Genomic DNA, 251,942 nt, shown 5'->3' on the forward strand with positions numbered 1-251,942 from the left:
AAACAGTATTTGTAATTTATTGCTCCTTAGTGAAGTTTAAGGACTGTAATTGTGATATCACCAGCCTCTCTCTCTCTCTCTCTCTCTCTCTCTCTCTCTCTCATCTAACATTGCTTTGGGTATTCAGAGTCATTTGTGGTTCCATATGAATTTTTGGATTGTTTTCACTTTTACCTTGGTGAAGAATGGCATTGGGATTTTGATGGGTATTGAGTTGAATTTGTAGACTGGCAGTATGACTATTTTCATGATATTATTTCTATCTCTCCATGAGCATGGGATGTCTTTCCAATTCCTGGTATCTTCTTCGATTTCTTTATTCAGAAGTTTTAGTTTTCCCTATAGTTGTCTTTTACTTTCTTGATTAAGTTTAGTTCTAGATATTTCAATTGTAGGAGGCTATTGCAAATGGAATTATTTTCCTGATTTCTGTCTTTGCACACTGTTGCTTTATAGAAATGCTACTGATTTTATTTTTTGGTGCTAGTCCTAGGACTTGAACTTAGAGCCTGGGTGCTGACTCTGAGCTTTTCTGGTCTGCCACTTGAGTCACAGCTCTATGTCTAGCATTTTTGGTGGTTAATTGGAGATTAGAGTCTCATGGACTTTCCTGCCCAGCTGCCTTTGAACCAGGATCCTTGTAATTCTAGCTACTGAGGAGGCTGAGATCTGACAATCACTGTTCAAAGCCAGCAAGGGCACGAAAGTCTGTGAGATTCTTATCTCTAAAAAATCAGAAATGGCACTGTGGTCCAAAGTGGTAAGGCAATAGCCTTGAGCAAAACAGCTCAGGGACAGGGCACAGGCTCCAAGTTCAAGCCCCATGATCAACAAAAACAAAGGAAAAAGAATAAAAAAGTAAAGCAAGGGCTGGGGATATGGCCTAGTGGCAAGAGTGCTTGCCTCCTATACATGAAGCCCTGGATTCAGTTCCCCACCACATATACAGAAAATAGCCAGAAATGGCGCTGTGGCACAAGTGGCAGAGTGCTAGCCTTGAGCAAAAGAAGCCAGGGACAGTGCTCAGGCCCTGAGTTCAAGCCCCAGGACTGGCAAAAAAAAAGTAAGAAAAAATAACACATAGCAGAGGGTGTGGTAGTGCATACCTATAATCCCAGTACTCCAGAAGTTGGGGCAAAAGGCTGAGTTCAATATCAGTCTGGGTGATCTAGCAAGACTCTTTCCAAAAACAAAAAAGGCTAGAAAATGTGAGCACTGCGTTCTGTGCCTATCAGCCCCACTTTGCCTTGTAGGTAGCACAATATCATCAATTGGAGGACTTAGAGAGATGGGCCTTACAGAGGGGGAAGTTGTGTCTTGGGAGCTGAGTAAAAATTCAACAGGCACGGGCTGGGAATGTGGCCTAGTGGTAGAGTGCTTGCCAGCATGCATGAATCCCTGGGTTTGATTCCTCAGCACCACAGAAACAGAAAAAGCAGGAAGTAGGGCTGTGGTTCAAGAGGTAGAGTGTTAGCCTTGAGCAAAAAGGAAGCCAGGGACAGTGCTCAGGCCCTGATTTCAAGCCCCAGGACTGGCAAAAAAAAAGTAAAGCTTCAAATATTTGTGGAAAAAAAAGTGTCCAAGAGACAAGTGTCAAGGTAAAGAGATTGGAGAAGTAGGAGCTCTGCTCACAAATCAACTATTGAATTGCAGGCAATTGTAGAGTTACTGATTATAGCATAGAGATACTGGGGTAGAGAGCTATGCTAATAAAGGGAGAGAATTTATTTATTTATTTATTTATTTATTTATTTATTTATTTATTTATTTATTTATTTGTGCTGGTCCTAGGGCTTGAACTCAAGGCCTGGGCTCTGTCCCTGAGATTTTTTTGCTCAAGACTGGTGCTCTACCACTTGAGCCACAGCTCCACTTCTGGCATTTTCGTGGTTAATTAGAGATGAGTCTCACAGACTTTCCTGCCTGGGCTGACTTTGAACTGGAATCCTCAGATCTTAGCCTCCCGAATAGCTAGGATTTTAGGCATGAGCCAGCCACCAGTGTCTGTCTGGGGGACAATATTTATGTTGCTTCTGGATGCCACTTTTTTCTTCTTTCATGGGATAGTATTTCCAGTCACAACAGCTATTAGGCATCTTTAGCTTTGAAGTGGCAAGAGAAAGACTAGACAAACTAGGTCAAATTAATCCTATATTACCTTTTTACATGAAACATTGTGTGTATATGTATGCGCACACATACGTGCATGCGTGGGCAAAAAAATGAACTCAGCTCTCATACTCTAGCTTTTTTGTTTGCATGCTACTACTTGAACCACACTTCTATTCTGGCTTTAATTTTTTTTTTTTTTTTGGCCAGTCCTGGGGCTTGGACTCAGGGCCTGTGCACTGTCCCTGGCTTCTTTTTGCTCAAGGCTAGCACTCTGCCACTTGAGCCACAGTGCCACTTCTGGCTTTTTCTATATATGTGGTGCTGAGGAATCGAACCCAGGGCTTCTTGTATACAAAGCAAGCACTCTTGCCACTAGGCCATATCCCCAGCCCCTAATTTTTTATTGTTATTATAAAGGTGATGTACAAAGGGGAAGTCAGGTAAAGAGTACATTTCTTAGAACTGGTCACTGGTGGCACACACCTGTAATCTTAGCTACTCAGGAGGCTGAGATCTGAGGATTGCTGTTCAAAGCCAGCCCTGGCAGAAAATTCCATGAGAATCTTAACCACCAGAAAACTGGAAGTGGCTCTGTGGCTCAAAGTGTTAGAGCGCTAGCCTTGAGTTGAAGAGCCCAGGCCCAGTGTTCAAGCCTCTTGGCCAACAACAACAACAAAAATACATTCCTTGTCTTATTTTTCTAGCTTTTTTTTTAACGATATCACCCCTTCCCCTCTCCCAGGTGACTCATGGCTTTTTGCTAGTTAATTGGAGATTTGTTTTTCTAGGCTAGCTTCAAACCTTGATCCTCCAGTAGAATCTGACCCAAAGATTCAAATAGCAAAAGAGACATACAGAAAGTGCATACAGATGTGCAACCTTTTCATCCCATTCCAATACTTATTGGACATCTGCACTCCCAAATTAAGAATCAGTTTTTTCAGCAAAAGCAACCTTCTAGTTCCCCAGAAGTAACCTAGGCAACCATGATCCTTATAAGCTACATGTCAGAGGTGTTATCCACAGCAAAGCTAGTGGGAGACTAATAATGTATTGCCCAGAATGTGACCTCGAAAATTAGTGATTTTTAAGTCAACTAAGAACAAATAAAGCTTTATTTAGTGAAGCTCTATTTAGGGTTTTTTTTTCCCTCAGTAGCACTATTATCTTTGTGTTGCAGATGAAGAAACACTAATTTGCCCCAAGTTACACACCAGAGTGACAATCTGAGTTCAAAGAATATTCTAGAGAGGCTTTTATTCTAGGCCAAAGAGGTTGTTTGTTGTTTTGTCCTCCAGCTACCTTTATTATTCCAATGTTTAACCACAGAATTTCTTTATCCATTTACAAGCAAGAAAGCATTTTTTGTGCTTCTACTGGGATTTGAACTAAGGGCCTCGAGCTATGCAGAGCTGTTCTACTCCAGGCTGGTGCTCTACCACTTAAGTCATACCTCCACTTCTGGCAACTTTATTTTCAAATTTTATATCCAGAAATCCATTCCTAATTTTTTAAAGTAAAACATTAACCTCTGCTTTAACATTTACACTTTAGCTTTCAATTGTATTTGAAGAATTCTGAAACTTAGAGGCACTAGTCACAGCCCATTGCCTCAGTGTGGCTTGTTTAATTTATTTATTTTTCTGCCAGCCCTGGGGCTTGGACTCAGGGCCTGAGCACTGTTCCTGAGCTTCTTTTTGCTCAAGGCTAGCACTCTACAACTTGAGCCACAGTGCCATTTTAGGCTTTTTCTGTTTATGTGGTGCTGAGGAATCGAACCCAGGGCTTCATGCATGCTAGGCAAGCACTCTACCGCTAAGCCATATTCCCAGCCCCGTGGCTTGTTTTAAAAAGGGCCATTTATTTTCTGCATTTTGTGTTACTGCCTAGAACACCTTTAAACTCAAATGACAGTTTTTCCTTAATGTAAGAATTTCAAGCACCAGCATTATACTGAGAATCAGACTTAGTGCATCTGTCTTTTTTTAAATATATATTCAAATTGCAAAATAGCATAGAAATCAAATTACATCATACAGATAAATTCTTTAACCCTTTTTTGAAAACTTTTTAAATTTTTAATACATTTTAAAGGGCAGTTTTAGATTCCAATTGCATCATCACATCACCCATTTTACCATAAGGTTTTTATGTCCACCTGTAAGGAAAAGATATAGGACAAAGAAAGGCCTTCACTTGCCCATTCTATGGAATGGGCATATACTCATCTGATTCCTTAAGGTTAGATGAATTGCCTTTGTGCCAGCTTACTCTTTTTTTTTTTTAACTATGCATAGACTCTTCCCAGTGCCTGTCCCCACCATGCATGGACCAGCTAAGCTGCACCTTTGCCAGATCACCCTTCACCCTTGAAGATGGGCACACAGGATCATTCTAAGTTTTCCTATCCTTTTCTCTTGATCTCTGACTGAGAAACCCAAAGCAGTTTTTAACAGTGACAAACAGACCTTTATATCCAAATTCCTGACATTTAGCCGCAAATTTTAACAGTAGAGGGAAAAAAATTTCAAGTCTCAAATGGCTTTTGCTAATCCTGATAACTTGATTATAGTGTAAGCAGCCTTATGCATTAAGACACCAGATTTTTTTAACTGCAAATTAAAGAATTCTTAGATAGCTTTTAAATAGTTTCTTTTTGCCAGTCCTGGGCTTGGACTCAGGGCCTGAGCACTGTCCCTGGCTTCTTTTTGCTCAAGGCTAGCACTCTGCCATTTGAGCCACAGCGCCACTTCTGGCCATTTTCTATCTATGTGGTGCTGGGGAATCAACCCGGGTTTCATGTATACGAGGCAAACACTCTTGCCACTAGGCCATATTCCAAGACCCCCTTTTAACTAGTTTTTTCAACAATGCAATAATCCTTTGAGACTTTTGGTAATATCCAAACCTCACGACCTTTTTGGAATTTAAACTCATCCAATTTTTACATCATGTTGATAGTTTTGATCTTGAACATGTTCACATTCACACACATACACACATGCACTCATGCAGAAAGATCTTAAAATGCACAAAATAAACATTGGCGCTATATATATATATATATATATATATATATATATATATTTGCAAGGGATACTTTTGCCAATCTTACTCTTGCAGACGATCAAGATTTAAGATTAAACTTTTTAACAAAGAACTTCAGCAGGGCCTCATTTTTCCAGAGCTTGCTTGTTTGAGCAAGGCATTTTAGCACCTCAGATACTTTTCTGCTGAAGGAATCTGGGTGGGGGTCCCCTGGAGCTAAGATGAGCCTACCCAGTACTTGACTCTAATCTTTAGCCCAATTTTGACTAGAGCATTTTAAACTATCAGTTTCCCTTTTGAATACCTTTAGTTGGGGGAAGAAGGTGGTTACCTGAAGCCGATCTCTTAGCCCACCAGCCTGACTGTCTTTTGCCAATTTTAGCCAAGAGCATTTTGCAATTTTAATTTACTCTGAGACTAAGATTAGCCAGCTGTCTAAACTAGATCCTCGGCTGCCTGCACCTTCCCAACTGCATTCTTGCAGAAGGGGACACAGCACATTGCAGATCCTGATTTTTTTCCCCCATAGAAATGCAAATGAACAACAGAAACATGGGAAACAAAAATTTATATTTAAAACTGGTACCAATCTCAAAAACAGAACCAGTCAAGACAAAACAGGACAGAGAAACAGAGCCTTTCTGAAAATTAATAAGTAACTCTCAAAAAGATTTTTGGGGGGCTAGGGATATGGCCTAGTGGCAAGAGTGCTTGCCTCGTATACATGAGGCCTTGGGTTCAATTCCCCAGCACCACATATACAGAAAATGGCCAGAAGTGGCGCTGTGGCTCAAGTGGCAGAGTGCTAGCCTTGAGCAAAGAGAAGCCAGGAACAGTGCTCAGGCCCTGAGTCCAAGCCCCAGGACTGGCAAAAAAAAAAGAGATTTTTTTTTGGTTGGCATGTCCAATGTCAACAAGCTGGCTGCCAAAGTGACAGAAAAGACCACGGGGCCCCTGAAAAGTCTCAGGGGGATCCTCCCCTGTGGAGATTTCCATCTACCGGCAATTGAGGCTTCAAGAAAACCAGATGCCCTGCTTGGCACTGGGAAGAGTAGAGACAAACTAACCCACAGAAATGGGACAGTAACAGTAACAGACACACCACCAAAACAGCCTGTCAAGGTTTTGGTAGCACTCACACAAAAGAAGAGGAACCATAAAAAGAAAAATGAAGGCACCAGTAACAGTCAACCCATCCGTCATAAGTCTGAGCCACAAAAAGAAACAACAATAGACAATGTCACCCGATCAGACAAAGATAAAGACAAAAACAAAGACAAGTAGTGGCCACTAAGACACCTAAATGACCCTCCAGGTCCCAAAAGAAGGGGCGACGTCTTGCCATCTTCCAAGGTAGGGGTGTGTGCTTGCGTCCAAGTCACTGCCTCACCTATGCCAGCTGGCACACACTGACCTGTTTCAATCGGTACACAAAGACAAAACACTCACCTCCGGAGGATTTCCAAAAAGACTCTGGCGAATGTTGACTCTGGGAAGTGTCCAGGGGTGCAGGGTCACCATCACAGTCCTGGGGCCGAGGATAAAGCAAACTCTCAGCAGCCGCCCCCTACTGCTGGAGGGGTCTTCCCAAGCCCCGGATTCCAGGGGCCAAAGCCTGAGGCTGGCATCTTGCTGGGGCCTCCAAGAAATGCAGTATCCTGGCCACCCAGGACTTGCGCCCATAACAAGAAAGTCACCAGGGGCTGGGAATATGGCCTAGTGGCAAGAGTGTTTGACTCGTATACATGAAGCCTGGGATCGATTCCCCAGAACCACATATACAGAAAATGGCCAGAGGTGGCCCTGTGGCTCAAGTGGCAGAGTGCTAGCCTTGAGCAAAAAGAAGCCAGGGACAGTGCTCAGGCCCTGAGTCCAAGCCCCAGGACTGGGCAAAAAACAAAACAAACAAACAAAAAAAAAACAGAAAAAGAAAAGAAGTCACCAGCACCCAGTCAATCGGGCTAGGAGTCTTTAGCTGTGCACAGTGTCTGCTCTCCACCATTGGGATGGTAAAGAACAGCAGTGAGTCCGCAGGGTTGGGTTTTTAAAGGTATAGGCTATGCATTCTACAGCAGGTGGTCACGTAGCATTGATGCAGGGGGTTAACGCAGGGGGCAGAGCAAGTCACAAATGGGTTAATCAAGCCGTTTAAAGAAGCAGAATTTCGTGGTCAGGCTGACCTAATATCAACTTTATTTTAACAATTGTTACCATGTTCTCCTAATATCACTAAGCAAGCATGAGTGGGCTAAAACAATTCAGTACTCAATCATAAGTGGACCACCTGACAGTCGCCATGGCATTTCTGTAACTACTACTATGGTTATTTCTATAATCTATTACTATGCTCATTTTTACAATCCGTTACTATGGTTGTTACCTAGATACAGAGAGGAACAAGGGCTACATATATTTTTAAATGTCAAACTACAAGGAACTAGTCTCATGGGTGAGGGTGTAGCCCTCTACCATGGAGTCACCAAAATGGAGTTATAGAAGCTAAGAGTAAACTCTAAGACAGTGAAATTTTACAAGCCCTATTATTTCTAGGAGCTTGGGGGCTATACTTTCCCTTGGTTTTCACAAGATCTCAGCCTCCTGATTAGTTAGTATCACAGTTGTGAGCTTCTAGCATCTGGCTTACAGGCACGATTCTGTTCCTTTCTCAAAAATTACCATATTTTTTACACTGTTCTGTGCCTTTTAACAATGTACCCTGGAAATCTTTACAAATCAGTTCCTAAACAGCTTCTCCATTCTTTTTTTTTCTTTTCTTCCTTTTTTTCCCCATTGTTGGAAATTAAACCGAGAGCTTTGCGTATGCTCGGTAATGATCTATCACTAAGCCACATCCCACTCCTCTTAATTCTATTCTTTTACAGGGCCTTGCATTTTCTAGAGAAGTGATCTACCACTTGAGTTATGTCCCCAGCCTTGTAGGCACATTTTTCATGGCAGTCCTGGGGCCTGAACTGAGGGCCTGGGTGTGGTTCCTGGGCTTTTTTGCTCAAGGCAAGCACTCTACCACTTGGGTCACAGCCCCACTTCCAACTTTTCTGGTACTTAATCAAGAGTGAGTCCTTGCTGTCTTTCCTGTTGGGGCTGGCTTCAAACCATGATCCTCAGATTTCAGCCTCCTGAGTAGCTAGGATTACAGGTGTGAGCCACCAGTGCCTGGCTGTAGGCACATTAAAAAATAATTTTTGAGGCAAATATTGCTTCATGATTGTTAAGCATACCTCTAGCTCTTCTTTTTATTAAGTAGTTGTACAAAGGGGTTACAATTCCATAAGTCAGGTTATGAGTACGATCTTTCTTGGTCAATGTCACCCCTTCCTTCACCTCTCCATTGTCTCCCTCCCATTTCTATCTTCAAGGTGTATAGTTCATTTTTTACATAATGTTCATTAAATGTACTGACTATATTTGCTCATCCTTCCTCTCTTAATTCCTGTGCCCCTCCCCCAAACATGTTTTGCACTTCCTGGTATTCATTTTGATAAATAGTACATTGGTTGTTCAGAGGAGTTATGCCTTTGGATTCCTCCCATAAGTATACCCTCCTTTAGTCAGTTTGTATAAATGCATTGAGCCCTGTATATGTTATCGTGAACATCATGTTATCATAAATCTTCAGATCAGTCTCATGAGTAGCTAGGATTACAGGCATGACCTACACTTGACATTTATTACTTTCAAAATTTATTTATTTATTTGGTGCTTGGTTCAGGGCTTCAACTCAGGGCCTGAGTACTATCCCTGAACTCAAAGGCTTGAGATAAGAGTCTCATAGACTTTCCTGCCCAGGCTGGCTTTGAACTACAATCTTCAGATCTCAGCCTCCTAAGTAGTTAGGAATATAGATGTGAGCCACCACCATCCAGCTAGTATTTGACGTATTGAGGGTTAATGTCCCAAATAAGAAATCTCTGGGCTGGGAATATGGCCTAGTGGTAGAGTGCGTGCCTCGCATACATGAAGCCCTGGGTTCAATTCTTCAGCACCACATACATAGAAAAGACCAGAAGTGGCGCTGTGGCTCAAGTGGCAGAGGCTAGCTTTGGGCAAAAAGAAGCCAGGGACAGTGCTCAGCCCCGAGTTCAAGCCCCAAGAAAAGCAAAGAAAAAGGAATGTACTCATTACCTGATTTATGTAACTGTAACTCCTTTGTATATCATCTTTATACTAACACTAAAAATTAAATAAAAGAAGAAACTCTATACCAAGGTGCTTGGTATCTGAGTTACTTTGGTCTTTGTTCCACAGAGTAAAATCTTCTGGATTATTTCATGGGCTGTGTTCCGTGATGTCTGTTCTCTGAGTCTTTGGGGGGATCTATGTCCAGGGTATTAGATCTCTAAGCTGTTTATTTTCCTGTTTTCTAGACTGTGAATTCAACAAGTCAGTCCTTTTGTTGTCTACCTGAGTGTGAGGCCATTAATACCATTCTCCCTCTACCTCCCCCTCTCCCATCCTTTCCCCCCCCCACCATCTCTCTTCCTCTCTGTATGTGTCAGTACTGAGTTACACTGAGGTACTGGGACTTCAACTCAGGGCCTGGGTGCTGTCACTTAGCTTTTTTGTTCAAGGCTGGTATTCTCACTTAATGGAGCCACAGCTCCACTTATTTATGGTTCTGTGTGTCTTTGTTGTTGTTGTTTTGCCAGTCCTGGAGCTTGAACTCAGGGCCTGAGCACCGTCCCTGGCTTCTTTTTGCTCAAGGCTAGCACTCTGCCACTTGAACCACAGCACTACTTCTGGCCTTTTCTATGTTTGTGGTACTGTGGAATCGAACCCAGGGCTTCATGTGTGCAAGGCAAGCGCTATACCCACTAGGCCATATTCCAAGCCCACTCTGTGTGTGTGTTTGTATGTGTGTGAACGTGTCTGTGTGTTTGTGTCTGTGTCCATGTCTGTGTGTGATTAATTGTATATGAGTCTCAGGGACTGTTCTGTCCAGGTTGGCTTTGAACTATACAGTCTTTAGAGCTCAGCCTCCTGTGTAGGTAGGATTATAGTCATCACTGGCAGTTTGCTGGCCCTGAGCATTTTTTCCAGTTCTGGGACTTGAACTCAGGGCCTAGGCACTGTCCCTGACCTTTCACTCAAGGCTAGTACTCTACCAGTTGAGCCACAGTGCCACTTCCAGCTTTTTCTGTTTATGTGGTGCTGAGGAATTGAACTCAGAGCTTCATGCATGCTGGCAAGCACTCTACCAATATGCTACATTGACAGCCTCCTGAGCATTTAAAAAAAATAATTACTTATTTATTGTCAAAGTCATGCACAGAGGGGTCCCCCTGAGCATTTTTGTGGTCCTGTTTTTCCAGGATGTAGGGACTCAGCCTTTGCAGAACTCTTTACATAGTGGTCAGCTTTTCATATTCTGAGGCTCAGGGTGTGTGTGTGTGTGTGTGTGTGTGTGTGTGTGTGTGTGTGTGTGTAACAGCCTTGGGATTTGAACTCAGGGTCTGAGCATTGTCCCTGAGTTGTTATTTTGTTTTTTGTGTTTTTATGCCCAAGGCTACTTCTCTACCACTTGAATCATAGCTCCATTTTCTCCTTTTTAGTACTTAATAGGAGATAAGCGTCTCCTGGACTTGGTTTTCCTGCTTGGACTGGCCTTGGACCAGGATTCTCATATCTCAGCCTCTTGAGTAGCTGGGATTACAGGCACAGGCATGAGCCATCAGTGCCCAGCTGGCTCTGGCATTTTAAGGTATTGAATCCTATTTACCCTTGAGAGGTACATTTCAGGCGTATGTGTTGATTTTATAGTTATATGTGTAATGTGAGGCCACTTAGCTCTTACCCAAGTGCCTAAGCATTCTTAGGGTCTGATTGTTTAGATGCGTGGCATCTGAGTTTGTTGTTGTGGTTCTCTCAGAGGATGTAATATGTCTCCTCTGTGGGTCTATCTCCAGGAAGTATATATAATCTCTGAACTCTTTCTAGAGTTATATCTTTGGCTATATAGAAGGTCTCTATGATGCTTTCATGGGCCTGGGTCATATAAAGCATTCTGTGAAAGATGTAAATATTATGCCCCACCATCTAAATTTTTTCAGGGTTTCTGTGTCCCAAATTGTAGAATCTCAATTCTATTTGAAAGTTTCCATCATGTTGTGAGATATGCAGGCTGTGGAGGGGAATTTCTGCATGCTGTGGAGGGGGAATTTCTGCATACTTTAGAAAGTCTATGAGCTTTTGTATTTTGCTATATATGGTTTCTGAGGCATTTGGGACCTGATTGATGGTACCTGTGAACTCTGAGCATTTGTGTCTAGTATCTGAGGTGATTGGGGACTCTCTCTCTCTCTCTCTCTCTCTCTCTCTCTCTCTCTCTCTCTCTCTCTCTCTCTCTCTCTCTGTTGGTTGTACGGCTTGAATTCTGGGCCTGGGCGTTGTCCCTGAGCTTTGTGCTTTGAGCTTTGTGCTCTACTACTTTGACCCAGCCAAAGCACCACTTCTAGTTTTCTGGTGATTGATTGAAGATAAGAGTCTTATGGACTTCCCTACCCAGGTTTGATTTGAACCTTGATCCTCAGATCTGAGCTTCCTAAGTAGCTAGGATTAGGATTACAGGTGTGAGCCACCAGTCTGGTTTTATAAGTGCTGGGTTTTCTGAGATTTGTGTGAGCATTTGAAGGCTCAGGATTTTGTGGGACATGGATCAACATGTGATGCATCTAAGCTCTTTGCAGGTATGTTCTAGGGTATGAAGCTGCTGTTCTAGTAAGGGTCTGTGTCTTATGGTGTGAAGTCTCTGATACTTTTAGGAATTTGTGTTCCGTCTGTGAAGTACCGAAGTTTGGGAGGCTCTGTCCACAGCGGGAGGTTTCTGAGATTTTTCATGGATCTGTGTCAAGATTTGAGGCTACAACAATTTTGGAGGAATTGAAAGATCCATGAGAAGCTATGCTTCTCTATGCTTAAGCATCTGAATCTATAGCTGCAAATGTTCAAAGTGTTATAGGGCCTCATTTTTTAGGGTGTGATGGTTATTACAGTCAGTGAAACAATAGAAGACAGTTGCCAAAAAGAGGCATACATGAAGTTGCTGTTGGACTTGTCCAATTTTGTGTGATGATAGCAAGGTTATTCTTTTTTGGCCAGTCCTGGGGCTTGGACTCAGGGCCTGAGCACCATCCCTGGCCTCCTTCTGCTCAAGGCTAGCACTCTGCCACTTGAGCCACAGCGCCACTTCTGGCCATTTTCTGCATATGTGGTGCTGGGGAATCAAACCCAGGGCCTCATGTATATGAGGCAGGCACTCTTGCCACTAGGCCATATCCCCAGCCCAATCAAGGTTATTCTTGTTGGAATGAATGGCTGACGTGATTTCTGGAGGATATGAGATCAAGAAAGCAGAAGTCCAGGTACTTGGAAGGATCACTTATGTGGGTATTGTTAGAAATCTCTTGGGGTATTGGGGTTCACATAGAAATGAGGACACAAACTTGAAAGGAACTCAGCTAGGCAAAGTTTACTTCTGCAGAAGAGTGCGCCATCAGCTGAAATCCTGGCAAGCAAGCACACAGAGCAGGCAGGCAGCTCCCTTTCTACCCCTAATGCAGCAGCCCTGCCCTTCTGCTGTGATTGGCTGAGTTCAGGTTCACAGTCTGCTCATAATTGGCTAGTCTGAAGAGGGTAGGCTGTATAAGTAGATATTTAAATGTCTTTGGGTTTTATTAAAAGCTTAGGAATGGAGGGAGGAAGGGTGACCAAGCGCATTATATTCAATGTGTACTATATAAAAAGAAACTATGTATCTCAAAGGGTAGGAACAGAAGGGGGCATTAGGGGAGAATGAAAGAAAGGGTAGGGGGCTGGGAATGTGGCTTAGCGGTAGAGTGCTTGCCTAGCATGCATGAAGCCCTAGATTCAATTCCTTAGCACCACAAAACAAAAAGAAAGCCGGAAGTGGCTCTGTGGCTCAAGTGGTAGAGTGCTAACTTGGAGCAAAAATAAGCCAGGGATGGTGCTCAGGCCTGATTTGAAGCCTCAGGAGTGGCAAAAAAAGAAAGAAAGAAAGGAAGGAAGGAAGGAAGGAAGGAAGGAAGGAAGGAAGGAAGGAAGGAAGGAAGGAAGGAAAGAAGGAAAGAAGGAAAGAAGGAAAGAAGGAAGGAAGGCGGGCTGGGAATATGGTCTAGTGGCAAGAGTGCTTGCCTCATATACATGAAGCCCTAGGTTCGATTCCTCAGCAATATATATCCAGAAGTGGTGCTGTGGCTCAGGTGGTAGAGTGCTAGACTTGAGCAAAGAAGCCAGGGACAGTGCTCAGGCCTTGAGTTCAAGCCCCAGGACTGGCCAACAAAAAAAAAAAGAAAGAAAGAAAGAAAAGGAAAGAAAGAAAGAGGTTATATTGACCAAAGAACATTATACTCATAACCTGCTTTATGAAATTGTAAAACTACTCAATAAAAAAAAGCTTGACAAGATTAGCAGTACGTACACAATCTCAAAACATATTCATAACCTTCTGCTACTTTTTTTTTTTGCTAGTCCTGGGCCTTGGACTCAGGGCCTGAGCACTGCCCCTGGCTTCTTTTTGGCTCAAGGATAGCACTCTGCCACCTGAATCACAGTGCCACTTCTAGCCTTTTCTGTATATGTGGTGCTGCGGAATCGAACCCAGGGCTTCATGTATATGAGGCGAGCACTTTTACCACTAGGCCATATTCCCAGCCCTCTGCTACTTTCTTGAACAATCTGGAGAGTATCTTAATTCCTCTTCCATTTTGGAACAACCAGGTAAGACAAAACCTTGCCTTTTATTTTATATTACTTAGTTGTTTTTGTAAGGCCTGTGGCGAACTCAGGGTCTGGGCACTGTCTCTAAACTTCTTTTGCTCAAAGCTAGCACTCTACCACTTGAACCACCGCAGCCACTTTTGGCTTTTTCTGAGTAGTTTATTGGAGATAAGAGTCTCACAGACTTTCCTGCCTGGGCTAGCTTTGAACAACATTCCTCAGATATTAACCTCTTGAGTGGCTGAGATTACAGGTGTGAGCCACTGAACCCCAGCTTAAAACCTTACCTTAAAAAATCTTTCCTTATCCCAAACCATTTCCTCCTTTCCCTTCTTTATTTATTGATATTGTCTTAACAGAAGCAGAATAGGGTCTTCAACAAGGGCCAAGCCAACTGGCCAAAGCAGTGTTTCCAGACAAGCAATTCTCAAAGATTGACAGAAAGGAAGCAACTAATTTTGATTGAAAAGTCACTTTTCTCCTAGAATGAAGTCACCTAGGGTGAAGGAAAGGGTAGTATTGGAGGGAATGCTATGAATTGTAGCTGATGGAATTCTAGGAGATAAAATTATAGAGAAGAGAGTGTGGGAAAGGATTTCAGTAAATCAGGATTCTCATGACATGGCACTGAAAACTGTTTTCAAAAGAAAGTAGGGAAAATTGCTTGCAAGTATTCTGTGTAGACAAAGGCGTTAAAAATACTGTTAAGTAGAAGACAGAGTGATTATCACTTTGCAAAGCCCTAGTGAAATAAGAAGTCTAGATAGTGGCTGTCTAATGTCATAAGATCAGAAATAATGTCATAGAGAAATATACACCATAAATCTGAACAATTGTTGTGTATCAGTTAAAATATATGTTAAAAAGAGAGAGAGCCCAGCACCTGTGGCTCTTGTGATTCTACCTACTCAAGAGGCTGAGAATCTGAGGGTTGCAGCTAGAAGCCAGCCTGGGCAGAAAAGTTACCCCCCCGCAAAAAAAATGCCTAGAAGTACAGCTAGCATTCTAGCCTTGATGGGGTGGGAGAAGCTTAGGGACAATGTTCAAGCTCAGGACCGAGGGGGGCGAAGAAAAAGTTTTTGCCAGACATGAGCATGAGCCTCCTGATGAAAGAACTTACAGCGCCACCTATCAAAGATCCTACGCTTGAAAAGGAACCTGTACTAGTTCAACTTTAGCTCCAACGTCCAAGTTTACAGGAATACAAACAACAGAGGACACATTGAACAACACTATGAAGGAGACACAGCCTAGTAATCCAGGCTGTCTTTAGGCCTCTGTTAGAATAAATGTCACTTCTTCAATGAGGCCTGTGACAATGGCTCATAAACTAACCAACCCTCCATATCCCAGGCACCTAGCACCCTTCTCCCTGGGCCCTACTTTGTACTCAGCAGCAGCATCTGAGTTTCTCTCTCTCCTCTCTCTCTCTCTCTCTCTCTCTCTCTCTCTCTCTCTCTCTCTCTCTCTCTCTCTTCTCTCTCTCTCTCTCTCTTAGCTTAGCTTTTTTGGTTAGGCGCTACCATCTGAGTCACACCTCCAGTTCTGCCCTTTATTGGGTTAATTAAGGATAAGAGCCTCTGGAATTTGTGTTCCCACTCTGGCTTTGAACCTTGATCTTCAGATCTCAGCCTCTTGAGTAGATGGGATTACAGGTGTGAGCTACCAGGGCTGTATTATTTTTTTCTTTCCTTTCTCTCTTCCCTTTTCCTTCTTTCTCTCTCTCCTCTCTCTCTCTCTTTCTCTCATTTTTTCTCTTTTTCACCTCCCTCCCTCCGTCTGTCCTTCTTCTTCCTTCCTTCCTTCCTTCCTTCCTTCCTTCTCTCTTTCTCACTCTCTTTCTCTCTCTCTTCCTCTTTCTTTCTTTCTTTCTTTCTTTCTTTCTTTCTTTCTTTCTCTCTCTCTTCCTCTTTCTTTCTTTCTTTCTTTCTTCTTCTTTCTTTCTTTCTTCTCTTTCTTTCTTTCTTTCTTTCTTTCTTTCTTTCTTTCTTTCTTTCTTTCTTTCTTTCTTTCTTTCTTTCTTTCTTTCTTTCTTTCTTTCTTTCTTTCTTCTTTCTTTCTTTCTTGCTTACTTGCTTGTTTGCTTTCTTCTTGCCAGTCCTGGACTTGAACTCAGGGCCTGGGCAGTGTCCCTGGTTTCTCTTTACTGAAGTCTAGCACTCTACCACTTGAGCCACAGCACCACTCCCAGCTTTTTCTGTGTATGTGGTGCTGAGGAATCAAACCCAGGCTTCATGCACGCTAGACAAGCACTCTACTGCTAAGCCACATTCCCAGTCCTCTTTCTTTTTCTCTTTCTATCTTTTGACATGTTCTCAGTAGTCATCTCAAGGTAAACTAGAACTTGCTGTGTAGCACAGAATAATTCATGATCCTCCTACTTCTGACCTTGAGTGCCAAGATTACAGATGTGTATGACCATACCTGTCTCTGTTTCTCTTTATAAAAATTTACTTAACTGTTTTTGGCAGTATTAGGGATTGAACTCAGACCTTTTACTTGCTAGGCATTATCCCCGAGCTCTTTTTGCTCAAGGCTAGCACTCTAACACTTTGAGCCACAGTGCCACTTCTGTTTTTCTGGTGGTTAGTTGGAGATAAGAGTCTCATGGACTTTACTTCCTTGGCTGGCTTTGAACTGTGATCCTCAGATCCCAGCCTTCTGAGTAGCTAGGATTACAGGCATGAGCACTATCAACTGGCCTAGTAAATGTTTTGATGGTTAATTGGAGATGGAATCTCACAAACTTTTCTGCCTGGATTGGCTTTGAACCATGATCCTTTGATCTCAGCTTCCTATGTAGCTAGGATTACAGACATGAGCCACTGACACCTGTCTTACAGTGTGTTTCTTATTTGTCTCTGTCCTCTGAAAAAGTAACATTCATGAAGATGGGGGCTTTATGAGTTGTGCTTCTGTGTCCCCAGTGATGAGCACATGTCCTGGTATAGTTAAGCAATAAACACATTGAATAATAATAAATAACATAATTATAATATAATCATATTTATAATATACAATATGTAATATTACATATCATATAAATATGTACTATATAACAATTATAATAAATAATAATAATAAATACTGAAAAACTAATGGTATGCATAATAATATGTGTATTATATAATATAATATTGTATTTGATTCCTATATATTTCTTTTTTTTGTGTGTGTGTGTCAGTCCTGGCTTGAACTCAGGGCCTGAGCACTGTCCCTAGCTTCTTTTTGCTCAAGGCCAGCACTCTGCCACTTGAGCCACAGCGCCCCTTCTGGCTGTTTTCTATATATGTGGTGCTGAGAATCGAACCTAGGGCTTCATGTATATGAGGCAAGCACTCTTGCCACTAGGCCATATTCCCAGCCCCGATTCCTATATATTTCTATATTATAGAGTATATAATATATCATATATTATACTTTATATAATACATCACATGTATTATATGTTATATAATACATAAATAATATACATTATATATTAGTATATAGTATAATAATTATAATAATAAATACTAAAAAGTAATGCTAGGCATCTCATTTCCAAGTCCTCCTGCCCCACAGGGTATCAAACAAGAAGTGATTTTCATGGCTCATTTTCAAATACTATTTGCACAATTTGGCCCAGAATATACTCCTTTAATCCTCAATACAATACCTATGATTTCTTTCTTCTCTTTTCCTAGAGATTCGGAAGGGGAGAAAAAATCCCTATCAACATCTCTAGGAAAATTCTTAGAAGTTGAGTGTCAATAGATCCATTGGAAAATTTCATGTTTCCCTGCTATGGAACAGTCTATATCAACTTAATAAATTGATGCAAATTGATGGAAGCATTTTCTGAATGATGCTGCCCAGTATAGAAGCCCAATATAGTTTGCAGATGGCTATTTGCATTTAGATTGTTTAGGATTAAATAAGGTTCAGTCACAACCCACATAATAATGTTTTGGTTAAAAAGACATATGTATGCATATATCATATTGGATTAAGGGCATAGCTCAGTGGTAGTGTATGCTTGGCATGTATAAGGCACTAGATTCCCAACACCATCTCCCCATAAAATAACCCACAATTATATTACCTATTGAGGTTATAGTTATCTTGGTTTGTATGGGTATACTCTATGATGTTTACACAACAACATTGCCAAATGGCATATTTCTCAAAATGTATCCCTGTTGTTAAATGACAACACAAACATTTTGGCAAATGCCACAGTGTAAATGAACCTTGAGTATATATGTTAAGTAAAATAAATCAAGACACAAAAGTACAAAATATTGTATGATTCCATTTACATGAGGTACCTAGAATGGTCAAATTCATAGCAAAAGAAAGAAGATTGGTATTTGCTGGAGTTTGAGAAAAGGAGAATGAGGAGTTAGTCATTGGTTAATAGAAATCTGGGGCTTGGTAGTAGTGATAGTTTTTACAAAACTGTAAAAATTTTTAGTGCCCATCCCGGGTCTTGAACTCAGGGCCTGAGAGCTGTCCCTGATCTTTTTTGCTCAAGTCTAGTACTCTATGACTTGAGCCACAGTTCCACCACTACTACTACTTCTTCTTCTTCTTCTTCTTCTTCTTCTTCTTCTTCTTCTTCTTCTTCTTCTTCTTCTTCTTCTTCTTCTTCTTGCTAGTTAATTGGAGATCAGAGTCTCACAGACTTTCTGGATTCAAAACTGTAATCTTCTGAGCTCAGCCCCCTGAATAGCTAGGATTACAGGTAAAGCCACCAAGCACTAAGGGTCCCTCAAAAATTCATGTTGGCTGGGTGTCAGTGGTTCATGTCTGCCGGGCTAAATCTATACCTCCTTCCGTCTAGAGATCCTGGCGCTATTTGTCCCCTCCATGTGGTCCCCTTTCACTCTCAACGCATTCCTCTGGCCAGTAGGAAGTAATGCAGGAGCGAGGGCCACGGGCAGCCTCGGTCAGTGTGTGGTTGCGAGAATGCCCTCCCCCTCCCTATACTCGCCTAGGAAGCCGGGTTAGCATGGACACCTCAGAGAAGCTTCAAAGAGCATTCTGTTTATTCAAGGGAGGGACATTCAGACTTATAGCATAATGACACGCGAAGGAGAGGGACTGACCAGGTGCTAACGATAGGCTAATGAGCATGTAGATCACGATGATGTCACGGAACTTCCCGCAGAGGCCTGGCCTCTTGGCTCGGCCTGGCGCCATTATGACACATGTGCTGGCAGCCGAGAGGTGGGGGCTAGAGGTGGGATGGGCTAGCAGCCAGCCATCCCAGGTCTTAAAGGCGTAGCCATCCCCTACACATGTCTGTAATCCTAGCTACTCAGGAGCTGAAATATGAGGATCATGGTTTGAAACCAACCCAGTCTATAAGACTTTTTGTCTCCAGTTAGAGACACACACACACACACACACACACACACACACACACACACACACACACACAAAAGCATAATCCCTATCAGGGGGTTTAAGAGGTAGGGTCTTTGGGAGATAATTAGATCATGAGGCCTTCACTGTCCTGAATGGTATTAGCACCACTATAAAAGAGGACTGCCTGAGGGAGCTTGTGAGCCTTTTGCCCTTCCACACATCATCCTCCCTCTTTGCCATCTGAGGCAAAGGTTTCAGTTATGAAGCAGAGAGTGAGCTTCATCAGAAACTGAATTTGCTGGTACCTCAATCTTGGATTTCCCAGACTCTACAAGTGTGAGAAATAAATTTCTATTCTTTTTATTTCTATCTTATTTTTATGTTATTTTTTTCTAGTCCTGGGGTTTTGTATTCAGGGCTTGGGTGCTGTCCCTGGCCTCTTTTTGTTAAAGGCTAGCACTCTACTACTTGAACCACAGCTCCACTTCTGGCTTTTGCTTTTGGGGGAGGGGGTAGTTTATTGGAGATGAGAGTCTCACAAATTTTCCTGCCCAGGATGGTTTCTAACTGCAATCCTCAGATCTCAGCTCCTGAGTAGCTAGGATTATAGGTGTAAGCCACTGGTGTTCAGTAATTTCTATTGTTTTAAATTACCCAATCTTATAGATGAAGACAGATAGTAAGTTTTTTGTGTGTATTTTACTACTTAATAAAAGATTAAATAAGGGTTAATCTTCAGCACCTCAAAAATTAAATTTTCTGTTCCACGGTTAAACGCTTGTCAATTTTTATATACTTAATAGTCACATGTGGCTAGCGACTAGCATGCTGAACAGTATAAAGATAGAACATTATTGCCACTGCAGAATGTCTTACTGGATGCTTCTTTTTCTTCAAAGTTCTGACATGAAGCACTGCCATAAAGAGCTAAGCAGAGGGCCGGGAATGTGGCTTCGTGGTAGAGTTTTTGCCTAGCATGCATGAAGTCCTGGGTTTCATTCCTCAGCATCACATACACAGAAAAAGCTGGAAGTGGTGCTGCCCCGGGACACACACACACACACACCACACACACACACACACACACCAGAAAGAGCTGGAAGAAGTACAGATGATTGTCTCTGAAATTGGTAATTGGTACTGGAGTTGAGGTACAAAAACTGTTTTTTCACAAGTCCCTCAGGACTTGTGCCTTATTCCCATGCTCATAAATTACTGTGATAGCCGCATTTGAAAAGAAAATACCTCATTTGGGCTGGGGATTTAGCTCAGCGTAAGAGCGCCTGCCTGGCAAGCGCAAGGCCCCGAGTTCGGTCCTCCGCTCTGGGGGACGAGGGGGAAGAAAATACCTCATTTGTCTAGGACCCACCAGAGAATTAAATCCCCTTCCTTTCCTCTTCCCTTTCCTTCCCTTTCTCTTTTCCTTCCTTCATTTCCCTTCCCTTCCTTTCCCTTCCCTTCCTTTCATTTTCCCTTCCTTTCCTTTCCTTCCCTCCCTTCCTATACCTTCCCTCCCTTCTCTTCCCTTCCCTCTTCCTTAACCTTCTTTCCCTTCCCTTCTCTTTCTCTTTCCCTTCTCTTCCCCTTCCTTCCCTTCCCTCCATTCTTATACCTTCCCCTCCCCTCTCTTCCCTTCCCCTCTTCCCTTCACCTCCTCTCCCTTCCCTCTCTTTCTCTTTCCTTCGTTCCCCTTCCCATCCCATCTTTCCCATCATTTGCCCTTCCCTTCCCTTTCTTTTCCTTCCCTTCCCTTTCCCCTTTCCTTCCCATTCCCTTTTCCTTTTTTGACTATCCTCTTCTCTTCCTTTTCGTTTGCCCTTGCCTTCCCCTCCCTCCATTTCCCTTTCCTTTCCTTTCCCTTCCCTTTTCTGCCCCTCCCTTCCCTTCCCTTCCTTTTTCCTTCCCTTCCTTCTCCTTCCCTTCCCTTCTCCCTCTTTCCCCTCCCATCCCCATCCCTTCCCTTTCCTCTTCCTTTTATTTCCCCTTCCCCTTTCCCCTTCCCTTTTCCCTTTCTTAATTTCCCTTCCCTTCCCTTCCTTTCCCTCCCCTCCACCATCTTCTCCCCCTTCTCCTTCCCTCCCCTGCTCTCTGCTTCCCTTCCTTTCCTTTTCCATGTGCCAGTACTCTGGCTTTAACCTGGAACTTAGTATTGTCCCTTAGCTTTTTTTCCTCCTTTATTGCCAAAGTGAAATACAGAGGGGTTACAGTTTCATACATAAGGCAGTGAGTACATTTCCTGTTCTACTTGTTACCTCCTCCCTCATTTCCCCCTCCCCCTTTCCTCTCCCCCCATGAGTTGTTCAGTTGTTTTACACTAAATGTTGTTTTTTTTTTTTTTTTTTTTTTTGTCAGTCCGGGAGCTTGGACTCAGGCCTGAGCACTGTCCCTGGCTTCCTTTGCTCAAGGCTAGCACTCTGCCACTTGAGCCACAGCGCCACTTCTGGCCATTTTCTATATATGTGGTGCTGGGGAATCAAACCCAGGGCTTCATGTATACAAGGAAAGCTCTCTTGCCACTAGGCCATATTCCCAGCCCCACTAAATGGTTTTGTAAGTATTGCTTTTGGAGTCATTTGTCTTTTTATCCTTTGTCTCTTAATTTTGATATTCCCTTTCCCTTCCCCTCGTTCTAATACACGTATATACAGTATCCAGGGTACTCAGATGAGGTACAGTGATAGTGGGTGTACGACTCCAGGAAGGGAATACGAGAGAAACAAAAAAAGGGTACAGTTTCACATGGCATGTTGAAAATAATTACAACAAAGATATAACACTTGTTTCCGTAACGTGGAGTTCATTTCACTTAGCATCATCTTATGTGTTCATAAGGGCATAGCTATTGGGCTATTGTGGTTTTCTGCTATGACTAGCCTAAACATGTACTAATTATTCCCTATGCGGGAAACCATAGAGTCCATGTTTCTTTGTGTCTGACTCACTTCACTTAGTATGACTTTTTCCAAGTCCTTCCATTTCCTTACTAATGGAGCAATGTCATTCTTTCTGATAGAGGCATAGAATTCCATTGTGTATATGTACCACATTTTCCTGATCCACTCGTCTACTGAGGGGCATTTGTGTGTTCCTTAGCTTTTTTGTGCAAAGACAGTACTCTACCACTGGAGCTACAGTTTCACTTCTGGCTTTTTTTTATTGATGGTTAATTGGAGATAAGTGTCTCAAGGACTTTCCTGCCCAGCGCTGGCCTCGAGCCACAATCCTCAGATCTCAGTTACCTGAATATCTAGACTTACAAAACAAGGAAACTTGCAGGATGCTGGTGGCTCATGCGTGGTGGAATCCTAGCTACTCAGGAGGCTGAGATCTGAGGATTGTGGTTGGAAGCCAGCCTGGGTAGGAAAGGTCCCGTGAGACTCATGTCTCTGATTAAACCACTCAAACACCAGACAAGGAGCTGTGACTCAAAGTGATAGAGTGCTAGCCTTGAGCAAAAGACATCAGGGACCCAGGCACTGTGTTCAAGTCCCACAACCGGAAAAAAATGTCTCATAGAATTACCCACCTGGGCTGGCTCTGAGTTATGGTCCTCAGAGCTCAGCCTACTGAGTAGCTAGGATTACAGGGGTGAGCCGCCGGCCACCCAGCTGTGCAATGCTTCTTAGTCAGTGTCACCCCTTCCTTCATTCTCCCCATTTCTTCCCCCTGCCCCTACCCTCAAGTCACATAGTTCATTTTTATATAATGTACAGGAATACAATGACAACATTTGCTCATCCTCCCTCCACTCCTGTGCCCACCCTTTTCTCACCCCCCCAAACATGTTTCCACTTCCCAATATTTGTTTTAATAAACACTACATTAATTGTTCAGAGGAGTTATGTCTTTGGAATCGTCCCCAAGTATACCTTCTTTTAATCAGTTTGCTCGTGAGCAAACAGAGCCCCAAATATGTTACATTGCATAGTTATATTTTGGATCTAGCTTTCCCATTGAGAGCAAACACATGCTGTTTGTCTCTTTGGGCCTGGCTTGCTTCACTTAACACTTTGCTTAGGTTCATCCATTTCCTGCAAATGACATATTATTCTTTCTAATGGATGAGTAAAATTCCATTGTGCATAAGTACCACATTTTCTTGATTCACTCTTCTATTAGGACATCTGGATTTGCACGTGGCTTTACTGTATCCCCAAAGAGTGGTATGGCTGGGTCATAGGGAAGTTCTATGTTTAGTTAATTGAGGAATCTCCAAACTGCTTTCCAGAGTGGGTGGACTAGTTTACATTCCCACCAACAGTGTTAATAGGGTACCTTTTCTTCCACATCCCCACCAGTATTTGTTATTATTTGAATTCTCCATGCTGGCCAATCTTACACTGGGGTAGGATGGAATCTTGATGTTGTTTTGATTTACATTTGCTTTATGGCCAGTGATGTTGAGCATTTCCTCATGTGTTCATTGACCATTCTTACTTCTTCTGAGAAGTATCTCAATTTAGCTCTTTTCCCCATTTATTCTCTGGGTTATTAATTTAGAGGAGGTTACTTTTTTGAGCTCCTTATAATTTTGGATATTAAATCCTTGTCTAATTAGCCCAGTCTGTGGACTCTTTTAGTTTAATACTATGTTTTTTGCCACGCAAAACCTTTTTAGTTTAATATGATCCCCATCTGTTTTCTGTGCCTTTAAGACTTTGTCACAACATTCAAGCCTATGCCAATAAGTTCAAATGTTTCTCCTGCTTCTTCTTGTAGTAGTTTAAAAGTTTCAGGTCTGACATTGAGGTCTTTGATCTACTTTGAGTTTATATTGGTACAAGGTGACAGATAAAGACATTCAATTTTAGTTTTCTACATATGATGTCCAGTTTTCCCAACACCAATAATTGGAGAGGCCGTCTGTTTTCCCAACATACATTTTTGCCTGCCTTGTCAAATATCAGATGACTGTTAAATACATGCATTTTATTTCTGTGTCTTTCAGTCTATCCCATGAATCTTTGGGCTTATTTTTATCCCATACCAAGCTGTTTTTGTTCGCGCTATAGTGAAGTGATACCTCCAGCATTGCTTTTTTTGGGGGGGGGGGCTAAAATTGCTTTGGCATTTTTGGGGTCTTTTGTGGTTCAATATGAATTTTTGTAATTTTCTCTGTCATCTTGGTGAAGAATGGGCATTGGGATTTTTATGGAAATTGTGTGGACTTTGTAGACCACCCTTTGGTAGAATAACTATTTTCACATTACTATCCATGAAATTGTGTGGACTTTGTAGACCACCTTTGGTAGAATAACTATTTTCACATTTACTATCCATGAACATGGGAGGTTGTTCCATCTCCTGATGCCTTCTTTGATTTTCTTCAGGTTTTTTTTTTATACTTGTCAAGACTTTGCTTAGTAATGAGAAAGTAAAGGGTACTCAGGAGAGTGAGCAATCAGACCCAGAAACTGTTGTTTATTTTCTTCAGATTTTTATAGTTTTCACTAGGACAGGTCTTTTGCTTCCTTGATTAAGTTTCTTTCTAAATATTTTGATGCTATTGCAAACAGAATTGCTCTCCTCATTTTCCTTTCTAACTGTACATAATTGAAATACAGAAAAGCTATTGATATCTGTAGATTATTACTATTATTATTTTTCCAGTCCCAGGGCTTGAACTCAGGGCCTGAGCACTGTCCCTGAGCTGCTTTTCCTCAAGGCTAGCACTCTGCCACCTGAGCCACAACACCACTTCTGGCTTTTTCTGTTTTATGTGGTACTGAGGAATAGAACCCAGGGCTTCATACATGCTAGGTGAGCACTCTACCACTAAGACACATTCTCAGACAGTGGGTTAATTTTGTATACTGTTACTAAGAGAATAAAAGCCTCAAGTAGCCATGCCAGCCCACCATCCCGCAGCTACTGTCCAGAGAAGGGTCTTGGTTGTTTTAAGCAAGCCAGCCACATTCTGACAGATTGCCTAAAGGGAGGATGAAAAGGGGGGAGATCACATTGTCTCAGACCAAAACCCCATTCTTGGGTCACTGCCCAGGAGACAGTCTGACCTATTTCAAGCACATCCAGGCCAGCCTGCCAGCCTGCCAGCCCTGTGTGACCACTGCCTCAGAGGAGGTCTTGTCTGCTTCAAACCCACCAATCACAATCTGACAAATTGCTTGAAAGGAAGAGGAAAAGTTGGGTAGGGGCAACATAAAGCAACAATCCAGGATCATGAGAGGGACAACCAATTTCCAAGTCCTGATGCTCATTCTTTTATTTTCTTACCAGTTTTGGGGCTTGAACTCAGGGCCTGGATGCTGTCTCTGAGCTTATTTGTGCTCAAGGCTAGTGTTCTGCCACTTGGGCCACAGTGCCACTTCTGGCCCTTTTCTGTTTATGTGGTACTGAGGAATCGAACCCAGGGCTTCATGCATGCTAGGCAAGCACTCTGCCACTAATCCACATTCCTAGCACCATTGAAAGCACCTCAGCCTTTTCTTTTTGTCAATTGTGGGGCTTTAACTCAGGGCCTGGGCACTGTCCCTGAGCTCTTTTTGCTTAAGGCTAGCACCCTACCACTTTGAGCCACAGTGTCACTTCCCCAATGCTCATTCTTCTTAGTGGCCTTTACCTTCCCTTTGTTAAATAAACTCTTACTATAAATGCATTTTTTGTTCCTGACATTTATTTCTATATGGTTGGAGAACAATGTGTTGTATTACATTTATTTATTTACTTACGTATATTGAACCAGCCCTCTCTTCTCTGGATAAAACCAGCATCATAGTGAATGATTTTTTTGATTACTTATTAAATTTTGTTAGCAAGTGTTTTTATTATTTATTTATATTTATATTATTATATATTTATTATGTCTATCTTCATGAAAGATGAAGTCCCTACCTGGGACTTTCTACCTGGACTACCAGGGACCCATTAAAGATTGGTCCCTACCTGGTTTGGACATGAGTGTAGTACTGGCTTTAAGAATGAGTTTGGGGGGGCTGGGAATATGGCCTAGTGGTAAAGTGCTTGCCTCATATACATGAAGCCCTGGGTTCGATTCCTCAGCACCACATATATAGAAATGGCCAGAAGTGGCGCTGTGGCTCAAGTGGCAGAGTGCTAGCCTTGAGCAAAAAGAAGCCAGGAACAGTGCTCAGGCCCTGAGTTCAAGCCCCAGGACTGGCAAAAAAAAAAAAAGGAATGAGTTTGGGGGGCTGGGAATATTGCCTAGTGGTAAAGTGCTCGCCTTGTGTACATGAAGTCCTGGGTTCGATTCCTTAGCACCACATATATAGAAAAAAGCTAGAAGTAGTGCTGTGGCTCAAGTGCCAGAGTGCTAGCCTTGAGCAAAAAAGAAGCCAGGGACAGTGCTCAGGCCCTGAGTTCAAGCCCCAGGACTGGCAAAAAACAACAACAAAAAAGAATGAATTTGGTAGTGAACTTTTTTGTTTGTATTTTATGGAAAAGTTTGAGGTGGGTACTAGTATTAGTTCTTTTACGGGTTTTTACAGAATTCACCTGTGATTCTGTTGGGCTCTGGACTTTTCCTTGTTGAGAGACTCTAATTTCCTTGATCTCATTGCTTGTTATGAGTCTAAGTGGTTTTATATCTTCTTAGTTCAGCTTAGGCAGCTCATATGCCTCTAGGAATTTATCAATTTCTACTAGATTTTCCATCTTATTCAAGTATAGGTTTGTAATCCTTGTTTGATTTTTTTGGGGGGGCCAGTTCCTAAGGCTTGAACTCAAGGTCTGGGCACTGTCCTTGAGCTTCTTTTACTCAAGGCTAGCACTCTACCACTCAAGCCACAGTGCCACTCCTGGCATTTTCTGCTTATGTGGTGCTGAGGAAACAAACCCAGGGCTTTATGCATGCCAGGCAAGCACTGCCACTAAGCCACATTCACAGCCCTGTTATACTCTACCACTTGGGCCACAGCTCTACTCCAGCTATTTTGGGATGGTTAATTGAAGAAATTATCTGCACAGACTTTCCATCTTGAGCTGGCTTTGAATCTTCAATCCACAAATCTCAGCCTCCTGAGCATCTAGGAATTCAGGTGTGAGTCACTGGTACTCAGTACTCAGCTCTTTTTTCGTCTCAAATTTTGTTCATTTTTTGTCTCTTCTCTCCTTTTTCTGTCAAATTAGCTAGGGGTTTGTTGATCTTAATTATTTTATTTATTTTTAATTTAAAAAATTTTTGCCAATCCTGGTGCTTGGACTCAGGGCCTGAGCACTGTCCCTGGCTTCTTTTTGCTCAAGGCTAGCACTCTGCCACTTGAGCCACAGCGCCTCTTCTGGCCTTTTCTACATATGTGGTGCTGAGGAATTGAACCCAGGGCTTCATGTATACGAGGTAAGCCCTCTTGCCACTAGGCCATATTCTCAGGCCCCAGTCTTAATTATTTTAAAGAAAACAGCTTTTTGTTTTTGATTCTCTGTATAATTTTTTTAGTCTATTATTTATTGATTTCTGCCCTGATTTTTGTGTTGCTGCTTGTTTGCTTGCTTTTTTTGGTGCTCATCCTGGGGCTTGAACTTAGAGCCTGGGTGCTGTTCCTGAGCTACTTTGCTCAAGGCTAGCACTTTATTTATTTTTATTTTTTATTTTGCTAGTGCTGGGGCTTGCGACTTCGGTTTCTGAGCACTGTCCCTGGCTTCTTTTTGCTCAAGGCTAGCACTCTACCACTTACGCCACAGTACCCCTTCTGGCTTTCTTTATATATGTGGTGCTGAGGACTCGAACCCAGGGCTTCATGTATTCGAGGCAAGCACTCTATCACTAGGCCATATTCCCAATCCCTAGGCCAGCACTTTGTTTATTTTTATTAAATTTTATTGACAAGGTTATATACAGAGGGGTACAGTTACATAGTAAGGTAGTGAGTACATTTCTTGTCATATTTGTTACACCCTCCCTCATTTTTCTTTCCCTTCCCTAGTTCAGGTAAGCATATATACACTATCCAGTGTACCAAAATCATATACAGTGACCACAGGGGGTATGCCAAAGGAAATTCACCTAGTACATTAAATGTAATGATAACAATAAAATCCTCCTGTTTCCTTCTCTTGGAGTTCATTTTGTGTAGCTTCATCTTATATAATCATGTGTACATAGCTGTTGAGCTATTGTGATCCTTTGATAGGTCTATCCTAGAAATTTTTATGTTTAGTTAGTAACTTTGGTTTTAGATACATAATGTAAAGTTGCTGAGCCAAACATGTGGAAATACCATTTGAAAAGAAGTTTGTTATTTTACAGAAATCATCTCTACTGTGTTCTCCCCCCGCCCCCCCGCAACAATCATATATCAAGGAGACCAGGCGCCTTTGTTCTTTGTGTTCTAGGCTTGTCTTGCTCAACATTATTTGTTCAAGATCTGACCATTTCCCTGCGAATGCAATTATTTTATCATTTCTAACCGCTATATAGTATTCCATTGTATATAGGTACCACATTTTTTGATCCATTCATCTGCAGTGGGGCATCTGGGTTATTCCCATATTTTGGCTATTGTCAATTGTGCAGTGATAAACATGGATGCATTTATGGTATCCTGAGACCTGTTGTTCAGGATACATAGATGCCTAGGAGTGGTATGGCTGTGTCATAGGGTATGTCTATGCTGAGTTTTTTGAGGAACCTCCATACTGTTCTCCAAAGTGGTTGTACTAGTTTACACTCCCATCAACAGAGGAGAAGGGTTCCTCTTTCTCCACATCCCCTCTAGCATTTGTTGTTGCCTGAGTTCAGAGTATAGGTCATTCTAACTGGAGTGAAGTGGTATCTCAGGGTTATTTTTATTTCCTTTATTGCCAGGGATGTTGACCATTTCCTCATATGTTTCTTTGCCATTTTTATTTCTTCTCCTGTAAAGTCTCTCTTTCGCTCCTTTGCCCATTTAATAATTGGTTTACTGGGTTTGGAGGGGGTTAATTTCTTGAGTTCTCTGTAGATGATGAATATTAGGCCTTTGTTGCTGTACTGGTAAAGGTCTTTTCCCATATGGTTGGCTGTCTTTCTTTTTTTTTTTTTTGGCCAGTCCTGGGGCTTGGACTCAGGGTCTGAGCACTGTCCCTGGCTTCTTTTTGCTCAAGGCTAGCACTCTGCCGCTTGAGCCACAGCGCCACTTCTGGCCATTTTCTGTATATGTGGTGCTGGGGAATTGAACCCAGGGCCTCATGTATACGAGGCAAGAGCTCTTGCCACTAGGCCATATCCCCAGCCCTGGTTGGCTGTCTTTGTAGTTTAGTGGCTATGTCTTTATTTGTTTTTGTTTTTGTTGCCAGTCCTGAGGCTTGGACTCAGGGCCTGAGCACTGGTCCCTGGCTTCTTTTTGCTCAAGGCTAGCACTCTACCTCTTGAGCCACAGCGCCACTTTCAGCTTTTTTTCTGTATGTGTGGTGCTGAGGAACCGAACCCAGGGCTTCATGTATGCGAAGCGAGCACTTTACCACTAGGCCATATTCCTAGCCCAGTGGCTATGTCTTTAGCTGTGCAGAAACTTTTTATTTTGTAGCAGTCCCATTTGTTGAGTCTCTCCCCTATCTGTTGTGCCCCTGGGACTCTATTCAGGAACTTCCTGCCTATGCCTATAAGTTCTAGTGTCTCTCCTACACTGTCCTTCAGTAGTTTCAGGGTTTCAGGTCAGATATTGAGGATAGGCTAGGGTCCACTTCGAGTTTTCTACATGTGGTTGCCCAGTATTCCCAGCACCAGTAGTTGAAGAGGCTATGTTTTTTCCATTGTGTGTCTTTAGCTCCTTTGTCAAATATCAGCTGACTGTAAGTATGCAGTTTTATTTCCAGGTCTTCTATCCTATTCCATTGATCTTCAGGTCTGTATTTATGCCAGTACCAGGTTATTTTGGTTATGATGGCTCTGTAATAAAGCTTGCAGTCTGGTATTGTGATACTTCCTGTGCTGCTTCTTTTGCCTAGAATTGTTTTGGCTATTCTAGGTCTTTTGTTGTTCCATATGAATTTATGGGTTGTTTTCTCTATTTCAGTGAAGAATGTAGCTGGGACTTTAAGGGGGTTGCGTTGAATTTGTATAACAATTTGGGCAATATGGCCATTATCAACATATTGATTCTGCCTACCCATGACCATGGGAGGTCTTTCCATCTCCTGGTGTCCTCTTTGATTTCCCTTTTTAGATTTTTATAGTTCTCATTAAATAGGTCATTCACATCTTTGGTTAGGTTAATCCCAAGGTATTTTATTCTTTTTTATTGCAAATGGTGTTGTTTCCTTAATTTCCTTTTCTTCTTGTACATTGCTGGTGTACAGAAAAGCTGCTGTGTTTTTTTTTTTTTTTGCCAGTCCTGGGGCTTAGACTCAGGGCCTAAGTACTGTCCCTGGCTTCTTTTTGCTCAAGGCTAGCACTCTGCCACTTGAGCCACAGCGCCACTTCTGGCCATTTTCTATATATGTGGTGCTGGGGAAATGAACCCAGGGCTTCCTGTATACGAGGCAAGCACTCTTGCCACTAGGCCATATCCCCAGCCCAAGCTGCTGATTTTTGTGGATTGATTTTGTTACTGGCTACTTTGTCAAAATCGTTTATTAGTTCTAGGAGTTTGGGGACTGAGTTTTTTTTTGTTCCTTCAGGCATAAGATCATGTCATCTGTGAATAGGGATAGTTTGATTTCTTCTTTCCCCTATGTGGATCCCTTTAATGCCCTCTTTTTGCCTTATTGCTATGGCTAGGGATTCCAGCACAATGTTGAATAGAAGCGGGGAGAGTGGGCATCCTTGTCTTGTCTTGTTCCTGACTTTAGGGGAAATGCTTTTAGTTTCTCCCTATTTAATATGATATTAGCAGTTGGTCTGTTGTATATGGCCTTTATTGTTTTAATGAATGTTCCTTCTATTCCTGTTCTCTCCAGGGCTTTTAACATGTATGGGTGTTGTATTTTGTCGAAGGCTTTTTGGGCATCGACTGAGGTGACGATGTGACTCTTGGTCTTAGCTCTGTTAATGTGGTGAATTATATTTATTGAATTGTAAATGTTAAACCAGCCTTGCATCTGTGCGATGAAGCCTACTTGATCATGGTGTATAATTTTCTTGATCAGTTTCTGGATTCTGTTAACTAATATTTTGTTTAGGAGCTTTGCATCTGTGTTCATAAGTGATATTGGTCTGTAATTCTCTTTTTTTGTTGGGTCTTTTCCTGGTTTGGGGAAGAGTATGATATTCCCTTCATAGAATGAGTTTGGGATTTCTCCCTCTGTTTCTATTTCGCGGAAGAGTTTGAGGAGTATTGGTATTAGCTCCTCCCTGAAAGTTTTATAGAATTCATTGGTGTGTCCATCCAGGCCTGGGCTTTTCTTTGTTGGAAGGCTCTTGATTACTTCCTGTATCTCGTTGTAAGTTATTGGTTTGTTTAATTGGTTTATTTCTTTTTGCCAGGCCTGGGCTTTTCTTTGTTGGAAGGCTCTTGATTACTTCCTGTATCTCGTTGTAAGTTATTGGTTTGTTTAATTGGTTTATTTCTTTTTGACTCAGTTTGGGCAGTTTATACTTCTCTAAGAATTGATCCATCTCTGTAAAATTTTCATTCTTTAATGAGTAAAGGTTCTGGAAATATCCTTATAATTGATTGAATATCCTGTGTACTTGTTGTAATTTTTCCAGTGGAATCCCTGATCTTCTGATCTTATGGATATGAGTCTATTCTTTCTTCTTTTTTTTGTAACTCTTTCAAGGGATAGGTCATTTTTTTTTATTTTCTCAAAGAACCAGCTTTTAGTTTTGTTTATTTGTTGAATGATCTTTCTATTCTCAAATTCATTTATCTCTGCTTTGATCTTTGTAATCTCTCTCTTCCTAGTCATTTTAGATTCAATTTTTTCTTGTTTCTCCAGCCGTTTTAACTGCTTCATGAGGTTATTCACCTGATCTGATTCCATTCTTTTAATATGTGAGCTGAGGGCAATGATCTTGCTCCTCAGCACTGCCTTTTCTGTATCACGTAGGTTTCTTTGTAATGTATTTTCATTGTCATTGTGATTTATGAACTCATTAATTTCATCCTTAATTTGCTCTGTGACCCAAATGTTAGCTAGTAGTGAGGAGTTTAGTCTCCAGATGTTTGTGTAGTTTCTGGAGTATCCCTTGTTATTAAGGGCTAGCTTGATTCCACTGTGATCAGATAGAATACATGGGATAATGTCAATACTCTTGTATTTTCTGAGGCTTTTTGTATGGATCTGTTTTGGAGTATGATCCATGGGCTGCAGAGAAGAATGTGTATTGGGTCTTTGTAGGGTGAAATACTCTGTATAGATCTGTCAGATCCATGTGGGATATGGTGTTATTTAGGTCTTCTGCTCCCTTGCTAATCATCTGTGTGTTGGAAATGTCTCTCAGGGAGAGTGGAGTATTAAACTCTCCCACTATTATTGTTTTTGGGTCTATCTTGTTCTGTAGTTCTGAAAGGATTTGACATATGTAGGGCCTCTTTTGTATGGTGAGTACATGCTTATCAGTGAGATACCTTCTCCCTGGATTTTTCCTTGTATTAATATGTAGTGACCATCTTTGTCTTTTTGAACTGATTTTAATGAGCGATCTAGCTTGTCTGAAGTCAGGCTGGCTACCCCTGCCATTTTGGTAGGTGCGTTTTCTTGGAAGATCTTACACCATCCTTTCACTCAGAGCCTGGTTTTGTCCTTTGCTGTGAGATGAGTCTCTTGAAGACAACAGATAGATGGGTCTTGTTTTCGGACCCACTCTGCGGTCTGCTTTCTTTTGATCGGAGATTTAAGTTCATTGATGTTTATAGTTACTATGGATGGGTGTTTTTTTTTTTCCCTTCCATTTTCCTGTTAACCTGTGTTTTGCTTCTTTCCTTTCTTTCTTGGGTTTATTAAGATGCTTTCTTATTGGGTTCTATTGAGGATCCTTGTTCCTTGGTGTTATCTATTGGCTGATGTTCTCCTCTTAAAATTCTCTGTAGGTCTGGCTTTTTGTTCATATATTTCTTTAATTTTTCTTTATTGTGGAAGGTTTTGGTTTCTCCATCGAAAGTAAATTCTAATTTTGCTGAGTATCTAAGTATGGGTTGGCAGTTGTTGGCCTTCAGGACTTGGATGGTGTTCTTCCAGACTCTTTGTGCATTGTAAGTTTGTGTGGAGAGGTCTACAGTGATTCTGATCCTTTTTCCATTGTAGTATAGTTATTTCTTTGTTTTGACTGCATTCAGGATCTGTTCCTTGTTAAGTCTGAGGCCTTGACTATGATGTGTCTGGGGGTGTTTCTTCTAAGGTCTGGTCTGCTAGGTGTTCTATATGCTTCTGTTACTTGGGTAAGGTTTTCCCTTTTGAGATTGGGGAAATTCTCTGTAATAATTCTATTGAATACTTGTTGTATATCTCTGCTGGTACTCCTCTCCTTCATCTATTCTGATTATATATGCAGATTATATCTCTTCTCCCTGTCCACTATCTCCTGAATTAGTCTTTCATGAAGACTGACAGTTTCTTGGAGTGTGATCCTCTTCTGATCCTTATCAGCTGAGTTGTCTTCCAGAAATGACACTCTAGATTCCATATGATCAATCCTTTGAGACATAACTTGCAGTGTAGTTTGCATTGAGGCAAGTGAGTTGTTTATAGTTGCTAGATCAGCTCTCAATGTGGTAATTTCTTCTTTTAATGAGTTGAAATTATTTTTTCATGCATTTCAGTTCTCAGGATGTTAAGGTCTTCTTTAAATGAGGAGTGGGCTTTATCTATTTTTACTTCCATTTCTTTCTTCACATCCTGAAGTTCCCTGAGAATTCCTTTCTGTATTCCTGAAATTGTTTTTGGAATTCATTCCTGATGTTTTCGGTCATTCCTGCTATCATGGCCTGAAGTAGTTTTTGTTTTATTTGTTTTGTTTTGTTGCCAGTCCTGGAGCGTGGACTCAGGGCCTGAGCACTGTCCCTGGCTTCTTTTTGCTCAAGGCTACCACTCTACCTCTTGAGCCACAGCACCACTTCCGGCTTTTTTCTATATATGTGGTGCTGAGGAATCGAACCCAGGGCTTCATGTATACGAGGCAAGTACTCTACCACTAGGCCATATTCCCAGCCCCCTGAAGTATTTTTTAATTCTCCATCTCCTCTTTAGTGGCACTGGTTTTTGGAGCTGGTGAGTTGGCTTGACCTTCATAAAATTTGTAATATTTCAGGGCTGGGAATATAGCCTAGTGGCAAGAGTGCTTGCCTTGTATACATGAAGCCCTGGGTTCGATTCCTCAGCACCATATATGCAGAAAATAGCCAGAAGTGGCGCTGTGGCTCTAGTGGCAGACTGCTAGCCTTGAGCAAAAAGAAGCCAGGGACAGTGCTCAGGCCCTTAGTTCAAGCCCCAGGACTGGCAAAAATAAATAAATAAAAATAAAGTTCCTTCAGGCATCAAAACCTTTAAAAATTTGTAATATTTCTTTGTGATTTACGCATCTGGGATGAAGGAGTTATGGATTCTTGATTTCCCCCCTGCACTTCCTTTCAGTGGCCTGTAGGTGGTGGCCTTGGCTTGGTTTTGTGCTGGTTCCCATTGCTCCACCAGTCAGGACTTGTTTGTATCTTGGCTCCTGGTTTGAGGTCTGCCTTTGTACCTTAGTGCCCTTTGCGTGAGTGTGCCCACCTTGGTGGCTGCCAACGCGGCCACCCTCTCCACAGTTAAGGGTGGGTAGGTTCTGTGGCTTTCTCTGCGTGTCAGTGCTCTGCCATCGTGCTGTGCTGACCTTTGTGAGCTCCTGTTGGGGGTTCCTGGTTGCTGATTCGGCATGCTGTGGAGAATTTTCTCTTTTTTTGTTTCTTTCCCTGCTAGTTGCTGTGGCTCAAGAGTGCTCACCTCTCAGAGCGGGCGTTGCTGCTGAGGGGCAGTTTGCTCACCTGTGCATTCCACTGGGGAGCCGGTGTGGGGCCCTCCTGCTGGAGGGCTAGGATGCTAACCCATGCAGGCCTACTGGAGGCACGTGAGTTTGAATCCCAAGCTACTGATGGGCGCATGCATGTGAACTCACATGCCTCTGCTGGGAACTCGCGGTCCCAGGCTGTTGGGGGGTGCTTGTGCCCTCTCATGCCTCTGCTGTGGGGTGGTATGCATGACTCCAAGTGGGTTCCAGTGTCTGGGCGTGGGTTGGTGCCCACGGCCTCTCTGCGCCTCCGCTGTGAGGGGGGCTTGTGCTCGGGCCCAGGTGACCCTGATGGGCTGTTATTGCACACCAGCAAGCCTGTGACTGTTGTTTAAAAAGTCCGTGCAGACCAGGGTGCCTCAAATGGTGGTCAAATGCCTACTAGTCCCCGGGTCCCTGCTGGGGGGGCTGGTGCAGACAGATTCAGGCTCCCCAGCTGGGGCTTTGGGGGACGCTGGCCTAAGGTGTTTCCCGGTCACTTTGTTGGGTGCTGCTCCACCTGCTGCTAGCTCCGTGTCCTCCCAGGAGCTGTAGGGTCCTAGAGCCGCCAGCTATGGGGCTCCTTTGTTCCCTCAGGGCAGGGAGGGGGAGGGAGGGAGCTTTGGTTTTTGTCCCCTTGCAATGAGGTCCATGTCCAAGTTTTGGGTCTCTTCCAGAGCTGATCTCCCATTTGTGGGGGGGCGGCGGGCAATGGGAAACTTACTGGTCCTGGAGTCTGTATGTATCGGAGGTGCTGTGGGATCCTTCTGGGGCAGGGTGTGGCTGTGGCTGTGGCTGTGGTGTCCAGCTCCCTGCTGTCTGGTCCTGGCCTGCTCGGTCCATTCTGGGTTCCGTGCATCTGGCTGGGTCCTGTCTGTGTGCTGTGTGGGTTCCGTGGAGCACCTGCTCTGTGGTCTCTGCACTCGCAGTGGGACTTTTCTGCTGTAGCATCTGCGCTTGCTGGTCCCTGGCCTGGGGCTGCTTACCCGGCCTGGCCCTGTTCAGGCCGGGGTGGGGGGGTACCCTGGAGATTTTCTGACTTCATGCAGTTTATAGGCTTTTTTTTCTTTGTTCCTTTTCATTTCTTGTGGATCTCTGTTTGTTCTGGTTGCTGATTTTGCTGATCTCTTGATGGGGCAGTGGGTGTTGGAGTTCCCAGCTCACTATTTGGTTGGAGTGAGTTGGGGTACCTCCCTATTGTTTCAGTGCCATCTTCCGTCCCAAGGCTAGCACGTTAATCTTTTTTTTTTTTTTGCCAGTCCTGGGCCTTGGACTCAGGGCCTGAGCACTGTCCCTGGCTTCTTCCCGCTCAAGGCTAGCACTCTGCCACTTGAGCCACAGCGCCGCTTCTGGCCGTTTTCTGTATATGTGGTGCTGGGGAATCGAACCTAGGGCCTCGTGTATCCGAGGCAGGCACTCTTGCCGCTAGGCTATATCCCCAGCCCTAGCACGTTAATCTTGATCCATAGCTCAACTTCTGACTTTTTGGTGGTTAATTGTAGATAAGAGTCTCATGGACTTGCCTTCCTGGGCTGGCTTTGAACCAAGATTCTCAGATCTCATCCTTCTTAGGAACTAGGATTACAGGCATGAGCCACCAAAGCTCAGCTGCCTTGATGTCTCTCTCTCTCTCTGTCTAGTAGTTTGGGGTTTTGTTTGCTCATGTTTTTCCTGGAAGCTTTATTTGCATCATGAAGTTATTTAGTTGAATAACTTCTGTTCTCTTTATGTAGGTACTTAGAACTGTGAACTTTTCTCTCATCACTGCCTTGGCCATATCCCAGTGGGTCTGAGTTCTAGATATAGACTCTAGTCATGGTGGGGAGCGAGGATGGGTGAGCTTAACTTGGAACTGCTTTCTTTTCTGTCACTTCTCCTTCATTGGATTGCATGGGAACAGATACTGCAACACTGCAGAAATGCAAAACACTGGAGACAATGAGTCTAGGTTACATTCATTGTGAAAAAGCAAAGCCACTGAGATGTACTAGTGCTCAGCGTTTGGGGCCTGCAATGAGACAAGTCAATGTGATGGTTCCTGCTTCTCCTGAGGCTATGGAGGCAGCATTGTAGAGGGACTCAGGGGTGAGGGTGATCTCTCCCACTTCACCTTCATGCAGTATGGCAACTCCACAAACTCAAAACAAAAGAATCAGACTTTCCCATCTGTCACCCTCTCTTAAAACCACCTTGACCAAACTCTTGTATGACTTTTAGCAGCGTAGCTCTCCATGCCTGCCAAAGAATGCTGAGGATTCCAAGATTTACACTTTGTTAGAATCAACACTCCATGATAGGCGCTTGACTTTCATATGCAAAAGCCTTCAATAACTTGCAATTGGAAACATCTTTCTCAAGGGCCCCACAGTCACTCCTTCCAAGTGTTTTCATTAGAAAGGATGGAGCCTGCCTACCAGTATGGATGACCAGGGCACTGGTGGCTCACACCTGTGATCGTAGCTACTTAGGATTGAAGGGTTGTGGTTTGAAGCCAGCCTAGGCAGGAAAGTCCATGAGAAACTTATATCCAATTAACCAGCAAAAAAAAAAAAAAAAAAAAAAAAAAAAGAGCCAGAAGTGGAGCTGTGGCTCAGGTAGAGTGCTAACCTTGAATAAAAGAAGCTCAGAGATAGTGCCCAGGCCCCAAGTTCAAGTCCCAGGACCAGCACATAAAACAACAACAACAAAATTCAAATTGCCTCTGCACAAATTGGAATAGAGCCAGTTATTTTCCTATTGTCAGTGGTTTCTGAATATGTTTTCATGATTTCAGCGAATGTCTGGCAGTGTTTACCTTTGCCATAGTGTATGTAGCATGAATTTTATTCCTGTTATGGCTGAATATATTTAATTTCATGTATATAACACATCTGGTTTATCGATTCATCTCTTGGTGGATATTTCAGCAATTTCGACCTCTTTGGCTGTTGTGGATGCTGCCGTTCTGAATGTGTGTTACATCTACTTGTTTGAATACCAGTCCTCAAGTTTTGGGTATGTACTTAAGAATGGAATTGCTAGATTATATAGCAATTCTACGTTAACCTTTTAGATGAGGTATGAAACTGTTTCCATTGCGAAAAAATTATTTTACATTCCTACCAGCAATGTAGGAGAGTCTCAGTTGATTTTCCTGTTTTGCTTATCACAGCCATTCTAGAGATGATAAAATGTATTTCATTTTAGGTTTTTATTTCTATTCTAGTGACCTAAGAATATTGAATATCTTTTCATGTTCTTCTTAGCTATTTGTATGTTTTCATTTCAGAATTGTCTATTGACGTCCTTTATTCATTTAAAAATCAGGTTGTGGGCTAGGAATGTGGCTTAGTGGTAGAGTGCTTGCCTACCATGCATGAAGCCCTGGCTCAAATGGCAGAGTGCTAGCCTTGAGCAAAAGAAGCTCAGGGACAGTGCCCAGGCCCTGAGTTCAAGTCCCAGCACTGGCAAAAAAAAATCAAGTTGTGCTGGGCACCAGTGGCTCATGCCTGTAATCCTAGCTACTCAGGAAGCTGAGATCCAAGGATTGCAATTTGAAGCCAGACCAGCGATGAAAGTTTGTGAGAATCTGATCTTCAGTTAACTACCAAAAAAAAAGTTGGGTTGGGAATGTGGCCTAGTGGTAGAGTGCTTGCCTTGCATACATGAAGCCCTCACTTCGATTCCTCAGCACCACATATACAGAAAAATCCAGAAGTGGCGCTGTGGCTCAAGAGGTAGAGTTCTAGCCTTGAGCAAAAAGAAGCCAGGTCTAGTGCTCAGGCCCTGAATTCAAGCCCCAGGACCCACAAAAACAAAGCTGGTGGCTGGGAATGTGACTTAGTGGTAGAGTGCTTGCCTAGCATGCATGAAGCCCTGGGTCCAATTCCTCAGCACCACACAAACAGAAAAAGCCAGAAGTGGTGCTGTGGCTCAACTGTTAGAGTGCTAGCCTTGAACAAAAATCTCAGGGACAGAGCCCAGGCCCTGATATCAAGCCACAAGACCAGCACACACACAAAAACATCAGGTTGTTACACAGTGTGGTGTTGTCTTTAATCCAAACTATGTGGGAGGTCAAGGCAGGAGAATTGAAAGGGCAAGGCTAGCCTGGGCAATGTAGCAAGACTCATCGAAAACAAAGCGGGTTGTTTTTCTTGTTATAGGAGTTTTTATGTATGCAGGCATGTATGTATGTATGTATGTATGTATGTATGTATGTATGTATGTATGTATGTATGTATTTGTGCTGGTACTGGGGCTTGAAACCAGGACCTCTTGCTCTCAGTTGGCAATTTTGCTCATAGCTAGTGGTCTACCACTTGAGCCACACCTCCACTCCTGGCTTTTTGCTGGTTAAATAAAAATTGGAGTCTCAGAGAGGGCTGGTGTCAAACTTAGATCCTTAGATCTTGAGGAGTTTGAGCCACTAGTGCCTGGAAAGAGTCTTTAAAATATTCAGAATATTAAGCCCTTTGGCTGGGAATATGGTCTAGTGATAGAGTACTTGCCTCACATACATGAAGCCCTGGATTCAATTCCTCAGCACCACATATTGAGAAAAAGCCAGAAGTGGCACTGTGGCTCAAGTGGTAGAGTGCTAGCCTTGAGCAAAAAGAAGCCAGTGACAGTGCTGAGGCCCTGGACTGGCAAAAAAGAATATTAAGCCCTTATCAGATGTGTGTATGAGTGTGTGTGTGTGTGTGTGTGTGTAAATATTGGTGCTATGGCTTGAATTTAGAGCCTGGGCACTGTCCCTTAGTTTTTCACTCAAGACTGGTACTCTATCACTTGAGCCTTAGTTCCGCTTTCAGCTTTTGGTGGTTAGTTGGAGATAATAGTCTCATAGACTTTTCTGCCTAGGCTAACTTCGAATTGTAATAGTAAGATCTCAGTCTCCAGGTAGCTAGAATTATAGGTCTGAGGTGCCTCTTGTGAGAAATAGGAGTTACAATGTTCTCCTGTTCTGTAGGTTGTCATTTTACTTTTTTTTTTTTTTTTGCAGGTCCTGAGCTCAGAGCCTTTGCTCTGTTCCTGACCTGTTTTTGCTCAAGGCTAGCACTCTTACCACTTGAGCCATGGCTCCAATTCCAGCTTTAATTGGAGATAATAGTCTCACAGACCTACCTGCTCAGGCAGGCTTCAAACCTTGATTATCAGATCTCAGCCTGCTGAGGAGCTAGCATTACAAATGTGAGCCCCTAGTGTGTGACAATTTTACTTTATTGTTTTGTTCTTGTTCTGGTGATCAAGGTTGATTATTTTGTTGTTTTTTATTATAATGAAATACTTGAGGCATATTAATTGTATGTGCATGCATGTAAGTATGTATGTATTTAGTGCTGTTTTGGGGGCTTGAATTCAGAACTTCATGCTCTCACTCAGCTTTTACTTTTCTTGTTTGTTTTTGTGCTGGTACTTGGGCTTGAACTCAAGGCATGGTCACTATCACTGAGCTTTGGCTCAAGGCTAGTGCTCTACCACTTGAGCCACAGCACTACTTTCAGCTTTTTTTGTTAATTGGAGATAATATTCTCACACAGACTTCCCTGCCTGGGCTAGCTTCAAACTACAACCCTCAGATCTCCTCTGAGTAGCTGGTATTACAAGCGTGATCCTTGCACCTGATGAGGTGATTTTTGTGCTGGTCCTGGGGCCTGAAATCAGGCTCTGGGCACTGTCCCCGAGCTTTTGTGCTCAAGGCTTTAGCACTTTACAACTTGAGCCACAACTCTACTTGTGGTATTTTTGCTATTTAATTGGTGAGTCTCACAGTCTTTCCTGCATGGGCTGGCTTTGAAATGTGATCCTCAGGGGCTGTGAATGCATCTTAGTGGTAGAGTGTTTGCCTAACATGATAGAAGCTCTGGGTTCGATTTCTCAGTACCACATAAACAGACAAAGCTGGAAGTGGCCCCAGAACTGGCAAAAAACAAACCAAACACCACACACACACACACACACACACACACACACACACACACACACACACACACACACACCCCGAAATGTGATCCTGACATCTCAGCCTCCTGAGTGGCTAGGATTATAGGTGTGAAACACCAGTACCACACTTCTTATGAGCCTTTTGATAGAACATGATTGGATTATAGACAGGCCACACAAAAAATCCTGGGCAACATTCCTACCCCATTAAGGCTTTAATTGAATCACCAACTGAAGTACATGCCCTGAGAATGCAAATGGATGCTGAACCTGACCATTTTGGCAATAATCATATCTGCAGGATTATGTTATGGGCTAGACTCTTTTAATTCACCTGGGCAGTTCCATAAGGAAAATGACCAGTCTAGGCCCATTAACTGCTCAGGTCAACTCACAATGTGAGAACCAAAGTACTTTCAAGATGACTCAAGCCCTTCTTGTAGTAGCTACAGGATCATATTGCCACAAATCTCATACAACATTTAATTTAGTGTAGATTTCCCAAGTTGTAGTGAAAGTGAATCTCAAGTTTTAAGTAAATTCTCACATAATTTTTTTTTTACCAGAATAGGGTCCTAACCAGGTACTGGTGGCTCATGCTCATAATTGTAGCTACTCAGGAGGCTGAGATCTGAAGAAGCATGATTGAAAGCCAGCCCAGGCAGAAAAGACTGTGAGACTCTTTATCTCCAGTTAACCACCAAAAAGCCAGAAGTGGAACTGTTGTTCAAGTGGTCAAGTGCTAGCCTTGAGCAAAAGAAGGTCAGGGATAGTGACCAGGCTTAAGCTGCATTGGTCCAGTTTAAGCTGCAGGACTGGTATGTGTGTGTGCGTGCACACACTCATGCACACACACGCAAGAATGGGATCTGAAACTTGGGATGGGGACATGTAATCCCGCATGAAACCAATAATCTGAAACTGGCAAGTCATTCTGAAATTTTTCTGCATGCTATGGACTATCAACATCCATTTCTCCTTGCCATACTTCAGCACTGTGCTCTAGACCAGAAGCATGAACAAACCAATTTCAAAGTCTCGCCTCTAAAGATGGATTTCGTGGGACCATTCTTGGTAACATTCTGTGTCAGAGACCCACAAAGAGAGAAAGATGAGGCATGTATGGTGACACATGCTTGCATTCCCAGCACTCGGGAGGCTGAGATAGGAGAATCATGAGTTTGAGTTCAGTGTAGGCCAGTGAGACTTTCTGGAGAGAGGAGGACAGTTGGAGAGAGGGAGAGAGAATATATTGTCATTTGAACAAGGAGAGTTAGGTTTAAAGTATTACCTATAACAAGGATTAGAATAATGAAAGATTGGGCTGGGAATATGGCCTAGTGGCAAGAGTGCTTGCCTCGTGTACATGAGGCCCTGGGTTCAATTCCCCAGCACCACATATACAGAAAACAACCAGAAGTGGCGCTGTGGCTCAAGTGGCAGAGTGCTAGCCTTGAGCAAAAAAGAAGCCAGGGACAGTGCTCAGGCCCTGATTCCAAGCCCCAGGACTGGCCAAAAAAAAAAAAAAAAAAGAATAATGAAAGATTAGTTAGGGAGCTGTAAAGACAGCACTAAGGAATATAGGACAGGAGCCAGTTGCTGGTGGCTCACGCCTATAATCCTAGTCACTCAGTAAGCAGAGATCTGAGGATTGGGATTCAAAGCCAGCCCAGCCAGGAAAGTCCATGAGACTCTTATAGTCAGTTAACCACAAAAAGCCAGAAGTGGAGCTGTGGCTCCTGTGGTAGAGTGCTAGCCTTAAGCCTGGAGTTCAAGCTGCAGTACCAGCACTCCCTCCCACCCCCCTCAAAAAAGATATAGGATAGCAGCTAAAAGGAGCAGTTACTATCCTAGTCTGTGATAGGAAACTTGTGAGGCTGAAAGGCTAAGATCCATTCCCTGTTGGAAGAGACATGGCTGTGAGTCATTGAATAGCAGAGAAGTCATTGTAATTAATGCTCCAGTGGTAGCATTTCTTGGAAACTTACCATCTGGAAATGTGTCTACTGTGGGGCTAGGGAAAGCTGTTTACTGCTTATTGCTGCTGGCCCCAGTGGACTGTAGCAGCTAGACATTGGGAAGCCAAATATTGCAGGATTCAGAGGAACTCTGTATAAAACTGAGCTGCTGGCCACTGAAGGCCACTGGTCGCCAGTCCTGAGGAGCCAGGCAGTAGAAAGGCTGTGAGCTGTGAACATGTCTAATGCTTGAAAAAGCCAGGCGGGAGACCATGCGAGAAGTGTGCTTAGGAATCAGGAAGGACGATACTTTCCCTTTTTCCTTTCTTCCTTTTTGCCAGGGCTTGAACTCAGAGCCTGGGCACTGTCCCTGAGCCTCTTTGTGCTCAAGGCTAGTGTTCTACCACTTGAGCCACAGCACCACTTCTGGCTTTACTGAGTAGTTTATTGGAGATGGTTTCATGGACTTTTCTGCCCTGGCTGGCTTTGAATCATGATCTTCAGCTCTCAGCCTCCTAAGTAGCTAGGATCGTAGTCATGAGCCACTGGTGCCCAGCAGATTAATCTCTTCTAAAATAAACTATTGGGGACCTCAGTTAATCTGCAAAACCCCTTTCAAAGCTATAGCTAGTTTTGTGTTTAAGTAAGCAGGAGAGGCATGTATAAACCAGGGGCTGGAATCCTGATGCGGGGTTTTGGTTTTCTGCTGGTCCTAAGGCTTGATTTCAGGGCCTGGTTGCGGTCCTTGAGTTTCTTTCTCTCAAAGCTAGTGCTGTACCACTTGAGCTACATCTCTACTTCCAGCTTCTTTAGTAATTTATTGGAGATAAGAGTCTCATAGACTTTCCTACCTAGGCTGGCTTCGAACCATGATCCTCAGATCTTAGCCTCCCGAGTAGCTAGGATTATAGGCATGAGCCACCAGTACCTGGCTTAATGCAAGCTTTTAAATTCTGTCTTCTATAAGGAAGGATTCTTTCAGCATCTTCTATGAGTTTAGTATTACCCTAAATCAGACAGATTACAAGGAAAAAAACAACTACAAACTATGTCTCCACACCAGATGCTGGTGGCTCATGTCTGTAATCCTAGCATCACTGAGTGCTAGTGGATTATTCCCATAATACTAGCTAATCAGGAGGCTGAGATCTGAGGATCTTGGTTTAAAGTCAGCCTGGGCAGGAAAGTCTGTGCCACAGTTTATTTCCACTAAACTACCATATGACTTGGAAGAGGACCTCTGGCTCAAGTGGTAGAGCACTGGTCTTGTGCACAAAAGGCCAGGGATATTGCCCAGGTCCTGAGTTAAAGTCCCAGGACCCACACCAGAGAGAGAGGAATGAGGAGAGAGGGAAGAAGTGAGAGAGAGACATAGAGAGCAAGAGGGAGAGAGAGAGAGAGAGAGAGAGAGAGAGAGAGAGAGAGAGAGAGAGAGGAAGAAAGACAGAGACAGAGACAGAGAGCCAGAGGAAGAGAGACAGTCTCACAGACTTTCCTGCATGGACTGGCTTAAAATCATAGTCCTCAGATCTCAGCTTCCTGATTAGCAAAAATTACAGGTGTGACACATCAAGCCAATTCTAGGTTTTTACTGGTTAATTGGAAATAAGTCTCTCTGATTTTTCTGTTTAAGTTGGCTTTCAGTTGGATATCAGTTCTCAGATCTCAGCCTACTGAGTAGCAAGGACTACAAGTATAAGCAACAAGCACTCAGCTAGTTTTATTGTGTGTGTGTGTTTGTGTGTGTGTGTGTGTGTGTATGCCAGTACTGGGGCCTGAACTCAAGGCCTGGGAACTGTCACTTAGCTTTTTTCCTCAAAGTTGATGCTCTATAACTAGTGTTACAGCTCCAATTCTGGCTTTTTGCTAGTTAATTGCAGATTAAAATGTCACAGACTTTTCTGTTCGTGCTGGCTTTGAACTGAGATCTTTAGATCTCAGCCTCTTGAGTAGCCAGGATTACAGATGTGAGCCACTGGCACCCAGATTCAAAAGGCTATTTTTTCTTGTGCTGGTTCTGGGCCTTGAATGCAGGGTCTGGGCACAGTCCTTGTTTTTTTTTTTTTTTTTTTTTTGGCTCAAGGCTAATGCTCTACCACTTGAGCCACATCTCCACTTTCAGCACTTTTGATTTTAGTAGTTTATTGGACATAAGAGTCCCACTGACTTTTCTGCTCAGGTTGCCTCTGAACCATATTCCTCAGATCTCAGTCCCTTGAGTAGATAGGATTGTAGGTGTGAGCCACCAGTGCCTGGCCAAAAGGCCTTTTTAAAGGTAGAAATTTACACGATGGCTCAAAATTTTCTATGGACCTAGAATAGTCAACACAATGTTCTAAGAGAAGAATGGAGTTGGAAAGCTTACTATCTTATTTCAAGGTTTATTAAAAGAAATCAAGTGGGCTGGTAATATGGCCTAGGTGTAGAGTGCTTGCCTCATATACATGAAGCCCTGTGTTCAATTCCTCAGCACCACATGCACAGAAAAAGCCAGAAGTGGTGCTGTGGACAGTACTCAGACCCAGGACTGGCAAAAAAAGGAAATCAAGCCAGGTGCTGGTGGTTCACTCCTAGGCACTCCTAGGTACTCAGGAGGCTGAGATTTAAGATCACAGTTTGAAGCGAGCCCAGACAGGAAAATCTGAAAATGTTGTCTCCAATTAACCACCAAAAAAAAGACAGATGCAGAACTATGGCTCAAGATGTAGAGCTCTAGCCTTGAGAAAAGAAAGAAAGAAATAAGAGAAGAAAGAAAGAAGGGGGCTGGGGATATAGCCTAGTGGCAAGAGTACTCGCCTCATATACATGAGGCCCTGGGTTCAATTCCCCAGCACCACATATACAGAAAAAAACAGCCAGAAGTGGCGCTGTGGCTCAAGTGGCAGAGTGCTAGCCTTGAGCAAAAAGAAGCCAGGGACAGTGCTCAGGCCCTGAGTCCAAGCCCCAGGACTGGCCAAAAAAAAAAAAAAAAAAAAGAAAGAAGGAAGAAAAGAGCTCAGGGACAACACATAGACTATGATTTCAAGCTCCAGGATTAGGACCAAAAAAAAAAAAGTTCAGCCACAAGCCCAGAGAAACCCAAGAACACTTTGGGCACAAGAAAGCTAGTGCTAAATACAGAAATAATCCTATGCATGTGTGCACGTGCACGCACATGCACACACACAGACGCACTCACTCACTTGCAGACAGATTCAATTATGTTCTTTCATACCAAATGCCTACAGTCCTCTTAAACTAGGCACCAGATTTAAGGCACTCCTTTAAACCATAGACACACAGTGTCATCCCCACCCACTCTCTCCAACACAGCCCACTTGGTTACACACGGCCAGCCAGGTATGCTGTTGCAATCTCATTCAAAGATTTGCAGATAGACTGACACACAACCACTAAGACACAGTAAGAATCCCACCCCCTTGTCCAAGTTACCAATTCCCTCACACACATGTGCGCACTCCAGGGGGCTGGTGGGCAGTGGAAACCTCAGAGGTGGTCCAGAGAAGGAAGTGAGCTAAATCTCACCCCTAGGTTGTGAAGCAGAGCCTGACTTTTGCACAGTAAGGCCAGGCTACCACCCCGGGCACAACAACTTTTTCTGCTTATGTGGTACTGAGGAATCGAACCCAGGGCTTCATGCATGCTAGGGAAGCACTCTACCATTAAGCCACATTCCCGGCCCTTATTGATATTTACTTTTGTTGTTGCTTGTTTTGTTTTGTGCCGTCCTGGGACTTGAACTCAGGGCCTGAGCACTGTCCCTGACTTCTTTTTGCTCAAGGCTAGGCTAGCACTCTGCCACTTGAGTCACAGCGTCACTTGTGGCTGTTTTCTATATATGTGGTGTGGGGAATTGAACCCATGGCTTCATGTATATGATGTAAGCACTCTTGCCACTAGGCCATATTCCCAGCCCCCTCATTGATCTTTTATATGCAAATAAACTACATGGACCATATGGGTTTTCATCCATCCTTTTAAACCCTTCCTCCTCCCACAGATGCACCCCCCTTGCATCTGAGCATGTTTTATTTTCCTGTCACTCATTTTTCTTTTTAGTGTCTTTATTGCACCAAGGGGTTTCACTACAGTATTTCAGATGTGCATGTATGGCTTTGCTTAGTGTAACTCCCAAACACTGCTTCTTAAGGGTTTTACGGTATTTCCTGTTGCTGTGAAGGGAATCTGCATGTGTGTGTGTGTCCCTATGTCTGTCTGTGTCCCCGTATTGGGGCTTGAATGCAGTCCTCTTGCTTTGTTTTCTTACTCACCGCTGGTGCTCTACCATTGAAGCTATGTTGAGGGCTGGGGATATGGCCTAGTGGCAAGAGTGCTTGCCCCGTATACATGAGGCCCTGGGTTCAATTCCCCAGCACCACATATATAGAAAATGGCCAGAAGTAGCGCTGTGACTCAAGTGGCAGAGTGCTAGCCTTGAGCAAAAAGAAGCCAGGGACAGTGCTCAGGCCCTGAGTCCAAGCCCCAGGACTGGCCAAAAAAAGAAGCTATGCTGAGTCACACCTCCTTTTTTGTTGGTTAGTTGATGGAGCCTTGTAGACGTTTCTTTCCTGGGTGGTTTTGACCTGTGATCTTGTAGTTCTCAAGACTCCTAAGAAGGTATATATTGTAACATACCACAGTATATTAAAGAGAAACATTTAGATACCCAGCAATGTTGATAGAAATACTATCAATGAAGCTGAAGTACTCTAAAACCATCTCCCCAACTTACAAGCTTCTGTCCCACACCTTACCCACAGCTCATCATGTCCTTCACATACCTTTTTCATACTGTACTACTGAGCATTTTGGGGGTCAGTCATGGGGCCTGAACCATGGGCCTGTGCGCTGTCTCTGATCTCCTCAGCACAAGGCTAGCGCTCTACTACTTGAGCCACAGCACCACTTGCGATTTTCTGGTAGTTAATTGGACAAATCTGATTTTCCTGCCAGGGCTGGCTTTGAACTGTGATCCTCAGATGTCAGCCTCCTGAGTAGCTAGGATTACAGTTATGAGCCACTGGCGCCTGGCTTTTTGTTTTTGACCCAAGCTCTTCATATGTTCAGCAGGTCAGTCTGGAAATCCTGTGCTCAAGTGGGTAGCTGGAACTAAAGGTGTGCACTACATCTAGCAATTCCAACAGGTCTCATATATAACTGCTTCTCTGGGCCTGGGCACTGTCCTTGAACTCATTTTGCTAAAGGGTAGGCCTCTACCACTTGAGCCACAGCTTCACTTCTGGCTTGTTTTTGGTGATTAATTGGAGGTGAGTCTCATGCTGGCTTGGAAATGTGATCCTCAGAACTCAGCCTCCTCTGTAGCTAGTATTATAGGCTTGAGCCACTGGCACCTAGCTCCAGGAATGTTTTTGAAAGTAACTTTTGTGTGTGTATCCTGGGGCTTGAACTCAGGGCCTAAGCCCTATCTCTGGGTTCCCTCCACACCCAACCACTTGTACCAGAGCTCCACTTTGTCTTTTGGTGGTTAATTGGAGATTATGGTTGAATTACTGTCTTCTCAGGGTCAGGTACTGGAGTGTAAACACAAAGGGAAAATGGCCCAGATTAGGCCCCTTTAGTTTTCTACAACCCACTTTGAGAAATGGCCACAGGAAAATCTTTGAGGTAGATACCTCAGTGAATAAGAAAAACCACACAAATCAAGCAGAGCAAGAAGCATTGGGGTTGTTTTTCTAACTAAATTTTTATTAAATTATTTTTTGTTGTTGAAGGCAGGGACCATCAAAATCTGTAAGTAGATCAGCTTTAAGTGCTGAATGGAGTAAAAAGCACAAGAGACTCACTAGGTGATCTGTGGACAGTCAGACTAGCAGACAGGCAGGCAGATGACAAGAGGAACAGACAAAACAAAAACTGGAGAGCTAGTCAAATCTTTTTCTTACTAAAATTCATTAGGGATGGAAATGAACTAAAATGTTAACAAAAGAAACTAAACTTACAAAGGCTGAACCAAATAAAATCCTTGAGTGAACTCAAGGTTATTCAACTTGCTAGTTTGTGCCCCTTGAGCAAGCTGAAGCTTTGTCCTTGGTGACATCATAGCCCCCAAGTTCAGATAAAGCATTAATTTTCTTTTAAAAAAGACCCTCCCCCCAAATTCCTGCCAACCTCTCTACCTGTGCAGAGACTGCCTTTATAAGGAGGAAGTGGAACCAGAGGTGGGGGTGAGTGGGTGAGCTGGAATGGCAGAGATGATTTTCTGGAGAAGTTCATTTGGATCTTTTCCAGATGTGTAGGATGTGCTTTGCTTATTTAAGTTTGAAAAAAACTCCAATGTGAAAAGTGAGTTATGAAGAGTGCTCTTTATTTGAAACCTCCACAACACAGACGCCAATCTTGTCTCGCATTGAATCATTAGCTGTGCACATCAACACATTCCAAGCACAAATTAAGAAATGCAAACAGAACAAAAAAATATATATATATATAATTTTTCCCCTATCCAAAGGTTTCAAGTCTCAATGCAGCAAATCCTTCTGAACACAGAATCTGAGGAGCACACTGTTCAAACAGTTGGGACAAACAGGTCCCTGCAAAGGCTACTGCCTTTTTAACACAAGGGGTGGGGACCATGGACGGCATGGAAAGGGGAGAGGTAAGCAAAAGGGATGAAGGAGGAAAGAGAATGAGCAGAAGGGAAAACAGGTATGCGCTGGAGAAGATGGGGCAGCTGGGAAACACACATGGTGAGTTGGTGGATTTCATTTATTGGTTTTTGACATTTTCTTTCTGGTTCTTTTTAAACATCCCCTCCCCCCAGGTCCAACAATGGTAGAAAAACCCCACAGAATTGGGCAGTGCCATTTAGGCCAGCCCAAAGCCTTCAGAGCACTCTTGGATGGCCAGTAGTAGCATGTGGCGGAGCTTCTCAAAGCTCTCATAGGCAGGCAGGTCCAGCTGATTAAAACTAGGAAAAGAAAGAAAGATCAATCCATGAGAAGAGATGACAACTGGAGCCCTGTGTTCTTACGGCACCTGCTGGCCCTCCCTTGCTGATTCTTCATTTTTCTTCTTTTTAGCCTGCTGTACTCTTTATTTATTTTTATTTTTTGGTGCTGGTCCTGGGCTTTGAATTCAGGTATTGAGCTCTGTCCCTGAGCTTCTTTTTTGCTCAAGGCTAGCACTGCCACTTGAGCCACAGTGCTACTTCTGGCTTTTTGGTGGTTAATTGGTGATTAGTAGTCTCTTGAATTTTCCTTCCAGGGCTGGCTTTGAACTGTGATATTCAGATCTCAGCTTCCTGAATAGCTAGTATTACAGGCTTGAGCCACCAGTGTCTGGTTCTGCCATACTTATTTTAATTTGGTTTTCTAAATAGTGGTCCCTAGGCATGGGAAGCATACATCTGACCTTCCTCCTCTCAAATAGTCTGGCCCTAGAAGTATAGGTGCTAAAAGTTAAGCTCTTCCTTGTCTCAAATGTCACCTTCTCCATAGAACCACTAAACCACACTAGGTGACATGGAGTACTGATCCAGATTTGGGTAGGGACTTAGAAGGACCAACTTCCCCTTACCATGTATGAGCAGAAGGCAGGCGATCTGTGGACCTGTCATCTCGATGGATCTGAAACTTCTGAATGCCATTCATGCCTTCTAGGGCAGCAAAGCCTTGCAGGGGTACCTTGGATGTACCCGTGACAAACTGGAGGAACTTGGCACGGTCGGCTTGGTCAAAAGAACGTAATGCTCTCCAGAACCACTGGATCTGGAGGAATGGATACAAGATGAGTAGGAAACATGGTTAGATTTGCAATCTCCTGCATCATAGGATGGGCAAAAGCACCAGTAACTATGTCTCTGAAGAGTAGCATTAATTAGACCACCTGTAATGTAAACAAGCACTTCATTGGACGAGGATATGGAGAGAGTTGTAGGTGGCAGGTTACCTGAATAGAGTTGGACTGGTACTTGTGGTACTCAGTGTTGGATTTGAGATCATCAATGTCAATGGTGGGCAGTCCTGATATGAGCAGCTCTAATTCTTGCTCAGTGAATATAGAAATGAGACGCTTTGGAATGATCTCATAGAAGCCTTCCAAGAAAGCTGCTAGCTGTTTTCGGATGGCTCCTGGAAAGAGAACCAAACCATATGACTTCTGGATGCACACAACTGCTAGAGGTCAGAAATCCCTAATTTGAATTCTGATGCTGCTAAGAGTCCATTTCTGGCAGCTGAAAGTGAATGAACTGATATACTGTTGGTCATGTTAACTTTATTTTTGTTTGTGTGTGCTGGTCCTGGGGCTTGAACTCAGGACCTTGGGTTTTGAGCTTCCTTTGCTCAAGGCTAGCACTCTTACCACTTGAGCCACAGCTCCATTTCTGGCATTGTTTTTGTAGTTTTACTGGAGATGATGCCCGGGCTAGCTTTGAACCACAATCCTCACATGCCTTCTGAGTAGCTAGGATTACAGGCATGAGCCACTGATGCCTGGCTTTTTAACTCCTTTTATACAAGACTTTGCCAAAGAAATAAGAGCAACAGGATTGGAACTGTGGCTCCGTTGGTAGAGTGTCAGCCAATGAGTGAAAGTGTCAGGTACTGAGTTCAAGTTCCAGTCTTGGACCAAAATGAAAAAAAGAACAGCAAAGAAATGAATGAGATCTCAAGAAATGAATGAGATCTCAACTTTGCATGTATTGAGCAAGTAGAGGTCAAAAGGACATTTTCCATACCTGTCATTCTCATCTGACACACCAAGTGTACATATTCCTTCTTATTCTCCTCTGTTACCAAGATGTTTGCCCCATTGGGTTTGAGGTCACGAACTTCACACACTCCGAACTCTTGGACCTAGAAGAGCCCAAATACCAAACATCCTTATCAGGATTGACCCAAGATACAAGTAACCGGAGAATACACCCTAAACTCTTGTTATGTCCTGGGCAAGGAGATGAGGTAAGTCCATAGCAATGAATGATTGTCTTCACTGTTCATAGATAGTTCCCTGAATAGGGGGAAAGGTTGAGAGGAAGGAATAAAGGAAATTACTTTTTGGCCTAGAGCACATAAAAAAGATGGAGAGGCAGCTGTCAACGATAAATAGGGCTGGACACAAGTAGCTCATTCCTGCACCCAGACCCCTAGTTTAAGCCCTAGGATGAGTGTGCTCATGTGTACACACATACAAAAATAGCCACTGTTTTCTTTTTACCCTTTTAGGCCAGTACCAGGGGATGGGGAGAGGCTTTAACTCAGAGCTGGAGCACTGTCTCAGCTTTTCTACCAGCTCTCTACCACTTGAGCTACGGCTCCATTTACAGCTTTTTGGTGACCAATTGGAGATAAGAGGTTCATGGATTTTCTTGTCTGGGCTGGCTTTGAACCATGATCCTCAGATCTCAGCTTCCCGAGTAGCTAAAATTACAGGCATGAGCCACTGGTACAAATACAATCTTTATAGAAAAATAATCTGAGGGAAAAAGAGTAGTCATAATACTTTTTCTCTTAACATTCTTTTTTTTTTTTTTTGGCCAGTCCTGGGCCTTGGACTCAGGGCCTGAGCACTGTCCCTGGCTTCTTTTTGCTCAAGGCTAGCACTCTGCCGCTTGAGCCACAGCGCCACTTCTGGCCATTGAACCCAGGGCCTCATGTATACGAGGCAAGAGCTCTTGCCACTAGGCCATAACCCCAGCCCTCTTAACATTCTTATAATGTGCTACTTTCAACAATGACAACATATGAAACTGATACATTTTAACTAGTGTAACTGATATCATGAATTATTTTTAGTAATTGTGATATCTTTTGCATCCAGACACTCACTGGTCTGGTAGAGTACAGGGCATGGGGCTTTAAGAAGTCAAAGTGCTTCTTTAGAGGTCTTCTCCAAGGACGCTTAAAATGACCTACCTCAGTACTGAAGGTGAGGTCATAGCCAAGTGTCGAGACATCATTTTCTAGCAGATAAACCAGACCCTGGTAGAAATGGTAATCTTCACTTTCCATATCTGTATATCTAGGAAAACATAATTAGACCAGATCATTAGTGGAGGGTTTGGAAGTACAGGAATGGGAGATAAGGATCAGACTCTACAAGCTCAGGACTGTGCCACATCCTCCTTACCTGACGGATTTGCCCAAGATGTGTTTGTAGAAGGATCGAGTAAAGTAGCACTCTAGGAGGCGGTTGTCATACACAGCTTTGGCCACTATGCGCCCGACAAATTTGAAGTAGCTGAGGTGATTTGGGTTGCAGTGGGAAGATGGGTTGATGGTATAAGTGACCCGATCGCCAGGTGAAGTACGGAACAAGGCATACATAGGGTTAAACATCTCTCTCGAGATGATCATATACCACTCCCGCAGGAGGCCTCCAGCATCCTGACCTTCTTCTCCTTCAAACACTATATACCTGTATTAAGAGAGCAGAAATAGGAGGGCTGTGCAGAAAGTACAGGACAAATCTAACCATTGTGTGGCATCATGTGAGTGAGGGAGAGTCTATAAAGCAAACTGGGGAGTGTGGTATCAATGTCAAGAAGTGAGCACAGAGCCAGAGAGCTCTGACCTCTTGTGTGATCACATGGTGGGCTCAGACTACGAGGACCAGGGTGGAGACTTTGTAGGACCCTGAGAAGTCTCATCAGTTCCCTTGACACTTGTTACTACAAACTACCAATCTCCTCTAGGTGGTTTCAAAATCATCATTTAGCACTTGCCCAATGGAGGGGTATTAATGTACATACACAGATTCTCCCCTAATCTAGGCTGCCATTTGTTTAGTAGGCTTCTGAGTGTAATAACAAGAGCACCTATCATGAAGCCTTCAGCAGTATCCTTATAAACATCAGGGACTATTCCTGGCTGCATAGAAATTGAGTAGCCCAGTCAGAGCTAGCCAGAAAGCCAAGCCCAGAAGTTAGAAGACAAATTAGTGAGACTACTGAAGCCAGAAAGCTGTTGGGGAACATTTCAGCAACTGCTGAAGTGTTCTATATTTAAGGTCAGAGCAAATCACTGCTACTGTACAGAAAGAGGTCTCCTGCCCTATGCAGAATTGTCGTTTCTCTCACAATCTATTCTTCATTTCTTCAGGGGATTTGCGATGCAGCTCCCGATAGGAGTCTTCAAATACATGGTCTCGGCGGACATGCACGGCCATGTCTTCTTTGCGGAGCCCTTCATCCAAACGCTCCAGCTCTTGGCGGAAATACCTTCGGAGATAGGAAAGTAGGATTGGGAATGGCAGAGCAAGCTTCCATGTATCTGATCTGATAAGACCCATAATGACCCTTCTACCTCTGAACACTTTAGTCTCTACTTCTGGCCAACTTGAAAGCTTTTCTTTTCTTTTGGTTTGCCAGTCCTGGGGCCTGAACTATCCCTAAGCTTTTTTTATTTTTCCTCTCAAGACTAGTGCTCTACCACTTGAGCCACAACTCTACTTTTAGCATTTTAAAAGTGGTTTACTGGAGATAACAGACTTTCCTGCCCAGGCTGGCTTTGAGCTGTGATTCGATCTTCAGATTTCAGCATCCTGAGTAGCTACAATTACAGGCATGAGCCACCAGCCAGCTGCCTGATTCGTTTTTCTATTTTTAATGGGTAATAGCTCCCAGATATTGCAGTATGGGATTTCTTCAATGACCAGGCAAGTGAATGTATGTGTACAGGCAGTAGCAATTACTTCAAGGGTGGTGTGAAAGTCAGTCTGAGCCCAGCTATGAATGAAGAGGACTTGGTGTGTGTGTACAATGACTGTCAGTGGCACAGGTAATAAGTCTCTTCTTTCTCCACAAAACACCACTCCACCCATTGTTACCAATCAGAAGTTTGGGCCCCAGAAGCAACTATGGGTATCATTGTGAGAAGCACTCATCCCCCCTTCATCTAGACACATACTTGCGCTTGACATCAAAGTCTAGGACACGAATGTAGTCTACTAGGACAGCAAAAGGCCCATCAGCAAGGTGGGTGGTAGACTGCCGTAGAATCTGGTTTAACACAGTGCGATGAGTCTCTGAGGGGAAAAAAAATGACAGCAAAAATCAGCACATCACGGAAGCTGGGAGACTGCAAGACAGCCCACCACCTAGCAACTTTTCTGTTCTTCCTTTCGGGGGTACATTGTAAGAACTGGCCAGAGGTTAAGGTCTGCCCTGAAGTGTGCACGCAAATGAACAGGAGTATTTCTACCATGCTTGGCTTCTTATGGCCTCAGGATAAAGCGAAAAGCACTTAGGGTGCCACACACAAGGCCTTCTGAAGTAGGCCCTGGGCTATGTACTTGATTAGGCTCACTGTGCATGCCATATGTGTGCGCCCCACACGTGCACATTCTCACTGTTCTAGGTCAAATGGACTAGCTAAGGATAAAATGTGAATCTAGGAGACTGAGAGGTCCCTGTACCTGCAAAGCGAAGGAACTTCTGTGTGTCGGGGGGCAGGCTTGAGGAGATGTGCATAGACGAGGGCTCCCGGGAGAAGAATGGGTCAAGGGAGGAAGGAGTGGCTGGAGTTAAGGGGGCAGGGGACAGCGGAGGAGGCTCGTCCTTGATGTGTGCCAGCTGGCTCTCACGGGTGTCTCGGACAGGAGGCTTGCTCTCCCGCTCTGTGGCATGGACCAGAAAGAAGGCCTCGACAGCAGGCTGTAGCACTGAAGGGGTAGGGGGAACAATAACAAGGAAGTGACACTTTACTTGATACACTTGAACATGCAAACCACTCTGCCTCTCTAAACCAATCACAAAAACATAAAATGTAAGAAATAATGTAGGACTTTAAACACAATGGTAGATAAAAACCCCTGGAGGAAGTCAGCACTTCCTCAACACAGAGAAAAGCAGGATGGACTGCCACATATACATATTGCCCTGATCTGGTAAGCCATTTTTTTCCCTAATACTAAGTTCAGAGAACTGAACTCTTGTTATAGACAAAGGGGAAAAACAAACTTGGAAGAAAGAAAAAAATTGGCAGAATGGGCTGTTTCAGAGCCAAATAGTGGGGCTTGGGGCTAGCACCAAACAACTCACCTAGCACCGCATGCTGATCATGGGATTCCTCCAGTTCCTTCAAACATTCCCCCAGCATGTCCCACAGCTCATCCAGGCTCAGCTGCTCACTGAGCAGAGGTAAGTCAGGGGGTCTCTCCTCTTTCTCTTTTTCACCGTGTGATGGTCCATCTGAGGCTGTTGGACACACACAAAGAAGACAGATTCAGAAACCCTTCAAGGTGTCTTTCCCAAACTGAAGGTTTTCCCCAGACCAAGTGGACCGGCAACTGCACAGATCTATCTGCTGGGCCCATTGGCTACTGAGTATTACTCACTAAGCAAATATCTAGGGTTAAGGTCTAGTCCATCACTGTCACAAATTTGGATGCCATTTAACAACAAATTGGGTTCCTCAGTTATACTAACAAGCCAGATTTTAAGCGCTCAGTGCCTAAAATGTGGCCAGTTGTCACTTATGTCCAATTAAGTCATTGCCTCATTAACTCACAGGAAATCTGTGGGTTAAGTTACCTAAGCACAATCCAACTTCGGCTACTGCATTACAGTTCACAAAGTGTGTTTTATAGGACATTATCCTCATTAACGTCTGACAGCTGCCCTTGGAAGCAGATTGCTTCCTCTCTATCATCTTGTTCAAGAACCACGAACAGACTTGGGAGCAGGTGGCCCACGTCTGTAATCCTAGCTACTCAGGAAGCTAAGATCTGAGGATCACAGTTCAAAGCCAGTCCAGGGAAGGAAAGTCTGTGAGACACTTCTCTCCAATTAATCACCAGAAAACCAAAAGTGGTGGTAGGTTCAAGTGGTAGAGCACTAGCCTTCAGCAAAAAGCTCAGAAAAATTGCCCAGACCTTTAGGTTCAAGGGGCAGGACATAAAACTAGAACCTTCCTACTTTTAAGTCTCATGCCTTTTGATCAGGCATCTTACCCCAGCATGATTTAAAACCCAAGAAGCCACTGTATAACTAATAAACCCTCATGGCTTATGATCTTCTTGGTACCCTTTGGGCTTTATTCTAAACAGCTCAGCAGTAGCCTAACAGCAAGATGGGACTGTATCTCTCTTTTGGGTGAGAGGCAAGTGGTTCCTCACCAGCCATTCTGTCCTCCCTCATCACATCCCTGCTTTGCTCAGGCTCTTCTTGACCTTTATTTTTCATCCGCTACCCAAATTCTGACTTCCTCAAGGCTCTGATGGAACTAGGTTTGAATCCTAGCTCTGGCACTTGCAAATAGTATTACCTTGAGTTAAAGAAGACTAAGGATCATGGTTCAAAACCATCTTGAGCAGGAATGTCCCCACGGGACTTATCTCCAATTAGCCACCAGAAAACTGGAAGTAGAGGTGTGTGGCTCAAAGTGGTAGATCACGAAGCTTGAGCGAAAAGCTCAGGGACAGTGCCCAGGTACAGCGCCTAGGCCCTGAGTTCAGGCCCCACAACTGACAACAAAACATCAAAAACCCCAAAAAGATGAATAGAGCATGGGAACATCTATCTTTGTAAAGTTCGGATGAATAGTGACTCAATACAGCATTTAAAAAATGGATATCCTGGGGCTGGGGATATGGCCTAGTGGCAAGAGAGCTTGCCTCGTATACTTGAAGCCCTGGGTTCGATTCCCTAGCACCACATATACAGAAAATGGCCAGAAGTGGCGCTGTGACTCAAGTGGCAGAGTGCTAGCCTTGAGCAAAGCCAGGGACAGTGCTCAGGCCCTGAGGCCAAGGCCCAGGACTGGCAAAAAAAAAAAAAAAAAGGATATCCTATGAGAATAGTATCCTACAGGAATGTATCCAAAGGGTACCCAGAAGCATTCTGTGCACAACAAACCTTGAGAAATGCCACTAACAATAGCATTTCACCATGTGCCAAGTACTTTGCCAATTACTACTTATTGAGTCCTAACAAGTACAAATATTCCCAATTTTTAATTTTATTGTTATAACTGTGATGTACAGAGGGGTTACAGTTACATAAATTAGGTAAAGAGTACATTTCTTTTTGGACAGTGTCACCCTTTCCCTTGATCTCTCTCAGTTTTTCCCTCCCGCCCCCACCATGAGTTGTATAGTTCATTTTCAACAGAGTATCTAGTGAGTACCACTGCTGCATTTGAATATCCCTAATTTTAAGGAACTAAGGTTTAAACTTGGGGCCCTATGCTTGTGAATATCTCAATTTTAAATGACAGGTTTCCCTCAGATCTGAGCCAAGTAATCAGGGGAGCCAAGACTCAAAATGCAGGCCTTCTCCATGCGTAATACAGAATATGTGTGTGTGTGTGTGTGTGTGTGTGTGTGTGTGTGTGTGTGTGTGTGTGTGTGTGTGTTGTTTTTGAGACAGGGTCTTGCTATGTAGCCCTAGCTATTTTGAATTCATTATCCCAGCATGTTCTAGCACCTAGTTTCTTTACTACAAGAATTTCAGTGTGTTTTAGTATTAGTTCACATTTACAGAAACAATCTGGAAAGCACTGAGCTTATTTAATTTGGGGACAAGCGATCAGGTAGACATTCTCTAAGACTGGTTCTCCCTATTGCTGGGCTAGAAATAAGAATTAGTACTGACCAATGGACTGATTATCTTGAGCACCAGGAGATGGCTGATCCACATCCATGGGTGACTCCTCTCTCCGGACAGATGCATCGGACTGGCTAGACTCCGACTGGATAAAAGGGAGATACGGTCACATACAGACTGCAACTTTGCTTAACTCGGAATAGGCTAGAGATTAACCTTCTTCCCACATATTGAACTTAAGATAGTTCTGCTCTCTGGTTAGCACACTCTGTGGCACTTTAGGTCCTAAGGATGGCTTTCCCACCTCCTTTTGCACTCTAGAGCCTACATGTTTTCCAAAGAGCTCCCTGCATTTTGTGCACTCCACTCCAGCCCTAGATCCAGTCAGGAACATGCCTCCAGGATACTGATTTCAAGCCACCCGGGGCAGTATTTGTGTTTGTGAGAGAGTGAGTATGTGTGTGTAAACTCAAATAGCCAGAGGATAGGACTGCTTTCCCCCTTCATTTGTTCAGATAGAGAAAATAGTGAAATCTCTCTTGGGTGGCTTAAAGAATCAACACCTATCAGCAGGTGATAAGAAAGACACTGGGTAGAAAACAATACTCCAGAACAGCTCTTTATTTTTCCTTTCTACTCTCCTAGAGTTACAGACCTAGGTATACCCTATACCTGGCATGTCCAACATTAACGATAACATAGATAGCAGTAATTCCACACAAAAACAATGAAAATGCCACAGCACACATAGTATGCCTGGCTTTTATTGCAGTCACTCTATGCAGGGACCCTAACACTGAGCTGGCTCTTTAAGTACCTGAAAACATCCTGCTAAAGTGCCTGAGTACCAAGGGATTATGGAGAACAGAGGCTGAAGCCAGGATGGGAGGAGCAGCCAGACAGATGTGGCTGCATGGGATGTGTACCAAGCTTGGGAGACTTTCAAGGATAGCACTCCTGAGATGTCTCTGCTGTATCTGTACTGTTCCATGACACTGAAAGAAATCTTCACCCCACATCCCTTCAGAACCCAGACACTTAGCATTAGGCAGTCTGCAAAAGCACCACTACTGACTGGATAGCTGAGAATGGGATGACAGCCAAGCTTTAAACCAAACCGAACTTCAAGCCAAGAAACCAATCAACAAACAGTAAGGAAAATGCCAATAGAAGAAAGCAACCTTGTTGTCCAAAAGCATTCATATAGCAAACTTAATGCAAAAGCACACAAGGTAAGGCCAATGAAACCCCATTGATGAAATGGTGCGGGAGGGAGAGACAAATGAATGAGGGGCCACAGGCATCATGCTAACCGTTGCTGCTTGTTGCTGTCTCCGCGCCCTTTGACCCTCACGTACCATTTGTATAATGGCATCAGCTTCAGCCTCCAGCTGCCGAACAGCTGCCTGGATGCTGCTAGCTGAGCCTAAACCGGAGGAACCTGGGAGAAAGAACAAAGGGAAGCAAGATATATAAAACATAGAAAGAGGGAATGCCCAACCCTCTCATCTCCAGGGCTGCCACAGGGCTTCTTGCTGAGATCTTTGAGCATAAGTTCAAGCAGCTTCTGAGTATACTCACTTATCACCAGGCACACTAAGACCTATCATTACAAATAAGGAGGGCGGGGGGGGGGGGGGGGGGGACAAGGTGCTAGGCAAGGTGGTGACATGTGAGAGTGTACTATGGGACAGAAAGAAAGAGGTAGGAAAGATGATTTGGCAGGCCAATGGCTGAGGTCACATGGCTACCATGTTTTAGTTAGGAGTGATTGAGGAAGCAGAAATGAAGTGCACATCCAGTGAGTTAAATCTTATTCAACAAAAGGTTGGTTCCCAACGCCCTTGCCGGATTTCTGCCCACCACCCACCTTAATTCCCACCTGCCCTACTTTCAATTACTTAGGTGGATAGCTTGAATGAGATACACAGCGTAGTCATCAACACTTTGATCCTTCCTTTTGGAAAGTCAAACAGAGCACTGAATCTAGCCCCTAAAGGGACTCATGGTTCTTCCAACACCAATCCTGCCCCTCAATTGGACACTGTAGTTCCATACCTAGCCTGCCTGTCTGCTTGGCTTTCTTGTTAGCTCGGCGTGTGTCGTCCCGCAGCTGGATGATGACCTGCAGCACCCTCAAGAAGAACTTCTGGGTGGATGTCTTGGATGTCAACATGGACATAGAAGGCAGCTGGAGCTCCCGGCCACCCAAGGGTCGCTTCTGAGATGCCACAATTACCACATTCTCAGCCATGTCAAACCTGGATAGTGTAGAAGTGGCTTGCATATATTGACAGCATCAAAGTATAAACAGAGCAAGGATGAGAGAGATAACGGACTTCAGAAGTGGGGAGAATGAGAACAAAAATCAGGTCACATGTGTTTAGAACAGATAGGAACATCACCAAGAAAAAGGAAATCAAAGAGGAATTTGGCAGGAACCACCTTTTACAACTGTCCCAGCATCCAGCCCATACAGGAGAGGATAGCAACTACCCACCTGCTCTGCATTTTCCCTTTCAGCTTGGTGGTCTGTGGCTGCTCCTCAGGCAGGCCATCAGGAGAAAGGGTTTCACACTGAGATCGCCGCTGCTGTTCCAGGTTGTATTCTCGCAGCTCAGCCAGTAGGGTACCTGGATAGGCAGAAGTGTAGAGACTGGAGTGTTTCCCTAGTGCAATAGCTGAAAGCCAAATCAATCCAGGACATCTCTTTGAAGAGGAGCTAAAGCAAATAGGAATTTTGCCTTGTCCAGCTCATAGATCAACTGGTGACCTCAGTTTACCTCACCTCAGGAATCCGTTTAGTCTACACATAACAATTTGGTGCACAAAAATAATTTATTCTAGAACCAGACAATCCAGGGTCTAAACTCCTCTCCTCCATTCACTCTTTCTCTCTGGAGTTGGTCTTGGGATTTGAACTCAGAACGTAGGTACTGTCTCTGAGCTTTTGGGCTCAAGGCTAGCATCCTACTGTTTGAGCCACAGCTCTACTTCCAACTTTTAGTGATAATTTAATTAAGAGGTAAAAAGTCTCACAGACTCAGATCTCAGGCTCTTGAGTAGCTTGGATTACAGTTGTGAAACACTAGCACCTGTGCATCTTTTAACTGAGGTTTTGTGGTGAATCCAAATTTTTCAATTCCATTTCCTTGTTCATGGAAATAATATGGCTTAACCTACCAAGACTGCTATGAGAGCTATGAGGTAAATATATAGTGTGGTGGTTAGCCGGTGTCCAGCTCATGGGTAATGTAGAAGTCACGACAGAGAGAGAATCTAGAGGAAGAACCTTGTAATTCTCATATGGCAAAAAAAAAAAAAGTACTGAGTTATATAGGCCAATCAATTCCTCACCTCCATTTTAGGAATATTCCATTTAGGAATATACCTCCATTTAGGAATATTAGTTCAATGGAACTAAACAAGGAGAGACGATTAGGATAGGGGTGGGAGACAACAATGAAATCCCCACAATTACAGAAAATGGGGGCTCTACTTTTGGTCCACATTAATTTGGTCACCTTGCATTTTCACTTTCTTCTTGGCCAAACAACAGTCTGTGTTAGAATTTTTGCATCCTCAAAACTACTCAAAACCAAGAACAGGCACTACTTTAAGGTAGTAGTGCAGCTGCCTCTGCAACTCATCATGGGGCTCTATAGGTACTCGTTAGGGAGAAGGAGGCCGTGAGGTTCCTATGCACTCCCTTGGGAATGCCACCTGTATGCCAGGTATTGGGGAAGCTGAGCCTTGCTCACATTCAAGTCAGCAGAGGGAAATGGGGCCAAGCTCAAGGTGTGTGGTGGAGTGTAATTTAGCTTGGAGGTTGGCTTAGGAAATACTTTTAAGACATAGCATCATACTCTTTTTATTACCTATCTGTTTACAAAGGGTATAACCCAGATGGCGGGCTCCATTCAGTAGCAGCTTGAGAACTGTGTCCCGTGTCCCAGGGTCCCCTCGAGAGAGCTGTAGTAACACATTGGCTGCATCCTCTAGACCTTCTTCTGAACAAGAGTGGGATGTCAATACCTGGGAAAAACAGAGAAGGGGCATAAGCATTACATGTGGTGGGTGTGGTTTTACTTGTCCTAACCTTGGCAGGTAAGAAACACTTAAACATACCTCCACAGAGAGCTGTAGCTGGTTTTCAGTGAGGCCGGAGGATACCATCTTGAAGTCCATACCACCACTGCCTCCCTCACCCATCTTTGCTGGAGATTTGCTGCCCTTAGTAGTAGAAGCTTTGAGTAAACAGACAGAACACCATAAGGCTGTGACTGTTACAAGGCAGAGATTTAACTGTTCAGAGCTTCCAAATGGGTAAGTAGCAAAAGTGAAAATGGACCTACTACATCTAAATCTCAACTTGGGTAACAAAGACTCCTAGAGGTCTCTTCTCCCTCCCTCTCCCCACCCTTTTCCCCAGTCCAGGGGCTTCGACTCAGGGCTTGAGCCTCTTTGTGCTCAAGGTTAGTGCTCTACCACTTGAGCCACAGGACCATTTCCAGCCCAGGGCTTCATGCATGCAAGGCAAGCACTCTACCACTAAGTCACACTCCTAGAGCCCTAGACTTTCTTCTAACTGTTGCCTTGCTATAGTAGCCCTTTAAATCTACTTGTTCAGACACATCCTAAGTCATGTGCTATAGGGATCATTCCTTTCATTTCCTAGGATGGCCTGACCAGCCTAATTCACATTGCATTTAGTCTGGTTGCCAACTATGTCTTCCTAAGAACTTCAGCAAAAAGCTGGGAGTTCTTTACAAATTTGCCCTTTCTTTCTCTTTTCCTTTTGATACCTAGTCTAAGGAAGATATATTCTGGGAATGCTTGATCTTCACAGGATTATCTGTGTATGAAAAGAGAAAGGATGTGGGAGATGGATGGGAGAAGGGAGGGAGGGTGGTAGGCAGCTGAGGAAACTGGGGCAGATGGGAGTGAGAATGAACATATTTTGCTCTCATAAACACAAAACACCAAATGGGTAGATTGCAACTATTTAGGGGAGGGGTACGGGGTGGAGGTTAAAGTACCCACACTCCACAGCTCCCAACATACACCCACTTACTTGCAACAGTAGTGGTAGCAGTCGTAGGGGTAGTCACGGTGGTAGAAGCAGATACGGCAATGGTAGAAATAGCTGTGGCAGCAACCAGAGATGGAACAGGAGTGTGAGGGGTGGATGTAGCAGGGGGTGTGGACATGGCGGCGGCAGTGGTGGTCGTGGTGGATGCGGCGGAGGTGGCAGCAGTGGAAGAAACACTACTACCGGAGTGAGACTGTGTTTCCGATACTTTGTTTTCAGGGAGAGCAATTGAGATGAGAGAGAGGAGTCTGAGGAGTTTCTCAGTTAAGAGAGAGCTCCGTCGGATGACTGAGTGTGACAACATGTTCATGAGTTGCCCAAGTGGAGAGGCCTCCAGGCTGTGGAGGGAGGTTTCCCCCTCACTACCAGTGCTCACTGGCACTGACTTCACGGAGTTCTTGCCTTTCCGGCTCACATTCATGTTGTCCAGTTTTACCAATAAGTCCCAGAAGTCCGTGCAAATGCCACCACTGTTGGACTGTGAGGAACACGGGCTGCAGGCTTGCTTACTGCCCTTCTCCCGGTCACTCTCACAGTTTGTTTCTTTGGTCCGCTGCTGTGTGAAGTGGCTGGGAAACACCTGGTGGGAAAAGGAGGACAGGCTTGATCTAAGGGGTCTCTGGAGAGAAAAGCTTTCCTGACAGGCAAAGACAATTGGCTTCTGAGACTCTCCTCTCCTTTGGGCAGCTTTGGTGACATGGGGCATATGGCATAAAGGAGCTTTCATCAAACATGGTGAAGCAGTCTACAGAAATGAGCAAGGGCTTTGCAGCAAGACAAAATGATAAGCAATCTTTTCTGCACCTCGGTCTCCGGGCTTATAAACGCGGAGGACAACACTGCTTTGCAAAGTTGCTGAGATTACATGAGAACATGTATTTTGGTATAGTGCATGGCATAGGATGGGCCCTTAATACATGGAAGCAATGCTTTTTAGTCAAAGAACACCGATAGAATTGGCACTAAGTTTTAGGTCCAGTTCCATCACTTTCTAGTCGCATGAATAAGCCACTGAAATGTTCTGAGTCCCAGCTTCTTTATCTGTAAAATGAGAACCATTCAGACTATAGACAGAATAAAAGACACCACCCCCCACAATCCCTTGTACTTACTTAACAATTTCTCAGAAACCATATAAGGCCCAACAGACAAAAGGAACAGCACAGAGATTTGTTAGTCTCCTTAGCATCTGACCCTCACCCAGACTGCTACCCCTATTCCATTCCTAAGAGTTAAGGTTTCTTTCAAGCTTCGCACCTTGGCCAATTGAATGAGTGTGTCTAGGACGTGTCTGCAAACAACTGGAGCAGCCTGAGGGTGGATGTGGACAGTGGAGCCACTGCTTGCGTGCTTCTCAGTATGTTTACGCCCTCCTGAACGCTGGATCTGGAATATATTAGTCCTGCAGCCTAAGGCTGCATCCATGGATACTGAGAGCCAGGAAAGTTGGTTGGAACTTTTGGACTCCATCTTGTGGAGTAGGTCCAGGGGACGATTCTCATGGCTACTTGACACAGAACTCTTGCTTGACTTTTTGCTCTTTTCATCACTTGTGGAGAGCTTAGGTGTTTCAATGCATAATTCGCTCTCACTGCTGCGCTGCAAGATGGACAGGAGACTGCGGATGACCCAGTGGCGAGTCTGGGCATGATAGCAGAGGTTTCTTAGTACTCGATGTAGACGGCTAGTATTGAGCTTTGGCTCATCCACAAAAAGTAGGACCAAGAGACAAGACAAAGCTTCATGGTCCAGAAGGAGCCGCCCTCGGAGTCGGAGGAGAGTGTCCACATTACTACCAGAAGGTCTACAAACAAAGCAGAGTTATTGTGGTTAACAATGAAACTTTGGTTTCAGGGGAATGTGTGGATACTTTCAGGCTTGTGAAGGGAGAGTATTCTTAACAATGGTTCTCCTGTGAGTCTACTGCATATTTGGCACCTTGTCTGTAATTTCTGCCCCAGCAGCCTTGAGAATCACCCACTTTTTGAGATGATGAACCAGAGGCTCAAACAGATGACATATCTGTCCCCGCCCATCATATGACCACTGGAAAGGAAGCAGAAATTCCAATCCAGGTAGGTCTGTACTATTTAATGATTGGTTAAAAAATGGGACTGCATGTGGAAGCGAAATCTAAAGTCTACGAGGACATGATTAAATTATACAGGATTCTAGGCATTCAGACACAGTGAGACCAAAGGAGGATACTATTAGTGGACGAAAACAAAGGTCTACGTGTCTCTAATCATATAAAATATTTGTTGAAATGAACTCTAGGAAATGGAAATAAGAGGGTTTTTTTCCCACTTGTCTCTGGGAGGGCAAGGGGGCACAGAAATGGAGGGACAAATGCAGCAGATACTAGATTGAAAATGAACTGGACAATTTGTGGGTGGGGACAGAAGGGGAAAACTGGGAGACAGCAAAGGTAGGGGTGACTGTCCAAAAAGAAATGTACATGTTACCTGACTTATGTAACTAACCCCTCTGTACATCACCATTACAATAACAACTAAAAACAAACAAAAAAATTGACTTCATCTAGTCTCAAAAAATGTTTACTTGTGCCTTCTCTAGACTATAAGGGGGTGTCCACCTTACAAAAAACATCACATTTTGGCATATTAGGCCCACTGTTAACTGATTTAGTGGCCTGAAGGCAGGTGGCATTTGATCTTGTTAAAACTATAGGAAATGCCAGGGGTCGGTGGCTCATGCCTGTAAACCTAGCTACTCAGGAGGCTGAGATATGAGGATCATGGTTCAAAGCCAGCTCGAGCAGGAAATTAACCACCAGAATAGCAGAAGTAGCACTGTGGCTCAAGTGGTAGAGCACTAACCTTGAGCTGAAGAGCTCAGGGACAGTGCCCATGCCCAGAGTTCAAGTCCCACAACCAAGGTGGGGGAGGGGGGAACCAAACCAAACCAAAACCCCAAAAACAAAAAACAAAACAAAAAATGGGAAGTATCTGCCTTGCCCAGCCTTAAATAACTGGCTAACTCAAAAGGTATAGCTTTCTGAGAAAGGAGTTCAAACAATCTGGCTCTCCCAGTTCAAGAAAATAACCTGGCACGGTCACTTAGCCTGGCCATGCCTCAGCTCCTTGGGATTTTAGTTTCTTTGCTTATAAAATTAAGGGAGCTGGACTGATAAGCTACAGTTGTGGTATGGAGTTAAAAGGTGAAAATACATGAAGACAAAGGTACCTGTTATGACTGCTGCTACCCCCCATCTGGAAGGTACCACCTCTCTGCACAGCCAGTCGAGTATATTGAACCCCACGGTTGCCACTGAGGCGACTGGTGAAAGCTGGAAGGAAAGGAAAAATAAATTTATCTTGGGGAAAGAGGGTGACAAGTTGCAAACAGCTTTGTTTGGCCAAAGCCAGATATTCCAAAGCTCTCCCACTTGCCTCCCTCTGTACCTGGGCTTCGGAGAATGGCAGAGAGGGCAGAGGTGCTGCTATGCCCAAACAGACGCTCATGCATGAGCTGCCGTTGCCGTGCTTCCTGCTCTCGTCTTAAGGCTTGAGCCTCGGCTGCTATATCAGGTGGCATCACAGCCAACACACTGTCTTCCATGTCCTCTAAGACACTTCGGCGGAGGTCAGAGGGCAGCGTCTGGATGAAAGTCACAGGGTCCATAGGAGTGTCTGAGTTGGCATTCTGGGCCAGTTCTCGCCGCTGCTGCTCAGCTCTCTGCTGTGCCAGCACCTATGGGACAGAAGAAGTCAATAGGGAATAGCTATTACCTGCCCTATAATATAAAGCCTTGTTCCAACATCTTCCCTCTCACATACTTCTTCCTGAATGGCTGGAGGGAGGGCGGCCAAGAACTCAGGGCTCACTTCCGTGACTCCAGGGTTCCCCACTACTGCAGGAGTGGAGCTGTTTGAGGAGGGAGCACTTCGGGTTGGTGGACGGATACCCAGCTGGTTCTGTAGGACTTCTCGACGAATGTCATCAGGTAGAGCAGCCAGAAAAGAGGGGTCCACACCTTCGGGGAGACTGATACCTGAAGGGAGAGGCAAGCAATACATCTTTACACACAGGGAAAAGAAGCCCATGTCATTGTTTCAGGAAAAGTAGCTTTGTAATTCTTCACTTCTTGCAAAGGTTCCTCTGGAAAAATAAGGCTGACATACCCACCATCTAAAGCCATGGCACCATTGGGAAGATAGTATAATAGGTGGGGCCAAGTTGAAAGTCGTCTGAGTTCCTGAAAAGGATATTGGGATCCTGGTGCCTCCTCATGGTTTCCTTGCCATGATGTATTAGTGCCTTATCATAGGTCTAAAGGCAAAAGGGCCAACTGGCATGGACTGACTTTTCCTAAAACTGTGAGCAAAAACAAACCTTTCCTGGTTTTTATTTTATAATTTTTAATGTAATTTTATTTTTTCTGTTTATGTGGTACTAAAGAATTGAACCTAGGGTCTCATGCATGCTAGGCAAGCACTCTACCACTAAGTCACATTCCCAGCCACCTTTCCTGTTATTTTAAAGTAGATTACCTCAGGTAGTTTGTTATAGTAACAGAAAGCTGACTAAGTATCAATGAATATCAGACATTAAATAATGGCCCTATGTTGTATAGGTAGGTACCAGAAGTAGGAAAATATGAGTAAGCTAAAGGTCAGTTTGATTCCTCTAAACCAGGCTTATTTTTTAATGTAACCACTATCCCTTTATTGCCACTCCTCTTACACAAGTGACTACCCATATGAAGGGAACTTTTTGACAATCCTCAGATCGCCAAAATGATCCTAGGATAGCAAGAACACCGAATTCACCTGCGAGGGGATCTTCTTCTTCACTGCTTGTTGAAGGCAGTGGCTCTTCCAGAATCCCTCGTGAGTCTGCTCCAGAAATGGCCACAGCAGAATCTCTGGTGGAAGAACTCTCAGAGGATGCAGGGGGAGAGCTGAGAGAAACAAATCATTCCGGCCATCTGCTTTCTGTTTTTTCATTTACAAATCACCCCTAACAATAACATCCCCCTACTTGAACAGAAATCAAGTGGATCTCCCTACTATAATGACAAGGCCCATTAGTTAGGAAGCATGAATATAGTTGGAAACACCCTCTCCAGGCTGAGTCCATGTAGTTCATACCTATAATCCTAGCTACTCAGGAAGCTGAGATTTTAGGACTGTAGTTTAATGCCAACCCAAGCAGACAAATCAAGAAATTCTTTTATGATGATAAGCAGCAAAAAGCAGGAATTAAGAGTTATGGCTCAAGTGGTAGACTGACAGTCATGCTAAACAAGAACCCGTGGTAGTGGCACAAAAACAAAAAGAAATCTTATAAAATAAAACCCCTCCCCTAGGTGACAGGCATGCCTGACTTCCTAGAGGCAGGAGCTGGGACTTGGACAATAGGTTATTGGACCTGCTAGACCTGTACCATGAACTCGCAAGGCTTTTGAACTCTCTAGTTTCCTGTGACTCTGCCCCATGTCCATGATCCTATTTACGCCCCACCACCTCAACTGCCATTTTGTAACATGCTTTGTGTTTCCTGGCTCTCCTCAGGTCACCATGGCACCCCTCTTCAACTATCCATTAGAGTTCATCTGGTTTATTGAGATTGTTTTTCTTTTCTTTCTTTACCCTACTACCTTTCATGGCTCAATTTCCTAACATTAAGTGGATTTGAGACGGCCAGTTTTTGGGGTACATATACCTACTCACAGTTGCTGGCTTTATAGATTCCTGATTCAACTCCTAAAAAGAACAAACACATACATACCTATCATGTCCACACTCTCTTCTTGCCCACACAGTGCTTACCTGTCCTCAGTTGGCTGGGAAGATTCTGCAGACCCATCAGCCCTGCCTTGGGCTTCTGCTACAACAGACGGGGCATCCCCAGGAGTGGAGCTCCCTGCTGTGGGCTGCTCTGCATTCCCAGCTGCTGATGTGTCACCTACAGCTTCCTCCAGGGTGCAGGAAGCCAAGCTACTGGTGTCCATAGGAGAGCCTTCCAGTTGACTGCTGACAGCTGTCAGTGCATCGGAATCTTCAGCTCTCTCTGGGGAAAGGGAGGCTAGGAGGTCAAGAGGGACAGGTTAGGTCTCGGGAAATGGGGCACTTGCTCTTTCAGAACAGTTAGGGACAGATATCTCTTCTCTACCGTAACTCCCTGCTAGTTCACTGTTCAGCCCTCCAGCTCACTTGCTCTTCAAGACTACGAGGCTTTTCTATCACTGAGTGTTCCAGGTGTGCTTGTTGAACACTGTCCCTGGGTATACCATGTAAGGGATCCATCCACACTTAAGATTTCCTTCAGGTGAGGAATGCTTTCAGTTTCAATTATCTAAATAAAAAAGGTTTCCTTGAAGGAATCACAACATGTGAAAATGATTAAATAAACATGTACTGAAAGCCAGGTGTCGGTGGCTCATGCCTGTAACCCTGGTTACTCAAACTGTGATACTCACATCACAGTTTGAAGCCAGCGTGGGCAGGAAAGTCTGGAGAGTCTTATTCCCAATTAATCTCAGAAAAAGTCAGAAGTGGCACTGTGGCTCAAGTAGTAGTGTTAGCCTTGAGCAAAACAGAGCTCAGGGACATCACCTAGACCCAGAGTTCAAGCCCCAGGACTGGCAAAATAAGTACATACATACATACATAATATTTGGAGATTAATAATAGTACCTACTTAGGAGAGATGCTTTCAAAGCAGTCAAAATCATAAAGCTAGCATTTATGAACAGGGCATTTGCCTCAATAACCTATAGGTGTCTTTATCAGTGTCACAGACCCTTAATAATCACTTGAGGACACAGAGAAGAAACCTCAACTTTGGCCAAGAAAGCTGATGTGCAAACTCTGACTTATCCATTTCAAGAGAATCTACAAAGATATCCCTGTTTCTCTCCAGTTTCATCTCTCTCTAAAGATCAAATTCTACTCACTTATAGTGGGAGCCGGAGATAACTCCATCTGAGTTGTTTCTGCTTCTCCACTTGCTCTTGTGGCGCCCAATTCATCGGACTCTACAGGCATCAATAGCTGTGCAGAGCTCTCTCCTTCTCCACCAGGAGACTGTAGCTCCTGAGGAATGTCTCCTAAGGCTGGTGGGGGAATAAGTGCTGGTTGCTGCTGGGAGGGTTGCAGAACGCCAAGGGCCTCCTTGCGATCAGATGTAGTTGCTTCAGTTGAAGAGGGAGTTGTTGGGTAGCTGTCAGGCATAGGAGTCCCATCTTTCTCGAAAGAAAGATAATGGAGGTTAATGGCCAAGGGCCAGGGGAATCATTCCAATCAGCATTTGTGGTCTGACAAGCAAGCAACCAACTGCTCCTACAACCAAGTACTGAAAGAAGCAGATCTTGGCTGGTCTAGGACATCCAGGATGAGGATGATCCACAGATCCTAAGGATTAAAGCTTTTCTATGCCCTAGGCAAAAAGGGGAAGTGTTCAGGCCACATAGTAGGGTGAGGCAAAAAAAAGTCTACTTTCCCATTTCCTTATCTCCTAGGAACAAGAAATCATCAGAATTTCCTTCAAAACATTTTGTTGGTGGTACTGATGTTTGAACTCAGGACCTTGTGCTTGCTGGATTGTCTCTCTACCATTTGAGCCCTGTCTCCTCCATCCCTGCTTTTTGCTGATAATTTTGAAGATGGAGTCTAGTGAACTCTTCTGCCCAGTGTGAACAGATCCTCTAGATTCATCTCCTGAATAGGCAGGTATTATTACTGGCATGAACCACAGGGGCCTGAATCTTTAAAATACACCTGACGTCCCCTTCTATATATTTTATTCTATTACTGAGTAATCATATAGTCAATGGCTAAGTGTTGAGTTTATGCCCAAAGGTAAAATAATTACATGTTCCAATCAACAAAGGACAAGTTATCTGCCTCAGCCTAACTAGTCTTTCTCCTTTCCCCTTCTTTTCTTCCACCCCTGATTATCTAAGGAAAGTCTACAATTTTTGTTGATAGAATCAATTTAAACATAACACTTAAGTGTGAATATGCAACACACCAAGGAAAGTAGTAAGTTGTATAGTTATCTTCTTACTGGGGCCTAAAATCCCTACCCCACAACAATACAACTTACTACCTCACCCTGGCATGAGCAGAATTCTCTAATAAGAGCAGTAAGGCAAAAGGCCATTATTTTACCCAGTGGCAGACCCTTTCAGATACTTTTGCTAGGTTAAGGGCACAAGAACACCTGCCGTCCTCTTTTCATTGTCTTAAAAAGTACTGTGTAGGCTTTGACTCATAAACAGCTTTGTTAAAATGGCAACTCCTTAAAGATAAATGGAATCTATTTAAAGATAATTTTTTGGTTGGTCATGTGCCTTGAACTCAGGGCCTAGGCATTGTCCCTGAGCTCTTTTGCTCAAGGCTAGAGCTCTACCACTTTGAGCCACAGAGCCACTTCTGGTTTTTCAGTGGTTCATTGCAGTTAAGAGTCTCTCTGCCTGGGATGGCTTTGAACCACAACCCTAAGATCTCAGCTTCCTGAGAAGTTAAAGAATTACAGGCTTGAGACACTGGTGCCAGCATTAAAAAATATTTTCAAAAAGATACAATTATTTACAAATTTAAGTGCCAAAGAATATAGAAGGTATATGGAAGCAGGACAAAGTTCCATGAAAATAGGGGTGGAGAAACATATGATGCCATATGGGCCAATTGTTAAAATCATGAAAACAGCTACTGACCATTGTTAAGATTAGAAGCAAGAGAAAACATGGTCATATCATTTAGCTCAAAAGCTACCTTCCCCCAAAGCAGACTGTCCAAGGCAGTGTTTTTAGTCTCTTAGATCGCAAGGACCAATAAGATTTAGGCAAATAAAGAATAAAAAATAGACACTAAAGTAGGCATTACCAACTCTTAGTTTAAGCATGTAAAAAAAATCAACATAATTTATTAACAAAATTTTGATACCAAAGAACTAGGAAGAATATAACCTCTTACAAATAAAAACCATACCTTTGAATGGAATAAATTCAGTGGTGAAAATCACATTACCCACCCCCATAATAATTTCCATTGAGGACTAGCATGTGAGAACCACTCAGTGTCATCAGGAAGTCTCATAAAGTTCCATATCATGGTGGGTACTAAAAGACCAACCACCCCAAGGATATACATACTGTTTCAGAGGAAAAACTAAGATGTAGGACCTCAATTATACATGTCAGAATAAACAGCATAATCAAAACAGAAACCAGAACAGAGCTAGTCAGTCGGAGGTAAGTGTACTACCGTAGGAAAGACAGTAGACTGTATAGTTATCTCCAAGATGGGGTATGACCCTAAAACTATACAATCTACTACCTCATCCCACAGAGCACCAGGGTCTATCTTCAGCCCAGATAGGCCAGCTATGTGGAAGGATCAAGAGTAAGAATCCATTAGTCAATTAGTGAAAAGGGGTGAAGGGAGGGAAGTTACCTGAGAGATTCTGTTCTGTGGAGACATTTGATTTAGATATGGTACACTGCAAAGAGAAAGGAAGATCAATCTGGGACTGTTGCCAACACATGACAGAGGTCATCTATGAATCACTATCTGCCCAGTGACCTGATGGAAGGTGCTCTGTATATGTGACTAAAAGTAAGCTATCATTTCCACTATACAAATATATATTTTATTTCTTCATGCATATAATCTTCAAGAATGGCTTTGGGGAAGAAGAGACAGGGACACAGCTCAGTGGAAATGTAATAAAACAATGGATCCGGGGACTAAGGGGAGGACCAAATGAATAATGAGGATTAAAAAAAAAATCACAGTAGAGTTTGGCTGAGACTATAAAAAAATACTTCTATCTCTATACTCTACTTTTTTCCTTTGTCATACTGGGGATCAAAGCCAGGAACTCAAACATGCCAGGCAAATGCATTTTTATCACTTACAGTCTCTTTCCCACTTTCAATGATTGCTAGTCAGATGATTTCCATCCTTCTTCATATGCTTAAAACAATGTTACTGCTTATCAGTCACTAAATTTATAAAGATATCAGATATATTAAGCTGTTATTGTAACAAAACTCAGTATCTTTATACTTTGTATAACTTCGTATTGTTGGAGATCAAACCCAGGGCCTTTGTGCCCTGGTTCCACAAATGCTACACCACTGAACTACATCCTGACCTTTAATACGTGTGTGTGTGTGTGTGTGTGTGTATACTTGGGCTTGAACTCAGGGTTTGTGCCCCAGTCCCTTACCTTTTGTGCTCAAGATTAGTTAGTGCTCTACCACTTGAGCCACAGCTCTAACTTCTGGCTTTTGGGTGGTTAACACGAGATAGGAGTCTCACTGACTTTCCTGCCCAGGGTGGCTTTGAACTGTGATCCTTAGATCTCAGCCTCCTGAGAAGCTACAGTTAGATATGAGAGCCACTGGCATCTTATGTATTTTTAAAAATGGCATTGTCCAAAGTCCCAGAAGTTTCAGAAAAAAGTGGGGGAGCTTCTTTATGAAATAAGTGAATAGTAGAAAACTCATGAAGGTGAATCCTAGTACATGGTATCTGTTTCATGGTAAGATTTTATCTCACCTGACACCTAAGCCAGAGGTTAATTCAAATGATGGACTGTGGTCATCCTTGTAAGGCTCCTCTCATTGGAAATCTACTAAACAATGAAATGAACCAACTAAAAATATGAGCTGAGTCACAATCTCTTCATAGCTGCAGTCTTTGGAGGTAGACTGAGGTGTGGCTGTCGTGTGAGGAACAGTTCTGCTATCTACTACAGCTTTCTCCAAAAAGATACTGGAGAAATAATTTATTTCTGGTTCTAACTTTTTCTCCTAAAGCCATGTAAGTGCCAGGCACCAGTGGCTCATGTCTGTATTCCTAGATACTCAGGAGGCTGGGATCTGAGGATCATGGATTGAAACAGCTTGGGCAGGGAATTCTAGGACAAGTCCATGAGACTCTTACCTCCAATAAACTACTAAAACTGGAGCTGTGACTCAAGTGGTAGAGCATTAGCCTTGAGCCAAACGCTCAGGGACAGAGCACAGGTTCTGAGTTCAAGCCCCATCAATGATACAAAAAACAAAAACAAAACAAAAAGCATGTGGGCAAATGGTGAATTTGGAAGAGGTGATTTTCCAGATGCAATGTGAGTGCCCTATACCATGACTTAGTACCTCAGGTATTACAAAAATCATAGAATTAAGAATATGTATGGCTAAAGATGAATCCTCCCAGCCCTTGGGAATCACCTGGGCACTCTGATCCCTATTCTCTTTATCTTCTTTGCCTTTATCAGTTATTTTTGTTTCTTCCTCTGCCAGTTGTTTCCTGCGCTTCTCTCTCCTCTCTTCTAGTTCCTCATCGCGAAGGAATTCCAGGTGATTGACAATGGGTACTTTAACCACTGTTACCAAAGAGATAAATATCAGAGAAGGAAGCTGACAGGCTCAGCTTCAGGACACAGATTATCAAGGGAAACAATTCTATCAGTGCATTCATCCTAGCCCCTGGAAGGCTTCAACAAGCTGCCACATACCTGAAACACAGTCATGCATGCTCTCTGCATCAAGAACTTTACATTCCTCTGTCCAGCGGGTCAAGGCTGTGGGGATGCTAGACAGGGTTCCTGTAGGGAAATAAAGGAAGTGAAATACTTGGCCTTGTTCACTGATCTAAATAGTGCCTAGCAGAATCCAAGGTCTATCACATGTTTGGCACATTGCAGGTACCTAGAAAGAATGATGTTTCTGTTGTCTATGGCTAGCCATGGAGTGTTTCTGGCTATTGTAAAAATGTTTTTCTCAGTAGGGAAAAAGAAGTCAGCAAACTTTACCACACAAACTTGCCTGCTTGGCTGGTAGCTGTGCTCTGGTCATGGAAAAAGTCATCCAGTAGTTCATCGTCAGACCGGGCAATGATGTGGACATCATCATTGCCCACTAAGAGGCGGGCCCGGCCCCGGCTTTGTAGGGGAAGGCTGCTGCTCAGCTGAAGGATGTCAGCAGCAGCTGAGGGACCAAGCAACCTGTAGGGTAATGGTAGGATATCACTGTCACTGTTGAGTCCACAAAATCCTATTAAGGTTCTCCATCTGGATTCCGCACTAATTCATAATTTGATTATAGATTTCAAGATATCACATACATGCCTTAGTCATCTGATTCAACAGTTTATTTGGGTTGATGTAGCATATTATTCTACAGTTCCTGGCATACAGTGACTGCCACCAACAAGCTTCCACATGGGAGACACTATGTTAGGATATAACATTTCTGTTGTATTCCCTTCACAACTTTTACATTCTTTCACTTTTTTCTGGTGCTAGTCCTGGGATTTGAATACTGAATACTGAGCCTGAGCACTGTCCCTGAGATAAAAAAAAATGCTCAAGGCTAGGGCTCTACCACTTGAGCAACAGCTCCACTTCCTACTTTTTGGTGGTTAATTAGAGATAGTCTCAGACTTTCCTGCCCAGGCTGGCTTCGAACTAGGATCCTTAGAACTCAGCCTTCTGAATAGCTAGGATTTATTGGTGTGAGCCACTGCTGCCAGGCTCATTCTTTTACTTTTATAGTTTTGGTTTTTTCCCCAGAGCTGAGGACCGAACTCAGAGCCTTGCGTTTGCCAGGCAAGTGCAATTCCACTGAGCTAAATCCCCAACCCCTCATTCTTTTACTTTTAAAAATTGTTTTTCATAACAAAGTGCTGGTGGCTCATGCCAATAATCCTAGTAACTCAAGAGGCCTCCTAGAGGATAGTAGTTTGAAGTTAGAATGGACAGAAACCTCTGCTATAGTCTATCTCTAAAATAACCAATAAAAAGCAGGGCTAGCCAGGAGCTGGTAGCTCACACCTTTAATCCTAGCTACTCAGGAGGCTGAGTTCTGAGGACCATGGTTCAAAGCCAGGCCAGAAAGTAAAGTCCATGAGACTCTTATCTCCAGTTAACCACTAGAAAGCCAGAAGTGGTGCTGTGGTTTAAACTGGTAGCATACCAGTCTTGAGTTCAGGGACACCACCCAGGCCCTGAGTTCAAGCCCCATGTCTGACAAAAAAGCAGGCCTGGAAGTGTGGTAGTCAGTCCACCAAGCACAAGGCTCTGATTTCAAACACTAGTATACCCCCCCCCCCAACTCTACCAAGGATCTTATCCTTATTTATACCAGGTATTAAGCACTTGGCATAAGAGATTTCTCATAATTGCTGAATTATGCCTAGGATGTTTTTTAGAGATAGCATATCCAGGCTAGCCCCAACTAGAGATTTCCTCTTGAGTGCTGAGACTGCAGGCATGAGCCATCATGCCTGGCTACAAAAGACTTCTAAGTAAAACAAACTAATATGCAGCTTGATTTTCTCCCATAGAAATCTATAGAGAAATGGAACACACACCTTATTGGTTTGATAGTAGCATTAAGTGAGGGACTATTTCCCCATCCAGTCAAGATAATGATGAAGCTCAGTGAAGATGAGAATTGACAACAGTTCCAATGAGCCCAACAGTTCTTTGTAACTTACCTCTGAAGTATAAGTGGAGGGTTTGGTTGGCGATTTCCAGGGTAGTGAACATGAATGGTGTGGCCTGTATTAGCTGTTAGCTGTCTCAGGGTCCTCTGGCTTCGACCAATGCCTTGGGTAAGACGAGTTGTGGAGGAGCCACTGCCCAGCGTTAGGGAACTATGGTCTGCATGGCGTACCATCAGTGGGTGAGTGGTAGGGATATTTCCTGGGGATGGAGGAATGTCTGCTGCAAGGACAATATGCAAAGACGTTAGAACCCAAGAGAATTTTCATCCATGGGTTTTCATCACAACCATGTCTCCTGGGCCTTACTTCCTCACACGGAAACCTGAGCTTTGTCCTTTCTCCCTCATTCCCACACCTAATCTACTGACACTACCATAGCTTATGCCACCATCTATTACTTAGATACTGCAACAACCTCCTAGATAGTACCTTTTCCCAATCAATTCTCCACACTACAGCCATAGTGATACTTCTATGGCACTCAGACACATGCTGTTCCCTCCATCCTGGAAACTCCTCTCCCTTTCCTTACCTGATCTTTTGTTTTTGGCCTAAGACATCACTTCTGTGGAGCCTGACTTCAACAGACTGGGTTAGGTAGCCCTTTATTTATAATTCATAATAGACCATAAATTCCTATGAGGGACAAGGACTGCATCGTTCTTTACTGCATTAATCCCAATGCCTAGGACGGGGTAGGCACACCTCAGATATATGTCCAATTGGTTGATGGGACAGAGGTTCAACTGTTAAGACAACTGATTTTAAAAAACCACAAAAATGCAGAAAATCATAAAAGGTATTTTGAGACGTTTCTAATCCAACCTATTTTTTGTTTCACATTTTTTTTCATTTACAGATGATAAACTGAGGCTCAGAGGTAAGAGAGATTATTGGCCAAGACAATAGACCAGAACAGTTTAGTGCTTTCTGCTATATAATGTTCTATGAAGACTTGTCCTATGACGATAGCTTGAGTCTAAGAACTTGACTCTTCTAACTTCAGGCTAGAAGGGAAATCTGACGTTGATGGGAAGGAAGGAAGAGATTCACTCTTCCCTGAAAAGACGCATCCTTGATGAACGAAGTGAATTTATTCAAATCCACTCCCCAATGCCAAGCACAAAGGTGTCCATCCAAACCCTCAAGATCCAGTGTGACTGAAAAATGGATTTTTGATTGCCCTGTCACTGTAGCATCCGCGTGGGTGTAGATGCAGTCAGACGTGATCTCCTTTTCAATCAAGCAAATCATCAAGTGGTCCAGGCTCTAAAACATCTGCCTGTTATTCCTCTGTGTCAGGATATGCTATTGAGAGAGTTGGACTCAGAAAGCCCTTGCTCTAAAAGTCAGCATAGGAAAAAGAAGTGCCGTCTATAACTGGATGTGTAGTTGCTCTGCTTCACTGCTTGGCTTACCCTAGAGAAGGGTATAAGAATCAAGAGATAAAACCCAGCTGAGCCCTTTTATTCTTACTAGCACTGGAGAACATGTTGTCAAACTCAATGATGAGATCATCCTCCCGGTCAAAGCGCTCAAATCGGACCAAGGGAGAAGCGTTCATATCTGGGTAATCCTCATCCAATTCCATCTCAGAGCCATCGTCGTCATCGTCTTCATCTCCCTCTTCACCTTCATCATCCTCCTTAAGGGAAAATAGGAGATGGAGAATTGCTGGAGGTAAGGGATTTCTGAAGCCTGGTTGTCATGGCCATATGTTCACATGAGGAAGGAAGGTGCTGAGGCTAGCTAGCAACCCAGACTGTTGCTTTTCTGCAGCTGTGTGTCACCTGAGCCAACCCAAACACAGCCCCCCCTCACCTGATCATCTTCCTCATCTTCCTCCTCCTCCTCCTCTTCATCCTGACTATCATCCTCATCCTCGTTACTGCCACTGCTGTCCTCTTCCTGAGTGTGCTCCTCCTCATCCTCAGGGTCCAGGATATTCATGGAATCTAAAACAAAGGGAGCACATTGGAGGACTCTACTGAGTAGCTAGAAAACAGGCTACTGTGCAGGCTGGCAGACTGAGTATGAAGGCAATGGGATATCTGACTCTGAGACGAAGAATCAGATCTTAGGCACTCAACAGACTTAGTGAGCCAGCCTTGATTTCCTGTGAGTGGCAATCATATATCAACAAGCTGAGAGCAGCGTGGCGGAATGTGGAGGCTGTCTATAGGGTGATGCTTGAGGAGCCACGGTCTAGGACTTGGCCAAGTCTACTGGTTCCCCCTTGCCTTTACAGCCCTACTTTGCTACTAACTACATCCTGTTGTTAAGAGGGAATCTGGAGCGATGATAGCAGGTGGGTGAGAAGAAAGCGAACCAAGTAAGAAGTGACAAACTTTGGGCAAGCATGTTATTTGAAAAAACTGGCTGAGGATGGTCTATGTCAGCGCATGCAGACAGATGCTTCCTTATTTTGCACATGTGGGCTGCTGCCTCCAGGAAAACCCTAGTGTAGTGTCTGTCAGACGTGCAGGGCAAGAAGGGAGGCCTTTCTGGCCTCAGCGCTCTCACCTTCTCGGTTGGCCTGCAAGGTGGAAGCTTGGCTGAGGTTGGAAGGAGCTTCATCCATCAGCACGTCCTCTTGTGATTCATCCTCTCCACTTCTGCTCACTGAAGGTTACAGAGCAGAGCCTTCACTGAACAACAGAGGACTTCCCTTTCCAGATTGGGCGCATCTAGGTAGCTATGTTCACCTAACAGATAGTCGTTTTGTTTTTTTGTCTTTTTGGTTTTTTTGTTTGTTTGTTTGGTTTCTTTTTTTTTTTCCTTTTCTTTCTTTCTTTCTTTTTTTTTTTTTGATGTGGGAGAAGACCTGGATTCTTTGCTGTCAACTAGCTAGGTAAGCTTGGCCAGTCACTTTACCTGTCTGAGTCTCAGTTTTCTCATCTGTAAAATGGAATGATCACATGTGTCTTTTCAATCCCACTAATTGTGAAACCACAGAGGATACTGACTGTGAAAAAGCTTTGTAAGCTTTAAGAATACATGTCCACTTGCATTTGTTCTTTGATTTGCTTAATCAGTAAAATAAAAACAGCACATACACTCTCAAAATCAGGTAACAGGGAACTTTTGCCACTTTCCCTCTCAAGATTTAAAAGGGGCCACCCTCAGGGAATGATCTCTCTTATAATACTGAGACACAGAGGCAGAAACCCCTGGACTTCATTGAAGAACTGAAAGGAAAACACTTTTCAGCCTACATCCTTCTAGGCCTCCATGAATAAAACGCCCTTTTGATATGCTGATATCATCTATACTGATGGCCACCCCCTCCACCCCCCCAAACAGGCAACACTTCAGACATGCCAGAGGCCTGTAAATAGCTTGTGAATTTTTCATCTTATAAGACCATCAACATCAAGACAAGCAGAAATCTAGGTTGGCTATGAGCCCTTAGGCAGAGCTGAGCAAGCAGATGATGAGAAAAAGGATCCTCCCAAGAGAGACTGAGGCAAAGGAAGAGGCTATACTCAGTTCTGGGGCTCTCACCTATAATTGTACTGTTCCCAGATCCGCCATCCCTCTCAAGCAACTCATCTATCAGGTCCTCCAGCTCATTCTCAACCTGGAGAGAAATAGAACACACATATGGATACACACAAGTCTCTGATTGTGCTAGCACCGAAACCCTAAAAAAAAACCAGCAAAGGAGCATACATTTCTAGGATAATGTGTGACAGAGAATGTTACATAAAACCACTCTTAGTGCTAAATAGCACAGCAACTACCACGGTGCCAATTCACAATCAAACAGTCCTCCATCCCAGTTGGCTGAAACCAGGTTTGTCTTTGGACTTTCCAGGAATACATGCAAATCTCCTTAGAGCCAGCAGCTCTAAGAACCACAGGCCCAATTTCTTACCCATCTGCTACCAGCTGCAGACATAATAAATTGTCTTTAGGAAACTGCTGTTTATGAATGCCCCAGTAAGCGCAGGTACTAAGGTAGTACTGAAAAGCTTCCAGAAATTATCAGAGCCAAATAATCAAAGATCCAGGGTACAAAGGCCTCAGGCCAGCTTTCTACTTCAACATTTCACCAGTGCCTATGTTTCTGGTTGGGATCTATACAATTTCCTAGTACATATCACCCTGGCTCTGCCCCATCCCATCTTTAATACAATTCGCACACATTTGCTGAGCATCTACTAAGCATACAATCTGTGCTCCTCTGCAAAGCAGACATCATTGAGGCAAGAATCTCAATCAAGTACTCACCCACCCACACCACCTGGGTTTTGGTTCAGCGCCGCAACAGTGGAATACTGGATGATCTGCCTCCCTACCTGCATCTCTTGTGAACTGAGCACCTCAGGCTGCCCAGCAATCACCACTGAGTCGGTTTCAGCCTCCCCATCCATGATATCCCCATCTGCCACCTCTGTCTGAGTGACATCATGATCCTCCTCCTGCACTTCTGCTTCCCCAGGCTCGCCTGAAACAATCAACCAACCAGCAAAATAATCAAAGGGTGCCTATGTGCTGGGCACCACGAGGAAAGCACGAAGACAATTAGGTTCCTTCCTTGGGCACCTTTACAAATTCTCAAGAGAATAAATGAATGGGTGACAAAGGAAAAGACAAGGCTACGTGTGAGGATAGCCAAATAAGGCTGCAATTTGAAGGAATTCAGTGTGAGGCAGATCCCCACGCCACTATGATAGATCTCTGGAAGGCCAGCAAGTTCCCAGGGAAACAACACCAAGCCAGAACAGTTACAATCCCATGCCCAGAAAGCAACTGCACATTCCCACCCATCCAGGTCTTCAGTCCATTGACTTCGATTCCCTACCTGGGTCTTGCTGGTTGCTATTCGAGTCCTGAGTGGCTCCTTGAGCATCCTGCTCAGACTTGCTCTTGCTAGAAGCACTCTTGCTGCCAAAAAGGCTACTGGGCTGGTTCACAATCCGGGAAAGAGTTTCTAAAGGCTTCAGAGCAGCATTGACTGTGTTGGCCATATTGGGACTAAGATAAAGGATAATACAGAGATGGACTCAGTATTGAAAAAATAAAAATTCTGTGTATGTCCTCAAGTGTGACTAAGACTCTTGAGGCAAAACCTTCTAAAGAAGGGGCACATGATGATAGAACATTCTACTTTATAAGAAAAATATTTGGGGGTTGGAAGCATGGCTTAGGTGGGAAAGCGCCAGCCAATGAGCAAAAGCATCAGTTGGAGTTATGGTCTCTGACTAAAATGATTTAACTCAAGTTTTAAAAGCACACACACAGTTAATTTAATGCCATTATTTTTATGGAGCTGTGGTATTTAAGCATGTAAGGAACAAAAAGCTGACTAGACTAGAAACCAGACTGTATCCTGGATGATCATAAAAGTAGCAAAGCACATCTCAGATATACCAGACTGTGTAGTAAATGAAAATGTCAGTATTATTTCTCAAATCTTAAGAGCTCAAATGAGCACGATCAAACTTTTTTATAAATTGGGTGCTAGTACTGTGGCTTGAACCTGGGGCTTCGTGCTGTTGCTTAGCTTTTTTGCTTAAGGCTAATACCGTACCATTTGGGTCACAACCACACTTCTGGCTTTTTGTTAATGTCTTTTTGTTTGCTTTATTCTTTTTTTTTTGGTTATCCGTACTGTTTACTGAATGAGTTTGCTAGAAAAATGGTTAAAGTATGGGAACTTAGGGATTTGTACTGCAACACGAGCCACAACTCTACTTCCAGCTATTTTGCTGATTAATTGGAGATAAAAGTTTCACAGACTTTCTTGCCTGTAATCCTCAGTTCTCAGCCTCCAGAGTAACTAGACAAGCGTGTACCACTTATCATGATCAAACATTTAAGTAAAGTGGATTTCAGACTACTCTCCCTGTTGGCTTCCTAGAGTTCTGTAAAAATGTCATGAGAGCTAAAGCTGGAGTTATGGTTAAATTTCTTGTTAATAGGTTTATAAAAAACCAGAGTGAGTCTGCTTTTAGCTGAGTGTGGTCTCTGAAACTATCACCTTAAAAGGAACCAAGGCTACTCAGAATGACAGATACACTGACTAGGAGATGGAATGTACAAGTTAAGTCTGGGGTATCTAATTGGTATTATTACCACAGGATCAATTTGTGTTTCAAAGGTAGTGATGCTGCAAGGCACTGGTAGTCTATGACTCTAATTCTAGCTTCTCAAGAGACTGAGATGTGAAGATCGAAGCCTGAAACCAGAAGAGAAGTCCACAAGACTCTAATTTCCAATTAAGCACAGAGCCAAAAGTAGAAGTATAGCTCAAGTTGAAAAGCATTAGCCTCAAGTAAAAATGCCCAACAGTGCCCAGGCCCTGGGTTCATGTGAGCAAACATACACACATACATACACAGGTAAAATAAGATGCAATGATTAAAGACCACTGAGCTAAAAAAAAAAAAAACTATTCTGAATAAAGAACAGTCACTTGATTGATTGTCTTATAGGAACACCTCTCAGAAAATTGCAGATTAGAAATCTGATAGGAGGCTAGGAATGTGGCTTAGCAGTAGAATGCCTGCCTAGCATGCATGAAGCCCTGGGTTTGATTCCTCGGAACCACATAAACAGAAGTTCCGACAAAAGTGCCAGAAGTGGCGATGTGGCTGAAGAGGTAGACTGCTAGCCTTGAGCAAAAAGAAGCTGGGGACAGTACTCAGGCCCTAAGTCCCAAGCCCCAGTACTGGTGCGTGCACACGTGTACACACACACACACACACACACACACACACACACACACACTAATAATAATAATAATAATAAAAATCTGATAGGAATCTATTAACCATAAACATCATTTGTAATAGAAAAAGTGGCAAGACATGTCTCCAGATGAGAAAATGCCAGTAAGTAGGTTTCTTTTTTTGTAAAAAATATTTAGCCTCAATTTTACCGTAAGAACCCCATAAAAGTAGACTGACTGATGTTATGTAATGCATCTGGCTTGAATTCAACACTAATAATAACAGATGCTGGAGGGGATGTGGCCAAAAGGGAACCCTATTACACTGTTGGTTGGAGTATAAACTTGTTCAACCACTCTGGAAAGCAGTATGGAGGTTCCTCAGAAGGCTAAATATAGAGCTCCCCTACAACCCAGTAGCCCCACTTTTGGGCATCTACCCAAAAGATTACAAGCAAGACCACACTAAAGCCACCAGCACAACAATATTCATTGCAGCACAATTTGTCATTGCTAAAATATGGAACCAACCCAGATGCCCCTCAGTATATGAGTGGATCAAGAAAATGTGGTACATATACACAATGGAATTCTATGCCTCTATCAGAAAGAATGACATTTGCCCCAGTTGTAAGGAAATGGAAGGACATGTAAAAAAAAAAATCATACTAAGTGAAGTAAGCCAGACCCAAAGAAACATGGACTCTATGATTTCCCTCATTGGGAATAATTAGTACATGTCCATTTGAACACATAAGATGATACTAAGGGAAATGTACTCCAAGTTATGGACACATATGATATTTTTAAAGCAAGGGATATGTGTAATACATGTGTAAAAAAGCAAATGTGTAATCTTCACTGGATCTTGGATTAAAAGATTCTCAACCAGACTATAAGGACATCTTAAGTATAATTGGGGATATCTGAATATAAATTCAATATACTTAAATACAGTAGACGTTAAATCATGCAAGGGATCTTTTGGGGGGCAAGCTGGTCCTGAGGCTTGAACTCAGGGCCTGGGTGCTGTTCCCTGAGTTTCTTTTTGCACAAGGCTAGTAGTGCTCTACTACTGGAGCCACAAATCCACTTTTGACATTCTTGGTAATTTATTGGGAAGAAGAGTCTCACAGACTTTCCTGTGTGGGCTATCTTTGAACCTCGATCCTTAAAGCTCAACCTCCTGAGTAGCAGGATTACAGGTAGGAGCCACTGCTGCCTGGCTATTTGTTTTTAAAAGACGCTTAAGTTGAGATTAACTAAGTGATTGAGCCTTAGAAAAGAAAGTAAAGCAATTTGTACCAAAATGTTAAACAGTGGCTATTATAGGTGTGGACATACTGTGTTTACTATGCCTGACATTTTAATTTTCTCCTGGCCCACCACTGTTGAAAATTAAATGCAGGGCCTTACCAAGGTAGACAAGTGATTTACCACTGAGCTCCACCGCCAGTGGAATTTGAAATATTTAAAAATTTTAAGAGTTTGTATGAAAATTGAAATAGATGCCTCCAAGGACTCCCATATATTTTTATCAGTTGAGCACACTTGAAGAAGGATGATTAGAGTAATTCAAGTAATTTGTTGGTTTTACATTTTTATGAAAATGCATTAATTTTAACACTATTCATTGTAACACCATTTACAAACTAGAGAGTAAGTTTTTCTGGATGCTGATAGCTCCTGCCTGCAATCTGAGCTAGTTGGGTTGGGAGGCTGAGGTCATATTAGACCCTTAAGATAAATTAAAAAGTCAAAGTCAGATGCTGATGACTCATGCCTACAATCCTAGCTACTCAGGGGGCTAAGATATTTGGATTTCAGTTCAAAACCAGCCCATGCAATCTGTGAGACTTTTTCTTTTTGGTCAGTCGTGGCACTTGATTGAGCTCAGGCCCCGACTGCTATCCCAGAGCTCTTTTGCTCAAGGCTATGGTTCTAACCACTTTCAGCCTTGGTACTACCTTCCAGTTGAACTGGCAGGATCCTCAGATCTTAGCCCCTAAAGTAGCTAGGATTATAAGCAAAAGCCACCAGTGCCCAGCTTTACGTGAGACTCTTACTTCCAACTAATTAGCTTCAAAATCCTAAAGTGGAGTTATGGCTCAAATGGTAGAATTGTTACCTTTTTAACATTTAAAAATTATCATTATGTAGCTGTACAAACAAGTTGCCATTTCAGTTTATGACTACAATGTATCTTTTTTTTTTTTGGGGGGGGGGCAGTCCTGGGCCTTGGACTCAGGGCCTGAGCACTGTCACTGGCCTCCTTTTGCTCAAGGCTAGCACTCTGCCACTTGAGCCACAGCGCCCCTTCTGGCCTTTTTTTTGTATATGTGGTGCTGGGGAATCGAACCCAGGGCCTCATGTATACTAGGCAAGCTCTCTTGCCACTAGGCCATATCCCCAGCCCCGACTACAATGTATCTTAATCAATGTTACCCCCTTTCAAAGTTCTCACCCATTCCTTCACTCTTAATTTTGTATTCTTGACTGCATTTTTTACTTCTCTTTTTTGTCTATCCATTTCTCCTTTTTAAAATTTATTTTTATTTATTTTGCCAGTCCTGGGGCTTGAACTCAGGGCCTGAGCACTGTCCCTGGCTTCTTTTTGCTCAAGGCTAGCACTCTGCCACTTGAGCCACAGCGCCACTTCTGGCCGTTTTCTATATATGTGGTGCTGGGGAACTGAACCCAGGGCTTCATGTATACGAGGCAAGCACTCTTGCCACTAGGCCATATTCCCAGCCCAGCCAGAATCCTTGACTCTATCTGTTCATTCCCCTTTGACTTACTTATTGGTGTTTTACATTATTTGAGTTCTCCCCTAAATTCTACCGTATTACATTTGCATACCACACAACATATTCACTTAAAATTTATAAGCTAGCTTCCACATATAAGGAAAACACACATCCTTTGCCTCTCTGGACCTGACTTACTTCACTTAACATAATTATTTTCCCATTTGTTTACAAATGATATAATATCAATCTTTCTAATAGATGAGTAAAAATTCCATTCTATCTATCTATCTATCTATCTATCTATCTATCTATCTATCTATCTCACATCTTATTGATCCATTTGTACACTGAGGGGCTTCTGGACTGATTCCCTACCTTGGCTATGGTGAATAGTGCTGCAATAAACATGATTGTGCTAGTGGCTTTACTATATCCTGATTTGTAATCTTTTGGAGAGATGCCCAGGAGAGCATTTCTAGATCATAGGGTAGTTGTATATTTAATTTTTCCACTTCCTGGAATTCTTTTTAATATAATGTTCAGACGCACAGAGGAACATGCCTAGGAATGGAACTGCCAGAACTTAGGGTATGTTTAATTTTTGAATAACCTCCATTAGGGGTTTCCTTTCCATTCTTACCAGCATCTGTTATCATTTGTTTTGTTAATGGCCACTCTAACTGAACTGTACTTTGGAGTAACTAGACTTTTTCATTAGTGCTAGCTTGCAGAAAAACAATGCACCATGTGATTAGAAAGATATCATTTGTAATTAACTAACTCAGGCAAGGACTGCCAACAAACAGATAGTAATGCATAGGTGTATGGAAGATAAATATCTTTTTTTTTTTTTTTGGCCAGTCTTGGGCTGTGAACTCAGGGCCTGAGCATTGTCCCTGGCTTCTTTTTTGCTCAAAGCTAGCACTCTGCCACTTGAGCCATAGCGCCACGTCTGGCCATTTTCTGTATATGTGGTGCTGAGGAATCGAACCCAGGGCCTCATGTATACGAGGCAAGCACTCTTGCCACTAGGCCATATTCCCAGCCCGGGAATGTACAGTGCCAGTGTCATAAAATGAAAGTTTTTTCAACAGCATGGAGGAAGATACTATAATACAAGGACTATCACTCTAGTATCAAATCTTTAACAAAAAAATCATGGAAGTTTCAAAGAGCTGTATCTCCCCAAGACATGTGATGTGCATTACCTAGGAAAACACATTCTAGGCAGCAATGTCAATTGCTCTAGTAAGAAAGTTTCTATAAACGCATATAGAAAAGGGGAATAAAGAAATGTTAAAATAAATGGCAAGAAAGCAAATAAACAAAATAGGAAGGAAAATCTCCTGAAGTACAGTACACCTGGTCACTTCTAAAAGCTAGTATCCAACAGCAAAAAAATTAGGATTAAAACTGGGGCATAACTTTACCTGGAAAGGTCTAGGCTGTGAGGCACTCTAGCCAGGTCATTAACCAGTCCCTTTTTTAGGAAGAGTCGAATGATATTGTTCATGCCATTGTGCTGAGTCTTGGCTGTGGCACTACTGTAGAAGCTGGAGGTAGAGGGACAGGACTCCATAATAGTACTGATGATACACATCACTGCCTGGAGCCTGGGAGAGAAGTTTGACATCTGAGTCACAGAATGAATATAGTCCATCTTCAGTAATTCTCCTATGATAACTGTCTAGTACCTTTTGTGTACGTTTTAAATAAGAACTCACTTCTTGGGGTGTTTGCATTCTTCATTTTTTTTTTTTTGCCAGTCCTGGGGCTTGGACTCAGGGCCTGTCCAAGACTGTCCCTGGCTTCTTTTTGCTCAAGGCTAGCACTCTACCTCTTGAGCCACAGTGCCACTTCTGGCTTTTTCTATATATGTAGTGCTGAGGGCTTCATGTATACGAGGCAAGTACTCTACCACTATGCCACATTCCCAGCCCCCATTTTTGTTAGTTTTAAATGTATACGAGGCAAGCACTCTACCACTATGCCACATTCCCAGCCCCCATTTTTGTTAGTTTTAAATAATAAAGACAAATTGAGGCACTGCTGGTGGCACATCCCTATAATGCTACCTACTCAGGAGGCTGAAATATGAGAATCAGAGTTCTAAGCCAGCCCAGGCAGTAAAGTCTGTGAGACTTTTATTTTCAATTAACCTCTAAAAAGCCAGACATGGAGCAGTGGCTCAAGTGGTAGAACACTACCCTTTTAGCCCCAAAACTCAGGGACAGCACACAGGCCCCAAGTCCAAGCCCTAAGCACTGGGACACACAAACACACATGATTAACTTGCTTAACTTCATGACCGAAGATCCCAGAATGGGCACTGGGTGAGGCATGGGTTTTACCTGGCATGTTTCTCTGTACTCTCAGCCATAGCCAGCGCCCGTCCAAGGGCGGCTTTCACTTCATTCACTAGGGCCACCTGGGCATCTGTGCCACTCCCTGCAGCAGCCAAACTTGCGAGGAATAGACGGGCCAAGGCAGGTGTGTCCTTGTCTTCTGCATTTTGAGTGTGTGGGAGAAGGTGATCCAGAACAAAAGCAAGCACACTGCAGTCCTGAAATGTCACAAATTGTGATTATTTATTCACAAGCACCATAATGCTTCATCATTTGCATAAAATCAAGGTGGACACATACAGTTTTCAACTCATCCAGTGAATGATTATCATGCTTATGTTACAGATGATGAAACCAAGTTCAAAGATACACGCTAGCAAACTACTCACAAAATAAGTAGTTTGGATAACTCTAAAAAAGCTTTCAAACTCCATTATTTTATAGAATAAACTTTTAGACTGTCATATAGATCTCACTTAGTATAAACTTATTTTTCATGTTATGTATTTGGGTTTAAACTCAAGGTTTTATGACTCTTAGGCAGGCAATCTATCACTGAGATATAGTTGCAGCCCATTTTTGCACTAGTAATGTTTTGCTTCTTTTTTTGCTGCAAATTCTATCTAGGACCTACACTCAGGGCTCAGGCACTGTTCCTGAGCACAGTTCCACTTCGGGCTTTTTGGTAGTTAAATGGAGACAAAGGTCTCATGGACTTTCCTGCTTGGGCTGACTTCAAGCTAAGTTTCTCAAATCTCAGGCTCCTGAGTAGCTAGGATTACAGATGTGAGTCATGGGTGCCTGGCATGCATTGGCTAATTTTGAGATAAGGTCTCTTTCTTGCCCATTCCCAGCTTCTGACATTGAGAATTGTGTAGACTTTTCTGCTTAGCCTTTGACCTCGGATCCTTCTGATCTCAGTCTCCAAAGGAGCTAGGATTGAGTGATCTGTGCCTGGTTTTCCTTTTCTTTTCTTCACCCCACCCCCCACAGACAGGGACTTGCTAATGTAGTCTAGGCTAGTTCGGAATGTATTATGCAGTTCAAGTGGTTTCAAATTTAAGCTTCTCCTGCCCCTGCTTCATAGTGTTTGGGACTATAGGCATGCAGTGTTAGACTGGCTTCTTAAAATTGTTCATGAAATTATTCACATCAAACCTATAAAATATTGAGACAAATTAGACATCTTCCCCATATGATAGACTGGGTCCCCCATCAAAGTGCCTTGCACTAAGAATTTGGTCAAGAGCTCAGGATTCAAATTTCTATTCATAACTGACTGCTGTAACTTTTTCATAATTCAATTAAACTGTAATATTTGCTAATATCTGCAATATGTCTGGAACACTGTGCTAAAAATTGACAAGTGTTAAAGAAATAGCATGGCCACATACATATATATGGGAAAATATTTAATAGGGATATTTCAAATGAATGAAATTAACCTAGACTCTTCTGTTTTAAAAATTGATTTCTGCCATGATAATTCCTTGTCTCCAAAAGAAACCTGTCATTCAGGCAAATATTCAATTAAGGATAATAATGGTTGCCCATCATCTTAAGTATACTAAATATCTTTAAGTTGCATACTTTATCTCTCAATAAAGAAAATGCTAGCTGGGAATCTGGCTAAGTGGTAGAGTGCTTGCCTAGCATGCATGAATCCCTGGGTTCGATTCTTCAGTACCACATAAGCAGAAAAGGCAGAAAAGGCCAGAAGTGGTGAGGTGGCTCAAGTGGTAGAGTGCTAGCCTTGCGAAAAAGAAACTTTGGGACAATGCCTAGGCCTGAGTTCAAGCTCCAGGACTGGCAAAGAAATAAGGAAGAATTCTTGAAAGTCAGATACCAGTAGCTCATTCCAATAATCAAGGAAAGTCAGTGAGATCCTCATCTCTCTAATCACAGAAAAAGCATGGAAGTGGAGCTGTGGCTCAAGTGGTAGAGCTCTAGCCTTTAACAAAGGAAGTTCAGGGACAGTACCTGGGCCTGGAGTTCAACCCCAGGGGAGGCCAAAAGGAAAAACATTATTGGGACTGGGAAAATGGATGAATGAGCGCAAGACAAATGTTATGAAAAATGACATTAATTTTGATCAAGCACCAGTGGCTCATGCTTGGAGTACTAGCTATTTTGGAAGCCAAGATCTAGAGATCATGGTTCAAAAGCCAGGCCAGGTTGGAAAGTCAGTGAGCCTCTCTCCCCAACTAATTAAAAAACAAACAAACGGGCTGGGGATATAGCCTAGTGGCAAGAGTGCCTGCCTCGGATACACGAGGCCCTAGGTTCGATTCCCCAGCACCACATATACAGAAAACGGCCAGAAGCGGCGCTGTGGCTCAAGTGGCAGAGTGCTAGCCTTGAGCGGGAAGAAGCCAGGGACAGTGCTCAGGCCCTGAGTCCAAGGCCCAGGACTGGCCAAAAAAAAAAAAAACAAAAAAAAAAAAAAACAAACAACAAAACAACAAAACAGAAGTAAAAATATGGCTTGAATGAAAAAGCTAAGGGACAGTGCCCAGGTCCCAAGTTCAATCACGTTAAAATGGTTTTTCTGAATAATAGCACAAATAATGAGCCTGGCATTGGTGGCTCATAAGTATAATTCTAGTTACTCAGGGGGTAGAGATCAGAGGACTATGGTTTAAAGCCAGATCTGGCAGGCAAAGTCCATGAGACTCTAATCTCCAATTAACCACCAAAAATCCAATTACCACTAAAAAAATCCAAAACTAGAGCTGTGACTGAAGTGGTAGCATGCTAGACTTGAGCAAAATAAAGCTCAGGGATATGTCCAGGCTCTGAGTTCAAGCCCTAGAACACACACACACACACACACACACACACACACACACACACACACACACACACACACATTGTTAAGCTTTACAATTTGGGAAAGTAATATGATCAAGTACAAAGGACTTATTAGCTTTGGAACCAAGAGAAAGGTTTCCTGTGCCTGGGATAAGTTAATTATCTTTCTGAGCCTGTTGTCTGTTAAAGAGATTAACACCAATAACTACACAGTACTGAGGTAGGGATTATTCATAATATTTGCCAGGAAAAATAGCTACGTAGGACTTATAAAGAAACCAATGAGAGCAAGAGTTAAAAGACTTGAGGATAGATGTATTGGTATCTGAGGCTGGAGAGATTGAGTCTAAGAATGCAACAAGTCAGCTTGTGTAGCATAGTAAGGCTGTACAACAAAAAATCCTCCAAAACATTTCCTCATAGTGAACATATGGTCAAGAAATACATGAATATGGTCAAAGGGCAAATCCCAATTTTTTTTTTTTTTTTTTTTTTTTTTTTTTGGCCAGTCCTGGGCCTTGGACTCAGGGCCTGAGCACTGTCCCTGGCTTCTTCCCGCTCAAGGCTAGCACTCTGCCACTTGAGCCACAGCGCCGCTTCTGGCCGTTTTCTGTATATGTGGTGCTGGGGAATTGAACCTAGGGCCTTGTGTATCCGAGGCAGGCACTCTTGCCACTAGGCTATATCCCCAGCCCGCAAATCCCAATTTTAACCAATAACAGAAACCCACTAAAATGTGTAAAGTAGAAAAATACCAAGTTTTAACATATAAATGAAACAACTAGAGCTCCCATATATTCCTAATAGTATACACTCACACAACTACTCTGGAAAACTTTTTGCCACCATCTGCTATAGATGAATAAATGTAGGACCTCCAGCTGAGTGAACAATTCAACTTCTAGGCACATAAAACCCAACATAAGCAGTTTGATGTGTTTACCAAGACAGGTCTAATAGCCCTCATACCAGCACTACTGGTGATAGCTCCAAGGAGAAAACCAACTGTTTACTAACAGTAAAATGGATTAAAAGATTATGGTTCACTGACAGAATGGAATTTTGGACAGCAATGAAAGCAAACAGTAAGTACAAACAAAAGGTTTTATATTCTGAAATCTCTCTCTCACACACACAAACACACACACACGCACAACACAAAATCACTTTATATGTGTGTGTAAGGAGTCAGATTCCAGGATTCTGCTTTGTAAACCTTAGGTGGCAGTCACAGAGCAAAAGTTGACTCCTCACTAAGTATTTGTGTTATTTCCAGCTTGGATTAAAAGGAGGTTCCAGAAGTGGAATTGGAAAAGAATCACATGGTAAATAAACCTTTATACATTAAGACAAAAATAGAATTTGTAGCTTGGTGTGGTAGCTCATACCTAGCTACTACTAAGGAGGCTGAGATCTGAGGATCATAGTTCAAAACCAGCCCAGGCAGCAGTCTAAGATTTTTACTTCCGAAAGGCTGGAAGTGGAATTGTGTGGCTCAAGAGGCAGAGTATAAACCTTTAGCAAAAGTACTTTGGGGATACCATGGCCCTGGCCCTGAGTACAATCCACAGGATAACACCCCCCTCCCCCAACTTGTTATACAGACTTGGAAATACTAATGTTCCTTCTCAATTGCAGATCCTCTGTAAAATTATGGTGTGACCTACAAATTAAGGCCACCTATATTAAAAAAAAGATACTTCCTTGGACACTCACTTAAGACATTATGTGAGCATGACATGGTTTTACTTGAAAAGTTGCTAGCAGGACATACAAAACACAACCTCATTCTTTCCTCCAGCTCTATATGCATACTTTATCTATTATTGGTATATTATTATTTACCAATACTGCTACCATATCTGGTGTCTACACACATAAAAGCATAAATGAAAGATAAACATATCTTTTCTAATTGACTTCATTATCCTTTGACGGTTTTTTGGGGGGGTCAGTTCTGGTGCTAAACTCAGGTCCTGAGCACTGTCTCTGAACATTTTTGGTCGAGGATAGTACTCTACCACTTCTGGTTTTTAGGTGTTTAACTGGAGATAAAAATCTTAGGGACTTTTGTGGCTCAGCTGGCTATGAACTGTGATCCTCAGATCTCAGCCTCCTGAGAAGCTAGGATTATTATAGGGATGAACCACTAGTGCCCAAATTCCCTTAGACTTTATTCCACACAAACATCTTACATTTTTCTCTTCAAACCATTCCCTTTTTTAAGATGCTGAGTCAGAGAAAGGAATTTAAAAAAAACAGAAAATTGAGTCTGATTTCTTCCTTCATACTCCAAATCCAATTTTTCTTCATTTTGGGCTGGGAATATGGCCTAGTGGTAAGAGTGCTCGACTTGTATACGTGAAGCCCTGGGTTCAATTCCCCAGCACCACATATATAGAAAACGGCCAGAAGTGGTGCTGTGGCTCAAGTGGCAGAGTGCTAGCCTTGAGCAAAGAGAAGCCAGGGGCAGTGCTCAGGCCCTGAGTCCAAGGCCCAGGACTGGGAAAAAAAAATTAACGTCCCAATTTTTCTTCATTTCTACCTTTAAATACTTCTTCACTCATTCCTCTACAACTTTACCAAAATCACTTTTTTGTGTGTCAATTGATTGTGTGCTTGAACTCTGGGCCTGGGAGCTGTCCTTAAGCTCTTCAGTTGAAGGCTAGTAGTGCTCTACCACTTGAGCCACAGTGCCACTTCCCCAAGATCACTTTTTTGCTGGTTAAATGGTTTGAACTCAGGGGCCTGAGTGCTGTCCCTGTACTCTACCACTTTGATTCACAGTTCTACTTCTGGTTTTTTAATTGGCAGTAAGTCTCAGTGATGTTTTTGCCCAGGCCATCTTTGAACAGCAATCCTTACATCTTAACCTCCTAAGTAGCTAGGATTACAGGCGTGAGCTACCAGCACCCAGCCCAAGATCACTTTTTAACTGTATTATTAGAACATTTCCCTAACTAGCCTTTGAATTTGGTTTTGCATTTGACATTGCAGCCAATATATTCAAGAGAAAAAAACTTTGATTAACTCAAGTCCTGTAGTGAACCTAGTGGCTCTACATAATTGGAAATAGGCCTAGCACTGCAATGCATCTTAAAGAGACATATGTTATTATTTGGTGTGCATTAAGCATTCATGGATCCAGCAAAAAAATCCAACACATACATAATACCCAAATAATTTGAGTATATAGCATCGTAAGAAAAAAAATTGGAAGTACCTCTTTGATCAGTTCAGACTGTCCCACAGTATAGCTGTAGTTGGCAATCAGGGTAGCAATACCAACATAGGATCTCACCAACTCTGCCAGAAGACGAAGGATAGTGGATGTAGGCATTAATGGTTTGCTGCCCTTGCCTTTCTGCTTGTTTTCCTCAGAGGCCCGGTCCCCTTCTTTATCTTTCTTCCCATCTCGGGACTCCTCCGGAGTTGAAGCTCCTGAGAAATAACCAAACACTGGTTCAATAATTTCACAGTGGAATAATGGTAGGAAAACCCACCAAGCCTTGGGCATAAAGAATACAACACCTCCTCCACTTCAGGCCACATGTATGAAGACGATATTCTGATAATGTGAGTTGAAAGAGAGAATGATGATGAGAAAGGTGTCATAGGACATATATCCATAGTTAAAGGAGGGTGCTTTGTGTAACTGTCCATAGGTTCCCTTTCATTTGCCTATTCTTAAGAGTTTATGCTCCAGAAAAACCATACTACTGTAATAAGTTCTCCAAACATGCCTTGTACCCTTCATCTACTCCTTCCTTACCCCATTTGTCAGGCATATATAATTAGTTCAGTTCAAAAGCTGACCTCCTTTATAAATGTTCTCCTGTACCACCTAAACAAGCAATTACATGCCTACTGTACTTCATTTGTTCCAACAGGTACTCTGATTTTTAACTATCACAAATTTCCCACACTAGTCGAATTCTTTGAAGTCGAATTTCTTTTCATATTCAATAGTCTGCCATACAGTGGGCAAAAATGCTTCCTTTGAGTAATACTGGCATCTATCATCTACACTGTATACTTTGAGTTGTTGATCTGTCAAAATGAGTTAGTCAGTATACTATTTAGACTAGGTTATTTTTTAGGGGGCAGGGGTGCTGGTACAGCACCTTGAACTCAGGCCTAGAGCTCTGCCACTTAAGCCATACTTCTATTTCTGGCTTTTTGTTAGTTTATTGGAGAAAAGAGATGCCTGTTTGGGATGGCTTCAAACGTTATTCCTCAGTTCTTATCATTCCTCAGCGGCTAGTATTATAGACTTGCCTTTTAGTTTTTCTATTTTAAGTGCCGGTTCTGCGGCTTGCCCTGTCCCTGAGCTTTTCCTTGTGATCTTATCACTTGAGCTGCAGCACAACTTCTGGCTATTTTGGAGGCTAATTGGAGGTAAGAGTCCTATAAACTTTCCTGCCCAGACTGGCTTTGAACTGTAATCATTCGACCTCAGCCTTCTAAGTAGGTAGTATTGCAGGCCTGAGCCACTGGCATCTGGCTTTGACTTTTCATTGTCAGGGTCTAGTAAAATATTAAGCACAGTATCTCCTAAATTAGGTAGTGATTTGGGGTTGCTGTATTTTTTTAAATTGGTGCCAGGCCTTAAGCCAAAGCCTTGCCCATTGCAGGCAAGTGCTCTACCCTGGAGTCATGCTACCAGCCTTTTTGTCTGTGACCCCCGGTTTTACTGCTACATTGGCTGTTATGACTCAACTCATGACCCACCTTCTCTCTCCCTCTGGAACAGATGGAATTACAGACATGCACAAAGAACCTTAGCAGAAATTAGATCTTAAAGATCTTCCCTGGGCTGGGAATGTGGCTTAGTGACAGAGCTTGCCCAGCATGCATGAAGCCCTGGGTTCAATTCCTCACCACCACATAAACAGAAAAGGCCAAAAGTGGCGCTGTGGCTCAAGAGATAGAGGGCTAGCCTTGCGTGGTGGAGGGGTGGGGTGGGGGGAGCCAGGGATAGTGCTCAGGCCTTGACTCCCAAGCCCCAGGACTGGCAAAAAAAAAAATCTTCCCTATCTACGATACATAACTTTCGAAGTCTCACTAGGCTGACTTCCTCAAGACATTTTTCCAATTCATAGTGATCAGCCAATGGGCTGTGCTCACAGTGCCAGAGAGCAAGCTAAAATAACTATAAGCTAGGCTATGGAAGTCATCAAGAGAGGCAATGGCTGGTTTAAAGAAGGCAACTAAAAGGAACTTACTAGATCAACCAATAACAATTAATAATAAATAAAATTAATTAATAAATTAATTAATAATTACTAAATTACTTAATTAATAAATAAAATTACAGTTTTATTAATTTTGGCACAACACTAATCTCATCCTTAAGTTCACTTAGTTCAATAAACATGGGACAAACTTCTATTCCCCTTCCCCTCTATCCCAGGATAACCTTCAAGCTGTTTTCTCAATAAACAATAAGAAGAAAAAAGGTAAAACATTACCCTCTCCTTGGGGGGCTCCAGATGTGGAAGTCTCAGCAGAGGCACCATCGGCAGCAAAGACTTGACTCTGAAAAAGAAAAAATGCCTGGGTTATTATAAATTTCAGACAATTGTCCCCAATAGCAGAAATGTTACCAGGGAATTCTAGAAATGCTACAGAGATTCTCTTTGACAAACCTTTCAACGATGCTCTTTCTCTATAATAGAATTTTTTTTTTGTGGGTGAGACTATGACTTGAAATGGAAATCTGACCCTTCACTCAGATCAGAGCCATGTCTCTAACCCTATATATTAGAATTTGAGGGATGTTGTCATTGTTACTGGAAAAGTAGGAGGAGGAAATGGGAAAAATTTAAGGGGTAAGGAAAGAACTGGGAGAGAGCGAGAGAAGGGACGGGCACTGTCCAAAAAGAAATGTACTATTTACCGACTTACATAACTGTAACCACTCTGTACATCACCTTTACATTAACAGTAAAAAGGGGAAAATGCCTAAGAAAACACTTCTATCGTAAGGCAAAGAAAGCTGTTTAGGATTCCTGCATTTATCTGGATTTCTATTTCTGAAATTTCCTTCGCATAACCCTATATACTGGAAAGCAGAAAAGGAGGCTGCTGGACCTGACATACATTTAAGGAAAAACTTGACTGTGCATCAAAGTCACTACTTTGACGGGTAAGTGACCGGTACTGCTGGTATACATCATCACCCATGTCTTGCAAGAGTTGGCCCACTTCTTGGGTCATGCCCCCTGGTTTAGGATCAGATTTATCTGCTAGAAAAACAGAAACAAATATTAGAAATAAAAGAAACACTTTAAATGTGGAATGTTAATGCCTATAGATAGGTTCAGTTAATTTTCTGCTCAAGGATCCTTATTTTCCTAAGCTAATACTACTAAGACAAAAATGAACATACTCGGCACTATGGCTTTCCTTGTACATGGGAGGTAAATAAATAGCTCAAGCTACTATAGCTATAACCTACTATGAGAAGTCCTGATATAATGCAGTAGGAGGAAAAGCAAGGAAATGACTGTCAATGGAACAAAATGTCTTTACTTATCAAAAACAGTATTCACCATCTTGAGGCAATTTTGGAGACCTACCACATTAAGAAAGTCCTGAAAGGTGTGACTGAACCATGGGTTTAAAGCAATTTAATCATGGATTTCCAAGTGGTTACATGTAAATTCTGTGCCCTGCCTCCCCCTGTGGTAGTAGGATTTAACTCAGGGCCTTCCATTGCTAGAGAGGCATTTTACCACTGTGCCACACCTCCAGCACATGCAGTTCTTAACTAGAAATACAAGTGGATTAGGGTGGTAGTCTCAAAAGTCAGGAAGTCATCTCACCCACTCTAATAACTTTTGAGTATGAAAGGCTTAAGAGAATTAATTACTGGTATTTCAATCTGTTTATAAGATGCTAGTGTTTTGTTTCAAATCTTTGTTCATGTTCTTCATGGTAAATATACTCAAACAAGAGATGTTTGATATTCAACTAACTGAAAGTTTTGCACCTATACCAGCCCTACCAGATACTACCTCTGATATTTGTTATACTGTGTGACTATCAACTTTTTAAGAAATGTACATTATCACATATTCATATTGATCCCCAAAATGAAAACTATGCAACTTCTTGGCAAGAATGACCAAAAAAGGTAATGTGTCCAATAGTTTACAGCAAAGTGGGCAGTCAGTCACATACCTTCTTCTGGAGCATGGTATGCAGCCAGAGCATTCAGCATATCATAGATAACTTCTTTGATAGTATCAGGAATTACAGGCAGAGTAGAAGGTTTCAAAGGCGTTGTCTTCACTAACTGTACAGCATTGGGACCTTTAATTCTAAGATTTTCAAATTCATCATCTGATGCTAGGACAAAAGTCGAGACATAGGGGATGGGGGTGGGGTGGGGGGAGACAAAGTCCATCATGAAGCAGTATTTAAACATGGTTACCAAGAAACAAAAGCTGAGAAAGGAGCTTGTACAATACATAAGCCTGAGAAAAAGTTTTTTTTAATCTATCCTAAATCGCATAGGATTTAATATAGGTAAGGGCTTTGGAATTGAAGAAAATAATTTTGAAAGCTAGCTCTGTTTTTGCAACAGACTTCAGATTTTTGCTTCTTGAAATGTTGATAATTTTGAGAATTACATGAGAGCATACATTGGAGATGTGCAACACAGGGATAAATACAAAAAAGCTGAGGTGGCTGGGTGCTGGTGGATCATGCCAATAATCTTGGCTACTCAGGAGGAGACTGAGATATGAGGACTTCAGTTTGAAGCCAGCTGGGGCAGGAAAGTCTATGAGACTCATAAAAAAAAAAAAAAACTGAAAAAAAAATGAAAAGAAAAACAAGAACGGGAAGTGAAGCTGTGGCTCAAATGGGAGAGTGGCAGCCTTGAGCAAAACAAGCTCAAGGAAAACACCCAGGTACTAAGTTCAAGCCCTAACATTTCCTATAACATTATGTTATCTTATAAAATCTCAGACTATTTACTTGTTTTCACATAATGCCATATAGTTCATTCCTTCTGGGCAAGAATATAGATAACATTGTAAGCTTCTCACTGTACTCCATGAATCATACATACTTGTCCCTCAATTATCAACTTATAAAATATTAACTGTACATTAGGCTTATTGTCATGCCATGATGAATTCTTTGAAGGCCAAGAGTAGAATGAAGGAGTCCTTAATAACTCTGACAGGGATTATAACACAAGACCTAGAAGTTATTTAAGAAGGTATAAGTGAGACCAAAGGAGGAAACCCTTAGGGGAGGAACCCTAAGGTGTAATGTCAGTGATCATATAAAAATATCAAAAACTTAAAAAAGATAGTATGGAATTTATTGATCCAAGACAACAATATCCTAGTATTTTCCTATTGAGGATCTCCTAATTACAGATCTTCCTTGTAGAAAAATCTCTAGCCACACACCAAGCTATTTTTCAAAGGCTTGCAAATATCAAACTCACCAGTTCCTGAGCCACGAGGGGCAGGAAGGGCGATGCGTATGCAGCAGTTGGCCACTTCTGTGAATATGTCCGGATTGCGGCAGGCAGCTGGCCCCAGAACACGAAGGATGTAGTTGATCTCCCGAGATCCAAGGCTGCCAGATACAACACCAGAAGTAGTGCTTCCAGCTCCACTTGTAGCTGCAGAGCGAACAACCTAATAACAATAGAACCACTGCAGATTAGACATCATTTGCTAAAGAGAGTTCCCAAGCATTAAAATACTAGCCAACTTCTGTCTCAGAACAGTATATCAAATTTTGGGAGAGAAAGATATACTTGGTCTTCAATTCTTATCTATTTCTTTCTTGATTTAAAAACAAAACAAAGAGTCAGGCACTGGTACTTAATGCCTATAATCCTAGCGATTCAGGAAGCTGAGATATGAGGATGGAAGCCAGCCAGGCAGGCAGAAAATCCATGAGACTATCTCCAATTAGCCACCAAAAGGCCAGATGTGGAAATGTAGATCAAGTGGCAAAAGCACCAGCCTTTGAGAAAAGGGTTAAAGAATAGTGACAAGACCTTGAGTTCAGGACTAACACCAACACGAACAACAAAAACAAAACACAACCCTATCCCTAAACACAAGTCAACAAATTTACAAATCTCTAAACTAAATAAATCTTTGCAGGAGACTGCATATTATCATGGAAAATCAGTATGGCCCATAAACACTACATAGCCACCACATTTAAATAGTAAGTAGCTCATAGGTCCCTCAAATGATGTCTCCTTTTTAAACCAAAACTGTTTAACATTGATATCCATACACTGATATGAATAACACAGATATCATCACACAAAATATCCAGTATGTAAGAATAAGATAAAAAAAATTTTAATGCCTTTTCCTTCCTTCCTCCCTCCCTTTTTTGTGTAGTTGCTGGGGCACAAACCCATGGCCTGGCATCTCTCCCTGAACTTTTGTGCTCAAGGCTAGCATTGTACCACTTGAGCTACAGCTCCACTTGAGGCTGATGGGGTGGCTAATTGAAGTCAGCCTGCTTCAAACTATGATCCTCAGATCTCAGCTTTCTAAGTAGTTAGGATTATAGTTGCAAGCCACTCTGGAGCCCACCTTGAATGTCAATCTTAGATAATCACAGTCACAGGACTTAACATACAGCTAGCTTTGCCTTTACTCTTCTCTTAAAATTACTTGTCAAGTGCCTGATTCAGCAGCAAATATACTAAAATTGGAATGATACAGAGAAGATTAGCATGGCCCCTGAGCAAGGATGACATGCAAATTAGTGAAGTGTTCCATATTTTAAAAATATTACTTGTCAATCAGGAGATTTACTTATTTGTGCTCAAGATTCTCACAAAGGTAAATATCTTTTGGTATTTTAACATTTTTTTGGCCAGTCCTGGGGCTTGGACTCAGTGCCTGAGGACTGTCCCTGAGCTTCTTTTCGCCCAAGGCTAGCACTCTACCTCTTCAGCCACAGCGGAATTTATGGCTTTTTCTGTTTATATGGTGCCGAGGAATCGAACCCAGGACTTGGTGCATGCAAGCAACCACTCTACCGCTAAGCCACATTCCCAGCCCCAGAATTCTAACATTTGTAACCAAATAAGACATGCCCCTTGCAACAAGTTGTAATATATGTAAAGCCATAATTTATGCCTTCAGTTTCATTCTACAGAAATAAGGCCTCTAGCTCCTTAATATTAAAAGTAATTCTAGAGCAAATACTCTTGTCAGTAAATAGGGGAATCCTTGCTATGTTATGCCAAGCTAGGCAGCAAAGTCTGTGAGACTCTCATCTCCAAGGAGCCACTAATAAAAGCTAGCGGTGGAACTGTGTTTCAAGTGGTAGAGTGCAAGCCTTGAGGAAAAAAGTTCAGGGACAGGCCCTGAGTTCAAACTCCAGGAGGAGCATAAAACAAATTGAAACCCAAAAAACAAAAGCCCAAATGCCAGTTGTCTTTGTTTCTCATATTCCTAAATTAAATTTACTTAAAGCTTTAAAAGGCTTTTTTGAAACTGATAAGAAACTATATTTAACTTGGGCATTTAATACATTTTAAATACTTTAAATTTTTCTCTTTTAGTCCAAATTTTGTTATCATCCGACTTTGTAATCGCTGCACCTGCTGCTTTAAACACTTCTCTTGATTTTAAAGATATGAGTTAAAAGCAAATAGGCTGGACGAAAAACTGATTAGAATCTTTTTTTTTTTTTTTTTGGCCAGTCCTGGGCCTTGGACTCAGGGCCTAAGCACTGTCCCTGGCTTCTTCCCGCTCAAGGCTAGCACTCTGCCACTTGAGCCACAGCGCCGCTTCTGGCCGTTTTCTGTATATGTGGTGCTGGGGAATCGAACCTAGGGCCTCGTGTATCCGAGGCAGGCACTCTTGCCACTAGGCTATATCCCCAGCCCCTGATTAGAATCTTAAATGCATACTCATACACAAAAGTTTAAGTTGATAAGCTTTTGGATAAGCAAGTTAAAAATAGACTTACACCTTTTGATCTAGTTTCTACTAATCTCTGATAAAATGTTGCTATATTACTTATCATGGTGGGCAACAATGTTTCAATAGGAGAAAATGGAAGAAAAGTCTATATTAAAGGTCATGAACCCAACAAAGAATTGTGAGAGATTTTTGTACAACTATGGAGGAAAAGTTTTACTAGTAAGTTGTTTGCCTCCTACCTCTGTTATACTAATGTGTTACCAACTTGTGATGTTTCTTTATTTTTTGGGGGGTGGGGAGGCCAGTCCTGGGCTTTGGACTCAGGGCCTGAGCACTGTCCCTGGCTTCTTTTTTGGTCAAGGCTAGCACTCTGCCACTTGAGCCACAGTGCCACTTCTGGCCATTTTCTGTATATGTGGTGCTGGGGAATTGAACCCAGGACCTCATGTATACACACTCTTACCACTAGGCCATATCCCCAGCCCCCAACTTGTGATGTTTCTAATGATCACCATTTGTTTAACTGATTTATAAATCTCCTAATACATACAAAAGCAACCAACACGGGGACAAGTGGTGTTTACCACAGTGCTTGGGAAATCACAGGTATCACAAAGCTTAAGCGTTGCAACCTCAAATACAAGGTTTTAAAAACAAGCTTCTTTTTAGCTAGGTGAGGGTGGCTCACGCCTCTCTAATCCTAGAAATGCAGGAGGCTGAGATCTAAATAAAGATCACAGTTTAAAGCCAACCTGGGCAGGATAATCTGTGAGACTCTTAACCATTAGGAAACCGGAAGTGGTACTATGGCTCAAGTGGTGGAGCACTAGCCTTGAGATGAAGAGCTCAGGGACAGCACCCGGGCCCAGAGTTCAAGCCCCACGACCCACCACAAGAAAAGAGAAAAAGGGGCTGGGGATATGGCCTAGTGGCAAGAGTGCTTGCCTCGTATACATGAGGCCCTGGGTTCAATTCCCCAGCACCACATATACAGAAAACGTCCAGAAGTGGCACTGTGGCTCAAGTGGTACAGTGCTAGCCTTGAGCAAGAAGCCAGGGACAGTGCTCAGGCCCTGAGTCCAAGCCCCAGGACTGCCCCCCCCCCCAAAAGAAAAGAAAAGAGAAAAGGCTTTCAGGTGAACATCTAGTAGCTATTCCTAGAAAGGAATTCTCTTTTAAGCATAAATATAGAACATATCCCCTGGTTCTATACTAAATTTGGCTTGGAAAAAAGCACCCATATTGCCAGAGAGGATTTTTCGAATAAGAGATATCTTTACAGTAAAACTACACTGAAGAGTAGAAATGAGGTTTTCAGTTCATTACAAATATGTCACTCAACAGAACAATATATTATACAAAAATGAATTTCCAAGAACAGTTGGGAAATATGGTAGGCATAATATATAGTATATGCATCTTTCTATATATGCTGAGAACAGATCTGTTCTACAACTAAGGAGAACAAAAGTATGCTGTTAAGACCGCATCTGACACCAAAAAGGCTGACCTTTTCCATGGTATGACGCAGGGTGCATGGGTCCTCAATGATGTGCCTTAAGAGAAGTGTGACCAGGGGAGTAAACCCATTGAAGCCTGAGCTCTGGGTCAAATTCAAGATCATGCGGGTACTCTTCAGCTCTGCAAACATCATGGCATATTTGTGGTCCCTGGTGAGCCTCAGGCACAGGCGAAGAGTGGCATGCAAAGTGTCTGGGTCCACAGGGACTCCCAGCATGCTCACACAGGCTCGGATTAAAACAGTCACCATATCTTCGGTTAGGCCCTGAATCAGGATCTCGCCAACTTTCGTTTCTTCTTGGGTAGTCTCCTTTTCAGTGTTTGTATTTTCTAGAGCCAAGGAGTTATCTTCAAATAAGAAAATAAAAGATTTTAGAAAATTTAACTTGCCATTTCTTTCAATAGGCCACTAACTGGCCAAGCACTTAGGTCTTAGTAGGAGAAATACACCAAATAACAATCCTAAGACCAGATGAAAAGACATACATATATGAGAGGACTATGTATCTTTCACTCTGTAAACAATGTGAGTGAAATGAAACTTTAAGACATAAAGGTCCATAAGTAGAAACATTCCTTAAATATTTAAAATGAAGGGTAGGGCAGGACAGATAGAATTCTTGTCCAGCAAGTGTGAGGACCTGAGTTCGAACCCCATTACTGCCTTTCATAAACAAACAGAAAATTTTAAATGAAAACCAGGCACAATGGCTACTTGGGAGCAGAGGTGGGAACTTCACATCTTTACAGGAAGCCTAGGCTTACTGTCTAAAAGAAAAACAAAAGCTTCAGCTGTGAATGTGCCTCAACTGGTAGAACATTTCACTAGCAAGCATAAGACACTAAGTCAAATCTTAGTATAACAACAAAAAAACCACATGCAAAAGGCAAAGGTAAGAAAATCTAACAGCAAAATGCAAAGTCCATACCAATGTTTTTATTTTCTTTACGCTTGATATCTAGTTCTTTACTTTCTTCTAGTGTCTTCTCTAGCTCTTGTCCATTGCTATTTTTTGAATTCTTATTCAGACGTGGTACTCGAAGGAGAGTCAGCATGACAGGGCGTCGGTTTCCCGTTTCTTCGTTAACCTAAACATTTAAGTAGACAAAATAAATTTTCACAAAAAGAAAAATAGAGTGTGTGTGCGCGTGCGTGTGCGCGTGTGCAAGTAGTGAGAATATGGGGAAGGATACCTTTGAGATAAAATGCTAAAAAAGGAGGAAATCATAGAAAATGATCTCATCCTTATAATTAAAACAGAGAAAAAAGAGAAAAGTAGGGCTGGGAATATGGCCTAGTGGTACAGTGCTTGCCTCCTATACATGAAGGCCTGGGTAGGATTCCTCAGCACCACACATATATAGAAAAAGCCAGAAGGGGCACTGTGGTTCAGGTGGTAGAGTGCTAGCCAGGGACAATGTCAGGCCCTGAGTTCAAGCACCAGGATGAGAACAGAGAAAGAGAGAAAGAGAGAAAGAGAGGAAGGAAGGAAGGGAGGGAGGGAGGGAGGGAGGGAGGGAGGGAGGGAGGGAGGAAGGGAAGGAAGGAAGGAAGGAAGGAAGGAAGGAAGGAAGGAAGGAAGGAAGGAAGGAAGGAAGGAAGGAAGGGAAAAAGAAAAAGAAAAGGAAAGAAAATTTCTGGGATGGAAAGGAACACACACAAAGCCCCATAATGAATTTGTTGTGTGTGTGTTTTTGCACACGTGAGCACATGCACAGACCAAGTATGTGCACTAAACAGGGGCTTGGACTGAAAAGCTGCTTTTGCTTTAGTTTTGTTTTCCCCACTCAAAGCTGGCATTCTAACCACCTGAGTCTATTTGATATGTCACCCGGCTGGTTTTGAATCTCCTCAATATGAAGTATTCTGAGTAGCAGCATGAATCAATGATGTTCAGTGTAATCTGATTTTAGGACAATATTTTTATCTTTGGTTTGTGTGATGCTGCATTGATGAGGGAGTCAGGAGTTTAGGCTTGGGTTAGGACACAGCTGTCATTTATTTACTGAGCAGCTAGTGTATGTTAAATAGAAGAATCTTTTATTGAAATTCTTTGCATTTATACTATAAAAAATAATTCAGAGGAGGAGGGTTTGCTGGGGTATAGCGCTTAACTCCTTAGCAAGCACAAGGCCCTGAATTCAAACCCTATCATCTCGATGGAAGAAAAAAATTTTGATGCTCAAGATATAAGCCTCTATTCCTAAGTATATATTCTGCTCCTTACCCTAACCTGCCCAAGGTCTTAGTCACTACTTTATTTTATCTTATGCAGCAGTGGGCTTAAACTCAAGGCCAGAGCACTGTCCCTTAGCATTTTTGCTAAGTTTTATTACTTGAGTTACAGCTTGACTATTGTTTTTTTGCTGGGTAATTGGAGATAAGTGTTTCATGGTCTTTCTTACTAGGGCTTGCTATGAACAGGGATCCTCAGATCTCTGCCTCCTGAGGAGCTAGGAGCCAGATGTGGGTAACCAACGCTCAGCCTAGAGACTTGGCATTTAGGTCTTAGCTGGTATTCTATCACTTGACAAACAACTCCACTTCCAGCTTTTTGATGGTTAATTGGAAGATTTCTGGATTTTTCTTCACAGGTGGTTCCACAATCTCAACCCACAGATCTATCTCTTTGAGTATGTAGGATTATAGGGTGTGAATCACAAGCACCTGGCTCCTTTAAATAAATTTTAAGCATTCTAACAAAACATATACTAATTCTAATCATGCCGAATCCTTGATTGAACACTGAAAAAAATCAGATTGCTACATGAACTTAAGGTGGGTGACTTTAGGACAACTCAGTTCTCTGAAAATTACTTTCAATTTAGAAGCAAAAATGCTGTGCATTAACATATAAGGATTATTAGTACAGAAAGCAACCAAAGGGCTGGGGATATAGCCTAGTGGCAAGAGTGCCTGCCTCGGATACACGAGGCCCTAGGTTCGATTCCCCAGCACCACATATACAGAAAACGGCCAGAAGCGGCGCTGTGGCTCAAGTGGCAGAGTGCTAGCCTTGAGCAGGAAGAAGCCAGGGACAGTGCTCAGACCCTGAGTCCAAGGCCCAGGACTGGCCAAAAAAAAAAACAAAACAAAACAGAAAGCAACCAAATAGGACATCCAGCACATTCCTGTGTTCTAATAAAGTTTTCAGCACTTAGTGAGCACATACCTGCACCATTGTAGTGAACTGGACAGTATATCTTCTTCGGCCTGCTGTGAATCGCACACTTGTCTCTCCAGATTTCCAGGCAGAATCAATAGTGCTATTGTTGCTGGCACTGTAACTACACCAACGCCCAGAACGATCATCAAACCAGCGCCAGTTGTTGTTGCTGGACTGTAAGTACTAAACAAACATAAAAGTATAAAGTTTATTTGTATTTACTTCAAGGTTGATTGTTAAAATAAGTGGTGTTAACTGCTAAAACTAATTCAGGGGGGCTGGGGATATAGCCTAGTGGCAAGAATGCCTGCCTCGGAAACAAGAGGCCCTAGGTTCGATTCCCCAGCACCACATATACAGAAAACGGCCAGAAGCGGCGCTGTGGCTCAAGTGGCAGAGTGCTAGCCTTGAGCGGGAAGAAGCCAGGGACAGTGCTCAGGCCCTGAGTCCAAGGCCCAGGACTGGCCAAAAAAAAAAAAAAAAAAAAAAAAAAACTAATTCAGGAAAAATAAATACACTGGCCATTTAAAACACTTCAAAAACAAGAGCTTTTCATATTAGTTTAACTTTGATTATCTTAACATTTCCATGTGCAAAACTTCCATTAAGTATTAAAATCTCCTACTTCCTTTTTGTTAACTATTTCCCCCAAAATGAGAATGTTTATTACAGATAAGCTGGAACAGAAATTCTGTCAGGAGGAACAATGTGTTTGTAGAGGGATTGCTCGTTGCATACTCAGGCCTTCATGTAACAGAAGTAAAAACCTTTAGCAAATAGTTCCTTAGCAAAAGAATTTGATTCCTACATGAAAAATCTACTTATGAACATCATTCAAAAGATTAAAACCTTATTCAGAAATGTTTACATTGATTACCATTCTTCTACATAAACAACCTAAACTATCCTGCCAACCACAGACACTATAAATCACATACCTTTGTCATTTGAGATCTTCTTTTTGAAGAAATGGCTGTCTTTTCATAGAAATCAATAAGAAGCAAAACTGGAGTGATCCACCTAAAAGGAGAAATGATTTATTCTGGGCACATTGGGAAAAATCTACCTCTACCTCTGTTTTATCAGGTATGTGGGTAGTACTCTAAGTGCAAAAGCACTTACGCCTTGCACTCTATCTATCTATCTATCTATCTATCTATCTATCTATCTATCTATCTATCTATCTATCTATCTAGTTGAAAATGCTTGATTCAGGCCCTAAGCTGAATGGATCAATTTCTAGGAAACAGAAGCAAAACATACACACACACACACACACACACACACACACACACACACACACACACACACACTATAGACAGACAGACAGATACAAATAGTCACTAACTTTGGGGTCTGGACATCTTTTTGTTCCTTAGCAGCCTGTAGGCAAGGCTGTACCACTTCCAAGAGCTTGATTAAGACATTAAGGATGCCACTTGACTCCACAACCCAAGCACATGGTAGTTTCAATTCCTGATTGATTGAAAAGAAAAAAGCAAGAGACACAAATTAGTGTCATATAGAACATAGAGATGAACATTAACAGAACTGGTGGTAAGCAAGTAAATTTCCACCTCTTATCACAGAGTAACTGTTTAATTTGAGATGATAAACTTCAATTCTCAGGCCTTTTGTTTACTCATCTGTCAGGGGAAGTAATAATTTCGACTTCCATGGTATTTGTGATTATTTTAAAAGTTGTGTGCGTGCTCAGGTATGCATGCGCACATATACAAACACATGAACATTCTCTCACACATACACACACACATAATGTCCAACACAGTGGGCACATTAATACAGAAATGGCTATTAAAATAATTAAGGAGCCGGGTGCCGGTGGCTCATGCCTGTAATCCTAGCTACTGAGGAGGCTGCGATCTGAAGATCGTGCTTCAAAGCCAGCCCAGGTAGGAAAGAGGGTGAGACTCTTTATTTCCAATTAGCCACCAGGAAACGGGAAGTAGTGTTGTGGTTCAAAGTGGTAGAGTGATAGCCTTGAGCAAAAGAGCTCAGAGACAGTGTTCAGCACCTGAGTTCAAGCCCCATGGCTGACAAATTATTAGGGAATGAAATCAAGGCTATGTAGGTAGAATTAACCATGTTGAAACTGTAAAGCTTTTGATTAAAAGAGAGGCTTTATAATCTTGGAAAGTGAGATAGATAAACATAGCTCATTATTAAGGTTCCAGCAAAGTGTTGCTTTTATAAGAAAACCAGTGTGGTAAAGTGCTTGCTTCCCATACATGAAGCCCTGGGTTCAATTCCTCAGCACCACATATATAGAAAAGGCCAGAAGTGGTGCTATGGATCGGTAGAGTGCTAGCTTTGAGCAAAAGAAGCTCAGGGACAGGGCCCAGGCCCTTAGTTCAAACCCCAGGACTGGCAAAGAGGGAGAGGGAGAGGGAGAGGGAGAGGGAGAGGGAGAGGGAGAGGGAGAGGGAGGAAAAGAATAGAAAAGAACTATTGGAAATAAATGTTCAACATAAGGTCATCATCATTTAGAAAAAGTAGAGATCATCCAAAATGTATTCTAATGTGTACATGACATGGGAAAAAGTTATAAAACTGAATAAGGTGGAATTTTCGGAGAGAAGGAAAAGACAATGTTAAAGGGGCAAACAATACCGAAACACACTATGATGAAGATACCAAACAAGATTCACTTAAATCTGTAAGTAAGGGGATGAGGAAAGTGAGAATAAGCAAACCTGAATAAAATACCGTATATGCATCTGTGGATGTAAAGACAGTATCATAAACCAGGCCCTACCCTGAGTAAGAGTACTGGTGCAAGAAGGGTGAATATAGAGAGGATAGAGAAAGATATGTGATCAAAATACTTTATGTACACACAGAAAAACAATTAAAAACAATTAAACTTCTTGAGATTAGTATAGAAAAAGGAGATGAATTCCCATTGTTGCTAAGTTGTACTCTTGGAAAAGACTGGAGGTTTCAGGGAAGTAGGCCAAAGACATACATTCCTGGTGACCACCAGCAGGTCTTAGATTAGCCTCAAGAGTATGTCAAGTTATAACAAATTTTCAACCTTAGAACTTAGCTACAATCTATTCTGTAAGTCAGCCTCTCACAGTTGGGATTTAGCCCTAGGCAAAATAAAGATTCAGTTATTTTCTCTGAGGGGGGAAAAGTAATTCTTTATAGATGAAAGCATATGAGTGACTTTCAATTTTTATTTTTGTTGCTGGCCCTGGGCATAGTCCTTGACCTTTTGCCCAAGGCTAGCACTCTGCCAGTTGAACCTAACCTCTATTTCTGGTGTTTTTAGTAGTTTATTGGAGATGAGTCTTGGGGAATTCCCTGCCTGGGCTGGCTTCAAACTGTGATCCTCAGCTCTCAGTCTCCTAAGAAGTGAGGATTAGAGGTGTGAGCCATAGGTACCTGGCCAGACTTCTTCCTTAAATTATAATGTAACCCAGGAATACAAAATTTAAATTCTGTGACAAATTTCCTGTAACCATCTATTCTCAAAATACTATAAATAACATTTCTTTTATTCAACATCTTATACTGTTCTCAATAGCTTTGATGAATGATCTACAGAGCCTCAAATATCTAAATTTCCTTTTCAAAAGTACCATGGCACCTGGGTGCCAGTGGCTCACATCTGTAATCATAGCAATTCAGGAGGCTGAGATCTGAGGATCACAGTTTAAAGCCAGCCTGGGCAGGAAAGCCCGTGAGACTCTTATCTCCAAAAACAAACAAACAAACAAAAAAAAACCTACTCAGAAAAGGCCAGAAATGGTGTTGTAGCTGAAGTGGCAGAGTATTAGCCTTGAGTACAAAGAGGCTCAGGGACAGTGCACAGGACATGAGTGCAAGCCAAAGGACCAGAAAGTTGACACACACATATATATGTGTATATATCATATATATATATATTAGAATCATCTTCTGAGTTACTGTAAAGGGTTAATTCCTATTAGGTTCACATTTTACTATTAAATGTAATGACCTACATCAAAGAACCAATTGTCTATCTAGCCCAAAACCCAAATCTATAAAGCCTAGTTTTGATGTTGGTTGAACTAATAACATGCTGTATCCAAAAGCACTCTCTAGTCCCAAATGACCTGCTGATTTATCAGTTGATAAAGGAGAGAACAATCTGACCACACTGAATTTCCATAGTTTACATGATTATACGGCTGCCAGTTAGCCTTTTTCAGAGAGGCAAACGTGTTTTTCTTCTACTAGGATGATGATGATTATTATTATTATTTTGTTATACTTAAACTTGGTCTGGGCAGTGTCTCTGGAGCTTTTTGCTTAAGGCTCTACCATGTGAGCCACTTTTGGCTATTTGGTAGTTAGCTGGAGATGGGAGTTTGGCAGACTTGCTCATCCTGAATGGCCTCAAATAATGATCCTCAGATCTCAGCCCCCTGAGTAGCTAGGTTTTCAGGTATGAGCCACCAGCACCTGGCTAAGATAATTATATATGCCTTTAAACTGTTACACCCAACAATCCATGGACTTGATCAACTATTTTGTTTTTGAGGAAGAAATGCTTCCTGAACTGCTATAATTCATTTAGTATTTTGCACATTTTAGCCTGCTAGAAGGATTTTAGGCTCATAAAACAGAGATCAGGCTTTATGTTTCTCTTTTCTTCAATGTCTCATATGGCAGATGTTCAGTAATTATTTTGACAAATGAATTACAGAGCTCCAAAGATATAAATTTTACCTCAAAAAGTAGTGTTAAAAGTAAGATTCTAGTAGCCAAGTTGGAGGCCTGGGGCAAGGTAGCCATCTGACTGATCCACTCTGATACAGTTTTTGTATCACTTGTTGTCAATGGAAGAGCAGCTTTGATCAATACATCAGCAGCTTCCCACACCTAGAAAAGTACAAAAATGGCTAAGTCAGGAAACTACAGAGTGAGATGAATTTTTGAGAACACTTTCAATCTTTACAAATACTCCCACCACTCCAATATAGGCAGTGACAGAAAGACAGGGAAATGATAATATACTCTATATAATGACTTAATTCCAAAAGATGTAATCACCACTAAATAATTACTCTTAAGTTTAGATTATAAGAAGAGGCCTATATCACTAAGTCAAACACATGAACTGATAGTGGAGTTTGAACTTCAGGTCTTGGTAGCTAGAATTGCATTCTAAAAACTTTGAACACTCACCAGCCCGGAAACAAGTTTAGCAAAATTCTTGGTACATATGATCAACATCAAAAAGGCCTCCGCAAATTATAGCGTCACCAGTCATCTTTTGTTATTATCGTACCTAGAATTACCATTTAGTAAAGCCCACTAAAAACATTGAAAAATTAAATGAATATGCTAACACTTCCCTTTTTGAAAAAGATTTTACTTTTTATAAAAGTATTGTAAGAAGCCAGGCCTTGTTTGTTCACCTCTGTAATCAAAGCTGCTTAGGAGATAAAGATATAACAAGGATTGCAGTTTGAAGCCAGCCCCAGCAGAAAAATCTGAGACTCTTAACCTCTAATGAACCAGCAAAACAGTGGATTGAAGGTGTGGTAGAACCATGAGCCAGTGAAAAAAGCTAAGTAAAAACTCAAGGATCAGGCTGGGAATATAGCCTAGAAGTAGAGTACTTGCCTCATATACATGAAGCCCTGGGTTTGATTTCCTCAGCACCACATATATAGAAAGGGCCAGAAGGGGCACTGTGGCTCAAGTGCTAGCCTTAAGCAAAAAGAAGCCAGGGACTGTGCTCAGGCCCTGAGTTCAATTCCCCAGGACTGGCAAAGAGAGAAAAAGAAAAAAAAAACTCAAGGATCTGAATTTAAGCCCCAATATTGGCATTAAAAACAAACAAACAAAAAACCAGAAATGCTTTTTCTTCTATACAGTTTCCTTGACTTTTACAATACTGTAAATTAAAAACTTGTGGTGGATCAGGGCATGGATAAAGTAGTAAAATACTTGCTTGGCATGATGAGTATAATCTCAAGCACAATAAACAACAAAACCAACAACAAAAAAAATCATTTTATAAAAACCAAATGTAGATTTTTTCCTAAGTTTTTCCACTGCTATTAAATTTAACAATTTCATAAAAACAAGATAGTAGGGCTAGGAATGTGGCTTAGTGGTAGAGTGATTGCCTAGCATGCATGAAGCTCTGGGTTCGATTCCTCAACACCACATGAATAGAAAAAGGTGGAAGTGGCACTGTGGCTCAAGAGGAAAAGTGGTACCCTTGAGCAAAAAAAAAAAAAAAAAATGCCAGGGACAGTGCTCAGGCCCTGAGTCCAAACCCCAGGACTGGCAAGCAAACAAACAAATAAACCAAGATAGTAATGATTAAGCTATAGGAATAGATTGAAAACATATAGCTGTGAGGATTTATCCTAATTTCTTATCCTACTTTTACAATTGGCATACTGTTTCTTTTAAGGGTTGGTCCTGGGGCTTGAACTCAGGACCTGGGTGCTTTTCTTGAGATTTCTTAGTATAGGTGAGCACTCTACCACTTGAGCTACTGCTCAACTTCAGGCTTTTTAGTGGTTAGTTACAAATAGAATCTCACAGACATTCCTGCCCAGGCTGGCTTTGGACACAATCCTCAGATCTCCACATCCTGTGTACCTATGATTACAGGTGTGAGCCACTGTAATTTGGCTCATATATTAATATTAAGATGAGGAAAAACAGTATTTAAAATACCAGATGGGCACAGTAACTCATATTTGCAATCACAGCTACTCAAGAGTTCAACATTAGAAGGAAAGCAGTTGGGAGGCCAGCTCAGGCAAAAATCTTGGCAAAAACCCATCTGAACCAACAGCTCGGTAAGTAAGTTGAGCAGATATGTCTTTCCAGGTACATAATCACAATCTAGATCCACCAAAAAAGTAATACTCAAGCTTAGTAATTAGGTAACTAAAGCAAACATGGTCAGTGTGGCTTAACTGGTAACATGCCTGCCTTAGCAAGAATGAGGCCCTGAGGTGTAACCCAAGTACTAGGAAGGAAAAAAAGCAACAACCAAACAAAAAGAACAAATAAATATCAGGAAGCAACTATTGCTTAGAAAGGTTTCTAACTTGGCATAAAAGTGCAATTCATTTTGAACATGGTAGCAGAAGCTAGATTGCAATATAAAGGACTGAAAGAATAAATATAGCAACATCTGATAGAATTCAAAAGAACTTGTTTTCAGAAATCGGGTACGATGGGAAAAACAAACCCACTCCATATAAACCCTTCTTTTTTGGCCCACTGAATTTAAGCCCCAATATTGTCTCACCGAAAGCTTACCTGATTGACTACTTGCTTCAAAATCATATCACGATAGTCTGCTCCATTACGTTTGATGGCAGTCATGATCAGATCACACACACGGTACACTGTGTCTGGCAGTTCATCAAGAAGGTGGAAGCAGCCTGGTAACATTGTATCTGTGAAAGTATGGAGCTCATCTTGTTCTAGTGGATCAGCATCCTGGAATTTCTCCAGACATTTAGCTTCTTCTTCCTCTTGTTTTTCTCGAGCTTTCCGTTCCTCTTCCTCCTTCCGGCAAGCAACTTCCTGGAGACAGGGAAGAAATAGTGGCAGCATATTGGAAAGGTGAAGGAAGGGGTATCTTTGATACAAATGTACTAGACACAAAAATGAAAATGTTAAAATGACATGTTTTTTGGTCCATCATGGGGCTTGAACTTCCGGCCTGGGCTCTGTCTCTTTCAGCTTTTCACCTCAAGGCTAGCGCTCTACAATCTGGTTTTCTGGTAGTTAATTGATGGTAAGATTCTCCATGTCTGGGGAAGGTGGCTTAGTGGTAGAGTGTGTGCCTAGCCAACAGGCAGGAAGCCCTGGGTTCAATTCCTTAGTACCACATAAACAGAAAAAAACCGGAAGCAGCACTGTGGCTCAATAGGTAGAGTGCTAGCCTTGGAAAAAAGAAGCTCAGGGACAGTGCATAGGCCCTGAATTCAAACCCTAGAACTGGTAGAAAAAAATGACTCACAGACTTGCCTGTCTATGCTGGCTTTGAACCATGCATGATTCTCACATCTCAGCCTCCTGAGTAGCTAGGATTACAAGTGTGAGCCACCAGTGCCTGGCTAAATTGTAACTCTTTTGTGTATAGTCATTTCAAGTTTGTTCTTTTATGTTTTTGAGGAAAGGAAATTCAGAAACTAAAATAACAAAAAGAAACCAAAAGGCACTAGTGGGTTATGCTGTAATCCTAGCTACTCAGGAGGCTAAGATCTGAGGACTGCAATTCAAATGAAGCCAGGACAGGGAAGTCCATGAGAAGTCACAGAAAAGACAACAGAAGGATGGCTTTTTAGATATATCCTTATGTTCTGGTACCATTTTAACAAAAAAAACACCTAAACCAAACATCCTCCCTCAACCCAAGTACATTCTGGTCATCATTTGTGACAATATAGACTAATATTTCATCTATGTCATCTAAAGCTTTGAGTTAATACTAGGTACCTCGATTATAGATGCCATGCAGTAGGGACAGACTGCTTATAAAATACTGTCATTCAAGAAAAAGACAAGGCCTATAGGATGATGCATTCTAGTTACCTCAGGTGACTCTGCCCTTTGATCCATTGGGATATCCTGTCCCAAAGACATAGCAATGGCTCTCATCATCTGGTCCTCTTCAGACATGCTGAGATCCTACAGTGTAATACAAAAATTCCAACAATTATGTACACCTAAAACAAGTAAAACTCAGAGGCAACCCTAATTCACATGGCAACTAATCTTTAGACAGGGAAGTGGATATGCTCTGACTATGGCTCTCTGTTGCCAAAACCAACTAGGCTTACTTGATCACAATGAAATTAAATATAGGAAGTAATAACATATAGAATAAGCTATCAGTTGTGAATCTGAGAAAGGGCCGTCTCTTCTATTCCTTTGGACTGCAGGTTATTCTACGAACACAGTCTAATAGTCTTCATGACTAGAGGACAGGAAGCCTCTTGCTATTATATTCTGAATCTCTGAGAATTTTTGTGAAAAGGAAATACCAGTAAGTGATCATGAAAGAAATAGGAAAATGTAAATCAGTTTATAATAAGAACAGAAATGGAAGGATACGGGGGAATCAGTAATTAAACCAAACTGGTATTGGAATTCCTATGCCAACTTACTCGAACAACTCCTCCCATGATTGGAGGAGGGTGGGTTAGAAGGTATTCAGTAGCTTGCTCCATGGTGCTTGTATTCAACAGGGCCTCCATGGCATGTTCTCTTGTAAAACCCATGTCCATGAGCTACAAAGAGAATGCAAGAGTTCAAGCACTTAAAAAGAAGAAACCTTTTCTAGATGGAAACAACTGTTAAGCAGTGCAGTTACATACACTATAAGTGGTCCTCTCTTTGGTGCTACTACAGCTATTCAAACATGAAAGCTACACATTAAGGAAAGGAATGTCTTAATTCCGTCGTCTTAAGAAAATAGGGGAGGGCTGAGAATATGACTTAGTGGTAGAATGCTTGTCTCACATGCATGAAGCCCTGGGTTCGATTCCTCAGCACCACATAAACAGAAAAGGCCAGAAGTGCCACTGTGGCTCAGTGGTAGAGTGCTAGCCTTGCACAAAAGGAAGCCAGGGACTGCTCAGGCCCTGAGTCCAAGCCTCGGGACTGGCAAAAGAAAAAGGAAATAGGGGATAGGATAGTTGGTTATATAGCTACTGATACACAAGCATAAATTGGTACCAATTTTCTAGAAAACAGTGGGGTCTTTTTAAATAGCATAAAATGTGCTTCAAAATCTAACATAGAATATCTTCTACTTGTGAAGTAATCGTGATATACATAAGCAAACTGTACCACGGATTTATAGCAATGAACTATAGAAAAATAAATATTGAACAGTGAAACAGCCTAAAATTTCTTAATGTAAGCAATGCAATTTAAAATATTATTAAGAATGATGTAAAAATTAATGACAAAACCAAGCAACTTAAAATAGACAAGAATGACCTTTTGTGGTAAAATTATCTATCAATGCCTTTAAAAAGTACCTTGCTTGTACTCAAAACTTATTTAAACCAATAGTTATTAGTTTGTTTGCTTTTTTTTTTGCCAGTCCTGGGCCTTGGACTCAGGGCCTGAGCACTGTCCCTGGCTTCTTCTTGCTCAAGGCTAGCACTCTGCCACTTGAGTCACAGCGCCACTTCTGGCCATTTTCTGTATATGTGGTGATGGGGAATCGAACCCAGGGCTTCAAGTATACGAGCCAAGCGCTCTTGCCACTAGGCCATATCCCCAGCCCACCAATAGTTATTAGTTTGCTGTGGCATTATGGGGTATTAAATCCAGTGCCTTGTGTATATACTCTACTGCTGGTGTCCACTGAGAAATTTATCACTGAGATAATAAGAAATAGGGCACAAATCTATAGAAAAAAAGGTTTGAAGAGGACCCTAGACATAAAGACAACACACATATATAAAAAGAGGAAACGGGGGCTGGGGATATAGCCTAGTGGCAAGAGTGCCTGCCTCGGATACACGAGGCCCTAGGTTCAATTCCCCAGCACCACATATACAGAAAACGGCCAGAAGCGGCGCTGTGGCTCAAGTGGCCTTGAGCGGGAAGAAGCCAGGGACAGTGCTCAGGCCCTGAGTCCAAGGCCCAGGACTGGCCAAAAAAAAAAAAAAAAAGAGGAAACGAAAATGCTCTTCACCATAAGTGGCAGGAAGTTGTGTTCCTTTCTCCTCCTCCTTCTAATCTTCAGTTTTTAAAATGTAATTATATATATAATTAACACACTAAAGAGGACACAAATATGACAGCATCTGAAAGTATACGCCCTACCTTTCCTAGGAAGAAAACAATTTCAAGCGAGATGAATTTAAACCTAACTCCTGGCTAGTAAAACCAAGCACTTAGTGATATATAAACTTAGAAAGTGATAAACATTACTATTATCCCCAGATTTCAGGCTAGAATCTCACCTGTTGTAGCTGTTGCTGATTGACTTGAGGTTCCCGACGGGAGCTACCCTCTTCTTGCCCTGTATCCTCTTCTCCTCGAGACCCCTCCTTCTCTTTGCTTAGTCTCTCTCGAATCACAGGTTCTCCTCGGAGGATGTGGCATAGAATGGCCAGCATCGACTCAGCCATTCGACCACCATAGACCTTCAGGGGTTTCCGATTCCATAAATTCTTGATGCAAGTAAAAGCTGCCTGTAAGTCATTTGCAAAGTGTGTGAAGAAGTAAATTAAAGACAAAGCAAACACAAATCATAAATCCGAAGTAAATAATAAGGGAAATGAAGAAAAGATATTTATAAATCAATTTGAAAGTACCAATCTAAAGTGTAGTAACTCATATACTTACACAAGAGAAAATCCTCATTTGGTTCTATACCTTTCTGTAAGCAGATCTACCTAGACGTAAGATTTTTTTTTTGCCAGTCCTGGGCCTTGGACTCAGGGCCTGAGCACTGTCCCTGGCTTCCTTTTGCTCAAGGCTAGCACTCTGCCACTTCAGCCACAGTGCCCCTTCTGGCTGTTTTCCTTATATGTGGTACTGGGGAATTGAACCCAGGGCTTCATGTATTTGAGGCAAGCTCTCTTGCCACTAGGCCATATTCCCAGCCCTAGACGTAAGATTTAACTGTTCAATAATTGTATTGTCATCTGACTTGTGAAATGATAAGCCCCTCTGTACATTACCTTAGTAACGATAAAATATCTTGAAAAACGACTTCCTTAAGGTGGATTTAACAGGGTGGAAGGTATCCAATTAACATAAGCAACTTCTCTTTACTTAAGAATGTTGAATACTCACTTTCTGGGTTACCACAAGGAAGCGGAGGGCACTGAATTGAGGAAAGTTCTGAACCCCTCCAGGCAATTTGGCAGGCAGTGAATGTGGAGATTCAAGCACTGTGGTAGGATTCACCATCTTTTCCACCAGCATAAGCCAAGCATCTAAGAATTCACCTGTACCATCAGGTAATTCTGAATGTTCTAATCCTTCAGCAACAGGAACCTTGCCTCCCATGGAGAGAGCCCAGTTGAAAGTTCTAAATTCATATAAGAGAAAGTATAAATATTACTTATTTCAAAAAAGGAAGCTTTCCGTTTAATTCTCTACATGAGCACTACATGTCCCTTCCTTTTCCTAGTGTTATTACTTCTGTGTCCCAAGATTTGAAATTCAGTCTAGAAATGTTCTGACAAAGCAAAATAAAAACAAAAACCATAAAATGACCAAGACCACCTTCCCAAGGAAAACAGAGCACACATCTGGCCAGGTCCCAGAACATAAAAGGACACAGACAATGGTGTCTATCTCACTGTCAGAAGGCAGGTTACTTAGAAACCTGTGAAAAGGTTGAGCACACAGAAAACTCCAAAACTTCAATAAATGTTTCCCTGTAAAGCAAATGATCCTTACTCAAAAAGAGCATTGTGACCTCCAGAACAGAGAAATTTCTGCAGCATGAGGTGATAAGGATACTTCCTTTCATCAAACAGCATTGGAGAAGTGAAACCGACGGAACAGATGAAGAATGTTAGCCTGTAAAGGAGGGTGGGGGAAGCAAAAATAAAATTGGGTAAAAATTCACGAGGTAGATATAAAAGCAATGGGAATTTAAGGGTATAAAAACAGAGGCAACATTTAACATGCACTGAAGTAATTGGTCAGACTGGAAAGCAGATGGGCGAATAATACAGCTATTAAACTTTTAAAAATATGAATGGTGACACTTGTCATGTAGTAACAAATAAAAGGTTACTGAAACAAAGGCTCTAAATGCTTTAATCCGAGTTCTGTACTAGGTACAATCAAAAAAGGTTCCCTAATACTATGGAGTTAATATGTAAAGAAATTTCCTGGCTCTCAAATTCAGTGTCTCACTCCTCAATTAAGTGGAGCAGAAACAAGTTATCTTATTTTTTAATGGCAAGTTTCCAGTCCCAGCATCTCAAGCAGAACCTCACCTGAAGCGTGGAGTAGGTGTATATGGTGGGGGCTGCCAAGATAAGCCCTTTGTGAGAAGCTTCGTGAGAGCTGAAGCTGTTGATCGAGCAGCAGGTGTTGGTGCTGTGGTGGTACTGGCAGCATGATGGCTCCTTCTCTGGCGGACAGGAGACCCCACACAAAGTTTAACAAGGAGTCCAAATAGCTCAGCAAGGGCTCGGCCTAATCTGGAGGAAGCTGGAACCCGTAAGTTAGAATAAGGCTGTATAGTATTCTCAGAGTGATTTCTTTAGAACAGACCTATTAGCATTAATACACTTTTATGATTGACTCATTTCTCTGAACAACATAAAAGAAACTGTCTTCATATATGATAATCCAAACTAGACAAGAAACAATAGCTACTTTTGAAGGTAATAGGCAAAGAAGTATGCTGGCACTTAATATGAAACAAATGTGAAATACAAGTATGCCTAATTATTTGCTGACTTTCCTTTCAACATTTTTCTCTAATTTAAATTCTGTAAGGACTATTTCTCTTGAGAAATGTTCCTGTATCATTTCTAAAAACAAACATTTTATCTTGATGAAGAGAAAGGGGGTAAGTCTAGATCAAATATTTGGTCTTGTAAAGATGTTCATGTACATAGGAACTCACTATATAAACATAAGCTCCATTTTCACTCAAGTTGGAAATACCATGCTCAAAAATGAGTAAACTCTTAAGTATATAATGATTTGGCCCTTTTTTTCTATTTCTTACAAATTAGGATTTTTCCTAATATGAAATAGGCTAATGATAATTTCACAGCCTTGCTGAAGGTTGAGTACAATTAGTATTTGAAAATCTAATGCCTTTAAGTCAAGAAGAAATTGCACCCAAACATTAGGCTTACAAATATTTCACATGATTGCTTTCAGATGAACAGATAGCAAAGCAGCTCAAAGATGGGGAAAATTAAAAGGCCCAATCACAAAGAAATAAAACATGGGAAAGTTGCACAATGGAAGCCCATAATGCTGCAGGGTATTAAGTCAAAGATGTATAACAAAACAAAGAGCAAGAAACATGAATATTTTCTTGGATGGTCCATTTTACTTCAGCACAGAGTTAGCAATATATGTTTAAACTCAAAGAAAATAGAAATAAACAAATTAGAACAAAAAGGTACAATTCATAAGAATTTGGGATAACAAATAAAAACACTGTTTGCTTTTAGGGGAGGCTAGAGATTCCCAGAAGCTGTCTTCAGTTTCTTCTTTACTAATAAGTGTTAACAAGTAGAAACTATTGAAGAAAGACACAAAATCAGTTCCTAGAACAATGCAATTACATCTATGGGCAAAAGATAGCAAAGAAAGATCAATGAACATTTTTAATGCAATATTGTTTCCTATTAACAGGGAACAGTCTCCATGAAGTAGCCAAATTAACTTTAATAAAACATGCAGTTGAGGCTATATTACTGGCAACACTATATTAACAGATAAACAAAGTGTCTAGGAAAGTAACCAGTTAATTATGAGAGTTTAGTAACATAGAAGCAAAGTGAAACTTTGCTTAATAGATGTTACAACATCTATCATGCTGCATACAAGGGGGAACTAAGAAGTAAATGGAATGGTAGCAGCATAAGCAACAGTAAATGAGTCAATGAGTGAGCATAAAGGAAGGAATTAAAGAAGTGAAGGTAAACATGGCTCTCAGGAAGGAATTCTCTCATTTCTGTATCCCTAACAGCTAGTACAGAGCCTGTCAAATAGTAGGGACTCAACAAAATGCACTTGAAGTGAGTCACAGGATGTTTTTTTGTTTTTGTTTAAACCATGAAGCAATACAGTCTTTCCAGCTCAATTTGTTTGAAGACTGGTTAAAGGCTCTGAAAGCCAGAAAAGGGAATAGAAAGTAGAGAACCACTCACCTGACAACAAAGGCTTGATTTGCTTAATTCTGGCAGCCATGGCTGGGGTGATTTTAGATTTGCCCTTAGAGTCTGAAGTAGTTGGTTCATCTGTTTCCATGGGAGCCAATGTGTCACCATCTAGCCCAATGCCTTCCAATAAGCCCTGGGTAGAAGCATCCATACTTCCAGCTGTTCCATCCTGTTCCCCATCTGAAGATATAAGATGACAGCAATAAAACCATGCAGAACCAGCACTTACCTAGTTCCTTGTTCTGAGGTTCCAAGAAAGAGCTATCTTTACATCCCAATGACTTTCTAAATTGGAAGAAAAAAAAAAAACCACAACCAAAAAACTATACTGGCATGTTTGTTCTGTTCATTATTTCAAAGCACTAATTGCTGATATCTCCAAGTAAAAACCTATGAGTATTCAACCCAAGGTAGTACCATTCACATAAGCTACAATGCGTATAGTATCTGATAAAATTAAATTCAAATGCTGGAGAATATGACTGAATAAGAACTTTTTGTCCTTTAGGGGAGGTCAGTATGCCAGTACTGGGGATTAAACTCAGGACCTCATGTTTTCACTCACTAAGCTTTTTCCCATGCTTTTGAGGCTCTACTTCTTGGGCCATGCCTTTTACTACACCTCATCCCCTCCCCACCCATGCAAGTTAGCTGGAGATAAGAAGGTGATGAATTTCACCCATTTTTCTGCACTGCTCCTGCTGGCTTCATACCTTGGATTCTTAGATCTTAGCTTTCTCAGTAGTGAGGACAACAAGTATAAGCTGTCAGTGCTCTGTGAGCATCGAATAATTCTTGTTTCCTAGCACTTAGGTGGCTCACACGTGTAGTCCTAGCTACTGGGAAACATAAGATCTGAAGATGGCAATTTGATGAATGGCCCAGAAGCAAATTCTTTGAGACTCTTATCTTGAATTAACCACCAAAAGGCTACTACTGGAGCTGTGGGTCATTGCTAGGCTTTGAGTTTGAAGGCCATTACTGGCACAAGAACAAACTTTTTTATGAGCATGTGAATGTGCATAAACACACATAAGTTTGAGTGCATGTGTATGTATACACATAGTGTGTGTGTTCTTCACGCTAAGAATCTATGCAAACTTTATGATACACTTAAGTCCTTATGTCCTGAAGTTTTAGAAACTGTTTCCAGACTACCAAAAGCAGACAGACAGACAGACAGACACGGGGGTGGGGGGAGGCGAGGGGGAGAGAGGGGGGCTTGCGCACACACGCACGCCAGAAATTTGATCATTTAACTGTTAGGCCTATCAGTTCTTTGACAGTGAACCTACTTTTATATTCAGTACTTTTATTAAACTAGTTTAAGGTAGAGAACAGGAGAATTGAGGTTTTAGGGACTAGGTTGGGCCAAAAGTTGAGGGATTCTCACCTCAACCCATTTAAAAAAAAAACAAGATATGGATGTGATATTCAGAGTCCAGGCTGACCATGAGAGTCAAATTATAGCTAAACCAGAAAGGTGTGGGTCAAGTGTTGAACATGTCCATAGAAAGCCCAAGGAACTCAGTTTAAACTGAGTAGCATACTATTTAATCCAGAATAGTGAAAATAGTTATTTCAGGATGTTAACCAATCTGAGGATCACAGTTCAAAGCCAGCCCAGGCAGGAAAATCTGTGAGACCTTCACCCCCAACAAAGTACTCAAAAACATGGAAGTGGCACTGTGGCTGACGTGGTAGTATACCCAGGACCAGCAGAGGGAGGGAGGGAGGGAAAGAATTTCACCATGCCTTTTGACAAGTGTTATTAGTATTTATATAATACTATAAACAAACATGATCATTTTTTAAAACTGTGCAGAAGTAACTAAAGAGAATGATCAATCCTTAAATATTTACACGAGCAACTTAAGCATCATCACAAATCCTGTATATTAAATTTAGTGATGGAAATAGGTGCCTTATGCTTCCTGATATGAATACTAAAGTTATATGTTTCCTAGATCTGACAAAATAATAAATATAATTGAAACTAGTGGAACTGGTTATAAAAATACATATAAATAGAAGTGAAATCTGAGGACAATTTTAATAAGCCTACAATGCCTCAGGGATAGAATTTAAGACAAGTAATGACTAAAATTTTAATTTCTCAGAGTTACCTGATTTTTTTCCGCCCTGGCTCGTACCTGCCTTCTCATCCTTTGGAACTAGTTTCTGCATGTCGGCCTGGCCAAACTCACACCCAGATGGTAGACTAAAAAAATAAAGAAAGAAAAAGTGCGTAACAACATCACCACTACGAGGAAAAAAAAAATCCCTGAAGGCTCACTTCTTACACTGTGCATAGTCTGACTTGCATGGTCAATATTACTCCTCCAGGGAAGCAGGGTGGTCAATCTAAATGCAATAAAACGACCTGAAATTCCTAAGATAGCAGTCAACAAAGTTCTTAGTTCTCTATATAACTTTTTAGTACAAAGATCTAATTATAAACACACACTTTGTTGAAACAATATAGCTGGGATCAAATCAAAGATGCACAATATGTTAGTTTGGCACTTAAGTAACTAGGATGGAAAGAGCAATTACTAAGTTGTAAGAGCAAAGAAACCTCTAAACTGTCTACTCTGCCCTACCATCCCCCTCACCAAAGCAATTAATTATCCAAAATTACTAAATTTCTGTCGCAAATTGAATGGAAATAAGACAAATGATTTCCCTTACCTGTTTGGGGTACATAGAGAGAGGAGAACAGTGCTTTCCCAAACTAGAGAACAGTATAGCTGGCTCAGCTTGCTGAGAACACTTAAACCCAACTGAGAGCCCCATTGATTTACGGAAATTGAACGAATTTCACTCTGCAATCAAAGAAAGAATTTCACATTTGAGATGTTCTCCAAAGTTCTATTAAAAATAACTTTTAAGTTAAGAACTGGTGACTCACGTCTGTAATCTTACTTATTCAGGAGGCTGAGACCTGAGGATTCATGTTTGAAAATAGCCCAGACAGGAAAGTCTGTGAGACTCTTACCTCCCATTAATCATTAAAAAAGTGCCAAGTGGAGCTATGGCTGATAAGAGTGGTCAGCACCTAGGTCCTGAGTTAAAATCTCAGTGCTAGCATTCACACTTAAATAAATTTTGAGGTGTTTCCAGAATGATAAGGGATAGCATTTTTGACAGAATTGTCCAGTTAAGATTATAGCATGAAAAGATAACTTTCTTACAAGACTCTAATGGGCTTTTTCCTCTTTCTCCTCATTATTATTATTATTATTAGTAGTAGTAGTAGTAGTAGTAGTAGTACGTGGGACTTGAACTCTGGGCCTGGGTGTTGCTCCTGGGCTCTTCAGCTCAAGGCTAGAGCTTTACCAATTTGAACCACAGCTCCACCTCAAATTTGTCCAGTAAATAATTGGAGTTAAGCATCTCACAGACTGTCCTGCCTAAGCTGGCTTTGAACCACGATCCTCAGATCTCAGATTCCTGAGTAGCTAGGATTACAAGTGTGAGCAACTGGCGCCCGGAATGGGCCTCCTCATTATTAACATATGTTTAAGGAGAAGAAGGAAGTACTGGGGAACTGCACTAGCTAGGGAGGTGGTTCTACAGCCTGAGCCAAGCAGTCAGGCAAAAATCCTAAGAGCAAGATTTATTGGTTTTTCCTGAGTTGCTTGAATGACAGACTGCTGATTTCTACTTGGCCTTGAAATAGGATCCTTCTAATTTCTGCCTTCTGTATAGCTATGGTTAAGTCACCACCATGCTTATTTCTTACTGCTTTTTGTAATGTGTTCAGATAGACACCACAGGTCACTGTTTTTCTCAATCAAAGAAAACAAGATTACTCGTTCATTAACTACTACTTTCTAAATTTTGGGATAGTGGTACAGATAGTTGTTCCCTCCAATTTTCTTTATTTCAGTAAATTCCTAACCATTATTATATAATTTAATACTCTAGTTTATCACTGCCCTTTTGACTTATGACTAGTCAACTAATTAGAAAGGAATGAACACATTGTTCAATATGGGCTATTGAGCTGGTATACCATTAGAATCAATTACTCAAGAAATAAAGCTAGTGAAATTTGAGCATATACACCCAATTCCTTCATATTACTCAGTGAGGGAGGCACTCCACTGATTAAAGCATGCCTCCAAAATGATTCCTTCATGAAGCACAGCAAAGATACAGTTGAAATTAGACATACTTATAAATCTGCTAATTATGACTGGTTTAAAGCTCTGTAATGACATGTCCTTTGGCTTGGAAAAAATTATACTAAGTGAAGTGAGACAGACCCAAAGAAACATGGACTCTTTGGTTTCCATCATAGGGAATAATTAGTACATGTTTTGGCTAGTCACAGCAGAAGATCACAAGAGCCCACTATCTTATGAATATATAAGATGCTGCTAAGTGCAATGAACGCCATGTTATGGAAACAAGTGTTATATCACTGTTGTAATTATGTTCAACATGCCACGTGAAACCATAGCTTTTTTCGTTGTTGATCCTCTTGTATCCCCTTCCTGTGGTCGTCCCCGTGCTATCACTGTATCTCATCTGAGTACTCTGGATACTATATATACTTGTATTAGAAGTAGGGAAGGGAAAAGGAACATCAAAATCGAGAGACAAAGGATAAAATGACAAACAACTCCAAAAGCAATACTTACAAAACCATTTGGTGTAAACCAACTGAACAACTCATGGGGGGAAAGGGAAAGGGGGAGGGGGGAAAGGAGGGAGGAGGTAACAAATTGTACAAGAAATTTACCCACTGCCTTACGTATGAAACTGTAGTCCCTCTGTACATTACTTTGACAATAAGTAAATAATGATTCAGAAAAAGAATAGGGAAATAGGGATGCTCTGGTCTATTTTAATATTTTGATGTGTTATTAGCGAGACAAAAATTGTGCTGATGTTTTGTGGAATATGGATAGTTCATGTATAATAAAAACTCAGTGATGGCTGCAGCTATCCCTTTAAACAAAAAAAAAAAAAAAAAAGAAAAGAAATGTACTTTGGCATCTCATTATCATGTGTGCATGTCCCTGCAGAAAGACTAGATTATCAAAATCTGATGGACACCTAATTGTGGTTTGCAATAACAAGTGAGCTCAAATCTCAGTCAGCCTCTATTGATGATAACCAAATCAATGCCTGTCTTCAAAGAGGGCTCATTTTACATGATAAAATTTATATGATAAATAAAATTGTTCTTTGAGCTGCTAGCCCAGAACCAACCAGGTATACGCTTTAGATATTTCGTTAATTTTAAAACAAGATATTTGGTCCACATATCCGACTTACCTGTCCAACTCGACAAGTATGAACAAACATCATGATATAAGCATGGGCAGCAGTGAGTGCATGCAGTAGAGGTGTGGCCTGAGCTGAGAGAGTAGCATCAGCAACATTGCCAGCACATGCCAGTTCTCGTAACAACACTGAGCCCCCAGGGGATTCAATGGGGCGGTGTAAGGGCTCCAAGGAGGAAAGGATGGAGTCTAATTGAAGTAGGCCTTCTTGAAGAACTTTGGGTTCATGTGATAGTGTCTGAAACGAGAATCATAAATATCAAAGTACAGTGAACTTCATTATGCATTATGTCTTTTTAAGTGAAAACTCCCAAATTCCAGACATAATCACATTTCTCACCATGTGAATGGCAGAAGCAAAATATGAACCAAGTATGGTATATTTCAAAGCCTTTTTCTACAGCAACATACTACAATCATCATATATAAAAGCTTGTGAGAGGGCTGGGAATATGGCCTAGTGGCAAGAGTGCTTGCATCATATACATGAAGCCCTAGTCCTGGGTTCCATTCCTCAACACCACATATATAGAAAAAGGCCAGAAGTGGTGCTGTGGCTCAAGTGGTAGAGTGCTAGCCTTGAGCAAAAAAAAAAAAAAAAAAAAGAAAGAAAGAAAGAAAAGAAACAAAAGAAGAAGCAAGGGACAGTGCTCAGGCCCTGAGTTCAAGCCCCAGGACTGGCAAAAGAGAAAAAGCTTGTGAGGGCAAAACTGGAATGTTATGGCAGTATGATATATTAATTATAAATTTACTCAACAAAGAGTTATGTTAAGTAAACTTCCAAAACATGGAAGCAAATAACCATTACAGTGTTATTTTTGTTCTCAAAGAAAGATAATAACAAGAGATGATTCTGAGATAGCAACCAGTTAGGCAATTTCTATATTTTGTTAGGAAAAATAACCTAAGAATTATCTATTTCTTCTTGAGTCTGGATAATAATCTGACAATAAAACCGTATTATTTCATATACATTAATAAGGGATGTGCTTTTTAATGGCTTTCCTCACAGAGTATTTCAGAAGTAAACATATTCATGTAATTCTCTTACTTTGCTTACAAATTGCACTGAACATTTGCAATGACTAAAACAAAAATGAGTATATTAAAAATAGTTAAAAGTCTATAAGCAACTGGAATTGCCATTTTTGGCAGAAATTAACACTTAAATACCTAAGAAAGGAGGCTCAAGAGTCAATGCAATTACTATCAAACCCAGCCTTTTATGGGAGATAAGAGTATAAAAATAAAAAAGACTTCTCAGGGGCTAGGAATGTGGCTTAGTGGTAGAGTGCTTATCTAGTGTGCATGAGGCTCTGGGTTCAATTCCTTGGTACCATATTAAAAAAAAAGAAGAACAAAAAATAAAATTTAAAAATGTTAAAAAAAAAAAAAGACTTCTTAGCTGGGTGCTGGTGGCTCACTCCTATAATTCTAGCTACTCGTGATGCTGAGATCTGAGGATCACGGTTTGAAGCCAGCCTGGGCAGGAAAATCTGTGAGACTGTATCTCTAATTAACCATAGAAAAAGCCAAAGGTAGTAGAGCTATGGCTCAGCAAAAGTGCCCAGGCTCAGAGTTCAAGGTACAGAACTGGGTAAAGAATACTCCCAAACTCATATACATTCTTAAGTTATCCCACAGACCCCAAATCAATTGTGTGAAGGGACATAGAGGGATCAAATTCATACTTTACATTTCCCAATTTCCAACCTTATTATAAACATAAAATAGTTTTTTAAACTCTATGAAAACCTGGCATAGAAGACTTACAGAACAGAATAGCACTCAGAAACAAAACTTCCTTTATAATCAAAAATACTTTTCACAATGATGACAAGATCATTTAAATAGAGGACATTCTTTTCAATAAATAATGATGCAAAATCTAGATATTCACAAATAAAATGAAACTGAAAATTACTTTATGCTGCATAAAAGTATACCAAATGATAAAACTCCTCAAAGAAATCATAATGGTAAAGCTTCATGACACTAATTTAGACAACAGTATTTTATATACAAAACCAAAAGCACTTCGCCACCAAAAGTTTTGTGGCAAAGGACAATTTAAACAGAGCATAACGGAAAATGAAAATATCTGAAAATCACCTAAAAAAAGGATTGATATCCAATATGTACAAAGAGCGCCAATCAATCACTCAACAAAACTAACCAGAATAAAACAGCAAAGGTTGTGAATGGACACGTTTCAAAAGATACATACATGGGCAACAAGGCAAGCGCATGAAAATACTCCACATCACTAATCATCCAGGAAATGCAAGTCAAAATGCCAAATATATACCACCCGATATTCATTAGGATGGCTAGTGTCAAAAAAATAGGATTAGGCTCAGATGTAGAAAAATTTGAATTCTTGGGTACTGGTGGGAGAAATAGAAAATAATGCAGTTTCTGTAGAATAGCTGTATGCAGTTTCATCAAAATATTGAGCATAGGATAACATTTTAGTCCAGGTATTTCACAATCTAGGTTCATATATGCCCACAAGAATTAAAAGTAGAGCCTTAAGAGATACTTGTGAGCTTGTTTGGAGGTTCTAGCATTGGAGCACAGCTACTCATATACCCTTGACCGAAGACTGGTCCTCCTCTATCAGGGATAGTTGTCCTCTTCGACCAAGTGCATAGCTTCGGGAGGGACCCACATGGAGCGGTGAGGGAGGAAGGGGACACCCGTCTAGCCAGCCAGATGAGCCAAATCAACCCTGGCAATCAATGGGGTGACAGATGTCGCAGCCAGATAGCCCTCACATCCGTAAGATAGCATAAGAAATGTATTTACTGTACCCCCTTTGCACAACACCTTATCAATAACATTTCATTTAAAAATAAAATTAAAAAGGAGATACTTGTGAAATCAAGTTCACAGGAATATTATTCACCATAGCCAAAAGGTAAAAGCAATTATAAGGGTCCACTGGGACATGAATGGAGAAATAAAATGTTATGTTGTATACCCATTATTAAAGAAAAAGTTAGCCTTAAAAGAAACATCGAATATGTTAGCAAAAAGGATAAACTCTGAAGTGAACACAATCTCATACAATTTCATTCACATGAGATAACCACACTAACTCAAATTTAATAACAAAAATTAGAATGGTAGTTGGACCCAGCGCTGGGGAAAGGATCAATGAATAATAGTTGTATCATGGATAGTTTCAGTTTAGATGGGGAATTTTGGGGGATACCACTGAACGATATACTTGCAAGGGGATAAGGTAGTAAATTTTTTACTATACATATTTTGTTATTATCAAAAACAAAATAAAGGACTTTTGGTTTTGGCTAAATTTAAACAATGTACTACAGGTCAATTGTGCTTAAAACTCATGCCTAAAACAAGGTTGGAAGACAGAGGAAAAATGCATTACTTAAAATACTAAAACATGTTAAGAAAGCACCCATAATAAATCCGAATGGCATATTACTAAAATCATTATTAGAAGTATGCTTTCTCTTCCCATGGAGAAAACAAAATGGTACTATCACTATATACCAAGCATGGAACAGTAACAACAACATTTTTTTTAAAACCTTTCATTTTTCAATGAGAAATATAATGTGGCACATATCATATATACGTAAGTCATAAAAATGATTTCTAAAAAGAAATAGTTGACCATATGCTTCTTACCAAAATGGATTTGCAGACACCTGCAACAGCCTGACAGGCAGCAGATGTGGGAAAGTCAATGGGCAGATTTGGAAGACCCAAAATGGTAACCAAAGGCAAGAGACCTTTCTGATTCACAAATTCTTGACAGTGGTCATCTGTTGTATTGTTGCTCAGAATAGATTCCACAAATTTCATCTAGGTAATGAAAAAAATTGTAAGAAAAAGTTAGAGGTCAACACTTGGACTAATTTTCTAAATACCAAAACTTATACTAAACAGTGAGAGATGCATAGTACACAACCTAAAACACCAAGAAATTAAGAATTAGAACTTCTTCCCCATCTACCATTTCCACCATACCAGGATATAATGAAGTAACTCAGAACCACACAATAAATCAGTGGTATATTCAGTACTACTCCTACCCCGACTTCCTGGTGATACTGGGGTTTGAGTCAGGGCCTTGCATTTGCCAGGAAGGCACTCTATCACTTGAGCCACTCCCCCAGCCCCCTTTTTTTTTTTTACTGAAATTGTTTTGAAAGCCTTTACTTTTCCTAGACAAGTCATGGACTGCAATTTCATCTATGTGTCCTTGTATAGCTGGGATCACAGATTTGCACACCATGCCAGCTTGTTTGCTGGGATGGAAGTGTCATTAACATTCTGTCTAGGCTGTCCTCAAACCATGGTCTTCCTGATCTTTATCTTTGTAGAAGCTAGAATTACAGTCACAGTTCACCACAACAAGACCCTAATTTCTTAATTTTGATTATTTACTACATAGGTGTATCATGACTACTTCCCCTGAAAGAATGATGTGTAGCAAACAAAGCAGTCTTTTTAGGAGAAAGAAAAATATGGGCAACACATAAGGCACGAAAGAAACATCTCTGGGGGTCTTCAAAGTGCTTAATAGCCTAGAATAAATGCGAATTTGTTTTTTCCTTATTGATAAATAATTCTAGAAAAATTCAAATACTTTGCATTTTCCTTTAATATACTTAGGAAGCTGAAAGGAAAGGACACATTGATTGGGAAAGAGAGAAGTTAATGAGAAAAAAATTTATGCTGTACACATACATTCAGAACAAAGGAATGATGGTATTAAGAAATCCCATTTTCTGTGTATTTAGATTCCAATGGACAGAGAATGAACAGAAAATGGAGAATCAAACAAGGCTGGGGAATCTCCGTTTGTTTTGTGTAAACAAGCTAGTTCCCAGATTTGTACATCATTCTGGATTTTAAGGGGGAAAAAGGGAAGCTACTGATTCTTTGATGACCTCACATCTGTTCTAGGGAAACACACACCTTTACTTAATTTATCCTGCAATGAATCTTACCACATTAAGGATGTAATCCATGAGGGGAATAGGAATACGTTCCTCTGTACCAACAACCCTGTTAAGGGAGAAAAGAGTGAGTTACACAGAAATTCACAATACCAGTGCAAGAGAATAAAGTGAGGAAAGGATATAGTAAAATTATAGGCCTTAAGACTCATAACACAGGGAAGGAAATAATAGTTGAAATTAATCTTGAACCTAGCTTGAATAGAATTGAAAGAAAGGGGAAAACCAAGCCTTTAAAAGTATAGGATTTAACTATGACAGTGCAGGGAAAGGGATGACACTGTCCAAAAAGAAATGTACTCTTTACCTGACATATGTAATTGTAACCCCCTCTGTATAATAACAATATTTTAAGTATAGGATTTTTACATATCACAAATGACATTATCATCTACGAATAGGTAAACTACTGTTAGAGGAATGCATATTAAAAATTAAGTATTAGTAACTTAAAAAAAAAAAAGGACGGGCTGGGAATATGGCCTAGTGGCAAGAGCGCTGGATTCGTATACATGAAGCCCTGGGTTCAATTCCCCAGCACCACATATATAGAAAATGGCCAGGGGATGGGGACATGGCCTAGTGGCAAGAGTGCTCGCCTCGTATACACAAAGCCCTGGGTTCAATTCCTCAGCACCACATACACAGAAAACGGCCAGAAGGGGCGCTGTGGCTCAAGGGGCAGAGTGCTAGCCTTGAGCAAAAAACAAGCCAGGGACGGTGCTCAGGCCCCGAGTTCACAGCCCAGGACTGCCCCCCCCCCCCCAAAAAAAAAAAATTCTTGGGCTGGGAATATGGCCTAGTGGTAAAGTGCTCGCCTTGTATACAGGAAGCCCTGGGTTCGATTCTTCAGCACCACATATATAGGAAAAGCCAGAAGGGGCGCTGTGGCTCAAGTGGTAGAGTACTAACTTTGAGCAAAAAGGAGCCAGGGACAGTGCTCAGGCCCTGAGTCCAAGCCCCAGGACTGGCTAAAAAAAAAAGAAAAAGAAAAAGAAAAAAAAAAAAAAGAAAATGGCCAGAAGTGGCACTGTGGCTCAAGTGGTAGAGTACTAACTTTGAGCAAAAAGGATCCAGGGACAGTGCTCAGGCCCTGAGTCCAAGCCCCAGGACTGGCTAAAAAAAAGAAAGAAAGAAAATGGCCAGAAGTGGCACTGTGGCTCAAGTGGTAGAGTACTAACTTTGAGCAAAAAGGAGCCAGGGACAGTGCTCAGGCCCTGAGTCCAAGCCCCAGGACTGGCTAAAAAAAAAAAAAAGAAAAGAAAAGAAAAGAAAATGGCTAGAAGTGGCACTGTGGCTTAAGTGGCAGAGTGCTAGCCTTGAGCAAAAAGAAGCCAGGGACAGTGCGCAGGCCCTGAGTCCAAGGCCCAGGACTGGCAAAAAAAAAAAAAGAAATCACAAAAAAAGGAGCTAGTAAAACAAACACAAAACACCTTAGGTTGTATCAAGTTTAGTTACAGAAAACAGAAAGAGAAATTTAACTTTGCTCAAAACCATGCAGAGGTTGATAATTATCCTAAATAATCAAAGTTGGTAAAAGGTTAAAAGACCTATTCCAGGCCTCCTTCCCTAAAAATCTATACTTGCAGCATGACAATATCATTTCTTCTACATTTTCAAATGCTTCAATCCATGAGAAGAGGAATAGGAGGTTCTGATAATGCTGTAGCGTGAGAAAATGCAGTCTAGGCGTAACTTAAAAGCTGTTCTTGGCTTCTTTCATCAAAGTAATGGGAGAGGACCACTCATATATTTTATGTAAATGAAATCTTGTATCTTTCAGGTATAAAAATGTACCAGGAAGATAAATTCCAGGAAAAGAATGAAGCATTTTAGAAATAGGCTCTAGGAACAGATTTTTATGTTCATAAATTGACAGGAAATTTTATTAGGATAGGGAAACAGTTTTAATAATCTGAAAGTGGATTGTCTCTTGGGTGAGTTTTTTTAACCCTTGCACACATTTTTATTCATGTTAAGAGGTTTGAGGCTCCATGCCAGGACCAGTCCAAAAGTAATTACTGTTCAAAGATTGGGGCGGGTTTACAGAATTACTTTTGAACTCTTAAGGCATGCTTTACTGACTAGCCTATGGTTTCAGGAACTATCATTATTCTCTTGGGAAAAGTAGTGGAAGAAAAGTTGACAAGTAATAGTTCTCATCTCAGAGTACAACAAAATGAAAATATAGAATAGGCGAGACTGATATGAATACAGTGTTAACAGCTGTGGAGATGTAGTAATAAAACCCTCACAGAGTTTAATGATATAAGCCAATAAAAAAGGGAAAGAGAATGGAGAGATATAATGAATGGCTTCAATGACAAAATGTCCAAAGTGGCTTTTAGGGGAAGATGTTATGAATATCCTTAATGCAAAGTCTTAGAACATTACACAAATGGAGGAGCTCTATAAGGCAAGATTTCATGAAACTACAAACTTTTCCCTTTAACTATGTTTTTCCTCAGAATCATGCAGCATCTAACACCAACTCTCCATTCCAACTCTGCCTCAAATACACCATAGAGCTACTCCTGTAAGTAACAAATGCAACTGAGGCTGAAATCCAATGAGATACCCACCCCTTGGCAGAAGTCAAATATGGTGCAGAGCCTAGGTGATGTAATGAAATGGGCTGTAGATGCTCCCTTCATTGCTAGATGGAAGTTGACTGGAAGAACAAGAGGAAAGGCAAACCAAATAGTGGCTCTTAATATAACCACAGGCACAAACTCATAGTTAAATAACTACTTTTCTTCCTGTCCTACCTTCTTCATCTTTTTGCTATCAGGCCCAAGAAGTTAAGTAGTAATACTAAAAATGATGAACTTACTATCTTCAAAAGAATTCTTAATATGTTAAAAATAATGTGCCATTAACACAATAAAGGAGGATAGGTGCTGGAATCATCTTAGCCAGTCCCAATGTTGAGACGCCTATCTCCAGTTAACTATTTTTAAAAAGCCAGAAATGGAACTCTGGCTCAAGTGGTACAGCACTAGATAAGGGACAAGAGTTCAAGCTAACAGGATATGCAACCACACATTTTCTCTCTCTCTCTCTTTCTCTCTCTCTCTCTCTCTCACACACACACACACACACAAATATAGTGGTGAATGAAGCAACTAACATAACTATCAAATAAATGAAAACTTTGTTTCTCTCTCTTTTCTAAAACATACAATTTCCCAAACTGGTCAGTTTTACTTGTTTTCTTTGCTCTTCCCAAAGGAGCCCTCTCAGTGGGGCTCACATTTAAGGGAACAAAAAGAAAACTAACTGTTGTTCAATTTCCAAAGACCACAAGGACCCACACAATCTATTTTTTTAAGAAAACAAGTCATAAGCTAGGTACACTGAATGCAAACAAACATAAAATGAACTTCTGATGCCCTAATGAAAAACGCTGATTACTTACTGCTAAGTATATTTATTTTCAGCTACATTAGATTTTAGAACACTTAAAAGAAACCCAAAGACAAACAGTTAAAACCATTTACACTGTCTATTTGTGGAGGTACAAAAGTGTAATCCCTAGCATTAAGGAGGGTAGAACAAGTGGATCCCAAGACTGAGGTCAGAGGGAATTATATAGCAAAGCTCTAGGCTGTCTTATGATACAAAGTAAGACCCTGTCTCAAAAGAGAACTACATACAGGAAATGTTCCTGATGTAAAAAAACAAAAACAAAACAAAAAAACAACCAACAACCCACGTATTTTGGTAGACTATATTGTCTAAGTTTCCATGTATCAGATAAAACCAAGTAACTTGAGTCAGGAACCAATAGCCCATGCCTGTAACCCTAACCACTCAGAAGGCTGAGATCTGAGGATTATCGTTTGAAGCCTGCCTGGGCAGGAAAGTCTATGAGATTCAAAATTTGCGACTCATCAGCAAAAAAAGGCAGAAATGGAGCTATGGTTCAAGAGGCAGAACCCTAACCTTGAGCTTTTAAAAAAGTTCAGAAACACCGTCCAGGCTCTGAGTTCAAGCCCCAGGAACAGCACAAAAAATATGCAAGTCAAAACTCACATATAAACACTAACGTCAAAATAATAGCTGCTGGTCTGTGGGGGGAAAAAAAACAGAAAAGTCAAGAAGAATTGGAAGAAAAAACACTATTTCATATTCATGAATCTCAAAAGCATGGTGGACCAAAAAAATACACCACCATATACAGATCAGAGACACAAGTAAAATTCCATTTATATGATGTTTATAGAATGTTCTTGAATATGCAAAATTATTCTATGGTGAAAGAAGATCAATGGTGTATCATTTTGGGAAAATTGGTAACTGGAAATTTTAAATCTGCAGTTTACTATATGGGAATTATACTTGAAGAAAAGAAAAACACCTGTAACCCCTCTGTCCATCACTTTGACAATAAATAAATTTTTAAAAATGTGAAGCCAGATGCCAATGGCTCATGTGTAAACCCCACCTACTCAGGAGGCTGAATTAGTTTGAAGCCCGCCTAGCCAGGCAACTAACCATCAAAAAAACAGAAAGTAGAGCTGTAGCTCAAGCGACAGAGCACTTTGATCACAAATGCTTGGGGAGCCAAGTGCTGGTGGCTCACACCTGTAAGCCTAGCTAGCAGGAGGCTAAGATTTGAGGATTCCAGTTCAAAGCCAGCCCAGGCAGAAAAGTCTGTGTGATTCTTATCTCGAATAAACTTCTCAGAAAAAGCCAGAAGTGACCCAGTGACTTAAGTAGTAGAGCGCTAGCTGTGAGAAAAGTAGCTCAGGGAGCATGCCCAAGTCCTGAGTTCAAGCCCCAGGACACGGATGGATGGATGGATGGATGGACGGACGGGGACACACAGACACAGACCACACAGACACACACAGACACACAGACACACACACACACAGTGACTGAAGATTTGGTTCAAGTGATTAAGTGCCAGCTGGAGCAAGTAAGGCAGGGAGTGCATGAGGCCCTGAGTTCAAGCCCTAGTAGGGACACAAACAAGGGTGAGGGGGAAGACATTCAAATTTAAGTGCCTATGGTTCATCCCTGTAATCTTAGCTATTTGAGAGGCTGAGATAAGGAGGATCATATTACAAGGCCAATTAGGGAAGAAAAAGTCAAGAGATTCCTTCTCAACCAACGAGTTGGGGCCTTAAGCATGTGACTGTAACGTCTGTGACAAAAGGAAGCTCAACATAGGTATCTTGTGGGCAGGAGGGAAGAGTAAAAAATAATCAGAAAATAAAAAGAACCTGCATGTAAGGTCCTGGATTGAAACACCAATACCACATACCCTTCCAAAAACTGGAGAAAAAGCATGAATGTATGTATAGAGCACAGAAAATGGTTGAGGGCATGAAAAAGGAATTTATTACCCATTTTAAAAGTTTGAAATGGGGCTGGGAATATGGCCTAGTGGCAAGAGTGATTGCCTCGTATACATAAACCCCTGGGTTCAATTCCCCAGCACCACATATAGAAAACGGCCAGAAGTGGCACTATGACTCAAGTGGCAGAGTGCTAACCTTGAGCAAAAAGAAGCCAGGGACAGGGACAGTGCTCAGGCCCTGAGTCCAAGCCCCAGGAGTGACCAAAAAAAGTTTGAAATGTACATAAAGATATTATTTAAAGGGAGGGGAGGAAAACCCCCTTTCTAAATTTCTTTATGTATACTGAGTATACAAAAATTTCCATCCTAGGGCTGGGGATATAGCCTAGTGGCAAGAGTGCCTGCCTCGGATACACGAGGCCCTAGGTTCGATTCCCCAGCACCACATATACAGAAAACGGCCAGAAGCGGCGCTGTGGCTCAAGTGGCAGAGTGCTAGCCTTGAGCGGGAAGAAGCCAGGGACAGTGCTCAGGCCCTGAGTCCAAGGCCCAGGACTGGCCAAAAAAAAAAAAAAAAAAAATTCCATCCTAAACACATAGATAAAAAGGAACCATCCACTTTATAAATATATGGGTTTCAAAGCCTGAGTTTAATAAGTTTCCTTGATTTTTACTCCAGCAAATACATTGCATTTGGTCGAAATTTGTGAAACTCAGCCAGGAAGAGTTGCATTTATGTGTAATCTTAGTTATTCAGTAGGGGAAGGCTGAAGAGTTTCAAGTTCTAGGCCATCCCAGGCAGAAAGAAGTAGTGAGAACTGTCTCAAAAATACAATAGAACCCAGGTACCCATTGGCTGTAATCCTGGCTATCATAGTTTGAAGCCAGCCCAGGCAGGAAAGTCTTATCTAAGATCTTATCTCCAATTAGCCACCAAAAAGCCTATAAGTGGAGTTGAGAGGCTCAAGTGGTGGAGTCATAGCTTTGAGTGCAAAAGCTCAGAGACAGCACCCAGGCCCAGAGTTCAATCCATAGAAGAAAGAAAAGAAGGGAGGGAGGGAAGAAGGGCTGGATATGTATTCAAATGATAGAATACTTGTGTGGTATGTACAAGTCCATGGGAGGGGAGGGGAGGTAGGATGAGGGAGAGAAAGGAAGCAAGAAAAAAAAAGATAACTATTTTGTATAAATTAATATAGCAATAAACTACTAAGCCATGTAGTATACTGAAAAACACTAAATTTATCTATAGTTATCTTTAGAGCCTTTGCATCTTAGAAGCTCCAACTGAATAACCAACAGAGCAGTACTACATCTCTTTCTTTTCATTCTCTTTCACGTTACATTAGGCCCAGCTGTGTAGGAATTTAAAAGAGAGCAAATCCTAATCCAAGGCTCTGTATAATGCTATTCCTATTTACTGTATGAAGAAATAGAAATTCATTGCCAAAATAAGCAATGTCACATTGCTTAAAGTGATTAGGATCAGTGAATGCCATTAGCATATAAAACCTGCTAGAGGAACTTAAGATTCACTTCCCATTTGGCAATATATAGAAAAAAACCTTTAGGAATAATGGATTTGGCTGGACGCTTGTAATCCCAGGAGGCTGAGATCTGAGGATCACAGTTTGATGCCAGCCTAAGCAAAAAGGTCCAAGAGACTCCTAATAAACTACTCAAAAAAGGCCAGAAGTAACACTGTGGCTCAAGTTGTACAGTGTTAGCCTTGAACAGGAAGAGGCTCAAGGACCACACCCAGGCCCAGAGTTCAAGCCCCAGAACTGGCAAAAAGAAAAAGGAAAAAAAGAATAAGGTATTTAAGTAACTGTAACACATCACCTTTAGAATAACAAAGTTTTTTAAAAGAAGAATGTATTTTGGTAGATAGAAAAGGAATAGATAATTTGGAAGACAAATGTGGGCAGCACATAATGATACATGATATGGTAAGAAAAGAAGAGAGTAAGAATTGAATGCTGTTAAGAAAACCTCAGATTATTATAAATAGCTTGAATTTTAGGCATGCTAAATTTTTAGATAGAGGAGAAATTATAAATAAATGGCCCAAACCACTAACACAACCTCACAAGGGAATCTTTCCTTATTTGTAGTCAGGAAGAGGAACTCAACCCAGCAGAGACTGATTACTTTGTGCTTCTCCATCCTCCCCTCAACCCCAAATGTTCTCTTTCAGGATGTCTTTCTCCTTTAGAAAAGAGAATATTTTAAGGTGATTAGACCATGCTGCTAGAACAAAGGGAGGTTTGCTTTCTCAGACAAGAGAAAGACGTTTGCACAAAGAACCAAAGCTGTTAGCAGCAATAATTCCCTTCCCCTACAAAAAATACTGCTGAAACCACAAGGTTCACTATAATCGAGACTTCTAAGAGAACATACCAGTTCTGAATTCTAGACCATTAGCCCTGATGTGTGCATCCCACCTGGATCATAAGGCCCAAGTTAACTTTGATCATCAGCTTTAACCTAGTCATGTATACACTTCTCATCCCTCTCTTAGGAGACCTATCTACTCACAAAAGGGACATTAAGTGAGGGAATACAAGACTGAAGAGGGATCAGCCCCACTACTGATTAAGAGTTAACTGCCAAAGAATTTACATTAAACCAGCTCCAGCTAAGGTCTTAAACTCAAAGAGACTAAGGAATTACTCATTGCTAATTTTTATGTCACGTTTCTCCTCGCATACAGGTAGTCAATTCTATTTTTTTTCTTTTTTGGTGCCAGACTTGGGCTCAAACCCTTAAACTCTGCTTGGGCACTGTTCCTTGAACTTTTTGCTCGAGGCTAGTGCTCCACCACTTGAGCCACAGCTCTACTTTTGCTCTTTTTGGTAGTTAATTGGAGATTGGAGTGTCTAGAACTTTCCTACCCAGGCTGGCTTCAAATCTGGATCCTTAGATTTTAGCCTCCTGAGTAGTTAGGATTACAAGTGTGAGCCACCAGTGCCCAGCTCATATCTAGTCAATTCTTATGTAGGACACAACTGAAGTAAATAGAAATGAGATAAAATTAAGTCAGCCTGGTTAATACATTTCAAAGCCTTCTCTGATTTCTTTGGTATGAACAGACAGTATTCAAAGGAACAAAACCAACAGCCACAAGCTGCCAACCAAACAACTATACTCTAGTATGAGTATCAACACAATAAATCTCTGTACACTTAGGAAGTCCTAGAGAAACAGGCTTCAAATGTGCAATGCTTTTTATGTGTTTGCATCAAGCAGTCAGTGAGGTGGAATATCAAATCAATGCAGAGAAAACTGAGTCCACTGTGCAAAAGCCCATCAACTTTCTGTGTTTCTCTAGGCAACCAACACTATTAAATGCCAAAGTGCAAATGATACTACCAAGGAACAAGAAGAAAAAAGACAATGATATATATAATCTTAGAACCATAAAATTACTTAATTCTCACTTTTGGTAGATGATAGTATTACAGGGGCTGTGGCTCAGTGGTAGAACACTTGCCTAGCATGCATGAGATCCTGGATTCCACCCCCAACATCACAAAATGAAAAAAATGATATTAAGACTGGCTTAGTAATATGACCAAGATCACAAGGCTAGAAAATTGGTCTTGTGAACACTTACTGCTGGTTAGGCTCAGTTTCATTCTGTTGGGAAGTATTAAAGCTCTGCATGGCCTGTACTTCCTCCTCCTCTTCATCCTCACTAGATGCTTCTTCTGCAGCATGATTAGACCTTGGAGGTGGAGCAGAGGCAGTTCCGTCTGCCTTCTGAATTGACGGCTTCTGACAAATATATTTAGGGTCTCTTCCAAGATTACAAATTTCTTCAAGTAACTGATGGCAAAGAATAAGATTACTTGTCAATAATACTCAGGAATATAAGATATGAAGAATAGCCTATGATCATTTTCTAGATTTTATAGGTGCTATGTATGAACAGCTCAACAACACTCACTATACATATATATTATACATATATATGTGGAATGTAGACACTAACTGACTTTAATAAATACAACAGAAAGGGAAATATTTTAAGTGTCAAGCTTTTGAAGTTGACTGAGGGACTTGACTACTTGTCATAATATTTTACCAGCTACCAAAAATTAATATCAACAACACTAAAAAGACAATTGGACGAGTTGTCAAGTGTGGGAAAGGAAGAGGGTCAAAAGACTCAATGTTTTACCAACTTAAAAATCCCCAGTTCTAATGTAAGAAAACAATATACAGAGATTTAGGTGAAGTGGAGCAATACTCAATCTGGAAAAGTTAGGAGACAGAGACACAAGGGGGGATGGGAGGGGAGGAGGGAGAGAGGGATAGAGGGAGGGAGGGAGGGAGGGAGGGAAGGAGGAAGGGAGGGAGGGAGGGAGGGAGGGAGGGAGGGAGGGAGGGAGGGAGGGACGGACAGACAGAATGTCTGTGTGTCTCGGCTGCTCCTGTGGCTTAAATTCAGGGTCTGAGCACTTATTTATTAGCTTTTTCACTCAAGGCTGTTATGCTACTACTTGAGCAACAGCTCCACTTCTGGCTTTCCTGATTAACTGGAGGCTAGAATCTATCAGTTTTTTCTTGCATGTGTTGGGCTTTGAACCACAATCCTAAAATCTCAATCTTCTGAGTAGCTAAGATTACAGGTGCAACCCATGGGTGCCTGGCTAACAGACTTCTTTATGCAAAGATCTGAATGAAATGACTTCGCCATTTTTCTTTTTGGACCAACCTTGGTGCTTGAACTCAGGGCCTAGGTGCTGTCCCTGAGCTTTTATGCTCAAGTCTCTACCATTTGAGCCACAGATCCACTTCCAGCTTTTCTGTAGTTAATGGAAGATAACACTCTCAGGGATTTCCCTGCCTGGGGTGATGCTGAAACCTCAATCCTCATATCTAAGCTTCCTGAATAGCTCAGAATACAGGTGTGAGTCATGGGTGCCCAGCATGACTTTATATATTTGTGTGCTCGTGTGTGCTCGTGTGTGTGTGTGTGTGTGTGTGTGTGTGTGTGTGTGTTATGTAAGAGCACACATGTGTGTTCCTATTGGGGTTCGAACTATCCTCTAGCTTTATTGCACAAAGCTCACACTCCATCATTTGAACCACAGCTCCACTTCTGCTTTTTGGTGGTAAATTGGAAGTAAGAGATTCACAATCTTTCCTATGTGGGCTGGCTCAGAGGTAGGATCCTGAGATTTCAGCCCCCTGAGTAGCTAGGATTATAGATGTGAGCTATGACTGCCTGAATTGACTTCATTTTTTACAACGAATCAGGATATGAATTTGAGTAAATTAAACAGACATAAAGTTCTTTCTCCATGAATTCAAATAAGTGATTTCTGGCAGGCTAGATCTTTACTGCAATCTCTCCATTTACTTATCTATCAAGAATATAGTCAGTTACATCATTTCCTACCTTGATTATGGCAGTCGTTGCATCTGTTTTCAGGGTGGGCTGGTGTCTCATGAGCTCATCAACAGCACTTCCCAAATTAGACGCAGTATCCCCTTAAAGCAAAATAATTTTAAAAAATTAAAGAGGTCTATTGGAAAGAAAGGAAGGAGTCAGTGATTTTAAGCCCAGCAATTTACAGGTGTGGGTCTCCTGAGTTAAAGAAAGCATAAGGTTTTTTTTTGTTTGTTTTGCCAGTCCTGGGGCTTAGGCTTAAACTCAGGGTGTGGGTACTGTCTCGGAGTTTCTTTTGCTCAAGGCTAGCACTCTACCTCTTGAGCCACAACGTCACTTCTTCTGTTTATGTGGTACTGAGGAATCGAACCCAGGGCTTCATGCATGCTAGGCAAGAAAGAATTGTACCAGGAAGCTACTACATCCCATCCCAAAGGCACATTTTTATGTCATTAGCAGAAAAACTGACAGAACTAGAAAAAAATCATGTTAAGTGAGGTAAGCCAAGAACAGAAAGACAAATGGTACATGTTCTCCCTGATATGTAAGATCTAAAATGCAGTGGGATATAACAAATTACAAAGGATTCTACATATTCAATTACAGTGAAACCTAAAGAGGACAGTCACAGGAGAGAATCACAAAGGTACAATAACTAAATACTTCCTCATATGTACATAAATAATATAAATACTGACATGAATGCCAAAAATATGGAAACAAAGAACTTTTTCCTTAATTTTTTTCTTTTTCTGATGACTCTGTATTCTTTACTTTATATAGGGTGCATTTACATGCACATCTGTGGGAGGGTGGGGGAAGGTCACAAAATTCCAGGAAATAGGGTGGAAAAAGTACAGGAGTGGAGCACACTAGCTGCAGTGGATATTGATGAAAATGAATCATGGAGATGGGAAGGAGGGACTAGGAGGGAATGAGGAAACAGATAACACTGTATGAATGGAAATTTACTTATTACCTGATGTATGTAAATTTCATCTCTAAAATAATAAAGTGAATTTTTTTTAAAGAGCACATTTAGGCTGGGAATATGGCCTAGTGGTAGGGTGTTTGCCTCATATACATAAAGCCGTGGGTTTGATTCCTCAGCACCACATAAGTAGAAAAAGCCAGAAGTGGTGCTGTGGCTCAGGTGGTAGAGTGCTAGCCTTAAGCAAAAAGAAGCCAGGGACAGTGCTCAGGCCCTGAGTTCAAGCTCCAGGACGAGCCGCCCCTCCCCCCCAAAAAAGCACATTTAAAAAAATTGGCATATGCACTGGGGAGTAAAGCTATGTGTGACTATTTAATATATTTGAATACTAAAAATATGATCAGTTCATAAGACACATGGCAATCCATCCTTGTATCCTAATACATTTTTCTTAGAAGTGTAACAATGAATCATTCAGAAGAATGAGAGGTGAAGAATAAAGTATTACCTTCCATCTGCAATAAAAGGTACACAGACTTTCTGTAAAGCTTTACAGATAAAATATTTAAAATATAACCTCTACATTCTGCACGTCTTTTCTATAAAGCTTTGTTTGCCTACCTGAAGAAACAATGTGCAGGGAAAAGGAAACAATTTTCTATTACAAAATAAAACCTAGTAAACTCACCCAGGGGATCAGAACTCCTCCTCCTCCGCATGGCTGGTAGATAATCTGGTGAAAGAAGAACCTTAAAAAGACGTTCAAATGGCTGACACTGTACAAAAGACTGGAGGCCTCGGGCATTCAAGCAAAGCGCACTGAATACATTTGGGAGGGAGCCAAGCACTTCACGTGTAGCAGGAACCTATAAAGACAGTAACATGGGCTTAAAGTGTCATTGAACCAGTCTAAAACAAAATTCACATTAAGAATACCTTATGGTGGCTCTGGATAGAGGAGGTATTCATAAATGGGGCCCAAAAGTATATTCAACATTATATCTAAGAGATAAATTCCAAACATTAAGACACCTTTTCATGCAATAATACTGCATGTGCACATACATGTCTTAGGGTATATATATACATTCTCAACATAGAAATAGAAAGAACTCACATCTTTGATAAGCAGTGCGTGCAGCATGACATCTGTCAAACCATTGTCCTGGAGTGAGGACAGCAGTGATGGTTCTTGAAATACAAATACAGTAACCACTTCAGTAGCTAAAATAAGACAGAAAAATATGAAAAAAGGAAGGGACATCTCAGATATTAAAAGCGAAACAACTTAATCTAAAAATACTCAACTGATAACAATTTAAACTCTTCTGCTTCAATGTTCTAGAAGCGCTACACCTGAGATTAAAAACTATTGTGAAAGGCATATTTTCACATAAATGAGGTTATGCTGAGGTTATGCTGTTATACAATTATAGGATTTCATTTGTTTTCAATTGTTTCTCAGTCACCACAGCTAATTCTTTTTGAAAGGCAGCATAGTACATTATTATGCATGAAAGCAATCCATCATTAAATATACATCTTTTCTTGTCTGCTTAAGCAGGAAAAAGTATCTAAGATGCAGGGTGGCTAGGTTAAAGCAAATGCAAATTGATCAAAATGGATAACGTGGATCATAAACATTATATAGTAACTATAAAATGCCATCAGTAAGGGCACAGTCTTTAGAATACATATGAATATCATGAGGTTGACACTAATTTAGAAACGTACATTTAGGACTACTACTACTAAAAATTTCAAAACCTAACAAAGAAAGTGCATAAATACAATATCCATAAAAAAGTGACTCATGCCTGCAATCCTAACTACTCAGTACACTGAGATATGAGTATCACAGTTCAAAGCCAGCAAGGGTAGGAAAGTCTATGAGACTCTTGTCTAATTAACCACCAGGAAACCAAGAAGTGGTGCTGTAGCTGAAGTAGTAGAGCAAAATGGTATAAATAGAACAGCACCTACCTAAGCTAGTAAGTACAGAGGACCTGAATTCAAACCTCAGTATCATCATGAAAAAGGGAGGAAACAAAAAGCGAAGGAGGATGGGAAATGGCAAATGAGATAATTACTTGGGACCAACAGTGTTCAACTTGCATTTGTGAATCTTTTTCTTTCATTTCTCTCTTCTTTTTTGGTAAGTGCTAGGGTTTAAATTGGGAGCCTTGGCTGAGAATGTGTCTGTCTTCAATTCCTCAGTATCACATAAACAGAAAAGGCCAGAAATGGTGCTTTGGTTCAAGTGGTAGAGTGCTAGCACTGAGCTACAGAAGAAGCTCAGAGATAGCCAAGCCCCAGGTCTGGCATAAATTAAGTAATTCAAGGCCTCATGCTTCCAAGGCTAATAATTGTGCTACCCCCTCCGCCCCTGTCTAAGACCACAATCCTCAGATCTCAGCCTCCCCAAGGAGTGAGAATTCCAAGCCTGAGCATCTGGCACTAACCTGGCATTTGGGATTATTGATACACTATATCAAGTTCTTAACTTTGTGTGCATGTGATGCCATTACTGGAGCTTGAACTCAGAGCCTTAATGCATTCCCAAAGCTCTTATTTACTCAAGGCCAGTGCTCTACTGCTTGCTCCATTGCTAGCTTTTTCAGTTATTTGGAGATAAAGTGTTTTACAGATGTTTCTGCCCAGATTTGCTTTGAACCATGATCCTCAGATCTAGCTAATAAAAGACTAGCATTAAATTATTTACTGGCTAAGAAGTTGAGGAAGACATTGTTTTAAAGTAACAACTTACTTCACATTGGTCGATAATAAGAGAAAAAGTAACCAAAACAGTTTATTAGGATGATGCACTAAGAAGTGACAATTATTTTGGGTTTGATATCCCCATTTGGTCTCTCTGAAGCCTGTTTATATATACAAAATTTGGGAGGTCATTATGGTAAGAGTGTAGAAAAAATGGGAACCTCAGCTCATTTCATTTAGTTTGGCAAGTTCTATTTGATGCTTATGTCCTTTACTACATAACAGTCTTGGATATAGCTCAACTACTCTACAGGTTCACATCTATAATCCTAGCTACTCAGAAAAGTGAGATCTGAGGATTGCTATCCAAAGCAAACAGGGAAGTAAAGTCCATGAGGCTCTTGACTCCTGTTAGCTATTTTTTAAAAAGCTGGAAATGGAGCTATGGATCAAGTGGTAGTGCTAAGCTTGAGCAAAAGGGTCAGGGACAATGTCCAAGCCCAGAGTTCAAGACCTAAGATGGGCACAAATACAAAACAAAATAAAAGAGTCTGCACTTGCCTGATTTTTGTATTATGGTATACCATCCTGAGAGTGACCCATTTTCTGTTCAACTATGGACTTATCCACCCATGTAAACAACAAATCACAAGTTTTGGAAGATAAATTTAAACTTCTGAAGGGAGACAGCTACAAGGAAACTTCTTTTAACATGGTAAAGTATAAAACCTCTGCTAATGTCATACTTATGGTGAAATGTTAAACGCTTTTCCTCTCTAAATGCATAGGAACAAAGCAGAAGTGATGCTAATCACTTTTATTTCACACTACCAGAAATGTTTGCTAATGCACTGAAACAACAAATGGACAAAAAAATCATATAGAATTGTTTGTAGATAACAAGACTAGAAAATCCTAAGAATACAACAAAACAATTAGGTTAATTTCTCAAAGTCACAGGACACAAAGTTAATAAAAATCCTGAAGTGAGCCCAGTGCTAGTGGTTCACACTGTAACTTAAAGATGAATTATACTAAAGCCACTATAACATAGTAAGGCATAAACATGTTAAGTTTGTATTATAATTTTTATAGTACTAGGGGCCAGGACTCTGGTTCCTTGTGATTCATATGCAAGTGCTCTTCCACACAAGACAAATCTCTAGCTCTAAATACTGTGTTTAGAGGTGAAATGGACAGTTCTAGGGCTTAAACGTTTGCTAGGCAGGGACTCTCAACACATAAGCCATGTCCCTGTTTTTAGAGCACTTGAAGCACTAAGAATGCACATAAATGCTAAATGTACAATAATATTCCTTATTAAAAATGACCCAACATACACTGCTTATAAAAGGTATATCTGGTGCCTAAGAAATGGATATTTATGGCAGGCATCAGTGGTTCACACTTGTAATCCTACTTAGGAGACTGAGATCTGAGGATTGGTGGTTCAAGCCCAGCCCAGGCAGGAAAAGTCCATCAGACTCTTATCTCCAATTAAAAACCAGAAAACCAGAAGTGGCACTATGGCTTAAAGAGGTAGAGCACTAGCCGTGAGCATTAAACACTCAGGGACAGTACCCACGCCCTGAATTCCAGTCCCACAACTGAAAGGGGAAAAAAGAGATATTTATTTGACAATGACTGTGTCATCAGCAGTTGAAAAGACACAATATTATAAAGGGAACAAGTGTAGATAGTAAAATTCTAATGTACATAAAACAAATTTAACCTCTACTAGGTTATTCCAGCTTAGTTGAACTAATACTTGATTCCACTTACCTAGGAGGAAGAGGGATGGACCATAGTATTCTGCATTGCTGATGATGTGTTTCAGGGAGGTAGGCAGAGAGCCATCCATTACTAAGACAAAAACATTACAAACATGGGGAACATTACAAAAGAATGTCATGTTTAGAGTAATGAATGGGAACAAAGGAGTTACAAACTACCCTATGATTAAAAAAAAAAAAGGTTGTGTTGGTTCCAATCCAGTGGTCCCAATTTATCTCGTCCTCATTACTTACAAGTAAGCTTTGTAATTTTGGGTCAAAATAAACACACAAAACACATGAAAGTACACGAAGAGTATCATGACTGAGTAGTAGAGGTGAATGAATGTTGGGATTAGGAGAGTGGAAGAAGGGAGTGTGAATCATTACAGAAATCTAAAGCCTAAAATGATAGTATACTAAAAACTGCTAAAAGTGGAATTCCATTTCGTTAAGCCTGCTTTATTATAAAAAAAAAAAGGGGGGGGGAGATATTAGATGAGGATGAAAGAGATGAACAGTTTCAGAAAGTAGAATGTAGAGTCAAATACCATGACGTATGCCATCTGAGAAAGCAGGGTCTTGAATGGCCTTCTTGAGGAAATTCAACATGGATTTGAGAAGTGCTGCTCGTTGTGGAATACACTGGACTCCTAGCATGGCAGAAAGGCAAGAGAATTATGCTAGTTTCACCATTAAACCACAATGCGCAAGCAGATAGAACAAAAGACTCATCTATTTCTACTGTAGCAAAACTAGCAGACATTTGAAGTGAGATCTTACAGCGGTGGTAAGAAAACTGACTCTGGCAAAGTGCAGCACCAATTATGAAGGAAGACTATTATTAAAATTAAAAGACGAAGTGAAAAAGAGAAATAACAGATATAATTCTGAAGAGTTCCTACTTTGGATATTATCTGCCCTCTAATATTTTTGTTTTGATAATCAATGAATGTGGAACTGTCAGAAAGACCATAAAATGCTATATAAGATATATAAGTCAATCTTCAAATATACCATGTAAGGCACCTTCTAAAAGTTCTATTCACTAATTTAATAAATAAGACACTGTGAAATTCTATTTGTTTACCAGGTCGGAGACCAAGGCTGTGGCTGTGGCCGTGGCCGTGGCCAGGACCAGAGACGCTACTGGTACTGTTGGAACTTGATGTCTTTAATTCAACATCTAGCCGGTTCTCCACAGATAAGGACGAGCCTGGACTGCTTTCCATAGTCACATCTGTAACTTAAGTACAAATTATGATAAAGAAAAAAATAATTAGACTAAAAAAGTACTATTAAAAGAGATTTAAGAAATTTCCACTGAAGTGAGATGAATGTTGTAAAACAGGGAATTCCATATATTATAATGGGAGGTAGAAGAGAGTAGAACTTTAAAAAAAATTATCTGTTCTAGGGCTTGAACTCAGAACCTGAGTGCTGTCCCTGAGCTTTTTCATTCTACCACTTGCTCCAAAGCATCACTTTAGCTTTCTGGTAGTTAAGTGGAGATAATTGCGATCCTGAGTAGCTAGGATCCCCGGCATGAAACACTGGTGCCTGCCTAATAGAGCTTTATAAGGGAAGGTTAAATTAATACAAAAAGCACAAAATATTAATATTTAATGTTGATAGTGATTGATGTCTGATATAAAATGCACAATGAAAGTTGAGGAACATTTACGATCTTCTATTCCTTTTCTTAAAAAGGCACTACATATTCACATGAATATGGAAGAAAATAAGAATGGCTAGAAAGAGCCATATCAACTATTAGCTACATAGATAGGAACATTTGTAGTATACATGTGAACAAAATAATTGTAATTTGTTGAGTAAAAAATGCACAATTAGCTGGGTGCAGGTGGCTCATGCCTGTATTCCTAGCTACTCAGGAGGCTGAGATCGGAGGATCACAGTTTGTGGTTTGAAGTCAGCTCATGCAGAAAAGTACATGAGACTCTTATCTCTAATAAACTACTCAGAAAAGGCCAGATGTGTCACTGTGGCTCAAGTGATTAGAGTGCCAGCCTTGAGTAAAGAAGCTCAGGACAGTTCCCAGGCCTTGAGAATTCAAACCCCACCTCTGGCAAAAAAAAAAAAAAAAAAAAAAAAAAAAGCAAATTCATTTAATTTTACTTTTTTAAATAATTTTTAATCTTACCAAAAAGGTAAATAAATAGTGGTTATTGCTTTTTAAAAAAAATATAATTAACCTTTTCTTTCCTCCTCTGAGTTCTTTCAAAGTTAAATATTAACTAATTAGTTAGGGGAGAGACGGGGGTTTGAACTCCAGGCTTGTTTTCTAGGCAGGCAAATTCCTTCAGTCATTTTTGCGTCTCTGCCAGTCCTAGAGCTTGAACCCAGAACCGAGGCAATGTCCTTGGGCTTAGTTCAAGGTTAGTGTTCTAACACTTGAGCCACAGCTCCGCTTCTGGCTTTTTTGGTAACTAACTGGAGGTAAGATTCTCACTGATTTCCCTGCCTGGGCTGACTTTGAACCACAATTCTCATATCGCAGCCTTCTGAGAAGCTAGAATCCACAGGCATCTACTTGCTTTCCTTGCTTTTCGAATTAGGGTCTTCCTTTTTTACTAGTACTGGGCCAACTTTCTCTGTTGGTTGAGTTTGGGCAGCTTAAAATGTTTACCAAGGCCTAATTGTCATCTTTCCAATCTCAGTCTAGGAGTGAGTATAGGTGTGAGACACCACATGTAGCTATTTTTTTCCTAACAAATTTCCAATATGTACTTTTGGCTGGTATCTGCTTGCCTCTAGAGTTCTGGGATTACAGGTATATTTTATTATACTCACCCCAATCAGATATAGAAGTGTATGTGTCAATTTACATATAAAAGCATTCTATAACGTGTTTCCTGAAAATATTTTTCTCTACAAGCACACCAGAATCACCTAGACTGCAATAGAAGGGCTTTTTGTTGTTGTTGTTTTTTAATGGTAGTTGGATTTGAAATCAAGGGCATGTAATTGACAAGCTCTCTATTACATGACCACCACTTCCAGCCCTAGACTGGTTATTTGGTATGGAAACGAATGAAGCTCTAGACAGGGTCTGAATTTTTAGCAAGCATTATATTCTTCCACTCACTATTTCTGACAGCGAATGACTTATAAGGAGAAGTGAGGTTTTAAATTGTAATCTACAAAAAAAACCAAAACACAACAACAACATAACAAAACATTTAGCAAATGTCATATTTTGTGCAACACCCTAGGATCTTATTACTGGTGAACTCAACTGCCTACAACAGAAACAGAAATGAGAAAAGGACAGCAACAAACACAAATAACTGTGTGTACAGAAGTCAGGAACATACAACTTAATTAGTTATTATAATGAAAACTACAAATTCTAATGTTATTACCATAAGCATAATGGACATGTGTAATGACAAAACTGGTCATCAAAACAAAACTCATTTAATTCAAAGAAAGAGATTTGGGGGAATAATTTTGCTTTTTGTACTCTGCTTACAAAGTATGCATTAAGAAAGGGTAGGGTTAGCTGGGTGCCAGTGGCTCATGCCTGTAATCCTAGCTACTCAGAAGGATGAGATCTGAGGATCACAGTTCAAAGCCAGCTTGGGCAGAAAAGTCTATGGGACTCATCTCCAATGAACTATCAGAAAACCGGAAGTGGTGCTGTAGCTCAAGTGGTAGAGTGCTAGCCTTGAGCTGAAGAGCTCAGGGAGAGCATCCAGGCCCAGAATTCAAGCCCCACGACTGACCTCCCACCACCCCCCACCCCCCAAAAAAGAAAGAAAAGGTAAAGTGTGGGGAGTGTCATTTTTAAAGGTATAATGTGCTTTAGCATCTGACTGTCTTTCTCTCTGAACATCTATTTTCTGATTTTATTATAATTTATAACAGTTTCTACTCCTTGATCCCAAATTATTAACCTTTTCAAGTCTTTTGTAGTTTAAAAAAATAAATTTTTATAGGGCCCACTTTAGGATTTTGATATATTCTCCATATATTGACCAAACACATACATATCCAGCATTGCAGGAGTCAAAAAGAACACATCCTGATCCCACAGTATTTGTACTTAGTGAGAATAAGATCATAAGTCAATACATATAGAAACATAAATTATTCAATAAAATAGATTAGAATGAGTCACCGTAGGGATCTACAAAAGTTCTACCATCTGCTTTACCTGTTTGATTATTCTAATGATCTCAAATATCACTTGTGCACAAAAAAGGTGCTAAAATAAACTCAATTGAGTTATGTACTTTATAATTTATGATGAATGGGATGGGATAAGAGGAAAATCTCAAGCACAAAATCTCTAACATAACAACTTGCTATATACCATCCATATCAGTTTCCATTTCTTCTCCTTCTTGAGTGGTACTAGGCCTCTGGATCTTTGGCTTGATCACAAAAGGACACTCTTTTCGGCACAGATCTACTTCGTGCTACAATCAAGGGAAAAGATACGAGAAAATTCTGTAAATACTTTCAGAATTTAAAAGCAATTCTCCTAGAAGAATTCATATAATAAGAGGGGATAATATGACTCTTTAGGGTTATTTGCAGATCGTCAACTCAGATTACTGTTCTTTTATATAAAGTATACATACCTCAAGTCTATAGATAAAGATTGAAAGTCCACTATGGGACTGGAACGCGGCCATGTCCAGGTTGGTGATGAGGTCAACCACTCTAACAGCCCTGGTAACAAATGTTATTTGGTCCTGTTCATCACCGAGAAACTTTATGACCTAGTGGGGAAATGCAAAAACAATAACTGCAAAGACACAGATCTGTAAAAATTGTATTCTCTTATAACCATGCAATGGTGGTAAAAAGCAGAACCTTATAGAAGAAAGACCTTGCTTTCTATTGTGCTTGAAAACTAAGTGAAAATAGCTTTGTTGGGGAGGGAATATGGCCTAGTGGCAAGAGTGCTTGACTTGTATACATATGGCCCTGGGTTCAATTCCCTAGCACCACATATATAGAAAATGGCCAGAACTGGTGCTGTGGCTCAAGTGGTAGAGTGCTAGCCTTGAGCAAAAAGAAGCCAAGAACAGTGCTCCGGCCATGAGTCTAAGGCCCAAGACTGGCAAAAAAAAATAGCTTTGTTAATTTAAGAACTCAACCTCCTTAACATTTCCATATATACATCAATTTATTTACATATATTTTCCTCAGGATTCTACCCAATGCCAGATGTGGCAATATTTTGACTAAAACTCAGGGCCTTTAAGTACACATTGTGTGACTACAACAAATTCTTTTTTTAAAAAAACAAATTCTTAATATTAGCTGTATCTGTGATTTTCTTAATAAAATAACAAAAAACTCAACTAGAAAATAAAGTAAAATTTACATTTTCTATTGTCACTGTTTAAGACTTCAAAATTACAAATTTTCGCAGTTGACTTCCCCAGAAATGTATATGAAAAGAAAATAGAGCACCTTCAATAAGGCTTCCATCATTCCACAGGAGACCAAGGCTTCACCACCAGCATCGTAGCTGGCCAAATGGTATAAAAAAGAGAAGAGAGCAGTGGCAAACTGGTGTGGGTATGGATCCATGGAAGGATCTACAAGAGACATTGGGAGAAAGATAGTTGAGCCGAAATCATATTAAACAAAGAGCATGCTCATCTTTTTGCCTACCAATCAAACCTACCAATCATGGCCTGGATACAGTTCCGTACAAGTACAGGCAAAAACCCATGGTAAGAGGCAGTTCCAGTACAGTCAATAATACTGCTGAGTTTGGGAGTTCTCTCCAAATGAACAATTGAAGTTAATGTTCGTAAAGAAGCAGCTTTAATCTCCTATGAAAATAAAAACAAACACAGAATATGTCAAATAAGATGCATAGATAATTCAACCAAGGGGCTAATTTGTTTAAACAAAATTTAAGTAATTTTACTGGTAATTTCTTGAGGGCAATGGAGGGCTGTCGGGAGTAATACATCAAAAACTATATGGCAGTTGTCTCAGTTTAATATTAAAACAGAAAGATTCCCTCATGGGGCTCTAACTCCAAAGGAAAAACAAAAAGGCAAAAAATGCTATGACCTTAGTATATAGAGATTCATTATAAATACGTACCATAAGCTGCTTATCTGTTATCTGAAGGACATCTACCAACTCCTCTATCAACCCATTATACAAGATACTGTTTGCTGATTCCTGCAAGGCATTGGAATATACTGCAAAAGGAAAAACAAGTGGTGAAGCTATTTATCAATGATAAATGTTGGCATTCCTAGGTTGTGGCCTCCAGTCAGCACTGGAGGGCAGAATCATCCAATTCTATAAAACTGAATAATAAAATGGTGATAAGCATTAATGACTAATACCCAATTACAGAAATTACCCTATGAAAAGTATCAGTAGTCCCCAAGAACTTTTGGGAATGGAAGCAGAAAATAAAGCTGGGTTGATTTTTCATAACATCATTCATTACTTGATAAAACACCATTGTGCCTTGGATATAAGACTTTCATTTCAGCTTCTTCGTATTTGTTTTGACTGAAAGCACATTCAGAGTAAGCTGTGAAAAAAAACAGTTTTTGGCTGGGTTCCAGTGGCACACACTTGGAATCCTAGCAATTCAAGAAGCTGAGATTTGAGGGTCGCAATTCAGAGCCAGCCTCGACAGGAAACTCTGTGAGATTCTGTCTCCAATAAACCATCCCAAAGTCAGAAATGGAACTGTGGCTCAAATGGTAGCAAAAGAAGCTCAAGGACAGCATTCAGGCTCTGAGTTGAAGTCTGGGGTCCAGCAAAAAAGAAAACATTTAATTTTTGTTCTACTGCATGCTAAATCAGGAATTTGTGATGCTCCCTTAAAATGAGAATGCATATAATCCAATTTCAATTAAATCCAAGCTGAGATAGTACTAGAAATACTTTTGCTTCTCCTGAAGCAAAAATGGATGTGATTAGAGCAATTGTTTAGTTTTCACCAACCCTTGAATAGTTATGCTAAATGAGTATAAAACATAAGAGTAATTTCACAGCAAGGAATTCATAGTTCTAACATAATACTAACATATTTAGGTGCCAATGCTCTAATCCTAACTACTCAGGAAGCTGAGATCTAACTAAAGATTGTGGTTGAGAGCTAGTCTGGGCAGGAAACTCTGTGAGACACTATCTCCAATAAATTACCCAAAAGTCAGAAGTGGAACTCTGGCTTAAGTGGTAGAGCACTAATCCTGAATGAGAAAACTCAGTTCCAAGCCCCAAGATGTGCCAGTGTGTACACACACACACACACACACACACACACACACACACACACACACACACACACAAAAGGTAAGATAATAACAGAAGTGATTACCATTTTATACCTTTAGACCTATACTAGGTTCCTTTCCAAGTAGGCTTTCTTCTTTTTTTTTTTTTTTCCAACCCCGGGACCTCTGAGCTGGCAGAGCTAGCACAATACTGTTGAGCTATGCCTCTAGCATTGTTTTTCATTGATAATTTTTACAATAAGGTCTCAACTTCCTGCCGAGGTACACATATACGCTGGAGTCCACCTAGATTTTCCCTGAGCTTTTCATTCAATCCTTTTATTAGAATATTAAGTACTGCTGCAATATAAAATAAGGAAACAAAGGGTGAGAGGATAAACATGTGGCTCATCTGAAAGGAACTAAAGTGAGAGCACAGGGCCAACTTCTATGATTTCCCTTTTACTAAGTCACAGTAAAAGTGAATTACACAGCAATTCAAAATAACACCCATAGGAAGACTGAAGAGGAAGATGAAATAAGCCTAAGCATAGGGTCCAGTGTGAGATGTCCATGTATACATGCATTTGGAAATAACGCAACAAATGAGTGGTAGTACACTCTTGTAAGCCCAGCACTCAAGAAGTTGAGGTAAAAGGATCCTAAAATGCTACAGCAGCAGACGCCAGATCCAAAAAAAACAATAAAGTAAGAAAACAGCTGAGACCAAACACATATAACATACCAACAAGGATCATATCCAGATTCTAGTAGAAAACTGAGAAAAATGCAAAGTACACACTAGCAGTGCTGGCATTTCAAATTTCACCATGCCACCTAGGTAACTACAAGCATTATAGCAACAAAGATGGATGAAATTCACAAGAAATGAAATCAAATTGTCTAATTAGGATTTGTCTTCACTTACCTAATATAGATATTGCATGTAATCTGGCCTGAACAGCTTGTAATCGTTTCCTGTGATTAGAAAAGCCATGGGCCAGCCGTATGTGTGTAAATAACAGCATCTGTAGAGATAAGACCTGTATTAGGACATCATTAGAAAAGGTGAGTATTCTTTCTGGGGCTCTTACCCATTGGGCTGCCTGGTAAAACAGTTTACCAATTTGTTTGATGATCAAACTGATCAAGGATTCAGGTTTCTTTACCCCATAGGCCTATGCAGGATGACTGGCAATATCTGCTTCTAAATTCCAAAAGGCTGATGCTGGCTAGTAGAAATATTACAGGGTCACTGAGATTGAGGTGCTTTCCTACCCAGGATGGTTTGAGCCACCATCCTCAGATCTTAGAGTCTCAAGTAGCTAGGGTTATAAATGAGAGTGAAACAGGGATTCATAGGACCCTAAAATCCCATGCTAAACTAAGCACTGTTACTATATTGACTGGCAATAAACAGAGGACATTTAGCAAGAGTTCATATTATTTCAAATCAAATTTAGTATCTTGTCAGAATAAAAATGATTAGAAAATCTAACAAACTAAAAATTTTAGTGGAGCTGTGGCTCAAGTGTCGAAACACTAGCTTTTAGTGCCCCCCCCCCAAAAAAAGGAAAAAGAAAGAAAGAAAAAAACAACGGTGGCTCACGCCTGTAATCCTAGCTACTCAGGAAGCTGAGATCTGAGGATCGTGGTTCAAAGCCAGACTAGGCAGAAAAGTCCCCATGAGACTCTTATCTCCAATTAACCACTCAAAAACCAGTAGTGGCACTGTAGCTCAAGTGGTATAGTGCTATCCTTGAGCATAAAAAGGCTCAGGGACGGCACCCAGGCCCCAAGTACAGGCCCCACATCAACAACAAAAAAATAACAGAAAAATTAAAAAGCTCAGGGAAAGCACCCAGGCCCTGATTTCAAGCCCAAAGATTGGAATTAGTTTTTTTTTTCTTTCTCCTAAGTATATCTAAAGTGTAGAGATACCTGCCAATATATATTGATATTCATGACTCCAGCTGTTTCTAATTTTCCTCAAACTTGTCCATAGATCTAGGAATTTATTGTTGACTTTATAAAAGTAACTAAGAGAAGTTGACTAATGTTCCCATAGGCTAACTCCAAAGGTAAAATATGCTTTCTGCTATGCATTCTCCCCTTCCCTACCAACACCCACTGTACATTTTTCACATATCATACTTGCTTGTCCTTAGGAATGCTGTACATCTTGGTAAGGGATTCCATGATTTCAGAAGGACTTTCTGAAATCTATATTAGAAAAAAAGTACAGCTAGTAAACAAAAGTCTAGCAAACATTAAGAAATTAGCCAAGTATCAAATTTTGTTCTTACCTTGTCAAGTTGCTCTATGTGAATATAGTGTAGTGTGTTACTACTCGTCTGAAATTTAAAAAGTTAAGAAAGCTGTCAATAATCGATAAAGATCCTAATTTCTCCCAACATAGACTGTAAGATCAAGCTAAAAACAAAAGATTACCACCCCAGACTGATGTAAGCAAGCAAATGGCCATAAAAGCAAAGTAACTTTAGAGTCTTTAAAAATATCCATTTAAAAAATATCCATTTTAGGGCTGAGGATATGGCCTATTGGCAAGAGTACTTGCCTCTTATACATGAGGCCCTGGGTTCAATTCCCCAGCACCACATATACAGAAAACGGCCAGAAGTGGCGCTGTGGCTCAAGTGGCAGAGTGCTAGCCTTGAGCAAAAAGAAGCCAGCGACAGTGCTCAGGCCCTGAGTCCAAGCCCCAGGACTGGCAAACAAAACAAAATAAAACAAAACAAAAAATATATCCATTTTAGCTGGGTGCCTGTGGTTCATGTCTTTAATCCTTACTATTCAAGAGGCTGAGATCTGAAGATTACATTTTAAAGACTCTTATCACCAATTAACTAGCAACAAACCAGATGTAGTGCTGTGGCTCAAGTAGCAGAGCATTAGCCTTCAGAGAAAAAGCTTAGGGGACAGCACTGAGGACATGTGTTCAAGTATGGACAAACACACACACAGTCACATACACACTCAATACATACATGAATAATGAATGAAGTATACATTTTACATTTGATATTCACAATAAATCAGTGGTAAACTACAATGCTAATATCCAAGCATATTTCATATTCTTCCTCATTCTTTTTTGGGTGAAGGGTACATACAAGGGTTCAAACTCTGTGCCACTACCAAGTATTATACCATTTTAGCCATATCACCACCTATTTTCTTTTTGCTTTAGTCTAGTTTTGTTTTTATTTGCCTGGGCCAGTCCTAAACCTCAAACCTCTTACATATCAGCCTCTAAAATTGCTGTAACTATAGCCACATACCACCACTACATCTGGTATATTTGAAAAGACGGGGCCTGGCCTCCAACATTGATGTGCCCAGAGGCTCCTCAAAATCTATAGCTTTACAGATTGGCACTACAGATTTTTTCTCCTTTTAAATCCTCACTTCAGTGTTCACCGCAAAGACTGAAACCATGGAAATAGGTTTTCTTTGAATATGCATTACAGTAACTATAGTAGTTTATAAGGCACCATTAAAAGAAACATTTTTATTCACTAGTCTAGTTCTAAAACTGAATAGTGATTCTTCAAAGAATATTAGATGATAAACTAAGTAGGATTATTCATGCAACACACAGGTTGGCTTAAGTTATCAGTACCCAGACCATTATACTATATGTTGGAATTTTCAACTAAAACTGTGACAAAAATACAAGTCACATAAAATAGTGACTCATGGAGTTAAACCTTTTGGTAGGACCCAACATAAAACTCAATTCCATCAGAGCTAGGCATGTAATTAATACTTATTCCCAAGAAGCTTGGTACATCAGCAGAAAATAAGCACAATTATAGATTATAGACTCTTTATCAGAAAAAGTCTAAATGAAACTCACCCTTTTCTCAATTTTGACCTCTGCCCCAGGGTCTGCATAGAATTCAAAGTGTAGTGTAGTTGCGCTGGGTGGGTACTTCTGTATATAAATTATATCAAAGAGTCAGACAGTGAACTTTTAAAAAAAACCTGCTTTTTGGTAAGGCAGACATCTCCAATCTCGTCCTCAAAATTCTAGTTACCCAATTCACTGTGGCAAATGAATGAGTTTTTCCTAAGAATGACCTGTATTCTTAGAAAAGTATGGTTTATTTTTAAATGAATCAATAAGAACTAGAGTCCCAAATGCTTCCATATTTCTTACTTGAAACTTACCAGTTGCCCTTTCTTTCAAGAGATCAATTTTCACTGAAAACTACTCAGGGGTAGGATGAGGGTGGGAGACAACACTGCCAAGTAGTATTAGCAGAACAAATACTAGCCTCTACATATAAGCTAAAGAATGGAAAGACATGTTCTTGTGGAAGCCTTACTAACTCTGATATACATTATTGAAAGGATGCTTCAGTGGCAAATCCTAATAATACTTCAAATATGCTCTTCTACATGATGTTATAACACACATCTCATGAATTTTTTTAACACATTCATCAAGCTAAATAAATGGGATGCTCACAGAATCTTATATTTTAGGGGTAGGTAAAGACAGTACTGAGGAGAGAACTCAAGGACTCACACTTGCTAAGCAAGGACTCTATCACTTGAGTTATATACTTCTATTCAGTACATCCTCTCTAGAAAAGCAACATGAAAAATAATATTAGGAACATGTCAATTAAAATGTTTCTGAATGAAACCACTTTATTAGTTGAAAACACACATACACATTACTTTCATTTAAAGTAGATGTTTTCCAAAATTCCATGACTGCCAAATTGCAATAAATTGAGAGGACTAGAACTAAGAACAGAGAAACATCAAGCAAGCCTTGTTCAGTATTTCAGTGTTTTGCTCACAGAGCACAGAATAATCCTAACATCAACCAATAAGGAGGTTCAGAATTAAACCACTCAAATTTAAGATGAAAAAAATGAATTTATAATTAGAATTCCAAACTGAATATTCTAAGAATGTTCTTCTAATTACCAACATCCATTTACAAAACATTATCAAAGACCAAACGACCATCTGGATGTACAACAACACAGCAGAGGAGAGAAGGGCCTGATAATCTGAGCATGTGTGAAAGATGGACATTCAGGGTGTAGGAAAGCATAGGATTAAGTTCTCCATAATCCAAGCAATCATTTATCTCTAAATGCAATCACTTATCTCTAAATGCTGCTCAGAATGCAAACAAATTAAGATTCTGGGGTTCTTTCAAATTGCTTCAAAAAATTCAACTCCCTACTGAAAGATGAGGTATGAACATGTTATTGTCTCTTCCTAAAGACTGCTATGTCCGTACTGATCTCAGGTTTCTCAAAAATTCCTATTGTCAAGTGGCAACTTTATACCAAATATTCAGTGTAAAATAAGCTCTGCCAAAAAGATACATTCCAAAGAGTCACTTACCAGCATATGCAAGTCTCTGCAACATTCTGCAAGTCCAAAGCCATTCTCTTTTCCACCCCAGCTCTTGCAAAAGGAAAAAACAATCTGTTAAGACAGTTCTTATGGTCATCATGTCCTTATGTATATAAAATATGAGTATGTGGCATGGCTTGAAACATACCACTGAGAAGACAATTGTAAACATCAAACAAGAAGGAGCAAACAAAAAGCAAGAACTTAAGATACAAACCAAGATGACATGTCTAAAGGTTCAAAGTATTCATTAGGTCAATTTTGTAGTTCTGGAATGATGCTCAAAAGAACATAAGAAATGGCCAGTCATTGCACTGTAAGAACTATGTTTACATTTGCTAGCAGGGCAGTTATGACTTACTGTAAGGTCCTCTCCTGTAGGGCTAAATTCAGATGCCCCCACCTGGATAAGTCTCTACCCAGTTACCTAGGTATCCTGCATGCCTGGAGGCAGTTACCGCCCCCCCCCCCCTTTCCGGAGGTCACATCCTGGCCACAAGGCCTCATCCCTGCCCTACATAAGGCATCCCCTGGGGGTGATTTGCTCTCTTGCCTGTCTCATGCACCTTGAACTTGGGAGCAGGTAAGCAGAATAAACCTTTCTCTCCTGCCTGCCTGAATACCGCATGGCGTTCTCCTTTATCGACTACCTACTTTAAAAAAACTAACAATCATGTCTTGCCTAATGTTACACCTTGTCATCAAGGCATAATGGTAGGTTTTTTTTTACATATACCAACTTAGAGAGCATAAGATTCTGCATTATTTAGTACTTTGGTAATTGCTTGTTTTTCTCATCATTTTATTTTAAAAAATATGTTTAGTTGTACAAAGGGGTTTAAACTCAACATTATTTTCATTTGAAGTCAACAGGCTTAGCAAGTTCCTGAGGTAATGGGGAGAAAATATAAAATAATAAAAACATAAAGACAGGGCTGGGAATATGGCTTAGCAGTAGAGTACTTGCTTTGCATGCATGAAGCCCTGGGCTTAATTCCTCAGCACCACATAAACAAAAAAGGCTGGAAGTGGTGCTGTGGCTCAAGTGGTAGTGTTAGCCTTGAGCAAAAAGAAGCCGAGCACAGTGCTCAGGCTCTGAGTCCAAGCCCCAAAACTAGCATGCATATATATATATATATACATATATATATGTATATATACGTGTGTGTATGTATATATATGCAATGCTCATATTATTTTGTTTACCACATTCATCTTTAATAGCATTTGAAATATTAATTAGGTTAGTATTAATAGGGTCATTATACTTTTAATTTTGAATATATGCTAGTCATCATAGCTACAACTATGTGTATCATAATACTATTTCAGTCTTTATATTATACTATAGGTAACTCATGTCTAGTATAATTCAAGCCCCCCCCAAAAGCCACTTAAATCCATGCTCCATTCTATTCTCATAGACCCAGTGTAGATACCAATCACTTTGAATATGCATTATCAGCAAGCAGGACCTAGAGTGAATCACTATCTTCATGTAAATTGTCATCCACAAAAAAAACCCAAAAACTGTTATTGTGTCATACCTCCCTGTAAGGTCTTTAAAACAAACTGTAAATCATTAAATTTGTCTTTCTGGTGCATTATAGAATGCTACTGAAAAACTGGAAAGAAGATCCAACAAAATATTCCTTTAAGAAATAAGTAGTAGCACTCAAGTGATAGAGTGCTAGCCTTTTGCAAAAAGAAGCCCAGGACCGTGCCGTGCTCAGGCTCTGAGTTCAAGACCCAGGACTGACAAAAAAAAGAGAGAGAGGGGTGGGGAACATATGGCTCACACACACACACACACAAACACACTCACACACAAACAAGCTGCAGTACCAAAACATAAATAAGCACATATGAGAATTATACTTCAATAAAAATAACAGTAGTGGGTTGGAGGCAAGGTTCGGTTGGTATAGCACTAGGCCAAGAATGAAAGTGTCAGGCATGGAGTTCAAGTCCCAGTTTCTGAGGAAAAAAAGTGGGAAATCAGGTACCAGTGGCTCATGCCTGTAATCCTAAGTACTCAGGAGGCCAAGAGCTAAGGATAATGGTTCCAAGCCAGTCCAGGCAACCAAGCCCATAAGATGCTCATCTCCAATAAACTAAAGAAGTCAGAGGTGGATCTGTAGCTCAAGTGGTAAAGTGCTAGCTTTGAGCAAAAACGCTTAGAGACAGTGCCCACACCCTGAGTTTAAGCCACAAGACTGGCACTAAAAAAAAGAAAGAAGGAAAGAAAGAAGCTTTCTCAAACTACTGGCAGCCATTACCATGTATCACATATAAAGCACAAAGGAAAGAAAACTAGGAGCATTTCAAAAATTCTTCCAAGAATGGTACAAAACTATTACCATTATTGAAATAGAATTCATTTTGTTACACATAACAAACATTTGTGGTGTGGAACTAGGGCTCACTTTCACAGGAGAAATCCTCATGAGGCTGCCTAGAAACAGATGTCCTCCTACTCCCATCTGGTTATCAATAGATTACCAGGAGTAACGTCACAAAAATAGCAAGAGTAGGAAAGTGTAAAAAATAAACCCACCCCTTATACTAAGGGGAGGAGTTCAAAGGTTTAACTCTGCTGAACTACTAATGAACTGTTTATCAAAATGAATAGCAAGAAGTTGAAACATGTTTAGCCGGGTGAGGAAATAAAGGGTATATGAATAGAGGGAGAAATGCAGTTATTATATTTAACGTACACTATGTAAACACTGAACTCCAGACAGGAACCAGTAGTTCACCCTGGTAATCCTTGCAACTCAAGAGACTGAGATCTGAGGATCATAGTTTGAAGACAGCTCCGGATGGCTTATCTCCAATTAATCACAAAAAAAACTAGAAGTGGGGCTATGGTAGAGTGCTAGCCTTGAGCATAAAAGCTCAGGGACAGCATACTTGGCCCCATGTTCAAAAGCTAGGACTGGCAAAAACAAAATGAACTACGTAACTTGAGGATATTAATGTGAGGGGAGGAAATGGGGGAGAACCATGGAAAGGGAGACACTGATCAAGAAGCATTGTATTCATAACCTGACTTAGGAAATGTAACCTCTGTACAACTTAGTAAAATTTATTAAAAAAAAAAAAAACTTATCCTGGGGGGAATGAGGGACAAAAAAAAAATAAAGTCTATTAGAATACTGAAAAAAAAAACTTATCCTGTTCTAAAAAAGTAGTAAACACTGGCAAAAAAAATGAACAACAAAAAAAACCAGCCTGGTTCTGATGGTTCACACCTTTAATCCAAGCTATTCAGGAGCCTGAGATCTAAGGATCAAGTTTCAAAGCCAGCATGGGCAGAAAAGCCCATGAGACTATTATCTCCAATAACTTACTCAGAAAAAACTGAAAGTGGCTGTGGTTCAAGTGGTATAGTTTCTAGCCTTGAGCAAAAGAACCTCAGGAACCATACTCAAGCTGTGTGTGCGACACACACGGACACACGCGGACACACACACACAGAAAAGAAAAAAATCAGAATCAACTTTAGCAGAATGCTGAAAACTCATCAAAAGGATAAAGTAACCAGAAAATGCTAAATTGAGAAAATGAAACAGCTCATCTCTAAAAGGACAGCTTTGTGAAGTTAACTTACCTCACCCTACTCCCAAATCCTCACCTTATCAGTAGAGAAAGGCAACAGTACAGTCAGTCCTGAAGTAAGCAGCTGAACCTTACTCTTAAATAATTATGATTAGTTGTTTTTATTTGTAAAGGACCAGCTCAAAGGGCTGGCAACTATTTTTTTTTTACCAAATTTAGAGCACTCTTAGGAATGGGCAGATGAAAGAAACTGCTGAAAACACAATGGTAACTACATCAGTTCCTAACTCATGGAGTAAGGTACTGGGTTTCAGCAAGAAACAGATAAACTCAAAACCTTGGGATGAGCCAAGGATAGTGGTAAAGGTCTGTGATCTTAGTGACTACTAAGGAGGTAGAAATATGGAAAATAAAGTTTGGAGGCCAACCTGTGAAAAAAAATTGTTAAGACAACAACTCTACTGATAGTTGTATGCAATACAATGGTATGTGCCCATTGTGCTGCCATACATACAAATAGGAAGATCAAGGTCAGCTTGGACTTAAGCAAAAGCCCTACCTTACAAATAGCCAATGCTGGGCTGGAAATGAGGCTTAGTGGTAGAGTGGTTGCCTAGCATGCATGAAGGCCTGGGTTTGATTCCTCAGTACCACATAAACAGAAAAGGCCTGAAGTGTTGCTGTGGATCAAGTTGTATAGTGCTAATCTTAAGCAAAAGAAGCTCAGAGACAGTGCTGAGGCAGAGTTCAAGCCCCAGAACTGGCAAAAACAACAACAACAAAAAAACAACCCACAAGTATGAGAAAACAATACTCAACTCCAAATCCTCAGGAAAAAATATTATATTTCACTCCTATTACTGATAACAGCCCATAGGCTTTGCCCAAGCATCATATTTTATAAAGTCATTGGTTCTACAAAAGAGATGAGACAGGGAACTGAGATTTGTCTTTTAGGTTTTCAAGAGCAATACATTAACAATCACATTTAAATCATTTCCTGTCTTCAAGATCCTAAAATAAATGACCTACCACCTCCAATGGCTCCAATTTCATTAAAGAAGTTTACCTAAGCAAAAAATTAATACCTGCCTCTAATCAGTCCATTTTAAAATACAAGGTCTAGTATCATTTAAAACAAATTGACTATTATCTCTCTTCTGTCTCCTATGAGCTATGAGCAGATATTAGGCATGAACAAACAAGCATAGATTTCAGATGTTAGTTTTTGTCTTGGTCAGTTCTGATTTAAAATTTCTCTAGCAGCCAGGCTATATTTTCAAAAAGGGAAAAAATAATAAAGAAATCAATCTGTAGCTCTTGGTTCGGTTCCTCAGGCCTGTGAACCCCACTATGCAGATGAGATCTGGACCACCATGGTTCCAGGCCAACTTTGGTAGGAAAAAAAATTTTAGGACATCACTTCTCAATCAATAAAATGCTAAGTAAAGCGCTTCACAGCTGTTATTCCAGTTACATAGAAATATAGATAAATGGACCAAAGTCTAGCCAGCTCAAGCATAAACATGAGACACTATTTGAAAACTAATGAAAGCAATGGGAGACTGGGGGTAAGGCTCAAGTGGCAGACCACCTGTGACAAACTCAAGGATGTGAATAAATTCATTTAGTTCCAAAAAAACCAAAAACTCAGACTTCTATATGAACATGATACTACCTACCTATAATCTCAGCTAATCAACAGGTGGAGACCAAAAGGATCATGGTTTTTGAGGCCAGCCCAGGAAAAACACAAAATCTTAGCAAAAACAAATGGGAACATGCCTCAAGTGGTAGAGTGCCTGCCTAGCAAGTGTAAAGAAAGCCCTAAATCCAAACCTTAATACCACCCCTTAGTACCACTATGTCCTAGCCCCCTAAACCCTTGTATGTCTTAAACAAAAGTATGTTCTATCAATAAATAATCTCTAGGACTACTACACAGCTTAGTACAGATTAATTTTCCTCGATAAGCACTTTAGTTTTTTGTTTGTCTGGGGTTTTTTTTTTTTTTTGCCAATCAGGCTTGACTCAAGGCCTTCAGGTGGCTCAGCCTACTTGCTTCTTTCTACCATTTGAGGAATGCCTGCAGCCCAGCCTTTTGCTTGTCATAACTACTGTTAGGAGTTTCATACTTTTCTGCCTATGCGGAACTTTTGACTTCAACTACAATCAAAGTAATGTTTACAACACTAAGTAGTCTACATGTATTCTAAAACATTTGAGGTCAGATATATTGAATACCCAAATGAAAAAACTAGCTTCATAGCTTGTAAGTAAGGCTAAGACTCTAATCAAGATCTTTTGTCCCACTGTTTTCATCTACCACAAAATTCATGATTTTGAACATTTTATGATTTATAAATTAGTAGAGTTGCTAGGTTTTTTATTTATAATTAAAGACAAGAGTTTTTGTGAGTAGATATCCACAAAATTCTTGAGAATAAAGTAGAGTTTGGGGGCTAGGAATATGGCCTAGTGGTAAAGTGCTCGCCTCGTATACATGAAGCCCTGGGTTCCATCCCTCAGCACCACTGGAAGTGGCACTGTGGCTCAAGTGGTAGAGTGCTAGCCTTGAGCAAAAAGAAGCCAAGGACAGTGTTCAGGCCCTGAGTTCAAGCCCCAGGAATGGCAAAAAAAAAGAAACAAAACAAAAAGTAGGGCTTGGTGAATTTAGCTTAAGTTATGTGATGATAATAAAGTTCACCTGAAGGATTCTAATTCACTTTGGCATCCAAGAACATATGTTAAAGGACTCATATCCTCCACTCATATGTTCTTCTGTGCAAGAACAACACAGAAGACTAGAAGAGCCCTTACTTAAGACTTACCTCTGCCAAATGTTGTAGCCGTGTTAGCAGTGGGGTTCTCTTGTCAGATCCAAGACGTGTGATATAGTTGGATCTTTTGCTAAATACATATAGAAGGTTAAGGACTGCCAGCACCACTTGCATATCAGAAGAAGCCAATAAAGTCGTCAAATGCTATAAGGACAAAAGGGCAAAGATCAGGTTATCAGACACTGGGCCCTGAAAATTTAAAATGCCAATATAATAGTGTATTTAATACAAAATATTTATACATATTTGAGAATTTACAATATATAACCTTGTCCCCAAGTCGTGTATAATCTAGAGGAAAGTGCAATAGAAGTAAAAATTTAAGAGTTCAAAATCCCACAGACTAGACCACAGGGAGAGTTTACAAGAGATAAATATGACATATCCATGTGGAACTCAAGAACATTAAGTCTCCAACTGAATTAAAGGCATTGTAAGGGCTGGGAATATGGCCTAGTGGCAAAAGTGCTTGCCTCGCATACATGAAAGCCCTGGGTTCGATTCCCCAGCACCATATATATAAAAAATTGCCAGAAGTGGCGCTGTGGCTCAAGTGGCAGAGTGTTAGCCTTGAGCAAAAAGAAGCCAGGGACAGTGCTGAAGCCCTGAGTCCAAGCCACAGGACTGGCAAAAAAAAAAAAAAGCACTGTAAGACAAAGATAGTTATCTTTGGTCTACATCCTTTACATCAATTGTTAATATACAACATTCTTCATTTAGAAAATAACAGCTGAGTGCCAGTAATTGCAGTTACTCAGAAGGCTGACATCTGGTAAGAAATGTACTCACTACCTTACCTATGAAACTGTAACCACTCTGCACATCACTTCAACAATAAAGAAATGAAAAGAACAAAAAGGAGGCTGAGATCTGAGTACCAAGGTTCTAAGCTAGCCTGACCAGGAAAGTCTGTGAGACTCTTACCTCAAATAACTATCAAAAAGGTAGAAGTGAAGCTAGTGGCTCATGCATGTATTCCTAGAAACTCAGGAGGCTGAGATCTGATGATCAGGGTTCAAAGCCAGCCCAGGCCAGAAAAGTCTTTGAGACAACTATCTCCAATAAACTACTTAAGAGGCCAAAAGTGGAACTGCCGCTCAAGTGGTAGAGTGTTTGACTTGAGCAAAAAAGCTCAGAGACACACCCCGCCCCAAGACGAGCACAAAACAAACAAAACAAAAAAGGTAGCAATTATGTAGGCTAAGGCAATTATGCTGTTATGTTCATAATGAATCCCACCACCTTATTATGTAACTGTACCCCCTCTGTACATCACCTTGTCGATAAAATTTAATTTTTAAAAGAGACAGAAAAACAGATCACATGCTTTGACAGGATAGTTTTTAAATTTTAGCTGTAATAAAATATCATATGCTAAAATTAGTGAGGTAAATTTAGGCAATGTTAACATTTTTCTAAGGTGATTGAATTTATTGAATTCAATTAATTAAAGTAAAAAATTATGATTTATGACAAGGAAAAATTATGCTCATAATGAATCTCAGAGTGACCATTTTCACTTGTAACCTACAATTAATATTTACTAATATATCGGAGCACACGGTCAGCATGAAGACTGTTTTCTTACAGTGCTTTATTTAGGAGTACTCAAGACCTTGTGCTTGCTAAATTGGTGTTCTATTGCTGAGCCACACTAGCAACTGTTTTTGAAAATGATTTTTTAATACTTGGGCCCATACCTAGACTGTGATCCTCTGATATTTCACTTCCTGTTGTAACTGAGATTGCAGGAGTATGCTATCTTGCCCTACTTTCGTCACTGAGATACAGTCTAGGGAAATTTTCTTCTGGGGCTAGCTTAGACCTAATCTCTGCCTCCTATGTAGCTAGTAAGGTCTGTGCCATTGTAACTAACCAGCTATTGGTTGAAGAGGAGTCTTCCAAGAGTATTCAGTTTATCTTAGAAGTACAACTCTCCATAAGAGACTCCCAAATAGCTACAATTATACTGACCTATTGGCACTAGACTCTTACAGTCAATCCTGAGAAGTTAAAAACCTCAATGAGGGGCTGGGAATGTGGCCTAGTGGAAGAGTGTTTGCCTAGCATGCATGAAGCCCTGGGTTCGATTCTCAACACCACATATACAGAAAAGGCTGGAAGTGGTGCTGTGGCTCAAGTAGTAGAGTGCTAGCCTTGAGCAAAAAGAAGTCAGGGACAATAACCAGGCCCTGAGTTCAAGCCCCAGGATTGGCCAAAAAATAAGAATAACCCTCATTGAGTCAGGTGCTGGTGGCTCATGCTCATAATCTCAGCTACTCAGGAGGCTGAGATCCAAGGATCATGGTTCGAAGCCAACCTGGAAAGCCCATGAGACTCATCTTCAATTAACCACCAGAAAACCAGAAGTGGCACTGTGGATCAAACTGGTACAGCACTAGCCTTGAGCAGAAGAGCTCAGGGACAGCACATAGGCCCTGAGTTCAAACCCTATGACTGATAGACACACAAAGAAAAAAAACCACGATTTATTGTTTGTCCAGTTTGTGTCCCTTCAGTCCTGGAAAATGGAACCCAGAACAAGGCATTACTCTACATGTGAACTTTGACTACACTAGCCTTAACTTGAAGTCTTTCCTCCATCACTGGAGTAGCTGGTATAACATATTTGCACCAAGCCAACTACTTTCAGCTTCAATTTACTTTTTATGCATCTAGAAGAAGCTATGGACACAGCCCTTATGGCTCTGGATCCCACATCCACTGATGCAATTAATCATAAGTGGAAAGATCCAACTCAAAAAAAGAAACAGGGCTGGGAATGTGGCCTAGTGGTAGAGTGCTTGCCTAACATGCATGAAGCCCTGGGTTCGATCCTCAGTACCACATAAACAGAAAAGGCTAGAAGTGGTGCTGTGGCTCAAGTGGTAGAGTGCTAGCCTTGAGCACAAAGAGGCTCAGAGACAGTACCTAGGCCATGAGTTCAAACCTGACAAATGACAAAAGAGAGAAAAAAAATAACTCTAAAGTGTATACATTTTCCTTGTAAATATTCAATAAACAATACAATGTAACAATTATTTACACTGCATATACACTGTATATTCTGGAGAAGAGTTTAAGTACATGGAAAAGTATGTGTAGTTTGTATGCAAACCATCACACCATTTTATATAAGGAATATAATATGGCTGTCTAGATATTGGTATAGTAGAAGTGTCGTGTCTGTGGTTATGATTCCATGAAGATAGCAAGAAGGATAATTGTGAATGCTTTGATTCATACTTCCCACAATGCCACTAAATTTCCACTAAAGACTAGCTGCCATCTTATCATGTAAAAACTTCATTCATTGCCTCAAATAATCAATTACAATTAACTTCTACCTTCCTTATGAGGAACCACTTACTTTTTTTTTTTTTGCCAGTCCTGGGCCTTGGACTCGGCCTGAGCACTGTCCCTGGCTTCTTTTAGCTCAAGGCTAGCACTCTGCCACTTGAGCCACAGCGCCACTTCTGGCAGTTTTCTGTATACATGGTGCTGGGGAATTGAACCCAGGTCTTCATGTATACAAGGCAAGCACTCTTGCCACCAGGCCATATCCACAGCCCCTACCACTTACTTTTAATAAAACTATGAGAAGGAAAACCCACAGACTGCACAAAGTTAAATCCAACTCACATATCAAGGGACTGACCAGAGCTTCTTCATATTAAGTAAGATGCTCATATAATTCATGGAAGAAATTTTTACTTTATTTAAAATTTTTCTCTGTGTGCTTGAACAAAACGTGTGCAATTAATCCAGAAATACGGTAGGATTACTGTACAGGCAGAGAGTGTTGGAACTAATCTCTCCCCAAGTAATGAGGATGGGCTGTCTATATTTTGGTAAAAATGGAAGAATAGAAAAGATTGAAAAATAGTCTTAAGTACATTAATATGTTAAAGAAATCAAACCATTTCTAATAGTAAAAGAATAATTTGGGACTGAGACAAAGACCAACTACTATAATGTCCTTAGAACATTCCAATATGTGTGTATTATATTTCTCATTCATTTCTTGAATCTTGAAAAGGCAGAGCAAAGGGGATAATTAGCAAAGAACTATTCTGACTACCCAAAGAAGAGTAGTGTCTATGCCTAAGAAACATATTAACATTGTCTTTTATTTCCTTGTGGTGGTGGAAATTTATCACTGGAACTTGCTAGGCTATTCTACCAGTAGGTGAATCCTCAGCTGCTCAACTATTTTTGATGCTGAGAAGCCCAGATCTCCATAATAAAAGGAAAGAAATAAGCAGAAAGAAATCGCAATTCCCTTGCTATGGATATTATACACAAAACATGAAAGAGGCTTGAATTGCCCCTACCTCTATGGAACTGTAGAGGTGCCGGGAAAAGCTGTACTCAATAAGCAAGGCTGTGAAGTTCAACACAGCCAAGAGAAGCATTTTCAGCTGCTCTCTTTCTGGCCTATCACATACAAGCATCCATGACATGTTCTCCACTGTTTGTCCAGCATCTGCCAGAATTCCATCGAAGCGGTCCAACAGGTCCACCCAGTGATATAACTCACACTGGACAGAGAAGATAAAAAAGTGATAATTATAGACATGCACTACCAAGCCCATCTCTAGTTAAAATTTGTTATAAGACACTTGTAAGGGTGGTAACTATACACCATGAGAAAGGTCAGCTAACAGAGTCTCTAATGTTCCAACAGTAGAAAACACAAAATACATAAAGTCCTCAGAGGGAGGATTCTAGCTAAAGCCTATGTCTAAAATGACAGTCACCATCTTCACCTAAACCTGTATTGTCTGGAATTCATTTCTAGAGCCATCTTTAAAAAATTATTTTGCCAGGAGTAGGGGTTTAAGCCTGTGATCCTAGCTTCGTGGGGACAGAGATGGAAGGGGGGTTTGAAGAAAGCCTTGTGGTATAAAACTTTAGGAGACTCCATTAAACTCAATGGCTGGGTAAGATGGTCAGCTATCCCAGGTATAGAGAAAGAACAATGGCCGGGTGTAGTGTTATCTACCCAGCAACACAGAAAAGCACAAGGAGGATTGCAATCCAGGGTGATAGGCATAAAGAGAGACTACACATCAAAGAAGACTGGAGGTGTTACTCTGTGCTAAGTTTCTACCTAGCAAGCAAAGGGTCCTGATGTCAATCCACGGAACCACCAAAAAGGGGGAAAAATGTATTTTTTTTAAAGTCAGAGACTCTCACACTTTGCTGTCACTTGGGCAGACATTCCTCAAACTCAACTACAGAATTTTCTTGATAATCACTCGGGCAAAAAAAAAAAAAAAAAAGCAGTAGTGTCCAAGTGCTGGTAGCTCACTCCTCTAATCCTAGCTACTCAGGAGGCTATGATCTAATGATCATGGATCAAAGCCAGCCCAGAAAATCTGTGAGACTCTTATCTCAATTAAATCACAGAAAAGGCTGGAAATGGCACTGTGGCTCAAGTGGTAAGAGTGTTAGCCTTGAGCAAAAGGAGCTCTGAAGCTCAGAGACAGCACCCAGGTCCAGACTTCAAGCCTCAGGTCCAGCCAAAAAAATAAAAAAAGGTAATAAACTTGAACTATGTTAGACATTAGAAGCTTCTTATTAAATAAACTGCTGAATTGGTCTTCTTCATTGTGGTTACTCTTGTAATTAATAGTAGAGAGAACACATGGGTGTTTTATTTTCTAAGCACAGATTCACATACCTTTCCAATATTCCATGTCTTAATTTGCTGCAGTTCCGAGAGGAGTTGCTCATCATTACAAACTTTAAGCTTGTCTATTAAGGCTCTGCAGTCTGCAGGCTGAAAAGAAAAAGTAAGTATTCAACAAAAAGTGTTTTGGAATGAAGGAGACAAAGAAGAATATGAAAAGTAACCCTTAAGCTCAAGGTAATTTAACATTGCTTATATAAAACTAGAGAACTAGGGCTGGGGATATAGCCTAGTGGCAAGAGTGCCTGCCTCGGATACACGAGGCCCTAGGTTCGATTCCCCAGCACCACATATACAGAAAACGGCCAGAAGCGGCGCTGTGGCTCAAGTGGCAGAGTGCTAGCCTTGAGCGGGAAGAAGCCAGGGACAGTGCTCAGGCCCTGAGTCCAAGGCCCCGGACTGGCAAAAAAAAAAAAACTAGAGAACTACCACACGGTCACTTAGGATTAAAGCAGAAATTTCCCCAACCATTATTTTTAAAAATTGGGAAAGCCTGAAAATGTGGACAAACAAACTATATAGAAAGGTCCAAATCACAGAAACATAGAAAAGAAAAAACTGAACACCTGTCTAAAGAAAATTAAGTAATCTGGACCATGCCTGACAATATGTATTCAGAACAGAAATAATGAATTCATGGTTTAAAAAAAGATAAATGGGGCTGGGAATATGGCCTAGTGGTAAAGTGCTCGCCTCATATACATGAAGCCTATTTTAACATTCTTCAGATCTTGGGACTCTGAGAAACTTCCCTGATGTTTACCTTTACATTTTGGCAGGGTTTGCTTCTGACTTACTGGCACTTATGTCTGAGGTATCTAAGGGGCTTCTGTTTTCTGCTCATAAGATCCAGTTAGCACCTGGGCGCTGATGGTTCACGCCTTTAATCTTAACTACTCAGGAGGCTGAGATCTGAGGATCACAGTTCAAAGGCAGCCTGGGAAAGACAGTCCTGAAGATTCATCTCCAGTTAATCATTAAAAAGATGAAAACTGAGCTATGGCTGGGTAGAGCAATAGTTTAAGAGAAAAGGACAGCACCTAGGCCAAAAGTTCAAGCCCTAAAATTGGAACATTAACAAAAAAGAAAAAGAACTGGAACCTGGCAGCTTCCTCCTGTAATTCTAGCTACTCAGGAAGCTGAGATCTGGGGCTGGGAATATGGCCTAGTGGCAAGAGTGAGTGCTTGCCTTGTATACATGAAGTCCTGGATTCGATTCCCCAGTACCACATATAGAGAAAACAGCCAGAAGTGGCGCTGTGGCTCAAGTGGCAGAGTACTAGTCTTGAGTAAAAAGAAGCCAGGGACAGTGTTCAGGCCCTGAGTCTGAGGCCCAGGACTGGCAAAAAAAAAAAAAAAGGAAGCTGAGATCTGAGAGTCACGGTTTGAAGCCAGTCCAGTCTGGGCAGGAAAGTCCATGAGATTTGTACCTCTAATTATCCAAAGAAAAAGCCAGAAGTGGTGGTGTGGCGCAAGTGGTAGAGTGCAAAAGGAGCTCAGGGACAGAGCCCATGTCCAGAGTTCAAGCCCCAGGTCTGATAAAAAATAAATAAAAAGAGCCAACTGCCCTAATAGCACCTTTAGGGCTTTGGGTCCCTTCTACAAAATGTAAATCGAGTATTATTGTCCTCATAATAGTGTAAAACAAAGCATTTGACAGTTCCCCATTTCTATCAACTATTAAGCTTTATGTGAATTTATTCCAATAAATACAAAATCTAAGGTGGAAAATCCTTTGGAATGCTACCAAAATACAAACTGACAATGAAAGCATTTCTTAAAATAATATCTAGTGGCTTAGTGGTAGAATGCTTGCCTAGCATGCATGAATCCTTGGGTTTGATTCCTCAGCACCACGTAAACAGATAAAGTCAGAAGTGGTGCTAGGGCTCAAGTAGTAGAGTGCTAGCCTTCAGCAAAAAGAAGTCAGGGACAGTGCTCAGGCCCTGAGTCCAAGCTCCAGGACCGGCCAAATAAAAAAATTAAAAAAAAATAATATCTAATACTGACCACAATATAATGCTGCTGGAGGAAAACAGGCAAAATATTAGTGACAAAAATTCCATTTCTACGAGGTTAATCCTAGTAAAATTTTACTAGGTATAAAATATGTGCAAGAAATTTTTATGTGAGTCTCCAAAAGCAAATCTCTTATAAATCCACTAGGTTAAACTGTTTGGTGTAAACCAACTGAACAGCTCATGGGGGAAGAGAGAAAGGGGGAGGGGGGAAAGGGGAATGAGGGAAGAGGTAACAAACAGTACAAGAAATGTATCCAATGCCTAATGTATGAAACTGTAACCTCTGTGTACATCACTTTGACAATAAATAAGAATAAATAAATCCACTAGGTTGACAAAGTTTGGGTTCCTATTAATATCTACAAGTTTAACTCTTTTTAGAAGGCTACTGACTTTGTTCCTTCTCAAATGTTCTATATGCTTATTGTAACTGGGAAATTCATTTTTCTTACTGATTTAGCTACATATAGATATTAACTACATAGGTTTACAAATATGTTTCCCCACATGCACACAACATTCAACTGAGCTTTACTGAGGTATAAGTAGTACATAGGGACAGTACATAAGGAAAAAATACAATTCATTCAGCGAGCTTGGAAGGGTACATATGTTCATCACCACAATGCATGTAATAAATCATCACCTCCAAGTTTACTTGTAAATGTACAAACCTGTGTGTGAGCACATTCATGTGTCTTAAGGACACAATACATGAGATCTATCCTCTTAACAAAATTTTAAGTATGCAGTACCATATTGTTAATTGTTTGTACTATTTTCCTTAACTTATTCATCAACATTGCCAATTAATATCCACTGCATCACTGCCCTGTTGTTCTCCTCTCACTGGTTGCCACTATTTGTTGTCTACTTCTATACATTTTCAACTATTTTACATGCCTTACATAAGAAGAATAATGGGGCATTTATTAACTTATTTCATTTTTCATGTCCTCGGGGAATTAATTCTAAAAATGTAGCATTACCTTCTGCAACTCAAACAGCCAATCACCAAGTAGTACAATTTAAAAGTGAGCAAAGGAAAGTGAATAGAAATTTCTTGAAAGAGAAAAAATGCCAACAGGTATTTATATATAAAAGGACTCAACATCACTATGCTGAAAATGAACTACATATGTGGACAGGAACAGGAGGGGGACACTTGGAGAGAAGAGGAAAAAGGGGTGACATTCCCAAAAAGAAATGTACTCATTACCTGACTTCTGTACCCCTCTGTATATCAATTTAATGATAACAATAAAAATTAGCTAGGCACCAGTAGCTTACTCCTGATTGAGGCTCGAAGCCAACCTGGGCAGGAAAGTCCCTGAGACTCTCATCTCCAGTTAACTAACAGAAAACTAGAAGCAATGCTGTGGTTCAAATGGTAGAGCACTAGCCTTGAGCACAAAACTTCAGGAAGCACCCAAGCCTCGAGTTCAAATCCCATGACAAATCAAAAAAAAATTACTACATTCCTATTGGAACGGCCAATATCATCTTTATTTTGGATATAGTAGTTTGTATTTCAAATAAGCCAATATATTCATGCCAGTAATCCTAGCTACTCAGAAGGCTAAGATCTGAGGATTGTAGTTTGAAACCATCCCTGGCAGAAAAGCCCATGAGACTCTCCCCTCCAATCAACCACCCAAAACCTGTAAGTGTGGGTGTGGCATATGCATTAGAGTACTACTCTTAGGTAGAAAAGAGCATGAGGCCCTGAGTTTGAGTCAAGTCCCACTACGAGTATAAAAGAAAAAAAAACTGAGAAAGATCCAATAGCTAGTTGATTGGCACATTATATCACTCTTCATTACAATGCATAAAAATAGCAGGCTGATCCATTTTAGGTACATACAACTACAAAGTATTGTCACTGGTCATTTTTCCATTCACACCTGTTGTTGGTCATAAGGCTTGAACTCAGGGCCTGGATGCTGTACCTTAGCTCTTTTGCTCAAGGCCAGCAATCTAGTCTCAAGGGGACTTCTCCAGCTGGGTTGTCTTTGGACCACCACGACCCTCAGAACTCAGCCTCCTGAGTAGGTACAGACGAGAGCCACCAGCACCTAGCTTTGTGATTCACTTTATTTTTTGCCAGTACTGGGGATTAAACTCAGGGCCTGGACACTGTCCCTGAGCTTCTTTTGCTCAAGGCTAGCACTCTACCACTTGAGACACAGTGCCACTTCTGGCCTTTTCCGTTTATGTGGTACTGAGGAATCAAACCCAGGATGGCTTCATGCATCCTAGCTAAGCACTCTACCACTGAGTCATGCCCCCCAGCCTCCCATTCACTTTATTTTTGCCAGTCCTGGGCCTGGAACTCGGCCTGAGCACTGTCCCTAGCTTCCTTTTGTTCAAGGCTAGCGCTCTACCACTTGAGCCACAGCGCCACTTCTGGCTTTTTCTATATATGTAATACTGAGGAATCGAACCCAGGGCTTCATGTATGCAAGGCAAGTATTCTGCTACTAGGCCATATTCCCAGCCCCCTAAGATTCACTTTTAATCAATAAACTTATAGGGAAATTTGTTTGACTCTTGTTGTGATGTTAGGACGCATACATATTAGAACACCAAGCAATTCATCCAGCCCCACAAGGTGATGTTTCACTGTCCTTTATCTATACAAGGAACAATGTATTTAGAAGAACAATATGAGTAAACTGACCATAAGCATTGTTTTCACTTGCAATGAATAATACATAGGCAAAGCAAACTTTTGGATACTCACAGCCTCAGTAGGTGTCTTTTTCAGTTTAGTCCTATCTACTTTCATGTTTTCGATTTTCTGCTTTATAATCTGAAAAGATAACACCAAAATAAGTAAGAACATAAAACTTACATCCTTGAGCTCTACATGCCGAGATATAACAGCATCAAAAATATCTAAAGTAAAATCACTGAAGTTATTTTATGATGCTATTCCAAATTATATCCAGAAAGAAGATAGAGGTGGTTAAAAAAAATCAATCCAGATGAAAGTGGGCCACATCCCTGTTACACAAAGCACCGAACCAAATAGTAGTCAAATGGAAATATTTCTTCTACAAGGACACCAAATCCTTAATTGAAAATAAAACTGTACATATCAGAATGGAAAAAATTCACAATGATCTCATGATTTTCTTAGAAATCTCAACAATTCCACACCTAGGAACTTGTCCAAAGAAAGTAATTAAGGTTATATACAAGGGGCTGGGAACTTGGCTTGATAGTAGAGTGCTTGCCTAGAAGTGGCACTGTGGCTCAAGTGGTAGAATGCTAGCCTCGAGCAAAAGAAGCTCAGGGACAGTACCCTTGCCCTGAGTTCAAGACCCAGAAATGGCAAAACAAAAAACGTCCACTCTACCAGATGATGGATAATAGTGAACAGAAACAGAAAAGAAGGCTGGCATGTGGCCTAGTGGTAGAGTGCGTGCCTAGCACGCATGAAGCCCTGGGTTTGATTCCACAGCAACACAGAAGGAAGGAAGGAAGGAAGGAAGGAAGGAAGGAAGGAAGGAAGGAAGGAAGGAAGGAAGGGAGGGAGGGAGGGAGGGAGGGAGGGAGGGAGGGCGGGAGGGAGGGAGGGAGGGAGGGAGGAAGGAAGGAAGGAAGGAAGGAAGGAAGGAAGGAAGGAAGGAAGGAAGGAAGGAAGGAAGGGAAGGGAAGGGAAGGGAAGGGAAAAGCTAGAAGTGGCGCTGTGGCTCAAGTGGTAGAGTGCTAGTCTTGAGTAAAAAGAAGCCAGGGACAGTACTCAGGCACTGAGTACAAGCCCCAGGAGAGGGGAAAAAAAAACCAGAAAGGATCAAACTGTTCAAAATAGAATTGGTTAGAAATGATAATACTGGCTCAGCGGTAGAGTGCTTGCCTAACATGCATGAAGCCCTCAGTTCAATTCCTCACCAACACATGAACAGAAAAGGTGAGAAATGGCACTGTGGCTCAAGTGGTAGTGTAGCCTTGAGCACAAAGATGCCAGGGATAGTGCTCAGGCCAAGCCTTAACACTGGCAAAAAAAGAGAAAGAAATGATAATACAGCTGCTAAAATTATAAAACATGACACATATTTGTACAACTAATATATGCTAGCAAAAAAGAAAAAGCAGTTGGGCACTGGTGGCTCACACCTGTAATCCTTGCTAAGGATCACAGATCAAAGCAAGCCTAGGCAGGAAAGTCAATGAGACTCCTTTCCAATTAAAACCACCAAAAGGTTCGAGGTAGAGCTGTAGCTATAGTGGTGGACTGCCAGCTTTAAGCAACAAGAGCTAAGAAACACTGAGTCCCCAGGCCCTGAGTTCAAGTCCCAGTACTGACTAATTTTTAAAATAAAAAGTTTATGTGGAGATGTAAAAGTAAGTAGAACACTGAAGTACATGACGGGAGACCTACCATACTTGTAAAGCTATGGTGATACAACAGAACAGAGATACAACAGAACAGAGTGCAGTAACCCACATTATGTGTAGTCAACTCATCTCTGGTAAGGAAACAAATGTAATATATGGATGAAATAACGTCATTTCAAAAAAATAAAGCTGGGGGGGCTGAAAATGTAGCTCAGCGGTAGAGTGCTTGCCAAGCATGCACGAAGCCCTAGGTTCAATTCCTCAGCACCACATAAACAGAAAAGGCTGGAAAGTGGCGCTGTGCTCAAGACGTAGAGTGCTAGCCTTGAGCAAAAAGAAACCAGGGACAGTGCTCAGGCCCTGAATTCAAGCCCCATGACTAGCCAAAATTAAATAAAATAAAGAACTAACCGTTCATATGCAAATAAAACCCTAGACCAACATTATAGTCTTCACAGAAAACAAGAAAGAAAATGGATCACAGACCTAAATGGAAAATGGGATATGTTACTTTTAGAAGACAACAAAGTGAAAATCTAAATGATACAGGATATGGAGATGGCTTTTTAGATATAACCAAAGGTGCTAACACTAAAATTAAAGGCTTCCAGTCTAGAAAATACTCTGAAAAGAATAGGCAAAACCAACCCTGGTACCATGGCTCATGCCTGTAATCCTAGCAACTCAGGAGGCTGAGATCTGAGGATTGGGGTTTGAAGCCAGCCAGGACTAAAAATTTAACCATAAAAAGGTAGAAATGAAGCTGTGGTTCAGGTGGTTAAGTAGCCTTAAGCAAAACAGTTCAGGGACCACGCACAGGCTGAGTTCAAGTCCCAGCACCGGTGCACACGCGTGCATGCATGGACACACACGCATACAAAATCAACAATAACACAAGCCAATGAAAGAAGTAATGGGTCTTAACAAATACTCTACAGAAGAAAACACACAGAAAATTAGCCTATGAAAAGATGCTCCAGCTCACATTCTTCAGGAGAATGTAACTTAAAGCAACAATGCGGTATCACTATATACCTTAGTGATCAAACTTAGAACTCTGACATGAAATCCTGGCAAAGACGTGGATCAAAAAAGGAACTCTTATTCAATCTTGTTGATAATGCAAAACAGTACAACTACTTTAGAAGTTGTGCTTTCCCAAAACTAAACACAAATTTAGCATGATTTCCATACATTCTACTTCATTTTGCTGTGATTACTCTAAAAGTCTCATTTTAAAACTCAATCTTCCAAAACCAAAGTACTAAATAATGTATATACTCAAGCAAACCACAACCATTGTATATCCTGTTACATTTGTTTTAGAAGCAAACTGGTTTCTAGTAAATCTTCAGATAAATAAGCAGGTAGCTTTAATAAGTAAAATACACTGTACTATTTGAATGCTTGGAACTACAGAAGAGTTGGCTAATGCAGAAAAAAGTAAGTTTTTCTACTAGTACCAGTACTGTTTATTTTTGTTCTGAAGTCATTAGCACACAGTGAAATAACAGGCACATGCATAGAACTTAATGAATTTTAAATGATAAAACTGCTCAATTCATAAATGTAAAAATGAAAGCTGAAGAGGTCTCATGGCCAAAAAAACAAAGACAGGAAGCAAGCAAGGACTAAATAAATATACAATTGTCAATGGTATTTCAATATATAAGCGGCAACATAATAAAGCATTAGAGAAAATATACATATCTGGGCCGGAGGTATGGCTCAGGTGCTAGAGAAAACATATATAGCACTAATGACAGACTTAGGAAACCTTAAAACTTGAGCAATATTTGACTTAGAAAGGTACCTAAGTTCTAACTTACATCAGTGAAATAGATATCTGTAGTGGCCAAAGTCTGCAGACTGAGCTTCCTGGGAGGCTGATGTGGAACAATATCACTTCAGCACAGGAGTTTATAGCAAGCACACAAGAATGTTCTAGATAGCCAGGCACCAGTGGCTCATGTTCGTATTCCTACATCCTACTAACTACTAGAAAACTGGAAGTGGAGCTGTGGACAGGCTAAAAGTGGCAGAGTAGAGCACTGGCCTTGAGCGCAAAAGCTCAAGGACAGTGCCCAGGCCCCAAGTTCAAACCCCACAATTGACCCCCCCAAAAAGGTGCAATGTACTCTCCTACTTCTGGAATTGAAACCTGTTTGTACAACTACTTAATAAAAATTACTAAATATTGCCAGGGGTCAATAGCTCATACCTGTAATCCAGATCCAGGAGGTTGAATCTATAGTAATTCATTATTTTCTTAAAGTTGGTGCTCATAGTTTTGCTTCTGATCCTACACATTACTGGTTAAAGAGTTTTTTGTTAGTTTTTCTTCCCCAGTCCTGGGGCTTGAACTCAGGGGTAGAAAAATCAAAGCAATAATTACAATTGGTTATAAACAAGCACAGTCTTGTAGTAGAAAAATTACAGGCTGGGGCATGTTTCAAATGGTAGAGTACCAGCCTTGAACAAAAAGAAGCCAAGGACAGTGTTCAGGCCCTGAGTTCAAGCTCCAGGACTGGCAAAACACAAAACAGAACAAAACAAAAAGGACAGTGGAATGAGTCCCTTTCAAAGTTGGGAAGGAAGACTCAAACTATCCAGAATTAAATACAATATTGTCCCTAATCTCTTAAATTTTGAATGGGTATCTCTTCCTATGTGCTTAGTTAACATAATATATAACTATATATATATAACTATATATGTATATATATATATATCACTTCTCACGAGGTAGCAAGACAAACCAATAGAGGGTTATTCTAAGCAAAATAATAAAATAAGCACAAACGCAAAACCATAGTGAAACCCCTTGGAATAATATGTACTAAAAAATGAGTGACAAATGTTGGGTGAGTGGGCATGAGCGCGAGTAGGACTAATGAAGGTGGATGAGGATGAATATGGACCATGTAGTGTATCTGTAACATGAAAATAGAACAATGAAACCAGTTGAAATTATTATTAAAAAGGGAGAGTAGAAGCAGGAGCAGGTTATTCATGCCTGTAACCCTAGCTACTCAGGAGTCTGAGATCTGAGGATCATGGTTCAAATCCAGTCAGGGCAGGAAAATGTGCAAGACTCTTTAATTCCAATCAACAACCAAAAAACTGGAAGTGGAGATGTAGCTGAATTGGCAGAGCACCAGCCTGAGCAAAAAAGCTAAATTTTAGGGCAATGCCCCCCAAAAAATAAATGGGTGAAGGTCCGGAACAGGCCTGAAGACCAATGGAACAGAATTGAAGACCCAGAAATGAACCCACAGAACTACGCCTACTTCATCTTTGATAAAGGAGCTAAAACAATAGTTTGGAAGAAAGATAGCCTCTTTAACAAATGATGCTGGCAAAACTGGCTCAACACATGCAACAAACTAAAACTAGATCCTTATATATCACCCTGCACCAAAATCAATTCCAAATGGATTAAAGACCTCGAAATCAAAACAGACAGCCTGAAAACACTAAAGGAAGGAGTAGGAGAAACACTTGGGCTCCTTGGCACAGGACGGAACTTCCTTAACAATGACCCAGAAAGGCTACAAATCAAAGAAAGGTTGGACAAATGGGACTGCATCAAACTGCAGAGCTTCTGCACGGCAAAGGACATAGCTCTCAAGATAAACAGAAAGCCCACAGACTGGGAGAAGATCTTTACAGGCCATTCAACGGACAAAGGCCTCATCTCTAAAATATATGCAGAACTAAAAAAATTACCTTCTTCCAAAACAAAACCGCAAAGAACCAATAGCCCCCTCATCAAGTAGGCTAAAGACTTACAAAGAGACTTCTCTGATGAAGAAATGAGAATGGCCAAGAGACATATGAAAAAGTGCTCTACATCACTGGCCATAAAAGAAATGCAAATCAAAACAACATTGAGATTCCATCTCACCCCAGTAAGAATGTCATTTATCAAGAAAACTAGGGGGCTGGGGATATGGCCTAGTGGCAAGAGCGCTTGCCTTGTATACTTGAAGCCCTGGGTTCAATTCCCCAGCACCACATATACAGAAAATGGCCAGAAGTGGCGCTGTGGCTCAAGTGGCAGAGTGCTAGCCTTGAGCAAAAAGCCAGGGACAGCGCTCAGGCCCTGAGTCCAAAGCCCAGGACTGGCAAAAAAAAAAAAAAAAAGAAAGAAAACTAACAATAACAATTGTTGGAGGGGATGTGGCCAAAAGGGAACCCTACTTCATTGTTGGTGGGAATGTAAACTGGTTCAGCCACTCTGGCAAGCAGTATGGAGATTCCTCAGAAGGCTCAATATAGAAGTCCCCTATGACCCAGCAGCCCCACCTTTGGGTATCTATCCAAAAGTCCACAAACAAAATCACAGTAATGCCACCAGCACAGCAATGTTCATTGCAGCACAATTTGTCATAGCTAGAATCTGGAACCAACCCAGGTGCCCCTCAGTAGACAAATGGATCAGGAAAATGTGGTACATATACACAATGGAATTTTATGCCTCTATCAGAAAGAATGACATTGCCCCATTTGTAAGGAAATGGAAGGACTTGGAAAAAAATTATACTAAGTGAAGTGAGCCAGACCCAAAGAAACATGGACTCTATGGTCTCCCTTATTGGGAATAATTAGCACAGGATTAGGCAAGTCATAGCAGAGCATCACAAGAGCCCAATAGCTATACCCTTATGAACACATAAGATGATGCTAAGTGAAATGAACTCCATGTTATGGAAACGATTGTTATATCACAGTTGTAACTACTTTCAACGTCCCATCTGTATCTGTAGCTTCTATTATTGATGATGTTCTTGTATCACCTTCCTGTGGTTGTACCTATACTATCTCTGTAATCTTATCTGAGTATATTGGAAACCGTGCATACTGGTATTAGAACTAGGAAATTGAAAGGGAATACCAAAATTGAGAGATACAGGGTAAAAAAAGACAAACTACAACAAAAGCAATACTTGCAAAACTGTTTGGTGTAAGTGAACTGAACACCTCATGGGGGGAAAGGGAAAGGGGGAGGAGGGAGGGGGGTATGAGGGACAAGGTAATAAACAGTACAAGAAATATATCCAACGCCTAACGTATGAAACTGTAACCTCTCTGTACATCACTTTGATAATAAAAATTTGAAAAAAAATGGGTGAAGGTGTGAGGTTGATTGGGATACACTGTTTATATGTGTGAAAATGCCACAATGAACTCTCCCCTGTATAAATAATGTATGCTAGTGAAAATAAACATTTTTTAATCAAAAAAATAAGACATTGTCAGTAATTGCCTCTAGCTGGCAGACAAGACAGTTTTTCAATGCTTCATGCTTTTAGACCATTTCAAATCTTCAAAGCATCCAATTATTTTCTTTTTTTTGTTTTGTTTTTAAACCAGCTCTGACAAGTTTTATTAAAGAAAAATTATGCAGTTTACTTTTCTCCAGTTTGTTCTGGCATGCTTCTAATGATATCAGAATCACCTGGATCAATGATAGCCAGTGTGCATACTCTGTAGTATTTCCCACATGCTGTGCCCAGTTCAATATTATTGCCACTGTAGTGATGGACACCAGTTTTGCCCAACATAGCATAGTATTCTATTTCAGATTTCCTCAAGGTTGGGCAGTTGTTGGCGAGGATGACCAATTTCCCTTTGCCCTGTCTGATCATCTTCAGGGTCTGCTTGTACCCCAGCACGCACTTTCCACTTTTCATAACAAGTTGGAGCCTAGAATTGATTGACTCCAGAGACTTTTTTGTCTTCTTGGCAGTCACCATCTTCCTGCCTTAGGTGCGGGAGGGCTCCCAACCGAAAGCAGCTGACAAGATGGCCGGGTGGCGAGAAAGCCCAATTATTTTCGTTAATAAAATTTTTATTTTCTTTACTTATTTGGTTTTGTTATTTTAGCAGCATTGAGGTTTGAACCCAAGGCCTTGCATTTGCCAGCCGGCGGTCTACCCCATTGAGCCATACCTCCAGTCCAACATTGTGCTGGCTAATTGAAGATGAGTCTTGTGAACTCCATTTTTGCCTTAGCTGTCTTGGAACCTAGATCTTTCAGGTCTCAGCCTCCTGTGTAGGTAGGATAACAGGCCTGAGCTACTGGAGCCAGGCTAAGCCCTATAATGTTTTTTAAGAAAGAAAGTGGTATAAACTAAGCCAAAGGACATGTACCAAATTTTTTTTAAGTTACCTATTGGTAGCTCTTGTAGCTTTCTTTCCAATAACTGGCATCCAGAGAAAGCACTTGCTTTTGATTGCTAAGTGATGTTGCACATATGTATCAAATTTAGAATGAGGCAAAGGGGAAAGGGAAAAAAAAGAAGTGAATTGTTTTGAATTGTGAATTGTTTCACAGTTACATAGTAACTATGAAAACAGTATGAAGAACCCCAGTGAAAGTTATTGATCAATAGGTTGTTAGGGGCAGGAAAAGGCTCTGTTGGGAGAATGGGCACTAGCAGGAGGGTGTTGAGTTAACACAGTGAATGAGGATAAGTATATATGAAGTACATGGTTTGCCTGTATGAGTACAACAATTAAACCTGATGAAATTATTTTGGAAGTAGAAAGAGAAAGTAATGAAGTGACTGGAATGCACAGTACACATTAGCAGAGATGTCACAATGCAATTCTCCCCCAGTGTAACTAATGTATGCTAACAAAAATTAATGTATAAAAAGTTTCCTGCAGGGCTAGGAATATGGCCTAGTGACAAGAGAGCTCGCCTCATATACATGAAGCCCTGGGTTCGATTCTCCAGCACCACCTATCTAGAAAACGGCCAGAAGTGGCGCTGTGGCTGAAGTGGCAGAGTGCTAGCCTTGAGCAAAAAGAAGCCAGGGACAGTGCTCAGGCCCTGAGTCCAAGGCCCAGGACTGGCAAAAAAAAAAAACAAAAAAAAAACAAAAAATAACAACTCAGGAATGTGGCTTAGTGGTAGGGTACTTGCCTAGCATGCATGAAGGCCTGGGTTCGATTCATACCACATAAACAGAAAAGCCGGAAGTGGGCATTGTGGCTCAAGAGGTAGAGTACAAGCCTTGAGCAAAAAGAAGCCAGGGACAGTGCTCAGGCCCTGAGTTCAAGCCCCAGGACTGGCAGAAAAAAAATAAAAGGCTTTAAAAAAAGAACATTACACTCCAACATTCCACAAGGCAAATAATTAATACTCTGATTCCTTTTACTTTGCAATGATTCCCCTTGCTTTTGCAGCCTCTGAAAATAAATTCACTTGGGAGCAGTACTGACCACGTCAAGAAGCACCTGCAAGCTGAATCTTGAAGCCCAACCATACAAAGGCAGAAGCATCACTAATTACTAATTTGTTAAAGGAGACACTATAATTAATCTGATATAGTTCCTAAGTATCTACATTAATATACAGCCAACAGATAAGAAAACCATTTATGATCACAATAGCTAACATTTTACTTTAGTCCTATTTTATATCTCTAATCCATATGACAACTTGAGAAAGGCTATGTCCAGTTTCCTAAGAATAGCCAGATACCTAGGAAGTGATAGAACCTGGACACAAACATATGCTTACTCTACAATGTGCATATTTACTTTTACAGTACACCTTACTACTCCCTCTCCTACAGATATTTGTCTCCCTATCTTCAACAAACAACACTCTCAGGTGCCTTAAGGATTGCTGGACTTGATATTATTGGGAACTAATAGTAAGATGGAGTCATGAAGCAATGAGTAGCTTTTACACACCCAAGACAAATCTGGAAATTCTTCTTCAGAATTTGCATTTAAGATTTGAATATATTTCAGCTCAAATTAGTGTGTAGGCTTGCTCTAGGTGCTTCTTCACACTGCAGTATGCTCATGCAAAAGAAATAAGGGATGGGATGCCAAGAAAAAGGGCTCTGAAACCTCCAACATTGACTTTGGAGAATGAATGTAACTGAAAAGGCTATCCCAGCACATCTTCTACAGAGAAGCTACAGCTCCAGGAGGTTATCTTTCTAGTCAAGGTATTCACAGTTTTGGGGAAAATTAACATGAGAAGAACTAGGTAACACAATAGGATCAAAGTTGTAGATTATCAGTTCTGCCAGCAGACAGGAAATGCAGTATGTCAAGTTCTTAGCATTCAGAACAAAAAATAAAAACTGCAATACACACATGTTAATTACACAAATTATGGAGGAAAGTTAGAATCCTTGTCCATAAAATGTTAAACTTATAATTGCAAATAATCCTGGTCTACGTCCTTCAAGTAATATCTATCTCCAATACCATTATTTGTGGTCACACTTGATGCAAAAGATCAATATATAATGACTGGTTCTCCCTGTCTCTACACCAAACCTAGTTTTCAAACGTAAGTGCTTTTTCAGCTTTGCCTACTATTAATAAAAGATTTTTGAGTTGTTACTGGGGCTTGAAGTCAAAGTCTCACACCCTTTCTTGGCTTCATTGCTCAAAGTTGATGTTCTCCACCTGAGCCACATTTTTACTTCCAGTAGAAACCGAAGGTAAGAGTCGAATGGGGCCAGGCCAGGTGCAGGTGGCCACACTGTATTCCTAGCTATTCAGGAGGCCGAGATCTGAGGATCCCAGTTCATAGCCAAGCCAGGCAGTTAGTCCGTGAGACTTCAATTAACCACCAGAAAACCAGAAGTGCTGCTGTTGCTCAAGGTGGGAGCCCACGAGCCTTGAGCAAAAAAACTCAAGGACAGCATGCCCAGGCCCAGAGTTGAAGCCCCATGATCAACAACAAAAATGTCTACGGGGCTGATTTCAAACAGTGAACCTCAGATCTCAGTCTCCTGAGTAGCTAAGATTACAGCTGTGAGTCACTGGCACCCAAGTACAGTGAGTTTTGAACAAGTGAAACTGTTATATTTGCCTTTGGATTCCTGTCACCAGCATAAGTAAATGAGATTAATAAATGCAACTTAGATTAATAAATGAGTAAATATATATTTCACTTAATAAAGCTAAAATTAAGTCCAAGTCACATTAAATTCTTGGTAAAATTTTCCTCTGAGGAAACCATGTCAAAATATTCATTAACATTTGTCTTCCTACATAGTTCTAAAAATACTACATGCAGGGCATTGAGATGGGTACTGTGAGGTAGCCAGATAGATATGGAGAAATTGAAAAAGGTCAGGGTATAGCTAACACAAAAAAAAATTATCTGGGGGGTGAGAATATGGCCTAGTGGTAGTGTTTGCCTCATATACATGAAGCCCCAAGTTCAATTTCTCAGCACCACATTTATAGAAAAGGCCAGGAGTGGTGCTGTGGCTCAAGTGGTAGACTGCTGGCCTTGAGCTAAAGAGCTCGGGGACAGCATCCAGGCCCAGAGTTAAAGCCCCACAGACTAAAAAACAAAGTTACATCTGAGGTTCCCTTTCACACCAATCACAATAGCTAGCATCAAGAAAAAGAGCCTCGGGGCTGGGGATATGGCCTAGTGGCAAGAGTGCCTGCCTCATATACATGAGGCCCTGGGTTCGATTCCCCAGCACCACATATATAGAAAATGGCCAGAAGGGGCGCTGTGGCTCAAGTGGCAGAGTGCTAGCCTTGAGCAAAAAGAAGCCAGGGACAGTGCTCAGGTCCTGAGTCCCCAAGCCCCAGGACTGGCCAAAAAAAAAAAAAGAAAGAAAGAAAAAGAGCCTCTACTTTGACTTGTATAACTAACCCCTTTCTACATTACCTATGTAACAATTAACTTTTTTTTTTTGGCCAGTCCAGGGCCTTGAACTCAAGGCCTGAGCACTGTCCCTGGCTTCTTTTTGCTCAAGGCTAGCTAGCACTCTGCCAGTTGAGCCACAGTACCACTTCTGGCCATTTTCTATAAATGTGGTGCTGAGGAATCAAACCCAGGGCTTCATGTGTACGAGGCAAGCACTCTTGCCACTAGGCAACATTCACAGCCCTACAATTAACTTTTTTTTAAGCAAGAAAATGAAAACCAGCCTGACCACATCTATACTCCTAGCAACTCAAGAGGCTAAGATCTAAGGATCTAGATTTGAGGTCAGCATGGGCAAAAAAAAAAAAAAGTCCACTAGACTTTCATCTCCAATTAACTACTCAAAAAGCTGAAAGTAGGGTTATGGTTCAAGTAGTAGAGTGCCAGCCTTGAATGAAAAAAGCTAAGGGATCACATCGAGGTCCTGATTAGTATAGCACTAGCCCTGACTGAGCACAAAAGCTCAGAGACAGTGCCCTGGCCTTCATGAGTTCAAGCCCCGGGATTAGCACAATTTTTTTTTTTTTACTCAAGAGGCTGATGTGAGATTGTAGTCCAATGCCAACCCAGACAAGAAAGACCATGGAACTGTTATCCCCAATTAACCACCGAAAGCCAGAAATGGTAACTGTGTCTCAAATAACAGAGCACTAGCCTTGAGCAACTAAACTGACAGCACCCAGGCCCTCCCCTGATTTCAAACCCCAGGTTATGTTTGCATGTACTTAACATATATATAAAACATATACACACACACATATATATACATACATACACATATATACTATATATGTACATATAACTAAATTGCTATGTATATAAGTATATAAAATGATGTGCAATTTTTTTGAGAATCTGTATAGCACATACTTACCTTGAACTTGCAATAGTCCTGCCTCAGTCTCTTGATGCTAAGATAAAAGGTGTTTACCATTGTACCCAGCTAAAATGATTCCTATGGATTTTTTCAGAATTTTATGAGGTCTGTTATGAGTAAAAAGTGAATTATCATTTGGGGAAGGTATCATTTTTAGCTGAAATAATTTTATTTGTGTTGAACAAACAACAGACATGTTACTTTTATAATTGAAAATATATGAAAAAGAAAGATGAGTTCAGAAACACTTTCTTTTCCTTTGTCATGACGGGAGCAAGTCCAGAGTCTGGTGGATGCTAAAAAATGCTCTGCCAATACAGCCGATGGATCTCTATCCCAGAAAACATCAATCAACTCAAAAGTTTTCCAATCAGGAAATTCAGTTCCAACCACTGGTTTATGGCACCCAAATATATGCATAGAAACATACAGCCAAATCAAACTGTCCAATAAAAGTTTTAAAACAGGGCTGGGAGGTAACTTAGCAGTAGAGTGCTTGCCTAGCAAGCATGAACTTGTGGGTTCCATTCCTCAGCACCACAAAAACAGAAAAAAACAGAAGTGGCACTGTGGCTCAAGTGGTAGAGTGCTAGCCTTGAGCTAAAAGAAGCCAGGGACAGTGCCCAGGCCATGAGTTCAAGCCCCAGGACTGGCAAAAAAAAGTTCTAAAATAGATCCTATGTTGGACTGTAATAACCATAGTCAAAAAGAAAATTGCTTCCTTTAGATCTGCCTTTCTTACCTAAATTTCTACCTACTGTATTTCTGTCATAATTTTATAGGAATATGACTATTCTGCACTTTCATGGATAACACCTGGTGGCACTGGGAAATAGGGACAGGTTTTACTTCAGAAAAAGATTAATAATGGTATGGGCATCAGTGGCTCACACCTATAATTCTAGCTACTCAGGAAGCTGAGATCTGAGGATAATGGTTCAAAGCCAGCCCAGGCAGAAATGTCTGTGAGACTCTTTATTCTTAATAAAATATTCTGAAAAACGGGCTGGGAATATGGCCTAGTGGCAAGAGTGCTTGCCTCCAATACATGAAGCCCTGGATTCAATTCCCAAACACCATATATATAGATAATGGCCAGAACTGGCGCTGTGACTCAAATGGCAGAGTGCTAGCCTTAAGCAAAAAGAAGCGGGGGGGGGGGGGGGGGGGGGGGGTGTTTGCTGAGAATATGACCTAGTGGTAAAATGTTTGCCTCGTATACATGAAGCCCTAGGTTCGATTCCTCAGCACCACATATATAGAAAAAAGCCGGAAGTGGCGCTGTGGCTCAAGAGGTAGAGTACCAGCCCTAAGCAAAAAGAAGCCAGGGACAGTGCTCAGGCCCTGAGTCCACACCCCAGGACTGTCCACAAAAACAAAAAAAAATAAACAAAAAGAAGCCAGGGACAGTGCTTAGGCCCTGAGTCGAAGGCCCAGGACTGGCCAAAAAAAAAAAAAAAAAGGAAAAGAAAAGAAAAATATTCTGAAAGGGCTGGAAGTAGTGGAATGGCTCAAGTAGTCTGTTAAAGGAGAAGATAAACCTGAATTTGGCCAGTTTCATTGCTTATATACATGGTTCCCTCCATACTTACATCAGCTGCCATATTTTACAGGGCTAACTGAACTACTTGTGCTCAAGCCTTGAGCAAAAGAAGCTCAGGGACAATGCCCAGGCTGAGCTCAAGACCCAGAATTGGCAAAGAAAAACATAAGTAAAATAAAAAAGATTAATAATGGACATGGAGTTGTGCAAGTGGTAGAGTGCTAGCCTTGGGTAAAAAAAAATACCCTCAGAGATAGAACCCAAGCTCTGACTTCAAGCCTCAGTACTTGCAAAATGAAAGAAAAAGAAAAAGAAAACTATCTTAAGATCCAGGTCAGCCTGGGCTATATAAATATGGACTAATGGTAGAGTGCTTGCCTCGTATACATGAAGCCCTGGGTTCGATTCCTCAGCACCACATATACAGAAAAGGCCAGACGTGGCACTCTGGCTTAAGTGGTAGAGTGCTAGCCTTTAGCAAAAAGAATCCAGGGACAGTGCTCAGGCTCTGAGTTCAAGCCCCAGGACTGGCAAAAAAAATACACCTCAAAATACATAAATAGATGAGATGGACAGATATAGATAAAAAAGACAGACAGACAGGCAAAAAGATTAGTAAGCAAATGGGAGCAATACCAGACTAGGAAATAATAATCTGAACTTGATATCCAACCTCACCACTTTACAGCCATGATATCTTGGGCAAGTCATATCTCTAAATCTAGGTCTATAAATTAAGAAGCCTGGTTTGGGTAATATCAAACCTATGGTTTTGCAAGGCACCGTGGTTCACTTCTGCAATCCTAGCTGACCTCATCAAGATACTTAATTTTGAGGAGCTGGTTTTGGAGTCCATAGACTATGTGAAAAAACTGCAAGGCACTTATGACCAGAGTAGATCGGGTAGCCCTATAAAATATGGCAGCTGATTTAAGTATGGAGGAACCATGTATATAAGCAATGAAACTGGCCAAATTCAGGTTTATCTTCTCCTATAACAGACTAACTTGTCAAGGATTACATTGAGGTACTATTATACTGTTAATAACCATGGATCACACACTCAACACACCACAATGAAAAATGTAAGTCTTTCTAAAGGGCAAAGTATGAAAATGTCTAAGTTCCTACATTCCACTTCTAAAACTTTCTCATGATAATTAACATGAATATCATGAGGATTTGTTAAGGCATTCCTATGCTGCCTTTCTTTTAATTCTTATTAACTATCTCTACCTTTAGAATCATAAGAAATTACTTTAAAAGTCATGGAAGTACTTTCAAACAAGTTATTAAAAGTTCAAAAAAAACCAAAAATGCCTTTGGGGGAATGTGGCTTAGTTGCAGAGTGCTTTCCTAGCATGCATGAAGCCCTGGGATTCCTCAGCACCACATCAACAGAAAAAGCCCAAAGTGGTGCTATGGCTCAAGTGGTACAGTACTAGCCTTGAGCAAAAGAAGCCTGGGGATAGCAGGCCCAGAGTTCAAGCCCCAGGACTGATTTAAAAATAAAAAATAAACTTTAGCCAGGTACTGGTGGCTCATGCCCGTAATCCTAGCTACTGAGGAGTATGAGATCTGACAATCACAGTTCGAAGCCACGAGACTCTTATCTCCAATACAACTACTCAAAAAAGCTGGAAATGGTACTGTGGCTCATGTGGTAGAGTACTAACTTTGAGGGGAAAAAGCTCAGGGACAGTGCCCATGCCCAGAGTTCAAGCCCTATGACCAGTATTTTTTAAAAAGTGACTTAAAGCAGGGGCTGGGAATATGGCCTAGTGGTATAGAGTGCTTGCCTCATATACATGAAGCCCTGGGTTTGATTCCTCAGCACCACATATACAGAAAAAGCCAGAAGTGGCACTGTGGCTCAAGTGGTAGAGTGCTAGCTTTAAGCAAAAAGAAGCCAAGGACAGTGCTCAGGCCCTGAGTTCAAGTCCCATGACTGGCAAAAAACAAAACAAAAAGTGACTTAAAGCCAAATTAGATGACCAAAAAGATGTCATTTTAATTGAATTTGTGATTCAAAAAATATGTTTAATTATTGGACATTTGCAATTTCTTTTTCTGAGAAAAACCTACTGCTTATCCTTTAAATTTTACCTTAATAATGAAGATAAGAACATATCAAACATTCCTGGTGCCTGAATGTTGTACAAGCATTATAACACCTTCCCCCCACAAATACACATACATTTTGTAGATTTTCCTGAATTGACACAGTGATATGGGAAAAGGGGATGGAGAAATCCTTTTAGATATACAGAAGTATTACTTTAGAGTGCTTCACTGGATCCCATTAATACCTTTGATGAAGTGTTAAAAATCTACCTTAAATAATTTCATCTTTAGTGTTTCTGACCTCATTATCTAGTTTCACATGTGCTTAACTCTATGACCTTCTCTGATGCACTCCTATAAACTGCTGTCACATTCTGTCTATTTCTCAAGTTACATTATTTCTTTTATTGCCAGTTCTGAGGCTTGAACTCAGGGCCTAGGCACAGTCCCTGAGCTTCTTTTGCTCAAAGCTACCACTTAAGCCACAACGCTACTTACAGCTTTTTCTGTTTACATTGTGCTGAGAAATAGAATCCAGGGCTTCATGCATACTCTACCACTAAGCCACATTCCTAGCCTTCCCTCATGTGATTGTACTGATCCTCCTGAATGTGATTTGAAGTCTTCCTCCCCTAAGACCACTTGGTTCTCCATCCATTTTCCAGCTGCTTATCTCTGTATTCCCAGTATGTGGCAGCAATGAGTAGTTCTCAATAACTATTTGTTAAATGAATATCACTGCCTTCATTTAAATGATGAGGAAACAGGCTCAATGATGAAATAAGATGACAACAACATAGGTATTATCTATCAATTGTACAAAAATTATAATGGCTTTACCTTTGTATTCTTTAATTTCAACATTTAAATATACAACATTGTATTTAAATGCTCACAGCAACCTATAAAGTATGTATTTTGCTCGCATTTTGTAAATAAAAATGGAAATATAGTTAAACATTTTAGGCCAACTTATGACAATCTATATGAAGCACAGACATCTTACATGCTTGATTAATCAGTTTAGGAGCTTCTACAAGTACATTTAAATGGAAAAGAGAGGGGAAGGAGGGGAAAGGAAAAAAGTGACAAAGGCACTTAAAGGAACAAAACAGAAACCAGAAAGGAAAATAACAGAAGCAGGGCTGGGAATGTGGCTTGGTGGTAGAGTGCTTGCCTAGCATGCATGAAGCCCTGGGTTTGATTCCTCAGTACCACATAAACAGAAAAGGCCAGAAGTGGCCTTGAGCAAAAGAGGAAGCTGGATGCTAGTGGCTCACATATGTAATCCTAGCTACTCAAGTGGCTGTGATCTGAGGATCGCTGTTCAAAGCCAGCCGGGGCAAGCAAGTTTGTGAGCCTCTAATCTCCAATTAACCACCAGAAAATCAGAAGTGGCTCTGTGGCTCAAGTGGTAGAGTGCTAGCCATGAGTTGAAGAACTCAGGGATAGGGCCCAGATCCAGAGTCCAAACCCCAGGACCGACCAAGGAAAAAGAAAAGAAAGAGGGCTGGGAATGTGGCTTAGTGGTAGAATGCTTGCCTAGCATGCATGAAGCCCTGGGTTCGATTCCCAAACACCACATCAACAGAAAAAGCGAGAAGTGACGCTATAGTTCAAGTTGTAGAGTACTAGCCTTGACCAAAAAGGAAGCCAGGGACAGTGCTCAAGCCCTGAGTTCAAGCTCTAGTACTGGCAAAAAAGAAAAGAACAGAACAGAAGTAGGGTAGGCCCATCTAAAGATTATAAACTAGTATTGTAGTATCAACTCCATATGCCAATCTGCAATTTTCTTTATACTGTTATTCACAAACGACAACTGGATACTTTTCATATATCTGCAGTCTCAAAGGCTGAGGAGGTATGCATAATAATTAGGAAAGCTTTGAGAAACAATAGACTATCAAATGCATGTATACCATAAATGGAAAAGGGATGGTAGAAAAGAAAAGGCTGAGAAACTTAAACACAATCTCATTTACAGTCTTTAGCTGAACCATATATGAATTTCTCAAGAGCTGGGACCAAGTCTCCTTCATTTTACATCCCTAACTCCCTGTATTTAGAAACTCAATAAATGTTCAACTGAAGGGAAAGAATAAGTAGAGTGAAAAGATATAGTATTACTTTTAAATAAAATGTTCCTAACATGTAACAGTGAAAAAGAAGATACAGTATTAATTTTTGTGTGCTAGTTCTGAGGTCAAACTAGAGGCCTGTGGGCTGGGAATATGATCTAGTGGTAAAGTGCTCCCCTCAGCACCACATATATAGAAAAAGCTGGAAGTGGCACTGTGGCTCAAGTGGTAGAGTGCTAGCCTTGAGCAAAAAGAAGCCAAGGACAGTGCTCAGGCCCTGAGTGCAAGACCCAGGACTGGCAAAAAAGAAAACAAAAAAAAATAACAAACTGGAGGCCTGGACATTGTCCCTGAGGTATTTTTTTCCTCAAGGCTAGCCCTCTACCACTTAAGCCACAGTTTCACTTCCAGTTTTTTTGCTATTTAATTGAAGATAAGAGTCTCACAGACTTTCTTCTCCTGGCTGGCTTCAAACCATAATCCTCAGATCTCAGCTTCCTGAGTAGCTAGGATCAGAGGCATGAGCTACCAAAAACAAAACAAAACAAAAAAACAACAAAAAAAACTAAGCACTGGGCTGGGAATATGGCCTAGTGGTAAAGTGCTCGCCTCGTATGCATGAAGCCCTGGGTTCGATTCTTCACCACCACATATATAGAAAAAGTCAGAAGTGGCACCGTGGCTCAAGTGGTAGAGTGCTAGCCTTGAGCAAAAAGAAGCCAGGGACAGTGCTCAGGCCCTGAGTTCAAGCCCCAGGACTGGCAAAAAAAAAAAAAAAAAAAAACTAAGCACTAACTATGGGCCACACCTGAGGCACTTTAGATACTACACAAAACATTAAGAGGAATACTTGCTTCTTCCCTCACCTGCTATATAGGGTGCTACTCAAGTGTGTTAATAGTAGTGATGGGAACAGGACCCAATATTCTTCCACCTTCTAGATGATGGACCCTGAAAGTTTCAGAACCACTGTTATAAGCATCTTTACATGCATTAACTCAGCTCAATGTAACCTAAGCCCTATAATGTAGGTAACATAATCATTATGTTATAGATGAAGAATTGTGTGGCAGAAGAGGTTAAATTATTTTTTAATGACACAGCTGATAAGCTTCAGTCAGAATGTGAGCCAAAGAAGTTTGGCTCCAGAGTCCAGCTTTCTTAATCACTACTGAAAAGTCTTTCCACTCATAAGAACTATCTGGCAGAATACCAATACAGAAAAGTAGAGAGCTGGATGCTAGTGGGTCTTGCCTTTAATCCTAGCTAGTCAGGAGGCTGAGATTTGAAGATGATGGTTCAAACCAGCCCAACCCAGAGAAACCCGTGAGACTCATCTCCAATTAACCACTAGAACACCAGAACTGGAGCTGTAGCTCAAAGTGGCAGAGTGCTAGTCTTGAGCAAAAAGCTCAGGGACAGTGCTCAGGTCCTGAGTTCAAGCTCCAAAACTGACAAGACAAGAAGAAACGGAGGGAGGGCTGGAGGGAGGGAGGGAAGAAGGAAAACAAGAGTAGAGAGTACAGTGGTACATGCCTGTAGTTTCAGCTTCTCAGGAGACTGATTCAGGAGGATTACTAGAGCCCAGGAGTTCAAAGCCTGCCTGGGCAATACACTGAAATTGAGCCTCAAGGAAAGACATAGTAGAAGAGGAAAAAAAAATCAAAGGAGAAAGACACCTGAACATAAATGAGGCAAGCTAATGAATACAGTAAAGAGTGTAATTATCTAGGCAAACTTTTAAAAGTTTTCTAAAACATAAGCCATTACCAAATGCAATATACCCCTCAGAGCAATTATTTCTAGTATGTAATATAAGGACTTAAATTCTAGTTGTGCTAGTACATAAATTCACGGCAGTATGTTAGGACTTACCAATCCTTTAAATCTAATTCGGTCATTTCAGAGTAATTTAAATTCTCCCTACTTTGAGTCCTTTTTTCAGTCACTACTTAATGACCACAAAAAGGAAAAAACTCCCACATATACAGAAAATGGCCAGAGGTTGAGCTGTGGCTCAAGTGGTAGAGTGCTAGCCTTGAGCAAAAAGAAGCTAGGGACAGTGCTCAGGCCCTGAGTCAAGGCCCAGGACTGGCAAAAAATAAATAAATATTTTTAAGGGCTGGGAATATGGCCTAGTGGTAGAGTGCTTGCCTTGTATACATGAAGCCCTGGGTTCGATTCCAAAGCACCACATATATATAGAAAAAGCCCCAGGACTGGCAAAAAAAAAAAAAAAAAAAAAACAACCCAAAAACAAAACAAAAAAGGAAAACTGACCTGACTTTATGAAATAACCCCTTTGTACAACATCTTAAAAATAACAACAGGGCTGGGAATATGGCCTATTCGTAAAGTGCTCACCTCGTATACATGAAGCCCTGGGTTTGATTCCTCAGCACCACATATGTAGAATAAAAGCCAGAAGTGGCACTGTATCTCAAGAGGTAGAGTACTAGCCTTGACCAAAAAGAAGCCAGGGACAGTGCTCAGGCCCTGAGTTCAAGCGCCAGGACTGGCAACCAAAACAAAACCACTAGAAAAAAATCTGATGTGGCTCAAGTAGTAGTGCTAGCTTTGAGCAAAAGAAGCTCAGGGACAGGACTCAGGCCCTGAATTCAAGCCCCAGGATTAGCCGAAGAAAATAATGAAGGGATGGGAATGTGGCTTAGCGGTAGAGTGCTGGCCTAGCATGCATGAAGCCATGGGTTTAATTCCTCAGTATCACATAAATGGAAAAGGCTGGAAGTGGTGCTGTGGTTCAAGTGTGAAGCTCAGGGACAATACCCAGACCCTGACTGAGTACAAGCCCCAGGACTAGCAAGAAAAAAATTAAAAAGGAAAAGAAGCAGGTTGCTGGTGGCTCATTCCAGTAATCCTAGCTACTCAGGAGGCTGAGATCTGAGGACCAAAGCTCAAAGTCAGCCCAGACAGGAAAGTCCATGATACTCTTATCTCCAATTAAACATCAAAAAGTCCGAAGTGGAGCTCTAACTCAGGTGGTCAGTGCTAGCCTAGAGCTCAAAAGCTCAAGGACAGCCTCTACACTCTGAGTTCAAGTCATATGACCAACCGGAAAAAAATCTGTTTTCTCTTTTTAATACTTAAGATTACAGAAACAGAATCTTGGTGTTGAGAATTTTAATACTAAATACAATATCAATTTCCATTTAGTGAAATCATTACAAAAACAAAGTCCAACTCTCTGAAATTACATTCTGGGATCCATTAACAACATGGTTAATTTTGAAAACCAAATGATTTTAAGAATTTTTAAGAGAACTCAAAGTTGAAAATATACAGTATAATAGCCCAAACAAAACCTACAGTTGCTTCACTCTGGGAGCCACTCCTTCACTATCTGAGAATGTTTCTATAACCAGAAAACCAAGCTGGCCAACAAGTACATCAAGTTTTAGCAACCATAGTCCTATGACACATCAAATGAGAAGCTCCCAAGGAATCTTAAGAGCAGAATTACCCCTTGGCATTAGCATATATAAACATCTGGTAACCAGTCATTGAGGACAGGAGTCAGAAAACAACAAAGGAAAATACTAAGAACATAAGTGCTTGTGACTACCTTATAGATGGTAAGATCATTCTAAAGCAGCTGAATATAATCACAACTAAACAGTTTCCAACTTTATCTTACTTCAGTAGAGGAAACATAGAATGTAAAGGACAAGACTTTTCAAAACAACCAAGTTTGGCATTTAATACTTTGAACTAGTATCAGAAAACAAATCAAAAGGGAGGAAATACCAACAGCATATTTACTGTGAACTTAGGGCTGTTAAGAACAAGAGAAAATATTAGAACGTCTAACAGTATGCAAAAAGTATGTACCAATACTCTAGAGTCATCATGTATCACCAATTTGCTCGGGTTTAAGTGATCTTGTTTAAGCTTCTTATATCCAATGTGCTGGAAATAATTTTTGTTAACTCATGAACTAGCTGCAAATTCACAATAAATTATTCTTGTAGTATTTAGCCAATTTGCAAATAGTGGTTTATTTCTCCAACAATAAACACAGAACAGAAAGGCCTGAACTCATGACCCATAGCAATGCTGATTCACAATCATATTTCACCTAAATACCTCAACACTTTAAACCATGATTTTTCTCCTTTCTGCCGCTTCAACTTAAAATTCTTATTTTAAAGATAGCAGAGGGGCTGGGAATATGGCCTAGTGGCAAGAGTGCTTGCCTCGTATACATGAAGCCCTGGGTTCAATTCCTCAGCACCACATATATAGAAAATGGCCACAAGTGGCGCTGTGGCTCAAGTGGCTGAGTGCTAGCCTTGAGCAAAAAGAAGCCAGGGACAGTGCTCAGGCCCTGGGTCCAAGGCCCAGGACTGGCAAAAAAAAAGCAGAAACTTTGCTCTCCCCACACTGGTGTGTCAAAGGCTATCTAGAGCCTGTGTATGTTCTACTTCTAGTCTCTGGTTTTAACTATGGAAGGGATACAGTATAGATCCCAACATGTCTAATGGTGAGCAAGAAGAGAAATAAACAATTTAAAGGGCTTTTATACCAGAGGCAACATTGTTTCCGTGTAACAAGAAATGTAACAATTTGCTGAAAGTCAGGATGTAACTATAAGCTCTCAAAAACTGTTTTAATGTTGTCATTTCAAAAACCGTGGCAGCTAGATGACCTCACCATCAGGAGGTCTTAATAGCTTAGAAGTTGTGATCAGAGCAGCTGAATATCAACAGCAACAGCAACATTCTAACAGTATACATCTAAGGATATTGTAACCATTCATGAAAAACCCCAAAGGCACAATCGGTCATTATCTAGGAAACATTAGCTTCTTCTACCAGGAGGCCTACTTTTCACATAAAACAGTAAGCAGGGCCAAGTCACAGAACTGAAGTTGGGTATCAAATCAGACTTTGCTACAGAAAATGGAATACATGACTAGTTATTTCAGTATAGTGACTATGCAAGCAGTATTAACTCCAACTGGCATACAGGAGATTACTACTATTGTTCCATTATAATGAGTACTCTGGGGTCTTTGGCGTAACAAGAATGGATTATATACCACTGTGGGCTGTAATTTCTGAATGTGAGGAAAATGCTACAGAGTAATTTCTTCAACAAATAAATTGAAAAGGAAAAACACAAGGCAGAACTTTCAGATTTAAAAGCTATATCAACCTTTTTTGATGAATAAACTATCTGGATTATGAGTTAAACTAAAAAATGAAACAAAACAGAAAATTGTGGAAATGCAAACCCTAGCTTAACTTTGCTATTTTTAAGAAGTTGTTTCTTTCAATTGTGAAAATGATTTTGAGGTTTTGTTTAAACAACTCTTGTCTTTAGAGATACAAACATTTCACCAATAAAAATAATGACAGCAGAGGCCTATTTCAACATAATGGGAGGCGATGGGTCGAAGTACAGATGATAAAAAATGCCCAATAGTTGATCAATGTTAAAGTTTGTAATAGGTACATTGGAGAGATTATACTATTCAATTTTTCTGTGTTTACAATTTTTCGCACTAATTGTTTAAAGAACTTTATAAAATGAAGGGAAGCTGTATTTCAAGTGGTGAGTGCCAGCCTTGAGCAAAAAAGCTAAAGGATAGCATCCAGACTCTGAGTTCAAACACCAATAGTAGCACAAAAAATTTGTTTATATGAAATACCTTTCAATTTTTGAGTAATTTTAAAACTCATGTTCAGATACAATTCACTTAAAACAGTTCCCTTTAATTCAATAATTCAGCTTCATACTCTAAAATGCAAGAAACAACCAGTGCCACACCTGATACAGACAATGGAAGAAACCAAAGCAGCTCAACTGCAAAACGGAATTAACTCACCATATCTCCATTTCAGAAAGTAAAATACAAATATCCACAAAAATCTAAAAAAACTAACCTAAAATCACAGCCACTCATACTCATCCTGGTAGGAAATCTCAACACTACTTCAACAGCTTCCTGAACCTTCCGGACTAAGTTGGTCTGCTGGTACCTCTGGAGCACTAACCTACTCAGGTTAGGCTATTGGAGGACCTATGAAAAATGATGGGGGGGGGGGAGAAAATAAACATTTATTAGAGTGTGGGGGAGTTGACCATCATATCAATGTTTAAACATAATCAGTTATTTCTGAAGCAAAATTGTCACACATCAATATGTATTTTGTATGATCTGCTTTGATCAGTAACTGAAGAATTCAGAAAACTAATAGTCACAATACTTTTTTAACATAACATGTGAACAGTAGTATCCCTGAAAACTCAACTGTTTTCAATTCAAATGAAATTATAGGCGATAGTTACTTATCTTATAGATATTTTATAGCCCTCACTATAAACTGATACTAAGGAAAAGTATATCACATTCATGAAAAAAATTGTACACAAAAAAATTATTTTTCACCTTCTCACATGCTTTTGGACCATACTGGGAGACAAAAGAAACATCCTGGTCTTTATTCTTATCTCAGAGATAAGAGATATCTGAGAAGAGCTCTACCTAGAATAAATTAAACCTTTTAGGTTATATCATAAGAGTATCATTCCTGGATTCATTGTAATACTGGAGAAGAGTCAAAGTGAGGGTCAATTTGTGGTCACTGCTTAACCTACTGTATAAAGTGCCAAGGCAGAATATTAAAATGAAGTGATGTACTATACTCCGATGAAAAGGGGTAGAATGTTTACCTCTTAAGCACTTAAACTAAACATAGCAAACCATGAAGTTCAAAACTAAATCCCACTATAGTTAATAATCCGATCATTATCCATCGTAAATGTTCAATCTCTGTATACTTCTAAAAGAAGAACAAAGCAATCACTTTGATATTGGGCTAATCAAAATATTATCAGTAAGGAAAACTACCAACTAACACAGTTGTTTCTACTTCACAAGTAAGCAAGAAGATACAAAATAGCAAAAGCACAACAGGAATACTGTATCAAAGAACAGGCAGTTCTTTGGAAAAGTTTAGTTTTTCAATCATTGTTCCAACTCTCTCAGGTAAGAAGATGCCAAATAGCAGACCTCCTTACTGATCTGAGGGGGTCAAATAAATGTGGTAGGGGAAAAAATGCATGAAAACTGGCAATTGCTACCCTTACCACTCTAATATACATGACACCAAATTTGGTTAATTTTATAGGATAAAATGATAGGACATACTGCCTTAGGAGTGGAGGGAATGAGTAAACAAGGGATGACCTATCCTTTTCAAGAGGTAAAACACCTGGGTGTGGTTGACAGAACCATCCTGGCCAGTGGTCATCCCAGAAGACTGAGTTTTACACTGCATTTCTAATACTGGTAAAAGTTTCAGTCTTGCAATCAGTCATATTCAAATATCATTAACCACTGTAGTGTCTGATGAGGAAGAAAAAAATCTAAAATTTCAAATCTGGCCTAGAAATATATCAATAATTTATATGTAGTATATGACTTAGGTCCATCTACCAATGTATTCTTCTCATACAAAGGAAAAGTTATCACAACTTACTGTGTGCCTATAATGAACCTGGAACTTAAAAAAATAATTCCAACAGCAATCCTTAAGTACTACTAGCCCCATTACACAGAAGCCAAGGTTCAGTGTAAGCTCAAGGGAAACAATATTCTACTATACCAGACTGCCTTGCATGAATAGGAAATGTTGGTTCCTCCTCAATCTAGGCAACACTGGAGTTAAGAGAAAGCAATTCGGAACATGTAATCTACAAAGGAAACAAATAATAGGGAATTAATTGTCTGTAATAAAAGGGGGGCAATGTTTGAGGAGCAGGACAGTGACAATCTTAACACGTGGAGGGAGTAAAATGTAAGAGCTGACCCCCTCTGGAGTATTCAGCCACTAGATAAACAGCATGGAGGTGAAGGACAGAATTAAGATAGGATGTAAAATGTGGTTGGCAACAGAAATAAAATGTCAATAGACCTAGAGACTACAAGAAATTCAGCTACCCAAGGGAAGGGGACGGGTCTCAAGGCCTTCAGGGAGAATGAAGGAAAAAGTTGGGAATTATCTTCTAAAGCCTTTTTCTTGTGATGGAGGAGCCAGTTATTTAGGGAGAGAAAGCTAACAACCACGAATGAGGAGGATGTTAAGACTGCAATTATCCAACCACAGACACGTTCATTGTTCAGCCTGAGAGAGTTCTAACAACCTTCAGAGTTGAAGCAATCAGTGCCCTGTCCCCGGATTAGGGACAAATAAACGTGAGGATCTGAGGAAATGGAAGGCTACTATGGTTCCATCCACAAAGATGGAGTAAATGCAGAGAACGAGGCTCTATTTAACGCCTGCGCCAAGGGGGTCAGTAAAGAGGGAGTCGGGACAGGCTAGACAACTCGTCTATGTATTCTTAATTGGGACTGGGGAAGGGGACTGACATTGAAAAGCTATGACTTCCCCCTCCTTAAATATGAACCCCAACTATCCACGTAGATGAGGGAAATTTAATCGGGCGATAGAATTGCGGAAGAAAGGCGAGGAATACAGACAATACAATTTGACACCTCAACCTTAGCTCAAATAAGGTGGGTGTTGGGGAAATAGAGCCCACCTCATCTCTACAAATAGGGGACTCATCTGGGTCATCACCAGGGCTCAGAAGGAAGGCTAGCAAAAGCGGTAGGGAGATGGGGGACCAATTATCGCTGGTTGGTCTCCTCTTTCCCACCGCCCAAGCTAACCATCAACCCCACTACCCAACTAACTCCAGACTCCCCTCCCGTACTTTGCAACCCGCCCACTGCGGCGGCAACACGAAGGCGTAGACCGATTGGTGGGGGCAAAAGGCAGGCCCACAAGAGGCCAAGGACCGGGAAACGGTGTCGCCAAAACCGACTAGAAACCGGATGGTCTTCGTCGCAGGTAGGATTTACTCGCACCTCAACGTTCCGCCATTCGTCACCCCGTTAACGTCAGGTATCTAAGAAGCGTCACAAACGCCGATAGCCAACACCTTAGTCCCGGGTCCTAGCCGGATAGAGATCAGCCTCCGCCGCCATTTTAACGGCAAGCGGACCGACCCTAGTCACGGTGTCCCCCCCCCCAAGGTACCTCAACCACCACTAACCAATCCCACGAGGACCTAACACTGCTCCCGCGAGAACTCACCAGCTAAGAACAGCACCAGCAGAAGACACTGCTGTAGCCTTCGCGGTGCTGCAGTCAGTGACCGAACTGCTGCTGTCGCCACACGATCCCGCGAGAACCTGAGCCCGACAAGCAAAGCTTGAGCCCAGCCCTTCCTAAACCCCTCCCCCAAACCAAAGCCGAGGTCGCTACCACTCCGTTCTCACCCTACGCGAAGCAAAAAGCAAATGACGCACAATCTCACGAAGCACCTAGGGGCGGGGCCGACCTGCCGCCACCGGCTCCCGCATGCGCTATGAGAACTATCGCGATATTACGTTTAGCTTCGAGGAGACCTTCGAAATTCGCCGCAGGATGCGCCCGCGCCTAGCCTTTAGAAAATAAGATCTCGCGAGACCAGGCACACACTCCTAAATAGGAGAAAGGCGGGGCTTCGAGAAAATGACTGGGAGTTTTTCGGGGAAAGAGAGGAAGCTCCCGTCCTGCAGGGATCTCGCCTACCACGAGGTTTCCGACCCACTGCGGAGCTAGCTGCCAAACCTCGCGATGACACAGCTCAGCGCCAAATCTCGGCCATGTCCTGAAAACTGCCTCCGCCCCCGATCTAGGTGTCTAGAGCCTGCTTAGTGCCTGAACAAAAATTTAAAAGTCAACCTGTTTATTGTCATGCTCCCCGGCAGAGCTGTACCAATTAGTCAAACTCGAATCAGGAAGGGGAGCAATAGGTTTCCCATTGTTACTTGCCTCCAGAAATAACATTATCGTTGACTAACACATAAAAAGGTGTTCAATCTCACAATAAGCACACAAATGCAAATGAAAGCAATGACATAACGTTTTTGCCCATTAGACTGGAGAAAATTTAAAAGACCTATAACATCCACACTACTCGTCGCACTGCAGGCTAACCTGAATCCATCTTAATCTAACTAAAGGCCCTCAAATCGTTAGTTTTACCTCCAAAGCTACCAGTTCTAACAACTGAAGCGTTACCTTGGCATAACCAAAAAAAATCCAATAAAGTGGTTTTCTCCAAACAAAGGATTCTGCCCTGAAAGGCAAAAGCAAGCTTGGGGGTGGGGGGGACTGCTTGAATCTTTTAATATGGCAGTTTTTCCATGTCTAGCCAACAATGTTTGTCCAACAAATCTTAATATCCAATCTGACTCTGTGGGGTTTTCCATTCCAATGCATTGTTCTGTCCATTCCAATTTAAATAACATTCCTTTAGAATACAGTTAAATAGAATAAATTCCTTCAGCTTTACTAATTTTTAAAAATATTTTCTCAGTTATTTCTAACCATCCCCCCATGAACTTTGGAATCATATTAAGTTTCAAAAACTTAGTGTATTTATTGAAATTGCAACAACTGCCTAAATCAATATAGGAAAATGGACATCACAACAAAATAAAGCATTCATATCCAAAAGCCTGATATCCTTTCTTCCTTTATGCAAACCCTCTCATTGTGTTACTTAATAAAGTTGTATAGTTTACTTTCAGGTATTCTTATTCGTATTTCTTGCTACTGAAAAGGGGGGAAAACGATTTTTTCCATATTAAATTTCCAAAATGCTTGTTGCTTATACACACGAAAACTATTGATGTTTGCCTATTCACTTTTCTAATCAAACAAAACTGTTCGATTTTACTATATTGAGGAAATAAAAATAATGACATACGATTTTTACCTTTATATTGGCTGAAATTATTAAGATTGATGACGATTTGACACAACTATGGAAAAAATAAGCACTCCCGCAGAAAACTGGATAGTGCTAATTAGTATAGCCTTTAGGGAAGGCAATTTGGGCAAATCTATCAAAATGCAGAATGCATACACACTTTGACCCAGCAATTCCTCTTCTAAGAATCTCTCCTACAGGACTACTCACACATGTGCCTGAAACATATACAAACCCATTCATTACGGCAATACTTGGAATAGTCCCCTCCCCCAAAGGGAAACAGCTAATGTACCACAACCAGGAAATGGTTAAATAAACTGTAGTACAATCACACAATGCAATGCATCGTTTTAAAAATTGAGATAAATTTGGATTCCCTGATATAGTTAAGAAACGCAAGGTATACTGCTGAAAATTTTTTAAGCAATTAGATGAAATCACTGTATGTGTGATTTATTATATATACAGAAAGAGAAAGAGAGAGCCTAGCAGTTACCCGCGAAGCCTGCCTGCCCGCCCCCCACATTTTCTCTCCTCAGAGGCCACCTTCCTGGAACCCGTGAGAGAAAAGCTGCAGGCCTGGCCCCAACTCCCTCTCTAGGGCCACTTAGCCTTGGTGAATGCCAGTACCTTGCATCCCCACAGCTAGCCGCTCTCTTGCCTTGCTGCCGATCGCTGCCCCGCAGTCCCCGAAGATGCAGCTAGCACTTAGCAGGCGCTGAGTGAGGCCTGGGGGAGGGGAGAAGAGGCGGGGTTCACCGAGGGTTGGGGCAGGCCGTCCGGCTCCTTCAGCTGCCTTTCCCGCAGGCTCCCCCAAGGCTGCCACCTCTGCGCCAAGTCCCGTGGGAACTGCTCCGCCTGGAGGAACCGAAGACGACCGAGCAAATTGGAGCCCGCCCCCAGCCCGCGAGTGGACGCTCACCTCGGCCTGCAGTGGCTCTGCGGGACCTGCAGGAGAGTGCAGGGGTCCGAGGCCCAGCTCCAGCCCAGTTCCCCCACGCTCCTCGGCGGTCGAAATCCTCCCCCGCCCCCCTCCCCTGCGGCTCTGATCACACTTGATTTGAAGCTCCACCCCCACCCCACCCCCACCCCACCCCACCCCGCACGAGAAGCCCCGCCTCTGTCCTTTGGGAGGGAGCTCCCTTCGCGGTGCAGTCAGGTCCCTTGCTTGAGACCGACCTCCTTTAAGCTTCTCACGCACAGCCCAATAAAGGCAACCTTAGAGAACAGTAGGATTTGCTAAGGAACTGGAATGTGATTCCAGCCTAATGGAAGCCGCTGAAAGACACAACATTTGATTTGATAGGCATTCCTAAAATTAAAGACCTCTCCAAATGCCTGGAAGAACAGGGAACCGATGGGCAAGTGGGCCAGCCAGGACACACTGTGGAGGGCAAGGGGCACAGAAACCAGTGAGTTTACAAGGCAACACCTTAAAATGGCTCTGGCACATAGTAACCCCCAAATTCTTTTTCTTCTTGGTATTGTCTGAGGTGGCAGATTGATTGTCAAGGAATTTTCAGAGGATCTGCGTTTGTAAATGCATAGGAATTTTTTTTAAATGATCAAGTAGGAAATCTATTAATTGTATCTAGGGTACAAAATCGGACAATGAGAGGATGGAGGACATTGATTTGCAACTGTAGATACTTTAATAAAGTTTACATTTTAAACATTTATTTGACATTTTAAAGCAAAAATACAAACACTAACCCCAAAGTCTTGAAACATAGAGGACATAAAAACTATAATTATACTTACAAGTTTTAATTTCAGCCTTGAATTTCATGCCTTGAATTGGGAATCTGCTTCATGAATGCATTCCACACTACCCATATATAATACACAGTGCATATACTATGTATCACATACATCTGATGTATCCAGGCCCCCTTTGAGATACAGCTTATCAATGTATCATCCCTTCTCTCCACCCCCCTCCCCAGGGCATGAGGCTTAAACTCAGGGCATGGGCGCTGTCCATGAGCTTTTGTGCTCTGGGCTAGAGCTCAACATCTTGAGCCACACCTCCATCACTGGCTTTTGTGTAGGTTATTTGGAGATAAGAGTCTCACAAACCTTTTTGCGGGAGCTCCACCAGCACGCTAACAATGTTATTCTTAATCAGTGAATGTTCTACTGGTTACATTGAAATGTTACTTATTTAACCAAGACCCTATCTTTATGTCTTTTTTTTGGGCATTGGAATTTTAACTCAGAGTTTTGCCCTTGCTAAACATGCACTTTACCACTTGAGCCATACCTCCAGCCTTGGTTTTTTTTTTTAAACCAATACTGGGGCTTAAACTCAGGAACTCTTGTTCTTGCTTAGCTGTTTTGCTCCAGGATGGCAACTCACCATTTGAACTGTATTGTATCTCTACTTTAGCTCGTTTGCTAGTTAGTTAAAGATAAGAGTTAATAGGATTTCTCTGCCCAGGTTGGCTTCAAACTTTGATCCTCAGATTTCAGCCTTCTGAGTAGGGAGCCTTAGGCACCCAGGCCGGGACATACCAAGCCAAGAAACTTTTTATCTACAACTAACCAGCAAAAAGCCTGAGCTAGAGGTGTGGCTCAAGCAGAAAAATGCAAGAATGCAAGGCTCTGGGTTCAAGCCCCAGTACCAGCCCCCCAAATAAGGAAATAAAGGGAAGCAGGCCAGGAACCTGTGGCTCAGGGCTATACTTGTAACTACTCAGAAGGCTGAGATCTGAAGATTGCAGTTAGAAGCCAGCCCAGACTGGAAAGGCTGAGAAACTCTTATCTCAAATTAACCAGCAAAAAGCAAGAAGTGGAGGTGTGGCTCAAGTAATAGAGCACTAGTCAGAAAAACCTATGGACTGCAGCGAGGCCCTGAGTTCAAGCTCCAGGAACAGCAAAAAAACAGACATATAACAAAGAATAAGGCAAATTATGTATGTTCTAAACAAAAACATTATCATAGTAACTTATCAATGGCAACATTAACCTTTTAATTACTACAAAAAGCATTGCTTTAGCATGTATTTAACTGTAGAATTTTTTTCTTTTTCATATTTAAAAAAAAATTTGGTCAGTGTTGGGGTTTGAACTCAGGGCCTGGGCACTGTCCCTGAACTCTTTTACTCAAGGCTAGCCCTCTCAGTACCACTTCCAGTTTTCTGGTGGTTAATTGGAAATAACAGTCTCACGAATTTCCTGCCAAGCTGGCTTCAAACCACAATCCTCAGACCTCAGCCTCCGGAGTAACTAGGATTACAGGAATGAACCACTGGTGCACAGCTTTTTAAAAATTTTGACCATATTAGGGTTTGAACTCAGGCCCTTGCACTAGTTATGTAAGGACATTACCACCTGAACTATACTTTCAACCCTTCTTTTTCATTTTAAAAATTATTTCCTGGGGCTGGGAATGTGGTTTACTAGTAGAGTGCTTGGGTAGCATGAATGAAATCCTGGGTTCAATTCATCAGCACCACATATACAGAAAAAGCCAGAAGTGGTACTGTGGCTCAAGTGGTAGAGTGCTAGACTTGAGCAAAAAGAAGCCAGGGGCAGTGCTCAGGCCCTGATTCCAAGCCCCAAGACTGGAAAAAAAGATTTCCTAATTTCACATGAAGACATAATTGTAAAATACTCAGACACAGATGTAGTAGTTAATCTTCATTGTCATTTTGATTGAATTGAGAAGCCATAGAAGATAGTAAAATGTGTTTCTGGGTGTCTATGAGAATGTTTCCAGAGAGGGTTAAATAAGGAGGGAAGAGGGGCTGGGAATATGGCCTAGTGGTAGAGTGCTTGCCTTGCATACATGAAGCCCTGGGTTCAATTCCCCAGCACCACATAAATAGAAAAAGCCAGAAGTGGTGCTGTGGCTTAAGTGGTAGAGTGCTAGCTTTGAGCAAAAAAGAAGCCAGGGACAGTGCTCAGGCCCTGAGTTCCAGCCCCAGGACTGGCAAATAAATAAATAAATAAAGGAGGGAAGATTCTCCCTGAATGTGTGTGGTGCTATACTATGGGCTATGAGCCCAGATGGAATAAAAGGGAACAAAATAAAAAGACATGCTGGTATTTTCATTCTCCATTTTCTCTTTCCACTTCCTGATAATGAGCTATTCTGGTCTACCATACCTTCCCTGTAATAAGATCTCTGAAACTGTAAGCTAAAATGATTATGTTTTGTATTGAAGAGCCAGACTAAAGCCATTTTGAAGTCAGGCCCCACTTTACTAGCAAACCTGAGATAAGCAGGCCCTGGGAGCAAACCCAGGCCACCAATTATCCTGGCTAGCAGAATGAGCTTATTAGGGCCCAGCTAGTCAGGAAGCTCCCTGCCTAACTCTAACCACCTGGGAATGCTTAACTCTAATCACCCTGGAATGTCTCTAGCCCTGAGAACACCTGATTGCTGTAACTTTGGTTTTTTTTGCCTTAATAAGCCCTGTGAAATCTCAGCTCAGGGCCTTCCTCCTAACCTCCACTGTGTTGGTGGGTAGGACGAGGTCCCATCTGCAGCTCGCCTGAATAAAGCCTTGCTTTTGCATTTCGGAATGTCTGGCTCTCGGTGGTCTTCTTGGTGGTCTTCTCGCAACTTGGGCATAACAGTATAAATTGTCTCACTCAGGTTGTTTCTCAGAATGAAAACTCTAATTGGTACAGAAACCTGGTCCCAGAGAAGTATGTTATCTGCCATGACTTCCTGACCATGTATCTCCAAAGCCTTTAGGACTGGTTTGTGGGAGACATTTTTAAAACTTGGGGGATGGAGCATAGAAGACTGTAAGCAGAGCTTAATGGCCAAATCTGGTGGAACTCAGAGAACCAGAATGCAGATAGGAACACAGACAGTAATGATTGCTCATGAGATTTCAGATGGAAGGACTCTATTGGGAATAGAACTAGATACTATTCATGTCATATGCTGGCAAAAAAATTGTCTATATTTTGTTCTTATCCTAAAACCTTGTGGAAGTTTAATTTAAGAAGTGATGACCACACAGAAATGGAGGGTGACAATGGTGAACAAACATAGCAGTGATACTCACTAGACATTATATTGAAAATGAACTATACAACTTGTGGGTGGGTATGGGAGGGAAAACCTCTGAAAGAGCAATGAAAGGGGTGACATTGTCCAAAAGAGAAATGTAATCATTACCTGACTTTTATTACTGTAACCTCTCTGCACATCAACATTATAATAATAAAAAATTAAAAATTTTTTATTTTAAAAAGTGAAAGACTAATGCATGTGGCAGAGATTTCAAGAGGAAATTCAGTTTGTCCTATGGATATTACTAACTACTTATGGCCAGCTTTATTTGCCAGTCCTGGGGCTTGAACTCAGGCCCTAGGAACTGTCCCTGAGATTCTTTTTGCTCAATTTAGCCAGCTTTATATAGTAAGAATTGTGAGTAAAAAAGTAGAGCAGAGGGCTGGGAATGTGGTTTAGAGGTAGAGTGCTTGCCTAGCATGCATAAAGCCCTAGGGTCAATTCCTCAGCACAACAAAAACAGAAAAAGCCAGAAATGGCACTGTGGCTCAAGTAGGAGAGTGCTAGCCATGAGCAAAAAGAAGCTAGGGACAGTGCTTAGGCCCTGAGTCTGAGCCCTAGCTAGCACTGGCAAAAAAAATGTACAGCAGAGAGCAAAGCACAAAAGCTAACACATATAATCCTAGCTGTGCTGGAGGTGGATGGGGAAGATAAAAGGATAAAAGGCCAGTCCAACCAAAAGTAATCAAGACCCCATCTCAACAAATAAGCTGGTGATAGAAGGGGTGACTGTGATCCAGGTGCACTGTCTGCACAAATTCTCATGTTGAACTGAAAACCCTTATTACAACAATTTAGAGATATTTTAAAACTAAATCTATTTTTAAAAATAAAACAAAAATGTTGAGTGTGGTGGCATGCATCTGTAATCTAACTAACCCCCTCCAAGCCCAATAAACCTATTAGGAAATGGGCAAAAGAGCTAAAGAGAGACTTCACAAGAGAAGATATAAAAATGGCAAAGAAACACATGAGGAAATGCTCAACATCCCTGCTAGTAAAGGAAATGCAAATAAAAACAACCCTGAGATACCACCTCACCCCAGTTAGAATGGCCTATACTCTGAACTCAGGAAACAACAAATGCTGGAGGGGGTGCGGGGAAAGAGGAACCCTTCTCCATTGTTGGTGGGAGTGCAAATTAGTACAACCACTTTGGAGAACAGTATGGAGGTTTCTCAAAAAGCTCAATATAGACCTACCCTATGACCCAGCCATACCACTCCTAGGCATCTATCCTAAACAGCAAAACCCAAGATATCAAAAGGACATTTGTACTTCCATGTTTATCGCGGCACAATTCACAATAGCCAAAATTTGGAAACAGCCCAGATGCCCCTCCACAGACGAATGGATCCAAAAACTATGGTACTTATACACAATGGAATACTACATAGCGATTAGGAATGGTGAAATATTGTTATTCGCAGGGAAATGGTCAGAACTCGAACAAATAATGTTGAGTGAGACAAGCCTAGAACACAGAAAACAAAGGGGCATGATCTCCCTGATATATGACTGTTAACAAAGGGAGACGGAGAGACAGTAGAGACCAAGTCTGTGAACACTGTATATGTGCTTGATACATTGTATATTGCATATGGGTCTACCTGACCTAGACAAGGGATGGAAAAACAGGTTGTAAGATATCACAAGAAATGTACACACTGCCCTACTATGTAACTGCACCCTCTTTGCACAACACCTTGTAAACAAATTTATGTTCAATTAATAATAAAAAAATATTAAAAAAAAAGAAGACCACAGAATGTGACAAAAGGTATGGAGCCTCATTTATACAACTTGTATCCATCAGTTTCTCAATTCCTCAATTCAAGACTTATAAATAGTGTGTCAGCTTTCACCTGCAGATAAAGAGAAGTATGATGAGGATCCACAGCACCTTTATGAAATGTTGTCTTGTAGTGAGAATAAGAGTTACAAAAATATATATTTATAGGGAGAAAATATGTAATAAACTTGCTTCGATTTAAAAAGAAAAACGTGGGGCTGGGACTATGGCCTAGTGGCTAGAGTGCTTACTTCTCATACGTGAAGCCCTAGGTTCAATTTCCCAGCACCACATATATAGTAAACGACCAGAAGTGGCTCTGTGGCTCAAGTGGCAGAGTAGCCTTGAGCAAAAAGAAGCCAGGGACAGTGCTCAGGGCCCTGAGTTCAAGCTCCAGGACTGGCCAAAAAAAAAAAAAAAGAAAAACGTAACTCAAGTTCACAAGAACATTCTTTCAGTGAAGACAAAACTAAATGGTAATTTGCCAAGAATGAATTGCCTCTGCAATTGCCACAAGGCTTCCATCAGCAGAGAGCATGTCTAACATGAGCTTCAAGAGTAATAAAAGCTGGGTATGCTGGGTGATGGTGGCTGTAATCCTAGCTACTCAGAAGGATGAGATCTGAGGATCTCAGCTCATAGCCGGGGCAGGAAAAATCCTTGAGACCCTTATCTCCAATTATCTACCAGAAAAACTGAAAGTGGAGCTGTGGTTCTCAGTGCAGCAAACAAGGTAAGGGACAGTGCCCAGGCACCGAGTTCAAGCCCCACCACCTACAACAAAAAGAGTAAAAACGGCTGGGAATGGTAGCAAGTGCCTGCAATTTTCAAAGGAGAATGGAAGAGGACTGTGAATCCCAGGCCATACTGGGTTACATAGTGAGTTCCAAGACAGCCAGATCTACATAGGAAAACCTTGTCTCAAAAACAAACAAAGCTTTTTAAAAAACTAAAATTAAATGCATTTATGTTTTTTTATTTTAATAAAAAAAGAGCACTGAAAAAAAAATAAAACAAAAATGTTGAGTGTGGTAGCATGCATCTGTAATCTCAGCTATGCAAGAAGCCTCTAGTAAGATTGAAGTCAGAGGCCACAGGCAAAAACGCACTTTTACTAAAGTAAAAGAAAACTGGGAGGGGCTGGGAATATGGCCTAGTGGTAAAGTGCTTGCTTCCTATACATGAAGCCCTGGGTTCAATTCCTCAGCACCACATACATAGAAAAAGCCAGAAGTGGTGCTATGGCTCAAGTGGCAGAATGCTAGCCTTGAGCAAAAGAAGCCAGGGACAGTGCTCAGGCCCTGAGTTCAAGCCCCAGGACTGGCAAAAACAACAACAACAACAAGAAAACTGGGAATGTGGCAGAAGTGGTAGAATGTTTTACCTAACAAACATGAGGCCATGTGTTCAAAAACTACAGTAATACAAGAATTAAAATAAATAAATGGAGGTACAGAAAGGTCTGAAAAAAAGTGCTGTTTTCCCAGAAAAGAAACAAACAAAACAAAGACAAAAAACAAAAACAAACAAACAACAACAACAACAAAAACACACCAGAGTGGGGCACTATTAGTGGTTCACACCTGTAATCCTAGCTAATCAGGAGGCTGAAATCAAAGCCATCCAGGGCAGGAAAGTCTGTAAGTCTGTAAAACTTTGTCAGTCCTGGGGCTTGAACTTAGGGACCGGGAACTGTCCTGGCTGCTTTGGTTCAATGCTAGCACTCTACTACTTGAGCCACAGCACCATTGCTGGCTTTTTCTGTTCATGTGGTACTGAGGAATCGAGTCCAGGACTTCATGCATGCTAGGCAAACACTCTACTACTAAGCCACATTCCCAGCCCTTTGTGAAACTTTTAACTCTGATAAATTACCAAAAAAGCCAGAAGTGGAGATGTGATCTGTGGCTCAAGTGGTAGACTGCAAGCCTTGAACCAAACCTGCTCAAGGATAGCACCCAAGCCCTGAGTTCAAGACCCAGAATTGTCAAATGAACAAATAAGCAAACAAACCAAGCCAGTATGGCTAGATGCTGGCAGCTCCCATCTAGAATAATCCTTGCTGTTCAAGAGGCTGAGATCTGAGGAATGTGGTTTGAAGTCAGTCTGGGCAGGAGCGTTCATAAGACTCTTATTTCCCATTGAAGTGCCAGACTTTGAAGTCAGACCCCACTTTACCACGCAAACCCCACTTTACCACGTGAACCTGAGATAAACAGGCCCTGTGAGCAAACCCAGAACAAGCTTATTAGGACCCAGCCAGTCTAGAACTCTAACCGCTGAGAATGCTTAACTCTGACTGCCCCCAGAATGCCTCGAGCCCTGAGCCAATCAGATTTGTACCTGTGTCCTAATCTTGCTTGCTTGAACACCTGATTGTTGTAACTTCGTTTTTTGCCTTTATAAGCCCTGTGTAATCGCAGCTCGGGGCTCCCTCCTAACCTCCGCTGTGTGGGTGGGTAGGACGAGGCCCTAGTTGCAGCTCGCTCGAATAAAGCCTTGGCTTGCTTTTGCATTTCAGAACGTCTGAGTCTCAGTGGCCTTCTTGGTGGTCGTCTCGCGACTTGGCACAACATTTGGGGTTTTGTCCGGGATAGCCCCAGAGACCCCCAAGACCCCAGACTCCGAAGGTAAGGAAACAGCGTTGTTCATTTGTTTGTCTTGTCCTGCAATTTGTCTGTTTTGCTTTTGCTTAAAGGGGTTCTTTAAGGGGTTGTCGAAGCGGACGCGCTTACTCAGCAATCCCGCGGAGACTGGGAGACGCCCCAGACTCTGAGTCCACTTGGGTCCACTCCTCCTGCACCCTTGCGGGAGGTTGGGCCAACTTAGGTCTGCTCCTGCTGCTTCTAGCTTGCAGGAGGAGGCTTGTGGGCCAACCTAGGAGATATCCAACTCATAGCTTTTCTTATTCTCAGGCCTGTGTGTTGTGTTGTTTGTTTGATGTTTTGTAGCCAGTTAACTAAACATCTGATCAGAACTATGGGTAACGTTCTATCTTGGGGACCTCCATCTAGCCCCCTAGATTTGACCCTAGCTCACTGGAGGGAGGTCAAGGAGATAGCTTAGAACCAAGGTGTGGCCCTTAAGGAGGAAAATCACCATGTGCAAGTCAGAATGGCCCATCCTTGAGAGAGCTAATTGGCCACCTGAGGGGAGCTTTGACATAGTTAAGATCAGGACTTTACAAAGCCTAATCGACGCCCCTCGATCAGGCTATCTAGACCAGATTCCTTATATAGACACCTGGAGGGAACTAGTTGACAGGGACACTCCAGCTTGGGTTCGGCCTTTCTTTCCGACTCCCTCCTCCACTCCTTCCCCTACCCCAATATTCACGGGGTGACAAGAGAGAAACCAAGAGGGAAGAAATTGTGCCCACCTGTCCTCCAGGGAGGAAGCATGGAGGAGGAAATGTTTCCCCCTCCATACTCCCCACCCCAGTTACAAGAGGACTCTGAGGAAAATGTTTCAGCTGTGCCCTCCGCTCTGGAGGACCCCGCCCAGTCCTGGAACCGGCAGCCCAGGGCACGGAGGCGTCGGCCCCGAGTGTCCTGACCTGCAGCCGCTGACAGGGGCAGACACGGGGCCAGCCCAAGCCATCCACAGGTGGCAGGGAGTGACCGCACTGCGCAGTGCTGTCATCTCTGTGTTTCTAAGTCTGACAGTCTCTTTTGTGTCAAACCTGCATAGCTCATTGAAAAGATGTACAGGCTAGGGTTCACAATCAGTGTGAGTGTCCACAAAAAGAATTCTGGGGGGACCCCCACCCAGCCTTCTTAAGCAGAAAATTATTTGGTGTGCTAAAAATGTTTTACTAAGACCATCAAGCCCTGGAAAATGAGGCTGGAAAATGCTAAAATCATATTTTAAAGGTTTTGTCTTAAAATTTGCGTGTTGCAGGAGTAAGATTGGCAAAAATACCTCTTGCCACTGGAAAATGTACAGCCGATGCTTATTCTGCGCGCTTTAAGATCTTTTGAATATGTATGTGTGTGTGCATGTATGAGTGTGAACATGTTCAAAACTGTTAGTATGATGTAAAATTGAGTGAGTTTTAAGTTTAAATTCAAATGGTCATCAAGTTGGGGCATTACCAAATGCTTTAAAGGATTATTGCATTGTTTAAAGAGGAACTATAGTTAAAAAAATGTTTAATCAGAGCTAAGTGTCAGAAATTTGGATTTTAAAAGATACATATTAAACTAATGGGGACAGAAGTAAACTCTCATTAACTCTATGTATGTAGGAAGATATGGCAAAATGGGCCAATGTTTCTCACTAATATATTGGAAAGCTGAATGGATAAGCATTTCTAATTGTAATTCTTGCATTAAGGAAAAATTATCATTTGAGTTCAAAGTTCTTCATGCCATGCAGTAACTGGGACTGAAGAAAAAAAAAAAGAGGCTCTTTTGAAACAAGCAGCCCATAGGCAAAGGGTGGCACCTGGTTTCAGAATGCCTGTGAGCTTCAGTTTTTCCAATGCAGATGAAAGCTAAAGTGTTGGGTTAGTAAAAAGGCTTTGGAAATCAAGAATACATTTCTAGACAAGAAATTTGAAAGTAACATTGTCCTAAATAATTATTGCAAAGTGAGAAAAGGAGAATTATGACTACCAAAATGTTTAATTGCCATTCCAGCTTCTTTTTTTTTTTTTGCCAGTCCTGGGCCTTGGACTCAGGGCCTGAACACTGTCCCTGGCTTCTTCCCGCTCAAGGCTAGCACTCTGCCACCTGAGCCACAGCGCCCCTTCTGGCTGTTTTCCATATATGTGGTGCTGGGGAATTGAACCAAGAACTTCATGTGTAGGAGGCAAGCGCTCTTGCCACTAGGCCATATTCCCAACCCCCATTCCAGCTTCTTTATAGTTTTTTTGTAACAGTTTCCAGCAGGCCCACAGAGAAGGACAGGTGATTCCTACAAGTTTGTCAAGATCTAATAATGGCCCTTAATAAGTTCCAGGTAAGAACATGCTTAAAAACTACTTCTGTGTGGACCACCTTGTTGCTTATAATTGGAGTAAAGTGGCCCCTTGTAAGACTCACTGGTCTGAAATCTGTGGTTTGAAGCCAGCCCGGGCAGAGAAAGGTCCCTGTGAGAGACTTGTCTCTAATCAGCGAGCAGAGTGCTGGGAACGGAGTTGTGTGGAGCTCAAAGTGGTAGGGTGCTAGTCTTTAGCTGGAGAGCTGGGGGACAGCGCTCAGGCCCTGAGTCCAAGTCCAGTGGAAAGTCATTCCTCCTGGGACAAAAGTGATAGAGCATTCAGAGGCAGTAAACCACTGCTTGGATGGCAGAGATGGTGTCAGATCCTAGAGTCACTCCTGTATGGCCTTTCAAAAGTTAATCAAAGCCGGGAAGTCCTAGAAGAATAGTTTGTAAGCATGCCTTACTAATGCCCATGTCTGTCTACTGGACAGGAACTTGCCAGTCATCTGTGATAGTGGTTAGTAAGGGTAAGTTTGTCAAATGAGAGGATAGTTTAAAATCCCAACCGCCACATCACTCAAAGCTCTGACTGGCAGTGAGAATTTTAAGCTGATACATCTGTTCAGGAAAGAAAGCTTGTAGATCTGAGATTGTGTCCTTATTGAGATCTGTTTAAGGCCTGCAAATGTAATGTAGGCATTTTTTTAGGTCTTCAGAGATCAGTTCCCCAGCCAGTCAGGAAAAAGCTTTTGCAAACTAGAATGTTAAAAGGCACAAATTTGTAAACCTGAAGTCACCTATCTGGGCTTCATATTAAAAGAGGGCAAGTGTTGGCTGTCAGATGCACGTAAAGAGACTGTGCTGAAAATCCCAGTGCCTAAGTCAGCCAGACAAGTCAGAGTTCCTGGCAACGGAAGGGTTTTGCCGGCTGTGGGTTTGCTGAGAATGTCAAGCTTCTATATGAACAGAGGTATTGACTCTAGTAGACCCAGGGCCACGAGCTTTGCCTCCTGTGCCCCAGTATTCCCAAGAAGACTTGGAGTGGATAAAGAAAAATCTCATGGCCCACAAAACCCCGAACAGAGAAGGAAACAATGACTGGTGGAAAACTTGTGAAGGGAAACTTATCTTGCCACAAGGGCTGGGTAAGGGGATCCTTAAGAGAATCCACTGAGCTTCTCACATGGGAACCTGAAGAATGCAGGACTTGCTCCGACACTCCAAAGTGAAAATTAGACAAGATCAACTTATTGAAGATATTGTTAAAAATTGCAAGGCCTGTCAGCTTACCAATGCCCCCAATCAACAAGTTACTAAAGGAGCTTGCCTCCATGGAGATAAGCCAGGCATGAATTGAAGTAGAAAAGTTGGATACAATTATTTGCTAGTTTTTGTAGACACCTTTTCAGGATGGGTTGAAGCCTATCCAACAAAGCATGAGACCGCGAATGTAGTGGCTAAGAGGATCCTGGAAGAAATCCTACCCAGGTATGGCTTCCCATCAACCATTGGGTCAGACAACGGACCGGCCTTCGTCTCAAAAGTAAGTCAGGGAATAGCCATCACACTGGGGATGGATTGGAAATTGCATTATGCTTATAGACCCCAGAGTTCAGGACAGATAGAATGAATCGGACTCTAAAAGAGACCTTAACTACATTAGCCTTAGAGACTGGCACAGACTGGGTGTCACTCCTTCCTTTTGCTCTGCTTAGAGGAAGAACTTCTCCCTATCAGCTTGGCTTTACTCCTTTTGAAATAATGTACGGGTACCCTCCGTCCATTATCCCGAGCGTTCAGATTGAATTGCTTGTTGATTTGGATGATGCTGAATTTTTGTGTAAACTTGATTATTTGCAGCTCGTGCACAAGAATATGTGGCCCCAACTTAAGGCATTATATGATTCTGCTTCTGTCCCTACCCCCCATTTATCCAGACCAGGGGACTGGGTGTTCATCCGAAGTCATAATCCCAAATCCTTAGAACCACGGAGGAAGGGACTCTACGTAGTGCTGCTGACTAAGGTAGATAGCATCGCCACGGGTCCATTGCTCCCACGCCAGGCCAGCGGACCCCTTTGCCCTGGATGACGACTACCGTGGTGGAACATGGGAGGGCTCCAAGCACCTGACTCAGCCAATTTGCCTTCGCCTCAAGAAAAGAAAGTTAGACTGAATATTGTTATAATTTTCTTTTTGCTTTCTTTCCTTGCTACCCTGGCTAATGTTGACGTTAACCCTCACCAGCCTTTCCGATTATTTTGGCAGCTCACTCCAAAGTGGGGTGACCGCATTATTTTAGCAACTAAGGAAGTCCCCTAAGGAACCTGGTGGTAGACTTACGTGATCTGGCCACAGGCAACTGGGATGTGCCACATCACTTGAACCCGAACCTGAATAAGCGATTTCCCGAGTGTGATGAGCAGGAGTCCTGTCCAGTTTGTGTGCAGTCCCTTGGTAAAGTAGACTAAGGTTATAGGTTCCTGGCTAGGTAAGGTCAATGCCCTTGAGTCAGCCTGAAGTTACAGAAGATGGATGATCTTCACCCATCAGCCCCCCTTTAAAACCGAGGGACCAGAGTTGTTTGGGGGAAGATGAGGCAGGATAAACTAGAGGCATGCAAAACAGAGGTACAGAGACTGTCCTCGTGAGAAATGGTGACAGGCCCTTTGGTTACTACTTTGGGCCCTATTGGCCCATGCCTTATCTCTATCATTCTCTAGACATGCAAGCCATTGAAATGGACAGAATGGAGCCATGATTGGCTCCCAACGTACCAAAGAAAAAAAGGGGAAATGAAGTGCCAGACTTTGAAGTCAGACCCCACTTTACCACGCAAACCCCACTTTACCATGTGAGCCTGAGATAAGCAGGCCCTGTAAGCAAACCCAGAACAAGCTTATTAGGGCCCAGCCAGTCTAGAACTCTAAATGCTGGGAATGCTTAACTCTGACTACCCCCAGAATGCCTCGAGCCCTGAGCCAATCAGATTTGTACCTGTGTCCTAATCTTGCTTGCTTGAACACCTGATTGTTGTAACTTTTTTTTGCTTTTATAAGTCCTGTGTAATCGCAGCTCGGGGCTCCCTCCTATCCTCCACTGTGTCGGTGGGTAGGAGGAGGCCTGAGTTGCAGCTCGCTTGAATAAAGCCTTGCCTTGCTTTTGCATTTCGGAACGTCTGAGTCTCGGTGGCCTTCTTGGCGGTCATCTCGTGACTTGGCACAGCACCATCAACCACCAAAAAACCAGAAGTGGAGCTGTGGCTCAAGTGGTAGAGTGCCAAGTTTGAGCAGAAAAAGGGAAAGTGCCCAGGCCATGAGTTCAAGCCTCAGTACTGTCACACATGAACAAAAATTTATAGTTTCATTGACAATCATATACATGACTAGGAGGAGAGAGATCACAAAGATTAAAGAAGAGATAAATCTGATTGAAAATAGACCATTCAACAAATAAGAGTAAAAGCTGGTTCTTTGAGAAAATAAAATTGACAGACCCCTCGCAAGACTTACAAAAAGAGAAGAGATTCATATACATAAAATCAGGGACTCCACTGGAAAACTTACAACAAATACACACGATATTCAAACAATCATAAGGAGCTATTTCCAGAACCTCTATTCAGTAAAAAGCAATTTTACAGAAATGGAGCAATTCTTAGAGAAGTATAAACTGCCCAAACTGAACCAAGAAGAAATAAATCAACTAAATAAACCAATAACTTACAGTGAGATACAGGAGGTAATCAAGAACCTTCCAACAAAGAAAAGCCTAGGCCTAGATGGATTCACCAACGAATTCTACAAAACCTTTAGTGAGGAGCTAATACCAATACTCCTCAAACTCTGCCGTGAAATAGAAACAGAGGGAGAAATCCCAAACTCATTCTATGAAGCTAATATCATACACATTCCGAAACCAGGCAAAGACCCACAAAAAAGAACTACAGACCAATATCACTAATGAACACAGACACAAAGCTCCTCAATAAAACATTAGCTAACAGGATCCAGAAACTGATCAAGAAAATTATACATCATGACCAAGTAGGCTTCATTCCACAGACACAAGGATGGTTCAACATCCGTAAATCAATCAACGTAATTCACCACATAAACAGAACTAAAATCAAGAATCACATTGTTCTCAGTCGATGCCCAAAAAGCCTTTGACAAAATACAACATCCATACTTATTAAAAGCTTTGGAGAGAACAGGAATAGATGGAACATTCCTCAAAACAATAAAAGCCATATACAACAGACCAACTGCTAACATATTAAATGGAAAGAAACTTAAATCATTCCCCCTAAACTCAGGAACAAGACAAGGATGCCCACTCTCCCCACTTCTTTTCAACGTAGTGCTGGAATCCCTAGCCATAGCAATAAGGCAAGAGGAGGACATCAAAGGAATCCACATCGGCAAGGAAGAAATCAAGTTATCCCTATTCGCAGATGATGTGATCTTATATCTGAAGGACCCAAAAAACTCAGTCCCCAAACTCCTACACCTAATAAACCATTTTGGCAAAGTAGCAGGATACAAAATCAATCCACAAAAGTCAGCAGCTTTTCTGTACACCAGCAATATACAAACAGAAAAGGAAATTATGGAAACAATTCCATTTACAGTAGCCAAAAAAAAAGAATAAAGTACCTAGGGATCAACTTAACCAAGGACGTGACAGACCTATTTAATGAAAACTATAAAAATCTAATAAGGGAAATCAAAGAAGACACAAGGAGATGGAAAGACCTCCCATGCTCATGGGTAGGCAGAATCAATATAGTGAAAATGGCCATGTTGCCCAAATTGTTATACAAATTCAATGCAATCCCTATCAAAATCCCAGTCACATTCTTCACTGAAATAGAGAAAGCAATCCATAAATTCATATGGAACAGCAAAAGACCTAGAATAGCCAAAGCAATTCTAGGCAAAAAAAGCAGTGCAGGAGGTATCACAATACCTGACTTCAAGCTCTACTACAGGGCCATCATAACAAAAACCGCCTGGTACTGGTATAAAAACCGATCGGAAGACCAATGGATTAGAATTGAAGATCTAGAAATAAAACCACACTCTTACAGTCAGCTGATATTCGACAAGGGAGCTAAAGACATACAATGGAATAAACAGAGCCTCTTCAACTACTGGTGCTGGGAGAACTGGGTAGCCATATGCAGAAAACTCAAAGTAGACCCAAGCCTATCACCATGCACCAAGATCAACTCAAAATGGATCAAGGACCTCAATATCAGACCTGAATCCTTGAAACTACTGAAGGAGAGTAGGAAAGATGCTAGAACTTATAGGCACAGGAAGGAACTTCCTGAATAGAATCCCAGGGGCACACCAAATAGGGGAGAGACTCGACAAATGGGACTACTACAAATTAAAATGTTTTTGCACAGCTAAGGACATAGCCGCCAAAACAGAAGGACAGCCAACGATATGGGAAAGGATCTTTATCAGCACAGCAACAGACAAAGGCCTAATATCTGTCATCTACAGAGAACTCAAAAAACTAAGCCCCTCCAAGCCCAATAAACCAATTAGGAAATGGGCAAAGAGCTAAAGAGAGACTTCACAAGAGAAGATATAAAAATGGCAAAGAAACATATGAGGAAATGTTCGACATCCCTGGTATTAAAGGAAATGCAAATAAAAACAACCCTGAGATACCACCTCACTCCAGTTAGAATGGGCTATACTCTGAACTCAGGCAACAACAAATGCTGGGGGGGGGGGGTGCGTGGAAAGAGGAACCCTTCTCCATTGTTGGTGGGAGTGCAAATTAGTACAACCACTTTGGAGAACTGTATGGAGGTTTCTCAAAAAGCTCAATATAGACCTACCCTATGACCCAGCCATACCACTCCTAGGCATCTATCCTAAACAGCAAAACCCAAGATATCAAAAAAAACATTTGTACTTCCATGTTTATCGCGGCACAATTCACAATAGCCAAAATATGGAAACAACCCAGATGCCCCTCCACAGACGAATGGATCCAAAAACTATGGTACTTATACACAATGGAATACTACATAGCGATTAGGAATGGTGAAATATTGTTATTCGCAGGGAAATGGTCAGAACTCGAACAAATAATGTTGAGTGAGACAAGCCTCGAACACAAAAAACAAGGGGGCATGATCTCCCTGATATATGATTGTTAAGAAAGGGAGATGGACAGACAGTAGAGACCAGGTCTGTGAAACCAAAAACTGCTTGTCAAATGTTATTTCCCACAGGATTGGGGCAGCGACCCAACAGTGTCTAACTAAAACCAAACAACTACTCAACATATAAAGGTCAAAAATCGACCTCTCTGTGGAATACAATAGCTCAAAAGCTATGTATGTATGTTCATATAAGTGTACTGTCAACATATTGTCTAATATCGACATTACATTTGAAGCCCTAGGCAAATTTTCTTGGGCTTGGCCACGTGGCTACTGCATATGTTCTTGATAAATTGTATATTGTATATATGTCTACCTGACCTAGAGAAGGGAAAGAAAAACAGGGCATAAAATATCACAAGAAATGTACACACTGCCCTACTATGTAACTGTACCCTTTTTGCACAACACCTTGTCAAAAAAATTTGTGTTCAATTAATAAAAAAATTGTTTCTTATTTTTCTGTGAAGAATGTTAATAGGGACTGCGTTGAATTTATAAATTTGTTTGTGTAGTGTGGGGAATTTCTTAAAAAAAAAAACAAAACTAGTTCCAGGTTTTGAACCCAGCTTCAGATCTCAAACTCTTTTTTGGGGGGTTGGGGTGGTCATGGACCTTGAACTTAGGACCTGAGTGTTGGCCCTGAGTTTTTCTGCTTAAGGCTAGTGTTCTACCACTTTGAGTTACAGCTCCACTTTTGGTTTTCTTCACTAATATTTTATAGTTTTTAATATAGAGATCATTAACCCACCTCCTTAATTAAATTTATTTCTAGTTACTTTATTTTTAATTTTTATAGTTGTTATAAATTGGGTTCTAATGGTTTATGAATATGTGTTATATTTGTATTAGTATTTTTTTAAATTTTCAAGTGGTTGTATAAGGGGGTACAATTTAACATGTTCATTTGTGTGTATAATGCATCCTGTTTTTAATTTCTTTTTCAGATAGTTCAGTATTAGTGTATAGAAATGCAATTATTTTTTATGGTGGGGTGGTTTGTGTGCTAAATCTGGGGCTTGAACTCAGAGCCTGTACACTATCCCTGGGCCTTTTTCCTCAAGGCTAGCTCTCTACCACTTGAGGCATACCTCCATTTATAGTTTTTGCTGGTTAATTGGAGATAAGAGTCTCACTGGCTTTCTTGCCTTGGCTGGCTTCAGTGATCCACATATATATCCAGTGATGTGTGTGTGTGTGTTTGTGTGTGTGTGCTGGCACTCAGACTTGAACTCTGGGTTTCAAACTCCCACTTGGCTTTCTTCTTTCAGCTGGTGCTCTACCACTTCTATAGATGGAATCTTGTGGACATTTCTGCTAGTGATGGCTCTGAATCAATATCCTTTAGGTCTCAGCCTCATGAGTAGCTAGGATTACAGGCATGAGACAATAGTGCTTGATTGGTTGTGGTTTAGTTTAGTTTGTTTGTTTCTTGTTTTTAGTTTTATTGGTTGCGGTGCTTGAACTCAGTGCCTGGCACTGTCAGTGAACTGTTTTACTCAAGGCTAGTGCTCTACCACTTTGAAACACCATGTCACTTGCAGTTTTTGAGTGGTTAATTGAAGATGCGTTTCATGGTGACTTTTCTGCCCAGGATGGATTTCATCCATGATCCTCAGATCTCAGCCTCCTGAGTAGCTAGGAGTATAGGCATGAGCCACTGATGCCTGGCTTTTGTTTTTATTTCTTTTTACCAGTCCTGGGGCTTGAACTCTGGGTCTGAGCACTGTCCCTGGCTTCTTTTTGCCCAAGGCTAGCACTCTACCACTTTAACCACAGTGCCACTTCTAGCTTTTCCTATATATGTTGTGTGGAGGAATCAAACCCAGGGTTTCATGTATACAAGGCATACACTCTACCACTAGGCCATATTCCCAGCCCCTTGTTGTTATTTTTATAGTTTAGTGCTGTGTGTGTGCTTATAACAAGGTAGTCTTGGCCCAAGTGCCACTGGCTTATACCTGTAACCCTAGCAACTTGGGAGGCTAAGATCTGAGGATTGTAATTTGAAGCAAGCCTGGGGAGGAAAGTTCATGAGATTCTTCTTTCAAATTGGAGCTGTGGCTCAAGTGATAGACCACTATACTTGTACAAAAAACCTCAGATTGTTGGTTGCCAGTGGTTCATGCCTGTAATCCTAGCTACTCAGGAGGCTTAGATATGAGGATCGTGGTTCAAAGCCCACACAGGCAGGAAAGTCCACAAGACTTATCTTCAATCAACTATTTTAAAAAGCCAGATGTAAAGAACCAATAACCCCCTCAACAAGTGGGCTAAAGACTTAAAAAGAGACTTCTCTGATGAGGAAATGAGAATGGCCAGGAGACATATGAAAAAGTGCTCTACATCACTGGCCATAAAAGAAATGCAAATCAAAACAACATTGAGATTCCATCTCACCCCAGTAAGAATGTCCTATATCAAGAAAACTAACAATAACAAATGTTGGAGGAGATGTGGCCAAAAGGGGAACCCTACTTCATTGTTGGTGGGAATGTAAACTGTTTCAGCCACTCTGGCAAGCAGTATAGGGATTCCTCAGAAGGCTATACATAGAGCTCCCCTATGACCCAGCAGCCCCACTTTTGGGCATCTACCCAAAAGACCATAAACAAGAACACACTAAAGCCACCAGCACAACAATGTTCATTGCAGCAAAATTTGTCATAGCTAGAATATGGAACCAACCCAGATGCCCCTCAGTAGACGAATGGATCAGGAAAATGTGGTACATATACACAATGGAATTTTGTGCCTCTATCAGAAAGAATGACATTGCCCCATTTGGAAGGAAATGGAAGGACTTGGAAAAAATTATACTAAGTGAAGTGAGCCAGACCCAAAGAAACATGGACTCTATGATCTCCCTCATAGGGAATAAATAGCACAGGTTTAGGCAAGTCACAGGAGAGGATCACAAGAGCCCAATAGCTATACCCTTATGAACACATAAGATGATGCTAAGTGAAATGAATTCCATGTTATGGAAACAACTGTTATATCACTGTTGTAACAACTTTCAATGTGCTATGTGTAACCGTAGCTTCTATTATTGATGATCTTCTTGTATCCCCTTCCTATGGTGTACCTGCACTATCTCTGTATCTTATCTGAGTACATTGGAAACCGTCTATACTGGTATTAGAACTAGGAAACTGAAAGGGAATACCAAAATCGAGAGATACAGGGTAAAAAAGACAAATGACTACAAAAGCAATACTTGCAAAACTATTTGATGTAAATGAACTGAACAACTCATGGGGGTGAGAGGGAAAGGGGGAGGGAGGGGGGGAATGAGGGAGGAGGTAACAAACAGTACAAGAAATGTATCCAATGCCTAACGTATGAAATTGTAACCTCTCTGTATATCAATTTGACAATAAAAAATTTAAAAAAAACCTAAAAAAATAAATTAAAAAAGCCAGATATGTCACTGTGGCTCAAGTGGTACAGTGCTCACCTTGAGCAAAAGAAACTCAGGGACAGCACCCAAGCCCACAGGTCAAGCCTCAGAACAGGAAATATAAACAAATAAAGCTCAGTCAGGGACAGTACCCACGCCCAGAGTTCATAGCATCAGGACTGGCAAAAAATAAATTAAAAAATCAAAACTAAAAATAAGAGAGAGTCTTATTTACCAATATATTTCTTTACTCTAAATTATGTTTTGTTTGTCTAATATTCATGTGGTCACTTGTGTGTGTGTGTGTGTGTGTGTGTGTGTGTGTGTGTGTGTGTGTATGTGTGTATGTGTGTGTATTTTTTTGTCTGTCATGTGGCTTCAATTCTGGGCCTGGGCACTGTTCCTGAGCTCGTCAGCTCAAGGCTAGCACTATACCACTTGAGCCACAGTGCCCCTTCCAGTTTTTTGGTGGTTAATTGGAGATAAGAGTCTCACAGGGCGTGCAGCCACGGTGCTGCTGGAGAGCGAGCAGCTCCTGATGGAGCTGACCAGGCTGTTTCAGAAGTGCCGCCCGCTGGGCAGCGTGTTCATCACCTTGAAGAAGTATGATGGTCGAACAAAACCCATCCCAAGGAAGGGTTCTGTGGGGGGTCTTGAGCCCACAGAAAATAAGTGTCTGTTGAGAGCTACAGACGAGAAGAAGAAGATCAGCACTGTGGTGAGCTCTAAAGAAGTGAATAAATTTCAGATGGCATGCATACTCAAACCTGCTCAGGGCTGAACCTGGATGGGCTGAAGAAGAGAGACAAGAAGAATAAGAATAAGAAGACCAAAACAGCCCAGTGAAGGGTACCAGGTTTCCACCATTACCAGCTACCTACAGAATGGCCATTTTTCCTTTTTTTGGCTTTTGGCAACAAAGTTTCTCATTCCTCCACTGGTAACTGTTCTCCTGGGAGACTAGGGTTGGGATGTTTCTAGGGACACTGTGGTAGGAAGCCGGTGTGTTTGGGATCTGCACTGCATGGTTGTGTATTCCTGTTTGATTCTTCTGTGAAGATCAATGTATCATTAAACCTGCCTAGAACTTAAAAAAAAAAGAGTCTCACAGACTTTCCTGCTCAGGCTAGCTTTTAACGCAATTCTCAGATCTCAGCCTCCTGAGCAGCTAGGATTGATTATAGGCGTGAGCCTCTGGCACCCGGCATGTGTGTATCTTTTACTAATTATAGAATGTCACATAAGCATGTCACTTAGATCTGGTTCATGAAAATTTGAAAAATAAATTGAGCAAAAATGCTCAGGGACAGTGCTGAGGTCCTGAATTCAAGCCCTAGTACTGGCACCAAAGAAATAAATAAATTATTAAGATAATTAAAAATTGAAGTTAAAGAATTCCAGGTCATTGTTAAAAATGACTTAGTCTATTAAGAATAGATATATTTTTTGTAAAGGAAGAACACTTGTAAATATTTAATCAGTATAATGTATATCTCCGTGTTGTAGAAATTAATGCTGCTTAGAGATTCACTTTACATATTTTTTATTTTTTGTGCTAAATATATTTTCTGTTGATCTATGGAATGTTCTGTACAAAGCTGTATGATTGTACTATTGGGCTAAATATGTATTTTTAAAAATCTGGGCTTAGCCATGTATATTTGACCATGTTAAAAATAGTATCTTTGGGCTGGGAATGTGGCTTAGTGGTAGAGTGCTTACCTTGCATGCATGAAGCCCTGGGTTCGATTCCTCAGCACCACATAAACAGGAAAAGCCGGAAGTGGTGCTGTGGCTCAACTGGCAGAGTGCTAACCTTGAGCAAAAAAGAAGCCAGAGACAGTGCTCAGGACCTGAGTCCAAGCCCCAGGACTGGCAAAAAAAAATAATAGTATCTTTGTATGAGAGAGGGAAACTGGGGGAAAATGAAGAAAGGAGTGAGATTGTCCAAAAAGAATTGTACTCATTACTTGACTTATGAAATGTTAACCCCTCTATACAATGTGTTGATAATAACAATAAAATTATATTTAAAAATCAATCCTTGGGCTGAGAATGTGGCTTAGTGGTAGAGTGCTTGCCTAGCATGCATGAAGCCTTGGGTTTGATTCCTCAGCACCACATAAACAGAAAAAGCCAGAAGTGGTGCCTGTAGCTCAAGTGGCAGAGTGCTGGCCTTCAGCAAAAGAAGCTCAGGAACAGTGCCCAGGCCCTGAGTTCAAGCTCTGGGACTGGCAAAAAAAAGAAAATCAGTCTTCCTAAAATATAATATAATACAAAATAAACACAACTTTGTTTCCTAAAAGAACTTGATTGCTTAGAAAAAGAATGTCATATGAACCTACAAATTATTCAAACAGAGCAACAACCATTAGTTTTGTGGTATATATTCTTCTAGATTTTATTTATCCACTTAGTCACAAATATATTAACATAGCTTTTTATAAAATTGAATAAGGAGCCAGGCATTAGTGGCTCATGCCTATAATCCTAGCTACTCAGAAGGCTGAGCATCTTTGTTTGAAGCCAGCCTGGGCAGAATAGTCCTTGTGAGACTCTTTTTTTAAATCCCCCACCTGTGAGACTCTTATCTCCAATTAACTACTCAAAAACAGGACATAGAGCAGTGGATCAGGATGTTAGAGCACTATCGCTGAGCAAAAGAACTCAGGGATGGTGCTCTGTCCCCAAGTTCAAGCCCCACAATTGACAAAAACAAAAATACAAAACAACAACAAAAAACTAATAAAACTGAGACTGTTAAGTATTTGTTTTTTTTACTACATTTTTTGTTTCAACTTTTGTATTTTTAATCTCTTCACAGTTCATGATCATGTAATCTCCATAAAAGGATTTTCTGTGGTGCTGGAATCAAACTCAGGGCCTCATGCATGGTAGGCAAGTACTCCATTACTAAGCTATATCCCCAGGTCTATATTCTTATTACTTTGTCATAAAATGCCTCCTAAGAAATTTTAATAATTTAAATTGACATAACAGTTTTATTTATCCCCTATCTGCATATCTTGTCCAAATTTGGCATTTCAACTCTAAGCACTTAGGAGAGAGGGTAGGAGCAAAGAGAAAATAATAAAACCATCTCTATTCACAAAAGTTATGATTGTTTACATAGAAAAATCTCAAATATGGGGCTGGGGAATATGGCCTAGTGGCAAGAGTGCTTGCCTCATATACATGAGGCCCTGGGTTCAATTCCCCAGCACCACATATACAGAAAATGGCCAGAAGTGGTGCTGTGGCTCAAGTGGCAGAGTGCTAGCCTTGAGCAAAAAGAAGCCAGGGACAGTGCTCAGGCCCTGAGTCCAAGCCCCAGGACTGGCCAAAAAAAAGAAAAAAAGAAAAATCTCAAATAGCACACAAACATACTTAGAGAGGTACTAAAGTTATAAAATACAATGTAAACATAGTGAAATCAATTGCTCTTTCTATATACTAGCAATGAATAATACAACTTTTTGGTGCCAGTACTGGGGCTTGAATTCAGGGCCTGGGTGCTATACCTGTGCTTCTTTTGCTCAAGGCTATTGTTCTCCCACTGCAGCCACAACTCCACATCTGTCCTTTTTCGTTGTTTTAGTGGAGATAAAAGTCTCATTGACTTTCCTGTCCTGGGCTGACTTTGCAGATCTCAGTCCCCTGAGTAGCTAGGATTATAGGCGTGAGCCACTGGCACCTGAATGAAGCTTATTTAATTATTTTTGCCATTCCTGGGGCTTGAACTCACCACCTGGGCACTGTCCTTCAGCATCTTTTTGAGCCATAGCACCGCTTCCAGCTTTTTCTGTTTATGTGGTACTCAGGAGTCGAGCACAGAGCTTTATGCATGCTAGGCAAGCACTCTATCACTGAGCAACATTCCCAGACCTCTGAATGAAAATTATATTGTATAGATCTTTCTTTTTGTCAGTTATGGGGCTTGAACTCTGGGCCGGGGCACTGTCACTGAGCTATTCAGCTCAAGACTAGCACTATACCACTTGGAGCCACAGCATCACTTCTGGTTTTCTGGTAGTTAATTGGAGATGAGTCTCATGAACTTTCCTGTGTAGGCTGTCTTTGAAGCGCAATCCTCAGATCTCAGCCTCCTGAAGAGCTAGGATTATAGGCGTGAGCCACCGGTGCCTGGCTATTTTGTAAATCTTCATTAGAGAATCCCAGATCCTTTGATGCACAGGGTTGTCCTATATGAGAACAAAACTTGGGTCTCTATTAGGGAAGAAAGAAATGAGAGATGGCCATTGGCTAGAGCATCAATAGTCATCCATGCAAAAGAACAACCATCTCAACCAAATGGTCCAGATGATGTTGCTTTGAGAAATGCTAGCAAATTCCAGACAAGCATGAATTCAGATTGAGTACTGAAGAACCAGGTTCTCCTTTGGACTTTATTTCAACACCACCTAGTATTCTATTATCCTTAGCAGGCAGAGTCCCAAGCAGTCAGGTGCAATTGTGCATCTCTAAAAGTCACACCACAAACCTATTTCCCAGCTGGGCCTACATTACTTGTGTGTTTTTTGAATACCACAAAGTTGTTCCTTAGAAAGCTGTGATTGGTCTACATCTGCTATCCTGCTTGCAACAGCAAAAACAGGAACAAGAGCAAAAACCAAAATCTATTCTACACGCTAAATTAAGCACAGCCAGTCATTAGGCTGCAGTGATTGACTCTGTGGACTGTGACAGCTGCTTTCAATTGTATTTTTTTAGCTCAATCTACAGAATAAGAAACATATTTGACATCACAACTCAGTACACATGCACATATCCACAACAAGTAGTTTCATAAAACAGTATCTTTAGTATGAAAATACACCTCATTAAGAATTTTTGTGCTTGCCTATGAGGTACAAGGCCCTGGGTTCAATTTCCTGCCCTGCAAAATGAATAAATGAATGAACAAATGAATAAACCACAGGTCTGTTTTCTTTGTATTTGTTTATTTTTGTCAGTTGTGGAGCTTGAACTCTGGGCCTGGGCACTGTCCCTGAGCTTTTCAGCTCAACCAGTTAAGCCACTTCCGGCTTTCTGGTGGCTAATTGGAGATGAGTCTCACAGACTTTCCTGCCCGGGCTGGCTTTGAACTGTGATCTTCAGATCTCAGCCTCCTTGAGTAGCTAAAGTTTCAGTCATGAGCCACCAGAGCCTGGCTTTGTTATTATTTATTTATTTAAAAAATTTTGGTCAATAATTGGGCTTGAACTTTAAGCCACTTGGCTTGAGCAACACTACTTCCAGGTTTGTTTTTGTTTTTTAAATTTCTGGTGATTAATTGGAGATAAGAATCTCAAGGCCTTTCCTGCCTGGGCTGGTTTCGAACCACTATCCTCAAATCTCAGCCTCCTGATATAGCTAGGCAGCGCCCAGCTATTTTTTTTAATTTATCTTTTTTTTTTTCCTGTCCTGGGGCTTGAACTCAGGGCCTAGAACTGTCCCTGAGGTTCTTTTGCTCAAATATAGCATTCTACCACTTGAGCCACAGCGCCACTTCTGGCTTTTTCTGTGTCCATGGTACTGAGGAATCAAACCCTGGGCTTGATGCATGCGAGCAAGCCCTCTAACACTAAGCCGCATTTCCAGACCTCATCTTGTCTTTCTAAAAAGACTATTTGAGCTCTCCAAAGAGTTTATTACATGTCAGTTAATTCACTTATAACCACTTGCATACCACCTAAAATCTAAAAGTGTTTACTTTTAGATTTTTTTTTTTTGGCCAGTCCTGGGGCTTGGACTCAGGGCCTGAGCACTGTCCCTGGCTTCTTTTTTGCTCAAGGCTAGCACTCTGCCACTTGAGCCACAACGACACTTCTGGCCATTTTCTGTATATGTGGTGCTGGGGAATTGAACCCAGGGCCTCATGTATACAAGGCAAGCACTCTTGCCACTAGGCCATATCCCCAGCCCTACTTTTAGATTTATAGGCACATTCTAGCTACCACAAATGAGAGAAACCATGCAACCTATGTTTCTCTGGGTCTGGCTTACTTCACTTAATATAATGTTCTCCAAGTCTTTCCATTTCCTTATGAACTGTACCATATCATTCTTTTAATAGATGAGTAAGATTCCATTGTGTATATATGCCACATTTTCTCGTCCATTCATACATTTATGGGCATCTGGGCTGATTCCATATCTCAGCTATGATGAATAATGCTGCAACAAACATAGTTGTGCTGATGCCTTTACTATAAGAAAGAATTGATAAATGGAATTACAACAAATCAAGGTCTGTTTCCTTTCATTATCCTTTGTGTATGTGCATGCATGCATTCATGTGTTGGTCCCAGGGCTTGAACTCAGGGCCTGGGTGTGGTACCTTAGTGTTTTTGCTTAAGGCTGATGCTTTACCACTGAGCCATAGCTTTACTTCTTTTTTTTTAATAAAAAAATTGTATTTACTTAGAAGCATTCAGAATGTCAACAAAACAACTGCAACTTTTTTTTTTTGCAATTACAGAGTGGTATTCAGTTAACAGAACAACAATTGTTTTGTATAAGCTGCGTCAGACAAATGAAGATGAAAAAACTACCGTCCCCATATATAACTAATTTGTGCTGTGCACCAACAAGAACCTGCTTTAAATTTCAATGCCAATTTACAACCCCCATACTGTACCAGGCAAGGTTAGTGGCTATTAAAAATACCACCAGGACAGGGCTTTCATAAGGCTGCTTGTCATCTGCAGCAGTGTTGTTCCACATCTTTCCCAGTTTTTTCGCAACATCACCAATAGACAGGCCGGGGTGTTCCCCTTTGATTTTAGGGCGATACTCAGAACAGAACAAGAAGAAGGCCGAAGGAGGCCTCTTGGGCGCATTGGGATCCTTGAACTTCTTTTTTGTTTCCCCTTTAGGGGGGATGTAGGTTTTCATTTCTCTTTCATAACGAGCCTTGTCCGCCTTGGCCATGTCTTCAAATTTCCCTTTCTCTTTAGCATAGTCTTCCACCTCTCTGAGCACTTCTTAGAAAACTCTTAGAAGTTGACAGAAGCATCCAGGTGCTTCTTCTTGTGCTCCTCCCGGCAAATTTGCACAGAATGCATATGATGACATTTTGCCTCTCGGCTTCTTAGGATCTCCTTTGCCCATGTTTAGTTTTTCCTCTGCGAGGAATAGAGTCGCTTGGTGCCCATCCGGCTCTCACTTGCCCCTGTGCTGTCTCTATGGAGCTCAATGTACTGCAATGGCTGTGAGAGCGGGAGCCAGACGCCATAGCTTTACTTCTGACTTTTTTTTGTCATTATTTGGTGGTAAGAATCATCCTCTAGAGTAGCTAGGAATACAGATGTGAGCTACTGCTGCCTGGCTCTCTCATTTTTTTCTATTCATTTTTTATTTTATTGTTGTTGTTTTTGTTTTGTTTAGGTGGCACTGAGGAATCGAACCCATGGCCTCATGCATGCTTGGCAAGCACTCTACTACTAAGCCACATTCCTAGACCCTTCTATTTATTGTTTTTTGACAGTCATGGGGCTTGGATTCAGGGCCTCAGCATTGTCCCTGGCTTCTTTTTCCTCAAGGCTATGACTTGAGTCACAGAGCCACTTCTGGCTTTTTCTGTTTCTGTGGTGGTAAGGAATAAAACCCAGGGCTTCATGCATGCAAGGCAAGCACTCTACCACTAAGCCATATTTCCAGGCCTCTACTCATTTTTAAAATGTTGATTTCCCCCAGGAGATTTGACAACTGTGTTTCAAAGCCAGCCTGGGCAGACATGTCTGTGAGACACTAATCTCCATCTAGCCAGGAAAAACCAAGAGCCAGAAGTAGAGCTGTGGCTCAAGTGACAGAGTCCCAGCCATGAGCAAAAAATAGCCAAGTAAAAGTACAAGGCACTGAGTTCAAATCCAAGTACTAGCACGCACACACACACACACACACACACACACACACACACACACACACATTCCATCTCACCAAATTAACATCACAGCCCACAACTAATGCTGTGACCTGTAGTTGGAAAGAACTGATTGAAGAAATAAGATAAATTATTTCCAATGGCAGAGGTCTCCAGTGTGGCCAGCAGTAGTCTTGTGTGGGGTGTGATAGTGCCTTGAGTCCTAACCCAGGACAGTATTTCTGGAACCTTGTCTTTTTTCTCACTAGCTTCTCTGACCTCAGAGCTCTGGCCTCTAAATCAGCTGCCTTAGCAGTGAAAAGAAGTCTGGAGGCCCTCCATGCTGTGCAGGGAGCCTGAGTTGCCCTAGCAACACTTGGATGTAATTGACTCCCGCAGTCACCTGCTCCAGCCTAGCCTGCTTCTCTGCACTATGCACTGTGGCCCCTTTTCTACTTTTCATAGTAATTTTTCCATCCTTGTTACATAGACAGATGTCTTCTTGTAATTAAATTGATACATTTATTGTCAAAGTGATGTACAGAGGGGTTACAGTTTCATACGTAAGGCAGTGCATACATTTCTTATCAAACTTGTTACCTCCTCCCTCATTTTTCTCCCACCTTTCCCCTTCCCAATTCCACCCCCACTCAGATGTCTTCTTAGTTCTCCCTCCCCACCATTGTGAATGGTCAGCTTCTTGGCACATATCCCTCTGGCATTTTCCCCATTGCCAAATACTCACCCTGACATGACTAAACACTCATGGAGATGAATAATTTGCATTTCTTTCAGCTCACAAGCAATCTCTAGTGCTAGTGAATTTAATTCAGAGATCACAAACTGAAATGTAGGCAGAGGCCTAGCAGATATCACAAAAGCCTAGGTGAGGGCCGTACCCTTTCCTTAAAGCTGTGGCTGGGTCATCCAGTTGATTTTTCTATATGGAAAGACATGTTCACATGGCAAGAATCATTTAACTCTTCCAGAGAAGCTGTACATCTGAGGTTATTTTTAAAATTATGAACTCTACCAGGTTTTATATGGTGACAAATGTCCTTTAAATATTTTTGAAACATTTTATGCTCCAAGTCAAACACATTTGTGCATTGAAAGTATTCAGCAGGCTATCAATATGAAAGATGTGTTTTAAGCTCTTTTATCCTGTTTTGCATTTGGATTTCATGTCCTCTGCCATCTGGGGCCAACAAAAACAAAAACAGTGGGGTTGGGAATATGGCCTAGTGGTAAAGTGCTCGTCTCGTATACATGAAGCCCTGGGTTCAATTCCTCAGCAACACACACACACACACACACACACACACACACACGGAAATGGCACTGTGGCTCAAGTGGTAGAGTGCTAGCCTTGAGCAAAAAGAAGCCAGGGACAGTGCTCAGGCCCTGAGTTCAAGCCCCAGGACTGGCAAAAACAAAAAACAAAAACAGCCAAACAAAAACAAAAACAGTAACTGGGCTTAAATTGGCTCTAAAGCATTTACCTTTCCAGATGGATGGCCATATTAATCAGGTGAAACCAGTTGGATATGGAGTCACTGCTGGGCACTAGAGTAGCCAATTCTACTTATTTTTTCCAATTAGTTTTAGTAATGCAATAAGAATATAAGGCCGGCCTGATGCCATTGGTTTATGCTTATAATCCTAATTGCTCAGGAGGTGGAGATTTGAGGAGCATTCATGGTTCAAAACCAACCTGGGCAGATCAATTGAGAAACTGTGATTTCCAATTAACCAGTAAAAAGCTGGAAGTAGAGGTATGGCTCAAGTGGTAGAGCACTAGCCTTGAATGAAAGAGCCAAGTAAGAGAGCACCCAAGCCCTGAGTTCAAACTCCAATGACAACACACACACACACACACACACACACACACACACACACACACACTACATAAGGTCAGCCACTGGAGAAAGCCCTGGCCTCTTGAAAAAGGAAACCTTCCTTTAATTTCCCTCTTTGACCACACCCATCCAGTTACACGTTTCATTCCTTGTTTTCTTACCTGCCCTTGAAATGGAAACTTTCACCATTGCAGAAGTGCTAGGCAGAGAGCTTCCTACCACCCTTTTCTTGTCTGAGTTCACTGTCCATCTCATCCTCATAGAGACATGATTGGTGAGACTCCTAAATATAACTGAGTGTGTATTTTGCTCAACCCCTAATGAACCCCCTTACCTACACCGAATATATGTGCCCCTTTTGCCTGTTCCTGTGGTCAGAGTAGGAGAGCAAAAAGATCTGTTAGTCCTTGTGATTGGCAGCGTGATGATCTATTGTATAGACAATCCTTTAGCAAAAGTCTAAGCTCAGGGTGAAGGAGTTGGAAATTTGATTCAGGCTACAGGCCACAGTTCTCTTCTCTAAAACAATAATCTCTAAACTTAATGTTGTGATTTTCTTTGACTTCTATGATATTTTCTCTTAGTTCAGTGCTCAGGAAAGAGTTAGGTGGTTTTCATGGATCCAATGAGTAGCATTTAAGAGAGACAATTTTCTTTCTTTTTTGCCATTCTTGGGCACTGTCCCTGAGCTTTTTCTCAAGGCTAGCACTCTACCACTTAAGCCATAGTGTCGTTTCCAGCCCTTTCTGTTATGTGGTACTGAGGAATCAAACCCAGGGCTTCATGCCTGCTAGGCAAGCCCTCTACCACTAAGCCACATTTCTAGCCCCAAGAAAGACATTTTTCTTTCCAGGACTATGGTGGCTACTATGTACAGATAATATGGCTGCCTTAAAAATAAGGGTGGGTTGTCCACCAGTGACTCAGACCTTGAATCTTAGCTATTCAAGAGGCTAAGATCTGAGAATTCTGGTTTGGGGCCAGCGTGAAACTGCAAGACTATAATCTCCAATTAACCAGCAAAAAAGCAAGAAATAAGGCATGACTAAAGTAGTAGAGTAGCAATCATGAGCAAAAAAGTGGAGAGAAGCTGGGCACCAGTGGCTTATGCAAGTAATCCTAGTAACTCAGGAGGTTGAGATCTGAGCATTGTTGTTCAAAGCCAGCCTGGGAAGGAAAGTTCATGAGATTCTTATCTCCAATTAACCACCAGAAAACCGGAAGTGGTACTATGGCTTAAGTGGTAGAGCGCTAGCCTTGAGCTGAAGAGCTCAGGGGCAGCACCCAGGCCCAGAGTTCAAGCTCCATGACTGACAAAAAGTGGAGAGAGAGCACTAAGTCCTGAGTTCAAGCCCCAGTACCAGAAAAAAAATAATGGTAGATGTCTTAGAAGGCACTGGTCATATATCTTTGATTTTGAGAGTTTAGAGTATATATGGTGACCAGTATCCACCCACAGGCACATAATTCACTTCTTTTTTGGTGCTGGTATAGAGGCTCAAACTCAAAGCCTTACTCTTTCACATGGCTTTTTTCACTGGAGGCTGGCATTCAACCACTTGAGTCACACCTTCACTTATGGCTTTTGGCTGGTTAATTGGGGTAAGAATCTCAAAGATTTGTCTGCTTGGGTTGGGTTTGAACTGCAATTCTCAGACCTCAGCCTCCTGAGTAGCTAGGATTATATTTGTTAGCCACCAGTGCCTTGCATTAATTGACCTTTTTTGATACAGGGTCTCATTCTATTGTCCATGCTGGCCTCAAAATCCTGGACTGGAGTTATATTCCTGCCTCAATTCCTCCAGTAGCTAGAATTACAGGTTTGAACCACTGCACATGCCCTAATAATTGTTTTTATTTATTTTTTTCTTTTTTTAATAATTGTTTTTAATAGATAGTAAGTAGGTTTAGAAAGCATAGACCTCTCTGAATTTCTTGTCTTTTTTCCCCCTTGTTCTGGTGGTTTTAACTTAGGGTCTCCCCACTTACTAGGCAGGTGATTGATTGCTGAGCCTTGTCTCCAGCTCTATTTTGTACTGGTTATTTTTGAGGTAGAGTTTGGCTTCCTGCTAAGGCATGTGCCTTATGATCTCTGCACCTAAGTAGTTGGGATGACAGGCATGAGCCACTGATGTCTGCCTGCACCCCAGGTTTTTGACCTTACACTGTGATTGCTGTCGATAACAGCCAGGCCCATGTGGACCTTAACCAATCACAAACTGTGCATGCTTTTATGACTGAGATTAGGATATCAGAAAAAGAAGATTAGTTTTGCTTAAGGTCTACCTCAAAGCAGAGCTTCAATAATCAGAACATTTTGCCATCAGAGGACAGAACAATGTTTTTCTCCTTTTCCTCAATTTAAAAAATTATCTTTAGCCAGGCACCAGTGGCTCAGGTCTATAATCCTAGCTACTCAGGAAACTGAGATCTGAAGAATGTAGTTCAAAGCCAGCCCAGGAAGGAAAGTCCCTGAGATTCTTATCTCCAATTAACCACTAGAAAACTGGAAATGGAGCTCTGCCTCAAGTGGTGGAGTGCTAACCTTGAACTGAAGTGCTCAGACACAGCACCCAGGCCCAGAGTTCAAGCCCCACGACTGCCAAAAAAAATCTGTAAATAGTTATATGAAGGGGTTCCTTCAGCATGCCCATTTATGTGTAGAGTAAGTGCATCTTGATCAGTACTACTCTCTTTCCTCTTTGTCTCAAGCCAGAATTATAAAGCAGAACTTTAAATTGCAAAAATAGCCCAAGTCTCTGTGAACCACAGAGTGTTAAAAAGCAAGATCAAGCCAGGCACCAATGGCTCACTCCTGTAATCCGAACTACTGGAAGGCTGAGATCTGAGGATCATGGTTGAAGCCAGCTGGGGCAGACAGATCCATGAGATCCTTGTCTCCAATTAACCACCATAAGGCAGAAATTGAAATGTAATTCACGTGTCAGAGCACCAGTCCTGAGCAAAAAAGCTAAGGGACAGCTCAAGGTCATGAGTTCAAGTTCTAGTACTGGTAACATAAATAAATATCAAGATAATGATATCTACATTTTAATTATTTATTAATTTGTTTGTTTTCATACTGCTCCTGGGGCTTGAACTCAGGACATTAGCACTTGAGCCATAGTTCCACTAATGGCCTTTTTATTGGAGATAAGAAGTCTCACAGACTTTCCTGCCTTGGCTGGCCTCAAATTGTGAGCTTCAGATCTCAGACTCCTGAGTAACAAGGATTATAGGCATGAGCCACCAGCACCTGCCTTCTATGTTTTAGTATATAGTGTTTTGTTGGTGGTATCCTCTATCCTGTTCTGAATTATAGTCCATTATTTTTTCTTTGTGATGCTGGGGGTAGAACCCAGGGCCTGTGTCTGCTCTAGGCTCTGGGCTAAGCCCAGTCCAGCCTATTCTTGAAGAAACAAACAAATAAACAAAGAAAGATGGAACTTCCTTCTTGAATTTTGTGGCAGCTCTGTCACTCCCTCCTTCCTTCTCTCCCTCTCTACCACTCCTTTCTTTCACTTCCTTCCTCCCTCTCTCTCCCTTTCTCTTTCTCTGTCTCCTCTCCCTCACTCTACTTCTGGCTTTTTTTGGCTAATCTGAGATAAGAGTCTGGCTTTGAACCAGGATCCTTGGCCTCCAGAGTAGCCCCTGTCTAGGCAATTCTCTTAGACTTGCACTCTTTTCTACAAATTCTATGTAGTCTCCAGTTGACTTAGTTACATATACCATGACAATGGCTTTGGAATTGTTCTGTGTGGGTAGCAATAGGATTTGGAGACAGGACCCCAGGCTTGCTGAGTAGAGGCTCTACCACTTGACTCATCTGTAACCCATGACTTTGGAATTTGTGTGTGAGTATACATATGTTGGTTCCCAGCTTGAACTCAGAGCCTGAGGGCCCAGCTGACTTTGGAATTTTAAAGACCTAATCTAAGAGCATAACTGAGGAAGGAAGATGACTTTTATCAAGGTACAGATAGTGAAATGAGAACAGTTATTGCATAAAGTACATATCTTTTTGCAGCCAGATGGAGAGACAAAGAATAAAATTATTAAAATTATAGGGGCTAAGAAACACACATAACAAAATCAAACCTTTAAGCCAGATACTGGTGGCGCATACTTGTAATCCTAGCTAAAACCTAAGGATTTCTGTTTTAAGCTAACCTGGGCAGAAAACTCCATGAGACTCTTATTTCCTATTAACCATATAAAATCTGGAAGTGGAGGTATGGCTCAAGTGTTAGAGCACCAGCCTTGAGCAAAAAAAGCCAAATGATAATGTGAGGCTCTGAGTTCAAGCCCCAGTTCTGACACAATAAAACAAAATAAAAACCTTTAAGCCAGGCAACAGTGGCTCATGCCTGTAATCCTAGCTACTCAAAAGGATTTTGAGCATTGCAGTTCCAAGTTAGCCCAGGCAGGCAGGAAAGTCTGTGAGAGTTATATCTCCAATAAACTACAAAAAAAGCTCCAGAAGTAGATCTGTAGCTCAAGCGGTAGAATGCTAGCCATGAGCAAAAATGTGAGGATCTGAGCTCAGTCCCCAGTTCCAGCACAAAAAAGTAAAACAAAACCTTTTTAAACTAACTTCTTTCTGAGAGAGTGTCATGAAGGCTTTCTAAATACTCTCTACATAATTAATTTTTTTTGTTGTTGTTGATCATGGGGTTTGAATTCGGGACCTGAGCATTGTCCCTGAGCATCTTTTGCTCAAGGCTAGCACACTACCACTTGAGCCACAGCACCACTTCCATTTTTTTTTCTGTTTATGTGGTGCTGAGGATTCGACCATGCATGCTAGGCAAGCACTCTACCACTAAGCCACATTCCCAACCACCTGAGCTCTTTTGCTCAACCACTTTGAACCACAATTCCACTTCTTGTTTCCTGGTGATTAATTGGAGATAAGAGTCTCACAGTCTTTCCTGTCCAGGCTGGCTTTGACTTGTTTGCTTTGTTTTTGTTGCCAGTCCTGGGGCATGGACTCAGGGCCTGAGCACTGTCCCTGGCTTCTTTTTGCTCAAGGCTAGCATTCTAGCACTTGAGCCACAGTGCCACTTCTGGCTTTTTCTATATATGTGGTGCTGAGGAATTGAACCCAGGGCTACATGTATACAAAGCAAGCACTCTTGCCACTAGGCCATATTCCCAGACCTCCAAGCTGGCTTTGAGTCATGATCTTCAGATCTCAGCTTCCTAAGTAGCTAAGATTATAGGTGTGAGCCACAGCACCTGGCTCAGAATTCCCATCTTAAACCTGATGTCACAGTAAAAGGTGAAGTCTTCTGAGGTGATCATGCATTGTGCCCAAGTGTTTGAGAAATTGTCATTGCTTATGAAGAACTGTGGTAACTGACTGTACATTTTCCACAACTACACCCACAACATGTACTTGACCATTGTTGAAATCACACATGGCTACAGTGCCTTGGTCTACTCCATCATGAAGGTAGGAGAGATTGTCGCCAGCAAATGACAGCAGATCAGCTGTCAAATACTTCCACAACTCCAAGATTAATCTCCCTTGGCCCAACACATTCTGCAGCACCAGCCCAAGGCCCATTTACCACCAAAAGGCCCAATACTTTCTTCTATGCTTGGGTCCTGCCTCCTAGACTACTCAATAAACTCACAAAGCCTTGCTTCCAAACAAACCAAAAAGCAACACTTTCTCAGGCCAGGTATAGTAGCAAATGTCTAGGCCTGTAATCCTACCTACACAGGAAGCAGGGGCAAGGGGATCTCTATCTGAAACCAGCCTAGGCAAAAGTGTGAGGCTCTATCTGAAAGACAAACTAAAAGTGAAGAGTTGGAATGTAGGATGTGCCTCAAATGGTAGAGTGTTTACCTAGCAAGTGCAAAGCACTGAGTTCAATCCCCATTACTGAAAAAAAAAAAGAAGCATGACTAGCTGATTAAAAATCAGTAAAATGTGCAACTGAGCAATTGGTTCAATATATTATGGTTGGTTATACTCTCATTCATTATACTATGATTGATTCATTATACCATAGGGTTTCAGTACAGTATCCTTGCTGATTTGGCTTTTGTTTGAAGTTTCCCATAAATAACATCTTAGGGAAAATTTTAAAAAAATAAAGTATTAGTAACGTCTAAGCAAGAATAGTAAGAAAATGAAAGAAAAAATTGTGGAAAGATACATTGTTAAAAGGTCATTTTGCTGAAAATGCCATTTGGAGAATAAGTTCTACTGAGATGAAAGGGAAAAAAGATACATTCAAGGTCTGAAAGTTCATAAAGACAGGACTAGAAAAAGGGGATGGTATTTTAATTGTTGCTTGGTTATAGGAGTTGTCCGAATCTCAAAGGGACTAAGGGAAAAGAGTGAAAAAGAAAAACAATGCAAAATGGCTTTGGTAAGAGTTCAGATTTACAGTGCTCTTCAACAGTAGCCTCTTAAAGGTGCCTTAAAGACTCCACATTCAGGGCTGGGGATATGGCCTAGTGGCAAGAGTGCTTGCCTCATATACATGAAGCCCTGGGTTCAATTCCCCAGCACCACATACACAAAAAACGAGTGGCAGAGCTTTGAGCAAAAGAAGAAGCCAGGGACAGTGTGCAGGCCCTGAGTCCATAAACCCAGGCTGGCCAAAAAAGAAAAAAAAAGGAATCCATGTTCAGAACAATCAGGAAGGGAAAAAGAACACCTGACAGATAACACTTTTCCCTAAAATGTTTACAATCTAACCCTTAGAACTTGTGAAAATGAGGTGTTACATGACAAAGGGGCTTTGTAGCTGTTCTTAAGTGTATGAACTTTAAAACAAGGAGAGTTTCCTGGATTATTTAAGTAGCTCTAATCTCACCGGCACAAGCCCTTCAAAGCAGAGAAACCAGCAGGTGCTGGTGACTCTCACATTAATCCTAGCTACTCTGGAGGCTGAGATCTGAGGATCAAGTTTCAAATCAAGCCCACAAAGACAAATTCAAGAGGCTTTTTAAATTTTTTGTTTGTCTTGGGGCTTGAACCCAGGACCTGGGTTGCTCAAGACAACATTCTACCACTTTGAACCACAGTTCCACTTCTGGTTTCCTGGTGGTTAAGATTTGAGTCTCAGGGGACTGAGAATGTGACTTAGTGGTAGAGTGCTTGCCTATCATGTATGAAGCCCTGGGTTTGATTCCTCAGTACCACATAAACAGAAAAGGCCAAAAGTGGCACTGTGGCTCAAGTGGTAGAGTGCTAGTCTTGAGCAAAAGAAGCTCAGGGACAGTGCATAGACCCTGAGTTCAAGCTCTAGGACTGGCAAAAAAAAAGATAGTTTCACTGACTTTCCTGGCTGGGCAGGCTTGGAATCACAATAATTAAATCTCAGCTTTCTGAGTAGCTAGGATTACAGGCCTGAGCCACCAGCACCTGTCCAAGACTCATATCTAATAAATGGGGGGAGGGGGAAACAGAGGTGTAGTTAAAGTAATAGAATACCAGCCATGAGTGCAAAAGCTAAGGGAGAGCATGAGGCCCTAAGTTCAAGCCCCAGTACCAGCACACAAGACAAATAAGTAAAACAGAGACCTACCCTGTATGCAACAAACAACAACAACAACAACAACAAAAAAAAACCTAAGCCAACAACAACAACAAGAGATGGCTGAAGGAGAAGACAAAGAGATTCACAAGGCAACAAACAGTACAAGAAATGTATCCAATGCCCAACGTATGATACTGTAACCTCTCTGTACGTCAGTTTGATAATAAAAATTTGAGAAAAAAAAATACAGAGATGGGAAAAAGACTTCTAGGAACCAAAGATGGTCCTTGTTAACAGCGAATAAGAATAAATTAGAGTCCTCAGTCTCATTAGCATAAAGAGCTGGATTTGAATAACAACCCAAAGGAGCTTTGGAAGTAAATCTTTCCCAGTGCTGATTATGGCCTTGGGAATCTGAGAGCTGAGAAACCAGTTGAGCCAATTGGGTCTTCTGACCTACAGAACAGTGAGAAAACAAATATATATTTTTAAGCTTCTAAATTTGTGGTAACTGGTAATAATAGCAATAGGACATTACTACACACCATCATCACGAAGGGAAGACTAAGAAGATAATTGTAAAATATATCATGTCTTTTAGATGAGTTTCAGGGCAGCACTCAATTATGGGTGGGGAATCAGGTATGGCATTTCTTTATGAGCACATGCTCAAAACATTTATGGGGTTATGACTCCAAGAGAAGGAAACAGGAATGATGAGATCTAGTGCAAAGGAAACAGGCCAGGCAGTGATGAAACTGGAGACAGATACTGAATTTAAAGGGCGAGTACCTCCTTGTGGAGTTATCCATTTCTACTGGGGTGAAAATGGATCAGGAATTGTAGAAGATTGGATGATTTTACCAGATACAGAATTATTTCATTGGCTCACTTTCACTATGATTAACCTCACAAGACTAAGTATAGAGTTTGTCAGAAAAATAAACAGCTGAGTCTGAAAGCAAAGTTAAAGAAAAAGGAAGAGTGGGGCTGGGAATGTGGCTTAGTGGTAGAGTGATTGCTTAGCATGCATGAAGCCCTGGGTTTCATTCCTCAGTACCACATACACAGAAAAAGCTGGAAATAGTGCTGTGACTCGAGTGGTAGAGCACTAGCCTTGAGCACAGAGAGGCTCAGGGACAGAACCCAGGCCCCAGTTCAATTCACAGGACTGGCAAAAAAAAAAAAAAAAAAAAGAAAAGAAAAAGGAAGAACTAGGTGCCAGGTGTCTTATGTCTGTAATCCTAGCTACTCAAGAATCTGAGATCTAAGGATCACAGTTCAAAGCCTTCCTGGACAGGAAAGTCTCTTATCTCCAATTAACCAGCAAAGAGCTAGAAGTGGAGGTATGGCTCTTGTAGTAGACTGGCAGTCTTGAGCAGAAAAGAAACCAAGTGAGAGTGTGAATCCATGAGTGAATTTAAGTCCCAGGACCTGAAAAAGAGAAAAATACATACAATCCATGTTTTCAATTTTTCTATGGTGCTGGGATTGAACTTGTGGACTTGCACATGGTAGGCAAGTGCTTTACCACTAACATACATACACCCCATTCCTGAGTTTTGAATTTTGATCTGGGCTAGTAATGTGGTATAATAATATCTCCTCATGCTGGGCAGCTCTAGTCAGCATTGCCATCACAGAAATTACAGTTTGTGAAATTTTTGCATCTCATAATGTTTACAAAAGGCCTGCCTGTGTTTTGGTGAGAAGAAGGCAATACTTGAGATGAAACATAAGATAATTGGCCAGTGTTTTATGTCAGGCCAGGGATGGCTATGACATGGAAGTTAGGACTGTGGAAATTGGAGAGACTCTTATCTCCAATTAACCAGAGCCAGAAGTGGAGGACTAGCCTTGTGTGGGAAAGCCAAAGAAGAGCTCTAGGCTCGGAGTCTAAGCCCCAATACTCTCACAAACAAACAAAAAGGAAGCTACTGATGATCTCAACCACCTTAAAGGATAAGAAGGAAATCCTTCTCATGAATGTGACACAGTGAACTCATCAGTATCAAGAAAGTGCAGTGTCGGGGCTGGGGATATAGCCTAGTGGCAAGAGTGCCTGCCTCGGATACACGAGGCCCTAGGTTCGATTCCCCAGCACCACATATACAGAAAACGGCCAGAAGGGGCGCTGTGGCTCAAGTGGCAGAGTGCTAGCCTTGAGCGGGAAGAAGCCAGGGACAGTGCTCAGGCCCTGAGTCCAAGGCCCAGGACTGGCCAAAAAAAAAAAAAAAAAAAGAAAGTGCAGTGTCATCATGAAGAGCTGGAATGATTGATGACATGGAGAAATTTCTTGTCATGTGACTAGAACACCATATATAAAAGAGCATTCTTCTTAGCCTACTGACAATCTAGACAAAGGCAAGTCTTTTCAATAAGCTAAAAATGCACGCTTATGATCTGATGTATACATAAATGTTTATAGAAATGCACAAGTGGTTCTAACACTTCAAAAAGTCATCATGATTCTCATCAAATGAAAGTTGGCAGTAAGGTAATACATGCCAATACTGAAGGTACTGAATGAAGCTTTTAAGAAAGAGCTACATAGGATAATAGTGGATGAGAAATATTTGCCAGAACAAATATTGATGAAATGACCTTGTTCTGGAAGCATATGTTGGAGTGTTCATGAATTCATCAAGAGTTCAAAACAATGCCAAGATTGAAGACATTTAAAGACCGAGTAACACAGTTTTGGTATACAAATATTTCAAGATTCAAGTGAATGCCTTTCCTGAACTCTGAAGTATTCAAGAATGTGAGTAAGCAATGTTTCCCATTTATTGTCACCATAACAAGAAAGCCTGGGTGACATCAGCATTCGCAGGCAAAACAACTTCCCATTCAAGATTCCTCTGATCTTAGACAATGCTTCAGGGCATCCACAGCATATTTGTGACACACATCCTGTATAAAGGATGTGTATTTGTCACTGAACACAACCAGACTCACTCAACCAATAGACCAGAGACCAATGGCTGTATTCAAAGCATACTATTTACACTAAATGTTTTCATAGGTTATTGAAGTGACTTAATCTGACTGAATGCTCTGAGAGTTTGGAAATGTTCCTTTCTTTAAAAAAAGTTTGTCCTGCCATTCCTTCTCTTCCTTCCCTCCCTCCCTCCCTCCCTCCCTCCCTCCCTCCCTCCCTTCTTTCCTTCCTTCCTTCCTTCCTTTCTTTCTTTCTTTCTTTCTTTCTTTCTTTCTTTCTTCTTTCTTTCTTTCTTTCTTTCTTCTTCTTTCTTTCTTTCTTTCTTCCTTCCTTCCTTCCTTCCTTCCTTCCTTCCTTCCTTCCTTCCTTCCTTCCTTCCTTCCTTTATTCCTTCCTTCCTTCCTTTCCTTTGCCAGTCTTAAAGCTTCAACTCTGGGCCTGGGAGCTGATCACTGAGCTTTTGTGCTCACGGTTAGCCCACTACTACTTTAGCCATAGCTCCACTTCTAGCTTTTTGTGGTTAATTGTAGATCAAAGTCTCACATATTTTCTTGCCTGGGCTGGCTTTGAACTGTGATCTGCATATCTCAGTCAGCTGAGTAGGTAGGATTACAGGTGTGAGCCACCAGCACCCAACTTGGATAAGTTTTTATATTCTAAATGCTTTCTAAAGCTTCATTGCAGTATGGAAGAAGTCACATATCACTAGGAGAACAGAATTTGAAAATGAAATATTTTTTTTAAGTTGCTGGGCACCAGTGGTTCATAGCTGTAATCCTCTTACTCAGGAGACTGAGGACTGAAGATCAAGGTTTAAAGTCAGCCCAGACAGCAAATCCAAGAGACTCTTGTCTACAATCAACCAGCAAAAAGCCAGAAGTGGCTAAATTGCTCAACTTGTAGAGCACTAGCTTTAAGTGAAAAAGCTAAAGGACAACACCTAAGTCCAAAGTTCAAGTCTCAGTACCAGCATACACATGTGCGCGTGAGTGTGTGCACGCGCACACACACACACACTAAAATAAAAAGAAAGAAAATTGGTTTTGTATTTGATGGGTTTTGCCTACCTATAGGCAATGTAATATGTTCTGAACACATTTGAAGCAGAGTATCCTATGCTATGGTATCCACTAGTAAGACATGTTAACTACATTTACACATTATGATATTTTCATCTTATGATAGGTTTACCAGGATGTAACCCCATAATAAGTAAAAAAAAAAAAAGCATCTGTAATTATAATTTTTTGCCATTCCTGGGGCTTGAACTCACTTGTGCACTGACCCTGGCTTCTTTTTGCTCAAGGCTAGCACTCTACCTCTTGAGCCATAGCACCACTTCTGGCTTTTTCTTTATATGTGGTGCTGAGGAATCAAACCCAGGGCTTCATGTATATGAAGCAAGCAATCTACCACTATACCATATTCCCAGCCCCTGTAAGTATCTTTTTTTAGGCATTCACATACTTATCCATTAAGGTTACATTCCTCTGGCTGGTGCCATGGCTCAAGTAATAAAGCACCAGCCTAGTGCCACCAAAAATAGTGATAAAAGATAAAATAAATGAAAGGTTATATTTCTCATTTTCCAGTGCTATCATGTATAGCAATGAGTGTGACAATAGAAAATGAATGTACATGATGTCCAATTTGGGGTTAGGATCCTTGATATGAGGGATGGATCCACTTTCCTTGCCTTTTTTATTTTACTGGTTAAAGTCTAAGCCATTTTGGCTGAGTATTGGTGGCTCATCACTGTAATCCTAGCTACTTAGGAGTCTGAGGTCTGAGCACCATGATTTGAAGCCACTCAAGAAAGAAAAGCCAGGGATTGGGAATATGGCCTACTGGTAGAGTGCTTGCCTTGTATACATGAAGCCCTGGACTTGATTCCACAGCACCACATATATAGAAAAAGCCAGAAGTGGCACTGTGGCTAAGGGGTAGAGCACTAGCCTTGAGCAAGAAACGAACCAGGGACAGTGCTCAGACACTGAGTTCAAGCCCCAGGACTGGCAAAAAAAGAAAGAAAGAAAGAAAGAAAGAAAAGAAAGAAAGAAAGAAAGAAAGAAAGAAAGAAAGAAAGAAAGAAAGAGAAAGAAAGAAAGAAAGAAAGAAAAGTCCACCAGATTCTTATCTGCAATTAACCAGCAAAAAGCCAAAAGTAGAGATACGACTCAAATGATAGAGCACCAGCCCTGAAGGAAAAAAAGCCTAGTAAGAGAGCAAAAAGCACAGAGTTCAAGTCCCAGTATTGGCACAAAACAATAAACACAAAAATAACAACAAAAAATCCAAGTTATTTTGTACTATATGGTGGGGTCATGAGTCTACTCATGATGAGAAGGCAAATAATGAATCTCTGGATGGCCTCATAGAGCACTTACTTCATGAGCCCCATATAACCATATTCTGCTGTTACAATGGAGAGAAAGAAATTAGTTTTACTTAGGCCTTCATTACATTGGGTCACTGTTAGTGGAATCTAAACCTGTATTTTAACTGATATAGTCATGTACATGTGAGATAAGTCAAGGTGACTAATCTTTAAAACTTTGATGAGATTCTGGTTCAAGATAGTGATTTGATGTACACATGTGAAAATGTAACCAGGTCATGCAAGGGGGTGGTTGGGTTTGGGAGAGATCGGGGAGAATGATGAAAGAGGTGACATTGATCCGGATGCATTATAGCCTGTTTTTTGAAGCTCATGCCTATAATGCTAGCTACTTAGGAGGCTGAGATCTGAGGATTGTAGTTCAAAGCCACTCTGGTCAGGAAAGGCCATGAGACTCTTATCTCCAATTAAGCTCCAGAAAACCGGAAGTGGTACCGTGGGCTCAAAGTAATAGTGCACTAGCACTGAGCATAAAGAGCTCAGAGACAGCACTCAGGCCATGAGTTCAAGCCCCATAACGGACAAACCCAAAACTGGGGCTGGGAATATGATCTAGTGGCAAGAGTGCTCGCCTCATATACATGAAGCCCTGGGTTCGATTCCTCAGCACCACATATATAGAAATGGCCAGAAGTGGCGCTGTGGCTCAAGTGGTAGAGTGCTATGCTAGCCTTGAGCAAAAAGAAGCCAGGGACAGTGCTCAGGTCCTGAGTCCAAGCCCCAGGACTGGCAAGCAAACAAACAAACAAACAGAAAAACCCAAAAAGAACAAACCCAAAACTTTAATGGAATCTTGAAGAGGGATGCCATAGTAACCTGGGGAAAGTAAGGAGACAGGAGATGTGCTGAGGACTGAGGTGGAAGGACTTAGATTAAGACTCTGGGCTGGGGAATTCCTGAAAGGAGGGAGGGTAGTCTATGGGTCAGGCCCTGGGGACAACCTTGTGTTATAAGAATAGAGCATAGCCCCATCAATCATACTCATTATTCAATTTCAACAATTGTTAACACATCCAGCTATATCTGATCCATTTATCTCTGTGGAAAAACAAATAAGCAAAAAAATTTTTTTTCTCTCCAGTCACAATCGATAGACCTTATTTTTTTTTATTTTTATTTATTTTTTTTTTTTGCTCTTTTGTCACAAACAATAGACCTTGTGTGCTTGAACTCAGGCTCTGGTTTAGCTTTTTTTTTTTGCCAGTCCCGGGGCTCCACAGCGCCACTTCTGGCCATTTTCTGTATATTTGGTGCTGGGGAATTGAACCCAGGGCTTCATGTATAGGA

The 251,942-nt window shown here is 41.3% G+C and overlaps 3 protein-coding genes, 1 long non-coding RNA gene, 1 other non-coding gene and 1 pseudogene across 16 annotated transcripts; 3 read left to right on the plus strand and 3 right to left on the minus strand.

Moving 5' to 3' along the window:
- Positions 1-49,313: 49,313 nt before the first annotated feature.
- Huwe1 (HECT, UBA and WWE domain containing E3 ubiquitin protein ligase 1) lies at positions 49,314-207,783 on the minus strand. 12 transcript variants are annotated; one of them, XM_048336497.1, is made up of 85 exons: positions 207,674-207,783; positions 207,382-207,480; positions 201,864-202,000; positions 178,086-178,154; positions 173,313-173,411; positions 171,961-172,167; positions 167,618-167,770; positions 161,214-161,276; positions 159,700-159,777; positions 158,126-158,173; positions 157,974-158,042; positions 156,748-156,847; positions 154,684-154,784; positions 154,253-154,403; positions 154,036-154,163; positions 153,195-153,335; positions 152,924-153,029; positions 149,675-149,830; positions 149,136-149,237; positions 148,595-148,675; positions 145,212-145,318; positions 144,783-144,960; positions 143,173-143,264; positions 141,382-141,593; positions 132,449-132,506; positions 131,121-131,297; positions 127,450-127,695; positions 124,852-124,985; positions 124,287-124,381; positions 122,149-122,340; positions 120,247-120,463; positions 119,699-119,821; positions 119,087-119,324; positions 118,249-118,479; positions 116,434-116,556; positions 115,859-115,954; positions 114,575-114,844; positions 112,010-112,162; positions 108,639-108,766; positions 108,229-108,310; positions 107,297-107,473; positions 105,053-105,212; positions 104,113-104,471; positions 100,139-100,334; positions 98,857-99,024; positions 97,774-97,919; positions 97,143-97,209; positions 94,895-95,112; positions 88,867-89,078; positions 87,946-88,128; positions 81,897-82,069; positions 81,391-81,539; positions 80,594-80,669; positions 79,613-79,711; positions 78,911-79,044; positions 78,566-78,734; positions 77,081-77,309; positions 75,409-75,587; positions 75,099-75,188; positions 74,812-74,966; positions 73,028-73,073; positions 70,525-70,812; positions 69,398-69,653; positions 68,396-68,526; positions 67,403-67,617; positions 67,028-67,316; positions 66,810-66,912; positions 64,860-65,406; positions 63,585-64,182; positions 62,639-62,757; positions 62,389-62,545; positions 61,011-61,143; positions 60,569-60,771; positions 59,824-59,951; positions 58,559-58,655; positions 56,006-56,161; positions 55,381-55,626; positions 54,873-54,990; positions 54,044-54,184; positions 53,095-53,382; positions 52,881-52,986; positions 51,704-51,821; positions 50,914-51,095; positions 50,542-50,732; positions 49,314-49,933 (listed from the first exon to the last, which is right to left on the minus strand). In XM_048336497.1, the coding sequence occupies exons 4-85, from the start codon at positions 178,128-178,130 to the stop codon at positions 49,831-49,833; spliced, it is 13,278 nt and encodes a 4,425-aa protein (XP_048192454.1). In that variant the 5' UTR covers positions 178,131-178,154; positions 201,864-202,000; positions 207,382-207,480; positions 207,674-207,783; the 3' UTR covers positions 49,314-49,830. The 12 variants fall into 12 exon arrangements, with proteins under 12 accessions (XP_048192454.1, XP_048192456.1, XP_048192455.1 ...); XM_048336499.1 differs by lacking the exons at positions 207,382-207,480; positions 207,674-207,783 and adding exons at positions 202,370-202,465; positions 205,083-205,314; XM_048336498.1 differs by lacking the exons at positions 207,382-207,480; positions 207,674-207,783 and adding exons at positions 203,589-203,676; positions 205,083-205,314.
- LOC125343915 lies at positions 99,023-118,587 on the plus strand. Its single transcript, XR_007209384.1, has 3 exons — positions 99,023-99,162; positions 113,017-113,021; positions 118,577-118,587. It is a non-coding gene; the product is annotated as an uncharacterized LOC125343915 (long non-coding RNA).
- On the plus strand, positions 101,351-101,453 carry LOC125344334. The gene has a single exon (XR_007209473.1). It is a non-coding gene; the product is annotated as a U6 spliceosomal RNA (small nuclear RNA).
- LOC125343914 (60S ribosomal protein L30-like) lies at positions 185,046-185,511 on the minus strand. The gene has a single exon (XM_048336508.1). The coding sequence runs from the start codon at positions 185,443-185,445 to the stop codon at positions 185,098-185,100; it is 348 nt and encodes a 115-aa protein (XP_048192465.1). The 5' UTR covers positions 185,446-185,511; the 3' UTR covers positions 185,046-185,097.
- Positions 207,784-208,108: 325 nt separating the features above from the next.
- Positions 208,109-229,194, plus strand: LOC125343097 (signal recognition particle 14 kDa protein-like). The gene is given in 4 exon segments (XM_048335387.1): positions 208,109-208,163; positions 228,577-228,845; positions 228,847-228,873; positions 228,875-229,194. Coding segments are annotated over 4 exon segments (417 nt in total). The 3' UTR covers positions 228,941-229,194.
- Positions 229,195-234,703: 5,509 nt separating this feature from the next.
- LOC125343098 lies at positions 234,704-235,212 on the minus strand (annotated as a pseudogene).
- Between the last annotated feature and the right edge of the window lie 16,730 nt (positions 235,213-251,942).

Source organism: Perognathus longimembris, chromosome 28 (assembly GCF_023159225.1).
Source record: "Perognathus longimembris pacificus isolate PPM17 chromosome 28, ASM2315922v1, whole genome shotgun sequence".
Classification (NCBI taxonomy): domain Eukaryota; kingdom Metazoa; phylum Chordata; class Mammalia; order Rodentia; family Heteromyidae; genus Perognathus; species Perognathus longimembris.

Coding starts and splice junctions, on each gene's coding strand:
- Huwe1 (XM_048336497.1), bottom strand. CDS start 178,130: ATGAAAGTAGATAGGACTAAACTGAAAAAGACACCTACTGAGGCT. Junction 81,540..81,896: donor TAGCAACCAGCAAGACCCAG/GTAGGGAATCGA, acceptor TGATTGTTTCAG/GCGAGCCTGGGGAAGCAGAA. Junction 62,758..63,584: donor TGCTACCACTACTGTTGCAA/GTAAGTGGGTGT, acceptor GTTTACTCAAAG/CTTCTACTACTAAGGGCAGC.
- LOC125343914 (XM_048336508.1), bottom strand. CDS start 185,445: ATGGTGACTGCCAAGAAGACAAAAAAGTCTCTGGAGTCAATCAATTCT.